The sequence below is a fragment of the Myxocyprinus asiaticus genome, chromosome 43 (assembly GCF_019703515.2).
Source record: "Myxocyprinus asiaticus isolate MX2 ecotype Aquarium Trade chromosome 43, UBuf_Myxa_2, whole genome shotgun sequence".
Lineage (NCBI taxonomy): Eukaryota > Metazoa > Chordata > Actinopteri > Cypriniformes > Catostomidae > Myxocyprinus > Myxocyprinus asiaticus.
The window spans coordinates 13,343,335-13,631,692 of NC_059386.1; the positions used below are offsets into that span (position 1 = coordinate 13,343,335).

The window sequence follows — 288,358 nt, forward strand, 5'->3', positions numbered from 1 at the left end:
AATTTGATGTAATTTTAGTCGACAAAATAACATTTTAGTTGATGATAATGTGCAAAATGACAAAAACATGTATCAAACCGTAACAAACCAAATATTCAAATATTTTGAAAAATGTATAAACTAAGTACAATTATTTAAACATGATGCACACATTAAAAATATTTCCAAAACAGCCTTTTACCACCTTAGAAATATTGCCTGATTTAGGCCCTTCCTCTCTCTGGCTGATGCAGAAATGTTTATCCATACCTTTATCACCTCTAGGCTGGATTACTGCAATGCCCTCTTTTCTGGCCTACCAGCAAAAACCTTAAATAGGCTTCAGTATATTCAGAACTCTGCTGCTCGTATTCTTACACACACCTCACCATGTCTACTCATTACCCCTGTGCTCTCGCAGTTGCACTGGCTTCCCATCCATGCTCGTATTGATTTTAAAACTCTCATTTTAACATATAAAGCAGTTCATGGTATTGCACCAGAGTATCTTTGCTGTCTTGTTGCTCCCTACACTCCCTTCTGTTCTCTTCATTCTGCCAATTAATTTGCACTTCAGCAGCCCTCCTGCAAACCTAAATCTATGGGGGGCTTTAAGCTACGGAATGCTCTTCCTTTTACAATTAGAAACGCCCCAACATTGGATTATTTTAAGAAGTTACTTAAGACTCATTTATTTAAGGTAGTCTTTTAATATTTATTAATATTAGTTTTATTGTGGTTGCTGCTGAATGTTAGTAATTTTGTGTTTAGTCTTTTTAAATTTGTTGGTATGGTGGTTGCTGTAGTATGTTATGTGTTTATTCAGTCTTGTAGCGCTTTGAGTGTAAGAAAAGTGCATTATAAATAAAAGATATTATTATTATTATTATTATTATTATTGTGTATCAGACATATTAAATATTAATATGTTTAATATGTAAGATTAAACAACATTATAAAACTGGCCAGACAACCTACTGTACGCAAACCCAGATTCTAGGGGGGATGTACTTGCTTCAAAACAAGCAAGTACAACCCCCCCCCACCCCAATTTATACCATGGTCAATGGAAACGTAAATGCTTCACACTTCAACCCCCCAATGTTCAAGCCAAATCTACGCCCTTGCACAAACTCCTGAAATAATAGCATATGATGCATATACTGAAGTACATGCTATTTTTTTTTTAGAAGTTACTCTGTTAAGAATTCCTTTTGTTTAGACAGTCTAGGAGCTTGGGCCCTATTTTAAAAGCACAAGCATTACGTGCAACGCAATGCCTTAAGTCATAAGCACAAAGTCAATGGGCATGACCATGAATTTTTGGTATTTTCGTGCAAGCATGTGCAATGTCTAGGCACAAGTGGGTTTGGCTAAATCACGTGTGCAACGCGCAAAAGGCTGGACCAAGTGCAATTTAATTCTGAGGTTCTTCTCCGGTTATTCCAGTGTCTGTGTCCTATTATATAGTCCATTCCCTCAAGCACCAATGATTTGAACATAGACAGCACATTCATAAGAAGTTGGTAGTGTAACTGGATTGTATGCAATGAATTAAAAAAATAGAATTATGGACTTTTGTGCATTAGCTGCATCCTTGATGAATGCCAGGCATATTTCTATGACAGTGACACACGCTCCTTTTATATGCATGGGAAATGCGATTCTCATCAGAATTTGGATGTATCTCCTTTAAATTATAGAGAATGTAAGTATTATTAACCATTTTCATCTACTGACACACAAATCATGGCTAGTATTAACAGTGATTGTATTGGAACGCACTTCACTTCTACCGGTCGATTTTGAAAAAAAAATTAATTCATTTATTGAAACACGAACAAATTAAACCAAATATTTTTCTAAATTCAAATTACACTTCAAACTAAACGGAAATATAATCAAAATAACGAACTGGTCAAAAAAATCATACAAAATCCAAATATTTTACTCTCTCCTACTCCAACTTCTTCATCTGGCCCCTTTTGCAGTGACTTAAAAATCACTCAAAAATAAATAAAATAGCAATATAAATTAGATCATTAATACAACTGTAAATATAAACATAATGATAAAAATGGAAAAGTAAGCCATGACTTTTAGATAGTTTAACACAGTTTCATAATTATTATATTTTCTCAAAACGGCTACGACAGTGATTGTCAGGGACTAAATTTAATGCTCCACTATATTTTAAGAGTTTGGACATGAACTTTATAACCACCTGCTGGTGAAATGTCCAAACTGCAAATGCAGGAACTGAATTTGGACTTAAGTTAAGACATGGTATTAAAATGTCTTAGCTCAATGACCAAATTCTTAGGAAAATGGCAAAATGTGCTTTGCTCCACTTCATTTACATACAATACACCCACAGTAGCGCAAACACTCCCACCCATGCCCATTTGCACTTTGCGCTGGCACGAAAATTGCACTTAGAATTAGCTCTCTCATGAAAATTGGATAAGACATTGCGCACGGTCGTAGCGCTGTGCTTTGCGCACTCACGAAAATAGAGCCCATTGTGTTACATGTAGCATGTTTTTAAGGAAATGCTGTATACACAACTCAAGTAAGACATTCTGACTAGTGCGTAACTAGTTCAAGTTCGCGTACCTGTTAAAGGGATAGTTGACCCAAAAATTTAAATTCTCTTATAATTTACTCACCCTCATGCCATCCCAGATGTGTGACTTTCTTCTGCTGAACACAAACAAATATTTTTAAAAGAATATTTCAGCTCTGTAGGTCCTGCAGGGGAATGGTGACTAGAACTTTGAATCTCCAAAAATCACATAAGTCAACATAAAAGTAATTCACACGACTCAAGTGGTTAAGTCCATATCTTCTGGAGTGATACAATAGGTGTGGGTGAGAAACAGATCAATAGTTTTTTTTTTTTTTACTATAATCTCCATTTTGACTTTTACATTCTCCTTTTTCTGTATTTTGGCAATTCACGTGCTTCGTGCATATCAAAGGTGGAGATTTTAAGAAAAAATTGACTTAAATATTGATCTGTTTCTCACCCTTTATCCCTTTAATTCGCTTCATTGTCTGCGCAGATGTAGGTTGTGATATTATGTTCAAGTTGTGGATATAGCTGATTAAGCTCATATATATATATATATATATATATATATATATATATATATATATATATATATATGATGTGTTTAAGGGAGATAATTAAACCTTTAGTAACGTTTAAACTGTAAAATGTATTCTACAGTTCAGCTCTTGCAGCTCAAGCGGGGTAATCTCCAACATACTATAACTGGATTTTTTAAAATAAATTCTTTCTAGATTTTTCTTTCTTTAAAAATACATAAATAGAAAAACAGTGTTCATGTATTGTTAACATCTTGCAGTATTATTTTTTCTCTTGTCATATTTTCATCAACAGAATGTTTTAATTAAAACTGTTTGATAATCGTGATGATGCTTATTTTTTGTCTCGTTTTTGTTATTGTTGACAAAATAAAAAAATAAAAAACATCATCAACGAACATTTTTGTCAATAATTTAGTTGACGAGATTAACACTCACCATGGATGAGATGGATAGTGTGTGATAAATTGTCACAGGCCCCAGTGCAGTCGCACTGCCCACACTGCCGGTAGTTACACCACTAGTATGATTCCTATCCCATCTCTCCTGTTGCCTTAATATGAGGCAGGTGGCTGGAGAAATAGCAACAGAAATCTACCCAACAGTGATTTTAAAGGGTTTTGCGGGAGGGGGTCACTGTCTCACTGTGTGTTTTCAGCAGTCTGACACATAAACCTCTCTCTTTCCTCGAAATAAATATCTAGACAGACAGCTGTGTCAGATCCTCTCTATAAAACACTATCACTCACTGGCACAGTCGTGTTTTCCACTCTGCTTTAGCCTTTTCATGCAGTGACCGCTCACATCTCTGGGTTTGTGGAAATCCTAAACATGCACCTGCAAAAGCAACAGCATGTTTGCTATTATGGTTGCTATGAAGTGCCTTGATTGCTGTGAAGTCACATTGTTTATTGCTTATATCCTTGTCTTTGTAGTGACAAGCATCCATCAATATGCAAATCTTTATTTCGCGAATAACTAAAAGGTATTTAGCATTAAAAGTATAGTTCACACAAACAAATATAGAATTATGTCATCATTTTCTCACCCTCATGTTGTTCCAAACCAAAATGAGATGTTATGCAAAATGTCCATTCACTTCCATTGTATGGGAAAAAAAATGCAATGAAAGTAAATGGTAGCATTTTGTTTTCCGTGGAAGAAAGAAAGTCATACGGGTTTGGAGTAACATGAGGGTGAGAAAATTATGACATAAATATAATTTTTTGGGTGAACTATCTGGTGTTTTAAGTGTTTTCGTTCCACAATGGCAATGACAGAGCCATTTTGTATTATAACCTTGTGCGACCCTGCATCCACATGTATGGACATGTAATTTGGCTTCGTCTCATGCAAAGCACAAATTAAATTATTTAAACCAACTGATCTCAGCTCAGAAGACTCTGGGCTGTAAGTAAAGGGTTAAACTTTCGACTGATGGAGTCATGTGACAAAACAATATGGCACCGATCACAGCGTAGTTTGTCTTTGGGAGAAACCAAAACTACATCTGGTAAGAAAAAGTATTATGTTTTTACATTGAAACCTGTTTGAGTCAAAAGATTAGAGTCTCTAGTTTCTTCGATATGCCGTATTTAAAATTTGAGTGATTTACACTAATGTATATTTTAGTGCATTTTTTTCCTTATAAATCCTTTATTTACTGTGCATTATCACATTGAGAGTCAATGGGTTCACCCAAAAGCTAAAAAATGTTTGCTTTCAGAGGTTTTATATGGAGTTAAGATGAAAATAAGGTGCATTTCAAACTGTTCTGAGACCAGTGCACACAGACAGCACACTGGAGGTTAAGTCATTCACTAAATAGGGAGCAAGGGAGCATCCTAGCTCTCTGTGCAGCAGCATGCTAAGTGCATTCACCCCTAAATCTGACCAAAAGTTCAGTTCCAGGCTGCAGATGATGTTTTAACATGTTTGGCAGACATGGGAAAATGGTAATCAGTACATAGATTCAGAATTTATAATGTAGAATTTTATTTTAACATGGTTGGCAGTGACTGGATGATGCTAGTCATTACTTTGAATCTGAATAAATTATGCTAATTTCTGATGTAATGTCTGTAACGTCTCAAAAACATGAATAACCAACACTCCTGGAATCATAATAAACAAATTGATAGAAAAATTATATGACTTTCTATAGTTTGGTATTATTTAAAATTTCACAACTTAGTCCTGCTATCCACATATGTGGACATTTATTTTTAGGAAAACTATTTGTTTTAGAATTTTGTTATTTAAATTATTATTATTATTATTATTATTTTATTTTTTTTATTTATTTTTTTTTATTTTTTTTTTTGCATGTTTATTAGGTGCTACTATTTACAAATCAAAAAGGGAAATGGAAAATGCACGCAGCAGTCACGCTCGAGTCTCAGGAAGATAAAAAACATAATGGCCCCTTTTAGCCTTCTTTGCTTTTTAGGGTATTTTTCTCTAAAGTTTCATCAAGGTATTTGGAGATTAAATTTACTTAGAAACTTGTGACAGAAGGGTAAAGGTCATTCCTAACGCATCTGCATATCAAATGTATGACCTTTGAGCAATTTTGTTTCAGCAAAGAGGATGTGAGAGATTTTTATTATTAGTATTATTTTCAGCTTCTTCTCCTTTCTAATCTCATGGAAATACAACATGGAAACGTGGCTATAGGAGTATAGAAATCTAGTGTAGGGTTTGTTTTTATAGCTTACAGTATGTAAAAAAAAAAAAAAAAAGCAAAGATAAAACAGGCCAAGGGCCCATTCACACAGGATAAGTACTTGTCTTTAGTTGGCACTGTTTATTAATTGTTGATCTATTAAATGCATCCAGAAATGGACCAAACAATGGACCAATCAGCTCCATTTGGGGTGGGATAAGCATCTCTGGTATGCTAAGTGAATACATTGGCAATGGTAAATGGGATATAATACACTTATAAAAGTGCTTCTCTAGCTGTTTTTTTTTTTGTTGTTGTTGTTGTTTTTTTTATGTTAGAATGAGTCCACTGTGAATGGCCTCTAAGTCCAACATTTTTTTTTTTTTTTTTAAATATGCAATGTACATCTTAGACAGAAAGACACAATGTATCAACAGGGTTGGGGAGTAACGGAAAACATGTAATGGGATTATGTATTTAAAATGCCACTATTCCACTACGGTTACAATTTAAATCATTGGTAATTAAAATACAGTTACATTCAAAAAGTATTTTGATTACTGAAGAGATTACTTTGCATTTTATTGTCATTTGTTTCATTTAATATTTAGTCCTTTCAGATGGAAAATCCACACGCACTATGTCTCCGCGATAACGCGCTCAACGAGCCACGTGATAAGATGCGTGGATTGATGGTCTCAGCCACCCGGATTGAGGCGAGTCACTATGCCACCACGAGGACTTGGAGCACAATGGGAATTGGGCATTCCAAATTGGGGAGAAAAAGGGGAGAAAATTAAATAATAATAATAATAAAAAAATTCTCGTTGGATCATAATTTATTTTTTTCTCCTAAGACCTTTGATATTAGGGCAAAAATATTATACTTTTTTATTTCTCCCCTTTTTCTCCCCAATTTGGAATGCCCAATTCCCAATGCACTCTAAGTCCTTGTGGTGGTGTAGTGGCTCACCTTAATCCGGTTGGTGGAGGATGAATCTCAGTTGCCTCCGCATCGGAGACCATCAATCCATGCATCTTATCACGTGGCTTGTTGAGTGTGTTACCGCAGAGACATAGTGCGTGTGGAGGCTTCATGTTATTCTCTGCGGCATCAGCGCACAACTCACCACATGCTCCACCAAGAGCAAACTACATTATAAAGACCACGAGGAAGTTACCCCATCTGACTCTACCCTCCCTAGCAACCAGGCCAATTTAATTGCTTAGGAGACCTGGCTGGAGTCACTCAGCACACCCTGGATTTGAACCTGTGACTCCAGGGGTGGTAGTCAGTGTCTTTACTCACTGAGCTACCCAGGCCCCCGAATTTTTTTATTCTTGATAATAATTTTTGTATTGTTTTCTTCTAAAAATATCTCAAAACCCTTAAAACAAGATCAATTTGAATCTACCAGTGCTGAAGAAGTAATCCAAAGTATTTAGAATACGTTACTGACCTTGAGTAATCTAATGGAATACGTTACAAATTACATTTTACAGCATGTATTCTGTAATCTGTAGTGGAATACATTTCAAAAGTAACCCTCCCAACTCTTTGTTTTATTTCTTTTGGTACAGTAAGGTACAGTAAAATAGCTTTATGAGTTATCAGTGTTGACGTATTTCCTATTAAAAAAGAAGTTTATTAAGGGCCCATCCCCCTTTTTAAATAGCCAATAGGCTTTAGTTTCATCACAGCCATAAACCTTGATTTGCGACTTGCTGGTTCATTGCAGTTGGAGGCCCTTCAGGAGATTCTCATGAGTCATTAATATTTTTTGGTCCAAATGTGTATATCTGCTAAGGGAATTTTGTCACCTTACAGTAGTACGCTTGTATACAGATGACCTCAAAGCAAACAGACATGGACTAAAACTACAAAACTCTGATTTTATTTTCATGGAGTCTCAAATATTCGATACCATCAATAAAACAAACATAAATGGCCATAGAAGTGAGACACTGCTGTTTAGTACTGATTTTAACCCCCCTGCAGAGAGGAGTTAAAGCAGTTAATGTAGTGATAGCTCTAGAAATGAGGAGTTAGGTCTATAAAATGAGTCATAAATAGTCAAAGAAAGCATCATGACCTTAGTTGTGAAATTTGCCAGAGTGAGCTTAAAGAGATAGTTCACCCAAAATGGAAATTCTCTCATAATTTACTCACCCTCATGGTATCCCAGATGTGTATGACTGTCTTTCTTCTTCTGAACAGAAACAAAGATTTTTAGAAGAATATTACAGCTATGTAGGTCCATACAATGCAAGTGAATGGGTACAAAATGTTAAAGCTAATCGACACCTACTGGGCAAGGAGGAAAATGTATAGTAATTAGTACAGTAATTACTTAAATATTGGTCTGTTTCTTACCTAGAATGATAAGTGCTATTGATATACTGTAGTACATGATACAATGTGAAATAGGGCTGCAAATAACGATTATTTTGATAATCGATTAATCTAACGATTATTAGAACAATTAATCAACTATTCTGTGATTATTGCAACGATTAATCATTAGCTCTTAACCGATTATTCAGCTTGTGCCCCGACTTAAAAGGTTGTATTAAACATGCTTACTAACAATAAAGAGGACAAAATCATCTTTTAAAAATACCTCTAAATGACATTCACTGAATTAAAGGGAAAAAATACTTTTTATTAAGTTTAATTCAGTAAAGAAATTCACTGCAAAAAACTTGTTATATTGTTATCAAGTGTTTTTGTCGTGTTTTCCATTAAAATTGTCTAAAAATCCTTAAAACAAGATACATTTACTTGAGAGCAACATATAAGATATTTAGACTTGCTTTAAGAGAATTTATCTTAAATATAAGTGTATTTTGTATATAAGTGTATTTTTCACTTGGTTATACTTCTGCGAGTGCAGTAAAGACAAAATATACTTATATTCAAGATCTATTCTCTAAAAGCAAGTCTAAATATCTTATATGCTGCTTCTCAGGTGAATGCATCATTTTTTTTTTTTTTAAGCATTTTTAGGTATTTTAAAATATTTGTATTTTTTTTTATATTATATTCAGCATTATCAGATAAAAAAATATATATATATATATTCTGCAATATAGCTGCTAAAGTAAATGTACACTGTTTTAAGGGAGTTTTAGATATTTATATTGGAAAACAAGCCAAAACAAAAACAAATCAGAAATGCATTTTGTTGTAGTGTATAATGGGGCAAAGACTACACTCTCTCACCTTTCTGTTCACTTCAATCCATCTTTAACTCACAAAAAAACAAACTCTCTCTTATTAATAAAGCTGCGTATTGCCAATTTTCTTCATGATAAGAAATGCACAGCGACAAATATATTATGATTCAATAAGTCACGAGCCATCACGTTATAATCTAGCTGCATTAAGGGATGAGCGTCCCCGCGACAGAGTGTGCATCAGCCGGGTGCAGTTTCAATCTCTCCCCCTTAGATTGGGACACTTTGCGCAACTCATAGAAGAGGCGCTGACTGCACAGAGAAATGCCAGTTTTGGAGTTTGTAGTTATTTACATGATCTGCTTCCATATTATCTGAACTTTATTAAAGCTATAAAGCATTAAATATAACTGCATTAAAGATGTAACATCGGGGTGTTTCCTTTAAAGAGCTCCGGCTCCACTTATTCCACAATGAGAGTGCTTCTGTGTTTACTTATTTTGTATTTTTGCATTATAATTTCCTCATACTTTGTGATCTACATCACCTGAAGCTGTTTGGAAAGTTTAGAGTGCATCTGGACTGTGAGCTGTGTAATTCTTCCTCTCCTCAGTCAGACGCGAACTGCAGTGCTGCTCTCGCGTGTCATCATTAGAGTTTCATATGATCTCATGTTACGCTAAATGAGATCAAAAGACTATTTGACAACGGACCTTTTTGTCGACATTTTTTTTATTGTCGACGTTGTCGATAACGTCGACTAATCATTTCAGCTCTAATGTGAAATATAAATTGTGCTGTCTGGTCCTCTGTTTTCTTATGAGATTCTCAGGGAGAAAAAGATTGGAATCTGGGATTCACACAATGCTCTCTGCTGTCACAGTGCTTTCACTTTAAAAGATACAACCAGCTTTGAAGTTAACAAGTTTACACTAAAAACAGTGTATTGTAGTTAAATTTCAGAGTTAACACAAAGAGGAATTTCACCTCTTTTATCTGGTATTGAAGTGATTCTGTATTTCTCGTTTTACTCTGGAAGAAGCATTCTTTATTAGCCATTTTGCTATATTTCTTTTACATACCAATGTCAAAGCTGGCACACGGATAGCATTGTATCAAAGGCACTTTTCCCCATTGTGATATTTCAAACTTGAAAAGTTGAACCTTAAAGGGATCACATTTATAAATGCAGCTGCAAATGTGAATTGGTTGATTGCTGGTAATAGCAGGATGTGTCAGATCAGAACAAGGTCTAACAATAACATTTTTGATGTGGGCATTTTCAAAGCAACATTAAGCAACTGTTTTGCAAAGGTCAAATTGTTGGTATAATAGCAGGACCATCGGACAAAAAATTCATCAAAGGACAGATGGTCACATCGATGTGCTAATTGGCTGTAAAACGTACAGCTTTGAAAAATTACTTCAGAATTGAGTCAGGACAATTATCTAATTTGGACAAAAACTATACATTTTAAGGTTTGCAAAGCAAACACTTGGGTCCAAGACCATCACACAAAATAAATAACCAGTTTTTTAAAGCAGAAAACCTGGACTTTAGAAAAAGTGTTGAGGTCAGAGGAGTAATGTTTCATTTACAATTATTCATTTGGCAAACACTTTTATACAAAGTGACTTACAATGCATTCAGGGTTTTTATATATATATATATATATATATATATATATATACACTGAAAAAAAATATTTTGTGGTGAAGTAATTATAGCAGAAAAGATTAAGTACTTTCTACACTGAATAAGTTAGTTTAAGCGTGAACTTGAAAATATTAAGTAAATACTACATTTGTTTTTAATTCAAACGTAAAATGTAAATATTAATGCTTTAGCTTATAAATAAATATTATTTAGGATTATTTGTTATTTTTACAAAGCATCATCATGTATCAATCCTAAAGTAGAAAACCTTCTCATATGTATTTGCTAATTTTAGTAAATTTCAATGGTAAATAAAATAAGTAAATTTTACCTCACTTTTGAAAGCTGGTGTTCCCGGCATGCACCTGGCTTAAATAATTCACGAGTTTGCATGGTTTCCATGTTTGCAAGTTTATTTAAACCATTTTTTGTTGATTTTGTTGTTATATTTAATATAACATCTTGTTTTGTGAAGCCTGAAGTTCATTTTCTACTTAAAATTACCCGTCCATGATAAAAAAAATAAAATAATTATCTGTTAGTTGTTGCCATCATCATGTTTTGTGCACCAGGTGTTGAGGTCTGTGTGTGCAGCTTCATATTATGATTCCATTGTTAGTAATGCAAGTGATGTTTTCTAATAGACTACATAGCATGTATGGAGCTTTCCTGTGGAAAGCTTCTATTTGTCATGTGGTACATGAAAGTTCAAAATGTTGAATGTTCTAGTAAAACATTCATTTAAATACCATGTACGTACATCCGGTTTGAAAGTAAAAGTTATTGAAATGTAACTAAATTTAAAAGTTACATTTACTCTTTCACTTCAATCAATATTATGCCATGGAATTAAATAGATTTTACTTTTTTTATTCCATTAAAATTTACTTCGAAAAACTACTTGCAAAATAAAACTAAAGTAAATCTACTTACTAAGTTACTAAGTGTACAGTGTATATATATATATATATATATATATATATATATATATATATATTAGTAGGGTTGTCAATTTAAATAATTAATTTAGTTAATAATGTAAAAAAAAAAAAAACATCTTAAAAATGTACATGAATGAATGTTACATTTATATAGCACTTTTCTGAAACTACACTCAAAGCGCTTTACACAGTGAACAGGGGACTCTCCTCAGCCACCACCAGTGTGCAGCATCCACCTGGAGGATGCAACAGCAGCCATAGTGCACCAGTACACTCACCACACACCAGCTATTGGTGGAGAAGAGAGTGATAGAGCCAATTAATGGATGGGGATTATTAGGAAGCCATGATTAATAAGGGCCAATGGGGGGAATTTGGCCAGGACACCAGGGTTACACCCCCACTTTTTTTGAGAAGTGCCCTGGGACTTTTAATGACTACAGAGAGTCAGAACCTTGGTTTAACATCTCATCCAAAGGACAGTGCTTTTTTATTTTTTACAGTATAGTGTCCCCATCACTAAACTGGGGCATTAGGACCTACACAGTCTGCGGGGTGAGCACCCCCTGCTGGACTCCCTAATACCTCTTCCAGCAGTGACCTTAGTTTTCCCAAGAGGTCTCCCATCCAGGTACTGACCAGGCTCAGCCCTGTTTAGCTTCAGTAGGCAACCAGTCTTGAGCTACAGGGTGATATGGCTGCTGGCATACAGTACAGTAAATACATTCAGTATTTAATCATGTACACTGACTCATATGTACAGTAATTCCATAATAAGGGATTTTCCTACAATTGGTGCAATTCAAGCTTGAAATATTGTCTTCACTAATATGCCTTACCAAAAGACACTTACCAAGATCCGGCAGCACAGAATACGAAAGGAGCCATTCACACAGGACACATTCTTGCTTTGAAAAAACTCTTTATCACAATGGAACAAAATGGCAAAATTTCGAGAACTGTTTTAAATTGGCACGCTGTCTGAAAAACGCAGTGCTCTCACAGCCTTTTTGCAAAGTATTACCGATACATAATGAATAAACAGCAATCATACATGCTTCCATTGTTAGACTACCTTAAAAGTAAATATAATGCACTTTCTCAACTACTCTTAAAATAAAATTTCTTCAATGAATAGTAAAAAGAAACTGCCCTCTTGTTCTCTTTCTCTGGCTCATGGTGTCTTCATTGGTGCTTGAAACCTCAGTGCAAAAAGGGCTCTGGTATTTGGTGTAAATATCACTCCACGTTGCTATAATTCACAGTCATTATGGGGCCTATTTGAACTTCATTTTCTCATGGATCAAACACAGTGCATTTGTGACTAAGGACGTTTTTTCTTACAACACTACAATCAGAATATTTAAAAGAGAAATATGAATTGATTAGATTTATTTCTTTATTATTTGTGATCATTTTATTTTTCTACTGAAAATTTTATACTGTAACACACCTCTGTATAACACACCTCTATTGTTGCTATTGCAAGTTTCATGCGTGTCTGATAATAATTTCAGCATACAGCTTGCTACATTTGGTTCAACAGCATTAAGTTAAAGAGGGTAAAATGTATCATTTAACTGAACTGTACATATGCATTTTAGACACATTATGTTCTGATTCTGTCCATGCACGGAATGAGCATTTCTTTATTTTTTTATGCACTTTTCTATCCTACCCCTCCCCCAACATCTACAGTATGACCAGTGGTGCTAGTGACCATAGCCTCCGTATGGCCGTCCACATGCTGCGTTGGTGATTATTTTGTTTTTCCATGAGTCATTAGACCCCCACCAGTGAAGTCCATGCCCTGCTGGGACCAATGTGTCTTGATAAATTTGCTCTATTATGCTGATAAATTAGTCCATCTCCAGTGCTTTTGGGGGCTCTCTGCTGCCAGTGACTGGGGGCTATGCTCCTGTCATTATACTCCTTTAAATGCCATCCCATTATCTTCTCAGAGCACAGACAAATGCAAGACAAGAGGCTAAAAAACTTGACCCTGTGGCTCAGATCAAATTAAGATAAGAGTATGAAAGTGGTTTAACTCATAATTGTGCTGTGTTCACATTGTCCACCCTTACAATCATGGATAGTGTAGTTCCTCATCAGGAATTCCCCTATTAAACACGTTTACATGCAGGCTGATGGCTTAAACAGAAGCAGATACCATTGATTAACAACCTCAGAGCTCACGATAGGTCTGTCTTTGAAGGTTTATACATAATCATTAATAATCTGTTCCCCTATTTAAATAGTAATAGAATTTTTACTTCCGAAACCAGACTGCTGAGCTCCGTTTCAGTTACATTAAACTATTATATTGATTCTTTGGAGCACCTAACCCATCCCCAACCCTGTACCTAACCACTTCTTAACAATATAAAACACCTAACAGGCAGATCAAATTATAGTTGCAATAACTGTTAAAAAAAAAATACAAAAAGAAAAGACAAAAAGCACAATAAAAGTATTCCAAACGACTCTGAATTCCAATTCTTAAATGCCAAAAGCAATGAGTCCACTTAAACGCTTTGGTATTTTGGCATAAATTCATAAATTGTTAACGGTTAATACTTCTAAAGTATTTGGCCCAGAGTTTATTTCGTGTGTTAGGCTGGTAAATAACACTTCTGTTGTTGATGCATTTTCCATATTGTCAATTTTCAAACTGGTCTCATAGAATCATATTACTATTTTTATGTGTCTATTTTTCCTGGTGAAATACACAATAGAGGCACAATAATGTCATGGTTACTTGTGTAACCTCCGTTCCCTGATGGAGGGAACGAGACGTTGTGTCGATGTAGTGACACAAGGGGTCACTCTTGGGAGCACGAGACACCTCTGGTCTTTGATAAAAGGCCAATAAATTGGTGAGTGGTATTTGCATGCCACTCCCCCGGACATAAGGGTATAAAAGGAGCTGGTATGCGACCACTCATTCAGGTTTTATGCTGAGGAGCCGATATAAGGTCCGGCCATTTCAGCAGGTAGTTCAGTGTTGTGGCAGGAGGGACACAACGTCTCGTTCCTGCCATCAGGGAACGGAGGTTGCACAAGTAAACATGACATTCCCTATCTGTCACTCACTCGACGTTGTGTCGATGTAGTGACACTAGGGGTCCCTATATGAAATGGCAAAATTGGCTGAACTGTGTTATGTGAACTGGCAGTGTGTGGTGGGCAGACTACTGTGTGCCTCATAGCCAGCACACCAGGTTGACACGTAACCTCCCCCAACATAGTTATGAGTGTCGAACGGCCCTTTTTGGGGAGAAGTCGACTACCCAAAAGATAGAGACAGGCTTAACCCAGTCGTGGCCTCTTTTTCCCTTCTCTTTTTTCCACTCCCTAAAAAAGAAGGGGGATTATCCGACTGGGGCGCCAGATCTAGTCGGGGGGTGTCCCTCCCAAGGGGAAGACACAGCGGAGACCACACCTTGCCCAAAGAGGGGGGGGGGGGGGGTATTTAAGTGGAAGGATACGTCACATGGTCTTTCCAACCATGTGGAGAGTCTTCAAGGTAGATCCTTCCCAATGAGGGAGGAGTTACTACAAACATGGAGACTGGGGCAGAGGGGCTCTGCCCACGGAAGATGCAGTTTGCCAACAGGGAAATGAATTAGCGGAAGATATATATCGCATGGGGTTAGCCTTACAGGGAACCGCCACATGCGGAGCACCTACCCCAGAACAAGACTCTTAGCACGTGTACTGGGCCGGCAGCGAATCTCTCCAAAAACTCGACTGCCACAGGGCTCGGAGGAAGTCAACCAGGGAACAAACTTGTGAACACTACTGGGAATTAATGGCGCACGTCTTCAGCTCAAAAGGAGGTGGAAGGCGCTATGTGCAAGCGATACACCCGGCCGGCTATCCCGGGCTTATCCGCTTGTATTGTGTGCCACTACCTGGGATGCAAAGGTATGCGGTGTTGCCCAGCCTGCTGCTCTGCAAATGTCTGTTAGAGAGGCACCCCTGGCCAGGGCCCAGGAAGCCGCTACACCCCTGGTAGAATGGGCTCGTAGCCCTACCAGGGGTGGCATGTCCTGGGCGACATATGCCATAGTTATGGTGTCAATGAGCCAGTGGGTGATCCTCTGCTTGGAGACAGCGCTTCCTTTCCGCTGTGCACCAAAGCAGACAAAGAGCTGCTCAGAGATTCTAAAGCTCTGCTTGCGATCCAAATAGATGTGTAAAGCACGCACCGAACACAGCGACGACAGGGCTGGGTCTGCCTCCTCCTGGGGCAATGCTTGCAGGTTCACCACCTGGTCCCTAAAAGGGGTGGTGGGAACCTTGGGCACATAGCCAGTTCGGGGTCTCGGGATCACGTGAGAGTAACCCAGACTGAACTCCAGGCACGTTTCGCTGACAGAGAATGCTTGCAGGTCACCTACCCTTTTGATGGAAGTGAACGCAGTCAGGAGGGCAGTTTTCAAGGAGAGTGCCTTAAGCTCGGCTGACTGCAAAGCTCAAAGGGGGCTCTCTGTAGACCCTGAAGAACTACAGAGAGGTCCCATGAGGGAACGAGGCGCGGCCTGGAGGGATTCAGCCTCCTGGCACCTCTTAGGAACCTGATGATCAGGTCGTGCTTCCCTAAGGACTTACTGTCGACTGCGTCGTGGTGTGCTGCTATTGCAGCAACATACACCTTCAATGTGGAAGGGGACAGCCTCCCTTCCAACCTCTCCTGCAGGAAGAAAAGCACTGATCCGACTGCTCATCTCTGGGGGTCTTTGCGTCGGGAAGAACACCAGTTAGCGAACAGATGCCACTTAAAGGCATACAGGCGCCTCGTAGAGGGGGCCTTGGCCTGAGTGATCGTGTCTACCTTCCGCGTCCTGTCCAGGGGCCAGACATGGAGATTCCAGAGGTCTGGGCGTGGGTGCCAGAGGGTGCCCCGTCCCTGAGAAAGAAGGTCCTTCCTCAGGGGAATTCGCCAGGGGGGAGCTGTTGCGTGGGGCGTGAGGTCCGAGAACCATGTTTGGGTGGGCCAGTAGGTTGCTACCAGGATGACCTGCTCCTCCCTGACCTTGCACAGGGTCTGTGTAAGCAGACTCACTGTGGGAAACGCATATTTGCGTAGGCCAGGGGGCCAGTTGTTTGCCAGTGCATCTATGCCGAGGGGAGCCTCGGTGAGGGCGTACCAGAGCGGGCAGTGGGAGGATTCTTGGGAGGCGAACAGGTCCACCTGTGCCTGTCCGAAATGACTCCAAATCAGCTGGACCACCTGAGGGTGGAGTCTCCACTCTCCCCTGAGGGTAACCTGCCGTGACAGCGCGTCCGCTGTAGTGTTGAGGTTGCCCGGGATGTGAGTGGCTCGCAGCAACTTGAAGTGCTGCTGACTCCAGAGGAGGAGACAGCGGGAGAGTTGTGACATACAACGAGAGTGCAGACTGCGTTGCCGGTTGACATATGCTACCATTGCCGTGTTGTCTGTCCAAACTAACACGTGCTTGCCCTGGATCAATGGCCGGAACCTCCACAGGGCGAGCAGAATTGTCAACAATTCGAGGCAGTTGATGTGCCAATGCAGTCGCGGACCTGTCCAGAGGCCGGCGGCTGTGTGCCCATTGCAAACAGAACCCCAGCCCGTTTTAGAGGCATCTTTCATGACCACGATGCGCCTGGAGACCAGTTCTAGAGGAACACCTGCCCGTAGAAATGAGAGGTCGGTCCAAGGGCTGACGGTGACAGACCTCCGTGATGGCCATGCGATGTGTCCCATCTCGGAACTTGAATCTGGAGCCAGTGCTGAAGCGGCCTCATATGCATCAACTCGAGCGGGGTGGCCACCGCCGAGGACGCCATATGCCCCAGGAGCCTCTGAAAAAGTTTCAGTGGAACCGCTGTTTTCTGTTTGAACGCCTTCAAACAGGCCAGCACCGAACCGAGAAAAGAGATGCTCTGAACCGGGAGGAGCTTGCTCTTTTTGAAACAGTTGTGAGACTGCTTCCTGTGGTGGGCTCCATGCCGGGGCCGGGCCGAAGGGGCGGGCTGCGGCGGAGCCGGTGCAATCACCGCAGGGGGACGCCCTTGGCGGCAAGCAGATGGGGTGCAGGATCTTGAGCCGCGCCGGGGCAGGATGTGCTGGGTTGCCTCCATCTGCTGCTTCTCCGCCGAGAACTGCTGGGCAAAGTCTTCGACGGTGTCACCGTCGAAATGGGGGCAGCAAGGAACCGTGTCTTGTTGGCCTCGCCCATCTCGACCAGGTTGAGCCAAAGGTGGCGCTCCTGGACCACTAGTGTGGCCATTGTCCACCCGAGAGACTGCGCCGTGACCTTCGTCACTCGGAGAGCGAGGTCGGTCGCCGAGCACAGTTCCTGCATAAAATCTGGGGTGGAACTAACCTCGTGCAGTTCTTTTAACGCCTTGGCTTGGTGGACCTGCAGGAGACCCATGGCGTGCAGGGCAGAGGCGGCTTGTCCAGCAGCGCTGTAGGCTTTAGCCGTCAGGGACGACGTGAGCCTACAGGGCTTGGACGGGAGCTTAGGGCATCCGCACCAGGTGGCGGCGCTCTGCGGGCATGGGTGCACTGCGAGCGCCTTATCCACCAGATGAATTGCTGTATAGCCCCTGGTCGTCCCGCCATCAAGGGTAGTGAGAGCGGGGGAACTGCGGACTCGGGGCCGGGCAGTAAAAGGTGCCTCCCATGACTTCTTCAGCTCCTCGTGCACTTCCGGGACGAATGGCACTGGAGCCCAGGTACCAATCATCAAGCCACGAGGGTTCAGGGAAGAGTGGAGGGTTCCACTCTAACCCGACGCTCGCGGCCACTCGGGAAAGCATGTCCGTTATTTCGGCATCGGCCTGTGACTGGGCAATTGTCCCCGAAGGGGGAAGCCCAGCTGAGGCTTCTGCATCTGACTGGACAAGCCCGCTCTCCGATGCTGCACTCGAGAGCTCATCATCTTTGTGGGCTCCGAACAAGAAGCCAGACTCGCCGTGAGATGAGCCAGCGAACTCATCCGGAAGCCCAACTGGGGCAGACGAGCGTGCTGGGGAATGGGAGGTCCGAGGGGGGATACCCAGTGGAGACGATCCCATCAGGGTCCCCAAATTGCCCCCAGTGCTAGCCGCGCTGGCCTCATACCCGTAGGTAGAAGGACTGAGGCGCGGAGCCGCTGGGGTGGCTTGCTTTCTTATGAAAGCAAGCCGCGACCGCAATGTTGCCATGGTCATGTTCATGAGTGAGAACATGAACCATCCACAAACGCTGCCTCCATGTGGGTCACGCTCAGACATTAAAGACAGCGATCATGACCGTCCGAAGTTGAGAGATAACGACCGCAACCAGGAATAGCACACAATCGGAAAGGCATCTTTAAAAAGACGCGTTTTTAAAAAGACGTTCCGTGTGTGCCACTCTTTTAGAGAAATATATACTCTTTTAGAGGAGGAAAAGCTCTTTCAGAAAATATACTCTCTTGTTTTTCTGTCGAAGCGCCCAGGGGCGTTCTCTGCAGTGCACCAGTGCAGAGGAGGGAGAAGCCGCTGAAATGCACCGTCAGATCCAGCAGAGGTGAATGAACAGTAGTATTCAGCTCAATGAGCATGACCGTTCGGCTCCGAAGAGAAAATCTGAATGAGTGGTTGCACACCAGCTCCTTTTATACCCGTATGTCCAGGGGAGTAGCATGCAAATACCACTCGCCAATTTTCATTGGCCTTTTATCAAAGACCAGAGGTGTCTCGGGCTCCCAAGAGTGACCCCTAGTGTCACTACATCGACACAATGTCGAGTGAGTGACAGATAGGGAACAGCAATTACTTTTTTCCCTTTCACAAAAATCAGAGTTAAATGGCAGATTATCATTTTGTACACTTACTTTTCACTCTGTTTCTCATACAGAGCTATTTTATGAGATCAAAACACTTTTACTATAATGCATAAATTATGATTATTATGTTTATTATATGAAAATAAAATGTTCAACATGTTAAAATTAGATATAATAAACAAACAAACACCTGTAAAAAAAATAAAATAAAAAAAAATATAGAATAAATGCAAATGAAAGTTATTAGTTATTGGATAATTTTTTTTCCAAATAATCATCATAAAAATAAATAAACAAAAATAAATAAATAGCCACAAATAGCCACAGGCTCCTGTTCCTGACTATTGATTATGAAATGTATATCAATGCACAGCTGAGCTTCATTACAAAGATTCTTAGCTTTCAAATGACACCAAGATCATGTTTGTTGTCCATTCAGAGGACGAGATATTCCACAAAACATGGGGGAAGGGTGGGGCTTCCCAAAAAAGACTGGATATAGGTGGAGTCACAAAACACGTTGGGGGTGCCCTCTGACTTTCAGATATGTATATTATGATTTTTTTATAGTGTTTGCTGCCATCTAGTGGAATTATCTAAGACTAAAAGAAGGGAGATAGAGCAAACAGAGCCTTTATTACAAGCTTTTGAAGCTGCGTCGGGGCGTCCCCTGCCTTTCAGATCTGTATATTGTGAAAGAAGTTGATAGAGAAAAACTCTTTTAGAGGAACAATTTAAGACCAAAAGTAGAGAGTTAGAGCGAACAGAGTCTTTATTACAAGCTTTTAAAATTTAAGGGGGAAAAGGGGGAAGGTTCAAATTAGGGACTTGATCAATAAGACCATCCAAGGGTTAAGGTTTTGGGTAGGGAGGAAGGTTTTGTTGATTTAAAACTCAATTGAGCATTAACCTTCAAAACCTAATTTGTTTGAGAGAATATTTAACTCAGTTTTAGCACAGCACAGTCGACATTTCACCTTGGAACTGCCACGAAATGTGTAATGTAATATGATTTAGCAAAAATGTCACCACAGTCACGTAATTTTCATGAGATAAGGCTGTCAATTTTCATATTCAGCTTTTGTTATATTAATAATTTTGCATTTTGTTGGCTATTTGCAGTGGTAATGTTAATAAATTTCATGTTTGATTTTTTAGGACATTTTTGTTACTTTTGTACAGGTCAGCACTTGATGTCCAATGTAAAATATGGCTTCTGGAACAAAAGAATCCGCTGTTCTACACAATACAGGAATCCAATAAAATCATGAAGTGCTTTTGACAAAACAGGTGTTTCAGGACGGTTTTACGCATAATTTATGCCAAATGCAGCTAGTTTAGATGTGGAGTGATGGTCTGCCTTTCCAGCTGGAAAAATAAGGTGATTAAGTGATATTCAGATGTCTTGTTTTGTGTATATCAAAAGTGTGAAGGTCTCCACCTGTGTTGTTATTGCATCTGCTTGAAATCATAATCCATTATGTAGAATGTTAAGAGCTCATGCAGTTAAGAATAAAGAAATCCTGCATTATTTACCACATTAAATTCTCCAGGGATACCACGAAAAGCTTGTTTACTTTGGGTAAACAATGTTGTCCATTGGAAAGACAGAAAAAGAGAATAAAATAACCCCTAACAATAAATAAATAAATAAATAAATAAAAAAATAAATAAAAAATAAAAAATCCTGAATGTTTTTGTGTGTGTTCCTACCTTTTCTCTAGTTCATGAAAAGGTCATGTTGGCTCTTCTGTTAGTGCTCCCAGCTCTTAAATGAAGCAACCAAGTAAGTATAACAACCATGTATGTTTCGAACAGAACATCGGTATTGGGGCATCAGAAAATGTTTAGGCTCTGTACACCTTCTTGACAGTGTCTGTCTTCGTGGTCATTTGCTGTCGGATAGCCTCTATTACACAAAGCCTTTAAAAGAACCAGGCAACTATGCAGCTGTAAAGGGCACCTGTGAAAACTCACCCAGAATAATTATGAAGCTGCTGTCCTCTTACTCACATGGCATACGCCACGGGGCAACATCTGCAGAGAACATGGAAGAATGAGTTTGGTATTACTGCAGTGATTCAGATATTGAATCTTACTACTTTACTTAACATGTACCTGATTGCAGGGCATTTTCAGTTTACTGATGTCTCTGTAAGAATTTGTCTGTAAATAAAATGCAAGATTTTAAGGCCCTGGTTCCACTTTTAAAAATTCAAATGGCAAAGTCTGAATACCAAAAAATACAGCAAACTATGCCCACACGAAAGGTTAAAGCTACTCTTTTACTCATAACACGTGCTGTTAAAAAAAATTAGTGATTTAATGGCAACCAGTGCTGGATAGTAACAGATTACATGTAATCTGGATGATGTAACTACATCACAAATATCAAGTACTTGTATTACAAAAAATATTTTAAGATTTATGCAATTTAACCTCATAAAAAATTCCATCAAATACAATGAGTAATCTTTAACAAAATAAAATAAAATAAAATAAATATTTTAAGTTTTATTAATTACATTTTGTTAAAAATTACACAATTCAGTTTGATGCATTTGAGCAGCTCCCTTCGTATTTTTACACCATGTAAATACATTTGTGATCCATGCTTCTGAATTTGTGGACAAAAGCAGCACTCAAACAATTAGACCTTGCTTTCTCATGACGAGTAATTATGCAAGTAACTAAATCATGCTGATTTATAACTGTGAAATACTATATCTAAATCAAATCAAGTAACCTTCACTAATGACTCATTTTTTAAGTCTGGAAAAAAGAAAGAAAGAAAGAAAGAAAGAAAGAAAGAAAGAAAGAAAAGAAACCTGGTAGACAATTAGTCAAAAAAATAAAAAAGAATTCTAAATAAAAATTATATTTTTCTGCCTTTGGAAAAAGTATATATATATCAGTAAAAATGATGTATTTGTGTTTCATGACCCTGTAATTGCTTTTTAATTTCACTCAATGACAGAGAAATAGTGAGTAAAAAACTCATCAATTGTCAATCAATAATATCAATTCTAATATTTTGATTCATTAAGTAAGTTTTCTTAAATATATTTAAGCAACATTGTCAAAATGGCATAGATTATCCTACTAAAAGGCATGTGACATCAAATCTAACAAACATGACATCAATCTAACAAACAGGTTAGGTCAGAGGTAATCCAGAAATAATCATATTAAATTGCCCCCAAAAAATAAACTAATCCAAGTTATTAAATTACTGATTGTAATTTTAGTAATGTAATTTGTAATCAGTACTGAATTACAATTTAGAAGTAATCAACCCAGTACTGATGGCAACATAGTAGTTTTGGAGAATAACTACAGTAATGAAAAGTAGCGACGTTACTATTTTTTTCTGGTAATTTGACAGTAGCTCAGCTGTGTGCAACAAAATGCTAAATCAAAGTTGTCACATTGTAGGCGAGACCGGGGCAAGTTGTCACACTGAGAAGTTGTCATAAAGGCTTTATTTCAGTAGCTGTAAGGTTTATATATATACTGTATATATATATATATATATATATATATATATATATATATATATATATATATATATATATATATATATATATATAAATCATCAACACAAATATTTCAAACAGCTAGTTCAAAACCCTCTTTAGAAAAACAATTTAATTCTATGCTCCAATATCATAATATATTTTGTAAAAGCTTTTGGGTAACAAGTAAACACAATAAAACAACACTGATGTACATTAAGGCATAGGACATCTATTAAATTAATGTAGACTGAAGTTGGGGAAAGTTGTCACATGTGCTGTATATGTTGCAATTTTATACAATTTATTAATTACAACTTTTGCAGGCCAAAACACATTTTTATTTATTAATTTATATATTTGCTGTTTTAAATTTTTTTAAGGCTCATATTTTTCTTTTTCTTTTTTTTTTTTTGCTGAAATGCCAATTAAACTGTAGGTTGTTAAAAGACAGCTTCCGCTGTGACAACTTACCCCATATAGTGTGGGGCATGTTCTCACAAAAAGTTAATTAACTTGCGGTCAGTGAAGTGTATCTGTTTGCCTGGGCAATAACAGTAAAAATGTTCAATAGCTTTTTCGCCCTTGTGACACTTTACATTAGTCTACCCTTTGTAAAGGGTTTATAAAGGGGTTCATTCATGATCAATAACTAATTTAAAATTCATTATAAATCACTGTAATGCAGTTATAACAACATGAATAAAAAGGGTTACTGTCATGCAATACTTGCCAAGTAGTGAGCCATTTTACCTCACATGTCATAAATGCTTAATAACACTTGATGAAAATATACCTTAATGTAAAGTGGACACTAATAGAGAATTTATTAAGAAGTTACCAATTGGTTTAATGCTCGTCAGGCTGTGAATGAGCATGAAGACATAAAAAAAAGTTTTTGCAAAGGACTTTAGGTAACTAGGACTAGGTTAGTTAGGACACCACTCAGAGTAGCACCATTCTTCTATGACAACACAAGTCAGTAAAAACAGTAATTTATACAAAGCGGACTGTAGTAAAATTACAAAATCCTTTCCTCTAAGCTCTATATTAGTGCATTTTATGTTTTTTTTTTTTTTTTTTTTTTTATGTAGTAAAATAAAGAATGAATTTGTGTATTTATTAAGCATTTATAACATGTGAGTTAAACTACTATTTGGCTATAAGCATTTTATAAAATTTGCTCTTTATATTCATGTTGTTATAACAGCATATCAATGATATATAATGCATTTATAAAGGAGTTATTAGTAAGTAATGAATCCCTTTATAAACCCTTAACAAAGGATACATTAATGTAGAGTGATACCTTTGTAGCCAAGACTCTAAGGTATGTGGCTATGCAGAAATTGACTTTCAAAAATAAATCCTGAAAAAATATTCACTGGAGTAAAAAGTGTCAAATAGCCCCAGTCTCCCCTATTTAAACAGATTTTGCTCCCATAGTTTTAATATACTCAGCTACTTTTTGGTGGTTTGTTGTGTAGCAAAATATTTGTAAAAGAGTAGCGGGTCTGTCGTTTAACCGCTTTGAAGTATGAGTAGTTTGTAGTTGAAGAAGTTACAGTTTAAAAGCTTCCCCAACAATGCAGCATACTGCAGGTCAGCTGTCTCATAGTGTCACATGAAATGATTATGGTGCCTGTCCTGCTTACCAAGCAAAAAAAGAGGAAATGCAGTAATGAATAAGCAGTTTAAAGATTCTCTCGGGCCCCGCTCATGTTTAAATGCCTTAGTGGGGTGCCTAACCTTTTGGCTGAAGAGATTCTCCAGAGCACTTTTGTTGCTCCGCAAGCTGGACTTCTCATGCCATTGCAGTGTGGGGCTGAAGAGGGCATATAGAATAACAGCTCTCTTCTTTGAAGGGGAAAGGAAATGAAGGAGAGATAGAGAGAACAGTGTGCTGACCTCTGATACTGTATCACTTTTGCACTGATAAAAAAAGAAAAAAACAAAAAACGATTGAATGAAACTGGGGTCACTACGTAAAATTAGGGGACATTCTGTGATGAATATTTGCCATTTGAGCAAGTGTAAGGACTAATACAAAAAGTTTTGGTGTAGTCCAAACGGATTAAGTACATTTCAATTTCAATAGGTTTCAAGGTTTATGCTTAAAATAAGAAAAAAATGCAAATGAAAGGGAAAATATACTTAATTCAAGATCTCTGAAAACAAGTCTAAATATCTTACACAGTATGATATTTGATGTGTCTTGTTTTAAGGATGCCTTAAAAAACTGTAAAACAAGACAATAATACTGATTAAGATTTATTTTCTGTTTTACCAGAAACATGGATTCCTATACAACCCAAATTCCAAAAAATTTGGGACAGTATGAAAAATGCTGATTTGAATGAATGATCTGATTTGAAATTACTGTCCAACAAAAACAATGAAATTCACAGGGTAAATCATAATGTAATGTTTAATTGTAGTGCTTTCAATATAACAAAAGGTGAAAATAATTTACAAATCACTCCTTTTTGTTTTTGTTAGCATATTTCACACTGTCCCAACTTTTTCGGAATTGGGGTTGTAGATGCTACTGTATTCTAAAGGCAAAAAAAAAACAAAAAAAAAAAAACAAGTAGACAGTCCTGTACATTAGATCTTTAAATTACTTTATTTCTGATCTCATCATCAAAAATTTTACAAAACTTTAGTTTTCTGACAATAATATACTCAAAGAAGAGCCACATTTTTGCATTTGGAGCAGGTCTTCACAAAACTGTTTTCAATCTGCATACAGACGAAAACAAAAGAAAACAACAGCAAACTAACAGAAGGATTTCAACAATGCATATTTACATCCCACAGAAAAACAATAACCCACAGCCTGAGACCAGGCAAAGCCAGAAAAACGTGATTTTCATGGAAGTTAATGGCCTACAGAGGATGAAATAGAAGGTAAGGACACAGGGGAAGAATACAAATGAGAGACGATATTGCTTTTCATTGTGTTTTTGCCCTATGTAATCCATTAATAGATTTAGCAGGGGGGGAAATGAATTAGAACAGAAAAGCTAAAATTTGCTTGAATCATTAGTTTGAGTTCTCCATAAATCATTGCGGCACAGATCATTGATATCCACACAATTCGCAGTGATGTCACGCCTCTTTCTATTGCTCTTGTCTATATCTGTATCTCACGTCAGTGGACAAAGTTTGAGGTCTTGGCTGACTACCGGTTATTTCCTACAAAGGGAAAAGCTCTTCTTCACAAATGGAACAAAACAGACTCAGAATTTTATCCTGAAGTGCCTTGAACATGCTGAATGGGTTTGCAAATAACAGCCAGCTAGCAGATGTAATTTTACAAAAGTTTACAGCTTGAAAACGTAGGAGCTACTGCGACATGTACAGTCAGGACAAAATACAAACCACAACGTACTGTAGGCCTATGCCTTAATCAGACCTTAACCTCTTGCCAACAAATAACACTCATGAATGCTAGACTTATAATTACATTTCATTATGGAGTGAATAATTCAATAAGCTTCACTCCGAGTAGATGCAATATTTAAATTGATGCATACGAAAATGAGGCTATATGGGATGGGATGTAAAGTCCTTTCAATATGTCATACTATTTTGAACCTGGGTATCAAATGTTCAATGCCAATCCTTTTCAATGTTGAAAATGTCTTTCTGCAAATTTTTCAATGAACAAAATGCTGCAGATAATTAGATTTGACCATGAACCAGTACTACAGTGAACGGATTGTTCACGTCCACTGAAATATGGCATTTACTCTGCCTAAAGTAATTAATTTCCTGGTCTTTGATTACATTACGTTCAGGTTTATATGAATTTTATCTCACAATATTGCCTTGTGACAAATTCTATTAGCAATTAAAGCCTTTTTTAAGTATTTCAGTGATAATACTGGCTCTGTTTCAAAACCCCGTGAACTGCTTACACATTTCAAGGCATCACAGGCATTCTCCAGACATGATTGCCGTTCCAATAAGTAGGATACCTAATAAGATAATTTTGGCCAAAATAAAAAAAATTAAAAAAAAAACAAGGAAATTTAAAATGCATTGTGAAATGCTAAGAGAAAAATAATTTCAAAATGATAGATGAAGCAAGGGAAATATTGATTGTAAATATACTTATAATTAATACAGAAAAGTTTTGATACAAATAGTTGAATGTAATTTTTAAATGTGCTTTTTGACATCTAAATGTTACCCAATATTTGTGTAACTGTGGTTACAGCCCTATATCGTGCTGTTAGCTTAGCAACATGCTAACACAGTCGAGTCTCCTGGATGTTTTGCATGAGGTGTGTTATTTGAATGATGTGTAGAGTTTCTGTCTATGTAGATCGTTCCCAATCAGTCACTTATGAAGTTTCCATGATTCGATTTCAGCTGCCTATGTAGCAGGGCAGCTCCCTAAGTTTTGGAACAGAGCCTTTGGCTCAATTTTTGACAGGCCATTTTGTCCAGCATTCAGCTACAACCAAACTACAACACTTCTTGTTTAGAGAGGTTGTGGGCTGAGTTTGGGTTGAATGTGGCAGATTTAGTAGACAGAGAATAAGTCTGGTGACGGGGCCAATTCCACAATAGCAGCAGATGTTAGCCTCATGGGCCGTCCCCCACACTGACAACACCACTACCTCTCAGCCATGTGCAAGCTTTGAGATAAGCAGTTTTTTTTCTCCTCTAATTTCTGCACAGATGAGCAGATGTGTGTTTGTGTGTGGTATATAGCTCCTTTCACAAGACTTTTGCCCCAATATCGTTTTGCTGCAGAAAAAAAAAAAAAAAAAGAAAATATGGCCAATGAACTTTCTGCAGGCTCTCTCTTTTCCACTTCCTGTCCTTCTGGATATTTGCATTAGACACTCATTTGAGAGTCAGCACAGAAGTGTAAAAGTCTTCACCATTCCTTTAAATCCTGCCCTTGAGGGAAAATGTGTTCCCAACAGACACTGGAGCCCAAAACACAAGAGGAAAGTAGAACAAAACCAAAACAAACAAAATGGAGTGGGAAATTCTGTGCAGTGTCGATGTTTGAACACGGCAGATATTCATTTAATTCACACAAAAGCTAAATTAGTGCTTCACTGCAAAAAATGATTGTCTTTATCAGTATTTTGTCTACTTTTTGGGGTAAAAATATCTAAACATCCTTAAAACAAGATAAATTGACTTGAGAAGCAAAACTGAATAAGACATTAAAACTGCTTTCTTACGTAAAAAGTTTTACTTCTAAAGAAATTAAAAGTAATTTTGTATAAAATCACTCACATAAGATGAAGACTCTAGTCATATCAGTAACCTTACACCAATCAGCCACAACATTAAAACTACCTGTCTAATATTGTGTAGGTCCCCCTTGTGCTGCCAAAACAGCACCAACCCGCAATCTCAGAATAGCATTCTGAGAAGATATTCTTCTCACCACAATTGTAAAGAGTGGTTATCTGAGTTACCGTAGACTTTCGAATCAGTCTGGCCATTCTCGGTTGACCTCTCTCATCAACAAGGCATTTCTGTCCACAGAACTGTTGCTCACTGGATTTTTTGTTTTTGGCACCATTCTGAGTAAATCCTAGAGACTGTTGTGTGTGAAAATCCCAGGAGGTCAGCAACAATCATTCATGTGATTATCTAATCAGCCAATCATGTGGCAGCAGTGCAGTGCATAAAATCACGCAGATATGTGTCAGGAGCTTCAGTTAATGTTCACATCAACCATCAGAATGGGGGAAAAAATTGATCTCAAATGATTGTTGGTGCCAGACGGGCTGCTTTGAGTATTTCTGTAACTGCTGATCTCCTGGGATTTTCATGCACAACAGTCTCTAGAATTTACTCAGAATGGTGCCAAAAAAAAAAAAAAAAAAAAAAACATTCAGTGAGGGGCAGTTCTGTGGATGGAAATGCCTTGATGATGAGAGAGGTCAACAGAGAATGACCAGACTGGTTCGAACTGACAAAGTCTGCGGTAACTCAGATAACCGCTCTGTACAATTGTGGTGAGAAGAATAGCATCTCAGAATGCTATTCTGAGATGCGGGTTGGCGCTGTTTTGGCAACACGAGGGGGACCTACACAATATTAGGCAGGTGGTTTTAATGTTGTGGCCAGATCCATCTCCATTCATGCTTGGTGTCGGACTCCACTGCTATGTGTCTCTGAGTGATAACGACTAAATGCAGGCGGTGCTATCCAGACATCACTTCAGTCTTTTACAATGGACTTCAGAGGATGAACTGATGCCAGCTCCAACTGTAAGACATCGGATACTTCATATGCCACTGCCTGGACCTTTGACTTAGGATGGACCCCACGAACATCACTGAAATGACCTGCCGGTTGAACTGCGATGCACCTCACTGATTTCTGCCTGCATCACCTTTGTCTATTGATGGACTACACTCTTGAAATGGAATACATAGACTATAATTTAACTGCCAACAAAAGCCTTCATCAGCCAACTAACAATGCTTCTATGTGAAATTTTGCAGGTAATGCAGGACTGACTTCAAAGACATTAGTCATTAATCTTACAGTTTTGTAATCTTTTTTTTTAAACACAACATCACTTGGACCCATCATTCAGGCACATGGATTCTCTTACCATTGCTACGCTGATGACACGCAACTCTACTTGTCTTTCAAGCCCAACGACACCACAGTGACTGCTCGAATCTCTGCCTGCCTGGCAGACATCTCGGCATGGATGTAGGAACACCACCTGCAACTTAACCCAGCCAAGACCGAACTGTCTTTCCAGCCAACCCTGCAGTTGAACACAACATCACCATGCAGCTGGGTGCAACTATAGTAATGCCTTCCAAAACGGTCAGAAATCTAAGGGTAACCATCGATAACAAACTACATTTCACAGACCACATCTCAAAGACCGCAAGATCATGTAGATTTACACTCTACAATATCAGGAATATAAGACCCTTCCTCTCTGAACATGCCACACAACTTCTTGTTCAGTCACTTGTCATAACTAGACTGGACTACTATAATGCTCTTATTGCAGGCCTCCCTGCAGTGCAATTAGACACCTGCAAATGATCCAGAATGCAGCAGCACATCTGGTCTTTTATCAGCCAAAGACAGTGCATGTTACACCACTCCTTGTCTCTCTTCACTGGCTGCCGATTGATGCACGTATTAAGTTCAAGGCTCTGATGCTGGCATACAAAACAGTCACTGGGTCTGCTCCAGCATACCTAAAATCATTTCTGCAGAGCTACGCGCCCACTAGAAGCCTGCGGTCGGCTAAGGAATGTCGCCTTGTTGTACTAACACAAAAAGGCACCAAAACACTTTACCGGACTTTCGGCTTCATCATACCACGCTGGTGGAATGACCTTCCCAACTCCATCCATGAAGCTGACTCACTTTCTGTCTTCAAAAAACGGCTAAAAATACATCTTTTCCACAAGCACTTAACCAGTCACTAAACAAATTTAAATAAAAAAAAAAAGAAAAAGAAATCCACCTTGTTGCACTTTAATCTGTTTTGAATGCTATTCTGATGCTAATGAAACTTTGTAATATGGCACTTTTCGTACCACTGTCTCCTTAAGATGATTCGCTTATGTTTTTCCTCCTTTGTAAGTCGCTTTGGATAAAAGTGTCTGCCAAATGAATAAATGTAAATGTAATGTAAATGTTAAACGCTGGACCTTAACACTTACTTAGTTTACTAATCTTAAACCATGACCTGCACTGCATATAAATAACTAATACTGACATTATATTCATGCTAGTTAGCCAGAGAGGAACTGGCCCCCACAGTGAGCCTGGTTTCTCCCAAGGTTATTTTTCTCCATTAACCAACATCTTATGGAGTTTTGTGTTCTTGCCGCAGTCACTTTCGGCTTGCTCACTGGGGTTCTATATATAATTATTATTTAATTATTTAATATTTATACACAGTTTACAATCATATTTAATCAAACTACACAATGATCACTCTAAGACTTTATAGATATTACAGTTTCATTTTTTTAATGCATGATTTTCTGTAAACTTGCTTTGAAACAATGTGTGTTGTGAAAAGCGCTATACAAATAAAAACGACTTCACTTGACTTGGCTGATTGGTGTATAAAAGCTGTTCTATTCTACATGGAAAGGGTCCCCTCATGGGGGCTGCCATGTTAGATCACATGACAAGCTAAATAGCCTACTACTCACTGAAACTCAGTAATCAGCCTCTTATTGGACACTTTCACTTGTGGACTTAACCCTGTGAGGGCCATGGTTGTAATATTACAACAATTATTTTGAGCTATCCTAAAAAAAAAAAAAACATCTTTAAGGTTTTTTTTTTTTTTTTTTTTTTTTTTTCAGACCACATTTAAATAATCAATGGGTCATGTTGGTCCGCCTCTAAATCCTATTGGCCATTAAAATGTATAAAGGTGCCGGACCATCTGACCCGAACCTCACTCAACCTGCAAACTTTCTCGAAGCAACATAACTGGTTTTTATTGGATTGAATAGCTCAAGATTCAAGTAAGTAAAATGCCTTAAATATATATATATATATATATATATATATATATATATATATATATATATATATATATATATATATATATATATATATTTGTGATTATTACAATGTGTACAACATGTAGATATTTAGCTACTGATTATTATTTAAGAAATATACAGTTATGGGGCTACATAAGCAATCAACTGTGCAAATGATCACTTAGTTGTTCTGTATATTTGTTCAGACAAAGCGAGTACAAATACAGGATTTCTGCTGCCCTCCCTGACCACTGTTGTAATACTACACGGTGTCATTAAAAAATGACTAAAAATGTAAAAAATCTGAAAGGTAAAAAAATGTTTTGCTTATTTATTTTAAAATTTGGCCTTCACAGGGTTAATTAATCATGGCTGACTGTGAATAGTGATTTTCTACAATTAAATAGATAACTAAAACTATTACTAAAAAAAAATATAATAAAATAATGCATAATACCCTTAGGTGTCAATTTAAATCCAACATGGCTGAACATGTTGACCAGCAGAACAAAAAAATAAATAAATAAATAAATACTGAGTGCATCTTTAAGACTGGTTTTCAGAGAGTATATATTTAATTAATCCTTACTCCATAAGCAAATTCTTTTTTTTTTCTTCATGTTTTATATTTAATTGTAACAAAATTGTGTGATGTTCATGCTTAAAAAAAATAAAAATAAAAAAAAATCCAATGAAGTAAGACAAGTAAACTTAATTCAAGATATATTTTCTCTGAAAACAGGTCTTATTTTTTAAGTAAATTTATCTTGTTTTAAGGATGTTTAGATATTTTTTACTGGAAAACATGAACAAAATACTGATTACCACAATTATTTATGTGCAGTGAATCCCTAGTTTAGCTTTTGTGTGAATGAAATGGATTAACCAATACATTGCCAGTAATGAACTCTCTGAATATTAGGTAATTACGCCCACCTCCTCTGTTTTTAGTGAACATCCTGTGGAGTGAACCATGGCAAAACAGGAGAAAAAAGCATTTATTTGGCTTGTTTGTTCTCTGCAGCACCTGCACATATATATCCAGAAAAACCTCTAGAAATGTATTTGCTTTGTAAACATTACAAACAAATCTCTGTACCCAAAACACAGAGCTTTAAATGCTCATGACGGAAATGACAAAATGTGAAAGACTGTAGAGTAGATGCACAGGTGTGATGGAAAACAAATTCCATGTGCTCAGCAATACACAATGACCATAGAGCGGCAAATTGTTAGTACATCAGTAAAATTACATCCTAAAGCACATATTCAGAATGGTTTATGGTTGCTTGGCTTAGTGATGATCTTGTTTTGTATCAACAGAATGGTGAGAGAAAAAGAAAAAGTAAAAGCTCATTATATGGGTATATTGAAGAATTAGGGGAATAGACAATTGCATAAGGCTTCATTATTTAACTGAGCAACGAATAGTTGTTTTTGTGGAGGATGTGAATCATTGCTTTTGAATGATGGTTTAGGAGCTTAGAGGATCTAGTCAAGGTGACTCACACAAACCAGGGCTTGCACAACTACTCATTTTTACTAGTCGACTAGTGGGCTTGTCATTGTTTACCTTACGTAAATGAATTACTAAATGTTGTGCAACATCAGCGGTCTTTGTTGTTCAATGCTGTTAACGGATAGTGTGTAAGTGGAGCGAATGTTCATGCAGCCGAGAAGATGTGTGTGAAAAAATGAAAGCTTGTATACTGTCATTGCCAGATTCATGCTGTCATAAACTGTGCATACTTTCGGTCAGACTTGTCGCCAAAGGTTTGCTGCAGGTTCACAAATACCGGTGAATAGCTGCAAACTTCTGGCAAACATCTGCGGTGAATCGTAAGCTCATTTGCATGTGAAAATAATAAGTGGGAAATTTGCGGATAGAGAATTGCACAAGTAACCTCTGAGAATTTTTAGTAATTGCATCCACATAAACGATAGTGAGTGCAATTTGGAGGTTGCATACTACACTGATGGTTAGGTTTAGGGTTGGGGGTGGAATTAGAAAATATGCATTCTTGTTTACTGTATTACATCATTAAAACTAAAAATACAACTCGCATTTGGCGCCACTCTGTGGACATTTCACCTGGAAACTGGAGCTCACATGTGTCCATGTGGTCAACAACACTTCCAGCTTTGGCCACTGGGGGGAGCAGTGATTCAAATTTCAATAAGCACAGACTGATTTCCGCTGCAAAACTTTCGACCTCCTGCAGCCGAATTCACAGTGTGATCAGTCTGCCCGACCAGTCTGACATAGCAACATTTGCTTGACCAATGGCGTGAGATTGAGTCGAGACTATCTGTTTGTACAACAGTGGAAGATGGTAAATATTTAGAATCTGTTTGAAAACAGTGATTATATTTGCAATTCCATTTAGTGATACTAGTGGCGGCACTGTTTGTTCATAACACGATTTGTGATTGCAAAGTGCTCCAGGTTCGCTTCGGTATTTTCACTTTCGCATACTTCCAATTATACAGTATATGTACACAAATACAGTATAAATGCATTTTGTGGACAGAGTATTTTTCCTCCCTTGTCACCATGTATAGTACAATGTCAACTGAGATCTATGATGTCGACTAGTTGCATGGCTAATCAACTAGGTGAGTAGTCGTGCAACCCCTAATCCAAACAGTTGATGTGATTGGGTACTATCATATGCATTTAGAAGGGGCAAAATTGTGTTTCTGAATAAATGCTATATGCAAAATATTTTAAACAAATCTCACCCAGAAAAGAATCCCAAAATGTGTCACCATTTATGTTGGGTTCAAGCTGTTTAAATATATACAGTATATAATCAGATATTAATATAATCATCATTTTATCTTATATGATTAATATATTCTTTAATTAGAATAATTTCCTAATCCTGTTTTCTTCTAAACAACAGCCTTTTCAAAATCAAGAACTGAAAGTATTTTCTGTCTTTCTGCAACACTGCCATGGAGCTAAGACCTTGCTGTAAGGGCCGTTTTATGAAGTTCTTGCGACTCATTCAGAATTGAAATGTGGTGGGCAGGTAACTCTATTAGCATTTACCTAACAACATCAAGCTTATACTCGATACATCATGCATGAAGCCTTGGAGCGAAGTACAAGCCACTCGCATTGAACAAGTTGCTATTATTTTAATTTGCCTGGGCTTCCTGAAAATACAAAACCATGGAGAAAGAGTGAGGGCTGGGTGGATCACAACAGTTAGGGCACATACCAAAATCAAAGTACGCACTGCAAAAATTAATTTGAAACCAGAATTTTTGTCTTGTTTTTCAAAAAAAACAAAAAAAAAAACATTCAAAATTGTGTTTATTTTTTCACCCCATCAGTCACCACGCACTTTCATTGCATCCTTTTTCCATACAATAAAAGTGAATGGTGACTGAAGCTAGCATCTCCTTTGGTGAAAGAAAGGCATTCGTGTTTGGAACAGCATGAGAGTAAATAATCACAGAATTTAAATTTTTGGGAGAAATATCCCTTTAATTCAACAAATGTTATCTGAAAAACAAGACATCTTTCAATTTTACTTCTCATGTAAATGTATCTTGTTTTAAGGATGGAAACAAAACAAAAACACTGATTGAGAAAATTATTTTTTGCAGTGCGACACAAGGGTTGACAAAGCATTGACATCTACCTTTCGATTTTCATCCCACAGACACGACAAACGTTGTTGGTAAAGTGATACACAGAATATGAAAATCTATGATGCTAATGAGATGAACTGAATGAAACAGCAGAAAAAATATCAATCTTCGAAATGAGGGGTCATATCGAATCTCTCTAAAACGTATTCTTTGATCAGGTGCACATTTAAACAGCTGAGGCTTCCTGTTCACAAATGTGTGTCAAAAGAAGCTAAACAATATGGTTCTTTATGCTCTCTATTTACAAGATAAACATATGAAGATAATCGGTGCCGGTGACTGGCAGAACACATTTCAAAATGTCTTGAGCATCTTGACAGTATCATTTCTCTTGACATGACAGTGTGAAATCCATTGCAAGCTCTCCACCAAATTTCCAGTGACATCTTGGTGGAGTTTTACGTTATATAGATCCAAGTCCATTACGAGTGAGGCCAAACATGCCAACCTAATGTTGAGTGTGCCCAAAAGGGTTAGCATGGCTCCTGAGAAGACAGGTGATGATGTTACCACCAGCCATTGTTCTGCAGGCTTTGAATAAATGTAACGATATCCATTGACCGTTGATGAGGTACCATGTCCACATTCATTGTGTAAAGCCCATACGCACAGGCACACAGGGTGAAAAAAATCTGTGTTTACAGGCAATTATTCCATATTCTCACATTATTCAAAAGTCCTTTGTCTGGGTTAAAAGAAAGAAATAAACATTGTGATCATAAGTTGTGCCACTTGGCATGGGGAAACTGAACTTCTACAAGACTGGACAATGGCTTGTAATGTCAAAGAGTTTGTTATTGAGTGAAGTTCTTTCATAAAGCTTCCATCGAATAACTGAACTACAATGAGTGAAATGGACTGAAACCACTCAAAGACCTGTAATGTGTCTAATGATATGAGTATGAGTCACCTAGTAGTCTATTTGAGGACATAATAGTACAATAGTTCAATGATCAGCATCTGCTCTGAATATCTCAACTCAAACTAAACCTGAAGTGGCCTTGGAAAGAGTAGGGGAGACTGGGGGCAACTGTAACACACTGAATTTCTTCAATCACAAGCAAGCTAAAGTGTTTGTGTCACACTTATTCAGCATATACTCAGTAAAGTTCTCAACCACAAAATGTATTAAAACTTAGCTAGGTTGTTTCTTAAAAGTTAACATAAGTGGCAGATGGTAACATTTTCACTGGTGGCTATTATACAATGTTATATCTTGGCTTTGAAGTCAGAAGCAGTAGTTATGAAATATGACTATAACTACTATGTAATATATGTAATATATAAAATAATTATAAATATAGTATAAAATAAATATTATAATTCAGATAAATCAAATACATTATATCATATACATATATTGTGGTAGCAGACAAGTTAAGCATTTCTACAATACAAAAAGTGCAGCTGGAGCTGACTGCCCCCTACTGCCATATCAAGGTGGTACATCATGTTTGATTTGCTCCGATGGTAGGAACATTCCTTATTGCGAAATTTACGTACTCATTGGGGGCATGATTAATGACACTAAATGAATGTATTAAATCAACAGCCTTGGTAATTATTATTTTTTTTTATATATATATATATATAATTGCCCCGAGTCTCATGCTGTTTCATCCAATTGTAGCAATTTCATTCATATAGCTTCTTTGTGGAGTCATAAAACTAAACAATAAATGACCTGAGGTGACTGGCCACATCTATTTGAATTTAGCTAAAGTAAACTAGCAAATTCTTATAGTTTATTCAGCTCTTCGATACAATTTTAGGTGGCCCCATTAGGCAAACTAGCCTTGGTAACGTTAGATTGTTTTCCTTAAATAATTGGAAAGCCGTTTGAAGATGGGTTGGGAAAAGTTTTTTGGCCTGAAACATACTCTACTGCAAGTACGCTTCTAGCTACGCAAGCTCAACATTATTCGGTGTTGCTTTCCGAAATGTTATGAGCTTTTTGGCCTGAAACATATTTTACTGCAAGTGCGCTTCCAGCTTAGCTTGCAATAGCATGTTGTTGCTTACTGAAATGTTATGTTGCATTCTCAGCGTTGCCACAAGTGGCGCTATTGCGGACATTAGTTTTCTTCTATGACCAGTTTTCTCTTTCAGGTCAACTACTGTCACGGCAGAGCAACAGTTTGAAGATAATTTTGCTGAGCAAGTTAACACTCCTCAACTGTTTGTAGCTAGCAACTTAAAAAATACCATCCTGTTTAATGGCACAGACATTTGAAGGTAACTATCACACCCTTGAGGCCAAGCGTTAGCATCTGCGCATTTGCGTAGAGTATGTTTCTCACCTTAGTGTATGGTGGCTCCAACATGCAAAAAGAGAGAGGGGATTTCATCCCCCTCTTGGCACTCATCTGTCTTCAATTTACTACAGCCTGTAGATTTACACACACAAAGAAACACACACACACATACACCATCTTGTAAAACAGGTAGCCTACAAACACAAAGCTTTCTCACATATCTCAACTGATATCTTAACAGTACTAACCACACTGAATTCTGCAGAAAAATCAGGAAAATCTGTTGTCAGTCATAAACGCCACTGGCCCAGTATGAGTTGGATACATACTGATTTAGTTGTTCGATTACATTATGAAAAGGAACACAAGCAATGTGTGCATATAAAGAAGCTGGATCTTTGGTACATGTGCACACTGAAAGACCTTGCCTTACGAAACTTCAATTAGATTTTAATGAATACTTTTTATAGTCAAGAGATCTTCCATGGGACATGCTCATGTCTGGACAGATCTATCTTTTTAATCAAATAATGACAGCATTTATGAGCGCTCCCTGGCAACTAAATGAAAATAACAGCGAGTGGCCTTTGAGCTCTGGTGAACATTAATTTGTTTCTTTTCACTCTCACACACTCTCTCTTCTCTCTCTCCTTCATCAAAAAAACCTTGTTTATTGCACATTCCTTTTCATTCTTCACTCAGCATGGGAGAATCATCATAATCTACTCCTCCGAGAAGGCGTCCTGTAGCGTCGGTACAGAGCAAGGACTGAATGAGACCAAAGCCACATTTAATGTCTCATGCATGTTGCATTGGGTTTCAATCTGCCATTGAGCAGGATGGGAAAACAAAAAGAGTGTATGGGCCTTTGATTCAAAACAAAGAAATGGAAAAAGACAAATGGAATCCCATTTTCCAGGACAGACTTCACTCCATATTTGAAGTGTGCCATATGCCAGATACTTTTAGTCTCCAGCAATGTTTGTGGGAATGTTTTTTCACTTCAAGCAGTTAGCGTAGAAGAAGCCACAGCAGTATGCGCAGTTTCAGATGCACTGCTGCGGAAATGGTGGTGCAACACCACCCAGGCACAGCCTCCTTTCAAAACTTACCATCATGCCTTTCTTTTCGGGGGGGGGGGGTGCATTAGCGTCGAAAAGTGAGAGTACTGGTGGATCGTTCTGTAGTTGGATAGCTAATGGAGCGTTCTGTTGTGGGGTAAGGGATGCTGGACCCCTCGACGGGTGCTCTCAGGCTGGGTGGGGAGCAGGGCCCCATGGGGCCCTTGTTGACGGTGGGCACGGCAGGAAGGGCTACGGTCTGGATTGTGCTCCTCTCGCAAGGGGGAAGCTCCTCCAAGCCCTCCAGACTTTGCGGGGGACCCTCGTAGTTCATGTTAAGCCGCAGGGGTTGATGTGCCTGACAGTAGTCCACTATGGGCTGCTCGTACCTGTAGAAGGTCAAAGTGCTCATCTGGTGAGGGACCTGTAGATTGGTAGATAGCAGCAGGGAACAGAGTAGAGGTGGGGGGTAAAAGAGAGAAAAGACAGAAAAAGAATTGAGCTTTAGATCATTAATTTAAGTAATTAAACCATCCCTGACCACAGCAGTCATTAAATAGTCATCCAAATCATCCAAAAGCTAGTGAGCTGACTATCTAAACAGCTTTTAAAGCCTTCACAGGCATGCTCCCAATGCAAAGTCTGTTCCAAAATGTAGGTAGCAAATTTTTGATGTCGTACACCTAGTTTTGGCTGCATTATACAGACTGTTTACACTGTAAATTCGGTGACAGTAAGTCAAAAATTCTGCTGCTGCAATCAGTTTGTGCTTAACACAATTTGAACCACTGCCCCCAGTGGCCAAAGCAGGTGTTGTTGAAGGTATGAGCATTTGTGAGCTCCATTTGGATGGTGAAATGTCCACAGAGTGGCATCAAAAGTAAGTTGTATATTTATTTGTAAATGAAACAGGAATGCATATTTTATTAACCCTACCCACTAACTCAAACCCCAACCATAAACCTAACTGTCAGTGGAGTAAAATTTTAACAAAAAAATGCAACTTGCTAATCATGCTCACCATTGTTTGTCAACACAAATTACTTGGCCAAAGATATGACCAGAACTTCTGTCTCTTAGGTTGCTCATGCAACATGTCCTATCAGATGAAAAAATATCTGATGGGGGATGGCACGTGTTCGGAATTTCTGCAGAATGGGGTCAATTTCAGGATTTACCTGAACATTCGAAAAACATGTTGATTTCCCGTGTGATCACGTTGCATAATGAGGTAGCATGACATGTTTACTTTTAGGCAAACCCATAGTAACAAGCTCTGTGAAAAAATCTATTCAAGATGGCAAAAAAACAAGATACATTTTGCTTATCAATGTTTAATTCAACACCAAAAACTATAAAAACCTAGTTCAGTTTCATTTAAAATGGATAACTTCACACTAAATTTGTGTGTGCTATGTAATTTGTTTATGCTTATGAGAGTATGGCATCATTAGCTTAGCAACATGCTTATGTCAAACTCTACTGAAATCAATTGTAAGTCGAGTCACAAGTGTGTCTCCCGTGAAGAGCACAAAGTGGCTGCCAACGTAGAGCATTCTATTCCAGTAAATTATGAGGTTCTGTCTCAGTTAGGATGTTCCTAAAAGAAGACTTCTAAAGCAGCATTAAGACATAAGACTTAATGTCTTATTAAGAAAATGATTTTTTTGCAGTGAAGGTTTTGGATCAGAGCAACTGAGACATGCACACAGATAGAGCAAGTTGATGAATCTGTTAATCATTCCAACATCCCTCATTCCCACATCCTCCTCAGCCCACGCTCGCTCTTCCTCCTCTAAGCTCTGCTTCCATCTGCATTTAGAAGCTGCCTCGTGGCGCCACATTTTCAAAGAGGCACCGCGCTGCTAAGGGTAATAGCTTTTTACACCGAGTGCAAAACCCAGCATCTGTCTTGCTTCCCAGTGTGTGTGCTGTGCTTGGTGGTGACTCACTCTTTGTATATACAGGAGGCAGGATACACATGCATGCACACACACACACACACACACATGAACACCCTGCAGACTGCCACAGCTATTCCCATGATAAGTGACACAAGCAAATTCGACTTTCCTTTTCATGCCATCACACTGGTGGAGTCGCTGTGAGGAAACATGTCGCATCTGTATGCCTCATGTTCTCTCTTCCTCATGCTGTCATACACTAGGAATCGCAGTCAATCAATCATTGATTAGCTCTGCCACTATCCAGTTGAAAACACCAGCAATGATGATCACCAGTTAATAAACCAGCATGTTGTGTTTTGAAAACAAGCTTTTTAACTAGCTTACCAACAAGAACTACTAGCTTCAACAGAAAGACCATGCTAGTTTACCAAATTTTTTTGCTTCTTAACTTGCTTAGAGCAACCAGCAAGAGTTTCTTTGTCAACCAGCCTCACAAGAAAGACGATGCTGGTTTACCAGCACTATTTCTTCTTAACTAGCTTTACCAGCAAGAGTTCCTTGGTCAACCAGCTTCACCAAAAAGACCATGGTAGTTTACCAGCCTTTTAGAATCTTAACTAAATTAACTAGCAAGTGTTCCTTGGTCAACCAGCCTCACAAGAAAGACCATGCTGGTTTACCAGCACATTCCCTTATTAACAAGCTTACCCAGAAGGAGCTCACTGGTCAACCAGCTTCATCAAAAAGACCATGCTGGTTGACCAGCACTTTTGCTTACTAACTTAACCATCAAGAGTTCCTTGGTCAACCAGTCCCACAAGAAGGACCATGCTGGTTTCCTGGCACTTTCCCTTATTAAAAAGCTTACCAAGGAGGAGCACATTAGTTCCTTGGTCAACCAGCTTACCAGTAAAAAGCATGCTGTTTTACCAACACCTTTCCTTATTAACTAGCTTAACCTGCAAGAGCTCTTTGGTCAACCAGGCTCACCAGAAAGATCATGCTGGTTTACCAGCATTTTACTTATTAACTAGCTTAAGCAGCAAGAGTATCTTTGTCAAAAGTAAATGCAAAAGGTTTAAAATGAGAAGTAAACTAAAAAAAGAAAAAAAAGAAGAAAAAAAAGAAAAAGCAGTTAAAATAATCAATGCATATTTTCCATAATGTCTTTCACTTATGAACATAAGAATGATAATTAGTCATTTTCACTTCATATTAAAACCAATTTAACATTTCAGAGTAATGAACATCATATGCATCTACTGTTACTACAATATTTTCATATATGAAAAAATGCAACTTTTTCATGAATATTTTTGAATGATGTTAAAAACAAATCAGAGTTTTGAATTGATTCACTGAACCAAACAGTTTGAACAGATGCACAGATATAAATCGAACTAACCAACTCTAATGCTGTTTTTGCTACTGAAGTTTAAATTAGAGACAGTATTAAAAGAAAGGATTACAAAAGTACTGTCTAATGACCCTGTCTCAAGGCAACCAAATGGTCAAATATAAAAAAGCAATACATTGTGATATACAAGATGTTGCCATTTTTTTTACTATACTTTACTAACACAATCATTGTGAATATACAGTGAATATTCAATATTGCAAGCCACATTAAGCACATGCAAACAACACAAAGACAAATAATGCAGAGACAGAGTCTGCATGTATTTTCCCAAAAATAGCAGAGTTAATTGGTTTTAAAGGAGTGAATTAGAGAACGCTAGAGAAAGTGAAGAGCATGATCACTGTCACAGAGCACTAAGTAAACATTAGTGCAAGAGAGCTCTGCCGGTATGACAGTCGAATATGTTTTACAAAGAGACTCCTGACAGGAAACAAAACAAATAAAACAACTTCAAATGCAGGGTCGAAGCTCGAGTCATAACGAGATGCAATTTGTCAGTGGCTTGGGTTTTAAGCTAGGGTTTTGTATGCCACAATTAATCCACTTCCCCTAAGCTTTTTTAGGATTGTTGCCTGATGTGATTATTGCCGACCTGTGGTAGACCAGTATAGTGGGCAGGCCAATTGGATCACCATATTTTGCATTTTTAGATTATTGCCAAAGGATTATCTAATATTTTAAAGAGTAAATTTTGTTCATTGGGTAAATGCAAAAAGGTTTCTGTGAAGGGTAGGTACAGGGGTTCAGTATAAAAACAATAGAAGTCATTGGAAGTCCCCACGAAGAGTGAAAAAAATAAAAATTCTCATTTGCTATCAGAATGTCTAGCCCCATAGACTTCCATTGTCACTTTCCCACAACACATGCAAGAATACCCAAAAGGGACATGATAGAACTGTTTACATGGAGCAAATTCCAACAAGTATTGCATCAGTAGTACATAACCACAAGTTCAAGAAAAGTAGCCCGACCTCTAAAATGACAATATGAGCATGTAACAAAACTATGAGCTACACATTAATGCTTTTAAACCATCCAAATGCCTTGACCTATGACGGCCAGACTGATCTTACTGTGAATTCGGTGACAGTAGGTCAAATGTTCTGCTGCTGAAAACAGTCTGTGCTTAACGAAACCCAAACCACTGCCCCCACTGGACGAAGCTGGAAGTATTGTTTACGTTTAGGCATGTGTGAGCTCCAGATTCTGGGTGAATGGTTGTTTTTATTTGTAAATGATGTAATATAGTCAACAGGAATATGACTGAATCGTCCAATCAGGTATCACTTTCCTCATGAATATAAATTGCTTTTCCCCTGCCATCCTTTGTTTCGGATATTCGCCTCGTGCAGTGTTTGACTTACAGGAGGCTTATTTGGGTGTGCGTGCTTATGTGCGAGTGCATCAAAATTCACTGGTATTGGTACCGACAACTAAAAGTTTGGTATTGTGAAAAACCCTGCCTACAATGTATATTTAAATTGTGTATGGTAGATCTTACTATAATAGCATTATGAAAAAGTAGATCTCATGCCATAGTAGTGTGAGCACCCCTGCCCTAACCCAAACCCCAACCTTAAACCTAACTGGAGTAAAAATTTAATACAAGACAAGAAATGCATCCTCTGAATAAAGCTCACCATTGTTTATGTGAACGGAATTACTTCCTTGTTCCCATTGGACCAGAACACGTGTCTCAGAGCCTGCTCGCACAACTTGGTATCAGTAGTGCTAGTGGGAAATATGTTAAGATTTGGATAGATGCAAAAACGTCTAAATGGGGATGGCACTTGTCATTACTATGGAAGAATGGGGTTGACTTCAGGTACAATCCATAGCAACCTGTTGATTTCTTTCTTTCTTTCTTTTTTTTTTTTTTGCAGTGTGGGCCTATTACTTTATATCATATAGTGCTATGTTATTGCCATTGACAACTCTGCACTCTAGCTATCAGCATTGGCCATTGAAAACCCCATATTGATTAACTACTAGTACTCTGTATGATCTAGTTATTTTTTACAAATCTTATGACGCTTTCAGTAAGACAGTCTTCTAAGTAGCTATGCAGTCTACTGGCATCCAGGCAAAAAATACTTTGCTCTGCTCACTCTGCACAGGTCGAGACTGTCAACTGAGCTAAACTATTGTGCAATGGCAGAAGATTTTATTGTTTCTAATGAGTCATTGGTGTGTTTGAGATGGTTTCACTCAAAGATGGCCCATGTGGTGGGAACCTTTTGGCTTAGAAGACCCAATAGACATCACAGGGTATCAAGGTAAAAAGAGAGGAATGCTTGCCAAAACCCAAAATATTGCACTAGGTCCCAGGCAAAAAGAGAACCTGGGGAAGGTAGATTGATGTTATTAAATGTCTGTGCTGACTAAATTATGCGCTCAAGTTAAAGGAATGGAACAACATGAGGGTGAGTGACAGAATTTTTGGGTGAACTATGCCTTTAAAAGATGGACCAGAGGTAAAAAGCAGTCAACTGAAAAGCCAAATGCTTTGTTCACCACAAGGATGAAGTGTATATACTATTGTGAATGCAGTTCACTATACAAATGAATAGACATATAAATGATGAACAAGGTAAACCCCTGTACAATAAGGCAGACGTGATGTTTGCGGTGAATCAAACCTCTCTAATGAGCACTCAATGAAACCTTAGCATTATCCATCCACTTTCTCCTGCGCAAATGGACTCAATTTAACACACCTCTCTCTCAAAGCTATTCCTTCTGCCACTCCCTTCAGATCTGCACTCAAGTTGCATTGATTAATTATAATATATTAACTCTTGTTAATAATATATTAGCTGTTTGAGCGAATTCTGGACAAAGTGCAGGGATATAAATCTAACTTTAATGTGTGTGTGTGTGTGTGTGTGTGTGCCTGAGTGAGCGGGAAAGTGTGTGACATGTCTCGGAGGAGGGGCTCCTGTCTTAACCACACCTTTCAGCAAAGCAAAGTGATAGCCGATCACCACCTCAGCGTTTCCTCTGTTGAATTGTCAGCAGTGGGTCTGCTTTAATGGAATTACGGGTAAATCACAGATTGATACAGTCAGATTAACAGATTTATATTGGATTACACAGTTCTTTTAATGTGCCTTTTATGGAGATAAGATGATTTATAGTGCACTTGTCAAAGTTTTTATTATAGTGCATAAGTGTATGACTTATGGCTGTCAGTTGATAAAAAAAAATAAAAAAAATCAAATTAATTAATACAGCGGTTAATTAGTTACTTAATTTAATTAGTAAATAATTTAAATAATTTGATAATTTACTAGAAAGTATCATTACCATTTTTTTTTTTTTTTACCCCAACACATTCTTGGAAGTAACTTTGAGTACCATGTAAATACCATTAGGTCTAGGTATTGATACAGATTTCCTGATTCTATGTGATTCCAATTCAACAGCTCTCGATTTGATTCCATATCGATTCATATGGGTACATTTCTGTTACAATGTCCATTTTTCTTACATATGAAAGAAATTCTCTCTCAGCTAATGCTCTTAAAGGGATAGTTCACCCAAAAATGAAAATTCTCTCATAATTTACTCATCCTCATGCCATTCCAGATATGTATTTCTTTTTTTTTCTTCAGCAGAACACAAATGAAGATTTCTAGAAAAATATCTCAGCTCTGTAGGTCCATACAATGCAAGTGAATGGGTGCCAACATTTTTAAGCTCAAAGATTAAAGTAATCCATAAGACTCCAGTGGTTAAATCCATATCTTCTGAAGCGACATGATAGGTGTGGGAGAGAAACAGATCAACATTTAAGTCCAGTTTTACCATAAATTCTCCTCCTTGCCCAGTAGGTGGCGATATGCATGAAGAATGTGAATCACCAAAAACAAAAGCAGAATGTAAAAGTGAAAGTGGACAGTGATGGTAAAAAAGGACTTAAATATTGAACTGTTTCTCACCCACACCTATCATATCGCTTCAGAAGATATGGATTTAACCACCGGAGTCACATGGATTACTTTTATGCTGTGTTTCTGTGCATTTTATTGCTTCAAAATGTTGGCACCCATTCACTTGCATTGTGAGGACCTACAGAGCTGAGATATTCTTTTGAAATCTTTGTTTGTGTTGAGCAGAAGAAAGAAAGTCATACACATCTGGGATGGCATGAGGGGGAGTAAATGATGAGAGAATTTTAATTTTGGGTGAACTAATCCTTTAATTATAAAGGAACCTTCTAGGCAACCCTTCAAGGTACAATTCGAAAATATTAATTTTACAAATTATATTTTATCATCAGTTTTTCATCAAATTGGTCACATTTTAGCTTTTGAAAATGTTCAAATTGAGTCTATTCCATCAACTAAAGCCTTGAAATTGCATATATTGTTGCATATATATTTTATGTTACATTTTTATTGTTTACTTGCATAATTTGTTCAATTTACAAGTATTTACATTGATATGTAGAACACGGGCTTAATCGGTACTGTCTCTTTATGACTAGCGGCATCAGCCAGTAAGCACATATAACAAGAGAAGAGCATAATTTCTTTAGTGCATCCATGTGTGATTAGAATTAAATGTTTATTTTTTGTTGTTTGTAATCAACAACTGACTGTAAAAAAAAACAGAAAGGGTATTAAAAGAGATATTATTCAATGACATGTGGATCCGTGGATCTCGTCTTTGGACACACAGAACGAGTTACACCAAACTTTTACTCTCAACATGAAGTGAAATGACCACTGTGCTAATAACTTCTCCACTATACTACTCAATCACGGGTGAGTGAAATCTGAACATTTACTAGTCAGTGGATAATAATAGACATTTTTAGTCGCATTGCATGTGATTTGGTTGAACATGAGAGTGATTTACTTGCATAATAGATGGTTGCCGCATAGAGTTAAAAATCGATCTTGAGATTTAAGAATCTACATCGAGATCATTCAAACGAAGATCACGATGCATTAGAAAATCAATATTTTTAACCATGCCCTAAATACCATGGTACATGAATTTCAGTGCCTGATACCATCACTGCACTATGCAGGGTTGGGAGGGATACTTTTGAAATGTATTCCACTGCAGATTACAGACTCATGCTGTAAAATGTAATTTGTAACATATTCCGTTAGATTACTCAAGGTCAGTAACATATTCTAAATACTTTGGATTACTTCTTCAGCACTGGTAGATTTTTTCACTTGTTTTGACTATAAAAACTCTTCCAGTACAGTAAGACAAAATACACATGTTAAAAATACATTCTCTGAAAAACCTAAATATCTTATGCAGTGTTGTTTCTAAAACAAGATAAATCAAACTGATCTTATTTTAAGGATTTTTAGATATTTTTACAGGAAAACAATACAAAAATTATTATCAAGAATATGATTTTTGCCCTAATATCAAAAGTCTTACTAGAAAAAAGAAATTATGATCCAACGTGAATTTTCTTGATAAAAAAATATGACCGTGCATGTAAAATGGCTAGAAATAGCATTTTAGCTTAGCATAAAGCTGACAATTTACACAAGGTTTATTTCTATTTCTTCTGATCCAAACTTACTTCAAACTTTCTTCTCTGTCTGCTCGTATGAATGTAACACATCATAAGAAAGTGTTTCACCGCTGTTCAAATGCACTTTGGATCGCATCATTTATATGTATAAATGTTTTCCATCTGAAAGGACTAAATATTAAATGAAACAAATGACAATAAAATGTAAAGTAATCTCTTCAGTAATCAAAATACTTTTTGAATGTAACTGTATTCTAATTACCAATGATTTAAATTATAACTGTAGTGGAATACAGTTACTTATATTTTGTATTTTAAATACGTAATCCCGTTACATGTATTCCATTACTCCCCAACCCTGGCACTATGCTACCCAAAGTACTTTTCTGCAAGGGATATACTAATATTTTTGACAAGGAAAGCCCTTAAATGAAGGCTTAATGTGGTAGGTGTGTCTATTCAAAGCTTTGCATTTCAAAAAGTGACTTTAGAAATGAATATATTGTTTGGTGTATTTTCAGCAAGAAATATCAGCAATCCATTTTCCAGTCATGTCAGTCAATCTGTCTGACAATGATTTAGGCCATGTCAACACTAATCCTCGGAGGAATTAAGTCATACAGTTTTTGAACAATATGAAGGTGAGTAAAAAATAACAGACTTTTCATTGTGTGAACTATACCTTTAAATTAACAGCCCTAAAAACCATTGTCAGTGTTAATCAGACAAGTGGTCAAGCTCAATTTTTACAGATAAGGTGTAAATACTTTCTATTCATCGTTTGTCACGTCTCTCATGTTTTGTCCCTTATCCCTGGTGCCTTCATTTCATGTGGTACATATTGTGATGTTTCTTAACTCACTGTCTGCTGCCCCATTACCCAGATGACAACACCGCGGCCAATTATAGTCAAATTGCTGTGCCGTTTGTCCATTGCAGGCGAATGTGAAAACAGGGACTTATCAGTATGTGAGCGATGTGATGTCTTTGCCATTCCTGGTTATTTAGAGCTTAACAGGAAATTTGTGTGCCCCGGCCACTAGCAATGCAAATAAGCATGCTTGTGTCGCATGTTAAAGCCATACAGTCAAGCTAACACTTTTATGTGTTGCATGTTGCTGGCCTTAGAAGCTTGCCAAATTAGCTGACAATGGCAGCTCATAGACTGCGTGCCAAGCACCGCAAAGTATCCATAGGATTCTTTTTTCTTTTTCTTTCAAATATTCAAGGCAAAACCTGGCCATTATAAGAAAAACATTATTGCAGTGCATCCATGAAAGAAAAAAAATGCAATGCAACAATGTATTTGCCATGTTTCAGAGGCTAAATAAAGAAAATGACGTTCAACATCTGTACACTTTTGTCATACTGCAGTAATGGTACATGCACAGTATGGAATCTGTGAGCTCTTAAGTTAATAGGATGACAAGAATGATAAACAATATTAAACCACTTGTGAGCGAGTGACTTCCATGCACAAACCAATTATTCGCATTTACAAGCACATCTGCATGTAATGGGAGAATGCATGACTAAATTCGAGAGAATGTTTCAGCACTAAACATGCACATTGTGCAGTTGTGACTTTGCTGCATTTGGTAAGAAGTTTATGTTTGTTTACCAAAGGAGGACAGAGGCACCAGTGCGGGAAGCGCAATTATGAATATTCTTCAGTGGTTTGGCAGATGTACCTTTGTCGTTGTCGAGAGAGTTTAAAGAGTCCCTGAAAAGGCTTAAAAGCCATTGCATGCATACTTGTGTGTGCGTTGTATCAGTATGTGTGAAACATTTATGTGGCTGTGGCATACAGAAGCAGATGACACAAATATTGCATGGGGAGCCAGTGTGACACTAAAGCCACCAGGCACACTTTCAATGAAGTAAAACACATGTCTGAGGACGAGTTTGCCTGAGCACCATGGAATTCAAACAAACAGGAGGGGAAGACGTGCTTAACAGAGAAAAGGGAATTTTGGGCTGCCACAACCTTGACAAGTGTTTACTTTCCATTTATATAACAGATGAACTCATACATTATCTATCAGAAAGCTGATAGGGTTGCCAGCATGTATCCAACAAATCTCTATGCATTGGTCTTTAAGAGTTGGAATAAAATGTTGGTGTAGTTTGTATTTTTATGCTTGTATGCTTAAAGGAGTAGTTCAACCAAAAATGAAAATTGTCAACATTTATGACAACCCATATACAAATCTTCCCAAGATTTGAGATCTCTGGCAGAGGGAAAGATTTTCAGCAATTAATGATTAAAATTTCAGTCTGTTCCTTACACAAAAGCTATCATATGGCTTTAGAAGACTTCACATGGAAGTCACATAGACTACTTTCATAGCACTTTTATAGTACTTTTTGGAGCTTGACATCCCCTGTTCTACTTTCTTTGTACAATCTAAAAAATTTAAGAAACCACAATCAAAAAGAGTTTAACTGCAGTTTTAAATCTTAAATGGTGCAAAAGTTACAGTCTGCAGTCATAAGTTCGATAAACAGTTCGTTGTCAACTACGGAGCCCCTTAGAGGACAGGGAGGGATTTTTTTTGCATTCCTTTGCAATACATTTGGTTTCCCTCAGAAATAATTAGCCATGTCTTTACTACAGTAACAATAGTTTAACTTTTATTTGTGGTAAAATCTTAGTAATAATAAGATTAACCATGGTTACTGCAGTCATGGTTACTACAATATTACTATAGTAAAACCATGGTTTCCGACTTCAAGCAGTGTTCCAGTTATTATTTTCAAGTCAGATGTGGGAAAATCCCAAGTCCTGAGTTATCTGGAACGCACCATTAGCCCAAAATATACTTCGATTTTGACGAGAACACTCAGCGTCTGCATAAAGTCGAACGGAACCTGTCAAAGTATACTTTGTATTACTGTGTGCGCATACACAGGTGGTTAATGCATGTGTGCTATAAGACACCGGAATATTTCTCCTCAGGATTTTAGAATCATAAAGATGTCTTTTATTATTTTCAAGTCAGTGGTGGGAAAATCGTCATGGTTACTGGTGTAACCTCCGTTCCCTGAAGGAGGGAACGAGACGTTGGTGTCGATGTAGTGACACTAGGGGTCACTCTTGGGAGCCCGAGACACCTCTGGTCTTTGATAAAAGGCCAATGAAAATTGGCGAGTAGTATTTGCATGCCACTCCCCCGAACATACGGGTATAAAAGGAGCTGGTATGCAACCACTCATTCAGGTTTTACGCTGAGGAGCCGATATAAGGTCCGGCCATTTCAGCGGGTAGTTCAGCGTTGTGGCAGGAGGGACCAACGTCTCGTTCTCTCCATCAGGGAACGGAGGTTACGCCAGTAACCATGACGTTCCCTATCTGTCACTCACTCGACGTTGGTGTCGATGTAGTGACACTAGGGGTCCCTATACAAAACGCCACAAGGCTGAACTGTGTTACATGAACTGGCGGTGTGTGGTGGGCAGACTTGCTGTGTGCCTCATAGCCAGCACACCAGGTCGACACGTAACCACCCCCAACACAGTTATGAGTGTCGAACGGCCCTTTTTGGGGACAAGTCGACTACCCAGAGATAGAGACAGGCTTAACCCAGTCGTGGCCTCTTTCCCCTTCTCTTTTTCCACTCCCTAAAAAAGAAGGGGGATTATCCGACTGGGCCGCCAGGTCTAGTCGGGGGTGTCCCTCCCAAGGGGAGGACACCGCGGAGACCACACCTCGCCCCAAGAGAGGGGGGGAAATTTAAGTGGAAGAATACATCACATGGTCTTTCCAACCATGTGGAGAGCCTTCAAGGTAGATCCTGCCCAATGGGGGAGGAGTTACTACAACATGGAGACTGGGGCAGAGGGGCTCTGCCCAAGGAAGACGCAGTTTGCCAGCAGGGAAATGAATTAGCGGAAGATATAGATCGCATGGGGTTAGCCTTACAGGGAACCGCCACATGCGGAGCACCTACCCCAGAACCAGGCTCTTAGTTAGCGCGTGTACTGGGCCGGCAGCAAGTCTCTCCGAAAACTCGACTGCCACAGGGCTCGGAGGAAGTCAACCAGGGAACAACTTTTGTGAACACTATTGGGAATTAACAGCGCACGTCTTCAGCTCAAAAGGAGGTGGAAGGCGCTATGTGCAAGCGATACACCCGGCCGGCTATCCCGGGCTTATCCGCTTGTGTTGCGTGCCACTACCTGGGACGAAACCGGTTCCACCTGGAGGTTGTAGAACCTTGCAAAGGTGTTGGGAGTTGCCCAGCCCACTGCTCTGCAAATGTCTGTTAGAGAGGCACCTCTGGCCAGGGCCCAAGAAGCCGCTACACCACGGGTAGAATGGGCTCGTAGCCCTACCGGGGGCGGCATGTTTTGGGTGAGGTATGCCATAGTTATAGTGTCAATGAGCCAGTGGGCGATCCTCTGCTTGGAGACAGCGCTTCCTTTCCGCTGTGCACCAAAGCAGACAAAGAGCTGCTCAGAGACTCTAAAGCTCTGTGTGCGATCCAAATAGATGCGTAAAGCACGCACCGGACACAGCAACGACAGGGCTGGGTCTGCCTCCTCCTGGGGCAGTGCTTGCAGGTTCACCACCTGGTCCCTAAAAGGAGTGGTGGGAACCTTGGGCACATAGCCCGGTCGGGGTCTCAGGATCACGTGAGAATAGCCCGGACCGAACTCCAGGCACGTTTCGCTGACAGAGAATACTTGCAGGTCACCTACCCTCTTGATGGAAGTGAGCGCAGTCAGGAGGGCAGTCTTCAAGGAGAGTGCCTTAAGCTCAGCTGACTGCAAAGCTCAAAGGGGGCTGTCTGTAGACCCTGAAAATCTACAGAGGTCCGATGAGGGAACGAGGCGTGGCCTGGAGGGATTCAGCCTCCTGGCGCCTCTTAGGAACCTGATGATCAGATCATGCTTCCCTAAGGACTTACCGTCGACTGCGTCGTGGTGTGCTGCTATGGCAGCAACGTACACCTTCAAGGTGGAAGGGGACAGCCTCCCTTCCAACCTCTCTTGCAGGAAGGAAAGCACTGATCTGACTGCGCATCTCTGGGGGTCTTCCCAACGGGAAGAACACCACTTAGCGAACAGACGCCACTTAAAGGCATACAGGCGCCTCGTAGAGGGAGCCCTAGCCTGAGTGATCGTGTCTACCATCACAGGTGGGAGACAGCTTAGGTCTTCCGCGTCCCGTCCAGGGGGCAGACATGGAGATTCCAGAGGTCTGGGCGCGGGTGCTGGATGGTGCCCCTTCGCTGAGAAAGAAGGTCCTTCCTCAGGGGAATTTGCCTGGGGGGAGCTGTCGCGAGGAGCGTGAGGTCCGAGCACCACGTCTGGGCGGGCCAGTAGGGTGCTTACCAGGACGGGGAAAATGCATATTTGCAAATGCCAGGGGACCAGTTGTGTGCCAGCGCATCTATGCCGAGGAAGGCCTTGGTCAGGGCGTACCAGAGCGGGCAGTGGGGAGGATTCTTGGGAGGCGAACAGGTGCACCTGTGCCTGTCGAATTGACTCCAAATCAGCTGGACCACCTGAAGGTGGAGTCTCCACTCTCCCTTGAGGGTAACCTGTTGTGACGGCGCGTCCGCTGAAGTGTTGAGGTTGCCCGGGATGTGAGTGGCTTGCAGCGACTTGAGGTGCTGCTGATTCCGTTGGAGGAGACGGCGGGCAAGTTGTGACATACAGCGGGAGCGCAGACCGCCTTGGCGGTTGACATATGCTACCGCTGCCGTGCTGTCTGTCCGAACTAGCACGTGATTGCCCTGGATCAACGGCCGGAACCTCCGCAGGGCGAGCAGAATTGCCAGTAACTCAAGGCAGTTGATGTGCCAACGCAGCCTCGGACCCGTCCAGAGGCCGGCGGCTGCATGCCCGTTGCCAACAGCGCCCCAGCCCGTTTTGGAGGCATCTGTCGTGACCACGACGCGCCTGGAGACCAGTTCTAGGGGAGCACCTGCTCGTAGAAACGAGAGGTCGGTCCAAGGGCTGAAAAGACGGTGACAGACCGACGTAATGGCCAGGCGGTTTGTCCCATGGCGCCATGCCCGTCTGGGGACTCGAATCTGGAGCCAGTGCTGAAGCGGCCTCATATGCATCAACCCGAGCAGGGTGGCCACCGCCGAGGATGCCATATGCCCCAGGAGCCTCTGAAAAAGTTTCAGTGAAACCGCTGTTTTCTGTTTGAACGCCTTCAAACAGCCCAGCACCGACTGGGCGCGCTTGTTCGTAAGGTGCGCCGTCAAGGAGACTGAGTCCAACTCCAAACCGAGAAAAGAGATGCTCTGAACCGGGAGGAGCTTGCTCTTTTCCCAGTTGACCCAAAGCCCTAGTCAGCTGAGGTGTGAGAGCCCCAGGTCCCTGTGTGCGCATAACACATCTCGAGAGTGAGCTAAGATTAGCCAGTCGTCGAGATAGTTGAGAATGCGAATGCCCACCTCCCTTAACGGGGCAAGGGCAGCCTCTGCGATCTTCATAAAGACACGAGGAGACAGGGACAGGCCGAAAGGGAGGACTTTGTACTGATACGCCTGACCCTTGAATGTGAACCGCAGGAAGGGTCTGTGTTGAGGAACGATCGAGAAGTGAAAGTACGCATCCTTCGGGTCTACCACCGCGAACCAATCTTGATGCCGGACACTCGCTAGAATGCGTCTTTGCGTCAGCATCTTGAATGGGAGTCTGTGTAAAGCCCAGTTCAGTACTCGCAGGTCCAAGATTGGCCGCAAACCACCGCCTTTTTTCGGTACAATGAAGTAGGGGCTGTAAAATACCTTCCTTCATCTCGGCTGGAGGGACAGGTTCTATCGCGTCCTTCCGTAGGAGGGTAGTGATCTCCAAGCAAGGTAGCAGCGTTTTTGTCTTTCACCAAGGTGAAGTGGACACCGCTGAACCTGGGCAGATGCCCGGCGAAGTGAATTGCGCAGCCGAGTCGGACGGTCCGGACCAGCCCTCGTGACGGACTGGAAGGCGCAAGCCATGCGTCCAAGTTCCACGCAAGGGGGACCAAAGGGACAACGTCATCGGATGTACCGGCAGGTGGGGCCTCGCGGCGGGGTGGAGCTCAAGGTGCCACACCACATTGTGGCCGTGCTGAGTCCGAGGACATGGCCTCAAACCCGTGGGTAAAAGGACCGAGGCGGGAGCCTCTGGGGTTGCTCGCTTTCTCACGAAGGCGAGCCGCGACCGCAACGTTGCCATGGACATATTCTCGCAATGAGAACATGACCATCCACGAACGCTGTCTCTGCGTGAGCAGTGCCCAGCCACGAAAGACAGTGATCGTGACCGTTAGAAGGCGAGAGATAATGAGCACAACCAGGAATAACACACAATCGGAAAAGCATCTTTAAAAAGACGTGTCTTTAAAAAGACGTTCCGTGTGTGCGCTCTTTTAATATCTACTCTTTAAGAGGGGAAAAATGCTCTTTCAGAAAATATACTCTCTAGATTTAATATATACTCTTTTAGAGGGGAAAAATGCTCTTTCAGAAAATATACTCTCTAGTTTTTCTGCCGAAGCTCCCAGGGGCATTCTCTGCAGTGCACCAGTGCAGAGGAGGGAGAAGCCGCTGAAATGCGCCATCAGATCCAGCAGAGGTGAATGAACAGTAGTATTCAGCTCAGTGAGTATGACCGTTCGGCTCCGAAGAGAAAATCTGAATGAGTGGTTGCATACCAGCTCCTTTTATACCCGTATGTTCGGGGGAGTGGCATGCAAATACCACTCGCCAATTTTCATTGGCCTTTTATCAAAGACCAGAGGTGTCTCGGGCTCCCGAGAGTGACCCCTAGTGTCACTACACCGACACCAACGTCGAGTGAGTGACAGATAGGGAACCCGAGTTCCGAGTTGTCTCAAATGCACCATTAGCCCAAAGTATACTTCGATTTTGACGAGAACGCCCAGCGTCTTCATAAAGTCAACATGAGCCTGTCAAAGTATACCCCATATTATTGTGAGCGCATACACAGACAGTTGATGCATGTGTGCTATGACTGCTATGAGACACTGAACTATTTCTCCTCAGGAGTTTAGACTCATGAAGATGTCTTTTATAGTGCTTCAGACTCGAGTTATACAAATGCAGTTATCTCCTGACTTCCTCACACATGCGCTCTTGACATGCACACCTTCATCTCCTGATGTTTACCGGCAATTACATATTCTTCTAGCATTCCTTTTTGACAGCAACTGCTCAAATGTGAGTGTTGCCACCTTGTGGACCCACTGATTAGTGCAAATAATCCCAGGCACATGCACGGTAAAAGACGCCTGGTTAGAAAAATCTAAGAGATCTGCATCACACGTCTTGTACGTGGACGCTCAGCATCTGACCGAAGTACACTTTGGGATTTTTTCTAACCGTGCATTGTTGAACGTGCAGAATGTGCATGTGCCTGGAATTATTTGCACTAATTAGTGGTCCACAAAGGTGTTGCTGTCACGAAGAAGGGCTAGAAGAAGACGTATTTGCAGGAAAACAATAGGAGACAAATGTGGAAACAACAACAGTGGATGTGCACGTCAAGAATGCATGTGTGAGGAAGTCAGGAGATACCTGCATTTGTATAAATCGAGTCTGACATTTTTATGTCTAAACTCCTGAGGATAAATAGTCCAGTAACTCATATCAGCCGTAGCACTCTTGGTCAAATTGAGTATACTTTGAAAGGCTTGCTTTCGACTGTACCCAGACGCTAAGCGTTTGTGTCAAAAACGAAGTATACTTTGGGCTTAAGGGGCTCTGTATTCAAACACTGAATTTAATTGCTAATGAAAAAACAAAAAAAAAACAAGTTGAAACTCTGAAAATTATTGTGACAAGTTAAATGGATGGAAATAAAGATGCTGTTATAATATAATGGTGGATTTTGTGTGTGTGTGTTTTACGGAAATTAGAAAATCAATGGCTTGGAATGAGGAGGGTGAGCAAATGATGACTAACTATTCCTAAGGATTACTGAAAGCCTAGTTAATTGGACAAAGTCCTAAAATTCTTAATTAAGTTTGTGTTTATGGCAACAGAGAAGATATGATCCAGCATGTAATTTATGAACAGCATCGTTACTCATCCACTACACATCACAATGTTTCTATGCTCCTTTTGAGACCATAATCTTTTGAAGAGGTAAGCTCCGTCTGCACGCCCAAAACTGCTGTGTCCATCCATCTGAATCTACTCTCATCTTCACTTTGTCTTGTTGATGAATATTTCCAAAAAAGGTAAAAAGGGTTTTTGGCTCTATAGCAGCCGCCCATCAACTTTTAATCAGGGATATTGAAAAGGAATGTGTGAACGGAGCTTTTTAAGCCTGGGCTAATCAGACATGCCTCACTGAATTGGACCCAAGCCAGGCCTGTGTGAAGACCCTTCTCTGTCTCTTTCTTTCTTTCTTTCTTTTTCTGTCTGTCTTTCTTTCTTTCTTTCTTTCTCTCTCTCTCTCATTTGATTTCATTTCAGAGAGGCAGATCACTTTAAATGAGCCATTCTATCTGGAAAAGCACACTCAGAATAAGCCCTGTCTGAAGATGCTTCTGTCTGAAAAGGATCGATGCAGATTGTCTCTACCACCTGTGAATTTAAGCAGAATCCTGGCTTTCTGCTTCAAGGTGCTGCTGAGAAAGAAGTACAAAAATGTGTTACTGTTCTTTGGTAAACAGATAAATCCCTAATTCTAATAAATGGAGCTGTACACAACAAGTTGTGCTCTGCAGGTTCAGTGTTCTTGGTAAATATATTTGTTTTATTTATTTATCTGTTAAGTAGGCTTCTCTCCACTTTTTCTATGACATTATTTTTGCCTCTTAAAGGTGAAGTGTGAAATTTCACAAAGGTCATGCATTTTTATAATTGTTCTGTCCTTCTTTCACTAGGTGTTTGAAAAATGTATAATTTTTATTTATTATTTTCCAGTGTGGTGCTGCTAGTAGTGTAGACATTTCATAATTCACATTTACCTATAAACAGATAGTTGACAAAAACCTGGACATTAACTATTTTTAACATAACTGATATGTTTTATTTTAGTTGCAGGTGACGGGCAACATTTCTGTGTTTTTTTATTTTATTTTTATATTTGACCAATTTTAACTTTTGCAGTTCACTTAAAGGAATACTTCACACAAATATGAAAATTCTGTCCTAATTTACTCACCCTTTTGTCATTCCAAACCAATATAACCTACTGCTTTCTTATGCAGGACACAAACAGATAATTTGTAATGAATGTCCCAATCCGTAATTTTAAGACAGTGAAATATGATAGAGCTTTAAAGCTTAAAATGAGATCCGAAAGTATCATAAAAGTTGTCAGTGTGGCTTGTGCATCATATTGGAAGTCTTCTGAAGGCAAACAATCAGTCCTGGTGAGAAACAACCTGAAATGAAAATCTTGATGTCTGTTGCGAAAGAAAGTCATACACGTTTGGAACGACATGAGGGTGAGTTAATTATGACAGAATTTTCATTTTAGGTTGAACAGTTTATTTAAATAGTCCTGCAGTTTGACATTATTAAAAGTACAAATATTCCAAGTGGACTTTAATTGAAAATGAACTCATAAAAAATACATTTATAATAATTATACAAGAAATAGGAAAAATTTATTTAATGGGGTAGTGTGTCATTTCTGTGGCAATTTCTGTGAGATGCACCACTTCTACACGTTTGTGGCTTTCCAAATAATAGGGTGGATTTTGATTCATTGTTCATTTTGATTTCATTCAGTGATTCGTCCAGTGACCATTTCAGGACATTGCATATTTACTCCAGTAGGTGGCGACAAAGTAATTCAGTCATTGACTCTACTGAACCAGAGTCATTCACCATATAAACAATGGAAGTGATCGTGATCGAGAATGATTGTTCACTTATGACAATATAAGAATCGTTAAAAAACACTGATTCATCACTAGTTCAAAGCAGTTTAGAAAGCTTGTTGTGCTTAATGCTTTGGCTTCTTTTGGAACTTTTTTCACTGGTGATGAAGAAATGCACAAGGTACATCCAACTAACTGGCCTATTAAAAACAATACTGACAAACATGCTGTTGTTCCGTACATCAGAACAACTGTTCCTCGTGCCTACAGCCAATAACAGTCATGCTGATATATGGAACAACAGCACTCTTGCATGTGTGATATTGCTTAATTATATTGTTCATACTGTACATTATATCAAGATTTAATTTGATAGATTTGATAATACTTTATTAATATCATGCACAAAGGTAATCATAATTTGCCTTCGAGTTATTTCATAACCTTCACATTAAAAAAATCCCACTGAGATAGGTGGGCTCAAGTTCAAAACCCAAATACCGTACAAACAACATAATTTGCAGCAAAAACACACACGCACGCACCTTCAATTTTCTAAATCAGCCCACTTTCATTTACAGATTACAACGCTGGGAGAGGGTAGAGGACGTGTAGAACTGATATGTAATTATATTCTGGTGTAATATCTCTCCCACTCTCCTTGCCTGGTGTGTGATTACATTAGCAAAGAGCTACAGCGCTTGCCTGATCTGCCTGCTGTGCATGGCGCTGGGTTTGTTAACTTCAACGTGTGTACGTGTGTTTGTGCACTCTTTCATGGGTTCTCTACTGCGAGGTCTGAGCCACTAATCTAAATTAAAATGATAACTACAACTTATTTGTCAGTGATTAAGATTGTACAGTATAATATTAATTAAGGGGCGTATGTTTTTATCTACAGAAATCATTAGCACAAGCCAGAAATGAGTGGGAAAAGTGCCTTGAAGGTGAGTGCTTAGGTGAGCATAAATGTCTTATCATTACAAAAAAATATTATGTCATGATATGGGTAATTTTATATTATGGCAATGTATACTGTATATCATGATATAAATGGTATAGAAAAATATCTGCAGTCACACGGTATATAGCCTGCCATCATACCGTCCAACCCGATACACATGCAAATCTTTCTAAAGGATGAAGCAAACGTATGCACACCAAACCTTGCAGAATGTTACATATGTATTATTCATTTTACCTCATAATGTTTCTTTGTTTTGCCTTTTTCAAATTCCTAAAGCTTTGTTTATTTTCAGGTTTAAATTAGATTTTGAATCCTAGATATGTTCAAACTTTTGAACCACACTGTACATACAGCCATATACAGAAGAGTAAACAAACCAAGCACTAGCATTTAGCAAGATTGTCTTTCCTTCAGATTCTGAACTTTGCTATCTGAAATTTGGGGTCATATTTGTGTGGATAAACCACATCACTGTTTATGGATTCAGATGTGAGCGGTACAGTTCATGGTGAATGTTTGGATCAATAGTGATAATACAGATATGCCAACCCATACTGCATCATATTTTTTTAATATTAGATTGTTTATTATGTTTCCAGGAGTGTTGGTTATTCATGATTTTGAGATGTTATAGACATTACATCAGAAATGAGCATAATTAATTCTGATACAAGTTATGGGCAGCATCATCCGAATCTATGTACGGATTACCATTGTCGCATGTCTGTCAAATATGTTGAGTGGTTCAAACATCATCTGTAGCCTGAAACTTAACTTTTGAGCAGATATTAGGAGTGAATGCACTTATTTGCATAGGAAAGCTATAGGATGATCCCTTATTCCCTACTTAGGGAATGACAACCTCCAGTGTGCTGTCTGTCTGCGCTGGTCTCCGAACAGTTTGAAATGCACCTTATTTTCATCCTAACTCCATATACAACCTCTGAATGCAACATTTTCCAGCTTTTGGATGCATCCTTTGGTTCTCAAAATGATAATGCACAGTGAATATAAGATATTTTAAGGAAAATGAGCCTATAGCCCACATACCATGGTTATTGTGTTTAACAGTGTGCCGTTTCGTGATAAATCGATGGAATTTTTAAAATGGTATATCAGATGAAACTAAAGACTCTTTTGACTCAAACAAGTTTTAATGTAAAAACTTAGTGAGATTTCTTACTAGATGTAGTTTTGTTGCCGTTTCTCCCAAAGGCAAACTCCGCTGAGATAGGCGCCATGTTGTCTTGTCACATGACTCGGTGCATCGAAAGTTTACCCTTTAATGACAGCCTAGAGTCTCCTAATCTGAGATCAGTCTATAGCGAAGCCAAAACTTAATGTTCACGCATGTGGACACAGGGTCTCAGGAGGTTAAAGCACAATAAATTAAAGGCAATACAACTAGTTCTAACATTATATTCAGATTTTACAACATACATATACAATGAGAAATTGATATGAATTATTTTTCCATTACAGTGATGAGAATGAGATTTTATTTCTCACATTGCAGTAATGAGAATTTAGAAGAAATGTGCTTAATTTTCATGAAAATTGTGTGACAAAAACAAATCTTAATGATCCATCATTGTCTTTAGGCAAAATATAATTTCTTATTTCTTTCAGACATGTTCTTGACAGGTTTTGTCAGATTCATACGAATAAAACCTCTGTTTATTTGCTGAGAGGTAAACTATAAAGTAAACTAAAATTTTGCTCGCTATCTTTTAATCTGCACTTTCTGATTCCTGGCTGAACACCTCTTAATACACTGCCAGTGATACTTTAAGCTGTTATGAGTCACCAAGAAAATGTCACATCAATTTTCACGAAATCAGGCAGAGGAAGTAGATTTTGAGTGGATTGCCTTCTCTAAACTCAGCTTGTCTTCCTTTTTTGTTTGGAACAGCTTCTTCTATTCTATCTGATAGGAGACACGACGTGCCAAAAAATTCAATGTAAGGCAGTGTTTTCAAACATACTGAATACACTTTGGATTAACATATGCTAAAATACACTTAAATGTGACATCATGTTGAGAACTGCACCATATATGATTTCATTATGATTTCAGATGTGCATTAGTATCATAAAACAGTACATTAAAGAAATAGTATTTACTTATGGATTACAGTCTTTCTAAGATAAATGGCTTTGGAAAGACACATTTAACTGCATAATTAAAGCTCCAGTGGAACAGAGACAAATCCAGAAAGATGCATTAAGAATGTATGTACAGCATCAAGTATGCAGAGGTGCATTAAGAATGTATTAAGTATGCATGTTTGTAAGTTCTAATATGTTTACATCCCCAATCAACAACAGCATCTGAAGGGGGAATTCACTGAGAATGAAATGTGCCGGCTGATAGCATCATTTAGTGGCACATGCTGTCTGCGTTGTTTTTTGCACTCAAATCAAATCAAATCAAATCAAATCACTTTATTGTCACACAGCCATATACACAAGTGCAATGGTGTGTGAAATTCTTGGGTGCAGTTCCGATCAACATAGCAGTCGTGACAGTGATGAGACATACGCCAATCTACAATAAACATCAAATTAACACAACGCAATTTAAACATCTGTTATACATAATTAAACTCGACTTAAAACATCAAATTAACACAACACAATTTAAACATCTGTTATACACAATTACACTCAACAATATACAATAATAACATACATTGCACAGTATACAATATGCTGTTTTTGTTTTTTTTTGTTTTTTTTTTTGTTTTTTACTATATAGATACTATATAGATACACATTATTCAATAAAAATTAAAATATATATGAAAAAAGTATATATATAGAATGTACAGTATTGTACTGTATTGACATTCAGGCTGTCGGTTGATAGTCAATTGTTAAGAGAGACATAATATAATGACAGTAATATAATTTATGACAGTCCGGTGTGCGATAAAAGAGTAATAAAGTGCAGGGCTGATGTATTTTGATCGTGGGAGATCAAGAGTTCAGAAGTCTGATTGCTTGGGGGAAGAAGCTGTCATGGAGTCGGCTGGTGCGGGTCCTGATGCTGCGATACCGCCTACCTGATGGTAGCAGTGAGAACAGCCCATGGCTCGGGTGGCTGGAGTCTCTGATGATCCTCCGAGCTTTTTTCACACACCGCCTTGTATATATTTCCTGGAGGGAGGGAAGCTCACCTCCGATGATGTGTTTGGCAGTTCGCACCACCCTTTGCAGTGCTTTGCGGTTGTGGGCAGTGCTATTGCCGTACCAGGCGGAGATACAGCCAGTCAGGATGCTCTCCACAGTGCAGGTGTAGAACCGTGTGAGGATGTGGCGGTTCATTCCAAACTTCCTCAGCCGTCTCAGGAAGAAGAGGCGCTGATGAGCCTTCTTCACAACGACTTCAGTGTGGACGGACCATGTGAGTTCCTCAGTGATGTGGACACCCAGGAACTTGAAGCTGCTGACTCTCTCCACTGGTGCTCCATTGATGGTGATTGGACTGTGTTCTCTGTCTTTTCTCCTGAAGTCCACCACAAGCTCCTTTGTCTTACTGACGTTGAGGGAGAGGTTGTGCTCCTGACACCAGTGTGTCAGAGTGTGCACCTCCTCTCTGTAGGCTGTTTCATCATTGTCAGTGATCAGACCTACCACCGTCGTGTCATCAGCAAACTTAATGATGGCATTGGAGTTATGTGTTGCCACACAGTCATGTGTGTACAGGGAATACAGTAGTGGGCTGAGAACACAGCCCTGCGGGGCTCCAGTGTTGAGGGTCAGTGATGAGGAGATGTTGCTGCCTATTCTAACCACCTGGCGTCTGCTTGACAGGAAGTCCAGGATCCAGCTGCACAGCGAGCTGTTTAAGCCCAGAGCCCGGAGTTTCTTATCTAGCTTGGAGGGCACTATGGTGTTGAATGCTGAGCTGTAGTCTACAAACAGCATTCTCACATAAGTGTTCTTTTTTTCCAGGTGGGAGAGAGCAGTGTGTATTGTAGATGCAATGGCATCATCAGTGGAGCGGTTGTTGCGGTAAGCAAACTGCAGCGGGTCAAGATTGAGTGGTAATACAGAGCAGATGTAATCTCTGATTAGTCTCTCAAAACATTTGCTGATGATGGGGGTCAGAGCAACAGGACGCCAGTCATTTAAACAAGTTATTTTCGATTGTTTTGGAACAGGCACAATGGTGGATGTTTTAAAGCATGTGGGGACTACAGACAAAGAGAGGGAAAGGTTGAAAATGTCCGTAAAAACACCAGCCAGCTGGTTCGCGCACGCTCTGATGACGCGGCCCGGAATGCCGTCTGGACCTGCGGCTTTGCGGATATTCACCCGTCGGAAGGTTCGGGTTACATCCGCTACAGAGACGGAGAGTGAACTAACCTCTGTAGCTTCGGCCGTGAGAGCTCTCTCCATGAGGGCGGTGTTATTTCCCTCGAAACGAGCATAAAAAGTATTTAGCTCATCCGGTAGAGAGGCAGCGGTGTTCATGGCGGAGTTTTTATTCCCTTTAAAGTCCGTGATGATGTTAATTCCCTGCCACATGCTTCTAGAGTTGGTGGTGTTAAACTGTCCTTCAGTCTTACTCCTGTACTGGCGTTTTGCTGTTTTGATAGTTTTTCGGAGGGCATAACTGGCTTGTTTATGCTCCTCCGCGTTCCCGGAATTAAAAGCGGAGGTCCGCACATTAAGTGCTGCGCGAACATCGCTGTTGATCCACGGCTTCTGATTCGGATAGATTCGCACAGTTCTGGTCGGAATCACTTCCTCTACACACGTTCTGATGAAGCACATTACGCTATCAGCGTAAAGCTCGATGTCGTCATCAGAGGCGGACCGGAACATCTCCCAGTCCGTGCGATCAAAACAGTCTTGTAGCGTAGAGTCTGATTGGTCCGACCAGCACTGGATCGTTCTGAGGGTGGGTGCTTCCTGTTTCAGTTTCTGCCTGTAAGCGGGCAGAAGCAGAATGGAAGAGTGGTCCGATTTGCCAAATGGTGGGCGGGGGAGGGATTTGTAGCCATCCCGGAACGGAGAGTAGCAATGGTCCAAAACCCGGTCCCCTCGTGTGTTGAAACTAATGTGCTGGTGATATTTTGGTGCGACTGATTTTTAAACTGGCTTTATTAAAGTCCCCGGTCACAATGAACGCGGCCTCAGGGTGCGCGGTTTCCTGCTCACTTATACTCCCATACAGTTCCTTGAGTGCCCGGTCTGTGTCGGCTTGTGGGGGGATGTACACAGCTGTGATGGACGTACAGCTGGATGTACAGGTAGCCAGAATGGTCGACACAGAAGCATAAGAAATTCCAGATCAGGAGAACAGAAAGACTTGATAGAATGTATGTTCCTCTGATCACACCAGGATTTGTTGATCATAAAACATACACCACCTCCTCTAGTTTTACCTGAGAGGTCTTTCGCTCTGTCCGCTCGGAGCATGGAGAACCCCGCGGGTTCAATGGCTGAGTCTGGAATCTCCGCAGACATCCAAGTTTCCGTAAGGCAGATAACGCAGCAGTCCCTCGTCTCTCGTTGGAAAGAGATCCGCGCTTTCAGCTCGCAGAGCTTGTTATCCAGAGACTGAACATTTGCCAGTAGAATAGTGGGTAGCGGGGGTCGATTTGCGCGGCGTCTTACTCTGATGAGAACGCCGGCTCTGTTTCCCCTTTTCCTCCTGCGTTTCCGCGGCCGTGCTGCCCAGACAAAGGGCTCCGCTTGCGTGTTTGTAAACAGCGGGTCGGCATTGAGGAATGTGAAGTCCGGTTTACGGTGTGAGATCGCTGAGCCAATGTCCAAAAGTGTTTGTCTGTCGTAGACAATAAGGCAGACAACATCCAAGACAAAAAACATAAGAATTGTAAACAAAACAAACAAACCATTGCTAAGTTGTGTCGGAGCTCGCAACGCAGCAGCCATACTCGGCGCCATCTTGAGTCCTCAATATACTAAAGGAATTATGCAAGTCAGGTAATGCCGCAAACACACCAAGAAATGTTGTGCTAAATGTATAATTTGCCTGGCATAATTCCCCATCTTGCAGGCCAATTCTGAGTGGATCCTGCAGACAACATCTATCTGGCATACTGGGATTGTTCAGGATAACTCTACCACCACTGCAATCCAGACACCCGAATCTGCTCTTTTAAAAATGCTGAAAGTGCACTCTACAACATCTGTCTGGATATATATATATATATATATATATATATATATATATATATATATATATATATATATAGCACTCTTCTCCATCATTTGATGAATTACTGTTGCAATAATCAATAGAAAATCTACAAAAACAAAATTTTGTTTACTGCCTGCTTAGCATGGGCAATAACACAATGTTAAATGCATCAGGCAAATTGCGCTGACTCATAATAAAGCACAATCTATAATAAGACAATGACAATGACTTAATTTGCCTACTGGAGAGAGCTTTACCAGTGCAGATAGTAGAGTTGGGGTACTCAAGCTCAGATTCTGACTCGAGTCCGGTCTCGAGTACAACTTTTTATGGGCTTGGTCTTGTCAAGCACTCGGATGAAATTTTACTCAGACTTGACTCGGACTCAAACACTTGGGACTCTGAAAATATTTCAGAAACCAGTCGAGTCCATGGCATGGGTGATACATAAAAAAATGCTAAAAGAGTTTATAAATGTAATATTTTAATACAAAAAATAAATGAACGACTCTACGTGCATGCAGATGTAGAACCTTCTGATGTCTGACCGCATACACCCACACACGAACGCACGCCCACACACAAACATGCACATGCCCAGTCAACCTTGCATGGCTAACGACGGGGAATAATGTCTGCCAAGTCAGCAATAATTCGCTTTGCGTATGTTAATCATACAGAATTCCTGTGCAAGACATCCAATAAAAAGAAGCACTCTGTGCAATGAAAATACTGCAAAATATAAATAACCGAGGTGGCTGGCACGACTTCCAGTTTCTACCGACATGTGAAAGAAAACATAAAGACAGGTATGTAGCCAACTTATTAATATGTTTGCAGTGGGCAATACAAATGTTATGCATGTATTATTTGTAGTCAAAATATTTTGTGACTTCTCAGAGAAAGTACTGATTACACGTATAATTGAATTGATTAAAGATAAGGATCATTTTAGATCACAATATGAAGTATGAATACAACATTGAAATGAAGTGACTTCACAGTCTTGTTTATGACGGTCACACTTTTCAGTCACATTATTTTCAGTCACTTTCTGGTCTTTCTGAAAATGCTTATTGATAACATAAAAATAAAGAGTACTTTCAAAGCATGAGATATGGCTTATTGAAAATATTTTAGTATTGATGCACACATCATGTGTGGTGGATGAACAACAAAATTCTCTCAAAAATTGTATTACAGCATGTTAAGTAAGTGGATCATTTAAAAGAGGGTTTGTTCCTTAACTAGATTTTTCCATGTGTATGGAATTGCTCCATTGGGTAACTAATGCAATGTCCTGGGAGGTTCAATAGGTTGATGTTGCCAGATAGCTGAAATATTAGTAGAGTTTAGATAGAACCCATTCTCTTCTGTTTTTTGTTTTGTTTGTTTTTTCAGGTTTATGGAGTACAAAACACAACAGCAAGTAGTAGATGCTAACCAACCAATCATTGCTGAATTTATGAAACCACCAGAATTGACAAAATCAGCAAAACTGTATGTTCTGAATTTTCCCAGACAACAAGAAATTCATGACTCCATCATTCAAGACCGAGTAATAGGCTGCACTCTTCCACTTTCAATTGATGACAATCAGCATTTCAGACATTTCTTGAAAATAATGGACAACAAATATACTCCCATTGGACAAAAGACAATAGCTCAGAAACACATTCCTTTGTTGGTTGAAGAGGTTAAGGACACAATCAAGATGAAGCTCCAGAACCAATCATCTATGTCCATAACAACTGACATTTGGTCTGACTGGATCATGAGGTCCTTTTTGGGTGTTACTGCCAATTGCTTCAACCAAACTGAAAATCAGCTGGAGTCCTTCCTGTTAGACTGTAGGTGATTTAGTGGGAGAAACAGTGCAGATAACATAGCCATGGCATTTGACGAAATCATTGACGAATATCATATTGCAAGCAAAGTCAACTACATTATCACTGATAATGCAGCTAATATGAAATGTGCTTTTAAAGTCAAGCTACCACAGGAGGAGCAGCATAGTGATGACAGTGAGGGTGAAGATGAAGATGGAAACCTGGATGATGAGAGTCTTTGGGAGGATATGTCTTGGGAAGATGACAGTGTCCTGGTGAGAGCACGACAAAGACTCTCATTTTTTGCTTATACTCTGCAATAAGTTTTATTTGATGGCATCAAAGAAGCTAAGGCCTTTTCTACAACAATTGCCAAAATGCCTAAATTCACTTCCTTGCTCCACACTAGCACTCAGTTTAAAGAGAGATTTGTGGCTGCATTTGGAACAGACAGATCTATTCCTGCAACAACATCTACACGCTGGAACAGCACATTTAAGCAGCTGCAGGCCCATTCAGCACTTAACCATAGGACCATCTCACAAATGTGCAGTTTGGACTTTCAGCATGTCTTTTTACAACTCTTGAATGGAATCAGTTGAAGGACTTGAGTGCTATGCTTTCTCCTTTTGCGGAGGCAACAGACCTTACAGAGGGGGAGAAATTGGTCACAATTAGTATGATGGTCCCCACAGTGCTGGATTTAAACACCCACCTGCTCCAGATAAAGGGGTCAAGAAGTCAGTGCCAGCCACAGATAATGCATTTTTATATTGTGGTCTAATAACCTGAAAGAAAATAATTTTGTTTGTAATTGTTAAAATTTATTTAATGTATTTAAATAACTTGAGGTCTTTTGGTCCTCAAATCTAGACAATACATACTGTTATAAATAAAGTGTGTTCTTTGTGTGTATTTTCTTATTTTTCAGACATGTTGACTGCAGAAGTTGAGGCCAGTGCAGATGTGAATATGCTGGATTCAGAAATTGGCAGTGTTTCAGACAAGGACTCCCCCCCTGGCAAATGCCCACGTCTTCTGGCCCGCTATCGAGCCCACAAGCACCAGAGCTACACAGCTAAGGATGCAAGCATTTCAGCTCAGATACAAAAATACCTCAATGCCATTCAAGACACTGAAACTAATTCTGCATTCCAGTTTTGGTCAACAAACAGGGACAGATACCCACAGCTTCACGCTCTGGCAGTAAAAGTGTTGTCTATCCCAGCATCCACTGCATGTCTAAGTCATAAAATACTTACAGCACTTGTGTTTCTAAAGAGCAATATGGCCATAGTTAGGTCCTTCAGAGAATCACAGTCATCAGCCACAGTACAGTAATGCTGCATATAGTACGTTGTATTTGTTCATTATAGCTGGACTTTTAAATTGGTTATAGCAAGATTTGTTCACAATGTAGTTTATTGTCATACATATACATTAATGATTCAGAAATAATCACAGTAATAAAAGAGGGAGAAACTTGTTTTAATTATTAATAACTATGTAGCTGTTTTCATTTCCATGTTTATACTTACCCTCGCTTTTGTCAATCTGAGTGTTTTCTAATTATTGAAATTGAACAGAATGCTGAAAGAAAAGTCTATTAAACTGGAGATATAATAAAGTATAACAACAAATAAATGAGTTCATTGTGTTTTTGAACTTTATACATTTACATATGCTTTCATTCTGAAACCAATTTTAAGTTTGTTCAGAAGATTACCAGTTATAAAAAAATAAAAATAAAAATGTCAAAATCCAATAGGGTATGCTTTTGTTATAATAATACAGACACAATGTTTTTCGTAGTTGTTAAGCTTTTTTGAGTTTACAGTTGCCATTTAAATTCAGATTCAAGGCCAGATTCCTTTTCTGGTCTTGGCCAGACTCTTCTTGGACTCAACTATTATGGATTTGGTCTTGAGTGCAACTTGCCGCTTTTTGGACTCAAATGGTTAAGGACTCGTACTTGACTCGGACTTGACTAAAGTGGACTCGAACACAACACTAATAGATAGTGTCTGGGTAAAACGGTTGGTGAATAAGATGTAAGTTTTTGTGATGAAATACTGAGCGCAAAAGTGGAGCAACTAGTAAATTTGCCACGTAATTTTACCAGCGCATCCACAAGAGGGTGTTTTTAGCTCTCTTCGTCCTCTACAGTTTAACAACACTCATCCCTCAATGCAAATGCAATATCAGTATCTATAGTGACTGTAGTTCTGCAGATATCTTGTGTCTTACTTCAAGGACCTCTCGGAATGTTTTTCTATAATATGACTGGTACTCTACATTCTGTTCGCATCATTAGAAATGAAATTCACCCTCTTTGGAAGATGTGCGAACTGGGTATCATCACGGAATTAAGTGATGAAAATAATTGCAGTAAAATCTATCTGAACTCAGCATGTCTTGGTAGAAAATTACTCTCTTCCAGCGGTTTCCGTGGCAGCTCTGTCGTCCCTTTATGGTTATCTGAAGAGTGACATGCAAGCACAGCAGGGTTCCAATTCCACTAGGAGATGAATGGAAGGTTGAGTAACCCCTAGAGCTGCAATTACCCTTAACACTAAGTGGTCCTTTTCCCTTTAACCCTCTGGTGACCCTTGGTAGAGAGCTTGAACAGGCATGTGAACGCCCATAACCCGAACATCAGCAGGCGCTAATCAAACTTTAATAAGCACCATTGATAATGGCTTGTTTGACTGTTCCAAAGATACCCAGCTGGGCTGACCTTTGGTGACTTTCTTCAAGCAAGCCCTCTTGCCCTCAAATCAGGCTTTATCCTGGTCTAAAGAAAGGATTTCCTCTCGAGAAACTTTTTGTTCCAAGTCAGCTCTTTTTCTGGTTTCAGAAATAGTTCTAAGGAATATAGTAGTTCACCCAAAATCAGAAATTCTGTCATCATTTACTCACTCTCATGTCACCAAACCAAACCTGTATGACTATATTTCTTCTGTAGAACACAACATTGATTAACAAAAAAAATATATATATATTCTGCCACCATTAAAGTGGCCCAAACAAGTCACATGCTATATACAAAGTCTTCTGAGGTTATACAATAGCTTTCGGTGAGGAACAGATCAAAATTAAAATAACATTATTCATTGTTATTCACTCAAATATATTAACCTCCAGTGAGCTATATAAACAATGCTGTGACTGTATCATTGAGTTAGTTGAGTTCAGGATCTCCACAACTCGAGAACCAGATCAGTCAGATTAACGAAGCATTGCGAACTGGAGAAGCTGATTAATTGAAAAAAATCTGAGTGTATCATTCATGAATCGGACATCTCTCAACAAGATTTCTAGTGAATGAAATTTCGGTCTGTCCTCGCACAAAGCTATCATATGGATTCAGAAGACTTGGAATGTAGTACATAAACCATAAGAACCACTTATGATGTTTTTTGGTGCTTTTTTGTAAATTTCATTGTGTGGAAAAGAATAGCCAGGATATTCTTTTTTTATTTATTTTTTTTTATTTTATTTTTTTTATCACCTTTTATGTTCCATGAAGAAAGAATTATGAGTAAATGATGACATAATTTTCATTTTTGTGAGTGGAATAACTTGACTCCTAGAGAATATGGTGCCAACTTTAAAGGTCTACTCAACAATTCCATCACAGAACATTGAACTATATACTCAGTGCTTCTTCTTCAGCCTCAGAGATGCTCTTTGGCCTTGTGTGTTGAAAGTGTGAGTCTCTACAAAAGTGTTCTCATTTCAGAGCAGCGTGCCCTGCCGGCCCCTCCTGTCACATCAAATCTCTCCCTGATCTTGGTAGTTGTGCTGGGAGAGGCATGAGTAAATATTGGGCTTAGGCTTGGATTAAGCTGCCCAGATATACCACCACATTGCAGATAGCAGGTTTAGGTTGTGGGATTTACCCAGAGCTCACTGTTGTTTCAACATCAGAATGTGTCACTGCTAATGGCACAGTTACAGTAGCGGGTGGAAAAGCTGATAGATGGTGATATTCAATGATACTGATTAACTCTGCACTGATACTTGAGACACAGGAAAAAATGGGCAAAGAACTGAAATAAATAAAATAATAAATAAATAAGAAATAAATCTGTTCAACTTGAGGTACTGATCACCATTTGGGTGCAACCTCCTGATTCTCCCATTTTCTCACACTCGGTGTGTGTATATCACTCAATATGCATCAGATAAAAGGGCCGCCCTTCAGTCAGACTCACGACGGGAGTTGGGCGGGAGAGCGAGAAGAGCTGCATAATTAATAAGCCTTGTTTTGTCAGCGGTGAATGAAGCACACCTGATGGGGATAATGCTTCATCACCACTGTCTTTAAAACGCAGTGCGCACCTCTTCTCTGGGAGCCGGCTTCAAATCTCCATGTGTGCACACCCTGGCATCCTCGCACGCCCAGGACCAGAGCTGAGAGGGATCAGACAAGTGAATGCGCCCGTTCTTCGGACACCCGGACGCCGTAATGAGTCGCCGGGGGTGAACTGCTCATGTTTCCGCCGACGGGCTAGATGCCGGGCCACCTTCCCCTCATGCTTGCCGGGGACCTGGGAAGACAGGCCGCCAGTGACGCTGCCGCCCCACGCGCCGTGGACCTTGGAGGGGAGCGTGAGCGGCCGACTGACCCAGCCCGTGCCTGGGCTATCCTATGAACACTACCCCGCCCTTTCACGGAGCCCCATTCACCGCGAGGATGCCAGATTCCCCCTTTTATTATGAACACTATTTCCCCTTGGACAATTTATTACCCCTTTTGGACATTTTACATTTATTATTGTTTCCAATAAATGCCTCTCCGAGGCTTGACGCCACACCAACTGTATCTGTCTCTTGCTCACCCTGCACAGTGGTGGAGAATGCGGGCACTTTTGTGGGCAAAGACGGCACAGTTGGGCACCAACAGTTACGTCACTCTTCCTCTCATTTGCCGGTTCGATGGAAAGCCTGGAGTGGGATGGAGAAAACATGAGGACGGCCTCCCAGCTGCAGCAAAGGGTAAGTGGCACTTAATAAGCATTTACCCTGTAGCTGGCTGAGGCTGTCATATTAATTCGTGTTTTTTCTCTGTTCAAACCTGGGTGTGAGTGAGAGGAGGAGTTGGCCCAGAGAGGTATCCCCCTTAAATACACTCTGACTGTAGGGCCTGGTTGAGGAAGTAGCATTCCCGTGTGGGCAGCTAAAGAGTGTGCACCTCCGGCTCTGGATTCCATCCGCCACTCTGGCTCGTCATCGTCGCCCCGCCTCTTAGGGCTGCCCTTCAGCCAGGCTCACAACGGGAGTTTGGCGGGAGTGCGAGAAGAGGTGCATAATTAATAAACCTCATTTGGTCAGTGGTGAATGAAGCACACCTGATGGGGATAATGCTTCATCACTGCTGTCTTTAAAACACAGTGCGCATATCTTCTCGGGGAGCTGGCTTAAAATCTCCATGTGTGCACACACTGGAATCCTCGCACGCCCAGGACCAGAGCTGGGAGGGAACGGACAAGTGGACGTGCAGCCGGACCCGTTCTTCGGACCTGTTCTTTGGACCCCCGGACTCCGTAATGAGTTGCTGGGGGTGAACTGCTCACGTTGCCACCGACGGGCTTGATGCCGGGCCGCCTTCCCCTCACGCTTGCCACGGACCTGGGAAGACAGGCCGCCAGTGATGCCGCCGCCCCACATGCCGTGGTCCTTGGAGGGGAGCGTGAGCGGCCGACTGACCCAGCCCATGCCTGGGCTATCTTATGAACACTACCCCGCCCTATCCTATGAACACTACCCTGCCCCGTTCACCGCGAGGATGCCAGATTCTCCCTTTTATTATGAACACTATTTCCCCTTGGACACTTTATTACCCCTTTTGGACATTTTATGTTTATTATTGTTTCCAATAAATGCCTCTCCGAGGCTTGAAGCCACACCCACTGTGTCTGTCTCTTGCTCACCCTGCCACAGTTACATATTTATTACAAATATTGACAAATCAAGCATGTACTTCAATGACTAAATTAATTAAGCTTGCAGGATGGTTTAAAACTGATTCTCTGTTAAATTGTCACCTCTGTTAGATTGAAAATTGCAACCTAGTCTCAAAGGGTGATTGTTACTATAACAACATTTTTGCAAAGTGAGTTATACATGCAGCTTTCCACAATTTGCTGCAGTTTCCTGGTGAAATGAACACTAGAGGTGCTGCAACAACTATGTGGTCTCTTCACTTTCACACCAATCATGGATACTATGGCTGTTTATGACAAACACAATTACTCACACACTGCTATGCTATTATATCAAAACACTTTTACTCTAATGCATCATTTGAAAAATTATACATTTTAACTCTTGAATTACAGACCCACCTAAACATATTCCAATGTAATTAACTTCCGCAGTAGGTCACCTAAAAGAGTGTTGGACTTTGGACTCAAGAGACCGAACATCGAGCCCAGCCAAGGATGCTCGAAAAACAAAAGTGAAAGTGAAGCGATAGTGCCACGGAATGATGTAGTTGCTTCAGTAAATAAGTGATTTTCATGTCGAATTTGCGTTTAAAACACTATCAGTTAGGTTTATACGTTGGTTTAGGGTAAGGATGTTTGTTTTGTTCACCTCTCATTTATCTTTTTGAACACTATTGGTTAGGTTAAGGCAGATTTTTAAAGGGAGGAACGTTTTACTCATTAAAACATCCATCTAATATTCACCTTAAAAACCTCGTCTGATTATGACATCTTTTCACTCACTTTCAATGACATTTCACTGGGAAACTGCAGCAAAGCGTGTAATGAAGCACATAATTTTGGTTTGCGAAAATGTTGAGAACAGGATGGAAAATTGACAGTGTTGACAGCTTACACTGTTGACAAAATAATTTATTTTGCATTTCACATATTTAAAATGCAATAAAATGCTTATTATACTAATATGACCGATTTAAAATGAGAGAAATAATTTAGAAATCTCTAACAATTAGGAGTGACTATTCCATCAGACAATGCTGTGACACAGAACATATAGGAACAATTAGCCACATACTGTATTCACCTTATGTGCCAGAGAAACATTTGTCTCGGAACTTCTGTTCTACTGGTTGCTATATAGATATCTATGGTGTTGATGTTAAACAAAGTGTAATTAGCTAGCGAATTGGATTTACAGGTTATAGAGTTGTCAAAAGCTATCATGAGTATTTTAAAGTGTTCAGGGGATGTCATAACAACTGGAAACAGAGCGGGGAGATTTTAAAACAAGAGTGCGTCATTCATAAATACACAAGATCCTACCTTTACGCTGTGGACGTACTGATATTCTTCTGTGCTCATGAAACTCCAAGAGAACAAAGTCAATCAAAATATCTTTGTAAGAAACCTCTAGCCATCTTTTTGTGTCATTTACCCATCATGTTATTGTTAAGGTGAGCAGATATATGAGTGTTAAACCGGGATGGGGGAAGTGTGCAACCACACACACACACACACATGTTGGTGCGGCTATCCTTATGAGGACTTTCCATAGACATAATGATTTTTATACTTTACGAACTATAGATTATATCCCCTAACCCTACCCCTAAACCTAACCCTCACAAAAAACTTTCTGCATTTTTACATTAAAAAAAAAAAAAAAAAAACTTAGTTTAGTATGTTTTTTAAGCGATTTGAAATATGGGGACACTAGAAATGTGCTCATAAACCACATTTATAGCATAATACCCTTGTAATTACCAGTTTGTCACCTAAAATAAAATTCCTCGTAAACCACCCAAACCCGCACACACATATACATGTGAAAGTGTATGTTTTATTTTATATTCTGTTTTCAACTATTTTAATCACACCTCTAAAACATGTAGGGTGACAAATACATTTTAAAAAGTACAATTGTACTTTTCTTTATGTTATGAACTTGCATGTGATATAATACAACCACCTGTCATTGATGAAAATTTCATGTCAACTACACATTTTAACAAATTATTAACTTGTCTCATGTCCCAAGAATAAGTGCTTACTTTATATACTGTACTGGAAACTGGGGCTAGTTGTCATATGGGGAAGTTGTCACAAGGGCTATATCTCATTAACTATAAGGTTTTGAGTCCAAAGTTCAGTTGCACATTTTTTTCTAGCAGTGGTATATATGTTATACCTAGTACAAATCTCCCTTAAATTAGAATATTTTTTTTGTGAATTTTATCCCCAAACTAAAATTTCATAATAATTTTAATATGATTAGACAGTATTTTTGTAATACCTCAACAATTGGACACAAAAACAATTGCATTCATTCAGGCAAGGGTCAAGGCAAAAGGTCAACTTATGATCGAGTTATCTTTTTTCCTTTCCTTTCCCTTTTTTTTTTTTTTTTTTTTTGTTTTAGTTTTTTGGAGCCAAAAAAATAGGTATAGGTATGTACCTATATAGAAATTGACTTTCAAAAATAAATCTATTCTGAAAAATATTCACCAGAGTAAAAATTGTGAAAACTAGCCCCTGTCTCCCCTAAATCTTTATTCTCCTTTTTTCCTGCATCCTTTTTTTATCATCTTTTTTTGGGGGATTTATTTCCATCTCTCCCCCTCCTTCCCCATTACGCCCACAAACAGTGTCTAAAAAGGTCTGGCACTCGCACAGAATCACAATGATCACCCTTCCTAAAAATGTCAATGGATGGAAATCAGGGGACGTCACCGGACTGAGGATTGAAACGTGGCATTATAGGCTACCGAAAAGCTCTAGCTATGTGCTGATAAAGGGGGGTGGACCCCTCGTCACTTATGCCCAGTCAGAGGTCTGGTGAAGGGTATAAATCAGCGGTTAAAAGCGAGGCGCCTCCGGCTGATTGGTGTATAATTGAGTGTCTTTTCCGGACATTTCTCAAGGCTCGGGCTCTAATCATTTTAATTTTGCAGTGTGACTCAGGGTTCTGGCCTAATCAGAAGAATCTGCACCCAGTGAGATTTACACACTAGAGTCAGGGTGGCTGAATGGTGTTTAATATAAGAGAGCTGCTTTTTATGTCAAAAAAGGAAATGGAATTATGCTGCAGAGTTTAAACTCCATATCTGGCACTCCTCTGCCAATATCCACACACAAGTTTAGGTTTTCATGAATGATTGGACTAGTTAAAGGTCTAAAACAAGTGTTTGATACAGTTTGTCAGTATTTTTTACTTTAGGTACAGTAATATTATAGCTTCGATTCTGATGTAAGACTATACATTTATTTGTAAAAAAAAAAAAAAAAAAAAAAATCCATTTGAATAAGCATAAACTGGGTGAATCTCAAAGAGCCTGTCAAGAAAATATCTCAATCGTATTTTGTCCCAATTATTTTTGCATAAACAAAATGAAGCCTATTTTTTAGGCCCCTTAAAATCACTTGCATTGTGACATTATTATATCAATAAAGCACATACGCGTTCTCATTACTGTAATGCGATCAGATGTTTTACTTTTAAGGAGGTTTGTTATTCTCCTTAGATCCCTGTTACTGTATTATGAGAGTCATCCTGTCCATTTAAATCAGCACAAATTAAAGGCAGTACAACAAATACTATCATGATACATAAATACTTTACTATAATGAAAAAAAAAATATGCTTATTATATTATATTATATTATATTATATTATATTATGTTATATTATATTATTTGAATTGTAAAGAGAACTGGGGGTGCTTGATTGGAAATAATAGAAATAATGTGAAAAATCTTAACAGGACAAAATAGGCCCCATTTTCCTAGTGTAAAATATGCCTTTTTTATTTTAGTTTTTATTAACTACAGTCTTGACAAACACAAAATAGGTATAGTTTTAAAGCTTAGATTAGTACTTTACATTGCATGTACGTATTATGACCAATACTGAACAGGTGCTTTGAAATCTGCAGACAAATCAGAGGTGTTTTGATAATTTTTAATAATTTTGCATTGTAAATATTATTGTCAGTAAAAACATACAACTCATTAAAAAGCCATGTGTCATATGTTGTTTGAAAGCTCTCAAAGAGTAAAATACAACCAACCTATTTGTTTTACTCACAGACAAAATGTAGCGAGTAATAGCTAAGTATCTGTCTTTGATATTTATGTTTCATGTGAACAGATGTTGCTCATATGCCGCATTTTCAGTTAAACGTAAAAAAAAAAACAGAATATAAAATATCACATAGCATTACTTAGAGGATGCGATTTTCTTTCAAATGAGCCCACACACAAGGGAATCGGATGCATGGATCATTAGATAATTGACACTAAATACATTGTGCACAGCGCACACAGCATCTGGCTATCTGGCTATCTGGCATCTTGCAATCTGGCTGAAAACACTTAAGCTTCCCCTGGATCAGATGACATCATTGGAAATGATGTAGCATCATGGAACACTAAACCAATTGGACTGGGTTCAGATTGGTGCAAAAAATCTTCCATATTTGGGCAGAGAGACATATGATTGGTGACTGTTACATGTGGCCACCAGAAAATGGTGCCAAGTAGTTGACAGACTCAATGATGACTTAAAATGCACAGAATGAAACTCATTCTGTGAAATCCCATTACTAAAATCATGTCTGCATGCTATACACAGCTTTAGTCATTGTTGTGTTTGCATGTGTAATTAGTTCTAATGTGCAATTATTATGTTTTGTTTGTTTGGAGAGGCTTTTGGACATTTGGAGACATTTTTGTACGCTAGGATAAATAAATTTTCAAACACTTGACCCTCCTTTTACATCCTTTAACACATCCTTTTACACCTTAAACACTGATTGACAGCAAAGTTATGGATCTGTCTCAGTAGACAGTGGAAAAACCAGAACAGGTTGTCATTTTCTTACATTTTCTTACTTTCTTGACAGCAACCACACTGCTAATGAATGACTAGGCCATCGCTGATGCCGCAGAAATATCTATTTGCATCTTTTGGTTCCTCCATCATGCCATTCATCATTTTCAGGTGCCACCTCCAATGCCCCTTTCCATCATCTCCATCGTTCCTCTTCTGTTTCCATAGTGATGTCTGCTTGTGCCCATAATGACTATGTATCTCTCAAAGTGGCAGCAGGGACTGGCAGCAGCCCTTCCAATTTCTCTCAGCCTTGTTCTTTTCTTTTTCTTTCTACCATTCTGCTTTCACGTTGATGCAAGCCCACCTTCGAAGAGAAGTCCGGAGAGAACATGACAATGTCGGAAAATGCAAAGTGGGAACCAGCATCTGTCAGAGTCTGCATAATGTCAGCATGTCCCTTGTGTAGGTTATTCGCATCAAAACAAAGAGAGTAAAAACGGACCTGTTTAAGTTACACCTCTTTCGTTTCCTCAATTTAAAAGAAAGATTTTTCAAACAGGCAGCAAAAATCACATTTTTAGTTTAGTTTGTTGTAGTCTGAACAGAACAAAACCATCAAAATCATCTACAAATCTGATATTTTGAATGTGTTTTGTCTGAAGTTTTTTTGTTTATCATTCGGTGCACTAAACATATGTAACCACGCAAAATGCGCAGTATTTCCTCATGCACCTTGTGAGTTTGGCAGAAATGCAAGATGTCATGATAGACACGAGGAAAGGTAAAAATGTCCTGTTTCCGTCCTCTCTCTCCAGACTGACAGCAACTCTCAGTTGTTTTATATAAAAATAATATTGGCATTGTGCTGACTCTTACATCAGTACTACAGCAACCTATGTAGATACACTTGATATTGACAACACTGTCTGTCTGATTTCGTCAATTGCAAAATGACAGTATGGACAAATCCTAAAGATTGTGCAGTGTGAACAAAACCACAGTGTTCCTGGAAGAAATCTGATTAAATGAGAGAGTAGGGATGGGCGGACCGATCTTTAGATTCTGATGTTGTATCGAGAACATTGATCCTCACATAAAAATATGAATCCTAAATGTTGTTATATACTAGTGATTTTATTATTTTAGCATGAAAACTAGATAGGTAAAGTTTGTCGAGACAAACTTTGATACTGGGTTGACAAAGACTTGTCTGAAAGTTTAAACTAGTCTTAAAAGTTTTGAAGTTCAGAAATTACAGTAAAACACAACAGTTAATGTCAGGATCCCGACTCTCTAGTTCAGGTTTTGTTGTGTGGGGATCCTGTCACCTGTCTTTCTGTGTTTGTGCCTGTCTTGTGCATCTAGTGTCGGGATCTGTTAAACCATATCTGTTGAATAACAGTTGCATTGTTGGCTTTCACAAGCCAGCATAATTAATGTTTATCATATGCTTGGAAGTGAAATAATAATAATAATAAAATAACTGTGTTATCAAATAGTTGCTTAAACTGATAAATTGTTGTTAAGGCATATTAAATGGTAAATTATCCATCTGTCAAGGCTACCACAAACTTTACACAACCAGGAGCGATGGGGGGGAGGGGGGGTAGCACAAGAGCATTGAGCCGTGGCCAGTGTAGCAGTGTGTAGACACTTGTTACTGATGTGGCAGAAAATATGTGGTGACAGGAAACGAGGATGCCAGCTGTCCCTCGATTATGACATTACCGCGCAAGAATGGGCGACAGCAGAGGCAAATATGACTCATAGACGATAAATAATGGAGACATGAACCATGACCTTCTTGCACTGTGTTAGGAGCTACATGCAAACTCCCAGCATCCTCCTACAAGGCCAAAATGTCATATAAACAATGACACTAAACCACTATGTGTGACCCGAGGGAATGTTCGGACACGCAATAATTAATAGCAATTAAAATGAGTGTGTGATAACATTATGTGCATGCAAAATGTGATTCCGACACATCTGAAACAGCTGAAAGCAATGCCTCTAGAAAAAAGGATGCTTTTCCTTGTCAGTAACAATGCAAACATCCAAACAACAGCAATAATGTGTGTGGGCTGCATTATTATGCAGACGTTCCATTAGTTTGTCTGAATAAGTGACCTTGCCTTTAAATTTTACAGGTGCTTTCAGAACTGTGCAGAAGTAAGAGAAGTTTAATGCTATGACACACTCATAAACAAGCACTGGACAAGTAATTCCACTTACTGTATATGAATACCACATTAACAGGTATTATGGCATGTGGATTTTGGTCATTTGACTACTCATGAATGAAACAGCAAAATCTAAGTTTTATGAAGTTTCCCCCCACCCACAACCCTTTGCACAGTCACCTTGGCTTGCGTACTGCGGCCATTAAAACATGATTTTCTGGTAAATCTTCACCTCTGCCGAAGCTGAAAATGGACTTCAAAAGTTAAATGGACTCCTTAAGGCCTAAACATACTCTACACAAGTATGTGAATGCAAGCGCTTCTACGCAAGATCTATTTTGTGCGTTGTTGCATTCCAAAATGTGTCAGACCACAATTCAGGACACAATGAATGTCAAAACACACTGCAAGTACGTGCTGCATATTCAATGTTGCTGCAAGAGGTGCTTTGGTGTGCACTGACCGCTTCTACGTTGAGTTTTCTCTTTAAAGCCAGTTCCTGTAGTGACTGAGCGACGCTTTGAAGAGAATCATGCTGAGAAAGAAAGTCAGTCACAGTCAATATATTTATAGCAACTTACCTGTATACAGGGGCGAAGATTCCGGGGGGATGGGGGGAGGTAACCCCCCAATAATCAAAACACAATAACACAAGAACGTACGTTAAGCATGTTCAACCGAAATGCACATTGACGTTGCATTTGTGAAGTGCTCACATTTGCGTATACATATTTTTCGGTTCTGATGGACTACAAAAATGGCACAACAACACCACTGACAGCAAACGCCATTGGTTCTCGTATGTTTCATTGTGACACTGCCACATTAGGGAAATACACTTACATACATACATATTTGTATTTGCCAAAAAAAGGGGCTAAATTGCTGTTGAGAATTATTGTATGATAGTTTAAAAGTTACTATTTAAGTCCTAATTTCTGTTCACTGGAAAATGTTTTATTGGTAAAAATGTTTTTAGTTGGAATTCGTTTAATATCTTCAGTACTCATGAGTAAATTTATTTGACTTTTATAAGAAAACTTTTCTGCTGAAGTTTATGGGGACTCTTATTTTGAAATGCATCCAATTGTCTTAAAAAAGATTATGGGGCAGCCATTAAAGGAAACTTGAGATTGGAGGCTTACCTGTTGTGGGGCCTACTGCCAGTCAAACAAACCTCTCTTTCTTGGATTTACATTAAATTCATTGGATTACTTCAATAACTATTCCCAAGAGAAGATGTTTATTTATTTATTTGTATTTTTTGTGGACCAGTGAGGATTATAGTTTTACCTTTTTTGGAATGGACTGAGAACTTTTTGTTGGACTATTCAATAGCGATTGGACTCATTAATCGAGTGGACTCATAAGTGGAAGGTTTTTGGCTTTAATATTTCTTTTTGATTATATATCTGTTTCTTTATCCTGGTTTCTGCCTCATGTATTAAATTTGAGCTTTAACATTTGAAATTGCTCTGTACCAGAATTACAGAATCCTTTCAATAACTGTTTTGTTTATTAGTAAGCATAAACCAAATTTGTTACATCGTGACCAAATGTCATTAACTTCAATGGCGCTATATTTGATTTGAGAGCTGTAGTGGATGGACAGGTTTTCATTGAATGACTCATTTAATTTCAGTCTTTCTCATACAAAGCTATTGTAGGGCTTCAGAAGACTTGGAAAGTAGTGCACAAGTTGTTTGGATTACTTGTATGATACTTTATTGATGCTTTTTTGTCATGTTGCAGCTTGACAGACCCAGTCCCCATTCACTTTCATTATATGGAAAAGAGCGACCAGGATATTTTTCAAAAATGTACCTTTTGTGTTCCACAGAGGTAAGTTATTTGGGTTTGGAATGACATGACATGAAGGTGAGTACTCAGATACTTGTGCACAACCTTTATGTATGCTTTATCAAATAACACCAGTCCCCTCCCTTAGAGGGGAGTACTAGAATGAGACATGGCACCCCACACTCTTCCAATTTGAAACCGCATCCCACTGTGAGAAGGAGATTATCATATGTGCATAGATATTCCACCATCTCCATAGGGGGATCAGCTCTTGTGTTTATACAAAGAGCTGTGGACTCTTCTTTTTATTTGTATGCATTGTAATCCTCTTACTGCCGCTGACACAGCTGCATTAATGTAGTTACAGATGGGAGTTGCCATTAGATATGAGAGAACAGAGTTGTGGCATCCCCTGCCCACCATTGTTCATTAACCCGAAGCAACCAATGGCAATTGCAGGGTAATTATAGTTTACATTTGTATTTTATTTTGCTTTTATTTCTATTTTGTTTTTAATTTGTTCTTTCAATTTAGTTCAATTCTTGCTAGTTGTAGTTTAGTTTTAGATTTCAGTAGTAGCCCATTTTAGGGCTGCCAAAGTTAATGTGTTAACTGATATAATTTAAATAAGTTTAATGTCATAATATGAACCGCTAAGGAGCATCTAGTGTTATTACTATCTATGAGCATTTTCATGTTCAATGAATGCTAACTGTCAAGAGGCGCTTTTCCACCATTGGGCAGAACAGTTACTTTTGTTGAATCATGCCATTTTATGTTGATTAGGCTTGTTGGCACGGTTGCAATTATGCCATTTTTATTTTATTTCAGTTAACGAAAATGTTACTTCTTTTTAACGATAATAGCACTGGGCAGTTGCAATGCTCGATTCAAAGTGTGGAGCAGTAAACACTAGGAACTGTGGCCCAGCAAGGGACTGCTTTGATGCAATCCGCGTGCCGGAATGTGTGGGCTGCAAGTTTGGTACCCCCGGGGACATAATCTCTAGAGAGAAATGTTCAGCATATGAGACAGGGAAGAGCCATCAAGACTTAGCCAAGCACCCCACGGCAATGAAGATCATGCATATTTCATGAAAATGGTGAAAACAGACACAGAAGACCGCTAGGTTTGTCTGGTTCTCTTGAATGACAGCAGTGTGCTGTAGGCCGTGGCTTGGTGGGTCATGTTTGGTAAGCAATATCTGAAAATAGCATGATAGACTTTTTTAGACAACTTTAGAGAGTAATTTGAATATCTAAATTCTTATGTGATTAAATATAGTCAAATGAAAAGCATTTCTGCCAATTCACGAGAACACAAAAAAATAAATAGCCTACAAAAACTGCATCCAGTGCTGTGTTAAATAAACAACTGTAAGGATCAATTTATGAGTCAGTCTCTCTCTCTTCCTCTCCCATTCACACACACGTCACATAATCAATAAATGCTAAATACTGGAGAGAGTCTGAATCCCTCTAAGATCCCCTCTTATGTTTTATCCATGCTGGAGTAATTGCCACAGCTAGATTCAACCATCATCTCCCATCTTTCTGAAGAGAGCTAATGACTTCGTATCACATAAGTGAAGTAAAACATTGATGGTCACACGTGTTCCGTTTACCTTATATCTTCATCCACTAAATTGCATGTGCGAGTACATGCCTATATCTTGGAGACGTGTCATGTGTTCATTTGACCTATTAGAAAACAGGTGTGCAGTATAGGACTAGGCCATATTCACAATGTATGTATATGTACATGATATAACATAATCATAAATTATATAATTACTGTGATATAACATGTGTAACGCAATGATTTTAATGTGCTTTTTATTTGGCCATGAGTAAAAAAAAAAAAAAAATACATGTGATTAGACAAGTTTCATTGTCTTGTGACTTGTGAGAATGAGGGTGCTATGACAGAGATATATAATAGCGTCTTTGATTTAAACTTCAAAACCAGTTTAATCTGGTAAATTCAGTTCATTTTTGTGAGTCAATTCAAATGGTCTGTTTCCACAAAATATTCTCAATGATTTTGTCTTTATATACAATTATGCACCATTGTAAATATAGCAGTGATTTTAATGAGCCTTTAAATGAGATTTTCCTTTTCTCTTGAGAGTATGAAAGCATTAAGATGTTTAAATAGCGTTTCTGAGTTAAACTTACTGCACCAATAAACATTGTTAAAGTTCAAATTCAAACTGTTCATTTCAAAGAATCGATCAAGCTTTGATTAAAAAATATACACTGGTAAATTTAGCTGTGTATTACTTTGCATTGTTATATTGGTACATATAAATGAAAATCATCTTCCTTGAGCGAAAAACATTGTGAAAAACGTATTGTCTTTAAAGGAATATTTCTGGTTCAAAACAAGTTAAGCTCAATTGACAGCAATTGTGGCATAATGTTGATTACCACAAACAATGATTTCAACTCGTCCCTTCTTGTCTTAAAAAAAAAAAAAAAAAAAGCAAAACTCGAGGTTACAGTGAGGCACTTAGAACGAAAGTGAATGGGGCCAATATTTAGAGGGTTTAAAGGCAGAAATTTTAAGCTTATGATTTTATAAATGCACATTACAGATATTACAGCATAATTGTTCTGTAAAGCTGCTTTAAATCAGTATGTATCGTGAAAAGTGCTATACAAATAAAAATGACTTGACTGGACTTGCATTAATTCTTCTGTTAAAACTCCTGTCTTATTTGAACTGTAAAGTTGTTTATATCTTAATTTTTAGAGTTGTTTTAGGGTTTTTGGTTTTACAGAATTACGTCATCATGGCAACAAAGTTGTAAAATTGGATGTAACTACACAGAAAAGGTAAGTGATTTCATCACACTAAAATCTTGTTAAAAGCATATTTTTCTATGTCTTGTGGCTATACTTTTTAAACAGTGAGCATTCACTTCCATTGTAAGTGCCTCACTGTAACCCAGATTTTTGCGTTTTTTATATATATATATATATATATATATATATATATATATATATATATATATATATATATATATAAGGAGGGACGTGTTGAAATACATTTTTGTGGTAATCAACATTATTCCACAAATGCTGTCTCCTAGTACTGTTACTGGAAGCTCCCCTTTATACAATAACCTATTTAGACAAACTTAGCTCTGCTATTTTGCCTGGCACTATAAAGCTGGATAGATTTATGTGGACTTAGGCATCAACCCACTTTTAAGATTTATGATTACACAAATCTGTGTACCCAAAAAGTGCTCCCTTTCAACAGTAAACAAAGTCTAAGTTGAGATGGAAATGCTCTGCAGTGTGTTTAAGGCCATCTGCTGAGAACTCTGCTTTTGCTGTGTGTTGGATTTAAAGCTCTTCAAATGGGCTCAGAGATGATACCACTGCGACGTTGGGTTTAATCTTAGCCATGGCACTGCCCTCTACCTTGTGTGCTTTGGAAGAGTCAGCCTCTCAGAACGTTAGTGTAGTGTAACAGATCCGCAAGTAAAGAAATGCTATTTATTTATTCTGGAGACTTCAAGATTTCTGAATACAGCTAATGGTAATACGGTCTTTCTGTATACAGTAGGTTAGGCCATAATCAGAACTAGACAGGTAACATTTGTCAAGACTTTTCAAGAACTTTGATGTTCGCTTGAAAAAAGATAAATGGATAGATGGATGGATAGATGGACGGAAAATTCAAATGTAAACAAACTTGTACTGACAGAATGTTGAAACGGGCCAATGGAATGCTCGTTAATTCAAACTTAAAATGTCAAATAATTCAAATGTAACAAATGCTTAGGTTTGTTTACATTACAATTTTTTGACAGTTTGAGTTTGAATTAATGAGCATTCTGTTGGCCCCTTTGAACATTCCATCAATACAAGTTTGTTTACATTTGAATTTTTAGACGGTTTTGAGTATGAGTTAACGGGCATTCCACTGGTGCTATTGAACATTCTGTCAATGTAAGAATAAGGGACTTTTTATGATTTTGGATCATCCGCTATAAAAAAAAACATTAATATGACCAGTTAGAACAGACAGAGAAACCTGAATCAGAAAGTCTGAAGGTCTGTGTCTAGTTTGTTGGATGTAGCTTGAAAGCTCTAAGATGAGTTACAGTCAGAAATTTCGGATAAAAAAAAAAAAGACTGTAGAATAACAGTATGTTGGCTTTGTTGAGCCAACATTAAGCGCAGATAACTATGGGGGAAAGAAATAAAAGAGATGCTGAAATTCACCTTGACATTTGAATAGACCGCAGTGTCATCTCAGAGGCTTAGAGCGCACACAAGCTGAAGAGCCAGTAAATAAAAAATATCATGTCAAGAAGCCAGTGAGGAGAAGATGCAGAGAGACAGAGTAAGATATATATATATATATATATATATATATATATATATATATATATATATATATATATATATATATATATATATATATATATAGAGAGAGAGAGAGAGAGAGAGAGAGAGAGAGAGAGAGAGAGAGAGAGGAAAATCACCACTAGACCCCAATGGTGATTTTCAATCCCCCCTTGTCATCGCGAATGGGTGTAAAGTTCAGCCCCTTTACAAATTGGACAGGGGAATTTGTTCTCCCCTGACAGTCTCTGTGGAGGTGTCACACAGAGGAACTGGCCGCACACTCTTTGGAGGGAGATGACAGGGGCACTGTCAGGCCAGGAAACACAGACCCCGCTCGTCCTGCGCTATCTGCTGTACATCACAAAATGGAAGCATACTTTAGAATGCCATAGCTGGCCTGAGAACAGCGGGTGAGAATAAATTGGCTCAGTCCTACACCAAGTATGTAAAATTTGTACTTGCCCTTAACAAATATGAAAAATAGCTATTTTTAGTACATATTTTTATGTGTGTGTGAACAGAGCGCAACTGTCTGGTTCCAGGACACTAGTTGCACATAAATTACAAAGCATAATAACATGTACAGTACATGATCATCAAAAGTTAGATGTAGTGACAATTCATATGACAGTTGCTTCAACTAGTCGAAGATTTCTCGCACTGGTGAAGGGCCCTATCCTTATTGTTGAGCCCTGAAGAGGTTATAGATCATGGCACATTTTCGAAAATAAGATGAATGCTTGTCTTAATTACCTCCTTGACATTGCACAGCTGTCCGTGATATTTGCAGATACCTGAAAATGGGAATGATAAATCCCTCTGAGGGTTTTGAAAGCTTGAAGACAGAGGAATCCTGTCTTGCCAATCTATTCATCAAACACATCATAATTTCTTGCACTCAGCTTGCGATGGTGGCCACATGGGAGCTGGTGGAAACCACCCATCCCACCCCATTCAACACAATTTCAGCTGCTTCACAAAATAAACTCTGCTGTCTGGGGAAATCAGCATAGACACCTTCCAAACTAACTGTGACAAAATGAGATTGGCACAATCCAATCCCCCCCCCACCCCCACCCCCCGGAATGTTTCCATCGTATCATTGGTCATTAGTAGATTTGCAAGTTAACTTAAATGTGCAGGCTTCTCCCAAAGGGACACATTGAGGTCTGATTTTTGCATATTCCATTCTAAAACCAACTGAAAATAAGTCAATTACTACAGTGCATGCTGCTGAAACCAAGGATGTCTATAATACTTGGAGAAGGCTATTCTTTAGCATTACAATTCATCTCAATTGCAGTTGCTTAGCTGGCGGAGGATCCCCTGAAAGTTTGCTTAGTATCTTTGCTCATGGGCAGTTAGTTTTGGGCACAGATGTTTTTAAGTCAATTACCTGAGCCATCAATGTCACGTGATTAATCACTCTAGAGCTGCAGGACAAAGACGTCATGACAATTCTGATGACACCACAATAACACACATAGTCCCAAGCCAGTCACCAGCAACTATCCTCAGATGTGACACGAAAGGCAACAGACAGGGGAAAATATAAATCCATTCGATGCTTTTAAGAGCCTTCCAAACCAACTGGGCAGTGATAACATTTACTACACTATAATGAAATATTAGAAATATATCTATTGAAGTAGAATGTCCACTGAGTGGCGCTAAATGAGGTTATATCACTAAAATTACATTTTCTCCCAAACAGATTTGGTTTTTAAGTTTAATGCTCTATTTAGTTTAAAATAAACAACCTATCTCCCAAACCTTAAACCTACACCTAAACAAAAGTGTCATTAAACGCAAATGTGAGATGGAAAAACGGGTCATGCTTGATGAAATCAACAACATCTGCCAGCCTACCCTAAATAAGCAAAAGTGACAAAAAACAAAACACAATTGCTGAAGAAACTATGTCATTTTGTGGTGCTCCTATGACACTTTTGACTCGCGTGTCACCTCGTGTGATCTTCAGAAGTCGTACCTCAGCCCTTTGCATCGCAATTTGGGCTACTGCTCAGTTTGATGGCACTTGAACATACTTATAAATGTAGTTGGCTATGTAATGCTAATGTTTAAATGTCATAAGCATTGTGTAAGGAACGAAAAATGTTTATGAACTGCCTTTCTTTGCCCTTCTACTCATGATTTGTGTTAAAAGGAAATAAAATTGATTGTTGTTGCAGCACATCTAGTGTTCATTTCACCAGGTAATTGCCACGATACATACAAGGAGCCACGTGAAAATTATTTTGCAAAAATGTATCTATAATAACGTCTTTCTATGAGAACAGTTAGGCTTGTGTGGCCCTGATGGTGTAATTACTACATCTACTAGCAGGGGCTAACTAGGCCCTGCTAACCAGCCAAACCCTGACCCCTTTGTTAGAATGGAGTAGAATGTAACTGTCCTTGGTCCTGAAAGAAATGCTGTCTGTTCCATAATTTTGTTGTACTGAACTGAGTGCCATGGGTAACTGTCCAGAGTCCTGAAAAGAAGAGTGGTACACATCTGTCCACCGTCCTGGCCAGCTGTCTAAAACTCTGATGACATAATACAGGACTTCCTATGAGAATCAGTGTCAGTATGTTGGCACAAAAGAAAACAAAGAGGACATGGGCGACAGAAGCACCACGTCGAGACATCATGCGACCAGATTATAGCAGTGTGACACTGCAGAGGGCCTAATCCTTATCTGGGAGATTAGGAAAACATGACACTGTGCTCATCAAATCCTTTTAATCATCCAAATGCTCCATCCGCCTCCAAATTCACAGAAATGTGCCCCAATGGAAGGAGAAATGAATCTGTCTGGAGGTCAATGTCCCATATTGGGGCATCGTCATGCTGGAACAGAAAAGGGCCCTCCCCAAACTTTTGCCACAAAGTTGGAAGCACACAATTCTCTATAATGTCATTAGAAGGGGTTGTTCACATACTTTTGGCCATGTAGTGTATATTTGAAGCCATTTGCATGCAACCTGCTTGATAGATTGTATCAAACAATATTAGCATCTAGCTCTGCCACCTGACAAAAGAAGTTAAGTCTTCATTGCCTTCCTCGGGCACCAAAGCAGTACAAATAAGAAAGAACTTAGTATGCACTTCCTGAGGGGTTTTTAGAGAAGGTTTTGGGTAACGTCTTAATGGACCAATACTAGAGGAAGTCATGTAAAATTAAGTCACGACATCTGACAAAAGAAGAGTCATCCTGACCTCTTACCCCAAAGCTCTGACTTATATTCCTGTTTTCATGGACTCATTGTCTAATCTTTCTCTGGATGGTTGTAAAAGATGGCTGTGAAAGACACTCTGTTATCTCTTGTTATGTTTCAAGCACTTAGAAACAAGTATTCTAGATATTCACAAGTAGAACTGTATATCCCGCTTTATTGCACAGTTCTCTGGTATACTTGATTCTGATTGGTCAATGGCACCATATAGCAGTCTGATATTACTGAGTAACAACCGCACATCCACGAATCAGACCACTCATCCGGGTATTTGCAAGCCATCTTTCCTACTTCTTTGATCACTGTGCGATCTCTACAAGTAAGCTAATAAAATAATTCCAACTCAAATCAGTGTTTCATATCCATTTATTTATTTATTTGGCAAGTAGTCTTGCCAAATAAAGGTGGATTTCAGCTGTTCAGCGATTTATTTCTTCTCACATTTATTTATTTGGTTATTAGCCATGTAATGAGCAGTATAATGAACAGTCAGCCGGTTGTTATCGCAAAATAAACCCCTTCAGGCTGATAAAAGACCCCTCTGCTTCACGTCAGGGTCCTGATCACCCTGTCCGAGTTTATTTTGCGATAACAGCCGGCTGACTGTACATTATCCCTTAAATATTTTCTAAGTTATATCTGTGAAATCATCTGTACTTATTACTTACGAAAAAAGACATACATTCTGATTACAAAATCTGCACATATTTTAGCTAATTTGTTTGGTGTTTTCAATAAAGCTACCCATGGACTAACACTGCTGTGCAGCTATTTGTTAATTAATTTTCCACATTGATATCAACTATTTTAGATCAAACTGACTGGCATGTAAAAAACAACAAAAAAAAGTTATTTACATGTTGGTCAAACAATCTCTTCCTGTTTAAGGGGCCATTCACACAGAACATGTTCTTGTGTTAAAAAAAAGCTAAGTGCAGTGCAAAGAATGGAACAGAACAAGGTGTCTAGAGACAACTTTTTATAGGTGGAAGTTCTTTTAACACGACATGTCTTCTTAAAAACACTGCGGTCATGTGTGAGAGGCTGAAAAAAGTTAGACACAGTGGAGCAACACTCAAACACATCTGTCTAGTGCATGTTTACATAGAAAAAAAAAAAAAAACTATTAAAACCAGCTTAGACAAATACAAAAATGTGTTCTGTGCCAAAAAGTTGCCGCAGAGTGAACCAGACTTTATGCCAGTGGTCAAGAGTTTGACTACATGAGATCTAGAGCAAATGTACCAAGTATGAAAATTATTTAAAACGCCATTGTTGATGATTGGCCATGGAGCAATAGCCGCAACATCATATCCTGCTTATTGAAAAAAAGCATAGGAATTGATTAAGGCCTTTATCTCAGCAGGAATGTTTGAGTGTGTGTGTGTATATATTTCTTGCAGTCCCTTAAGGCAGAAGATGCACCTTGCCGTGCTGTCATCTCTGGAATTGTGGGACTCAAATTAAGTCAATACTACAGGCGTACTTTCTTCTCCCTGATGTGATGTATAGCAACCACTGAGAATTTCGATCTCAACCTATTCAACACATATAGGCACATTCTCACACAAACATTAATGTGCACACTCCAGTGTCGTCATGGGATTTTCCCAGAACCTTAAAACTCTAGGGGGAATTCACTAAGAATGAATTGTGGCAGCTAATAGCATGGTTTGTTTGCAAGTGCTGTCTGTGTTGTTTTAGCTCTGCATTCACAGTGAATTCTGCATACAAATCAGGTATGTATGCAAAAACACCCAAACAATTTTGTTCTAAATGCAATTTACACAGCCCAAAGAGGCAGACATCATTTGTTGATTATGAATATAATTCATTCAATACTAAAACCACTTAAGGGATAATTATCACAAAATAAATGTATGACAGTGTGGTCAGGACCTGGGTCTTGTATCACCCTAAAGGTTAAAGATTATCCTGTTTGTTACATCGCTACTTGCTAATAAATTAAAGAGACTGCAGAGTCTCTAGAAGCAGCTCAATTCAACCTCTGGTTAAAACATTACCATCTGATGGCTCACTACCCCAATTAATACAAGACTACTTGTTAAATAAATAAATAAATTGACATCAATTTGAATTGAATTTGCTTACTTGAAGAGACTGCAGAAAGATACGAGAAGTAGCTAGATGACATTACCTTAGCAACATGCTAACATCAAACTTAACAGGAACCAACTGTCAGTTGCCTCCCATTTGGAGCACTATTTGTGGATATGTAAAGCCTTCCAAATGGGTCACTTATGTGGTTCTATTTCTGTTACATGGCTGCCTTATAATGCAGCTGCCTATGTAGGAAGTAGGCAGTGAGTTGTGGTGGTGATTTTAATTCATCTTAGTGACTCGAGTCTTTTGAATCCATTCACCAAAAAGATTTGTTCAGATTCGTTTACTGATTCGTTCATTGACCATTTCTGCAAATTACACCTTTATGCCAGTAGATTGCACCTATTGACCGTCTTTTATGTTTTGAATGAGTAAATTGCATTAAATCAAAAGCACAGTCATTCACCATAGGAACAAATCTAATTATCCTGTTAAAATTGGTATGCCAACAATTCTACTAAGAAAGTGTTTTCTTAAGTGTTTAAGCATCATAAGCGTTTCCCCACAAATGACGACAAAGTATATCTATCACAATGTAAACTGCTGAGCAAAAATCTTTATGAAGTTATACAAAAAAAAAAAAAAAAAAAAAAAATATACAAAAATACAACTTTTGTATTTTTTAGTCTGAATGAGAAGAAACGTCTCGTTCGTTAATGAACTGAATGTACTGGTACACTTGTTAGCGAAGGAAATGAATGAACGAGGATCTGCTGACAAACTGAACGAATGACTAGCCTCCTCCTCTCGTTCAGTCAGTTAGCAGATCCTCGTTCATTCATTTCCTTCGCTAACAAGTGTACCAGTACATTCAGTTCATTAACAAACGAGACGTTTCCTCTCATTCAGACTCAAACGACTGACACGACTGGTTCAGTTAAGGGTGTATTCGTTCAGTGGGTGAAACCAATGATATGCTCCTTCACAGCCCGCACTCGAATGCTATTGGCTCATGCTATAGTCAGTCTTTATTGGCATTAAAAGCCACCAAAGTAGTCTCATGCTTCAAACTAGGGCTCATTGTCTTTGAAAGGGAGAGATGTCAGTTAATGAGAAGTATAAGTCAGGGTATGAAGGTGAACGCGAACGATTTGTTCACTAAAAAGATTTGTTCAAAAAGACCGATTCGTTCCTGAAGAAAACATCATTAGCAGTGAGGCCGCTCACCAGGATTTGAAACAGACCCACTGAAAATCACTGAAACTCATCCAAAAAGTTCTATATAAACACATTTACCATTTCTGTAGTCATCATCTTGGCAAAATTCCCTCCGACTCAAACTCTCTCACGCATAAACAAAGAATAATAGAGTTCCGCTAACTTTTTCACCATGAAAACACATTCTCATGAGAGAGCTTTTTTCCCAGATTTGTTCAGAAACTCTGGAATATGCCCATACACACTTCCAGTGTGATAAAGTGGCCACTTTCACTCTCGCAATGGCAGCAAGAGAAAGCAATGCTTCCAGCGTGTTGTAATTGTGATTCCTGTTTCAAAGTGTGATCCTTTAGGCCGCTCTTTATGCCGCTTCTCTCTCTCTCTCTCTGTTTGCCAGTCATGGCACAGGAAGCGACCCGATGAGGAAAGCAAGGGATTATGTGCTGTGGTTAAGCAGATACCGGGCAGGGCATTAGAATGTGAGCACAGTTGCACTGCTGGCTTTATACAGTGCTGTTGGAGAGAGGGGACAAGGTCACCACAGGTAACCATGCACAGGGATGGAAACCACCCCAGCCAAGGAGCCATTAATAGTTTCACAGAATCCAGGTGCGAATGAGGGGAACAGGTCAAAAGAGGACACGGTGAGTATAAACTGTGAAAAAGTCTATATAGAGTGGACAAACTGTAAAAACAGAGAATTAAAACATGCGCTGGAGTTGTATCTGCTAGATGAGGGTGTTAAACTAATTTAAGGTTGTGGGTCAGGTTAGACAAAAAGTCACCTTATGTGGCCCATTTTTTTAAATTATTTTTTTCATTTGTTAAAGGAAAAGTTCACTCAAAAATGAAAAGTCTGTCAGAAAATTCCACCAAAGAAAGAAAGTCATACATGTTTGGAAGAACATGAGGGTGGGTAAATGATGACATAATTTTCATTTTTGGGTAAATTATTCCTTTAAACCTCTGTGGACTCATGGGGAGCACATGCACAATACATGCTCTTCTGCAGCTCATAAAGTCCTGAATCTACTTTGTGCCACTTTAATAACCAATGATGGGGTAAAATAAAAGTGAACACACTGAATTTAATAATTTCGTTCACCAGAGCCTTTACACTGCATATACATACAAAATTGGTAATTATGGAATATTTATCAAGCAACATTAATGACAAGCAAAAGTGAAAACCACTCGCTGCTCTTGGATGGATAACTTCAGCTTTAATAAGCTATCTAAAATTAACACAAAGCTGAGCCTTAAAAAATATATATATGGCTAATTTTAATTACAGGCTGGCTTCTCATTCAAACTCTGACAGCATCAAATTAGTATTAATGTGTCATATCTAATAATCAGTGTAGACTTTTGAGAGTAAACTGAAAAATTAACTTATCTCTAATGTTATTCATTGTACCTGTCCATGTAGTCAATATTATACTAGGCAATATAACTAGGTAATTTGCAGATATTCACAAGTGCTGAATGTTGTACCCAGCATGTGTAATTAAAAGAAAGTTAGGCTATAACATGCAATACAACAACTGTAGCTAAAAACGGAATATTATGAATATATCATACCAGTACAATAAATTAACATACATGTTTTGTAGCATCATTTAAATGTTTTTTTTTTTTGCTAGACTGGCCTGCATAGTTTGATCTTATGAATATGGAAATTATCTGCATGAATGTGTCGATTAAAGTAAAAAAGTAAAAAAAAAAGTAAAAAAAAAAAAAAAGTCTTTTAACTAGTGCTGTCAGTGATTAATCGCATATTTTTTGTAGTTAATAGTGATTAATCGCAGATTTTGAAAGTGCTGAAATTTGACACTATATATACTTATTTTCCTGTACAAATGCATTTATTTCCATATTAGGAAAGAAAACAAAACAATATGTAACAAAATAATGCTTTATTAACATTTTCCAAATAAAGCCTTCCACAGTATAAAGACAGAAATGCACTAAAATAGCACCAGTTCAAGTCAAATTTAACATTTCCCAAAGTCTAACTGGGAGTTTGACTAATTGAAAGAACTAATCCCCACATAGGTTGCATATTCATTGCAATGGGTATTAAATCTCTTAAACTCTCATCCTCCACAATATTAATCAGCTGGCAGACTGTGGCTATCCTCTTTGTTACAGCAATTGTGAAGTGCCTCTTTGAACTCCACACGAAAAGTGCTTGCAGACAAAAACGTCTCATTCTGTGTTTTGGTGATAGTTAAGATTTGCCATGCTTCTGTGGTAATTAAAATGCACCTTACATACGCTGAACAATACTTGTTTTTATCACAAGTCCCATCTGTGCTGGTTTTATGCAACAAATAGCGCTAAGAGGTGCTTTATCCATCATATCATCACTGATATGGAAGCGCTGTTGTGTGTGTGTTGTGAAGTGTGCATCAATGTAATCACTCTGGGCGTTAACGTAGCAAAGGTTCCACCCTCCAAAAAGTGTTAATGCTGGTATATGCTGTATTAACAGTAAATGCGTTAATCGCCATTAAGAAAAATGAAAGCATTAAACGTTTTCAATAAATCGCATGTGTTAACACGTTAACACACCACAGCTCTACTTTTAACAGATTCTTTACACTTTTCTTTTTAATCTGTGCTGGCTAATTATGTATTTTGTGATTGCAGTGAATAAGGTGACTGCTAACCACCACCAGAACTGCATATTGATCAGGCTAATCTGATTAGGATGACCTGAGGGCAAATCAAATTCAGATACTGTTTGCATTCACTCTCACTCTACAGTAGCCTAATAATCATGAAGCAATTAAGCTGTCAGTTACCAGTAAAATACTTATCTACCCAAGGATGTATTTATCTGTATGTAACCAGGAAATGTTGTCCCAGATCCCTGAAACGAGGGGAGCCCATTAAGGTCCTGCTCTTGGCCCTAGGGAGGTGGGGGCCCATCCATTAAAAAAATCATCCCGGGCCCTGTGAATTTTAGTGACAGCCCTGTTTGTATGAAATATTTAATGGATCGGTAAACAAATTTCCTTTCCCTGGAATGCCATACAGATGGATAAAGAATGACTTACATTAACTACCATTTCAAAGCAAGCAAGCAGTCAAATCAAAGACAAACTCAGTTGCAACGAAACCTAAATTTGCAGCACTTTGATGAGGGTGTCACGCCACATAGTTTCCTTGCGGCTTGTGAGTGAGTTCCACTAAGACTTGGAGATGAATGCCTCTCTAGTTTGCACTCACTTCCCTCTTTACCTAGCATACATGTTCAACCTATGATTTTTTTTTTTTTTCAAAGACACTGTCAACACGATATGACAGGGATCAAATATGCATTAAATCTCACGACTAGCAATATAGAGTGCTTTATAACATTTGTCGTAGCATGCTATATTGGATGAGTCATGTATGGTGGTTTGTTGTCGTTATGAGATGGGGGGAGGTCTCCAAGGTGTACATTTGCACAAGGGATCAATCGAACCCAATCCTAAAATTTAACAATTTAACTCAAGGTATTTTTCTGAACATAAAATTTTTCCTCTCTTTTCCATTAAAGACCTCATGGAATCAAAATTGATGTTCTGTGACATTTAGTCAATTTCTATATATTTTAAAGCAATCTTTAAGCTAGTGTACTCCTAAATTGGACAAAATTCACTTTTAGCAGTTTTAAAAATTACAGATTTTTGTCCAATCAAATCTCTAGAATGAGAATGTCCCTCCCCCTAAAACAATGCAATCTACTAGCAAGTAGCAAATCATGGCCTATGTACTAGCTTACTACTTACTGAATACTGCACATTACATACTGCTTCTACTTTTTTTAACAAAAATGTGAAACAGAGCACATTATGCAGTGTTTCAGAATGGTACTATGTTGCAATGATATCTAGTGGCGTATACACACCATCATGCAAAAACAGTTCTCAGTTACCGACTTCATTGTAAAAATGTGCTATTCGCAGTCAGTCTTGATTAATTTATTTTGTGAGTAAATAAAAAAGCGAGTAATTTTCGGCTGGTCATGTGATCAAAACATGGCAGCACTAAATTTGCACCCAGCACCTGTAGAATGAACCAGCTTTTTCTCTAAGACTGATATGACTAGAGTCTTCATCTCATGTGAGAGTACATAGTTTTGATATCTTTTTTTTTTTATTTTTATTTTTTTATGTTATTCTACTATTACTATTTCTTTCTGTTTAAAAGTTAGCACCTTTAAAACCTAGCTAAACCTGTAAATGAGATTCATTAACCTGTGCCTAATTAGTTAATGATAAGGAGAGCAGGAGCCGAAGTGCGATTTAGTCTGCAGGGATTTAGCTTTGATCTTCCCTTAACCCTGAGCACAGCCCATGGGTCTGTATTTAGCCCACCACTGTGGCCGTCCGGGGGTATGAATTGGACTCGCAGCAGAAAGGGTCATAAGTCAGCAGGGCTGTGGTTAAGGATGCAAACCAGGATTGGGATTTCAAAGATGAAAAGACGGACTTTGCTACAAGGAAAGGTAAATCTATTTACAGCAACACCATCTGGGGAGGAAGAGAGAAATAAGGGAGAGAAAAAAAGAGCTTAGGAAAACATTTCCCCTGATTGAGGAAAAAACGAGGTGAAGAAAACAAATCTAGTATATGAAATGCAGTGAGGAAGCTTCAAAGCATGAAGGTTAATTTGCCAAATTACCTTCATAAGCATATAGTTGAGTAAAGTATGCGGATTTAAAACACAAAAGCTTCTTGTCTATAAACAAGACAGGATTATGCTCAAAAAAGTCATTTTATGTGACAGTGATACTGCTAAGTAACCCCAGAAATATAATTTTCATTAAACTAAAAACTGCCTCTTCATGTATTCCTTAGAATGTAGCATCTGCCGAGCTATTAATGGGATAGCTCACCCTTATATATATATATATATATAAATCTGTCATCATATACTCACACTCATGTAGTCCCAAACCATGTTGGAACACAAAAGCAGATGATAGGCAGAATATTAGCCTCAGTCACCATTCACTTTCATTGCATCTTTTTTTTTTTTTTTTTTTTTCATACGATGCAAGTGAATGGTGCTTGAATTGAATTGGCTAGCATTTTCCTAACTTTTGTTTTTTACGGAAAAAAGAAAGAAATGTGTTTGGAACAAGATGAGGATGAGTAAATGAAAACAGGATTGCATTTTTTGGGGGTGAACTATCCCTTTGACGTTTCTTATCTGAGAGTGTGGAAACACACAGGCTGTCTCTAATGGTTTCAAAACTTATGCTAAAATCTGAGGTGCTTAGTCAAGTCACTGAGGCTTGAAGAGTGGAGGGCTAAATTATTTACACTCAAATTAAGGCAACGATGTTGTGCACATTCTTAACAAAAGAGCCGCGAAGTACAGTGTAGTTATTTACATGGGCAAACATTGAGCCAGTTAAAAAAGTCCACTTGAAGGACAAGCTTAAGTAACAGCTAGCAACAATAACAACAAAAATAAGTTCTTAATAAGGCCCAGTAATGCTTTGGTGTTACTGAAGCTAAGGTCAAGCCATAGTGTCTCTTATGAAAATTTATTAAGATGGTACTGTAATAACAAGGCAGAAAGTTGTCAATTCATACAAAAAAATCTAAAGTGTTATTATTTTATTGACTATGGCAGTTTTAACTACTGTATAGGCTCTGTTGAAAACCTAGTTAGCTGTATTATTTTAAGGGCCATTGCAAAGGCTGTTAAAAAATATTAATTAGTGCTGTCAGTCGATTAATGTTTTTTTTTTTTTTATCATGATTAATCGCATAATTTGTCATAGTTAATCGTGATTAATCGCAGATTTTGAAAGTGCTGAAATTTTACTCTATATAGTATACCTCTTTCCCTGTCAAAATACTCCTATTTCCTTCTTAGTAAAGAAAACAAAATAATATGTAACTTTATTAACATTTTCCAAACAAAGCTTTCCACAGTATAAATATAGAAATACACTAAAATCGCACCAATTCAAGTAACATTAAACGTTTCATAAAGTCTAAGTGGGAGGCTGACTAATTGAAAGATCTCGCCTCTCCATAGGTTGAGTATTCATTGCAATGCACATTTAATTTCTTAAACTTTCATCCTCCTCAGACTGTGGCTATCCGCTTTGCTACAGCGTCAGGGTGTCAATGCCGCTTTGACCTCCACATGAAAAGTGCTTTCAAAAAAATTCTCATTCTGCATTTTCGTAAAAGTTCAGACTTATCGTGCTTCTGTAGTAATTAAATTGCAAAGTACTCTATTTCTGTCACAAGTCCCATCTGGGCTTGTTTTGTACAACAAATAGCATTAAGAGGTCCTTTCCCCATTAAATGATCACTGACACAGCTGTTGTGTTTGTGGTGTGTGCCTGAATGTAATGACTCCAGGTGGTCACATTGCAAAGGTTCCTTCTTGCTCCAACCAGTGTGTATGTTGGTTTATGCTTTATTAACGGTAAATGCGTTAATCGTGAATAAGAAAAATTAATGCGTTAAACTTTTTTAATTAATCGCATGCATTAACACTTTAACTTGGACAGCTCTAATATCAATATAATACAAAACAGCCTAAATATTGCAGCCTTCAAGTAGAGTTGAAAATATAATTACTGTACAAGTTCCAAGCACATGAATAACCAAAGTCGTATTTACCAGTGATAAACATGGAATTCTAGATGATACCTGAGTTGTGACTTTGGAAGTGTCTTGTCGACATTAAAGATAATGGAAAGCAATGATTTTGTAAAATTATTTACATTTCAGTGCTTTAAATAATATTAATTTTTCATACTGTATATGACAGATCTTATAGTCAACTAATATAAAGCTAATGACTCCCCTTTCACAGTTTGTTTTATGCAACTTAATTCATATTATGCTAGATACCATGCATTAATAAATCATACAGGTGTAGGTTGTGTAAAGTGTACTCAGCGGTACAACAGAAAAAAGAGCTTTTGTCATTGTGTACTGTGTATTTGCTTTAGGTTGGCTTCTTCTGCTTTTGTTTTCGACTTGAATGCGTGACATGTCTTGTCACTGTAATCATGAATGCCCAACTCAGAAGTTGGAGCTTCCTAGGTGCATCTGAAGGCAGCATATGACAGCACAATTCTGCTGCCTTCTAAAAATGATTTATTTTGGCAAAACATTCTTTTGCATCCTTCGCAAAGAAGGCAATCCCATACTGTATTCATTGAGATCACTGAAAAATCATCCATCCAAGAAGTGACAAAGGGAGAAAATTGGTGATAATACATATTCAACATTTAACAATATTAAACAAAAAGTATTGATGAAAATAGTTAAATAAAAATAATTTCAATTAAAATGGACTGTTCTACCCAAAGTCTGTTTGCTCTGCCTAATGTTTTGTGTTATAAATCATTGCTAAATGGCTTCTTTAAATATTATGAACTCTTGGCATTTGATGCAGCAGGCTATATTTGACAGCTGCATGTTCTGATTCCAAAGTCTCTTTTCCCTGAGCTTTCTGAAAGAGATGTTACTCCCCACGCTCAGTGGGTGAACGATTTTATTTGGCAGCAGACAAAGTATTATCCAAATGCACCTATCTTCATCAGATAACCCAGCAGCTTCAGTCTCTCTCTGGATTTTTCCAGTTCAATTTTCATGCAGGAAGTCCTCAGAGAGGGGAAATTATAGAGTCCATAGCAACGCAGGTGCAAGCTGCCTGATACACTGAACAGAGCAGCGAGGCCTCCCAGAATCATCTCAGGTGAGGGAGGGGGGCTGGTGTGGGAGCAGATAAAATGAAAAGCCAGACATTTATCTGTGGATAAAAAGATTAGATGCAATGTAACTATGTTTATGAGACATATGACTACATAGTGTATAGTAGCATGATAAAATGGACATTTGGAATGAGTAAATTATGATACAATTGTTATTTTTTGGGTGAAGTATTTCTTCAAGCAACATTGTGATTATAGTGATGATTTTAAAGCTTGTTTCTTTTTATTTAGCCATTACATCTCCTAAAGTCTGTACTATTAGATCCTTTCTTGTCTCAAGAGTATGAGAGTTTTAAGACAGATGCTCAAAAATCTTCACAGAAGTCTCACTGTGGCATTTTTCATATATTAAAATGTTTTAGTAATAATATATACAGTATTTATTTAATGAAACACATTGATTATTGCAAAGTAAAAAGCCTTGATTATTTGTAAATAAACTTACCATATTTTAGTTTACATTAACCTCATGCGACCCCACGTCCACGCGTGGATGTTGTATTTTGGCTTCACTATACGTAAAGCATAATTAAATTTCATATTAACCGACTGATCTCAGTTCAGGACACTCTGGGTTGTCAGTGAAGAGATAAACTTTCGACACATGGAGTCATGTGACAAAACAACATGGCGCCGATCACAGCGGAGTTTGCCTTAGGGAGAAACGTCAACAAAACTACATCTGGTAAGAACCAGATTTTTTTTTTTTTTTTTGAGTCAAAAGAGTAGGGTTTCTAGTTTCATCCGATATGCACTTTTTTCAGTTTGAGTAATATATCACGAAACACCATGCTTCTAAACACAAAGTACACTATAGTGTACAATAGCACTAGGTTTTCATTAGAAATCCTATATTTACTGTGCATTTTCACATTGAGAAAAAATAAAATAAATAGCTTTCAGAGGCTTTATATGGAGTCAGGATAAAAATAAGGTGCATTTCGAATAGTTCTGAGTCCAATGCAGACAGACAGCACACTGGAGGTTAAGTCATTCAATAAATAGGGAGCAAGGGAGCATCCTATAACTTTCCTATGAAGCCAAGTGCATTCAATCCAAACTTCCTATCAAAAGTTCAGTTTCAGGCTGCAGGTGATGTTTGTACATATGTGGACATCAATTTTTAGGAAAAGTTTACTCTAGAATTTGTTTTTATTATTTATTTATTTATTTTTTATGTATATTAGGTGCTACTAGTTACAAATAAAAATAAAAAAATAAATGGAAAATGCATACAGCAGTCACGCTCTGGTCTCAGGAGGTTAAATTTTTAGCAGCAATGGCTATTTGGTTGACTTGAGGGTTCTGATTGAAGTAAAAATAGCAATTTAAGCCATTTCAGAGCAAATACATAAATTTTGAGATATTTACAGAATATTGTAAAAAGTGTCAAGATCACTCTCCACGTGATCGGAGAAAAATGAGGGTAGGACTCAAAAGCAGGGTGCAATGGGTATTTATTAAACAAAGGAAAGTACAACAGAAAAGCAAACAGAAAACAAAACCTCCACAAGGGGAGAACACAGTCCAATGCGACTAACTCCTATACGGGCTGGGCTGGAGCAAAACCGGATCCAACTGGAGACACTACTGACAGGACAGAAAGGACGAGGAAACAAGACAAACTGGCACAGTACAGCGCACACGAGGAGACTAAAATAGGGAGAGAAATCAACAGGTTAACAAGCACGGCAGGTGAAACAAATGAAGTGATAATGGGCAGACAAGGAGGCGGTGTATGACGCAAGACTGAGAGACGTGGCAAAACAGAAACAAAACAAAGCCACATGCTCTCACAAAGCACAAACACACGAATGACATGAGCATATCGCCAGAAACTACAAGGCAACATGCACTCATGCCAAACAACAGATGAGACAAGAGAATGCACGGCAACTCCAACAATGCGATGCCATGCACTCTCACACTAGACAAAGCCTGAGTGTACACTGCGAAGCAAAGCCACACGATGCACACAACAGGCAATATAACGAGACGAGACACTTGTGCAAGAGTTCAGCCACAAATAAACAGGCAACTCAGACTGAAGTGGCCGAACCCCAGCACAAAATGAAGACGGATCGCGACCAGGAGGTGCAGCACAAAGCGAGTGCAGCGTGAAGTGCGCCCAATGTCATGAGAGACAGACACAAACAATTTACATGAGTGCATGTCGCCAAGATGACATAAGAGCAATGCACTCATGCCAATAAACGACAAGACATGAGAATGCATGACAATGCCAAAGGCAAGCCATGCATTCTCACACAAGACACAGACTAGACAAGACACAAAACATGAGTGTCAGAGTTCAGCCACAAAGACAATACAAACACAACCAACAGAAGTGGCTGAACCCTGACAAAAAAGGCAGAATAAAATAAAGATATATAATATTCAGTAGGTCTTGACTATTATCAGTGTTTTTTTTTTTTTTTTTTCACAACTGAAAGTAATAATAGAGACAGGTGCACATATACAAGGTCACAAACATAGACAAACTAGCAAAAATTTGAAAAAGGGTTGGAAAAATCACTCTAGACCCCATTCACCCAGCACACTTCCTCTTTGAACTGTTGCCCTCTGGCTAGCGCTACAGAGCACTGAGCACCAGAACAGCCAGGCACAAGAACAGTTTTTTCCCTTAGGCCATCCAACTACTGAACAATTAAAACTGCCCATCAAATACTTTCCTTTGGTCAGTACAACCATGTGCAATATTCAATCCATCCATTCCTACTTATATCCATATTTAATTTATATTCTTTAACAGATCCTACCACTTCTTCAATACATTACATCACCTGCACATAACTGTAAATCTGTATATAAAATATTCAAACAACATTATTGCTCTATTGTATATTTCTCTTTTGTTATCTGTTATATCTTATTTTTTTTATTTTTATGTCACTATAAGTATATATTTAAATGTATATGTTTGTATGTATTTGTATATGGTTGCATTCTCTTTGCACTGGAAGCTTCTGTCACCATTACAAATTCCTTGTGTGTGTAAGCATACTTGACAGTAAAGTTCATTCTGATTCTGATTCTGATAATCAAAGGCTCAAAGCAACTTGTGACTGAAGCAGATTGCATTTCGGATCGCTCCATCAAAACATCATAACCTTGAAGTCTGCAGCTCAATAGTTCCTGCCTGAGCGTCACACCATTTACTGCACCGTCTCGTTGTCGCTGTGAATAAACAGGTGAATGATTGGTATGTAGAGTAAAAATAATAGTGTGGGAGACTTGGGGAAAACAAGCAAAGAAAATTCAGGATAAGAGAATTGCCAAAGGAGACTTGACAGAACTGACAGGTAGATGTGACGAGAGACAGAAGATCAATGGATTTCTGACAAGACTCCACTGACTAGACAGCTGTGTTAATAATGTTAATATGGTAATGATTCTGACTGCATTATGATTAGGGATGGAACGATACAATTTTTTTCTCTTCCGATCCGATTCTGATACCTGAACTATCAGTATCGGCTGATACTGATCCGATACCAGTGTTGTTTTTTTTCTTAATGAGTTTAGATAATTTATAATTCACTATGTGGAGCTGATTGGGAGAACTCTTTGTGTAAAGAAACAAAAACCTCCAACAACACATTATTTCATTATAAAATAGGTAAACAACAAAAAAAAAAAAAAAAACATTACATAAGAGCATGTGCAAAACTTTATTGTTAACTAGTCTGCAGGATGCAGCAGTGAATTGACAGTAATTCCAGTTACTTCCAATGCTTGTCCAGTGCCGTTCTCGATGCATGTTATAGGCGGACCGATAAATATTGATCATCTACATCTGAGATGGAGTCTGTGTGGAGCGACCACATGTTATGCTGAGCAGCACATCATGAGCCTCTGCACGTGTTTATGTGTGCGTGTCGGCAGAGCAGTGCTCGTTCAGTAAAGTGTGGTGTCAGAAACTACTTAGCTGTTCATGCTGACTGTATATTTATTATTAAACACAGCCTTTTGCAATTCACAAAGCTTTTGGATGACTGTAAGAGCCTGAATAAAATGCATAAGTTATATGGACTACTTTAATGGTGATTTGAAGGTTATTTATGTAGTTATTTGAGGTTGACATTAACTTCAATGACCAACATGCGGTATCAGATTTGGATCGGGCTCATCGGACCGATACCCTATCTGGGTAAATACGTCAGTATCGGATCGGTGTCATCCCTAGGTCTGTGGGCAGAAAAGCAGAATTGAAAAATGTGAATTTAGCAAAAACACAAACCTGTACTGTTTTGGCCACTGTGGTACAGTTAAAGTTGAAGTGTACTATCTTTATACTATCTCATACTACCACAGCCCTATCTTAAATGAACATTTAACCCAAAAATGTATCAAAAAAGTTGTTCCAAACCTATATGACTTTCTTATACATACAGTTGTGCTCAAAAGTTTACATACCCTTGGAGAATTGGTAATATATGTACCATTTTTAAAGAAAACATGAGTGAGCAGGCAAAACACATTTCTTTTATTTCTTATGGGATTCATATTCAACTGTAGGTTATAACAGAATGGCACAATCATAAAACAAAACATGGCAACAATGAAAAAAATGAAATGACCCCTGTTCAAAAGTCTGCATACTCTTAGTTCTTAATACTGTGTATTGCCCCCTTTAGCATCAATGACAGCATGCAATCTTTTTTAATAGTTGTCTATGAGGCCCCAAATTCTTGCAGGTGGTATAGCTGCACATTCGTCTTGCCTCCAGGTCATGCAAAGTTTTTGGTCGTCTTGCATGAACCACACGTTTGAGATCTACCCAGAGTGGCTCGATGATATTAAGGTCAGGAGACTGTGATGGCCACTCCAGAACCTTCACCTTTTTCTGCTGTAACCACTGGAGGGTCAACTTGGCCTTGTGCTTAGGGTCATTGTCATGCTGGAAAGTCCAAGAGTGTCCCATGCGCAGCTTTCGTGCAGAAGAATGCAAATTGTCTGCCAGTATTTTCTGATAACATGCTGCATTCATCTTGCCATCAATTTTCACAAGATTCCCCGTGCCTTTAGAGCTCACACACCCCCAAAACATCAGTGAGCCACCACCATGCTTCACAGTGGGGATGGTATTCTTTTCACTATAGGCCTTGTTGACCCCTCTCCAAACATAGCGCTTATGGTTGTAACCATAAAGCTCTATTTTGGTCTCATCACTCCAAATTACAGTGTGCCAGAAGCTGTGAGGCGTGTCAAGGTGTTGTCGGGCATATTGTAACCGGGCTTTTTTGTGGCATTGGCGAAGTAAAGGCTTCTTTCTGGCAACTCGACCATGCAGCTCATTTTTGTTCAAGTATCGTTGTATTGTGCTCCTTGAAACAACTACACCGTCATTTTACAGAGCAGCCTGTATTTCTCCTGAGGTTACCTGTGGGTTTTTCTTTGTATCCCGAACAATTCTTCTGGCAGTTGTGGCTGAAATCTTTCTTGGTCTACCTGACCTTGGCTTGGTATCAAGAGATCCCCGAATTTTCCACTTCTTAATAAGTGATTGAACAGTACTGACTGGCATTTTCAAGGCTTTGGATATCTTTTTATATCCTTTTCCATCTTTATAAAGTTCCATTACCTTGTTACGCAGGTCTTTTGACAGTTCTTTTCTGCTCCCCATGGCTCAGTATCTAGCCTGCTCAGTGCATCCACGTGAGAGCTAACAAACACATTGACTATTTATACACAGACACTAATTGCAATTTATGTGTGGGAAATTAACCTTTAATTGCAATTTAAACCTGTGTGTGTCACCTTGTGTGTCTGTAACAAGGCCAAACATTCAAGGGTATGTAAACTTTTGATCAGGGCCATTTGGGTGATTTCTGTTATCATTATGATTTAAAAAGGAGCCAAACAACTATGTGATGATAAATGGATTCATATGATCACTATCTTTAAATAAAAGACAGTTCATAATCGGTCATATTTTCAAAATCAATGCCAAAATTTCACAATTTCTGACAGGGTATGCAAACTTTTGAGCACAACTGTAACACAAAAGGAGATGTTTTAATGAATATCACAATCCATCTTCAATACAGTGGCAATGGCTAGTATCTCACTTTACTGTGGAAAAAAGCACCCCAAAGTACCATAAAGTAGTCCATGAGACTCGTACATCATATTCCAAGTTTTCTGAAGACATACGATAGACTTATGAAGTGTAAGTAATTTATTAGTTAAAATCTTGACGTCCATCGCACGTTCATTAGTGCTATGAGAGAAGCTCATTCACAGCGTCTTGCGCGTTCACGCAAGAACTTTCCGTTTTTTTTTTTGTTGTTTTTTTTTGTTTTTTTCACTGTAGATTTCGTGACTGGTGAGACCGTTCAATGCCACTCAATGGATGATTTTTGTATTTTCTGTTTATTTATTTATATTGTATTCTCAGTAAACTGTAGGGTCTGTTGTGCTTAAATCCCAGGAGATCAGCAGTTTCTGAGATACACAAACCACCTCGTCTGACACCAACAATAATTCCACGGTCAAAGTGGTCTTCAATCATGTTTATTCCTTATTCTGATGTTTAGCTTAAAGAATAACTTGAACCTCTTGACTGTATGGTGTGACCAAAACATTGCAGCTTTCTTGCTGCCCTGTTTGTCCATGACTTTACAGACAGTGTTTAAAAAAATATATATATTTTTATGATGGTACCTCCTCAGCAAAGTGGTTTTAGATAACATCATGTCTAATGATCTAAAACAAATTCAAACGAGCTTTAGAGATAACCAAGCAAATATTTAGGAACCACAATGCTTATGTCTTAGTAGAAATTGAGTTTTTTTTCCTTCAAAAACTGACCAGATGAAGACAGTCAGCAGCAAATATTGGCCGTGCCTTGAGGCCTTCCTACCTCCATATACAGCTTGTGAAGGCAGCATTTTTTTAGTTTTCAGACGCAGCTTAAATGTATAAGACACATTAGGAATCACTGGATGAGACTGTAATGAGAACATTCTTACCGAGACACAAACACAGGAATATAGCAAGTGCGGCCAGTATCCACTGTACTTCTCTCAGCTATTACAGCCATTTGAGGCTTTTAAGAGACAACCCTTTAACTATTGCAGAGCTGTGGATTAAAAGATTTTAACAGATTTAACATTTACTTAGTTTAGAAATGATATTTCCAGTGATGCATTAGATACAAGGTAGTCCAGTTTATTCAAGACTATGGGTGCCATCAAATAATATATGCATATCAATTCCATTCACCTTTATTAATGTATGACAGATACCTGAAGAGGATTGTCTCAAGTAAAATTTGCAGGTTTTCAGAAAGGTTATAAAGGGTTAGTTAACCCAAAACTTTTTCTTTTGCAGAACACAAAGATTTTTAGAAGAATATTTCAGCTCTGTAGGTCCATACAATGTAAGTGAATGGTGGCCAGAACTTTGAAGCTCCAAAAATCACATAAAGGCAGCATAAAAATAATCCATAATACTTCAGTGGTTTAATCCAAACCTTCAGAAGCGATATGATAGGTGTGGGTTTTATTTCATTTACTTTTATTTCATTTAAATGTAGGAATTTGGCAGACACTTTTATCCAAAGTGACTTACAATGCATTCAAAATATTCTGTACATTTTGCCAGTGATTATGTTCCTTGGGAATTGAACCCGTGACCCTGGCATTGCTAGCACTGTACTCTACCAGTTCTGCTACGGAAACTCAGTGATATCATCTTTAAAATACTTAATCTTACTAGAAAATGAGTGTAGATGAGATGTGACAGTTGCATCCATTACAGAAATGATAATTGGTGAAATTTTTGGAGTAAATGTTCTAAGTATGATTTCCTGACGTAAACATTGTGGCAGCAAAACTGTCAGTAGTCTAAAAAAGAATGTTTCTTCAGTCGTAGTACTTTGTTATGCAGCCTGAAAGCCAGAGTTGCTATTTTGACTAAGATGCACCCCAGGTGTAAGCAAAAGTACATACTTCTCTCCCATGTTTTAAAACACAGTTTCAGATAAAAGGACATATGTAAAATCCTTGAACGATAGATTGGAAGGTAAATTGTTCCGCATCTGACGGAGACTAGATTGTCTCCACGTTTTGGGACTTTGCGAGTCTAGCAAACAAAATTCTAATAGCGTATCTGAAATAAAGAGCGTATTTATCTTTAGATCACACCTACTGCTTTCCGCAGGTTTCTGTTTCATTCAAAGGGCAAAGATAAAAAAAATAAAAACTTTCCTTTGTCATTTTCAGTTTCAGTTAACTTAATCGTTAGCGGGGGGGCCACTGAATCAAAGTTAGCGCTGCATACTAGCTGTGGGTAACCCCTGCAGTGCTTAAATGTATCTTCTGACTGTCTGCCAGAGCTTTAGAGGAAGAAAAGGCCATCAGAGGGATTTTTTCCTCAGGTCAGTCGTCTGAAATTTTGGGGTTGTGGGATCGACTCGGACAGCCTCAGAAGTATGGCTGCAACTAACGATAATTTTGATAATCGATTAATCTAACGATTATTAGAACGATTATTAGAATGATTATTCGACGATTATTGCAACGATTAATCATTAGCTCTTAACTGATTATTCAGCTTGTGCCTGACTTAAAAGGTTGTATTAAACCTGCTTACTAACAATATAGAGGACAAAATCATCTCTTAAAATACCTCTAAATTACATTCATTGAATTATAAAAAAATTACTTTTTATTAAGTTTAATTCAGTAAAGAAATTTGCTGCAATAATTCCTTAAAACAAGATACATTTACTTAAGAAGCAACATATAAGATATTTAGACTTGCTTTAAGAGAATGTATCTTAAATATAAGTGTATTTTGTATGTAAGTGTATTTTTTCACTTGGTTATACTTCTGCGAGTGCAATAAAGACAAAATATACTTATATTCAAGATCTATTCTCTAAAAGCAAGTCTAAATATCTTATATGCTGCTTCTCAGGTGAATGCATATTTTTTTATAGGTTTTTAGATATTTTAAAATATTTGTATTTTTAATATTTTATTCAACATTCTCAAATAACATTCTTTTCTTCTGCAGTATAGCTGCTAAAGTAAATTTATGTTGTTTTAAAGGAGTTTTATATATTTATATTGGAAAACAAGCCAAAACAAAAACAAATCAAAAATGTATTTTGTTAAAATGTATAATGGCGCGAAGACTACCCTCTCTCACCTTTCTGTTCACTTCAATCCATCTTTAACTCACAAAAAAACAAACTCTCGTATTAATAACTTAAATGGATTGAAGTGAACAGAAAGGTGAGAAGGGCAGTGGTGGCTCAGCGGTTAAGGCTCTGGGTTACTGATCAGAAGATTGGGGGTTCAAGCTTCAGCACTGCTGAGATGCCACTGTTGGGACCTTGAGGAAGGCCCTTGACCCTATCTGCTCCAGGGGTGCTGTATCATGGCTGACCCTGCACTCTGACCCTAGCTTATCTGGGATATGTGAAAAAAGAATTTCACTGTATATGTGCAAGATGTATAATGTGTGATAATTAAAATTAAAGCTGCATATTGTCAATCTTCCTCATGATAAGAAATGCACAGTGATATATATACTGTATTATAATTCAATAAATCGTGAGCCATCACATGATAATCTAGCTGCATTAAGCGCACGCACTCGAGGGATGAGTGTCCCCGCGACAGAGTGTGCCTCAGCTGGATGCAGTTTCAATCTCTCCCCCTTAGATCGGGACATTTGCACAACTTATAAAAGAGGCGCTGACTGCACAGAGAAATGCCAGTTTTGGAGTTTGTAGTTATTTACATGATCTGCTTCCATATTATTTGAACTTTAATAAAGCTATAACGCATTAAATATAACTGCATTAAAGATGTAACATCAGGGTGTTTCCTTTAAAAGCTCCAGCTTCGCTTATTCCACAACGAGAGTGCTTCTGTATTTACTTATTTTGTATTTTTGTACAATTCCATCATACTTTGAGGTCTACATCACCTGAAGCTGTTTGGAAAGTTTAGAGTGCATCTGGACTGTGTGCTGTGTAAATCTTCCTCTCCTCAGTCAGGCGTGAGCTGCATTGCTGCTCTCACGCGCCATCATTACAGTTTAATGTGATCTCATGTTACGTTAATTGAGATCAAACCACTATTCAACAACGACAATTTTTGTAGAAAAATTTTTATTGTCAACATTTCGATAACATCGACTAATCATTTTAGCCCTACTCAGAAGTGAGTAGAAGTCCTGGTGAGGGAGCTCCTTAGGGAGTGTGAGAAATGTAGCCAGAGCCGGAGTCAATCTACTGTCAGTCTGCCAACACAGGACAACGAGACAGACAGGAGAAAGGAGACATTACAGCTCCTCAGGGAGACTTTTCAGAAGCTTGGCGGGTGCAGGTGGATGTGGCAGAACAAATGGCAAAGGTTGCGTTTTGAATGGTAAGTCACAAAAGAGAGTTCTGTTGCTGTGAAGGACAAGGCCAAGCTTTGACTGGCTCCTTTCCAAATATCTGTCTGCATGCTTCTATGCAGTGTGGGTGATTTCTTTTGGACAATGTCCCTGAAGCTACAACAGTCAAATTCATTTTTTTTTCTCTGAACGCTTTCTATGATGCACTGTCAAGTAAACCAGCGCTGTCAGTTTTTGAAGTCCTCATCAGATTTGTGCTCGTGCTTGAATGATTGGAACCTGCAAGAACTACTGATTCCTTGCTTGGGGTTATGTTGATTTAAAAAGCGGTTCCATTTTAATCACCATGACAGCCTGCATCTGCTTTTTCTTAAAGGAATAGTGTTTAATTTTTGCACCACTAGTGGTACCAATCAGAATTGCAAAAAAATATGATATACCCATGTCTTCCTTTGGTTGCCAGAACAGATATTCCCTCCCCCAAACTCACAGCAATGGTTGAGCCAATGTCACAATGTCTGGTTGGTTATGAAATCCAAACAAAAAAGCAATGTTTTGATAGCACCACAGAGCAGCACTACTGTGCAAAGGCAAAATGCAGTAACTACGTATTTGGTCAAAACTGATATATGACTGAAATTGAGTCTGTTAAACTACAATCTGTCCTGTGCTGGATGGGTTTGGTTCAACTATGATTAAATTCAGATCAAATGTAGTGTGAAAATTGCAGATACTGCAAAATTGACACTAAAACCAAGTAAAATTAAAGGCATTTTTCTCAGTTTCAGTGTCGGCATAGTAACTGTGTCACACCTTTTGAAGGACAGCAGTGTTTACACTTTTCTGGGGAATCAACCTACAAATTGCTTACATATACTAGTTTAAAGTAAACTGGAATAGGTTAAAGCATTTTAACATTGACAAAATTACACACACCACTAGCGTTGGATAAAAATAGTGATTTTCCAATGCATCGTCATCTTCATTTGAACTCGATATCGATTCTTAAATCCTAAGATTGATCTTTTAATCTATGTGCAATCCTCTACAATGAGAGGAAACCACTTGCATTAGCAGTGTTACAATTTTATAACAATTTCAAATAGTGTTTACAATTCACTCACCAGTGATTGTGTAGAATATTGGTGTATTCAGGAGCAAGATCATTTGACTGTGTGTTGAGAGTAATAGTTGTTCCATGTAATGTGTTTCCAAAGACGAGATCCACGCAAAGCATTTGTCATTGAATAATGTCTCTTTTAAACCCCTTTCTGTTCTTTACAGTCAGTTGTTGATCAAAAACAACAACAAAGAAAAATGTAATTCTAATCATGCATAGCACCGATGATTATAAAGCCATTTGAGTCTCTCTCGTTAACATGCTCATTTACGGGGGCCTGGGTAGCTCAGCAAGTAAAGATGCTGACTACCTCCCCTGGAGTCGTGAGTTCAAATCCAGGGTGTGCTGAGTGACTCCAGGCAGGTCTCCTAAGCAACCAAATTGGTCGGTGGGTAGAGTCATGTTGGGTTAACCTCTGCGTGGTCGCTATAATGTGGTTCTTGCTGTTGGTGGGGCACATGGTGAGTTGTGCGTGGATGCCGCGGAGAATAGCGTGAAGCCTCCACACGCGCTATGTCTATGCGGTAACGTGCTCAATAAGCCACGTGATAAGATGCGTGGCTAGACTGTCTCAGATGCAGAGGCAACTGAGATTTGTCCTCTGCCACCCAGATTGAGGCGAGTCACTACGCCACCACAAGGACTTAGAGCACATTGGGAATTGGGCATTCCAAATTGGGGAGAAAAAACACTTTTTACAGAAGTACCAGTTTTCTTAAAGAGACAGTACCGGTTTTAGCATGTGTTCAACAAAACAATGTAAATACCTTTAAATAGTACAAATTACACAATTAAACAATAAACATGTAACAAAATATAATATATGCAATATAATATCATATTTATTGATTGAATACCTGGATTTGTTTTTAAAACAAAATGTGAATATTTTCATAATGTACCTAGTTAGAAGGTCCCCTGTATAATTAATAGCCTTAGCTGGGAGAGAATTTCTTTCATATGTAAGCAAAAGGAAAATTATGACTGAAATATACCCATATGAATCGAATTGAAACCTTGTGAATTGGAATCGGGAAATCTGTATCACTACCCAGCTCCACACACCACCAACCTAAAACATTTTTTAAGGAACAAGCACAGAAGTAAGGTCATCAGTGATAAGCCAGTCAATACAGTATCAACACAGTGTATTTCCTGCCAGCAGTCTTTGAGGTGAATGTATCTTGAAGGAGTTCCACACAGTACCTTACAAAATGTTCCACTTAAAGGTGAGTCCAATATTTACTCTTGGTCATTTTGCCCTACTTAGAGCCTGTGTTAACGTTCTTCATAACGCAAACCGAATGCCTTTGTAACACTTTTTACCACCACGCTAAATTCACCTCCCTCTTGAGGCTTGATGTCTTTCCTCTTTTTCCTCACTTTAAAAGAAATTATTTCCATTTGTCTCTTACTATGTCTATCTGTTTCCCCTGTATGTAAATGACCATCCTAGATAAAAGTGGTGCATTCATGGGGATTATACATCTAGTCTCAACACATCATCCTATATTTTCCGTGGTATGGACATAGCTGTGGCAACCCACAAAGTGAGAGCATGTAGAAAAGAACTATACCTCTGTAAGAGTCCTCAAAAGAAATGGGCTCTGGAGAGTTTGTGGGGGTGTTAATTATTGATAAGTGAACATCCCTAGGTTATGCTGTGAAATGCGTAATGTACAGTGGTCCCAAAAAAGTGTTTAGACTACTAAGTCACACATAAAAATGTATGAATTAATATGATATTAATATGATTTATATCTTATTTCTTTGACTAGCAATACACTGTATAAGATAATAAAATCACTCTTTTTTTTTTTCAGCTAGTTAAAAGTCATTGCAAAAATGGCTTAGTTCTGAGAAAAAGTCTAGCATATTTTTTTTTTTTTTTTTTAATACAATGATATTCATACATTTTAAGTATTTTTCCAAAAGTTTCCAAATATTTTGCTCTTATTAAAACTGATAACACTACACAGGACATTGTAAGACCTGTGTCACATACACTCGGGGTCTTCTGAAATCATTCTTTAATTTCTAGAGCAAGGGTTATGCTGGTGTGCTCTATCTTTTACTAATCTCATTATCTTTAATCAAAGCACAAGTTTAACCAGGAAAAGGGCTTAGGTTTCTTTTTCTTTTATGAAAACTGAGGATATGCTATGCTGTTTTAACCCCCTTACAGGCTATTACCCACAGCGCTGAAACCTGTTTGCTAGCTTGACTCCAGCGTACAAACTTTACACAGACTTGCTGGACCTGTTACAAACTGGTCAAGAAGGTTAACAGCAATCATGTCAAAGTTCAGGAGAGTCCCGTGCTTTCAGTCCTTGAAGAATTAGCTTTAGCTATGTTTAAAATGAAACACTAGCTTGATACTTAACTGAATATGGCACAGTATACACTGTTCTCTATATGGCCTACCATTTAAAGGAATATTCTGGGTTCAAAAAAAGTTAAGCTCAATCGACAGCATTTGTGGCATAATGTTGATTACAACAAAAATTAATTTTGACTTGTCTCTCTTTTTCTTAAAAAAAAAAAAAAAAAAAAAAAGCACAATCTGGGTTACAGTGATGCATTTACAATAGGAGTGAATGGAGCCAATCCGTAAACTTTTAAATACTCACTGTTTCAAAATATAGCCACAAGACGTAAACAATGCATGTTAACATGATTTTAGTGTGATAAAATTGCTTACTAACCTTTTCTGTGTAAAGTTATAGCCAATTTTACAACTTACAACTGTAAAAAAAAAAAAAAAAAATATATATATATATATATATATATATATATATATATATATATATATATATATATATATATATATATATAATTGTATAACTTTGCACAGTATACATACTATATACTGCAGCAATGATATGTATACCAGAGTATGGTAGTATGCTATTCCGAACATATGGTGCTTTTATATAATGTTGGAATTGTTGTAATTAAAAAATTTGAAACTCAGATTTTCATTTGAATATCTTCAGAATCTTATGAAAGCTCAAACTTGACCATCCTGACATCATGTAAAAAGAACTAAAATGACAGCAACCTCAAACGTAGGTACCTCTATGCATATTCTTTGTTTGATATGCCATTTTATTGTAGCAGTGTTGCTGGGTGAATTAATTAATTAATGTAGTGATTTAATATGTTGCTGCCATCAAAAACAAAGCTTCACATGGATCCATTTTGCTCTCATATTATGAACACTGCCATAGAAACAAATAATTTCTGAGGCCAAGGGCATGAACCACTCTGAACAGTCTCCGAGTTGCCATGTAATTAGTTCCAACACAGCGTAAACAGCAATAGCCATTGTTACCATTTTATGCTGTTATTGCTTTAGCGCTAACATTCTCTACACATCTGCTCTATAGTAGTCAGCAGCATTTACAGCAATTGACCAGGCCGCACCGTTTGATCAGCACAGTTAATGACACTGAGTTTAAACGCTTCAAGACAACCCAGTGCTGTTAAGAGCAGAACAGATGTTTTGCCAAAGCGATGGTTACTAAGTTGATACTAAGTGCATTAGCGATGAGAAACGTCACAGCGTGAGATATGGCTGCCGCGCTGCACGTGCTAACTCTAATAGGGACTCTTGAGGATGTGGAGTGGAAGGTGTGGCGATAGGGGAAGATAATCAGTGAGTCTTTTTAACAGCTGAATGGAAGATGTTGTCATTGAGAAGAATTCGTCAGTCTGCGCTTTGCTGTGGGCTACTTAATGGAATAGTAAATGGGTTTGAAACAACATGAGGGTGAGTAAATGATGACAGAAATGTCATTTTTGGGTGACATAATCTTTTAAGGGGGTGTTTATGGCTCTTAACATCTGGAGTTTAGGCAGATGTGTCTGACAAACTGGAGGACGACTTAATAGGTCTCTCTAGGTTAAAGTTATTACTGCCCATTACACAGTCAAATGAGAATGATATCCACAGTGTTCTGATGTGCTTAAGAACTTAATTCAATGCTTTGATTGATAATACAAGCATATATTGTCATCAAGCTGTGATTATAAGAGTGGAATGTAAGATAAGTAATTCCCCTCCTCCCCCACCAAAAGCAATTATTCCAAACCATTCATTAACGCTTGGTGCGTTATGCATAAGTTATAACACAAGGATTAGTGTTTGAAATTGTTGTACACTTGAAGTCTTTCAATGTCACAAGGAAAACGTTTACACAGCCAAGTGAAAACCACTTTGCACAGCCAAACAAAGCCCAGCACTGCACCATATTTCAAGATGCGTTTCAAACTACAAGGTTGTGTGCCATTCAGAATCAAATTGAGAATGCCTTTGAATTCTAATTAAATTGAATTTCAGTTGAGAGAGCATACAGGATGCAGACGTGTATTTGAACTTAAAAGAATATTCCATGTTTAACACAAGCTAAGATCAGTCGACAGCATTTGTGGCATAATGTTGATTAACACCTTACTTTTTCGTCCTTTTCTTTAAAAAAAAAAGAAAAAAAAAGAAAAAAATTGAGGTAACATTGAGACGCTTGCAATAGAAGTGAATAAGGCCAATTTTTGGAGGGTTTAAAGGCAGAAATGTGAAGCTTATAATTTTACTTTTACAGTCGTTTTAGGGTTTGTTGACATCATGGCAACGAAGTTGTAAAATTGGCTAGAACTTTACAGAGAAAAGATTATTAAGTGATTTTATCACACTTAAATCATTTTAACACACGTATTGATTATGCCTTGTTGCTATACTTTTGAAATAGTGAGTATTTTAACATTTACGGATTGGCCCCATTCACTTCTGTTGTAAGCTTTACAGTTTTGAGCTTAGTTTAAAGAAATTGTCTAATCACTTAAGAACTGTATACTTAATATCAGGGGGAAATGGTCTAATTATGCATATTTTGTTGCTAAACTTGTTTAACTTTCTCTGTTGCATTTCCTCCTGTCATTCCAATTCCAATTCCAATTCAACATCCAGTGTGGTGTGAACAATTTATTTTAAATTTCAATTCCAAATAGAAAGCAAACCAATTCTTAAAGGGATAGTTCACCTAAAAATGTAAACCCAGTCATTCACTCACCCTCATGTTGTCCAAAACTGATATGACTTTTTTCTACCATGGAAAACAAAAGGAAATGTTAAGCAGAATGTTAGTGTCCCCAGTCCTACTCTACCCACCCCCAGCGGGGTTCAAACCAGCGATCCCCGGTATGGGAGTCGGACACGCTAGCAAGGAGGCTATAAAAACTATGGCCTCTAGCCTCAGTCTCTAGTGCGTCTCTTAAAGCCAGGAGAGTGAGGTTTATACACTGCACAGCTATTACATACCAGCTGGCTACCGTTACACTAACCCCCCAATACCTCACTCCCATCCAGGTCATGGCACCAGAGTCACCGGTCCTACTCGATCCGCCCCGAGTGGGATTCGAACCGGCGATCCCCGGCATGGGAGTCAGACACACTAGCAAGGAGGCTATAAAAACCATGGCTTCTTGCCTCAGTCGCTAGTGCGTCTCTTAAGGCCAGGGGAGTGAAGTTTACACACTGCACAGCTATCATGTACCAGCTGGCTACTGTTACATTAGTCTCAGTCACCATTCATTCATCATCTCCCTTTGTTTTCCACTGTAGAAAGAAAGTCATATGGGCTTAGAACAACATGAGGGTGAGTTAAATCTTCATTTTAAGGTGAACTGTTCCTTTAAATTCTGAATTTTGCCCAATCCTGTCTCACAAAGCTCACTCTCACATAAGTCAACAAGATTATCTTTTATCTACCAGTACTAGCTTAGCCACCTGGCCTCCACCAGCTTCAAAAGTACCTCATCAGGCTTGCTGCATCCCCAGCTGAGGCAGCATTTAACCTTAAAGAAACTCCTTGTATCTGTTCCCCTAGTGCCACCCCTCTTCTCTTACACCTTGACCCACCTGCTTCAGCTATCCGAAATGTCAGGTCATGGGCCGATGGCTGTCTGCTAGCTCCCTGGTCTCTAATGACACTCACACTGCCCCTTTCAGACTCCTACACTCAGACGCCCAATGGTCCAATGACTGTATCGGTGGTGAAAATGAACTTTCACTGTTGGCCTGAGACCATTTTTGCCATTTCTTTAAAGCAGGGTTTCCCAATTCTAGAGTATCCACAAATATGCCTCACATTTTGGGTGTTTCCCTTATTTGTCACATGCAAATCAGGTGAGCTTCTAATGACGACCTGATTAGTTGAATCAGGTGTTTGATCCAAAATGTGGACGAGAAATGTGAAGATTTGACAATTTAAAATTTACGATTTTATTATCGTTTACTAACCAAATGCATTTCGAAACCTGTATGACTTTCTTTCTACCTATTTACAGCAGAATGGCCAAGCTGCTCTTTTCCATATGTTGGTGACCAAGATTTTCAGTGAATAATGACAATTAAATTTTAGTCTATTCCTTACACAAAGCTGTCATCAGGCCTCATAAGACTTGTTGTTTGTCCTTTTGGAGCTTAACAGCCTCTCGTCTCCATTCACTTTCAAGAGCCACTTGAACAATCTGCTAAATGTCTTCTTTTGTGTTCCACAAAAAGAAAGTAAGTCATACTGGTCTGTAAAAACATAAGGATGAGTAAATTATTTTTGTTTTAGATAAACTATGGTGTAAGATTTTCAGAGACGCTCTGGGATGTTTTATTGGTACATGTGGGCAACTTTCACCACAACCTGCCATAGTGGCTTGTTTCCATGTTTCAACTGCCCTAAGGCTGGTGGAGACTGTTTCATCTGCCCTAAGGCTGGTGGTGACTATGGCTGATGTATAGGGCTACATTCTATTAAATGACACCAGAAATGAATTTCCAGTTAGGGGTTATTGTTGCATGTAACAGGCCCCAAGCTGCCGGGATTTAAAGGCGTTTAACAAGGTTTTAACGTGTCTCTGTGTTGACGAAAGGAAGTAGCACATCCGAAAAGTATTAAAGATGATACGTCAGACTCTTCATATGGCCATAAACCCCACACAAGATTCAGTGGCAATAAAAATGGACATAAAACAGGGCCAGAGCCCATAATCTTGCTCTTCTTGCAGAATGGAGCATCAAATCTCACAAACATGTGACCATATATTCCACACTCGCAAACAGATAATGATTTCTATTAAAACTGTACATTTCCTGCATATAAAAAAAAAAAAAAAAAAAAAAAGAAAAGTCACATGAGAATGAATGGTGCAGTTAAAAGTTAACAAAGAAGCAAAGAAATGAAATTCAGAGTGTTAATTGCCCGAGGGGTCCAGCAGATGCCTGCTGGGAGTGAAAGTGGGAGTTTAGGATTTTGAAAAATAGATGCAAGATTTAAAAAACACATATTTACATTCAAAAACCTTAAACATCGATGCAAATAGTCAAGACACTTAAAAAATAGGCAGAAAGAAAGAGCTGTTCTCTTGAAAAGGCCTTAAAGGGTGAATCTCACAAAAGCTGTCAAGAACATGTGGGGTAAAAGAATGATTGAACCTTGAAATAGTTTGTTATTGTAAACAGAAAATGTATTAGGTATCATGAACTAACAATGAACAATGACTTTTTTAAAGAATTTATTCATCTTCATTTTAGGACATTTATGTGTGTTAGGAATTAAATTAAACTGTCTGCATGTCTACGCCATTAAATGTAGGGAAAGTTGGTAGTATAAATGTACACGGTATGGATTAAAGTGCCTGCATACCTTCACCAATAATATGTAAGGGAATTTAAAATGGAATTAGCTGCATTCGACCACCATTATAAGAAGGATAAAGGACAAATAATCAGATTAGAAATCTGAATAAAGATTCTTCACAATTTAAAATGTAATACAACAGGCTCATTGTATCCACTCACAATTTATATGTAAGGAAATTAGCTTTAATAAGGGAATTATGATTAATTCATTAATTACGGAATTACGGTATACGTCTAATCACTCGGCCACACTGAGTTGACATGACACAGCTGTGAACTCTTTCGAATAGTACTATTCTCATGGCTATTGAAAATAATATCACAAATATGTTTAGATATGGTTTGAGCTTCGGAGCGCAGATCTTTAAAAAAATCAAGTGATGAGATTATTTATCAAAATATACCACAGTAAAATTAACTTTGAATACAATGAAGCCTTGCTAATCTAAACACAAAGACAAACATGACAAACAGAGTGAATTGTAAAAGAAGGTGAATTAAATGATCTGTACAGAGAAACTGAACTTTAGTTCTATAGACAATGCCTTGAGAACCATTCGATACTTCTTTGAGTCTAACTCGATTTGTATTCAGATTCCTCAAATTATATTAAAGAGACACAAGCACTTTCAGCAAAAGTCTGGAGATGTACTTGCATGTCGTTGCATTTCCTTGCGTTGCTTTGGTTCTTTGGCTGTGTCAGTAGAAAGTTCTGGTTGTTCTTTAGATGTTTTGGACCTCTGTTAAGATTGTGGATAGTTTGATGATGAGGTGGGGCTTTGAGGCGTGGGAGACTCACGACTCCCCATCACGTGTGTGAGTCGTAGAGCAGAGAGGGAACTATTTTCTAAACTTTGCGTTCCGAGCTTCCTGAACTCTACATTGTGCGTAGACAGAGGGGCACAGGAATGAGGGCTAAGAGCCACGATGGCAAGAGCGCAGAGGATGAAGATAGCTGAAGATGAAGAGAGGAGGAGTAAGATAGATTTCTTCCTTGGTGGGGAGGCTTTATAATATTGTGGTTGGCCGCACCCTAAAGGTGTCTTGAGCCAATCAGAAATGTCTTCTGCGGGGTCACATGGTCATTTCTGTCCCTCCTTCTGATGAGCCATTGTCTGTGAAGACTCACGTTTCCCGCTCAAAAAGTACGTTTTAATCATACATTTTATATATCTCGGATACAACTGAATATATCAAAATCAATTAACATAAACATTCCTGAAATGCAGAAAGAATCTCAACGATAGTAAACATGATGTGCATTATCATGAATGGTTACCATTCTAGTAATATGACATGAATAAGACAAGATTAAAGATTATAATCATCAGTTCGTCAATTATCAAAGTGATTACAGGTCATTACAACATCATTTTCAGAATTATCTAGCAAGTCTAATTATTGTGTACATTTTGGTACAAAAAGGTACATTATGTGCATTTTAGAGGGTTAAGTCAGCAAAGTGCTGTGAATGTGTGAACTGTTCATAGATTTAAGATGAGATGTCTTAGTATTAGAATTGTGTTGTCCATTGCAAACATGAGGGTCTCATAAGGGAATCTGCTTTAGCTCTGTGTCTTGGTAATGAGTTTTTAGCATGTGACACAGAAAATGTTTCATTTTAAAGTGTTCGTTTGTTACTACATGAATGAAACAAAGGGACTTCTTTTAGATTTCTGGCATGGGGGTTTCTTCAGAAGGGTAGTCTTTAAGTCATGTGATGACCATTAATGTTTAAGGCATTCCTGATTTAAAACCTGGACGAGGAGGAATTTTGGTGCATCCACAGAACTCGTCTTTGTTCTCAAGATGGTCAACATTAGCCAGATGCCGGTTTTAGCTAGACTCCTTGAAGCCAGTAGAGCAGAGTCTTCAAATTATGACGCTGAGGAATTTTAGTGTGACTACTGGCCTCTGAGCATGGAAATTAACAATTCTTCTGCCCATAAGATCCTACATCATTAATGTTAATTTATCAAAATACTGTACTGTTAATTTTTAGTTCATGTTAGTTCATAATGTTTTAACTAATATACAAATTTTTATGTTAAAAATGTATTAGTGTATATAGAAATTAAAATTAATCAGGTTAATAACTGGTCAAATAAATGCTGTAAAAGGACCTTTCATTGTTAGTCAGTGTTAATTACTGCATTAACTAATGTTAACAAATACAACCTTATTGTAAAGTGTTACCGACATAACATTTTGCTTAAAGGAATTGAAGCCTATTTTAGGACCATTAAGATTATCTGCATAGTAACATAATTCATGAAATTAAAGGGATAGTTCACCCAAAAAGAAAAATTCTCTCATCATTTACTCACCCACATGCCATCCCAGATGTGTATGAATTTCGTTCTTCAGCAAAACACAAACACATATTTCAAACAAAAATTTTAAATAGAATACCTCAGCTCTGTTGGTCTCCAATCTCCACTTTCAATTTCAGATGTTAAAGTAAAACTACACAGGTGCCACATGACTTTCAGATGTGTCAGTGAAAGTGGAGATTAATAGTAAAAAAAAGGACATAAATATTGATCTGTTTCTTACACTACGGTAATGAGAATTTGGCAAGAAAATGTGCTTAAATGTCATGAAAATAATATCAATGTCACACAAAAATCTTAATGGTCCTTAAATAGATAAAATATAATTTCTTAAAACAGTGTTAACTACTTTTGATTCTGGGGCTGAAAAATGACCCAGGCATGTATCCATGAGATTCACTCCAAATAATTTTGAGTTGCCCCATAGTAGTGCAGATTTACATCGTAGCCCGTGATTAGCCAATATCCTTTCATGTTTGTGTCTACAACCATATTGGCAAATAATTCATTATAATAGCATCTGTGCACATGATTACAGTAGCACTGTATTATTCAGCTAATAGAGCGATTTGTGAGGCAGAACCTTGAGCAAATCATCCAGGGTTGTAGTTTAGATTGAGCCACTGAAGCCTAGTTCTGCATTTCCATAATGGCTCTTGTGGGTTGTATGTGAGGTGGCAGATTAAAGGCAAAGAGAGTCAGGGGTATAATATCGGGTAAAAGCAAGGCAGCCGAGTGTATTTTTGATGCGGAGCCCATTGTGGCAAGTTCTATTGTGTGAGTCCATGAATATGTATGTGTGTGTGCTGTAGATGCAGACCGTGTGGGCGTTAGGTTGTGTGTTTGATTTGAAAGTAAAGAGCCTGATAGTGTTTTCTCTTTTTCTCATGTCCCCAAGGAAGTGACAGACCTGCATTGTAATTCCTCTCTCATTTTCAGCACCATGGCGACCGCAACTCTGTCACTCAGGAGCATTAAAGAATGGCTCTGTCAATCAATCAAGCCCCCATTACGCAGTACCTGCTTTAAAAACGTGCGCTTTTCTCCTGTGCCACTTTAGCATAACTAAATTTGAGTGCTTTGTCATTGGCGACCATGGATCGTGATTGGTGTGGTAAGTGGAAAGAGTGAGATATTGAGGGGGAAAGGCATGCAGTAAGGGAATTAGGGATGTCACGATACCACAATTGACAATTTCAATAGTTGATACCAATACCAGTGACATTACGATACCATAAAAAAAAAAAAATAATAATAATATGATATTAAACACTTCATTATTAAGTTAGATTAGAAGTGTTATCACCATTCATGGATTTTTGTGGCAAGTGGACTATGAATGCAACTTCCCCCCAAAAAAAATTACACAATTATTGTTGATAAAAAGTGTTTGTCCTAAACACATGGAAGAAATCACCCATTTTCATGATTACATTTGATTAGTCCAAATGAGTGACACTTTCCACTTTCCGATTAAACTGAGAAAACCAACCCTCGTGTTCTTCTAATGCATTGCATACAGTCTATTTACACTACCAAATTCTTATAAATAGGTTGTCTTCATTTATATCAACATAAACGCAGACAGTGCAATAACCGGAGAAGAACCTCAGAATTAAATTGCACTTGAACCAGCCCATTATCGCTTTGTGCACGCAATTTCGCAAAACCACTTGCGTCTAGACTTAACGCATGCTTGCATGAAAATATCAAAACTTCATGGCAGTGCCCACTGTCTGTGTGTGACATATCGCATGGCACTTCGCTTAAGACATAGCGCTCTTAAAATAGGGCCCAGTGACAGGTCAGTTAGGCCAAATTTATACTGCAAGGCCTAATAAACAGTTAAATGTTTTCTCATGCCTTTTTATTTAAGACATAACCGACTGTTTTTACATTAATACCGTACTTTGCCAAAACAGGCATTTTGATAAAAATGTGCATTTGACAGTTCACACACGTAGACGAATTATCGTGAAGCCACACACAAAAACACATGGAAGCATTTAAATGCAGCAGCCTTCAGTCAAACAGCACTCAGATATCGAACTGTCGAGTCTGTACTTAGTACTACAGTTACTGTAGGAAGACTGGTAAATTTACTTTATTTATAATTTTGGTATCGACTTGGTATCGAAGTTCCAGTACTTTTGACATCCCTAGAGGGAATATGGAAAATCATTAACCTGTATTAACTTTACACCAATCCGAATGAGAGAAGGTTTAGGCAGAGATTGAGATTGTTAAAAAAAAAAAAAAAGTATTTATGTCTCATCTAAAAAATAATATTTCGAGGTGGTGACAGGACATTTTGGTATGAAAGTGTCTGCCAGGGAAATAAATGTAAACGAAAATGTGACAGCCCTCTAAATTGAGCTTCCCTGTCTCTTCAGTCACACAAACCTGACACATATGCACAACTTTCTCTCTATAATTGGTAACTTGCAGCTCACCTTCCTTCAAGAAGAGTGAGAGAAACGAGAGCACTGAGTGTTCCAGAAAGAAATAGATGGGGAAATGACACTAAAAGGGGTAAATGCAAGAGAAAGATGAAACAGTGATGCAAAAAAGAATCAATGACAGTGGGGTTAAGCAGTCAAGAGCAGTTGTGTGTGGCTTTTAAACAGAGCGGAACATAAAATTTTTTTTCTTGTACGTTACCAACAAAGACAAAGTACATTACAACATTCACAGCCACATGTTGAGTGAGAAGGATGGTGAAGCGATGGAAATTAATAGCAATAGTCTACCTTGAAAATGTCAGCTGGTCTAATTTTGCACGGAGCACAGTGAAAAAGACTACTGCATTACATAAAATGACTTCCGTGACACTTTTAGACAACCAAAATTGTTCCAAGCTGTGACTTTATAACACACCCACTGTTGTCTTGAAGTTTAAATATCCTCCTTAACCCCCAGTGTTTAACATAGTAATAACATTGCCAGTGTTCTGGTGGGCTGAAAGGCAATGTTTTGACTTTGAAACCACTTTCTGACTATACTTTCTCCACTCTTTCTATCACTTGGCATAACAAAACAGTTTCATAGTAATACCATGTTTTTTTGGACATGTACAATGGCAATGCTATTTTTTTTTTTTTACATTGTGATTATTTTCTAAATATATTTACATTGTATTCACGCATTATTATGCCTTCAATCTCCTAATTTTACAACTTTATTCTTGTAACAATACGACTTTAATCTCAGAATGCTATGATTTTATTCTCATAAAATTACCACTTTATTCTTAAAACATTAATACTTCAATCTTAAAATGCTGCAATTTCATAATGCTACTACTTAAATCTCGTAACATTACTACTTTATTCTCAAAAATATTACTACTTTATTCTCAAAAATATTACTACTTTAATCTCAAAACATTACTACTTTAATCTCATAATGCTATGACTTCATTCTTATAATATTACATATGTAATCTCGTAATACTATGACTTTTTTTGGGGGGGGGGGGGGGGGGGGGTTTCCTCTTTTTCTTCAAATTTTTTGGAATGCCCAATTCCCTATGTGCTTTTAAGTCCTCGTGGTCGGGTAGTGATTCGCCTCAGTCCGGGTGGCAGAGGACGAATCCCAGTTGCCTCCGCATCTGAAATCGTCAACCCGCGCATCTTATCACATGGCTTGTTGAGCACGTTGCCTACTGTAGCACAAATTGCTGAAAAACTCAATGCTGGCCATGATAGAAAGGTGTCAGAACACACAGTGCATCGCAGCTTGCTGCATATGGGGCTGCGTAGCCGCAGACTGGTCAGAGTGCCCATGTTGAACCCTGCCCGAAAGCGCCTACAATGGGCATGTGAGCATCAGAACTGGATCATGGAGCAATGGAAGAAGGTGGCCTGGTCTGATGAATCATGCTTTCTTTTAGATCATGTGGATGGCTGGGTGCATGTGCGTCGTTTACCTGGGAAAGAGATGGCAGCAGGATGCACCTTGGGAAGAAGGCAGGCGAGTGGAGGCAGTGTGATGCTCTGGGCAATGTTCTGCTGGGAAACCTTGGGTCCTGGCATTCATGTGGATGTTACTTTGACATGTACCACCTACCTAAAGATTGCTGCAAACCACGTACACCCCTTCATGGCAACGGTATTTCCTGATGGCAGTGGCCTCTTTCAGCAGGATAATGCGCCCTGCCACACTGCAAAAATTGTTCAGGAATGGTTTGAGGAACATGACAAAGAGTTCAAGATGTTGACTTGGCTTCCAAATTCTCCAGATCTCAATCTGATTGAGCATCTATGGGATGTGCTGGACCAACAAGTCCAATCCATGGAGGCCCCATCTCACAACTTACAGGACTTAAAGGATCTGCTGCTAACGTCTTGGTGCCAGATACCACAGGACATCTTCAGAGGTCTTGTGGAGTCCATGCTTTGACGGGTCAGAGCTGTTTTGGTAGCACGAGGGGGACCTACATGATATAAGCAGGTGGTTTTAATGTTGTGGCTGATTAGTGTATATAGGACTGCATTAACTATTGCTAATTAATAGAATAGTATTGCACAGAGATAACAAAATAAAATATAACAAAAAGTATATTGAAATGAAGCAAAATGACCCACAGATGTTTTAGAGTTGAATTTTATTCAAAATAACAGTAAAATAAATGTTTTTTCTACTTATAAGGAAATGCGGTATGAGTTTCCACATATGTGGATATATGTTTATCAGGGCAATGACGTGCGAAAAATGAACTGATTTTTTAATGCAGCATATCAAACAAAATTAGAGACACTCCTCTTTACAACCAAACAAGTTTCAATGAAAAAACTTAGAGATTTCTTACCAGAGGTACTTTTGTTGGCGCTGCTTCTATAGGAGCGCTTCAAGGAAATCGACATTATACTGTTGTGTCACGTGACTAGTGCGGCAGAAGTTAACCCTTTAAATGACAGTCTAGAGTCTTGTGAACAGTATTCAGTTGGTTTTTATTAAGTTAAATTATGCATTGCATATAGCAAAGTCAAAAAACAATGTCCACATGTGGACGTGGGGTCGCACGAGGTTAAGAATTTATGAAATCATATTTTTATTTTTATTTTAACGTGGTACTAAATCGTGGTTGTAATACACAGTATATGAGAATGGCATTATATATTTTATTTTATTATACTGTTTATTTTATCATTATATTTTTTGAGAGATTATATTGGTCATTTGTATATTTTTTGTCTCAAACCGAAAAACACAAATACACAAAACGCACACAGAAAGGCTATAAATGGACCTAGTAGTTGTCACAAAGAGTAAATTAGGTTTTTATGTCATTCTTCAGTTTTCAGGGCATTTCCAAAGACACATATCTTAGAAAAAAACATCAAATGTAATGAATGTCCTTTAAAAAAGTTAATGATATTCCTCTATCCCGCACTAAGTAGGCTTTGGGCTAGTCATACAAACCTACGGATGACATTTGCAGAGGTAGGAAATATATGCTAATATAATGTCACCCCTCTCTGACAGTGTTTTAAGTAGTTCCTGCATACATTTCAATGCCCCTGTAAGGTCTGCACTGCAGTGTTGACTTATATCAAGGTTTGATCATCTTTCCAAAGCAGTGGGTCATTCAGGCTACTTTCACAATAGATGCAGTGCAATTTTAGCATTTAGTTATTCACAGTGTGAATGTTTGTTCTTTTGTAAAGTGGCTATACTGGGGTCAGGGATCATAACAGGGAGGTGAACATGCTGTAACTACCCAGGATCAACTCTAAGGTTAAATACCTTGCACAAGGGCAGAAGACCAATGGACAGAGAACGGACATTCGAACTTGCAACCTTCAGAGAGAGTTAACATCCCTGACCATTGGTTGTTGATGTAGACTCCCTTAAATTAATGTGCTTAATATCTCTCTATAAAATGCTGATAAACTATGCTAGTCTATGCTGATGAAATGTTCATAGAAGGACACATTTTAAAGTACAGTATCATACAATCTTAGATATATGTTTTTCCTGTTGTCAACCTCCACCGGTGGAGACCTTCATTAATAAAAAATGATTGGCCTCTTAAAAACACTTTGTGCCTACTCCTCCCTGCAGAGCACTACATCCAAACCTACCTCTCTTTCAGTTGCTCTCCTTCTCTCTGTGCCAGAATGAAACTGCTAGCACTAAACCCACACAGGTCCATAAGGGACAAGCAATCGATCGCTCTGAGTCAGCTCTGTCCACTTTAATTCATTAAATTCGTCAATGCCCTTTGAGTAATTTCAGTAATGTGAAAGAACGTGAGGGTGCCTGTGCATGTACACATACAGGCTTTACATATCTTACTTTATACAGCCTCAGAAGAGGAAGAAGAACTTATATGACCATAAAACAATAGATTAGGGTTTAAATTAATCGACAGCATTTGTGACATAATGTTGATAACCACAAAAAATTATTTCCACTCGTCCTTCCTTTTCTCTATAAAAAAGCAAAAATCGAGGTTACAGTGAGGCACTTACAATGGAAGTGAATGGGGGCCAATTTTTAAAAGGTTTAAAGGCAGAAATGTGAAGCTTATAATTTTATAAAAGCACTTACATTAATTATTCTGTTAAAACTCATGTATTATTTGAGCTGTTAAGTCCTTTGAATCGTAGTTTTTGCGGCGGGCTACTAAATTTCCGAGATTAGAGAGTTTACGGTGTTACGTCATTATTGCAACAAAGTTGTATAACTGGATATAACTTTACTTAGAAAAAGCTTATTAGAATTTAATCACACTAAAATCATGTTAACACACATTTTGTTTACGTCTAGTGTCTATACTTTTAAAACAGTTTTTTAATGTTTACGGATTGGCCCCATTCACTTCCATTGTAAGTGTTCGCTTTGATTAAAATGCATAAGCTATTAAGAGGCCAAGTTTAGATTGTGCTTTATCATATCAGAAACCAATTGTAGATAGAAGGTGAACAAGGAATGTGTTGCCAGCAAAAAAAAAAAAAAATCAAAATGGCCACAGCAATCTGTCATTCACTTCCCATAATGCAGTCTTTATCAGATATTGAGTGATTTTAGTTACCCAAGGAGAAGAGGCATCACAACACAGTGAGGCATGAGCCCCAGTCTCGTGCTATTATGAGCCTCAGTTTAAAAAGCAGAGGACAGAGAAATCTGGTGACAAAAAAATCACTTGCGATACGCATTCCACACTTGTCAACTTAAAAGGTCATTGTATTAATGTGGGCCCTGCTTCCATGCTGGTGGCTCATTTCAAATCCACTGTTTGTTCTGTGCCACTTGATGGGGGGGAAGTGGCATGGAACGTAATTGGATGTGTATTTTGATGAATTGAAAGTCGAAAAATAATCTACATCTTTAGCTTGATATTAAAAGCTGCTGTTTCACACAACTGCTGGAGTGGAACCAAGTCTGAATTGAGAAATACATAAGAGTAAGAGTTGCGTAATCTGACAAGGCAGAGAATCGCCCACTTAGTCAAGCGCTTTAGCATAAATCTTAAATTTACGGCACTTATTATTGGTGGAAATGTACCAACATGATAACACGCGAAGCCTCCATGTTGCTTCCAAATGTTCCAGTACCCTGACACCAGCCCATTATTATGCCAAGTTACTGACAAGCGCTATCTCCCATCAGACATTGTTGCATTGGTTCAGATGTGTTTGCCTTCTCCTGTGGTGTGACTGGAAGCTCATTTTAGACCTGAGTTTTTCGTCCAGCGCTGAATCCAGGAAGTTATCACGTTCGTTGAATCAGTAACGAGTACAATACAGAATATGCATTCTTCACTGTACTACATTCTTTACATCTAAAAACAACTCACTTTACAACTCTCTTTTGGCACCCCTCTGTGGGCATTTCAGCTGAAACTGGAGTTTTCATTAGCCTATGAACACTTCCCGTTTTGGCCACTGGGGGCAGTAATTCGAATTTCAGTAAGCACAGATTGAGTTAAGCTCTAGTCAACCGACTGTTTCCAAATTCACTGCAAGATCAGTCTGAATGTCCATATGTTTAAAGTCTGCTAGCCTTTAAGTTATGATAGGTCCCGACAATTCTTTTACCATATACCCTGTATGATGGGACCATATATGATGGGATCTGACAAACAGTTTTTTTGACAAAATGGGTTTTGAATTATGGGAATGCTCCACATGTGGATATTATGTAAGATGTGGCATGTAAAGAGTAATAACCTGATCCCCACTGAGTCATGTACAGCCCCTGCAATCACAACATTCCGACCACCCACACCTCAAAAATCACGAACAGGGAAGGTTTCCAACAGGGAAGAGTGACACATTTGAAAGATTGGAGGCTTCATCCCCATCTTTTCTGCTCTTTATTGGACAAAAAATGGCATTAGGGTTCTGGCGAGCAGTTCTTCCTTGTAGCAGCCTTTGCCAGCCACTTAATTTGTCGTTTATTGTTTCACCATGGCAGTAATTTAATCTGTAGCCCGCAGAATATTTCTGCCAACGCTGATGCATGTCTGGCGAAGTGAAAGGATGTGATGCTCAGATCCTTGAGAGATGTTGAAGGATTTGTTTATGTAAAGGGGGTCTATATGGACATAAACCTAAAAGGTTGATGAACACGTGTTTATTTCATATGCATTAATATTGCTGTGGGACAAATATTAACTCTGTTGCAAAACCTAGTGAGCTGCCTCGCTGTCAATATAGGCAGCTGCCTACTAAGGAAGCATGCTAACTGTAATGGAGCCACTTAAGTGACCAGCAACTCACACACTACACAAATAGTTAGAGATCCAACTCACAATGGATTTGAATTGAGTTTGACGTTAGCATGATGGTAGGCTAATAGCGCAGTACTCCAATAAGCATAAAAATACATACAAAGACACACACATTTTGTGTAAAATAGATGATTTTGAATTACACAGGTGTTTTTTTATTGATACTATTCAGAATTGAATGCATTTTTAAACATATATAATCAACAGTTCTCTCACCTTGTCCACCATCTTGGATTTAGCAAGTGAGCAATTGTGAAAGAGCAATTGTGTGTGTGAGAATGTGTCTTTTCCAAAGTGTGTTTGTGAATGTTACACCAGTTACCCTCCTGGGATGAAGCAGTGGTATTCAGATCCTCTTATTTAGATGCAAGTCCTAGCGTGGTTGAACAGTGCTGGGTGATGGAGAGAGGTGGAAGGGAGGGAATGAGCGGTTAGCTGTTCTTGTCTCTAGTCTCCTGCACATCCTACCTATCGAAATCGCTCTAAAGGCATAAACAATGACAATACCCCCCCCCCCCAGCAGTATCACTGAGTAATCACAACTAAACTGTTTTTCAAATAATAATTTTTCAAACTAAACTTAGAAACTGGGCTTGAAATGGCATTGGCCTGTAAATTGTATGAATCACAGCCATGGCATGAAAAATTACTTCATCAACATATATTGAGTTGCCTAGAAAGCATAGCACAAGCTTTATCTTCACAAATATTCCCAATGACCTTCTACTGTGTGTTATTCTTTCCCAAGAAATCATTATTCACTCATAGGTCAACAAGAGTCCATTACGGACCGTAGACATCATACTTACATGCTCATTTATATTAATAGGACATGTTGCTATGGCATATCTTAAATTATGTTTTAATGATTATGGTGATAATTACCTTTGCTTATTCTGGTGAGACAAAGAATGTAAAATTAAAGTGAAGGACAAATGATTGAATTGATAATAATGCTAGTGGTTCCTGATCTATAATCAGTATTGCTTTTGTTATTTTTTAATCCAAAAGTAATCAGATTAGTTTACAACAATTTAAAATGTCATTTTACTTTGGTAATTTGTCATTAGTACCAGATTACATTCAGCAGTAATCTACCCAACACTGTACAAAGAGAAAACGCAATGACTTAAAATACGATTAAGCTACAGAGTCGGGCGAGGAAGTGCAGATCCTTACATTTTGGGGTTACAGCTATATGGGCCATTAGATATGCCATCTTAGGCATTTAAAAATATATATTTACTGAACGATCCTTTGGGGTTGTGCCACAATTGTTTCAATGAAGCCTGTTAGATCAAAGAGCATCATTTTCCCACTTACAAATCCTATGTGCCGTGAGGCTCACCACTGCTATTGCCTGTTTTCAGTGGCCTCTTCAATTGTTTACAGTCTCACTAACCTCCTCCCCTCAGTGCTGGCAAATGTCTGGATTTAAAAAAAAAAAAAAAAATTACAGCCTTGAAGATGTTCACTCTGCCTCCTGCCTCAACCACAGTAACGCTGCAGACAAAGGCCCTTGAAATTCAACCCATCTAAACAGATAACAGACGAAAATGTTTGCTGCCAGAAAGCAACATTAAAACAATATATCACAGTGTTTTCTACAGAATGCTGTTTTTGCACCAACCAAACAGTTCAAAACCTCCATAACTGGTTCTTAATTCATGTATATAAAAGAATAATGCTAATTTGGTATTATTGTAGTGTTTTACACACTGATATGTATAAGTTCAAAAGATTGCATACCCTGGCAGAAATTGTGAAATTTTGGCATTGATTTTGAAAATATGACTGATCATGCAAAAAAACTGTCTTTTATTTAAAGATAGTGATCATATGAAGCCATTTATTATCACATAGTTGTTTGGCTCCTTTTTAAATCATAATGGTAACAGAAATCACCCAAATGGCCCTGATCAAAAGTTTACATACCCTTGAATGTTTGGCCTTGTTACAGACACACAAGGTGACACACACAGGTTTAAATGGTAATTAAAGGTTAATTTCCCACACCTGTGGCTTTTTAAATTGCAATTAGTGTCTGTGTATAAATAGTCAATGAGTTTGTTAGCTCTCACGTGGATGCACTGAGCAGGCTAAATACTGAGCCATGGGGAGCAGAAAAGAACTGTCAAAATACCTGCGTAACAAGGTAATGTAACTTTATAAAGATGGAAAAGGATATAAAAAGATATCCAAAGCCTTGAAAATGCCAGTCAGTACTGTTCAATCACTTATTAAGAAGTGGATAATTCGAGGATCTCTTGATTCCAAGCCAAGGTCAGGTAGACCAAGAAAGATTTCAGCCACAACTGCCAGAAGAATTGTTCAGGATACAAAGAAAAACCCACAGGTAACCTCAGTAGAAATACAGGCTGCTCTGGAAAAAGATGGTGTGGTTGTTTCAAGGAGCACAATACGACGATACTTGAACAAAAATGAGCTGCATGGTCGAGTTGCCAGAAAGAAGCCATTGCCACAAAAAAGACCGGTTACAACATGCCCGACAACACCTTAACACGCCTCATAGCTTCTGGCACACTTTAATTTGGAGTGACGAGACCAAAATAGAGCTTTATGGTCATAACCATAAGCGCTATGTTTGGAGAGGGGTCAACAAGTATTGTGCTCCTTGAAACAACCACACCGTCTTTTCCTGCAATGCCATATTGCTATGCCCAAACTTTCCAATGTCCCTATTGACTTAATAGGAAATCATCTCATTTTAGCAAGTAAACATTAGTCATTCAATCACCGATTTTATATCTGAAATCTGCATGTACATCCCTACAACGTAAACGTCCTACACATGTAATTATTTATTTATTTAAAGTCAGGAATTTTTTGTGTTTCTTGAAAGCCAGAGCGAGTTATGTATATCTGTATCTAACAGTATCCACCACTAACAAACTTCATCGGTGAACAGATCAGCTGAATGTAAACAAGTTCACTGAAACTGAGGTAAGATACAAACAGACATTTTCAGAACATCGAACATCGAAGTGTTTGTTCAGAGTTACTTGTTTTATGTTTTCATCAAAAAGTGCCTTGTTCTCGCGGCCACTTGAGTATGAGCACGCACTCTCACTCCCTCTATCACACATGCAGTGGGTGCTGAGATTGAGGGAGACACGCAAAGCAAAGCTGGTTAAAATTAAACTGATATGGGTTTGACTGGAGGACAATAAATTAAACTGACTACAGAGAGCACTTCAATGTAAAAACAAGCAAATCCCAGGCATTTAAGGAGATTTAGAAATCCCAATCGGACTTTTTTAAAGTCCCTTTCGGGGATAAGGACGTATTGTCACCCTAAACAAGCAGATATTACAGCTTTTCCTACGTACATTGCAACTTGTGGACAGTTTTCCCGGTTCCTTTGGCGATTGTTGTGCTGCACTGAAAGACTGAACACCGGGGCAAGTGAATGCTCCGACATCGTGATTGGCATATATCTTCTCCCTCATCACAAATATTATCCATAACAATCAAATCAAACATTAAACATGATTGTCAGGTCGGAGACGGTGAAACGGGGGTGTTCCCTGTCTGTCACTCACTCGATGTTGTCGATGTAGTGACACTAGAGGTTTGATCTTGAGAGCCCCAATCACCTTTGCTTAAAATAGAAAAGGCCAATGAAAACTGGCGAGTGGAAATTGCATGCCACTCTCCGAACCAAAATACGGTATAAAAGGAGATGGCGTGCATCACTCATTCAGATTTTTTCTTCGGAGCCGAATGCTTGTGTGTTTGTCTTCTCACCCTTTGCTACGCTGCTGGATTCTTATGGTGCATATCAGCGGTCACCCTCACATGGTTGAGTGCTGTGTTTCCCCTGGGCGCTTCAGCAGCCTGAGCCTGCAGGTGCTAAAAGAGTATATTAGAAAGAGTATATTTCCTTCTAAAAGAGCCTGCGCAAACGCTTGGCATCTTTTTAAAGATGTCCTTCCGCATTTGCGCTACTGGATGTGGCCATTATCTCTCCCTTCTGGATACCCATGGAATCTGCTTCGAGTGTCTGGGGCGCCAGCACGCCGAGGCGGCTTTCATGGAAGGGTTATGTTCTCATTGCGAGAACATGCCCATGAGAATTTTGCGGTCGCAGCTCACTTCCTTCTTCATTAAGCAAGAAGCCACCACGGCTGCTCCCCATCCTGGTCCTTCCTGGGTTGATGCTCAGCCGGCCGGGTCGGCAAGCACCGCGGGCGATCTGGATGTGGACATAGGAGCATTTCTGCCGGCTCAGCCCCCGCGGACCTCCCATCCCCCAGCACGCTCGTCCTATCTGGACGAGCTGTCGAGGGATTCAGATGGACTGCCTCAGGGCGGGTTTAATGTGTCGTTCACGGCTTGCGATGAGGATGAGCTTTCGGTTGCGGCATCGGAGGGTAGGCCTCTGATATCGAAAGTGGATGAATCTTCTGAGCTCCCGCCCACGGGTGGTAGAGCATAGGATAAGGAGGATGCTGAGATGGCAGCCGTTCTTGCACGGGCGGCTGTGAACATCGGGCTGAAGTGGAACCCTCCACACTGCCCTGAGCATTTGCAGCTGGATGATTGGTTTCTGGGCTCGGAGTGCGACTCACGACCGCGCCCCGCCCCGGTGCCTTTCTTCCCGGAAGTGCATGAGGAGCTAACGAATTCATGGAAGGCACCTTTTACTGCCCGTACACGCTTCGTGGGCTCATCCACTCTGACTACCCTCGACGGCGGAGCGGCTAAGGGATATGTCGAGCTTCCCCAGGTAGAGCGTGCCGTAGCGGTGCATTTATGCCCGCAGGGCTCAGCCACCTGGCATGACCGACCAAGGCTCCCTTCCAAGGACTGTAAGTTCTCTTCCTCTTTAATGATGAAGGCTTACAAGGCCGCTTCCGACCTGTACGCCATGGCCATCCTGCAGCTCCACCAGGCCAAGGTGCTAAAAGACCTGCACGAGGGTAAGACCGACCCAGGGCTGATGCATGAATTGTGCACTGCGACCGACCTCGCCTTACGTGCGACGAAGGTCACGGCGCGTGCCCTGGGGCGGACGATGTCCACGCTTGTGGTCCAAGAGTGGCATCTATGGCTCAAACTTGCAGAGATGCGTGACGCCGAGAAAGTCCGCTTTCTTGATGTGCCCATCTCCCAAGGGGGGCTTTTTGGCGACACCATCGAAGATTTCACCCATCAGTTCTGACGGTGAGAAAGCAGACCGAGGCAATTAAACACATCCTTCCTTTGTGCGACCCAGCCGCCTTCAGGCCACTGAGGTCCTGCACCCCATCTGCTTCTTGCCAGAGCCGTTCCCCTGTGGTGCCGGCCCCGGCTCCTGTACCATCGGAGCCCTCACGCCGGCCTCAGAGAAAAAGATCCTCCCGCAGGAAGTCAGCTCCACCTGCCCGTCAGCCGACCCCCAGGAACCCCAGACGGGCTTCGAGGCGGTCCTAACATAGCCCGTCCAGGGATGAGGTGACTATTCCTGACCGGTCTGGCCCAGGACATCTGTCCAGCCCCACCATCGCCCCTGGGCCAGCGTGTGGTAAGTATGACATCACCGAGTGCCCTCTGGGCCTCGGCACCCACATGGTCAATAAAAGAGCAGTTTCCTCATTCCCTGGGCCAGCGCACTCGCAACGGCCAGGCGCTGGAAGTCTTTCTGGTCAATCAGGCGAACACGAGAACTTCCGTTCCCTCGTTCTCCATTGAAAGACAGCTGGCGAACAGGTAAGTGTGCTGGTCTCTGGGGCCGCTCGACCACCCCAGTCACCGGCCACCGTTGCGGGCTTGCAGAGCAGCACGTCCACCCTGGGCTGTCTTCCAGGTGGGGCTCGCCTTGCCACAAACCACCCTGCCTGGGCACGGTAAGTCCAATCGTCCCCCTGGTGCCACTGTCACGGAGGCTGGAGGCCTGGTTAGAGCTCTCCAGCCTCTCACAGTGACTCATCAGGACGATTTGCCTCGGCTACGTGATCCAGTTCACTAGACGCCTGCCCAGTTCAGTGGCGTCCTCTCCACTACGGTGCAGGGTGAGGGTGCCTCTGTCCTTTGGGCGGAAGTTGCCACCCTTCTGGCGAAGGGAGCAATAGAGCCCGTCCCCGTAGCCGAGTTGCGCAAGTTGCCTTATTTTATCGTGCCCAAGAGAGGGGGAGGGTCGCGCCCAATCTTGGACCTGCGTACCCTGAACAAGGCCTTACACAGGCTTCTGTTCAGGATGTTAACGCAGAAGCGCATCCTGGCATCAGTACGACATCAGGATTGGTTTGCGGCCATTGACCTGAAGGACGTGTACTTTCACGTATCGATCCTTCCTCAACACAGACACTTCAGGCAGAAGGTAGCAGTGCCAGTGAAACAATTTCAGAGGCTCCTGAGGCATATGGCATCCTCGGCGGCGGTTCTCCCCCTCGGGTTGATACATATATGTGAATCCGCTTCAGCACTGGCTACAGACTTGAGTCCCGAGGTGGGCATGGCGCCACGGTGTGACCATCATGCCACAGTGCCGTCAGACTTTCAGTCCTTGGTCGGACCTGCCATTTCTACGGGCAGGTGTTCCCCTAGAGCAGGTCTCAAGGTGCGTCGTGGTCATGACGGATGCCTCGAACTCTGGCTGGGGCGCCGTGTGCAATGGGCAGGCAGTCCAGGGCCCCGACTCCAATGGCACATCAACTGCTTAGAGTTGCTGGCAGTATCGCTGGCCCTGAGGAGGCTCCGGCCGTTGATTCAGGGCAAGCATGTGTTGGTCTGAACCGACAACACAGTGGCCTTTTCTATTTTAGGCAAAATAGACACCCCTAGTGTCACTACATTGACATAACATCTCGTTCCCTCCATCAGGGAACAGATGTTACATCAGTAACCAAGACGTTTTCTTCTGTCAGTCATTGACGCTCTATGAGAGATTGGGCATACTAAAATGGCCGCTCAAACACTTCCGGTGGCTTCACCTCCTGCTGGCAGTTTAATGTTGCGTCAGCGATCCAGTTCTATATATATATATATATCAGTTGTTTTACATTGTAATCTTTTCCAATTAAAATGAAGGCTTGGCTAGACTGAATAAAACTGATAAGTTGTGGGTTTGTGAATCTTTTTTGTGCAATTCATCAAAAGAATGTTAATAAGAGTAATTTGTTCATTAATCACATTATACTAGTCACGCCATATGAAAAAGGCAAGCAACAGAAAAAGAACGAGCTGTCTTGGTATTATTTTGCTTTTATCGTGTTCCATTCAATTCAAGGCTTGTGAACAAGATTATTCACCCTGTTTGTTGCGTATAAGATTCGTAACGTTCATTGTAAACAATATATTGAATAGAAAAAAATGTATTCCTATGGAGCTATTTAGACCGGGCACAAACATTCATCCACCGACCTACATTTTTTTTTTTTTTTTTTACATAGAACAGTTTTATTATTTATTTATTTGCCTTACAAAGAAACCTGACAGACCAATCAGATGAGAGTAAAAATGTATATATATTTTTTGTAATGCCACTTAAAAGTACTGCAGGAAACACTGAGCCATCATTTACGTTGATGCCGTGCACAAATATGTACACAAAATGTATTCTTTTTTTTTAAAAACACGAAAATGTCGCACATTAATGCGACCTCTCAGTCAGCACAAAATAGCTGCATTTCAAGAGCTTCGTGACAAATTTACAAGTCAGCTGGCTTAAGCCTGAAAGCCCAAAGATCTCTGACAGATCTAAGACTACATCTGAATAAGTGATTTAGGCATTACTCTCGCGCTTTCAGGTCCTTTGTCAGTGCGCCGTGAGATCAGAGCCTCACTGTCTCCCCTCATCTCATCCGCTGACTTCAACTGAAGCCGCCACTCGAAGAAAGCGGGCCTGAACTTCACATTCTAATGAACATGTCAGAATTCAATGAATTCTAATTTGCCTGTACTTTCGAAAGAACTCGGGGAAAATAAAGGGAGGAAATGTATTAGTGTGAAAATTGAAAAGGGGGCCCCACTCTTACTGCTTGCTTTCCTGAATACGTTCCAAGAGGGGCTGAGAAGCAATTAGCTCTCCAGCTATGATAGTAAATGAGAGGTATGTCCAGGATGGATGGCTTTCCAGGAATGGAAATTCAGCAGTGGGAAGGATTATGTTAAACAGCGTTTCAAGGGTAAAAACAACAAAAATGAAGGTACCACGGGACATGAATGAATGCTCTGTTAGATATAATCCTCCCTAGAGCCCAATTTTCCTGCCATGTATATTGACTATTTGAAAAGGATAAAAGGAAACAAGATTTACAAAGAGCATGCTTTATAGATAAATTCATCAGTAGTTAGTAACCCATTGAACTCCAACTATAGCTGAAAAAGAAATCCCTTCAAAATCGCTGCAAGTGTAGGTGATAAATGAAGGGGTGTTCAAAATCACAACCTTTGGAAACCAATTTGTTTTGGCAGTCTTTAGTGGAGTAGCTAAATTATACTGCTCTGTCTGCTTTGCACTGTTGTACTGGAAGGCAGGCATGCATAAAGACGCTCTTTAAAAACTTAATTAGCAGCCAGACTGCCACGCTGCCCTGAGTCTGTCCAGCCTCTGGCTCTTCTCTGCCAATCAAAAGGAAATGGACTTCACCTAGATGTCAATCTCTTGGAAAATCTCTGTGCTTGCCTGCCATGAAAAATTCAGTGTGCGATGTGTCATGTTCACTGTTTTTAAAGATGGTGAAATACATAACCACAGCTCAGTTATAAACTACATATTGTAGTTACATAATGGGGTCCAAAAGTCTGAAACAGAAATTTTCCATTGGGAAAATTGGGGAAAACAAAAGATATGACGTAAAATCTTTGAATGTCAAAATGTTGAATTAAAAATTTTAAGATTTTTATTTTTTATTTTTTATTTTTGGCTTTAGTTGAAACACACAAGATGCTCTTAGGAACATTTCTAAACTCATGCTAGGATAGCATGGATCATCGGGTTTTGCACAAACTCAAATAAGTCCTTGCCAGGTCGAGTGCATGCTGTCATACCAAATATCACGAAATTTTGTTGATTTGCTGAAATGTTGATTTTATCATTTCAAATTTTCATTGTTATGCTGATAATATTTCTTATAATGCTAAATATTATATAATTAGAAAAATGATAAATAGAAGCATTTTTCCTAAGCATTTTTCCTAGTGGGCTCGTGGACTTTGTACCCCACAAGCGTTTTTTATAAAATAATCCTACTGAATCATAGAGATAGCTCAACAACAAGCATCATTAACTCTTAATTAAGCTTGTAATACCTTGTGTACTTCATGAATAATAATTTAAAAAAAATTAAAAAAAACACAAAAATAAAAAAAAAATAAAACAAAGTGTACCTGTTAAGCCCACAAAATCTGTTTCCAGACATTTTTGGTTTATATTCCCTTAGTTTACACGGAAAAACATGGATACAATTAATAGTTAATCTCTCATTTGACGTTTTATATGCCATTTCCAACTATTTCTAAAATATTAAATACAAATATTTCATGAAATATGTGAAAAGTCTGGAATGGGATTAAATAGTACATGATGTACATGGTTAATTGAAAAATATAAATATTTTATTGTTTACAATTGGTGACCAGCATGACTGGTAAACAATTTAACATTTTCAGCAACACAAGAATTAATTCTACATTATGTAAAATACATCAGTAGATAAACAGTAAATGTATTTAGTGAACAGACTAAATACTTTCATCACAGTTTAAATATTTAAAAGATGCATTAAAAACATTTAATGTTTTTATAAAATATTTAAGTTTAAATGATTTTTTAAGTGGTATTAAAGGGATAGTTCACCCAAAAAACAAAACAAAACAAAAACAAAAAAAATCTCATAATTTGCTCACCCTCATACCATCCCAGATGTGTATGACTTACTTTCTTATTTAGAACACAAACAAAGATTTTTAGAAGAATATTTCAGCTCTGTAGGTTGGCCAGAACTTTCAAGCTCCATGAAGGCAGCATCCATACGACTCCAGTGGTTAAATCCATTTCTTCAGAAGCGATATGATAGGTGTGGATGAGAAACAGATCAATATATAAGTCCTTTTTTTACTATAAATCTCCACTTTTACTTTTACATTGTGAAAATGAAAGTGAAAGTGGAGATTTATTGTAAAAAATAATGTAAATATTGATCTATTTCTCACCCAAAGTTATTACATCGCTTTAGAAGACACTGATTTAACCACTGGAGTCATATGGATTACTTTTATACTGCCTTTATGTGCTTTTTGGACCTTCAAAATTTTGGCACCCTTTCACTTGCATTGTATGGACCTACAGAGCTAAGATATTCTTCTAAAAATCTTTGTTTGTGATCAGCAGAAGAAAGAAAGTCATACACATCTGGGATGGCATGAACCTGAGTCAATGTTGAGAGAATTTTCCTTTTTAAGTGAATTATCCTTTTAAAAATTCTCAATGAACAGTGGACATCTAATGAAAAAGGGACGTCTAAAAAAAGCAATAAGCCACAAGAGGCTGTGTGTTGCAGTTATGTTTTTCCAAGGGTAAGTGGCGTTCTTAAGCCCTGCTCCAAACTGCACACTTGATGTAGACTTGTGGTATTAATGGACTTGTGGACAACAAGGGCTAAGGGTTCCATCTGGGACAGGGCCATTGGCATAATGTTAAGCGGAGTAGTTTTGCCTGCAGTAAAATCACTGTGACACACACACTCAAGTGGTTTGTTGCTTTTATAAAATGGCCGCAAAGCAGTGATGAAAGACCGAATTCAGCTCATCCATTTAGAATTCAGGGTTGGAATTATCCATTTAATAATAAACATTAAAGCATATTGAATTGACCTCAGTCTAACAGCAGACTAGAGATAAAGAATACAGAATGCAAAGGAAAAATATTGATGAAATAGCTAATGGCAAAAGTACAGTGAAAAGTCATTCAAATTGAAAAGCAAGAACTGCCCCATTGGAAATAAAAAAGAATGATGATGTGGGCTTAAAGGAGCATAGTGGGCTTAAATGGTACAGCAGTGATTTATGGAGATACTTTTACTTACTACATGCAAAACAGTTAGAAAAACATATCTAAAGGTAAAATACAGTATATTCACAGAACATCATTAAAATGAAACATCACGCAAAAAAACAACTGCTCATGTATAAAAATAATTAGCTATTCACATTCAAACTCCTCAAGCTTGGTTTTTGTGTTACTATACAATTTAAGCCCACCTGAAAGAAATGCTAATTTACACACACACACATACACACACACACACACCAAAAAAAAAAATAAAAAAAAAAAAAATATATTATGAAAAACATGTTTTGGTTTATTTATTTAGTTATATGTAATGAAAGTCAACAAAAAAATGTCCGGAGAGCATGTGTCTTTTTATTTTATTTCACTTTCAAATTTGAAAGTGGGCTTACTGGATGCACTTATCATAAAGTATATAAAACGTCATGGTTACTTTCATAACCTCCGTTCCCTGATGGAGGGAACGAGACGTTGTGTCGATGTAGTGAGACTAGGAGTCACTCTTGGGAGCCCCAAACACCTCTGATCTTTTTTTTAAAAAAAGGCCAATGAGAATTGGCGAGTGGAATTTGCATGCCACTCCCCTGGACATACGGGTATAAAAGGAGCTGGTATGCAACCACTCATTCAGGTTTTGTGCTGAGGAGCCGAGATAAGGTCTTGGCCATTTCAACAGGTAGTTCAGCGTTTTGGCAAGAGGGACACAACGTCTCATTCCCTCCATCAGGGAACAGAGGTTACGAAAGTAACCATGACATTCCCTATCTGTCACTCACTCGATGTTGTGTCGATGTAGTGACACTAGGGGTCCGTGTACAAAACAGCACAACTAATTGAACGGTGTTACGTGAAGTGGCGGTGTGTGACGGGCAGACTGCTGTGTGCCTCATTGCCAGCACACCAGGCTGTCACGTAACCTCCCCCAACGCTCTTTATGAGCATCGAACACTTCAGGAACAAGTGGACTGCCCAACGAATAGGTGGACAGGCTAGCCCAGCCGAGGCCTCCTTTTCTTCTCTTTTCTCCCCAAAAAGAGTGGAATTTGTTAACTGACTGGGAGCCCTAACTGTCTACTTCAGGGGGGTGTCACTCCCAAGGGGAAGACACCGCAGAGACCACACCCTGCCCCCCCAAAAAGGGGGGGGGGGTATTTTGAGTGGAAATATGTCACATGGTCTTTACCGAGCCTTGTCGGAAGTATGTCATGTGGGGAGGTCCCATGGTAGGTCCTACCCAAAGGGGGAGGAGTTTCTACAAAGCATGTTGACCGGGGACGGAGGGGCCTCTGCCCAAGGAAGACGCAGTTTACCGACAGGGAAACGATTTTGCGGAAAATATCACATGGGGTTGCCTTCGGGGAACCATCGCATGCGGACCACCTACCTCAGTATAGGGCCTCATTAGCGCACTTACTGAGCCAGCAGCGAGTTTTTCTGCAAACTCGTCTGCCACAGGGCTAAGGAGGAAGGTCATCCAGGGATCACAGTCTGTGAACACTACTGGGATTCAAGAGCACACGTCTTCCCCTCAAGGGAGGGGAAAAGCGCTATGAGCAAGTGGTACACCCGGCCAGTTGTCCCGGAACTTACCTGCTCGTGCCTGCCACTACACGGGACGAGGCGGGCTCAACCCGGAGATTGTAGAACCTCCCAAAGGTGTTGGGTGCTGCACAGCCCGCTGCTCTGCAGATGTCTGCCAAAGAGGCGCCACTGGCCAGGGCCCAGGAGGCCACCATACTCCTGGTAGAGTGGGCTCATAACCCCGCAGGGGTGGCACGTCCTGAGCCTGATATGTCATCGTGATGGCGTCAATGACCCAGTGGGCGATCCTCTGTTTGGAGACAGTGCTTCCTTTCCGCTGTCCACCAAAGCAGACAAAGAGCTGCTCGGAGCTTCTAAAGCTCTGCGTGCGATCCAAATAGATGTGTAAAGCTCGCACCGGACACAGCAACGCCAAGTCTGGATCTGCCTCCTCCTGGGGCAGCGTTTGCAGGTTCACCACCTGATCCCTAAAAGGGGTCATGGGAACCTTGGGCACATAGCCCGGTAGGGGTCTCAGGATCACGTGACAGTAACCTGGAACGAACTCCAGGCATGATTCGCTGACAGAGAACGCTTGCAGGTCCCCTACCCTCTTGATGGAAGTGAGCGCAGTCAGGAGGGCAGTCTTCAAAGAGAGTGCCTTAATCTCAGCTGACTCCAAGGGCTCAAAGGGAGCTCGCTGTAGACCCTGAAGGTCGCGAGGAGCGTGAGATCTGAGAACCATGTCTGGGTGGGCCAGTAGGGTGCTACTAGGATGACTTTCTCCCCGTCATCCCTGACCTTGCACAGGGTCTGTGCAAGTAGGCTCACTGGGGGAAATGCATACTTGCGTAGTCCAGGTGGCCAGCTGTGTACCAACACGTCTATACCGAGAGGTGCCTCGGTCCGGGCGTACCAAAACGGGCAGTGGGAGGATTCCTGGGAAGCAAACAGGTCTACCTGTGCTCGACTGTATCGACTCCAAATAAGCTGGACCACCTGAGGGTGAAGTCTGCACTCTCCCCTGAGGGTAACCTGACGTGACAGCGCGTCCGCTTCGGTGTTGAGGTCGCCCGGGATGTGAGTGGCTCGTAGCGACTTGAGGCACTGCTGACTCCAGAGGAGGAGACGGTGGGTGAGTTGTGACATGCAATGGGAGCGTAGACTGCCTTGGCGGTTGATGTATGCTACTGTTGCCGTGTTGTCTGTCCGAACTAACACGTGCTTGCCCTGGATCAACGGCCAGAACCTCCGCAGGGCAAGCAGAATTGCCAACAACTCGAGACAGTTGATGTGGCAATGAAGTCGCGGACCCGTCCAGAGGCTGCATGCCCATTGCAAACAGTGCCCCAGCCCGTTTTGGAGGCGTCTGTCCACGACGCACCTGGAGACCATTTCTAGAGGAACACTTGCCCATAGAAATGATAGGTCGGTCCAAGGGCTGAAAAGATGGTGACAGACCGGCGTGATGGCCACGCGATGTGTCCCGTGGCACCATGCCCATCTCGGGACTCGAGTCTGGAGCCAGTGCTGAAGCAGCCTCATATGCATCAACCCGAGCGGGGTGGCCACCGCCGAGGATGCCATATGCCCCAGGAGCCTCTGAAAAAGTTTCAGTGGAACCGCTGTTTTCTGTTTGAACGCCTTCAAACAGGCCAGCACCGACTGGGCTCACTCTTTCGTAAGGCGCGCCGTCAAGGAGACTGAGTCCAACTCCAAACTGAGAAAAGAGATGCTCTGAACTGGGAGGAGCTTGCTCTTTTCCCAGTTGACCCGAAGCCCTAGTCGGCTGAGGTGTGAGAGCACCAGGTCCCTGTGTGCCCACAGCATGTCTCAAGAGTGAGCCAGTATTAGCCAGTCATCGAGATAGTTGAGAATGCGAATGCCCACCTCCCTTAACGGGGCAAGGGTAGCCTCTGCGACCTTCATAAAGAAACAGGCCGAAAGGGAGTACTTTGTACTGATACGCCTGACCCTCGAATGCAAACCGCAGGAAGGGTATGTGTCGAGGAAGGATCGAGACGTGGAAGTATGCATCCTTCAGGTCTACCGCCGCGAACCAATCTTGATGCCGGACGCTCGCCAGAATGCGTTTTTGCGTCAGCATCTTGAACGGGAGTCCGTGTAAAGCCCGGTTCAGTACTCGCAGGTCCAAAATTGGCCGCAACCCACCGCCTTTTTTCGGCACGATGAAGTATGGGCTGGCTGCTTAGAGCGCCGCAAGCCCAGGAACCAATCATCAACCCGCAAGGGTTCAGGGGAGAGCCGAGGGTTCCACTCTAACCCGACCCTCGCGGCCACCCGGGAAAGCATGTCCGTCATTTCGGCATCGGCCTGTGACTGGGCAATTGTCCCCGAAGGGGGAAGCCCAGCAGAGGCTTCTGCGTCCGACTGGACAAGCCCATTCTCCGATGCTGCGTTCGAAAGCTCATCATCTTCACGGGCTCCGAACAAGAAGCCAGACTCACCATGAGACGAGCCGGCGAACTCATCCGGAAGCCCGATTGGGGCAGACGAGCGTGCTGGGGAATGGGAGGTCCGCGGGGGGATATCCGGCAGAGACGATGCCATTGGGGTCCCCAAATCGCCCCCAGTGCTAGCCGCGCTGGCCTCATACCCGTAGGTAGAAGGACCAAGGCGGGGAGCCGCAACGTTGCCATGGTCATGTTCTCGCAGTGAGAACATGAACCATCCACAAACACTGCCTCCATGTGGGTCATGCCCAGACACGAAAGACAGCGATCATGACCATCCGAAGTTGAGAGATAACGGCCGCAACCAGGAATAACACACAATCGGAAAGGCATCTTTAAAAAGACGCGTCTTTAAAAAGACGTTCCGTGTGTGCCGCTCTTTTAGAGAAATATATACTCTTTTAGAGGAGGAAAAGCTCTTTCAGAAAATATACTCTCTTGTTTTTCTGCCGAAGCACCCAGGGGCGTTCTCTGCAGTGCACCAGTGCAGAGGAGGGAGAAGCCGCTGAAATGCGCCATCAGATCCAGCAGAGGTGAATGAACAGTAGTATTCAGCTCAATAAGCATGACCGTTTGGCTCCGTAGAGAAAATCTGAATGAGTGGTTGCATACCAGCTCCTTTTATACCCGTATGTCCAGGGGAGTGGCATGCAAATACCACTCGCCAATTTTCATTGGCCTTTTATCAAAGACCAGAGGTGTTTCGGGCTCCCAAGAGTGACCCCTAGTGTCACTACATCGACACAACATCGAGTGAGTGACAGATAGGGAACTAGGGTTTACACATGCTTCTATGTAATTCAAAGAACGCACATCAAAGACACAGAATGCAAACCAATCAAAAATATAAAGAAAAACTCTGACATTTTTAACTATTTAGGTTTTCACAACTAACTTTTTGTGTGGATTTCCAGTCCTTATTATAAAATAAGTTTATCATGATCTTATAATGAAGTATGATACTGACCTTAATAAGATTCTCTGATGTTTTAAAGTGCTTTTTTCATAGCAGATGAATGTAAACCATAATATATGCCCCATTAAAACTGTACAAAAACAAATCCCATGTATAATTAGTGGTACTCTAAGATCATATATTTCCCTGCAGCTTTAAAGAGACTATCAGATGATTTTTTATTTTTTTAAATGAATTACTACCAGGCAATTCTACATTATTTATGAGTACTCTATTGCATATGCAAATAAGCTATACTCTCCAAAGCTTATGTAATGCCCTTGTCACCATGCCATATGAACATGTATACCTGCACACACACATACTTGCTGCTCTACCTAACCCTTTTCCCTCCAGTGATTTATAACACTTCGGAGGTGACAAGATTACACTGAACTCTGCCATCATATATCACCCCATCATTCATGTTGGTCACATGAGAAGCCCAGTGCAGATGCTCCTGTCATAACCTGCAGCCACACGCCTCACCAACTGACATCTTCTCAATAATACTTCAAGGAGAAACACAGAAGGGGGATTCCACCAAGAATTAATTGTCTTGCCTGTTGATAGTGTTGTTTATTTGCACACGCTGTCTAAGGGGCCGTTTACACGACAATGTTTTCAACTAAAAACGGGAAACTTTTTATGCGTTTTGGCTGTTCGTTTACACGACAATGCCGTTTTGGGGCCTGAAAACACAAACTTTTGAAAACGGGTTTCAAAGTGCAAGTTTTTGAAAACTATGTTATTATCATCTCTGTGTAAACATACAAAAATGCGAATTTGTGAAAACGATGATGTCATGTGCACGCGTATTACGTGTTATATAAATAATGATGGATTGATAGGCATCAATTTGTGATGTAAATTATCAATATGAATTCTTGTGTCAGTGCAAATAACAATAATCAACAATTTATTCATTTGGAGTGTTTTGTATGTAGTGTGAACATTCTACAGTAGGCAGAACCTGCAATTTGAAAATCTTGAAATTAATGTATGGATTCAGATGGGAAAACATTTATTTGTATTTTTAATGTTATTTATTTATTTACTTAATTTTATTTGATGTACTTTTACCCTGCAATTCATTCACCCACTGCTTATGTATATAGCCTATAGACAGAGATGTGATGCCATGTACAGTATTCAATGATATGCTTAGAATATGAAAACATGAGGCAGTGAAAATGCATGTTAGATCCAGTGTACACAAGACCTCTCTCTCCGTCAGAAGATATCCATATATCAGAGTTCTGTCTGATATCCAAAACTAGTCAACATCAACAGCTTATGCTAACTTACTCTCCTACCAGCCCAAGAGTCAGCAGGGGGAATACAGAATAGTAAAAATGAGCAGAGTTTATTGAATAATCTTGAGAGTTCAATCTATAGGCATGCACGCGAGTACTTCAAAACAACGCGCGAATCATTCAAAACTACAGTGGCGGACTACAGGACTGTACAGTTTATTGCCACTTCTCCGGCAAAGTAATTGTAGTAATAAAGCAACCTCATCGTCCGTCCAGACAAAATTGCTCGATGCTTTCGCCATCTTTGTTGTTAGTATTCACCGCTCTGTGGAAGAATGCTTATGTGCGCAGGCGCGTAGTGTTTCTTTACAAAGTGACATCGCCAACTACTGGCCTGGCATGCATAATACAGCGTTTTTATTCATTTTCGTGGATCCGTGTGAACGGGGATCATTTTGACAACGTTGTCGTCTGTACGCGAAACTTTTCAAAAACGCAAAGGAGAAACGTTTCCGTTTTTAGTACATCATTGTCGTGTAAACGTACCCTAAGTTGCTTTAACACCTGATTCACTAAAGGAATTATGCAAATCAGGTATCAATGCAAACATGCAAAAAATTTCAAAAAATTGCAATTTGCAAGGCACAATAACCCCAACTTGTAGGCCGGTTTTGAGTGCTAAGTTGAGGAGGATGCAAAAGACTACTGCAATCTCCCTAACATGGCAATCAACACCCCTGAATTGGCTCTTTAAAATCCTAAAACTGCAGTCAACTAGACCAGGTGTCTGGATATATGGCCAGTTATATCGCCCCATCATTTGATGAATTATTGCTATAAAAATTTATTTAATTGATAAAATCTACAAAAACATCTCTTTTAAACAAAATTACATTCGCTGCCTTCTTTGCGTGGCCAAAAATAACAAAACATTAATTGCATAAGGCAAATAGCGCTGACTTTTATAAATAAGACGTAAATCTATAATAAGCCTAATTTACATTAAAAGAAGGCATGTTTTCTCTTAAAATACTGAAAATGACTTTATTTAAATATGCATGGTGTCGCGCTATACCAGCGCACCCGGTTCTATTGGATAATGGGTGATTAGTAAATGAGATGCCCATTTTCTTGTCTTAGCTGTTTTCTCAGCCTGGTCAGTATGGCTTAGTACGTTTCCAGAACCAGTTCCATTTCAAAACAATACCGGAACCATATGATTTTCATGACTTTCAGTTCCTTTAACGCTTCCTGTATGTGCAATTATCCGAAGCTGACCGAACACTGTATTAAAATACTCTGAAAGTGTTTCCTGCAGCGCAATTCTGCGGCAGAGCTGCCCTCTATTGAATCTACAGCATGAAACACATAGTGCTATGATAATATTTTGGTTCCTGAACTATTTCATCTCTTATTTCCAAATAATTCTTCCTCAAAAGTACTAAAAGAATAGTTACTGTAATCGTTACTGGAACCATTAAGGAACCCGAATATTTAAGAGGAATTAGAATTGGAACCGAAATTGTTAAATTCCTTACGATTCCCATCTATACAGGCAGGGCCACATTAAGGTTGTCCTGGGCCCCGGGCCTTATCGTTTCGCTGGGCCCCTGTCATTCATCAGAGTGGGGGGGGTGGGGTGTTGGTGGTGGTGCAGCTGTTTAGTGATTTCGTCCCAGAGCATCACACTACCAATTTTCAAATTTGAAGGAGAGAAAGAGAGAGAGTGCACAAAAGGGGGAAACAATGGAGGGAGCTATTTGCTTTTGCTGTTGCCTGGTGACTAACTCCATCCAGCTCTCATGGCTCATTGGCCATGTACAAGTATGGCAAAATTTCTCTGCAAAGAGTAAGAGGTTCTAGTCATTCTATTTGCATGAAGAGTGCTGCAGAACAGTTCTTTCCCGCTCTCTGTTGTTCCCCCACATCCCCGCCCACCTCCTTTTGAAGACTGTGTTTATCTTAAGCTCATTTCTGAAGCATTGACAACATTGAGGTTATTTGTATTCTCGCAGTTGTGGCGGTTTAAATGTAAACTCCATTAACTCAGCTTAAAGATCATTCAGTCAAGCTCACATATACAGAAGGGACTTTCATGCAAACTCGGTGTGGTAAATTAACGCAACACACACAGATGTTTGCGGTTGGCATTATATTTAGAGGTAACACTCAATGTCTCAGTCTTATTACAATTCCCCATGCGATTGGAAAAGAGGCTCCACTACAAAACAGCAAGCTCAATAATGAACTAGAAATGGAATGAGTTTATGGGAGGTAAGAAAACATTACGGCTAAACAGATTAACTTAACTCTCCCAAGCAAACAAATAAACAGATGACCCCCCCTCAATGATGGTTTATTTAAGCAGAAGTGTATGAAACATTGGCCGTATGGCTCCAATTCGTGTGCAAGTGCATTTGTAGATTTCTTTATTTTTAAAAGGGGGAAATTAAATGATTAAAAACAAAGGTAATGAAGGCTTTTGTGGCTTCAGCGTGAGCTAAACGGGTGGTTAAACTCTACAGATAAATTATATTTTTGTAAGAGAGCTTAATATTCTCTCTCTCTCTCTCTCTCTCTCTGTGGAGAGGTTGCTTAATACTGGCCTGAGCCCTGGAGTCAAAGCCATTTATTTCCCTCGATGTTCAACAAATCACCACTTTAAATCTCAACTGTCATAATGCCATTTACTCAAAATGGGACCGCAACAACACGTAATTCAATCTGACCCCTATGTTAATTCAATCAAGAGCAAGAGTTCAGATGCGTAGCTGTTCTTTACAGTTACTGTGGGGAACCATGGTCAGGACAGGCAGTTTGGATAGGGTGGATTGGGGGTGTTAGACAAAAATACCAAGTACAATTTTTTTGTGCAGTGCAGTGCAGTGCATAGGAAAAATATCATCATTTTGGATTTTTTTAGAAGTTGCATTTAAAATCTCATGTCAAAAATCTGGGGGGGGGGGGTGTCACGTACCCTTTGGTTTGAAGGGGATTGACACTTCTGGTGCCTTGGGGTGTAGTGTGGATGCCTAGGCCTGTCACAATGATCCAAAGGGCATGCACCAAGAGAGGGCAAAAGTGTACAGTGACAAAGGACTAGTAAGGAAAAAGAGACTAGATGGATGGAGCACTGCAGTAATGGGGGGCTACAGGGGCTGGCAGAAAAAGGTAGAAGAGACAAAAATTAAATGAGAAGGAGCGACAGGTGTAGGGAGGAGGATGGAGCCGTAGGAGGATTAATGGATGGCAAGCACAAGAGAATGAATAGACGACAGGCCGGGGAAAACAAATGGCTGGGGAAATGCTTACAGGTGAATTTAAAGAGGGATGAGTTGGTGTGGACATGGAAACAACGAAGGCTTCGATCTAGCTTGAAGAAATGGGGAATGAGGTAGGGTGAAAGGCAGAGAGACATGTCCTAACTCTGTCGGGATCTCTTGGGGAAGGTCTTAAATTACACTCCGATGTGGACAGCTTGTCAGTTGTGAGGCAAGTGCCCTGGCTCCAGAGAAATACTGCACACCCTTCATTAGGTCGCAATATCAGTGGCTGTCTCTAAATCTCAAAACCTTTTATTTATTTATATATGCACTTATTTATATATTGACCTTTTCCGTCTTTCTCTTATTTCTCAATTTGGGCTGGATCTTTCCAGGCCTTTTCTTGAATAAGAGATAGCAACAAACCTTGTGCTTTACCAAGCAGGGAGGTGTAATAGAATTTTAGACTGAATGTCCATGCTGGTCCAGGCTGGTTCTCACTGGTTTTGTGCTGGTTTTACTGGTCAAGCTGTTTGACCAAGGAAGTGTTGCTGATTAAGTTAACTAAGACGTCTGGTGGGGACACCAGCAAACTAGCATCCCATGCTGTGGACCAGCAGCCAAAACACAACATATGCTGGTGACCAGCAGTCCTGGTCTGTTCAACAGGGTTACATAACACTTGAATGTTCATGTGTGCCAACAGCTTAGTGCTTTTTAAAAGAAGAAAAATTCAAAACAGTCTCTTTAAAACTAGGCCTATTAATGGTCAAACTATCAAATAATGGAAACGTTCTCATGAGAACTCCACTATGCTACTAGTAAAATCACATTTTTGGTTGTTTTTCCTTGCCATTTTTGTGAGAGATGATTTTTGATAAATTTTCACAAAAAGAATCTATTTGTGAAAGGCTCGAAACATGCTGATTAATAAAGCTAATTTTAGATGGAAACATTTTATAATTCAGAGGCGCTCTGGAAGCACATTGTCCTGTCACAGACCTGGTTTAGCTGAACGGTCGGATTAATTTCAGACACATGAAGCTGAATGCACTTCCCTTCATTCTCGTTTTCTGCAGTGTGTTTTCTGAAAGATGCCAGTATCCATCTATATTGCTGCTCACTGTATTTCTCTGCTGTGGTCTACTGTCCTTAAAATAACCGCATCTGCAACTCTTCGCAGAGTGTGTGAAAGGGTATAAATGAAGCATGTTCTGTAAACGAGAAAAGTATTCGAGGATACAGCACTGAAAGGTCAGCGCTATCTGTGCCCGAGCGCTTGCACTAGGGTTGCTCCGATACCAAAATTTTGGCTTCGGTACGATACCAGCCCTGGTACCTCGGTATTAATACTAAATTGATACAATAATCAACAAATAAAAAGCTTCAGATTTTTTTTATGAAATTACACAGAAAATGACTTGATTAAAAGAACTGCATAAAGTCTTACAGATTCAAATTATGCATTTTCCATTGTAATTTTTCTGGATTCCATGTTAAATGTTTTAATTATATGTTATGATCAAATGGTGTTTCATCAAATTGATACATACTGTTTTAATCAAATGAAAATATCATAATTATTATTATTATTATTTTATTTTTTTACAAAAATTGCAATTTTAGCTTTGGTAAAATAAAATGCTACACAACAGAGCTTCATAGTATTAATGAAAACATTAATGAAAAAAAATCTGATTACCTGTGGCACAAGGCTGCTTGCGTTTGTGATATTGCTTACAGATAATAATAATAATAATAATAATAATAATAATAGAACCATTTAATATTACATAATTGTTATTATGAGTATTATTGCTACTTTTTGATTATTAAATTTTATACAGTAGTTATATTTTCTGTCTTCAATTTCATGCATCCATTTGAATAGTGCTTTCAAGTTAGCTGGACATTTATTTTGACAGATCTTTGAGTTCTTCCTGTTTTTCAGGTTAGTTATATCAAGCTTCCCATTAATGCTGGGATACTCCCGTCGCGACTCTCGAGCTGAAATCTCCGAGCTGCACCAGAGGAGTTCAAGTGTTAACAGCTGTTTATACTCTAAACACACTGCATGAAAATTAAGCACCAGCAGTGTGCGTTGCGTTTGTGTGAGTGTGTGCGCATGCGTGCGCCCTGTGTTTGTGTGTGGTAATCATATGACAAAGCAGAGCAGCACCTCTTGTTCATTCTGTAGCATGCAGTGCATGTGACTCTATATTATTTGATTAAATTACATCCTTCTACTGTTTAAAGATCACATTTGGCCATATCCAGACGTTTTTTTATTTTATTTTAAAATTGTCATTGATTTAATCTCAAAACTGTCACATCTCAAATAATTTTGCTAATGACAGCATACTGTAATATGGTATCGAAATTAGCAACAAGATGATATCGTACCGTTTTAATTTCTTGGTATCGCAGTACTTCGTTAGTACCGGTAAACCGTGCAACCCTAGCTTGCGCTGTACACAGCTCCATTGTTTTGTTGCGCTGATCACTTAAAGTACAGAAATGGTGAGATGGGGCAGCAAATGTCAAGATGTCTCACGGTCCAGATTGAACCAAGCCGACGTCCGGACCTAAACCGCGGTCCGCAATTTGGTGACCGCTGCCCTATACTATGTAAAGCACTATATAAATGTAAGGAATTATTTTTATTTATTTTTAATGCACTACTCTAATAAGCATAAATAAATTGCACAGACAAATATTGTTTTTCTGCATATAATGCTTTATAAGTATAGCCTATTTATAATCAACATTTTTCTTGTTTCGTCCACAATTTTGGATGGATTTTTTGCTATTCTATTTGCAATGCATTATCTGAATCAGAATTAGAATGAAATTATTACCAAATATGCTTACACATGCAAGGAAATTGTCTTGGTGACAGAAGCTTCCAGTGCACAGACAATATGACAACAAGACAGAGAATAAAAAAAATTGAATAAAAATAAATAGCGAATAGAAAATATAAGTACAATATATACACGTTTATATATATATATATATATATATGTGTGTGTGTGTGTGTGTGTGTGTGTGTGTGTGTGTGTGTGTGTGTGTACAAATACAAATCTGTTATATACAGATAGTGCAAGGGAATGTAATGGCAGATGAGGTAGGATATGTTGGATAAATATCAATAGACTGAGCTCTGTATTGCACAAAATTATTGCTCAGTTGGGCAGTTTTAACTGTTCATGAGATGGATAGCCTGACGGTTCTGGTGCTCAGTGCTCTGTAACACCGGCCAGAAAGTAATAGTTCCAAAAGGTAGTGGGCTGTGTGAGTGGAGTCCAGAGTGATTTCTCCAGCCCTTTTCCTCAGTCTGGAAGTGTACAGTTCTTGAAGGGTGGGCAGGGGGCAACCAATAATCCGCTCAGCAGTCCGAACTGTCCTTTGTAGTCTTCTGATGTCCAATTTCATAGCTGAACCTTAATTTAGTCTGGAGAATAGCTGGGATGATGGTGTTGAAAGCTAAACTGAAGTCCACAAAAAGGATCCATGCATATGTCCCTTGTCTGTCCAGATGTGATGCAATCCCATATTGACTGCATCATCCAAAGACCTGTTTGCTCGATAAGCAAATTGAAGGGGATCCAGAAAGTCTCCATTGTTTCCTTCAGGTGGGCCAACACCAGTCTCTCAAGTGATTCCATGACCACAGATGTCAGAGCGACGGATCTGTAGTCATTAAGTCCTGTGATTTTGGGTTTCATTGGGACAGGGATGATGGTGGAGTGTTTGAAGCAGTAGGGAACTTCACACTGCTCCAGTGATCTTTTGAAGTTCTGTGTGAAGATGGGGGCCAGCTAGTCAGCACAGGATTTTAGACAAGTGGGTGAAACACCATCTGGGCCCTGTGCTTTTCTTGTCTTTTGTTTCTGGAAGACCCACCACACATCCTCTTCACAGATCTTAGGTGCAGTTGAGTAGCAGGAGGGGGGAGGAGAGTGGTTGCAGGAGGTGTTGATGTTTGTGTGAAGGTCACAGTGGGTGTGGGTGTGAGACAGGGCTTTTCAAATCTATAGTAAAACACATTCAGGTCGTCAGCCAGTTGTAAATTCCCTACAGTGTTGGGGGATGGTGTCTTGTAGTGATTAATGTCTTTCAGGCCCCTCTACACTGAAGCAGGGTCGTTAGCTGAAAACTTGTTTTTCAGCTTCTCAGAGTAGCTTCTTTTTAGCCACTCTAATCTCTTTTGTCAGTGTGTTTCTGGCCTGATTGTACAAGATTGTATCCCCACTTCTGTTAGCATCCTCTTTGGCCTGACAAAGCTGCCTGAGTTTTGCTGTAAACCATGGTATGTCATTGTTGAACGTTAAATAAGTCCTAGTAGGAATGCACATATCCTCACAGAAACTGATATATGATGTCACAGTATCTGTGAGCTCATCCTGAATGGTGTCTGCAGCTTCAAAAACACTCCAATCAGTGCAGTCAAAGCAGGTTTGTAGTTCCAGCTCTGCTTCATTGGCCCATCTTTTTACAGTCTTTACAACAGGTTTAGCTGATTTAAGTTTCTGCTTGTAGGTCGGAAGAAGATGAACCAGACAGTGATCAGAGAGTCCCAAAGCTGCCCTAGGCACAGAGCGATATGCATCCTTTAATGTTGTGTAGCAGTATTCCAGTATATTTCTGTCTCTGGTGGGGCATGTAATGTGCTGTCTGTATTTTGGCAGTTCATGGGTGAGGTTGGCTCTGTTAAAATCGCCGAGAATAATAATAAGTGAGTCCGGGTATTGTTGTTCCGTGTCTGTGATCTGATCAGCCAGCTGTTGCAGTGCTGCGCTCACACACGCTTGTGGAGGAAAATAAACATTCACCAGAATAAACAAGGAAAACTCCCGTGGCGAGTAGAAAGGCTTACAGTTGATAAAGAGCGCTTCCAAATTAGAAAAGCACATCCACTCTGAACAGCTGAAAGCCTGGAAGATGTAACACGCTGTCCAGAATGGCTTCACCTAGCCAGGTTTCTGTGAAGTACAAAGCAGCAGTGTTTGAAAAGTCCTTGGTTGTATGGGTGAGGAGATGTGGTTTGTCCGTTTTGTGAGGAAGAGAGCAGAGATTCACTAGACGAATAATCGGCAGCGCTGTTCAAAAGCCATGCTGTCGAAGCTTGACCAGCACGCCGGCACACTTTCCTCACTTGTGTCTCATAGTGCACTTGAACAACTCAGCTGCGTCTCCGACTAAAATGTGCAGCAAAACGTCCTAATAGTCAAATAGCAGGTAAAAATTGTCCCGTATGTGCTGCTGAATGTTCAGCAGCTTGTCCCTGGTAAAACTGATTGGAAAAAAATTACTAAACACAGGACAAACAAACAAAAACAACAAAAGAATTGGAGAGCTCCACACGGTGGCTGCCACCCACAGCGCCATATTGAAAACAAGTCAAGATGGCTTGTACTGGGATTATGGGATTTCCTTTTCCACATACATGCAATGCTGCCTTAGAATTGTCATAAATACAAGTTCCCTACGCAGACATTGCACACAACAACCCCCTCAAGTTGTAATTAAGACTGGGAAACTCTGAGATAATTTTGATACCCAAGTTTTTGAATTGGGAGGAGCCATTAACTTTCAACATGGCGGAGGAGAGTTTCTTTGTTTTCTATTTTTTATTTTATTTTGTATATCATGTTTCCGCATGCTGTTTCAGTGAAATACACACTAACACACACACACACACACACACATATATATATATATATATATATATATATATACATACACACAGTTGTGCTCAAAAGTTTGCATACCCACTCCAGAACCTTCACCTTTTTCTGCTGTAACCACTGGAGGGTCAACTTGGCCTTGTGCTTAGGGTCACTGTGGTGCTGGAAAGTCCAAGAGCGTCCCATGTGCAGCTTTCGTGCAGAAGAATGCAAATTGTCTGCCAGTATTTTCTGATAACATGCTGCATTCATCTTGCCATCAATTTTCACAAGATTCCCTGTGCCTTTAGAGCTCACACACCCCCAAAACATCAGTGAGCCACCACCATGCTTCACAGTGGGGATGGTATTCTTTTCACTATAGGCCTTGTTGACCACTCTCCAAACATAGCGCTTATGGTTGTGACCATAAAGCTCTATTTTGGTCTCGAAACTCCAAATTACAGTGTGCCAGAAGCTGTGAGGTGTGTCAAGGTGTTGTCGGGCATATTGTAACCAGGCTTTTTTGTGGCATTGGCGCAGTAAAGGCTTCTTTCTGGCAACTCGACCATGCAGCTCATTTTTGTTCAAGTATTGTCGTATTGTGCTCCTTGAAACAACCACACTGTCTTTTTCCAAAGCAGCCTGTATTTCTACTGAGGTTTCCCATGGGTTTTTCTTTTTATCCCGAACATTTCTTCTGGCAGTTGTGGCTGAAATCTTTCTTGGTCTACCTGACTGTGGCTTGGTATCAAGAGATCGCCAAATTTTCCACTTCTTAATAAGTGATTGAACAGTACTGACTGGTATTTTCAAGGCTTTTGATATCTTTTTATATCCTTTTTCATCTTTATAAAGTTCCATTACCTTGTTACGCAGGTCTTTTGACAGTTCTTTTCTGCTCCCCATGTCTCAGTATCTAGCCTGCTCATTGCATCCACGTGAAACAAACTCATTGACTATTTATACACAGACACAAATTGCAATTTTAAAAGCCACAGGTGTGGGAAATTAAACTTGAATTGCCATTTAAACCTGTATGTGTCACCTTGTGTGTCTGTAACAAGGCCAAACATTCAAGGGTATGTAAACTTTTGATCAGGGCCATTTGGATGATTTCCGTTATCATTATGATTTAAAAAGGAGCCAAACAATTATGTGATAATAAATGGCTTTATATGATCACTATCCTTAAATAAAAGACAGTTTTTTTGCATGATCAGTCATATTTTCAAAATCAATGCCAAAATTTCACAATTTCTGCCAGGGTATGCAAACTTTTGAGCACAACTGTATACAGTATATCAGTAACCATTTAATTTGTATTGTACATTTTTATTGAGAGAAAATAGCATGTATTTATCCAAAATGCTATTATTGTCAGCAAGCTGACTAACATGTATTACAGTGTCAAAATAAGAGTACTCCAAGAAATGTGCAAGGGTAAACCTGGAATCCTCCATGTTTCCAATTCTCTTAAGCAACAAAGCACTTCATCGTGATGGTCTCATAAATACGACTCCAAAAGTGGGAACTAGGATGATTCTGACAGCACATGAAGGCAACACTAGACCAAAAAAAGGTATCTTAGATGGCAGCATAATTACCTTCACTTCACGAGTGCACTTATAATGCTTTAAAATGCTGGTGACATGGAACAGAGCTTATATATAATATTTCTAAATTGTCTTGCCTATATTGAAAGCTTGATTGTGGTATTCTAGTGTTGATGTTTGTGTAAAAAGTGTATACATACACGGGGGGATGAGTGTATATACTTCCTCTGTTGCTTTGTTTTTCTGCTTAAATCCCATTTTAAAGTTTTTAATATAACTAACGCAGATTAAAAAGGAGCAAAGTCTCAGACGGTTCAAATTCTTTACACAGGTCTTTTGACAAGTCTTTCTGTCATGATTCCACCCTCTTCGAAGGCAGTGTAAGATCCATTATTGACAAACTATTTCTTTGATTCAAACTCTAAAATAAGAAACCCATTTCAATGGGGCAGCAAAAAGAAAGACATTATTTACTGTGTTGCTAGTTTTTCAGCCACTCATCAAAGAGACCACTCAAAGCAGCAGTCTCCCCGCAGATATACATCTCTATTTGTTCAATAATTTTGCCTTAAAAAAAATTTCTTATTTAACAGACCACTGTAGCTTTGCCCATTTTGAAAGCTAGAGTTTATGAAGGCAAACAAAAGTCTTGGAAGCCCAGGGATATGATGCAGTCATATATCCACACATTAGCGGCAGTGACAACCTAGAAAAAAAGCATAAACTGCTTATCCATGAGTGTTTGAGAAGAAATAACCCTCTGGGATGTAAATTTGAGGGCATGGAGACATTCCTTCATGATCTTGGCCCTAACAGCAAAAATTGTCATTTACATTTGATTTCACAGCTCTGCTCCTAACCTCGGGCTAGTCTCTGCATTCAATGATTTATCAGAAGACAGTTAATTAGCCTCCTGCGCTTAGATATCTGCAGGCGCTGTCAAGGGGCTGCCCATCACATCCATCACTACTGATGCCTGTCAGTCACAGAGTTGGCAGCTGAGCCCCCAAAGCCAGTAAAGCCCCTGCTAGCCTCAAGCCAGCATGGCCAGTTTAGAATGAGAGGGAAAGCTGCATGAGGCTGGACTTAGCTGTTCCGCAGTTCTGTGATATGAAATAATAAAATAAGTCAGAGTCACACCTGGTTCTCTATCGTTTTATCCATTTTCTGGTTCCTGCCTGACTGTACCGAATGTCCATCTCCCACTGAGTTGAGTTATGTGAGACTCCCTGCTTGCATGAGTCAAGCCACCCCATTACGCACTCTATACACAGTAAAGGACACTAAAAGCCCATTCCCATGTAACAAATTGAGAATTAAGAAGTTTATGCACTGGATGCCTAAACAAGTTCTTTTGAATGGGGTTAAATTTTGAAAGGGCCTTAATTTCTTAAGAAAAGTTCATTCATATGTCCTTATTTATTCACTCTTCTGGTATTCCAAACCTGAAAAAACAGCGAGCCCCAGCGCAACAGTCAAAGACAGTCTAGTCCATCTAGTGCATGTTTAGTAGGCTTGGGATCGATGCCTTTTTCATGCATCGATAGTCTGAAGATTTTCCAGATGATTATCGATATATATCTGGATTTTTATTTTTATTATTTTTTTTTTTATATATAAATTGGGCTGCTCGTTGCGCAATAGTCTTTTTAAACATTTTCACACAGTATTTCTCACCACAACTTTGGTAAAGTGTGAGCAGCAGGGTTAATTAAAGGGGGTTGTGCACCGGACGCATCTGGTGGATGACAAGATGTGTTCTAAAATTCTAAACAATTATTTTCTACAAAGATACACACACTGGCAATGTTCAGTGTCAAAATTCGGCAGTGCCACGGTGTGCAACACATAGTTCTCCAATCAATTCAACCCAAATCATTATCAAAGGACAAAGAATATTTACTTTAGCCATCGCCGTATGATATATTGTGTATACACTCACTAGCCACTTTATTAGGTACACCTGTACATCTACTTATTCATGTGATTATCTAATCTATAAAATCATGCCGATATGGGTCAGGAGCTTCAGGTATTGTTCACATCAACCATCATAATTATAACAGTGCTCTGCAGAAAAGCATTTCTGAATACACAACACATCCAACATTGAGGCGGATGGGCTACAGCAGCAGAGGACCCTTCCAGGTACCAATACTGTCAGCTTAGAACAGGAAACTGAGGCTGCAGTAGGCACAGGCTCACCAAAACTGGACAGTAGACGATTGGAAAAACATCACCTGGTCTGACAAATCTGGATTTCTGCTGAGGTACACAAATGGTAGGCCCACTGCAGATTCAGTTTCCTGTTCTTGGCTGACAGAAGTGAAACCCAACGTGGTCTTCTGCTATTGTAGCCCAGCCGCCTCAAGGTTTGACGTGTTTTGCATTCTGAGATGCTATTCTGCTCACTACAATTGTACAGAGGGGTTATCTGAGTTACCGTAGCCTTTCTGTCAGCTCGAACCAGTCTGGCCATTCTCTGTTGACCTCTCTCATCAACAAGGCGCTTTCGTCCATAGAGCTGCCGCTCACTGGTTGTTTTTTTGTTTTTTGCACCACTCTCTATACACTCTAGAGACTGTTGCATGTAAAAATCCCAGGAGATCAGCAGTTATAGAAATACTCAAACCAGTCCGTCTGGCACCAACAAACATGCCACAGTCTAAATCACTGAGATCAAATTTTTTCCCCATTCTGATGGATGATGTGAACATTAACTGAATCTCCTGACCGACATATGCATGGTTTTATACATTACACTGCTGCCACACGATTGACTGATTAGATAATCGCATGAATTAGTATATGTTCAGGTGTACTTAAAGGAATAGTTCACACAAAAATGAAAATTTGCTGATAATTTACTCACCCTCAGGCCATCCAAGATGTATCTGTTTCTTTCTTCATCAAAACAGAATTTAAGATTTTTAGGATTTCATTTCAGGCCTCCTCCTCTAAACAATGCAAGTGAATGTACTCCATTTTATGACAGTCCAAAATGCATATTTAGGGTGCATCAAAATAATCCACACAACTCCAGTCGACAAATAAAATTGTTCTGAACCCAAACGATTGATTATTTTGAGAAACAAAACAATACTTATATACTTTTTAACTACAAATGTTCACTTCCGTACATCTCTGTGATGTGCGCTCATGAGAGGGATGACGTAAGCTCGTTGGTAAGGTCACGTGTCACGTGGAGGAGTCAAGAAGCATGTCATTGTTTACAAGAGAAACTTGTGCTGTTCACAAATCAAAACAGTCCAAAACAATTTAAAAACAATATAAAATAAAATAATTAATCATTTCCAAATAATATTTTTTGACTTAAGTCAAAGGTTTTTTTTTTTTTTTTTTTACAAGTAATTAAGCAAGTAGACAGTAAGTAATGAAAAAAAGAACCAAAGTGCCAACACTTTTGACAACCCAAGTCTAAGCACCCACAAAGCCCTTTAAGTGAGCAACTGAAAAAGGATTATTCTCGCCAAATAAAGCATTATTGACTATTTTTCCAAATGGATTTACACATCCACCCTATTATTCAAAAGTATCCATTTACAAATAAAAATAAGACACGCTCTCCTGAACCAAATTGTCTATGGGACAATTTTCAGGAAAATAACAGGGATTTGTACAAGCTTAGCTGAAGAGTGATGTGGTGTGAATCTAAACAAGCTTAGTGCAAGGAGAGTGAGTTGAACAGCTGAAAGGTAAGGCACCAGTAGTGCCAATACCCCAAGCCTCATATCTGTTCTCCATACTCCTGAGCACCCTTCCTCAACAAGAAAGGCTTTGAGCCATCTCCCCTCCAGTCAAAGCGAATGAGATGAGGAATAATCGCTCATTTTGAGTGGGGGAGATGGGGAGTTTGGGCTAACTCCTTCAAGCTCAGCAGCAGGTGATGGGATGAAGAACGGAGGAGGGGAAATGGAATTACTTTGCAAGGAAAACAAATAGTGAAAAAGAACAAGAAAGGAATTTTAGGAGTAGGTTGAGGAAAATCAATGATGAAATGTAAAATGTCTTTGGTAATGTGATGCAAGCGCATTTTTGGTGAGGTGGGCTATACATTAGAGGTGGAGGAGCAAATCAATATTTCAAAGTTTTGTGATATTTTACCTTACAATACAGTATCATAATAAAGGTTTGCGTGAACTATTTCTTTAATATTTTTAAGTGTCTATACTTTACATTACTTCCGGTTCTACGATTAATTAAAGCAGGAGGTTTAGCACTTGTTTTTCAAAGCACTGAAGTCCATTAAATATGAATGAGAAAAAATTTAGTAAAAGATCATATCACGCCCCAGACATCAATATTATATCAACCAGTCCCTGCTGATTTGCACTCCCACTAGTTGATTCTCATGAAACCTGTCAAGAAAATGTCCTGGTTCTCCTGGTACTCCAAAATCAAAGAAACAAGTACAAAATTATATTTTGCATACAAAAAAATCTAAGCCTATTTTAGGGCCATTGGGATATTTTGGCATTGTGATGTTATTTTCATGACAGTTATGCACATTTTACCCCCCAATACTCATTACCACAATGCAAAAAAATAAAATAAATAAAATAAAAGATGGTCATTATGATATTCTCATTACCACAATCTTAAGAAAGTCAATATTATTTAAATTATAAAGTATAAATATGTCATTGTAGTTCTCCCCTGGTACATTCTTTCAAAAAAATTATTTTTAGACTCGTCTCAACTTACATAAATTCCTTAGGTAAAGACTGCCACATGTCATCTGAGTCATTTGAACTTTGATGCATTCCTTAGGTAAAACTGCCAAGTGAAATTACAGAGATAGGCCCATCAGTGATGCAATTTCCATTGTGATTTGGTGCTCCACAGTGCCTTTGTTGGAGACTGCTTTATTTTGACAAGGACGATTTTTTTTGCAGCAGGAATTTATTTATAACCCGGAAAAGGCGTGGGGATGAAGAGCGGGAGGGATATAGCAGAAGAGATTTATCGAGAGGCTCATTAGACAAGCATCAGGTTTCAGCCTGTCAAATGTGGGTATAGTACACCTCCACATATCTTGGTGCCCCGGGCCTTCAAATTTCCGTCACATCTTGGCAATGGGAGTCAGCGGTCATTATGTCTGCTCAATGAGTCAGTCCACTAAATTTTTTTGTTGTTGTTTTTAATGTTGTTAAATGGATAGTTCACCCAAAAATTTAAATGTTGAAAATGAAAATGTATCATACTTGCGGTTTTCCATAGTCGTAACATAAGTATGGGTGATTAACCTTGCTGAAATGTCCAACTTGGACCACCATGATTCCCTTACGACACTTGACATTGTGTGCTAATGCATATGGGGTGTTGTCCTTCTACACAACCTAGCTGAAACCTCTCTACAATAACGCCAAAATTCTAATATTGGCTATGGTGTTTGAGGCCCGCCCTTTTAGGCGCGAAGCTGTCCGCTATAAAAGCAGGTGCACAAACACCATTCTTCAGAATTTTCAGAAGACGAAGAATCAGCTTTATTGCCAAGTATGCTTACACATACAAGGAATTTGTCTTGGTGACAGGAGCTTCTAGTGTACAACAATACAAAAGCAATACAAAAACAGCAGCAAGATATCGATAATAATAAAAAATACAAAATAATTATACACATACGTACATACACACACAGACACACACATACATATATACATACATACATACACACATACACATACATAGTGCAAATCTAATACAAATCTGTTATCTGTTATGTACAGTGCAAAATACAAATCTGTTATGTACAGTGCAAATGTTTGTTTGTTTTTTCTTCAGAGGAATGAAATGGTAAAAGAGGTTGGATGTGTTGTATAAATATAAAAAAAGACTAAACTGTGTATTGCACATAGTTATTGCTCAATGGGGAAATTTAACTGTTCATGAGGTGGATAGCCTGAGGGAAAAAAACTGTTCCTGTGCCTGACGGTTCTGGTGCTCAGAGCTCTGAAGCGTTGGCCAGAAGGCAACAGTTCAAAAAGGTAATAGGCAGGGTGAGTGGGGTCCAGAGTGATTTTTCCAGCCTTTTTCCTCACTCTGTAAGTGTATAGTTCTTGAAAGGGGGGCAGGGGGTAACCAATAATCCTCTCAGCAGTCCGAACTGTCCTTTGTAGTCTTCTGATGTCTGATTTCGTAGCTTTACCAAACCAGACAGTTGTTGAAGTGCAGAGGACCGACTCAATGACTGCTGAGTAGAACTGTATCAGCAGCGCTTGAGGCAGGTTGAACTTCCTCAGCTGGCAAAGGAAGTACAACCTCTGCTGGGCCTTTTTCACAATGGAGTCAATGTGTGTCTCCCACTTCAGGTCCTGTGAGATGGTAGTGCCCTGGAACCTGAATGACTCCACTGCTGCCACAGTGCTATTTAGAATGGTGAGGGGGGTCAGTGTTGGGGTGTTCCACAATCATCTCCACCGTTTTGAGCATGTTCAGCTCAAGGTTGTTTTGACTGCACAAGACAGCCAGCTGTTCAACCTCCCTTCTGTATGCAGACTCATCGTCATCTCGGATGAGGCCGATGACAGTGGTGTCATCTCAAACTTCAGGAGCTTGACAGAGGGGTGCTTGGAGATGCAGTTATTGGTGTAGAGGGAGAAGAGTAGTGGGGAGAGCACACATCCCTGGGGGGCACCAGTGCTGATTGTACAGGTGCTGGAAGTGAGTTTCCTCTGTCTCACAAGCTGCTGCCTGTCCGTCAGAAAGCTGGTAATCCACTGACAGATAGACATGGGAACAGAGAGTTGGTGTAATTTATTCTGGAGTATAGCTGGGATGATGGTGTTGAAAGCTGAACTGAAGTCCACAAAAATGATCCTTGTATATGTCCCTGGTCTGTTCAGATGTTGCAGGATATGATGCAATCCCATATTGACAGCATTATTCACAGACCTGTTTGCTCGATAAGCAAATTGAAGGGGATCAAGAAAGGGTCCAGTGATGTTCTTCAGGTGGGTCAACACCAGTCTCTAAAATGATTTCATGACCACAGATGTCAGGGCGACAGGTCTGTAGTCATTAAGTCCTTTGGGACAGGAATAATGATTGAGCATTTGAAGCAGCATGGGAATTCACACTGTTCCAGTGATCTATTGAAGATCGGTGTGAAGATGGGGGCCACCTGGTTAGCACAGGATCGAAGACACGCTGGTGAGACGCCATCTGGTCCTGAAGCTTTCCTCGTCTTTTGTTTCTGAAAGACCTGGCTCACATCATCTTCACAGCTCTTAAGTGCAGGTTGAGTAGCAGGAGGGGGGAGGAGGGGGGTTGCAGGAGGTGTTGGTGTTTGTGTGAAATGAAGGTCAGAGTGGGTGTGGGGTGTGAGATTGTGCCTTTCAAATCTGCAGTAGAACACATTCAGGTCATCAGCCAGTTGTTGGTCCACCACAGGGTTGGAGGTAGGAGTCCTGTAATTTGTGAGTTGTTTCATGCCACTCCACATTGATGCAGGGTCGTTAGCTGAGAACTTGTTTTTCAGCTTCTCAGAGTATCTTCTTTTAGCCACTCTGATTTCCGTGTTCAGTGTGATCTTGGCCTGATTGTACAAGACTTTATCCCCACCCCTGTAAGCATCCTCTTTGGCCTGACGAAGCTGCCTGTGCTCTGCTGTAAACCACGGTTTGTCATTGTTGAAATTTAAATAAGTCCAAGTAGGAATGCACATATCCTCACAGAAACTGATATATGATGTAACAGTATCTGAGAGCTTGTCCAGGTCTGTGACTGCAGCCTCAAAAACACTCCAATCCGTTCAATCGAAGCAGGCTTGTAGTTCTCGCTCTGCTTCATTGGTCCATCTCTTTACAGTCCTTACTACTGGCTTGGTTGATTTAAATTTCTGCCTGTAGGTTTTAAGAAGATGAACCAGACAGTGATCAGAGATTCCCAAAGATGCTCTAGGGACAGACCGATACGCATCCTTTATTGTTGTGTAACAATGATCCAGTATGTTCCTGTCTCTGGTGGGGCATGTAATGTGTCGTTTGTATTTGAGCAGTTCACGTGTGAGGTTTGCTTTGTTAAAATCCCCAAGAATAATAATGACTGAGTCCAGGTATTGTTGTTCTGTGTCTGTGATTTGATCAGTCAGCTTTTGCAGCGCTGTGTTCACACACGCGTTTGGTGCGATATACACACTCACCAGAATAAACGAGTAAAACTCACGCGGCGAGTAGAAAGGTTTACAGTTAATAAAGAGCACTTCCAAATTAGGACAGCACATCCTCTTTAGCGTTGTTACATCTGTACACCAACTTTCACTGGTGTAAAAGCATGTTCCACCGTCTCTCGTTTTCCCCATTAACTCCATGATGCGATCCGCTCTGAACAGCTGAAAGCCTGGCAGATGTAACACATTGTCCGGAATAGCTTCACTCAGCCAGGTTTCTGTGAAGCACAAGGCAGCAAAACGTCCAAATATTCAAAAACCGGGAAAAGGTTGTCTGGTGTATGCTGCCGAATTTTCAGCAGTTCGTCCCTGGTAAAACTGACTGAAAATATTATTCAGTACAGGACAAACAAACAAAACCAATAAAATAACTGAAGAGCTACACACCAAGGCAGCCATCCGCGGCGCCATCTTGATGTATATTTCTTCCTTCAAGACAGCAACGTCGCATGTCGCAACTCGCCCACCGCCTCCTCCTTTGAGACAGCAGACGTTGAAGTCTCTTCGTGCCACTCACCTTCCAGGCGTCCTCAACCGTGCAGCGGACACACTCTCACGGTAGGTAACGCTCCGCGGGGAGTGGAGACTCCACCCCCATGTAGTCCAGCTGATTCGGGAGAGATTCGGGGAGGCGCAGGTAGACCTGTTCGCCTCCCGAGAGTCCTCTCAATGCCCCCTTTCGGTACTCCCTGTTTGAGGCTTCCCTCGGCATGGATGCCTTTGCGCACAGCTGGCCTCAGGGGCTACGCAAGTATGCGTTTCCTCTATTGAGACTCATTCCACAGAGGATAAGCAGCAAGTCCTGTTCCTTGCGCCGTACTGGTCCAACCGGACTTAGCTCTCAGATCTAATGTTCCTGGCAGTAGCCCCTCCCTGGTGCATTCCCCTGAGGCAGGACCTTCTCTCTCAGGACCTGGCAGATCTTCCGCCAGTGGTGGGAAATACAATCACTCAGGCCACAGCCCCTCCATGAGGAGGCTGTATGCCTTGAAGTGGCGTCTCTTTGTGAACTGGTGTTCTCCCCGTGGGGAAGACACACAGAGGTGTGCAGTCGGGTTTGTGCTGTCTTTCCTACAGGAAGGGCTGGAGAGACAGCTGTCTCCCCCTACCCTGAAGGTGTATGTGGCTGCTATGGCAGCGTATCATGATACACTGTATGGTAGACCCTCACGACAGCATGACCTGGTCACCAAGTTCCTCGTAAGTGTGAGGAGGTTGAATCCTCCTAGACCGCACCTGATTCCCTCTTGGTATCTCTCTGTGGTCCTACCTGCCCTACAGAGAGGTCCTTTGAGCCCCTGGAGCAGGCCAAGCTCAGCACTTTGTCACTGAAGACGGCCCTCCTGGTGGCGCTCACTTCCATCAGGGGGGGACCTACAGGTGCTCTCTGTCATCAGCGAATGCCTGGAGTTTGGGCCCAAAGTTCCCACCACTCCCTTCCGGGATCAGGTGGTGAACCTGCAAGTGCTCTCTTCAGAGGAGGAAGACCCGGCCTTGTCGTTGCTATGTCCAGTTTATGCTCTGCGCATTTATCTGGTACTCGGGCTCAGTGCTCCATATGTGGTGATTCCCCCTCGGTAATCCCGTGTGACGCATTCCACTGTTCAGTTTCCCATCAGGTGAACCCTGTTTTTCCCCACAGCAGAGCTTTGCTCTGCTTCGGCCACTGTTGTTGGGTACCCTCTCCGTAGATAGGGTCCTCCCGGTGGTATCATTCTATATGTGTACTTCCCCGCTGGTAATTCCATGTGAGGTATTCTCCACATGTTAACCCAAAATTTGCATAATTTTTCAGTGAAAATGTTGATGTCCATTTGTAGAACTAAACAACTCATTAAAGATGCAAGCTAGGGGTGGACCGGAACTTCAAATGACATTTTATTTTTACATTTTCAGCCAAAAACCGAAAATAGCATTAGAAAAAAATAACAAGGGAAAAAAAAGCAAAAAATCTGAACAAAAACGTCATGGTTACTTGTGTAACCTCCATTCCCTGATGGAGGGAACGAGACGTTGTGTCTATATAGTGACACTAGGGGTCACTCTTGGGAGCCCGAGACACCTCTGGTCTTTGATAAAAGGCCAATGAAAATTGGCGAGTGGTATTTGCATGCCACTCCACTGGACATACGGGTATAAAAAGGAGCTGGAATGCTGGTATTGGTTACCCCCTCTGGTACACTCATTCAGGTTTTATGCTGAGGAGCCGATATAAGGTCCGGCCATTTCAGCAGGTAGTTCAGCGTTGTGGCAGGAGGGACACAACATCTTGTTCCCTCCATCAGGGAACGGAGGTTACACAAGTAACCATGACATTCCCTATCTGTCACTCACTCGACTTTGTGTCGATGTAGTGACACTAGGGTTCCCTATACGAAAAGCCACAATTGGCTGAACTGTGTTACGTGAACTGGCGGTGTGTGGTGGGCAGACTACTGTGTGCCTCATAGTCAGCACAACAGGTCGACACGTAACCTCCCCCAACATAGTTATGAGTGTCGAACGGCCCTTTTTGGGGACAAGTCGACTACCCAAGAGATAGAGACAGGCTTAACCCAGTCGTGGCCTCTTTTCCCCTTCCTCTTTTTTCCACTCCCTAAAAAAGAAGGGGGATTATCCGACTGGGCCGCCAGGTCTAGTCAGGGGGTGTCCCTCCCAAGGGGAAGACACCATGGAGACCACACCTCGCCCAAAGAGAGGGGGGATATTTAAGTGGAAGAATACGTCACATGGTCTTTCCAACCATGTGGAGAGTCTTCAAGGTAGATCCTACCCAATGGGGGAGGAGTTACTACAAACATGGAGACTGGGGCAGAGGGGTTCTGCCTAAGGAAGATGCAGTTTGCCAACGGGGAAACGAATTATTGGAAGATATTCATAGCATGGGGTTAGCCTTACAGGGAACCGCCACATGCGGAGCACCTACCACAGAAGAGGACTCTTAGTCAGCATGTGTACTGGGCCGGCAGCGAGTCTCTCCGAAAACTCGACTGCAACAGGGCTCGGAGGAAGTCAACCAGGGAACATAGTTTGTGAACACTACTGGGAATTAATGGCACACGTCTTCAGCTCAAAAGGAGGTGGAAGGCGCTATGTGCAAGCGATACACCCGGCCGGCTATCCCGGCTTATCCGCTTGTATTGCGTGCCACTACCTGGGACGAAACCGGTTCCACCTGGAGGTTGTAGAACCTTGCAAAGGTGTTGCCCAGCCTGCTGCTCTGCAAATGTCTGTTAGAGAGGCACCCCTGGCCAGGGCCCAGGAAGCCACTATACCCCTGGTAGAATGGGCTCGTAGCCCTACCGGGGGCGGCATGTTCTGGGCATGATATGCCATAGTTATGGCGTCAGTGAGCCAGTGGATGATCCTCTGCTTGGAGACACCGCTTCCTTTCCGCTGTACACCAAAGCAGACAAAGAGCTGCTCAGAGATTTTAAAGCTCTGCGTGCGATCCAAATAGATGCGTAAAGCACGCACCGGACACAGGGGCACATAGCCCAGTCGGGGTCTCAGGATCACATGAGAGTAACCCGGACCGAACTCCAGGCATGTTTCGCTGACAGAGAACGCTTGCAGGTCACCTAACCTCTTGATGGAAGTGAGCGAAGTCAGGAGGGCAGTCTTCAAGGAGAGTGCCTTAAGCTCGGCTGACTGCAAAAGCTCAAAGGGGGCTCTCTGGAGACCCTGAAGAATTACAGAGAGGTCACATGAGGGAACGAGGCGCGGTCTGGAGGGATTCAGCCTCCTGGCACCTCTTAGGAACCTGATGACCAGGTTGTGCTTCGCTAAGGACTTATCGTCAACTGCGTCATGGTGTGCTGCTATGGCGGCAACATACACCTTCAAGGTGGAAGGGGACAGCCTCCCTTCCAACCTCTCCTGCAGGAAGGAAAGCACTTATCCGACTGCGCATCTCTGGGGGTCTTCCCATTGGGAAGAACACCACTTAGCTAACAGACGCCACTTAAAGGCATACAGGCGCCTCGTAGAGGGGGCCCTAGCCTGAGTGATCGTGTCTACCACCGCAGGTCCCATCCAGGGGCCAGACATGGAGATTCCAGAGGTCTGGTCGCAGGTGCCAGAGGGCTCCCCGTCCCTGAGAAAGAAGCTCCTTCCTCAGGGGAATTCGCCGGGGGGGGGGGCTGTCGCGAGGAGCGTGAGATCTGAGAACCACATCTGGGTGGGCCAGTAGGGTGCTACCAGGATGACCTGCTCCTCGTCCTCCCTGACCTTGCACAGGGTCTGTGCAAGTAGGCTCACTGGTGGAAACGCATATTTGCGTAGGCCAGGGGGCTAGCTGTGTGCCAGCGCGTCTATGCCAAGGGGAGCCTCGGTGAGGGCGTACCAGAGTGGGCAGTGGGAGGACTCTTGGGAGGTGAACAGGTCTACCTGTGCCTGTCCGAATCGACTCCAAATCAGCTGGACCACCTGAGGGTGGAGTCTCCACTCTCCCCTGAGGGTAACCTGCCGTGACAGCGCATCTGCTGTAGTGTTGAGGTTGCCTGGGATATGAGTGGCTCGCAGCGACTTGAAGTGCTGCTAACTCCAGAGGAGGAGACGGCGGGCTAGTTGTGACATACAACGAGAGCACAGACTGCCTTGGCGGTTGACATATGCTACCGTTGCCATGTTGTCTGTCCGAACTAAGACGTGCTTGCCCTGGATCAACGGCCGAAACCTCCGCAGGGCGAGCAGAATTGCAAACAACTCGAGGCAGTTGATGTGCCAATGCAGTCGCGGGCCTGTCCACAGGCCGGCGGCTGCATGCCCGTTGTAAACAGTGCCCCAGCCCATTTTGGAGGCATCTGTCGTGACCATGACGCGCCTAGAGACCAGTTCTAGAAGAACACCTGCCCGTAAAAACGAGAGGTCGGTCCAAGGACTGAAAAGATGGTGACAGACCGGCGTGATGACCACGCGGTGTGTCCCGTGGCACCATGCCCATCTCGGGACTCGTGTCTGGAGCCAGTGCTGAAGCGGTCTCATATGCATCAACCCGAGCGGGGTGGCTACCGCCGAGGATGCCATATGCCCCAGGAGCCTCTGAAAAAGTTTCAGTGGAACCGCTGTTTTCTGTTTGAATGCCCTCAGACAGGCCAGCACCGACTGGGCGCGCTCGTTCGTGAGGCGCGCTGTCAAGAGATGCTCTGAACCGGGAGGAGCTTGCTCTTTTCCCAGTTGACCCGGAGCCCTAGTCGGCTGAGGTGTGAGAGCACTAAGTCCCTGTGTGCGCACAACATGTCTTGAGAGTGAGCTAGTATTAGCCAGTCATCGAGATAGTTGAGAATGTGAATGCCAACCTCCCTTAACGGGGCAAGGGCAGCCTCTGCGACCTTCGTGAAGATGCGAGGAGACAGGGAAAGGCCGAAAGGGAGGACTTTGTACTGATACGCCTGACCCTCAAATGCAAACCGCAGGAAGGGTCTGTGTTGAGGAAGGATCGAGACGTGGAAGTACGCGTCCTTCAGGTCTACCGCCGCGAACCAATCTTGATGCCGGATGCTCGCCAGAATGCTGAGTCTGTGTAAGGCCCGGTTCAGTACTCGCAGGTCCAAGATTGGCCACAACCCACCACCTTTCTTCGGTATGATGAAGTAGGGGATGTAAAACCCATTCTTCATCTTGGCTGGAGGGACAGGTTCTATCGAGCTCTTCCGTAGGAGGGTAGCGATCTCTGCGCGCAAGGTAGCAGCGTTTTTGTTCTTGACCAAGGTGAAGTGAATACTGCTGAATCTGGGCAGGCGCCTGGCGAACTTAATTGCGTAGCCGAGTCAGACGTTCCGGGTCAGCCATCGCGACGGATTGGAAAGCGCAAGCCACACGTCCAAGTTCCGCACAAGGGGGACCAAGGGGACAATGTTGTCGGACATACCGGCAGGTGGGGTCTTGCGGCGGGGCGGAGCTAGAGGTGCCATACCACATCGTGGCCGTGCTGAGTCTAGGGACATCTAAGCACTTACCTGGCTCCTTGTGACCATCCCCGGAACAGCCTGGGATGGGGGAGGAAGAGGCCTGTCCTCGTAACCCGTGGAGACTGCCACATCGGGGGCGGCTGTGTGCCACAGCTGGGCACTCGGGGGTGGAAAGACCACCGTTGGAGCGCCAATCCTGAAAGAAAAAACCCATGGACGGTCATCGTGATGACGACCGTGAACACCGGGTATGTGACCCAGGGAGGAAGGAAACCGCTCTTTTGCTGAACTGTTGGGAACCGCAGTCACTTGGGCAAGTGGCGGAATCAAACAAAAAGGCAACAAAAGATTTTCCACCTGGCCCTCCACCAGGGGATGGAGTGGTCTTCTTACCAGCTCCAGATGAGTGGGTTCCTTCGTCCCTGGGTCGCCCGTCTCAGGGGCGTTTTGATGACCTCCGTGGGTTTTTAGGCATGACTGTGAGACGGGTGGCGTCTGCTTTCTGCGGTGGGCTCCACGCCGGGGCTGGGCCGAAGGGGCGGGCTGCGGCAGAGCCGGTGCAGTCACCGCAGGGGGATGCCCTTGGCGACGAGCAGATGGGGTGCGGGATCTTGAGCCGCGCCGGGGCAGGATGTGCCGGATCGCCTCCATCTGCTGCTTCACCGCCGAGAACTGCTGGGCAAAGTCCTCGACGGTGTCGCCGAATAGGCCAGCCTCGGAAATGGGGGCAGCAAGAAACCGTGTCTTGTCGGCCTCACCCATCTCGACCAGGTTGAGCCAAAGGTGGCGCTCCTGGACCACTAGTCTGGCCATCGTCCGCCCGAGAGACCGCGCCGTGACCTTTGTTGCTCGGAGAGCGCAGTTCCTGCATCAAATCTGGGGCGGAACTACCCTCGTGCAGTTCTTTCAATGCCTTGGCTTAGTGGACCTGCAGGAGAGCCATGGCATGGGGCTTCTGCGTCCGAGAGGAATACCCCACTTAAACGGCTGTTTTACCACTGAAAAAGCTGATCTTCAGATAGCTGACAGCATCTCTGCTTGGGTGTGGCAACACACGCTCTCTCTCTCTCTCTCTCTCTCTCTCTCTCTCTCACACACACACACACACACACACACACACACACATCCATCCTTGTTTATCCAATAACTTGTTAGAGACAGCATACAGGTGCATCTCAATAAATTAGAATGTCGTGGAAAAGTTCATTTATTTCAGTAATTCAACTCAAATTGTGAAACTTGTGTATTAAATAAATTCAGTGCACACAGACTGAAGTAGTTTAAGTCTTTGGTTCTTTTAATTGTGATGATTTTGGCTCACATTTAACAAAAACCCACCAATTCACTATCTCAAAAAATTAGAATACATCATAAGACCAATAAAAAAAACATTTTTAGTGAATTGTTGGCCTTCTGGAAAGTATGTTCATTTACTGTATATGTACTCAATACTTGGTAGGGGCTCCTTTTGCTTTAATTACTGCCTCAATTCGGCGTGGCATGGAGGTGATCAGTTTGTGGCACTGCTGAGGTGGTATGGAATCCCAGGTTTCTTTGACAGTGGCCTTCAGCTCATCTGCATTTTTTTGGTCTCTTGTTTCTCATTTTCCTCTTGACAATACCCCATAGATTCTCTATGGGGTTCAGGTCTGGTGAGTTTGCTGGCCAGTCAAGCACACCAACACCATGGTCATTTAAACAACTTTTGGTGCTTTTGGCAGTGTGGGCAGGTGCCAAATCCTGCTGGAAAATGAAATCAGCATCTTTAAAAAGCTGGTCAGCAGAAGGAAGCCTGAAGTGCTCCAAAATTTCTTGGTAAACGGGTGCAGTGACTTTGGTTTTCAAAAAACACAATGGACCAACACCAGCAGATGACATTGCACCCCAAATCATCACAGACTGTGGAAACTTAACACTGGACTTCAAGCAACTTGGGCTATGAGCTTCTCCACCCTTCCTCCAGACTCTAGGACCTTGGTTTCCAAATGAAATACAAAACTTGCTCTCATCTGAAAAGAGGACTTTGGACCACTGGGCAACAGTCCAGTTCTTCTTCTCCTTAGCCCAGGTAAGACGCCTCTGACGTTGTCTGTGGTTCAGGAGTGGCTTAACAAGAGGAATACGACAACTGTAGCCAAATTCCTTGACATGTCTGTGTGTGGTGGCTCTTGATGCCTTGACCCCAGCCTCAGTCCATTCCTTGTGAAGTTCACCCAAATTCTTGAATCGATTTTGCTTGACAATCATAAGGCTGCGGTTTTCTCGGTTGGTTGTGCATCTTTTTCTTCCACACTTTTCCCTTCCACTCAACTTTCTGTTAACATGCTTGGATACAGCACTCTGTGAACAGCCAGCTTCTTTGGCAATGAATGTTTGTGGCTTACCCTCCTTGTGAAGGGTGTCAATGATTGTCTTCTGGACAACTGTCAGATCAGCAGTCTTCCCCATGATTGTGTAGCCTAGTGAACCAAACTGAGAGACCATTTTGAAGGCTCAGGAAACCTTTGCAGGTGTTTTGAGTTGATTAGCTGATTGGCATGTCACCATATTCTAATTTTATGAGATAGTGAATTGGTGGGTTTTTGTTAAATGTGATCCAAAATCATCACAATTAAAAGAACCAAAGACTTAAACTACTTCAGTCTGTGTGCATTGAATTTATTTAATACACGAGTTTCACAATTTGAGTTGAATTACTGAAATAAATGAACTTTTCCACGACATTCTAATTTATTGAGATGCACCTGTAAGCCCTGATACTATTTCTGAAGTGACATTTTTGAATTACTATCGAAGGCTTGGACGCATCATTTGGTTTGAACCAGCAACGGCAGATTCTGATCTGCCGTGTAAGAAAGTAGTTCCATGCACAAATTTGTTTTTATGACCGTACTCAGTTTTTCCAAATTTTTTAAAAATGTACTTGTTAATTGAACTGTTGTATATAAGCAATATCACACTCGCAATCGTGCTATATGGCCCTAAATCAGCACTGCTGTGATTCGGCCGCAGGCCGAGTGCCACAGGTAATCACAGCAGCGCTGATGTAGGGCCATATCGCACTCCTGCTCGTGTGATGTTGCTTAATTATATACTGAATATAAAGCATTTTTAGTTTTCGGTTTTGGCCAAAAATTTTCATTTCGGTGCATCACTAAAGCAGGTCACTGTAAACAAGCTTCTCTTATAGCCCTGAACTCTCATGAATGCGAAGCAGATAGATGTTTCACACCAAAACCTATTTTTTGCCTATCAAATACATTGAATATGACACATGAGTTGGATGGACTACTTTTATGATACTTTATGGTACTTTTTGAAGCTTGAAATTGAGGCACTATCAACTGCCATTGTACTGAAAAATGGAAGGCACTATTCACTAATGACTTTTTTTTATTATTTTAATATTTTCTTTTAAGTTCACTGATAATATTAGTAAAGATTTTTGCACACAAAAGAGTCATTTATTTGTAAAACATGATCCTTTTCCACCATCATTCTAACCCTCTGTCAGAAATGCTCAGTTTTGGTGCTGCTTCTCCTTTAAGACTTGACAGTAAATGCCCACTGTTATGATTGGCTCTTTGTGCTTGACTGACCTGCTCTCTCTACTTGCCATCTCACTGCTCATCACTACTGGGTGGGCTATGGAAATGATAAGGTAAAGTAGGCATTGATGTGTTGTTGTGGAGGCGGTCAGATGAAAATGTCTACACAGTGTGACATCACAATGTGAAGGAAATAAAGAACGAATCGTTTTGACAGCTTGGTTTCAACAAATGATCTGTTTGAAGTGAGGAGGAAGTTTTGAGTTCTAAAACTTACAGTATGTTTTTATAGTTCAATTACCTCTTTTATGTCAAAAATCAAGGAAAATTTGATTCTTCATGTCATGACACCTTTAAAACATATATTGTTGTGTTCCACATATGAAAGAAAGACCTACAGGTTTGGAACGACACGAGGGTGAGTAAATTATGACAGTATTTTAATTTTTGGGTACACTGTACCTTTATTGCTGGTTTGGTTCTGGTCTAGCTGGTGAACCAGCATAGAAATGTTGTTCACCAGCATGGTCTTTCTAATGATGCTTGATGACCAAAGAAGGTTTTGCTCATTAAGCTAGTTAAAATCCTGGTGGGGACACCAGCATCCCCTACTGAGAACCAGCATCCAAAACACAACATTTGCATGTGATGGGCAATGCTGGTCTTTTTTAACACTCAAAGAAAGTAGTGTACTGAGTTTGTGTTTGCACAGAGGGGTAAATCTACAAAGTGCAATCGTCCAGTGTCGCCAATTTCACTGCTTTCCCACTGCCTAGTAATTACCATTATGACTAAGCCAGACTTCGGAATACAAATGCACAGCCTTGCAAATACAGTTAAACAGGGCCACAAAGTCAACATCATCCTCTGCTCTACACTTGTTGTGCCAGTCATAAGTGTCTCTTTGTCCGCTTGAGGGAAAAGCATAAGCTTTGTCAAAACATCCGCTCATCAGTGAAATCAAAGTCTTGGACAATTCAAAAGCCGAACAATGCTACAGAGCCTCACCTAAATCAGCATTGTAAAGATGGAGAAAGATAAACAGTCAGAAGTGGAAGCTGGAGCAATCATCGCCTCTCTAACGGCCCATATGTCCTGCCTGCTGGAGATGCCAAGCCCTCATGGGACTCAGCAGCTAGAACAATTTCCTACTCAGATTTCGGCCGCAACTTATCCGGAACCATTCACCTCCAGGGCAATGAGAAATAGCAAGGTTTTGGAGTGGGCTGTTTGTGATTCATGGACCAAAGACTGAGCTGTATATCAATTGTCTCAGCAGCTGTCTTATGTTTCCACTGACAAACTCTTCTATTAATAGAGAAAACTCACAAATGAAATCTCTTATATCCCAATCGTTTCTCCTAGATGCTAATGAAATTAAATCAAGAGCTAATGGAGACTTTTGCGGTAGGCTCCTGCTTCTCAGATTTTTCAACCAGAGAAAAATCTTACATGTAATCTTACATGTCTCCTCTAGAGTTTCACCAAAATGTGCAATCAAAAGTCAGATTTTCAATATGAACAATACTCATCAAAAATCCTTCAAAGACCAAATTAGCCAAGCTATGCCATCCACATAGCTCAATATTCTTACGGTCTCATTTGTGTCTATTTTTATTTTAGATAATTATTTTAGGATTTTAGGAGAAACATCTAAGACAAAGCTGAAACTTTAAAGAAATATAACTGAAGACCCCATTTAGTATTTTGAGTTATGAAAGAGCAATATCTGAGCAATAAAATCTTCCACTATGTCCATCTGTGATGCAGAGTGTTTGGACTAGGGCTGCAACTAACGATTATTTTGATAATTGATTAATCTTTGATCATTTTTTTCTATTAATTGATTAATCAGATACATTTTTTTTTAATTTCCTTTATTTTAGAAAAATGTGAATTAAAATATAATATATATATATATATATATATATATATATATATATATATATATATATATATATATATATATATATATATTAAATTATAAATAATATTTTGTTCGATTTACGGTACTGAATTCTACTAAACGATTTTATACTCTCACAAAATTTGAACAAAGCCCGAATCATGAAAAGTTACGTTTGAATGTATTATTATTCATATTATTATTACTTTCAGGACATATGTAAAACAGTTAATTTCCTTTACTTGTAAAGCTTAACAAAAAGTACTATTCATTAAAGAGTAAAATGATCCATCAGGGATGGAGTGGGACAAAAAAAAATCAGTCCAGCAGATGGCAAAATGACACCAGAATAAAACTATTAATAATTCTTCCCAGCTGAAAAATACATCATTATGTTACTGATTACATGAATTTAAGTATTTAAAATTCATATTGTAAGTTTGAAAAAGTATAGTCACTCATTACATGTTTCTAAACTATTCTTTTTGAAAAAACACTTTTAATGGTAGTGCATGCTTATCCAGTAAAATAATGTTTGCCATAGAATAACTTTACAGGTGAAATCAGACATTACATTTGGCATTATCAGGATTATCAAATATCAGGACCCTTAGCATTTTTATACATTATATTCAGCATACAGTTTATATAGTACAATCATCAGATTCACTCTCGCGCTGAACAGTCTCATCCTAGACTTTTTGTCTAGACATCCTAAGTTCATTGTATTACATGCGCTTACATGATGAGAAGAAACCATCTAAAATGCTTTAAAAGCTGGCACACTTGGACCTCAGAGACATTGTGACATCCATGAAAGCTGCATAATTGATTACATTGAGACTAAAATCACAGTATGATGTTGTACAGTTTAATCAAAATGATTGCGCTCCCTTTCTCCATTGCAATTGGTTTGATTGACGTGGATGCGGGCGCTTGCGGGCTCGGCAAAGTTTAACGGAGATTCGCTTGTGGTAAAGACAAACAGTTTTGCAAAATGGAAATACGTGCCTGATTTTGAATTCATAACATTTATACATTATAAAACATAGAAAATAGCAGTAAAATTTAAGTTATGCGCTGGAGAGAAACAAGTCTTAAGCGCATGAAACAGCACAAGCCCTCTTTCAATGCACCTGATGCAGCAACCGCTCCACATTAAACTGTATGCTTATTATGATCTTCTCTGAAGTTTTTATAAAGTGCCCTCATGTGATGGGCATCTTGTGTCATGTTTTTTTTTTTTCTGCTTCAACTTGTCTCTGTCGTTTTTCAAACGAGTTTCATCATGCAACACATTTTTCACTGGGCTGTAAAGTGATCTTCTCTGTGCTCGCCACAAATATCCAACTAATCAATAATGAAATTCGTTGTCTATGATTTTCGCTATCGATAATTATCGATTTTATCGATTAGTTGTTGCAGCCCTAGTTTGGACATACCACTAACACCTGCTTATTTGTTCTAAAGCAACAGGGCTCCAAACACAGAGCTGTTCTTTCTGTCGCTCTTGCTCAGTGGAGAAAGCCATTGATGGGCACGTGGGCAGATGGGGATTGACAGAGCTCCTAGGCAGAGAGTTAATTGAAGAAGACTGGGGAGGACTTTGATGGCACTCAAATGCCCGCAATGATGGGAAAATCAATGCAGTGCTTCCAATGTACTACCTTCAACGCAGTTCAAGGAAGTCGACGCTAATTCCCACATCAGTGCTAATGATTTCGCTTTTCTTAGGGTGCCAAAATTAAACCTAATCCAGAATTCCTCTCTGACATTTTACAAATTGTAAAATGAGGAGCGAATAAAAAAAAAAAAAACATCAGTCAGGTGGCTCTTTTCAAGTGTAAGTGTTATACTATATATACTGTACCAAGAAAGTTGTTCATTATTGTTAAATTGTACATTATTAATGGGCGAGAAGCAAGTTCTTTATCAAATTCAGTACATACTCTGCAAGTATGCGAAATTTGGATGCAGTGTATGCATTAAAGTATTCTGTTTTCACTTTGCTTCAGCTCCACTCTGGGTTTTACATTTCACACTCCTCTTTTGCTCCCTGCTCACTTGTGCGAGAAAACCCGCTATGAGTTTGCTCTGTAGCAAAGTTTGCACCTAGATGTCATTCCACTGTAAAAAATAAAATAAAGAATTAATCACAAATGTTGGGACACAATATGTATTAAAGGAGTATTCCAGGTTCAAAGCAAGTTTAGCCCAATGGACAGTATTTGTGGCATAATGTTAATTAAAGACTATCCCCCAAAAAAATCATTTCGACTCATTCCTCCCTTTTCTTTAAGAAAATCGATGTTACAATAAGGCACTGACAATGGGAGTAAATGGGGCCAATATTTGGAGGGTTTAAATGCAGAATTCTGAAGCTTATAATTTTATAAAAAAACTTACATTTATTCTTCTGTTTAACCTTTATTAAATTATTTTTTTATTTATTTTATTTTTTTGGAGCTGTTAAGGTAAATCATCAACTTTAATGGTTGTTTCAGGGTTTACGCTGTTATGTCATCATGGCAACAAAGTTGTATAATTGTATATAACTTTACACACTAAAATCATGTAAACACACATATTGTTTATGCTTTGTGGATATACTTTTAAAACAGTGAGTATTTTAAAGTTTATGGATTGGCCCCATTTATTTCCATTGGAAATGCCTCAACCCAGATGTTTATTTTATTTTTATTTTTTTCAACTCAATACAAAAATAAAACTAGGGCTGGGTATCACCATACCATATGAATCATGATATATGTTAATTTTTAACTTAATTACTCCTGAGCATTATTTAGTTGTTTATAGTATACTATATATGGCAAAACCTTTTAATTTGCACCATTCAAAACACAATAAGATCCATAAAGATAAGCAAAGCAAAATAAATAATTGTTACCAAAAAGCAATTTTTTTTGGCCTCTTTCTTCTTTCTGATTTTAAAAAGTGTATTGTGCAACTCTTACTGTAGTTTAAAATATTCTGGCTCAAATGCAGACCTTATTTTTAAAGCGTTCATAAGGTATGTCAAAGCCTCTATGATTAAACATCTTAAGTCTTAACACAAGTCAAACACAAATCATTTCTACACACTGTTCTTGTATTCAAAAAAAGAATTGTATAATTATCATAATCATAAAATGAAACTAATTAGTAAATTTAATAGGAGTTAAATAGCCCATAATTTACCCAACATTCATAAATACAAATTCAAATATTCTGTGCTAAGATCAAGTAAAATACATATTAGCCTGTTATTGTGTTTTTTATATAGTTCACATGTGATATCCACATTGCCTTCACTGCAGATCTTTGGCATTTTCCACACCTCAGTTGAGAGCAGGGTACAAAATTATGTTTTTTGGCTCAATTTTTACAACAACCTTTATCCAATGCATATATACACACGATATATAAGTATACTGTATAAGCTATTCACAATCCATGTACAGTAAAATGCAAACTGCTGGATTTAAAGTGATTTTAACTCAGAGCACCTCCTGAGATGGTCTGATATCACTTGTAGTGCTCATATAAAGAACAAAACTGTTTGCAGGTCACTGAGACAGAGAAGAAAGAAAACTCTTTATATGCGTATTCTGTTAAAAGCACTCACTCTGCGCTTATGAGCAACAGAGCACCATAGAACATCTCAACAAACAGCGAATCAGACACGCACAACAGCTGCTTTTCTTTCGTCTGTTCTTTAAAATATAATCAAATGTATTCCTTCAAGCACACAGCTTTGTGTCTAAGTAACGATATCTCTTTTCCAATGTCACTCTTGCCCTGTTCAGACATGGTATTAACATCCATCTCGGGAGATTCTTCACAAGTGGACAGTGCTAAATGCATGTGCGAGTGGGTCCGAAACGTACAGGTTGGCGGGAAGATGGGCTTGAATATCTGCCACTGTTCAAAAAGTACCCGCCTTTTGGTTAATTTCATACCCTGGTTGAGTGTACAAGAAGCGGATATCGCAGGCTTTATCTTGACATATGTACTTGGAGATGGAGGTTCATCAGTCATGTTACGCAGTACTTCAGTTTTGCAGTATTTGGATATCGTCATGTCTGACTTCCAACTAGGGCTGGGCGATATATCTTAAAAAATTGTATCTTAATATTTTTCAACCTATTGAAGATATTCAGTATATATATCTCAAAAATTATGTATTTGCTCTAAAATGGCTCAAAAGTGTGTTTTTTTTTTTTTCATTTCATTTCATCCAAACATCCATTGTAGCCAAGTAGATTAAATATTTTAAAGACATTAACTAAAAATCTAATAATAAGTTTTTCATTAAATAAACACAAGGGAGAATGAAATTCAATCATTTTCATTGATATGCACTTTGTATTTATATTCCATACACAATGATACATAGTAGCTTAATAAAAAGCATTATTTACCTTCAAATGTTTTTATTGTGCAAAGCTACTTCGCTGATTTATTTTTGAAACCCCAGTTGTACATTGCATAATACTGAATTATTACTGTGGGGCACGTCAGGTTGATTATTATAATATAATGCTGAATTATCATTATTATTCTGATTAATAAATTTGTGTTATACAAAAGTAATATGTTTCTGTCCTGTTTACATCATCATTACTTGGGGGCTTTTATTTTGACACCAAAAGTGCTGTCGTATTTACTTCAACTTCACAAGGAGATTTTATTTAACCACAGAAAAGGCAATGTGTATTTGACAGTTTACAATGTTCTGCTTTTCCTGAAATGCTGTAATCTCCTCCTTTTCTATTATTCTGTGCCACGTTTGTAGATTTGTATAATAACTTATAGTAACTGTTACTAATGTTTGGAATTGCGCGAATGCTTGAACCTACATTACTTTGATTTCACAATGCACATGAACTGATCCCAACTACAGAGTTAAGGCAAAAAGACAAAATGCACATATATTTTATATTTGCCAGCCTTAGTAAGAGTCTCATCCAATTTAAAAGTGGTCGTCATCATATCGTTATTTTGAACACAGCCCTAAAATAAACTTTTTGATTTAGCAGAACTGCAGATACTTTGGATGAGCAAGTGAGGCAGTATCATTTTGACCTTGATCCACAACATTTTTAACCTATAAATAATCACAGATATCAGTTGATCATTCATTTGTCATGTGTAAGTGAGTCACTCTCAATTGGAGTTATAGGCCAAACAAGCAGCCCATCTCAGGGAATTGATGTGTTGTGTGAGTCACTAGCATAGCCAGTCTGGGTTTCATTTCGCAGATGGCGACAGACAGACGACAAAGTGGAGCACCTTCAGAACTAAAGTGGGAGAGGATGGTGCAGGATGGAATGGCCAGCAAACAGATTGGCTGCCTTAGGTTTGCAGTCAAGCGAGAGGGGCCAGAAAGCTCTAGCCATGATTTATATTTCCTTCTGCCACAGACAGGTACTGCATACTCGGTCAGTGCACTCGACAGCAAAATTGGATGAGGAGTGAAAATCTATCTGGGATACTCAATGTATTATAAAAGGTTTAGTAAAGCAACTCTGCCTTTCACTAAAACTACATTGTACATTTATTTTTGTCATATAACCTAAAAAAAATGGGCTTAATATGGTCTAAAGTGGTTTTGTTCAAGTCAAAATAATATTGAATATGCATCACTGTTGAGGAAGCTACTTTAAAACTGTAGCTTACCAAGCAACTGTTTAAATACATAACTGTCAGTTCTGATTACAGAATTAATCTTTTAAACAGTTATATAGTTTAGTCCATATATGAACTACACACATATATTTATAAAATCATCTTAAATATAGTTATATATTTAAAAAGATCTTTGATGCTTATGTGCCACAAAAATACTGCTCTAATCTATTCTGACAACATTAAATTCTTTATCTAAAATGTATACTAACACATAGTGTTAAACAGCAGTTAACTATATTATCAAAAAGAGTGACTTCTGTGCAGGGGCACAAGTGAATCTGGGAATCATTTAGTTGAATCATCCAAATGAACCAATCAATAAAATGAATTGGACTTCCCAAAGCTACATTAAGTAAATTAGTGAATTGTTTATTGTAACTAGTTCACTTATATGAACTGTCCGAACGAACCGATTCCCTAAAATTAATTGGAAATCCTAATGCTTCATATCAGTGAATCGGTGAATTGTTTATTTTAACCAGTTAATTTATATGAACTGTCCGAACAAACCAATTCCCTAAAATGAATTGGACTTCCTAATGCTTCATAAAAGTGAAACGGTGAATTGTTTATTTTAACCAGTTCATTTACATGAACTGTCCGAACGAACCGATGCACTAAAATGAATTGGACTTCCTAATGCTTCATATAAGTGAATTGTTTATTTTCACAACAAAACAACTCCCTAAAATGAATTGGACTTCCTAATGCTTCATATAAGTGAATCTGTGAATTGTTTATTTTAACCAGTTCATTAACATGAACTGTCAGAATGAAACTATTCACTCAGATTAATTGGACTTCCTAATGTTTCATATAAGTGAATCTGTGAATGATTTATTTTGACCATATAATTTACAGTACATGAACCGTCCGAACGAACCGATTCCCTAACATGAATTGGACTACCTAATGCTTCATATAAGTGAATCTGTGAAATGTTTATTTTAACCAGTTAATTTACATGAACTGTCAGAATGAAATGATTAATTAAAATTAACTGGACTTCCTAATGCTTCATATAAGTAAATATATGAATTGTTTATTTTTACCATATAATTTACATGAACTGTCCGAACAAACCGATTCCCTAAAATGAATTGGACTTCTTATGCTTCATTTAAGTGAATCAGTGAATTGTTTATTTTAACCAGTTCATTTACATGAACTGTCAGAACGAATTGATTCACTAAAATTAATTGGACTTCCTAATGCTTCATATAAGTGAATCTGTGAATTGTTTATTTTTACCAGTTCGTTTACATGAACTGTCTGAACGCACCGATTCACTAAAATTAATTGGACTTCCTAACACCGCAGTATATACTGTATAAGGAAGCTTTGCAAAGTCCAATTTTCAATATTCTCCAATCATGAAAATTTGGTTACATCCTTGAGTTACACCAGCAAGTTATTTTAAGGGGTCACCTGAGGTAGAAATACCTTATTAAGGTGGCATATGCACAAACTTTACGTTTAACAGTGTATATTAGGCAATCTCTGTGCATGGCCAAATACTCAAACACTGTATTTTATATATTCTATGTCAAATATACCATCCTAACCAAGGATTGCACAAAAAAGGTCATTATTAATTTAGAGGAAAATTCATAATTTTTTAAAAACAAGCTGTGACGAGGAGGAGGGTGTGGCCGGGACGTGATGACGCATGACCAGCGAGCGAGTTGTTCTCCCTCTCTCCTCTCTCTCATTTCTCTCTCACTCTCTCTCTCTGTCTCTTCCCCTCGCACTTTCCCTCTCCCCTCTCCCTTCCCTCGTGTCTCCCAGGGCTCCAGAGAGGCGGGGAAGACCTACCGGCAGAAGGACGGCTGGAAGGGCAACACCTCCCCTCCAGGAAGGGAGAGGAGGGAGGTACGTCATGCCGGAGGTCTCCCCAGCCTCAATCAGGTGACAGAGGAGTGTAACGAGGAGGAGAGCAAGGCCGACGCACGCCCGGCGCTGAATTGTCGTAATCAGCTGGGAGGGGGATAAAGACGAGCCGGGAGCACCAGTTTGAGAGAGAGAGAGACACACGGCCGCTGTGTGCGTATGCATCTATGTGTTTTATGTTTTTTTAAGTTGATTTATGTCATTAAAGTTACATTCACTGTTCTGCCGGTTCCTGCCTCCTCCTTGCCCATCCTGAACCCTATAGACTGATGCCGAAACACGGTATGGAGAAGGGATGTGTTGTTGCGGAGTCCTCAGCGCTGCCATCCGTCGGGAAGTGGAGGAGTCGCGGCTGTCCGCCAGCGAACGGAGTTGTCGCTGCTGGCCGCCGGGAGTCGGAGGAACCGCTACCATCCACCAGGAAGGGGAGGAGCCGTTCCGTCTGCCAGGGGTCGGAGGACTCACTGCCGTCCACCAGGGGAGGAGTGGCTGTTGTCCACCAGAGGGCGATGGAGTGGCTGAGAACCAGGCGACGCAGTGTCCAGGGACCGCCGAGCGAGTTGTTCTCTCTCCTCTCTCTCTCTCTCTCTGTCGCTCCACCTCTCTCTTTTCCTCTCCCCTTTCCCTCCCCTCGTCTCTCCTAGGGCTCCAGAGAGGCGGGAAAGATCTGCCGGCAGAAGGATGGCCAGAAGGGCAACACCTCCCACACGAAAAGGAGGGTGTATGTTTCAGTTATTTTATGTCATTAAAGTTATGTTGACTGCTCTGCCGGTTCCTGCCGCCTCCTTGCCTATCCTGAACCCGTTACACAAGCCTAAGGCATATTTCAGCCAGTTACTCAGGAGAATGCATTGAGCAATGAGTTTTATTTTAAAAAGTTATAAACCAATTAAACTCTCTTGTTTTGTTTCTTTTTGCATGTGGGAGGTTTGAAATGGAAAGTGCATGGGAAGTCAGCAGCCAGGCTGTTGAGGAACAAATGCAACATTCATGGGGAGGCGCAGTGCAGATTATGACGTGATTCTCCCCAAGGCTTTCTGATGTCAGATAAATTGCTAAGCCATCAAGTGCTGGCAGTCTGATTTCAGGCAGATAAAATGGATTTTGAAAATTTAAAGAGTAAATTTAATGAGGGATAAATAACCATGACAAACAAGAGCAGCACAGGAGGCTACGCAAATCCAATAAGAATATACCAGCAGAAAGGAAGATAGCCACCTAGCCAGACAAAATTTTGGCTGTGGTTATGTGTTTGTGTTGCCATGACTAGAACCCACACAACTGTGTCAAGAATACTCTACCTACATACTTATGTTTTTAGGGTTCTCATGTATTTAAATTGCTCTATTTAATCTCTGTTATTTTTAGTACAATTTGATAACAACAATACAACAAAAGAGTTGCAGCTAATCTTACACAATATTCACCTTTTTATTTTACCTAATTTAAGAGTTTTACGGACATATTTTTAAATATTATTTTAATATTTTTTCACACAGGCTGGTGGGTTGCCTGAACGACTAGGTGACTAATAGGTCTTTAGCATTACCCTAATTGGTTGCTTTTCTCAGGAGGCGTTTTTATAAAACATGTTCTTGCACTCAAAAACAACTAGAAGGAGCACAACAGAATGGAAGAGACCGCATGCATCCTGAGACACATTTTTAAAATAATATTTAAAGTGTTAAAAATGCTGTGCTCCTGGTGGGATGCTCGAAAAACAGTGCAAAATGCAACACAACTGCTAAAGACATCTATGCATGTGTATCCCTGTGGTGCAGCTACTTTAAAGAGAATGAAAACAAACATTTCTGGCCATCGATGTGGCACATCTATCTTGATGTGACCTTGTTTCAAATGCACTGACATGCAAATAGCGATTGTACTGTATGCAAGACATAAAAAAAGATCAACTCACTTAGTGAGTGAGGAAAAGTGGTGGGTGGTTTTGGTAGCATCTGACTTATCTGACTGAGGCAGAGTTAACCCGCAGGCTTCTATGCTAAAGAGGCACATCCAAAAATTGGAGCTCAAATCGAGCTAAGCGGTATAAAGAACAAGGTGAGAGAATCCTCGATTCAACCTATAACAAAGCTTAGGTAGCATACACAGGTAACTCTGTGATAGAGCAGGGGTGCGTTTGAATTACAGGGCTCACGAGGACGCGGGGGGCACAGGCGAAGTAAACCATAAGTGGATCATTTCATTTGGGATGGCCGCTGGCGTCAGTGTTGAAAGGAGTGTTTACCAATTTGCAGCCCCTTGATGGAGGTATTAAGATGCCCCACTTTAAAAAATAGGCCATCTGTGTAGCTGCAACCACCATGCTAGAAAAAGAGTCAGTGCATGATCTAAAAAATTCTCATCTGAATTTCTCCACTTTTCAGAGATACAGCAAAAATAATTACCTAGCACATCCTACATAAAAATCCTAAAGGGGGTTCCAGAGAGGTTCAATGGTAAGTTCTTTGTTCCTCGGACAATGACCGCTGTTGTGCCCTTGACTGATTGTCCAGCCAAATGTGGATTATAAAATAGTCTCACTCCGTTTTCTCTGAATCAGAGCATAGTTGAGCCAAACCCTTTTGTCACAGGACAGATCATAATAGGGCTGCACAATTAATCGTATTTTAATCGCAATCACGATTTCTGCCTCTCACGGAAAATTAAGCATAATCGTCTGCGATATTAGTGAGCTAGCAAACAGAAGGTGTCAGCCAGGTAAATTTGCAAATTGTTGTTTATTTTCAGTATAGGCTGTGTCTATGGATGATAGACCAAATCACAAGCTCCTCCTAGTCTATTTTCACCTCACCTGACCAATCATGCTCTCTTCAGAAGTTCATTACTGACCAATCACTGTTTCTCTTTCGAGCACACACTGAAATACAGAACCACACCGCAGGTGTTTACGAGTCTCATATGTGCGGCACACAAGGATAATGATACGTCATTCTGTGCTCGATGCACATAAAATTAATTCCATCTCGTGCTTTGATAATGTATGTTTTATACAGAACAGATGTGCTTTGAGCTCGGTTCGTGCATGTCGCTAACGTGCGCTGACCGGGATATTTTAAAGTGCTATGCATTTACCTCAGTTGCATATTTGCCTAATTCCAAATATATTTGGCCATAACAAGTGTGTAAACAAAATCTAAAGTAACCCCATGGCACCGGGGTTGTGTGGAGTGAGGACGAGACAAGAGCATTTCACCATGGAAGGAGCACAAAACGCCACTGTCACCTCTGCTGGTAACACACAGAAACAACACTGTCTTCATTCAAAATAAAAGGCTTGATAAAATAATTAGACTTCCTTCAAAATAGACGCTTGAGACTGTATAGCAATTCTGCATGCTCAGTTATTACAGAAATATATTACTATTAGTCTATATATTACTGTAGGGTATGGGGATATCATAATAATGTTAATAATAATAATTTCAAGAATGGATCTTAAAAGAGGATGCAAGTATAAACACCTGAGTAACTGTTTCTATTAGCACTAAAGAATGGGCAAACATGCATTAATTTTGGTCAAAAGGAATCATTTACTTGTTTGTAGTTCTAACAACTTGTTTAAAATGAGAGCTACTGTTTAATGTAATTTAGTTTTTTGTTCTTTTAGAATCAAGATCTAAGCAGTGGCAACAGTATTTATTTATTTATTTATTTGTTCAAATTATGCAGCTCTGTAATTAAGAAAAAGTTTCCAAATAACAGAATAATCGTGATTAATAATCGTGATTACAATTTTGAGCAAAATAATCGTGATTATCATTTTCACCATTATCGTGCAGCCCTGATTTCGGTCATAACTCGATTTTCACCTAATTTGTAGTTACTATTTTTTGGCTTTGCAGGACAGCATGGATTAATTTATGCTTTGATGCATTGTCTGTTTGAGTACAAGAAAATTTACGACATAAAAAAAGATTTTTGCATGATGTTTTGCACAAACTCCACAAAAAAATATATAATAAAACCTTTATTTACTTCATGGTATTCTACTGTCTTTAAAGCTTAAGTTTGTAATTTCTGTGCCACTAGCTTTACCAAATAGAATTGCAAAACTAAGGGCTGCAAAAAGGTTTCCCGAACACTCCCCCACCTGCCATTGGTCGGACAAAAACAGATAGTCACGCCCAAACTCACACCATTGGTTAAGCCAATGTTGTTATGTCTGGCTAGTCAGGATGCTTAACCTCTTCAACGCTGGGGCATTTTTGGCCTGCCGCCTGCAATTTTTCACACTCAAATTTAAAAGCCCACCATTTACACATATCCAAATATTAATAGATAATATTGTATATGTTTTCAATTTTATGATGAATAGTTTTTTTTTAATCTTTTTTTTTTATCTTTAATTTTAATTTTAATTTTTTTTATAATTTTGTAAGCATGTAATTCTGGTTCTGTTCACTCCATCTCCCTCCAAAAAGCCTTATTTTATTCCACTAGATGGCAGAAAATACTAGAAAAAATATTTTTTTCCCTGTCACCTTCCCTCACAAAATGCAGATCTAAAATGTAGGTGGTGCTCTAACACATTTTAGCCCTCACAGATGGGCTTGTATACTGATAATTCAGTCTAATTTTCAGTTGAGGCACCACCCCCATTGTTTCATCGAATGTCTCGGCCTCTGAGTGGACTAGAAAGTCTAGGTGTCTAGCTCAATCTAGGTGTCATTAGAAAGCTGAGATTCTCCCCTTTGCAATGATGTATAACATTTTATCATCAATGGTCGATAACATATATTTCCGATGATTTGTTAAGCATGCTTTTCCTGCTGGACAGCATGTTTTTTTTTGTTTTGTTTTTTGGACATCTGGGATATAACATCTGATTATTCACACAAGCAAGATCACAGACAAGTAAAAAAATAAAAGCAAATATAATTTGTTTTAGCTATTTGGGGCTTACAGCAGCAGTGATCAGCGCATAAAGAGACGTTTGTATTTGATATCTTACAGAAATCATGTTTCACTTGTGATAAGTGTCACGAGTTAACTCACCTGTCCCTGTGACAGCACTAGACACTAAATAATTTAGCATATTCTCATAGTATTGTAGTTGCAGCGAATTATTGAGGCTTACTGCCATTTTTAAACCATGTTGTTCATAATATTTGTGAGGTGAGGGCACTATTTTGCTGCTGTTGTTTTAAACAACCGTTTCTGCTCGTGTTGGTCTCAATAAAGCTAATTTGTTATCTTTGGAGTGCAGGGTTTTGGAAAGAAGGGGCTAATTCTATGGCTCAGTCTAATGGAAGTAGAATGGCTAAAATCGCTTACAGCACCTTTAATTTCTATTTAAAACATTTTTATATTCATATTAATATTTCTACCACATGAACTCTAGGTGGCACTGATTTACGACACAAATGGTTTTAGGCCTTATTTTGTTATTTTATGTAACATAAATGCAGAAGTGATGTTTATCTATGAAAAGATCAGATTCTAAGCTTTCAAACGATACCATATATCGTTAACACATATGCCTGACTTACGTATTCGGAGACTTGAACATGTTAAGTATAAACTTTTTTTGTGACATAGTGCCCCCTTTTGGACCCACGTGGCTGGTCCATTAAACAACCAGATAAATATTTTAACAGCACCACAGAGTCACATTGGGAACATGTTTCAGGGGAATTAAATCTACAGTACATATGGCATACTTACAGATGTCTCAGCATATTAAGCTGGGACAGTCGAATGTATTTAACAAGCAATTCTTTGTTCAAGTATTTGCACACAAAATTACACACATCACCTTTAACTTTCCGTTAAATTAACCTTATTTAGTTTGAAAATAAAATAATTGTATCTCACCATTTGAAGACATTCAATCAATCATCCCAGATACTGTATAACGAAGGTGTTAACAGTAGGTTTCACCTGCTGAAGATAATAATAGAGAACTGCAGCTAATTAAAATAAAATGTAAAGTTGTTTCTAGGGCCGAAGAATTGCAGGTGCCACCAAAATTGCACATCAGCTTGACACTATACTTCGAATAGTCCACAATGAGACCCGGGAGACCTTCGAGACACTGAGCCAGAGTCACAGGGTATAGTCATTATCTGCAAAACCACACTCGGTTATCTCACCATTCTAACAAGAGGCAGGCTGTACTCCAAGGGCTCAGTTAAGTGCACGCTCCCAACAGGCCTTGGCGGCAGACAAGACACCGCGGACATTGAAATGATGCATGAAGGATTATATGACAACACTTCCAGTGATGGGTAATACATGTCATCCTCCCACTCTGTCCAGGGACAATGTTTTTCAACCTCATTGCCATTGTGATTGCTCTCTGAGCACTTATCCTGACATGAAGCCACCCTAGATTAGATGAGAATAAGGCTTTCTTATAATTTAGCACTCTTGTGAGTATTGTTTCCAAGACAAATAGAGTGTACAAGATGCATCCTTAATGCCAATTATAATTGTGTTCTGTGAAAAGTGCAGGGTTGTCAGCTTTTTCCAACCATGGGTCCCCTTAACAGATGAGGGAGGGAAAAATCAATGTTTTAAAGTATTGTGATAATTTTCCTCACGACAGGGTATCAATACACAGGAAATAGACATGTTGCTTCCGAAAGTTCATGTACCCTGAAATCAACCCCCATTTTGCTGAATTACTGACAAGCTCCATCCCCCATCAGCATGGGTATAATTGGGGCAGAATGGACAGGAACATTGTTCCGGCACCTCCAATTAAAAAAAGAAAAAATAATTACTGGCAGTTTTTTCATCACTTCATTCTATTTCCTGCAGGTGGGCTCCAGTTCAGTTTTAGTGAGTTAGGGTTAGGGTTCCCCCTCCTCAAAAATCCCAATTTAACCCTTACCCATCAGACTTTCTTTGCATTAATTCAACTGTGATCACATTTCCCTCTAGTGCAGATAGCGCAATGTGCAAGCAACCTCCGAGACACGGGTTCTGGTCCCACAGAAATCGCAAAGTAATCATGTTCACATAAACAATGGTGAGCGTGGTTCAGAAGTTGCATTCTTCCTCTAAAATTACATTTTGACTCAACTGACGGTTAGGTTTAGGGTTGGAGTTTGGATTACGAAGTACTCACTCTGTGGACATTTCACCAGAAAACTGGAGCTCACACGTACCCATATGTTCAACAACATGAATTTTGTGAACACAGACTGATTTCTGCTGCAAAACTTTCAACCTACTGATGTTGACTTCATAGTGCGATCAGTCTGATCAATATTCTAGAATATATAAATGGCTAGAATTGATATTATTAGATACTGTACATATTCGATAAATTTTTTCACGTTTTATACTACAGCATTACGTCAAAAAATGCTCATTTATTTCTATTTGACCAAAAAGAGCTAAGAATGTAAGTCAACTTAATTTACAGTAAAAGGGTGTCAATACAGATCCTCCATACAACTAAACTTATGGCTCAACAATGAAGTTCAGCACTTGATGTGCAAAGCATCAAAGCATCATTGCAATTCTTTGTGGCTATTGTGGTTCTACAGAATTGCAATGTTATCGTATTGTGACCTAGATATCGATATAACTGTATTGGCAACATAACTGATGATTCCAACCGCTACACCTTAATATAAAAATGCTAGATTTTCTCAGTAACACTGTATAATATTTACATTAATAACATTAACAAACATTATTATGATAGACTAGTGCTGACTTAGTTTCTCAAATAACACATTTGCCAATCCTGGATGCATGAGACCACCGTATTTTCTGACAGAGACTAATTTACATTTGCTTAATGTGGATTCAAGCACATTAGAATTAACCAAAGATGATCTACAGTAAGATACTTATTCTTTTGACCATAAAGTAAAAAAAAACAAAAAAAACTATAGAACATTTCAAACACATTTAGAAACATAGAATGTTTAGAACATTCAGAAACACAGACTTTTTTTCTGTCCACTGACCACATGCAGTACATTCGTGGACACCAGGTTGAAAACCCTTGTCATAGCGTATGGTAAAAGTTGTCTGGTTAGAGTGCTGGTAACTAAACCCACATGACAAGCTGTCCGTCACAAATGTTTCTAACCATTGGGGTATGAATTCATGAGACAGAGCTTGAAAGGTCATTCCCCCCGTCACCTCTCCTCCCACAATGAAGGCTCTACCATTCTCAGCCCTTTTTCCATTTCCTCAACCTTCCTGAATCTGCCTCCACCACAGATAAAAAAGAATGTATGACAATAAAAGAGAGGAAAGGAGAGATTTGTCAAATGCCCTGGTCGTAAGGGAGGTGAGATGACCATGATATGCAAATAGACCTTCTTAAAAAGGGGGGAGGAAAAAAGGAAAACTCCAAAGATATTTATCATGCAGCAAGCCATTGGCAAGGAAGTAGATGGGTTTTGCTTCATTTAATTATCATCATCTATAAGAAATATTTTTTTTACATTATTTACCACATTCAGTAGACTAGAGGTTTAAAAAAGGGTTCACCTGTGAGTGCAAGATGAGTCACTGATATTTTAGTCCATTTGTTCTGAGTAAAACAACTGTATATTTTAAATGCGTAAATATGTAATCTGCTAAAAGTTAATTTTGTCATCTTTTAAGAGTAGACTAGCATATAATAGATTGCTTCAAAGCTAAAAGATCAAGGATGTTTAAAACATCAGGTGAAAGCTATCCAATAGCATCAATTGCAGTTGCAAATTAAAATCTCTCATCTTTGCTCATGGGCATTCTGTCCTGCATTCAGATTTTTTTGAGCCAGTCACCTGAGCCATAAATGCCAAATCCATTTTATGCCTTTTAGAGCCCTCCCAAAAAAATAATAATAAATAAATAAATAAAAATAAAAACTGGCAAAACATCTATAATGAAAAAAATAAAATAAAAATAAATATAATTAAATAATATGATTTAAAGTATATGTTGCTTTAAAAAAAAAAGTATTTATATATATATATATATATATATATATATATATATATATTCTTTTTTTCTGCAAGCAACAAATAAATCAATTCTAAATCAATAATATATATAAATCGAATCAATTTCTATAATAGCTTTTTTGCTATTGGATATATATATATATATATATATATATATATATATATATATATATATATATATATATATATATATATTAGGAATAACATAAAATATTGATATATTGATTATTGATCAGTACGTTATTTTATCAATATATTTTTTAGGCATCGATATATTAAAATTAGCCGACATTTAAATTAGAAGCCTAATTTGCGTGCTTTCCAATTCACTCAATTGGCCTCTGTTTAACAGTCTGGTGTAATAGCGGTGGGAGATCACAAGAAGGTGATATAACATCTACTGAAGCCGGTTGTGGTAAGGAAAGGCACAGGTATAAGACACACACACAGCTGATGCGGAGCAGCAGATGGTAGTCCAAAGTTAGGAAGGTTTTTGTACTTCAAGAATGAACAAAGTGGCATTGATGAATTTGCAGGTTATTGTATGAAACTGGTGCAACTGCGCAAACTGAACAATTAGAAATGGCAACGTTTATTACGAGTAGCCCTATTTATATCTGAAAAACATCTTGATATATATCGATAACACTGTAACAAATGTTTTGTTTGTTTTTTGTTCCTGGGTATTAAGTGTTATTTCCTAATTGCTTATGCCTCAAAAGTATAGAAAATGGCTATTATTCCCTACAAACTTTGCTTTTGTGACCAGGACAGTGATATTTTGAAATGTACCTAATTTCCAATAAGAAAACAGGCAAATTTGTGTCTTTTCGTTCACATAAAGTCAGAAAAAAACAACATGAATCCAAATTAACATGCATTTATACTAAAGTAATACAAAAATGACTACAAAAGATTTAGAAGTGAGTAGTTTTTTTAGATTTACGATTATACTGTAAATCACTTTCACGAATCAGCCCCCAAATGTAGTCTCCCATCATGTTCTCGTTATACTGTCCTTGGTAGTGCCATTCAAAGTCCAGTATATCCTGATGGAAGCGCTCGCCTTGCTCCTCCAAGTATGCTCCCATGTTCTCCTTGAATTTATCAAGATGATGGTATGGACTTTATCCATTAGTTTTTATTTAGTTTATCACACTAAGCAATTAGGAAATAACACTTACTACTCAGGAACAAAAATTGTGTAACATAGTGTAATCACTGGTAAAATCTTCAGATTATCAGTGCGTGGGAAAGTCTTCAATCCCATGCCTAATATATATATATATATATATATATATATATATATATATATATATATATATATATATATATATATATATATATATCGATGCCATACCCATGCATGACAACTGAATAAACAGCTGTATATATTGAAAAGACCCATTTTTTAACATTCTTGTTTACTGTGTAGAGCCTTGACATTTAAAGTTCTGCTAATTCTAGCTATGCGTTACAGCACTATCATAATCTGCTGTTATTCTTCTAACCAGAGCTATGCCTCTGAATGAGAAACATGCTCCAGCCCACCATGTGCCATGTACTCAAGAGGTGAGAGCCCCATGAGTGCACACTGGGCCAAATGCCTGCTCAAGACATGACATGATACTAATCGACATGAGCACAAGGGAGGGCTCCGGCCCAGGGCCATGAGCCAGACCCAGAGCAAAATGACCAGCTCTCCTATTCCACCGTCTCCAAGCACCTTACGAACAATAGCCGTTCAGAAAAAAACAAGTGCTTAATATCAGTCCACATCTGTGCTTTTTGTCTCCCATCAGAGACATACCACGCAGGCTTAGACGCCTACACTGTCGCCTTACTGCCCTCTGCGACGGAGAGAGCTTGTTTATCACACCAAAGCATATTGCCGATGTCCTCGCTAGGCGAGGGGATGAAGCGGGAGGGAGAGAGACAGGAAGATAGAAAGGAAAAGTGAAACAGAACAAATAGAGGCTGAGAAAAAGATGAATAGAGAAAGGAAGACGAATAATTCGACGGAGAAAGGACATAGTGAAAACAGAGTAATAGAGGGAGTGAGAAACACATTGGAAAGCACATAATGGAGGGGACAGAGGCTAATTAAGGGAGGCCGGATTAATTAGGCTTTCAGTCTGCCCGCCTAGCGTTCTCCCACTGCTTTCCCTGCCAGCACCACCCTCCATCCCATCATAAAACACACTGCAATGTTGTTGGACAGATTTTCCATCTCTAGTATTTGGAATGACTGTGTGATTCACTGTCCCAGTGGAAAATGTAGCTTGGGCAACTTTGCAGGTAAATTAAAGGTAACTGGGTAACACAATAACAAAACCATTACAACAGTTTTTATGAACATAATTTGCATTAGCGCTTTAGTTTGCTGGGGCAATTTAAGAGCACTGGTTGCCACACTTTTCAGGCCACATAGCATCTTTGTTTAAATCAGAACATCCAAGTACTATACAGTGTTCCCTCAAATCTTTTCATTGAGCAAATTATTATCTCTTGAGCGTAAGTTTAAGGACCGTCTGTGAGCAGCATATTTTGATTAATATCAGTATTCCTGTAGTTAAGATACACTATATTGTAAGTACTGTAAGACCCTGACCAGTCCCTTGACTGATCCTTTTGCAGATCTGTGGAAAGACCCTACCAGAATGACATCTAAAAAACACACAGATATATGTTTTGGAATTTGATCTTACAACATTTCCCATCTGTCTAGAAGTGCTAGGAACTCTTCTGTCAGACTGATTACATGTCAATGTCAATACCATGCTAAAAAATGAGAGCTGATAAATACAATTCAAATCTAGTGTGTCTGATTCAAAAGCAGGCCACATGAAATTGAGCATCTAGATGCATGCTATAAGGGTAAACAGAAAAAAAAAACATCCCTTTTTCGACCACCTCACTTTTTACTGCTCTCTTTGTAGCATACAAAATAAAATTATTGTGCAAAGAACCTGAAAGCACACAGCTTAAGAACATTAAACACCACTTATTCGCCTGCTCCATTGAAGAAATACACCGATCAGCCACAACATTAAAACCACCTCACTAATATTGTCTAGGTCCCCCTAGTGCCACCAAATCAGCACCAACCCACATCTCAGAATAGCATTCTGAGATGATATTCTTCTCACCATAATTGTACAGAGTGGTTATCTGAGTTACTGTAGACTTTGTCAGTTCAAACCAGTCTAGCCATTCTCTGCTGACCTTTCTCATCAACAAGGCATTTCCGTCCACAGAACTGCTGCTTACTGGATTTTTTTGTTTTTGGCACCATTCAGAGTAAATTCTAGAGACTGTTGTGTGTGAAAATCCCAGGAGATCAGCAGTTACAGAAATACTCAAACCAGCCCATCTGGCACCAACAATCATCCATGCGATTATCTAATCAGCCAATCATGTGGCAGCAGTGCAGTGCATAAAAATCATTCAGATATGGTTCAGGAGCTTCTGTTAATGTTCACATCAACCATCAGAATGGGTAACAAAATGTGATCACAGTGATTTGGACCGTGGCATGATTGTTGGTGCCACACGGGCTGGTTTGAGGTTTCTCTCATCATTTACTCACCCTCATGCCATCCCAGATGTGTATGATATTCTTTCTTCTGCTGAACACAAACAAAGATTTTAAGAAGAATATCTCAGCTCTGTAGGTACATACAATATAAGTGAATGGTGGCCAGAACTTTGAAAGTCCAAAAAGCACATAAAGGCAGCTATAAATAAATGAATAAATAAATACATTTTAAAAAATTCATACAACTCCAGTGGTTAAATCCATGTCTTCAGAAGCAATATGATAGGTGTGGGTGAGAAAAAGATCAATATTTAAGTCCCGTTTCTACTATAAATCTCCACTTTCACTTTCCTTTACACATTCTTTTTCTTTTGTTTTTGGTGATTCACATTCTTTGTGCATACTGCCACCTAGTGGGAAGGGAGGAGAATTTATAGTAAAAAATATGGATCTGTTTCTCAATCCCATCTATCATATCACTTCTGACGATATGGATTTAACTACTGGAATCATATGGATTACCTTTACGCTGCATTAATGTGCTTTTTGGACCTTCAAAGTTCTGCCCACCATTCGCTTGCATTGCATGGTCCTACAGAGCTGAGATATTCTTCTAAAAATCTTTGTTTGTGTTCAGCAGAGAATTAACATTTTGGGGTGAACTATCCCTTTAAAGGAAGGGGTTTAAGAAGAAGAAACTGGTGTGTGAGAAAAAAAGCAAATTTTGCACTGGAAATGGTCTGATTCGTTTATATTATTTTATTTAGGAAATTGACTACTTTTAGCTAATTATATTTAGTTCTTATCATGAATTTCACAGCTCATGGTGGCCTAGTTTCTTTTTGTTGTTGATGAAGAATAAAAGTAATAACCAGTAACTTAATTTATTTTATTATTTTTTTTTGTACATCAGGGCCATTACAATATTATAAAATGTCTATATTTTTAGTATTGTATGTTTCCAGAGAAATGTTCCTTACCATCTGAGGGCACACTGCTTACCACTCGCAGAGAACCACTGCTTTAGAATGAGCTGATGACATTGTTAATAAACAATCAGTGGAATATATGATGCATGCTTATGTCAAAAGTCTAGTGCTTCCTCAAAGAATGCTACAGGAATATGAGAGTTAAAAGGTCAGACATGAATAAGCCATTGAATTACCACCATTCCTAGCTTTCTTTTCAGCCAAGGACACTTGTACTTCTCTGTTTAGAATGTCATTTGTGGAAGCCTCTCAATCAAAAATATCTCTGTTTTATAAACTCACAACTTGGACCAAACCCCTGTACAATCCAATTTAAGCATCAAATCACTCCAGCTCTGTTTTTCATAACACTGAGATACAAGAGGCCATCTGGGACAGAAAACAACCCTCTCTTGCAATCCCCAATATCCCCCACTCTTCCTCCTCAATGGACCTGGTTTTCATGAGCAGACATGAGAGGCCACTTTTGTAGCAAGAGCCCTTGTTGGTTGTGTACCTCCTCCCTGCTTATCTGTGCAAATGGTAAGGACACTTCAGCATCGTTCACTATCCTTGGCCAAAAATGACAGGCACTGATGGGCATAAATATTTATCAGGTGCCAAAGCTTTGCCAACCTGAATATAGGGGGACAAAAACAAAGTGGTGCAGAAAAGTGTGGTTATGCATTTTGTGGTGACTGATGCCAAGGCTTGCTGTCAGAAATTCATTTTGAGGGGGTAGGCAGGCATGCCCTTGTGCCAGGATGCAGGCCAATGTTTATGATAATCCCAATAAATTATAATGTACCCTGCAGACATTAAAAAGCATGATTGGTGCTAAATTAAATGGGCTGTGACTTTCAGGTCAGAGTGAGATGGATCTGTTCAGCTATGTAGCTTATTCCTCACACTATCTTCACTTGACTTTTTCTGTAGGAAAAGATTATTGTATTTTTCTTCTAGAATCATTCAGTATTATTCATTTGCGGTATGCTAGTATCAGGAGCATGGACTGATATTTTTAGGGTATTGCAATTTATTTCAAACAGCATTTTTAAAGCTGAAACTTAATGAAAATGACATTTTCCTCACTTCAAACAATAATTTTCTTAATCTGTGTTCATGTATTTTTTCTAGTAAATCTATCTTAACATCCTCAAAACAAGATACATTTACTTGAGAAGCACAGTTGCATACTATATTAATATTTCAGAGAATATATCTTGAATTCAGTCTATTTTTCTCATCCTTTTAGCAAATTGTCTTTTTTTTCTTGTTTTAAACATAAATCTAACAAAACTTTGCAAGGTTTATGCTTGCAAATAATAATAATAATAATAATAATAATAAAACAACAATTTGACAGTGTGGTATAAGTCATCAACTTAATTTAAGATATACTCTCTAAAAAAACAAACAAACAAAAAAAACCTTATAATTGTACAGGGAATGTATCTTGTTTAAGGATTAGATATTTTTACTGGAAAACAAGACAAACAATTTTAAGAAATTGATTTTTTCGGTGTTATTTGTTCTCTGGTTTGAAACAGTTTCCCGTCTTTTTATATACAGTATACTGTATATGCATATACTTTACCTTTCCATCCCTAGTTTAGTCTAGTTCTCTAGTTTTTAATTCATGGACTCATTCTGAACCGCTAACCAGATTTTGCAGAAACATTAATCTCTAACAGGCACTCTTGTCTGCTGGAAGGATTAGCCCATTTTCATTATTTAGAGGGGTCAAAGGTACTGCTCAACACCAATTTGTTAACTAAAATTTGTTGAGTCTAATGATGATTAATTCCTTTGTTGTAGGCCTTCCACTGTTATACTGAAGCAAAGTTCTTTTTTATTTTATTTTTTTTTAAAAGCAATTAGAGCTATTTTAAATCCACGAAACACATCACGGGCTGACAGGTTAATCTTTTAATGCAAATGTGACAACATAATGTACAATACGCCAAAATGTGATGGTACTGGCCTAATTGCTCACAACTAAAGAGAATTAATATTGAATGAGGTGCTTTCACAAACACGTTTGATGATTTCAGCATCTCCATGCCTTACACATATGCACACGATAGCCCCAATGGGTGAGACTGAGTGATGCCCCTTCCCTTATATGAGTATTTTATTTTTTATGAGATCATGTATAGAGGTAAAAGCGACAATGTAAAAATTAATGAAGGGTTTGGTAATATGGCTCTTCAACTGCAATAATGAATTTAAAAGGAACTGGAAGCATATGTCACCTATTATAAATATTAAGCATCTGTTCTTCTCTGAACATTATAATCTAGTGTCGTGTATAGTATAGCACAATGCAGAAGCCAACGCACCTCTAAGAACTCAATGAGATCTGCTATACCGTGAAGCTATCATCTAAATAACTGGATTCAAGAGGCCCTTCATCCTCAGTCGAGCCTTATTTAGTTCTGTCGATAAAGACCCTTTGCTGCTCCAAATCGATTGAAGAAGACATTAGATCTTGGCATTATATTTTATGATGAAAGATGGCCAAATTGTACGTCAGTTTAACGGAGAACCTCCCTCAAGGTGAGGTCAGAGGACAGTCTCTCTTAAGAGTCTCTTCCACACCTTTACGCTACTTGTGATTCGCAACAGAGGCGATGTAAGGCATCAGTAGAACACTAGTTTTCAAGACAGGAGCAATCTGAACTGTGTGTTTGAATCTAGTCTGTTGGCTTGATGTGAAAAGCCTGTAAATCAGGTGTGCACACGGAATACCAAATCGCTGGAGAGAGAATAGAACTCATCAATCATGGGTGACGTGTGCTTTGCTGCACGGGAGGGAAGCCAAACCACATTAGCGTTGATGCAGCAATGCCGTCGTATGGAGGACAGTAGGGGGAAAAGGAGGCAAACAATTCAAAATTATAGACTACTAACCCTTGTGCTGTGTTGATATATTTTACCTAATTTGGTGTTCCCAGTCAAAAATGACCGGCCTATTAAATATTGCTTATAAATCTCTCGTTATGCTATATTATCACCAAATATTGTATTAGATCTTTTTGTCAACTTGTTTTCTTTCAATTAGCACAGGTTTTGTATTTCTTTTTGGAGCTTATTGATCATAGGCCTCATTGGCCTGAGATTATGCACCTCTGTTTTTGAGTGAAAAAAGCATTATTTGTGGATAATTTTGGCAATATTAAATAAAATATGAAAACATTCTGTACTATTTATCACACTAGTGTGCTTTAATGTTTAACCAGGAAGTTTGTTTTGAAATGCTTTTATTTTGTACAAAATGGCACAAAGTCACACTTGTGTTCCTGGTCAAAAATGACCGGCCATTGAAAATGAATGGGGGACATCAAAAATAAGAGAAAAATTTAGTGTTCAGGAGCATGTTCATCATGTTCACATGTGCATGTGTGCATGCAAACATAAAGGCCTTGGACCTGTGCACGCACACATACACACACACACACACACACACACACACACACATGCACACTACACGCACAAACTCTTTTGAGTATTACACGCATTCTTTTTCACAGAGATGAACTTTATCCTACCCTAAACTGCATCCAACATCCATTCATCCATCCAACATTACCACACACACACACAAGTTTTTGACCAGTAACACCAAAAATGTAACAAGGTGAAGGTGTGATACTCTGTGTGAGCAAAGTCAGTTTTAGTCCAATAGGATAACATTAACTAGCATTTTCAGGCAAAAGAAAATCCTCTTCGGGTCAAAATGACCAGAACAAAACATAAGGGTTAATGGAAAACATGAAATAGGTCAAGTAAGTACACACTGCATGAGACAGTTTGATGATTATGTACTTGATTGAATAGACTTGTTTGAAGCTTTAGGCAATCCCTGCTGGACAATCCAGTTACGCTGGTAGCTGTGTTTTGGAACATGGTAGCTGGTCTAAGATGGTCATTAGCTGGTTCATGCTGATAGACTCTCTTGGACCAGCAACAAACCAGCTACCAGTCAGTCAAACCAGCTTCAGGTGGCCAAGCTGGTTTTTGAAACAAGGTGGATGGTCAACCTGCTTGGACGAGTTAAAGACCAGCTAGGATCAGCGAATGACCAGTTTAGACCAGCATAGACCTGCAAGAAACCAGCTCCCAGCTGTTCAGACCAGCTGCAGGTAGTCAAGCTGTTTTTTGTAAAAAGGTGGATGGTCAAACAGCTAATGACCATCTTGGACCAGCTAATGACCAGGTTAGACCTGCAAAAAAATAGCTACCATGTTCCAAAACACAGCTACCATCCTAAGCCAATTTTCCATTATGCATGCCTAAAAAAGGACTAAGTGGATACAATGTGACACAATGTTTTGTAAAAAAAATTCTTCTTCTTCTGTTGCCAAGACCTTTCATCACATAATGGCACAAAGTGGATGCACGCTGTGTATGAGACAAAAGCGATTTACACATTAAAAAGAAAAAAAGTCTTTTGACTTCAGGAAGTCACAAAGGAAAACATGTCAATCTGCTGGACTCTGAAGTGCACCTCTGATCTCTCAAAAAATGATTTGAGTCGGAAGATCAGAGAATGGACAGGGGCCCATGTGGAGAGGTCAGCATCACTGTCAGAATGTTACGCTGTTTGCCTTTGTGCTCTCACCCGCCTTTAAAGTCCTCTCCTCCTGCGACTTGCCTGTTTACCTGTCTAGCATCATGCCAATCAGTCTGCTAGCCTGTCTACCTAACTTTCTTGTTTCACTCAGGCCTGTCTTGCTTGCTACCAGCACATACGCCCCTATCATGGCTCTGCCAGAGGCACTGTCTGCATCTAATGACACCTTCTTGCACTACTGACAGGCAGCCCTAGGGACTAATGGTAGCAGCTTCCCCTTGGGAAAGGCATGAACACATGTAAGTATAGCAAAGCACACAAACTACAGACCAAACCAGCTGCTTAAAGAGCATCAATTGACCCCAGCTGTTAACACAAACACACACACACACACACTCACATCAGTATGACAGACTGACACACTGTGAAAATTAGTATTTTGTAAATCGGTACTGCAGATTCTGTTGTAGAACAATAGGGAGAATCTAAAAATGAGGGAAAGATGGTTCAAGAGGAGAGGATGAGTCTAAAGCAACAATAAGAGGATAAAAAATTGGTATAAAGTGAAACATGGAGAAGACGTTTAAAAAAGAGCTCTTGGAAGACAAAGTGGGGTGTCATTAAAGACATTTTGTAGGCTCTTGAAGAAGATCATGAGAAGCAGAAAACAGGAAATAGAGTAGAGAACCATCTTTGCTCCCTTTCACTCTAACTGAACATGGATCAAACAGTGCTTAAAGAACAGATTAATCAAAAAGAGTCTGGATTAGAAGGATGGTTAGGCTTTTTTCACTAACAGGATGTGTTCGAAGTTTCCCAAAGACTGAACCATTCCATTTTGGTCTTTGGAGTAGTTGGGCATACATATTATTTTACAGGTGATAACAAAATAATTGTGACACAGATGTCTGGTTAAAAAAGAGAACAAGCAAGAACCTGCCTGATAGATCATACATAAAACCATCCTATCCACTTCAAGTAAATGCCTCACAGGAAGAACAAGGCATTGCAGGTAGACCTTACACTGTAGTCTAGATATACTGTACATAATGCCATATCATAGCCCAAAATACAATTGTCCATAATATTGTCTGTACTCATGTTACCAGAACTACTATCAGAAAATGGCTATAATACAACAAACACAAAAAAACTAAATGAACAGGATTCATAAATACCCAATATACGATTTTAAATTAGCATCTCGTCAAAGGCTAAACAAACACAAATTGTGCCAAACACATACAGTATCAAAACATATCTACTAAAAGATATCCCTGCTAAATACATCTCCCACCCATGCATGCACTTTAATCTGACAGATAAAATGCTCTAAAAATGGCACCAATCAGCATTTGTGCAATGATTTAAAGACAAGAAGTTGAAGAATTTACCTCTATTGCCCATCAAACCAAATAGATTTGTAATTTAAGAAGCAGGGGTTTTGTGTCATACCTCACATTCTCTGGAGCCTGAGATGGTGTATGTGCATGGTCCAGTACCATTGACCAGCACATCGGTGGCCTCCGAGTTATTAGGCTTGTAGTCCACATAGTACTCCTGCAATGGTGTGCTGAGTGTGCGCTCAGTCTCCCGTGACTTTTTTCGGCGTTTGTGAGCAGCAGCTGAGTTCTCCTGGAGCTGCTTAACACTGCTTGGGTAGCGCTTCCATGAGACATAAATCACTAGGAGGATCATGGCAACAGACAAGAAGAGTGCAACACTTCCTGCCACTATCTTGTGGAAGGATACCGGCTCAAAGTCTTGCTCAGGTGGTGGAACAGCAGGCTGAGAAGGTGCTAAAGAGGTTGTTCCTTCCAAAGATGAACCCTTGCCCCTTCTGCTGTCTCCAGGTTTGATAGTTGGGATGTAAGAGCTAGCAGGGGTTTGGGCAAAGACAACGAATGGGGTAGAGGAAGCAATTCCTCTTGATGGTGTAACAGGGGCAATCCTGCAAACTCCATTGGCGTCAACAGCATCCATAACCTTCTCACCTTGAACTTCTTTAGGCAATGCACAAATCATATTAATCTCCTTGTTGCCACGGAAGTTTCTCAGCCAGGCTACTAGGGGACACACAACTAGTCCACAGTCCCACATGTTTCCTGCCAGACTAATTGTGGTCAGAGAGGCCCAGGCGTCTACAGCCTCCTGAGACACATTGACAAGCTTGTTTGAATCCAGGTTAAGCATCTGCAGGTTGGGCATGGCCCGGTACACCTCTGCATCTATCTCCTGCAGGTCATTTCCTGAAAGGTCAAGCTTCTGCAAAGATGACCAGGTCCAAGTAAGGCCTTCACTCATGGTCCGAATGCGGTTCCACTGTAGGTAAAGAGACCGTAAATTGTAGAAGCGTGGAAAGTTGAAGAAGTTGATTTTGGAGAACTGGTTATGTTCGATATGCAGCTCAGTTAGCTTCAAGAGGCCAGACATGGAATTACGGGTGATGCTGCGCAGACGATTGTAGCCAAGGTCAAGAAACTCAAGATTACGGCAGTCCTGAAAAAGGCGTGAGGGAAGGTTTTTCAGGGAGTTAGAGCGCATGTGCAAGCTGAGTAGCTTACGCAGTCCCTGGAACTGGCCTGGCTGAAGAGCCTGTAACTTGTTATAAGAGAGGTCCAGGTTCCTCAAGTTTGGTACCAGGTGAAATGTGGTGTTATGGAGCAGCGTGATCTTGTTGGAGCTCAATATCAGCTCTTTGAGCCTCCGTATCCCTTGAAAGGCGCGAGCATCCACATTGGCAATGTAGTTGTGGTCCAGGTACAGCCAAATGAGCTGGTTGAGGCCAACAAATTGGCCTGCTTTTAGGCTTGCCAAGCTGTTATATCGTAGAGACAGACCCTGACAGCCACCAGAGAGGTTCTTGGGAACATCACGGAATGCGCTAGACTCACAGTATACGATCTTGCCATCACATCGGCAGCTCCGAGGGCAAGGACGATCACCAAAGCAAGGGGTGGCGGAGAACCATGCCTGCATTAGCAGTGGCACCATGAACCAGTGGTGCCTCATTGCAAAGCCTGAAATTGACAAAAAAAGAAAAATTAAGTAACTGCTTACTGTGATAACCAAATCAAGCTATTTAAAGGGATAGTTCACCTGCATATAAAAAGTCTGTCATCATGTACTTATCCTCATGTCTTTTGAACTCCTTGTATAAACTTTCTTTCTTCCATGTATCACAAAAGGAGTTTTTATAGCTACTGTACAACTTGAGAAGTCTTGAGAAGTTTAATGTATACTGTACTGCTAGTACAATCATATCTGTTATTTTGCAGTTCCAAAGCAAAGATTAACAAGACTAATTAGAAAAGAAAAGTTGTAATTGTGTGCTGTGATTATACACCCTTGAAGTATTACATTTATACAGCAATAATATACCACGTGGGACCCAATTAACAGTGGTGATTGTTTAAATCAATCCAGTCATGGCATGTTGTTTAATTCTCCTCTCTGGCAATGTTAAACATGCTATCAGTGCAAGCCAGTGCTGCAACAAGCTTGGACATGAGCCCACTACAGCATGAAAGGATATGTCCTGAGAGATATGCCTCAGCCATCCTATTAGTCCCTAATTATAATCTAAATGATTGTTAGTCAACCAAATCGGTTATATTTTCCTGGCTGTTCAGTGACTGTGCTGCCAGCCTTTGTCCATCTCACCTTAATGTGCAGAGGAAAACCAAGGTGATGTTCTTGTCAAAATAAAAGAGGTGGGAGGGATGAAGTGAGGCTTTGTATCAGCAGTGAATCCACAACTAAACATTCGCTCTTGAGGTCAGAGGTCTGGTTAAATACACTCGTTCTTCGTGCGAAGGTCTCTGCCTAAGCCTAGATTTATTTTTCCATAATGGGATTTTTTTTCTTTTGTGCTTGATCTTTCTGACAGTCATAGCCAAACTCTGTTGCTGAAAAAGGGTTTTAAATGCCATGCCTGATGTAAAAACTTACCAAACAATTTCACAAAGCTGGCTAGGAATAACAGTCTGAATTGAATATCATAAGGCATTATCAGTCTGTATCAGCTGAAGAAGGAAGTGGGCATGGGATATTAATATCTTCATAACAGGAATTCATACAGGTGGTTATGAAATATAACAACAACCAAAATGCCACAATTCAAACATGTAATGCTTTGGCTGAATTTACAGTACTATGTTAAAGAAAATCATAAATACAAAGCAAAAAGATGCTCACATCCATGAGCATACACTTACCAACAACTGATATGATCAGGCTGCAGTCACAATAAAGCAATTACGTCACTGCCTTCAATTCATATCAGAAATACAATTAGACTGTATCAGTTTAATGACATTTACTAATGAAATGATGCTGATAAAGTTAATGATCCGAGTTAAGTCAAATTAAAATTTATTTGATACAAACTTACACTGCCACTTTTCTTATTTTAGAATACAATTTTGGTAAAAATTCATATTGCCTCTATAGACCTACATATACCCCTTGCAGTGATGCTCCAAAATTTTGCAAGGTTGATTATTTTATGTTTGCTGTCAAGATCTCCCACTACAGTGGCTCAAAGCGGTGAGCATAGCTCATCATTTTACGAGCTGTGGAAGGCCATCTCGCCGCGCGGTGCTAACGAATAACAATCAGAGCAGGTCGCATATATGTCAAATAGCCCTTGTAAAATGATTGAAGGCACATTTATAATCAAGCACTCTAACGCGGCCATGAAAAGGTCTGCAGTTTACAGTTAACCTCAGTACATTGTTAAAATAATGGTCCAAGAAAGCGCGAAAGAAGACTATAAGAAACGCATATAATTCTGGCAAAATATTAATCAATTTTAAAGCTGTGCAATAGGCATATGCGTCTGTTAATAAATGCAAAATGAACCGATTAGAACCCATATCTAAGCAGGTTTATCGTAGGATATAGCCGCAAATATCAATTTTCTATCTCCAAACTATCAATAATGCACAAGCACGCGCTGAAAAGTTGCCTCGCCTCCAAAAACAAGGTCCGATTTACATTCCAGTGTCAATCAATGATCTGGCGTCGGTCTGCTCTTTAAAGCAGTGAGGGATGGAGAAGCCCATCGAATAAACGAATGGACGGATGCACTTGACTGTATAGCTCACCAGAATCATCCATAGTAAATTGCAGAATGCAAGGTCAGATTTGAGCTAGAAATATGCACGTTAATCAAATGCAAACAAACAAACAAACATGCAAATTGTCCTAAAATATCATACGCATTGACATGCATGCAATATGCAAATCATGAGAACATTTTATGCATATCTCTCCGTAGTTTCAATGCACGGACATAATTTGGATGACAACTGTACAATTAAAAGAAAAGCTTTAACTGCAGGGAATGTGTCTTTCTTTAATTTGTCCTTATTAACTGATGATCTATAAATACCCGCTGTGGTTTCCATGTCTGCAAAAAAAAAAAAAAAAAATCTTTAGTTTCGCAGTTCACTCGGGTCCGAGTGATCTTCCGTAAACTTACCCATCACCGCGTCTCAGTCAACTCCTGGCCACAGGTTTTACAGCTTTCTATCGCGCGACACCCGAAGCGGCATGGCACGCGCTCTCTTCAGATGCTTAGGTTCTTACAAAAGGCGCACGTTCCCGCCTGCAGTCCGCAGAGCAGGCGCGGGAAACCTTCCTCGTATCCGTTGATGCCAGTCTCTCGCGACTGACCACTGACCATGTCTTTCAATTCCCCTCCAAAGCAAATTTAGATACGTCGGGTGTTCAGAATAAACATCCACTCGAATAGATCAAATAAGCTGAAATCCTAAAATTATATAAAAACAGAGCAAGAAACGCGCGATTCCAAATCCAAGTTATCTACCACAAGTCAAACTTGTGGAAATCCCAGCAATTCCTCTCCGCTTCATTATATTCCATCGTTGCGTACTGCGCAAATACTGTCTTTACCAAATGATGGAGCTGAAGTGTAAATAAATCCTTAATATATATATATATATATATATATATATATTTTTTTGTCTCTCAAAGTCAGTGTTATGGTGTCGAGGAGATTTCAACGTGCACCTAAAATAATACCGTCAGTAAATACAGTTTGAAATTGTTCTAAGTGTATTCCACTCCATCGGGAATGTTTCTCCTCTTCTGTACATTTCCCGACAGTAGAGAGATGCAGCAGTGTTGTGAGTGGTTAACCACGATTGCCTTTCGCACCATAACTTTGTCAGGCAGAATCCGAATGCCCTCTTCTGGCGAGTTGACATCTCCAACAACAACATCTTCTCCTCTCATACTCTCAGGCGATATTTCCGAAAGAGAACGAGTGTGTGACATAAAAAACACAACAAGTCTGTTAGATAGACTGACATAAATAAAAACAAACAAACGCAACACCTAAACAGAGGTATTCCTAACAAACATAGAACGTTCCTCTAACGTATGCTTATGATTCTCATTTGTTTTTGTTTAGTTTAGTTTACGTTGCTCCTAACGTTTTAGGAAAGTTCTTTTCAGGTTTTAGTTTTTAATAACCATAAACTAAACTTCCCAGAGCATTACAGGGATGTTTTTGTGACAACCTATTAAGATCTTGTGAACGTAATCTAATTAATATGTTTAGGTTTTATTTAGCAAAATCATACTTTTGATTATATTATTATCTTTTTTCATCATTTCATTATTTTTATGGTCATACATTCTACTAAGTTTATGAAAAATAATGAGAGTTGTTTTTGGGGGAACTCCTAACGTTCCAGGAATGTTCTTTTCAAGTTTTGTTTTTTAATAACCATAAACTAAACTTCCCAGAATGTTGCAGGGATGTTTTTGTGTGACAACCTTTTAGGAACTTACGAATGTTGTCTAATTGTTATGTTTAGGTTTTATTTTGCAAAATCATATTTTTGATTATATTATTATCATTTTTCAACATTTTATTATTCTTATGGTCATACTTTCATAATTTTTCATAAACTTTGCAGAGAGGTGTTTTTTATGGAACCAGCTCCTTACGTTCTAGGAACGTTCTTTTCAGGTTTTTATTTTTGTTAACCATAAACTAACTTTCCCAGCACGTTGCAGGAACGTTGAACAAGCTCCTAACTTAGGAATTTTATTTTCAGGCTGTGTTTTTTAATAACCATAAATTATTTTTCATAAACTTTGCAGAGAGGTGTATTTTGATTCTGGGAAATGTACCCTAATGTTTTTATTTTTTTTATTTCTTTATTTTTTATTTTTTATTTACCATACAGGGCTGTATGCTTCTTGCAGGTTACATGTTTGATTGACATTTGTCTTGAGAATTCCACAATGCCAATCTAACTGATTATTATGGGGTCTCACTGCTATTTCCTGCATCATCATTAGCGCCACCCCATAATTTCTGTCCATCAAGTGTCCTCTTCAAACTAACAAGGCTGTTAACAAAAGTATTTAACCTCCTGAGGCTAATTGAACTGACTGGGCAAAGCGATACTCAAAAAAGATGCGTTTGAGTCCATCTTTTATCATGTAATATGCGGTTGCCTAAATTAGATACATTTAGTTGGCAAGAAGAAAAGAGGCTTGTGTTTCAAACATTTCTTCCCCTTCTTTAAAAGAGAACAGCTTTCCCCTGTTATGTCAGTGCACAAAAAACAGTGCTGTTTTGAAAAGGCAATTGTACAAATGTTTGGAAATGTGCAGTCTTTACCAACAGTTTACAAAGAGGTCATGGCTAATGAAAGTGTGGGCTCCAGAATACTTAGGTTTATCCACCTCAGCACCAGAAATATATTTCATCAGTTTTGACTGATGTTCTTACACATGTACCATACAGTGCAAGATGAGTTATGCCTTGAAGTTCAATACTTGGGGTTAGGGGTTTATTAAAATCATATCCCTTATCGTAAGTGTGAGCAATAGTTGGCCTAACAGCCTTAGCATGCACCACTAATGAAATATTCTTTAAATATTGACTAATTTGCATTATTTTTATTGAGAAAAAAATTCCAAAAACGTACTCTGATCAATTGTTGACTTTGCAGTCTGGTATAATTGGCAGATCCACATTTTGAGTCGCCACTGTGAATATGAGGCTACTAGTGGTAGAGAGTTCTACCTGGCCTCAGCACATTTTCCAGAATTGAGGCTGACACCTCGCTCTGATATGCACAGACATCATTCCCTGGAACTTTTACTTACATACCAACTGGACTCCAATTTGGCTGATGGGCTGCTCCTTGGCCAGGGTTTAACGAGCAGAGACAATCCTGCTGACAGCGGTGAACAATTAATGCCCTGTGAAGTTATGATGCTGGCAGCTGCCCTTGTCCCATGTAGTGCTATCCTTCTTTTTGTTGCTTCACATTGTGGCGTTATTAGCAGCCATTGAAACCGACTGTGTTTTTGCATTAAAAAAGCTAGATGCATTGCAATGAATTTAACAGAATGCAGGTGTCTCGAGACCTGTTTTTAAAAGTTGAAGTTCTTTTAACTTTGGGGGCCATTCACACCGAATGCGCCCTTGTGCTAAAATAAACTAGATGCAGTGCCATGATTCCACTGGGCGTAGCCTTGATGATTCTGATTGAACTGGACTGTTTTCGGTTTCCAGTCTCCATGGAGATGGAGAACAACTGCCATTTTCAGTAATAGTTGAAGTGAAAAGGAATTCTGGCTTAACTTGTTCAGTTGTCGGAAGAACTAACTCAAAGTATTTAATAAAATCAACGTAACTAACCTCCGGCCATCACATTGTTATCTACCCACTCGGGCAAGGCACTGTCAAAAGACTTCCTAATAAAGTGCCCAATGTGGTCTTCTGCTGTTGTAGCCCATACGCCTCAAGGTTCAACGAGTTGTGCATTCTGAGATGCTATTCTGCTCACTACAATATAACAGAGTGGTTACCTGAGTTACCGTAGCCTTTATATCAGCTTGAACTAGTCTGGCCATTCTCAGTTGACCTCTCTCATCAACAAGGTGTTTCTGTCTGCAGAACTGCCGCTCATTGGATGTTTTTTTGTTTTTGCCACAATTCTGAGTAAACTCTAGAGACTGTTGTGTTTGAAATTCTCAATGGTGGAAAGAGTACTGATTTTTTTTACTTAAGTAAGAGTACTGCTACTGAAGAAATAATTCACTTGAGTACAAGTAGAAGTACTAAGAAATATTATGACTCAAGTAAGAGTAAATAAGTAGTTTGTCGAAAAACTACTCAAGTAATTATGTACTTTGTTACTTTATGAAAATTATATTATATATAGTATATACGCTTCCATTTTTAGAACACAAAAACATTTTTGTTCTTGAAAGAAACTTATGCTTCCTTTCACCAAGGATGCATTAAATTGATCAAAAATACTGTCAAAAGAATTTATTGCCAATATTATTACGGTTTGAAATAATTGTTTTAAGTTATATTTATTCAATTTATTTCCGCGCTACCATGCGTAAATCATAATACAGTGGGTTTTTTTCCCCATTTGCTGAGGTATTCAGTTCTTACAAGTTGCTTTACACTTGCAATGCCAAAGACCTTCATTGCTGCATGGGGATTCTTGGACAAGCAGAACATTTTAAGAATACATCATTTATTTAAATAGAAATAGCCATTTGTAATATTCAAAATGTCTTTAAATCATCTCTAAACTACATAATGTGCATTGTGACAAACACATTCCTATTTCAGGTTTATTCTCATTCATGTACACCACTGGTCAAAAGTTTTGAAATACTTGACTGAAATGTTTCTCATGATCTTAAAAATCTTTTGATCTGATGGCGTATGCTTAAATGTTTGAAATTAGTTTTGTAGACAAAAATATAATTGTGCCACCATATTAATTTATTTCATTATAAAACTAAAATTGAATAAAAAATATATATATATATATATTTTTTTTTTTTTTTTTTTTTTTTTTAAATTGATGACTAAGAAAAAGCAGCCAATAAGTCCCCAACATAGATGGGAACTCCTTCAATACTGTTTAAAAAGCATCCCAGGGTGATACCTCAAGAAGTTGGTTGAGAAAATGTCAAGAGTACATGTCTGCAAATTCTAGGCAAAAGGTGACTACTTTGAAGATGCTAAAATATAACATAGTTTTGATTTATTTTGGATTTTTAGTCACAACATAATTCCCATTGTTCCATTTATGTTATTCCATAGTTTTGATGACATTACTATTATTCTAAAATGTGAAAAAAAAATTTGATAAAGAATGAGTAAGTGTTTCAAAACTTTTGACCAGTAGTGTATATCCAAGTATTTTGGTTAAGTGAACATACTGTACAAAACTAATATAATGCAATATCATAGAGGAGGGAATTTATCCATTGCAGCAATTATCCAGATATGGAATGAGATTATTAAGAAAACTGTTATCAACTCCAGCATGCCAGCTGAATAAAATAAGGCAAAAATATACATTTCACACAGTGTTTTGTGAGAGATATGATTGATTCAAACACTAAAAGTGGTTATTCTTTATATGTATTGTATTACAGTTGTAATAATAAAGTCTTAATTAACATTATGGCTATTTAACATTGAGAAATTGTCACGTATTATGGTGTAGTGATGATAATGAAGAGGCGTGAGGCGATGGATCAATTTGCAGGCTTTAATGAAGAAGATGATGATGATGAAGAAGAGGATATCAAACAACATGGAGAACAAATGAACTAAATAAACTTCACACAAACACACCAGTGGTACACAGACGAGAACTGACAAAGGAATTAACAAAACTGGAGGGTATTTATACACAGGAGGAACTAATGAGGGAATGGAAGACAGGTGAGGATGAGGAGGAACAGATGGAAGTGATGAGGGCAGTGCAATATGGGAGATGTAGTCCAAGGGAATACTTCAAAATAAGAGTCTTAGGGAAACATGAGGGAGACAGACTGTGACAGATATTATTAGTAAGTAAATTGTATTATTTGGTTATATTATGTTTCGTGATTTCTCATACCTTCTTTATATAACATCCATCCCTTGTGCACTTTTGGCCTCTAGAGGGTGAGGGTTTTCAGACAGATAAACAGCAGAACAGGGCAGAGAAGTACAGTACAGCACCGTGAGTGAGAGTGTTACCCGCTAGGACAGTTTATTTTGAACAAGAGGGGCGAACGGTTACGGAATTTAACGTGGGAGTACAATACCAAACTGGTGTGGATTGGTAGAAGCGGAGAGCGATGGTGCGAGGAACCAGGCCACGGGAAAAAAAAAATAATGTTCAGTGAATTTTTATTATTTTAATTTTAATTTGGCAATTTAATATGCTGAAGATCACATTATATGCTAAAACCATATGGCGATGCCACTGAAAACACTTGAGATCGCAAAAGCGATTGAAAAACTTAAATTTATTTAAGTATAAACGGCCCCTAGTGGCGTTATGACTATTGCTCATACTTCAGGTTAGGGATTTGAACAAACCCCTTTAAGTGTTTAAAGTTTATTTTCAAAGAGGTTAGACTTCCCAAACAATCCCATAAACGTAAATTTAAGGAGGGACCCAAGCCATATCATAGAGACTTGGCAGTGGACTGCAGGGGACAGTATGCAAACTCTTAGTAACCACTCAGAGCACTCTTGCAACCACATAGCAACATGTTAAAAACCAATCAGATCACCTTAGTAACCTCCTAGCAATGCCCTGACACCACTCTCAACACCCTAACATCAAGATGGTGAGTTTTGCATTGGCAAGCACCACTCACATTTTCTTTATAAAATGTAAAAAGTGAAGTATCCTATACAGCTGTCTGGGTTTACATCAAACATTTAACATAAAAGTGGAAACATTAAAATAATACAGGGCTTTTGTGATAATCAAATCCCACTATACCCTTTCAAAGTATTGACTTAGTGTCCAAGAAAGCCAATATACTCTAGAATAACAAGCACTACTGTGCAATGGTGTTCTGCAGGGTTTTTTTTTTTTTTTTTTTTTTTACATGAAACATACTGACATCTCAATACAAAATAATACTATAATCAGCACAGCTTGGAAAGAATATAATATGCTTCTAGTCAAATTATAACACTCTTTAAAAGACTACCTGTATATTATACTATACATGTGGAATGGATGTCACTTGTGGCAGGGGGAGTATAACATATACATACACAATAAGCTTAATGTATATTTTATGTGGCCATATAGGTTTGCAATAAAGATTTATTCAACCTATAGGCAGTTACAGATCTAATAATTAGAGGAGATAGAATCCGGAACTCTTTGTTCCAACTAGTCTTTTTCCATTAAAGCCCAAGTCAAGGAGAGATAGAGTTGGACACACAGAGTTAAGAGTCTCAACCAGGTCTTGGAGTTTGAGTAAGTGGGTCTGACAGGGTCCACACCATTAGACTGTTTCTACTATATCAACCATACCAGCAACAGTTCCTCACAGGGTCAAAATTAACGTTAAGCTGCATATGGCAATAGCAAGTGAATTCAGGTTGTTTACCAGGAGTAAATATTCCTTACCAGCCATAAAACTGTTTTTTCTTTTTTTTTTTTTTTGTTGCCTTATATAAATACTGTATATATATATATATATATATATATATATATATATATATATATATATATATATATAGTTGTCTTTATATACTGTATATATATATATATATATATATATATATAGTTGTCACTATAGTTGTTTTTTCCTTCCATATTTGAGACAAACAGCAAATGTTATTGATTCACTCAGTATCATATAAGATGAGCTGTGGCCTTGTGTATAAAACTCGCTGTAAATTTTATCCTTCAAGTGTGCACAAAAGTCAGATTTCATGTACACACAAAAGTTTTCAGATTTATAAAACCTTATTAACGCCAGAACCTACGCAATGTTCGGAAGATTACATTTTTGCTTTTAATCAACATTATGCCATTAACATTATTAACATTATGTCCCTCCTTTTCTTTAAACGTTTTTTTTTTAATTTTTGTATTTTTTTTTTATTTATTATGGTTACCGTGAGGCACTTACAATGAAAGTGAATGGGGCCAATTTTTGGACGGGTTAAATGCAGAAATGTGAAGCTTATTATTTAATAAAATCACTTGCATTAAATCTTCTGTTTAAACTCATGTATTATTTTAGCTGTAAAGTTGTTTTAATCATAATTTTTGAAGTTGTATTAGGGTTTTAAGGTTTATGGCATTAGGTCGTCATAGCAACGGAGTTGTAAGATTGGATATAACTTTACACAGAAAAGGTTAGTGTGTGATTTTATCACACTGAAATCATATTAACACGTATATTGTTTACATCTTGTGGCTATACTTTTGAAACAGTGAGTATTTTAATGTTTACGGATTGACCCTGTGAAGTGTTCACTGTAACCCAGATTTCTGCTTTTTTTTTTTTAAAAGAAAAGGAAGGACAAATCGAAATAATTTTTTGTGTTAATCAACATTATGCCACAAATGCTGTCGATAAAGCTTAACTTGTATTGAACCCAGAATATTCCTTTAAGGAGTCTTATCTCTACAACATTGGGGAATTAACTTAACTTAATTTTGTTTCTCCGATAATTTTTAAAAATCGTTTTAAGATGTTTTTATAGATCCTTAAAATTTGGTTTTAATTTCTGGTAGAAAAATAAAAAGATGGTGATTAAGAAAAATATTTTTACAGTGTAAAACACTGTCTGACACCATCGGATCACAGCTTTTTTTAACTAAATAAAACATGCAACTTGTAAGCTTATTTTTTTGTTTTAATTTTGACTTATACCAAAACACTGCTGAACAACAATGGTATTTTTCATAATGTGTTTTCATTATCACAAATCTGTGTACGAATATCCATTATGTTTCGCGTCGGGATTACCAGTGTCATGCTAATTTTTGACTCCCTAGTATGGGGAGGGGTAGGTGTAGTTTTGGTCTTTAGGGATATGGACCAATTACTCCCTACTATGGTAAGGGGTGGGTGTAGGGGTGGGCTTTAGGGATAGGGACCACTCAGGCAGCGGGGAGTAAGAAAGGGCGGGGAGTCAGATTCCAGCACAACACCAGTAAATGGGAGAGGCAGTACATTTTTTGCACATGTTGTTCAATACCTCACCTGTGTGCGGTTGTACAGCACCTTGTTTCTAATAAGATCTATCCAGGCAGTCAAAAAACAAAGTCTGTACAATGGTCTGTTCAACTTCAATTATACTGTGTGTTTTATCAGGCCATTCCACATCTGTCATAGTCAAGTGCCCATCACAGATCATCTTTATTTGAATGTTGTCTTTTACCTCAGAATGTGATTACTGTAACAGAACATAATTCCAATCCCACAGCCTTTTGGGAATCCAGAATATCATGAGCCAAGAAATCCTTGCTGTCATTAAAATTCCTTTCCCTCCATACGATGCCACAGACAAGTCTTCCAAAAGCAGGACATCCATTACCAATATTTTTCTTTTACAGCTTTTTTTTTACAGCCTTTTCAGATAGTAATGTAAAAATAATAGAACAAATTAATAGAGCTAGATAAGGATTTGTGTGCATTTTCTTCTAAATGTGTTAGAAATTGTTCTGGGACATGAAATAGAAACTGAGCCAAAAGTTGCTGGGGGGGGGGGGTGCTGCCCACTTGAGCCTGTCAGCAGGGGATTATGCTGTAGTGTGCACTCTTAAAGGCACCTCTGCTTAAATCTCCCCTCGACCAAAGGGCACCTTTAGATTTGTGAACGAAAGGGGCAGGGGCTTGTGCCCCTGTAGCCTCCATTCTGTGCACGTCAGTGCTATAGATGTCCACAGAAAAAAAGGTCATACAGTTTTGGAACAACAAGAGCATGAGTAAATGATGACTAAATTATTTAAATTTTTAGGTGAACTATACCATTAACACCTTATAGTAACATGTACAATGTGCATGTGTTGATCTTGAGTGGGCAGGTTAATTCATAGCCCCTCAGAACCTTACAGTATCTGAAACCATGGCGATGTATGACCTGTGTTTCTGCTGATACAGTCCTGCCTGTCAAAAGCATCAGTGTCCGAACAAACGACCCACATCGTAATGCCCAGGTATGCACACCAAACAGTCAGAGGAGATGGAGGGAGAGAGGAGGGGCCAGAGAAGATCAGGAACGTCAGAGCAGATTCAGCTTCTTCTGTACTTGCAGGCAAGCGACAGCAAGAAGAGAGACCTTAAAATCAATTACCCCTGTACCATCTGTGTCATAGCACTTATGAAAGGGCATTAAATGATATTGTTTCATATTGCACTCTAATCAAACATTAATTAACTCTCATTGCGCATGGCTCAGAATTCAAGCAAGGCCCAGCATTATCTATGCAATGTGAATTATTTGTCATAACTCTCACAATTGTCACTTCTCATTGTGTGCCATGGGGTCGTAAACAATGATTTGGAGCTGAGGAGTCATTTAATTCTGGTCTTTTAGATACCTATGAATAGTTACTGGATAAGGGATTTTTTTATTTATTTTTTTAAGCGCCAGACAAACACTTTTAACTGTTGCTTTATGCTTAGTATCTTCTCATCACTTTCTGGCTCTGTTCCAAAATCTACATTGGCAGCATTTTAAGGCATGATAATAGTCATTCCACGAAAGAGTTCCATTTGCATGTTGCTATTTTGACATTTTATATATTAAGAAAAAATACCTGAAATAAATATGTCAGAGTTTAGAATACACATTAGCTATTTTCATTTCTAGATATCATTAGTCATACTTTTTATATGTGATTGGGAGAAACATTTAAAAACAAAATGACTGCTGCCCTCCCTGTTATCAAGGTTATGGCCTACTAGCATTAGCATTCAAGAGTTAAACAATAGGTGTGTCCCAAACCACATTGTCTTCAGCCATCAAAACGAAGTGTGGAATGTTGCCATACCAGTATTATTATAGTTAACGAAAATTCAAATGAACTAAAATCATATTCGTTAACTAAAAAGAAATTATTGGAAAAAAACTGAAACTAAACTAAAATACTTTTTCATAACTCCAAAACTAACTAAACTAAAATAAAAATGATCTTGAATTCATCTTAGTTTTAGTTTTTAACATAATATGGTGAATATAGGCAAAGTGACACAATTTTGGAACTTTTTCTTTTCTTGACACTTTGAATTATGATCCAAACGACACATAACCTAATTATACCTTTGGAGAAAGCTTAGGATGTCTTCTGCCTTAGTCAAAAGCAAAAATTAAGAAATATTCAATACTGGGAAATAGAACCTTTGAAGACCCTCTTTTGACCAAATGTCTGATGTGTTTAAGCAGCAGGGCCTACTGGTAAAGTGGGACAGAGGAAAAATTTTTCTCTAGAAATATATATATATATATATATATATATATATATATATATATATATATATATATATATATATATATATATATATTTGAAATTAATTTTTATATTTTCTTCTACACTTTCACATCATAGCATTAAGTTAACTTTTACTTGTTTATAGGCTTACCTAGATTTACCTCAAATTTCTGTCATTTTCTTGACAATTGCTTTTCCCACGAGTGGTCACGAAATAAGCTCTACCACACATCCCAAAGTAAAATCATACATTTTAAATCTAAAAAATATAAAGGGATAGTTGACCCAAAAATGTAAACTCGTTATCATTTACTCACCCTCATGCCATTCAGAATCAGCTTTATTGCCAAGTATGCTTACACATACAAGGAATTTGTCTTGGTGACAGGAGCTTCCAGTGTACAACAATACAAAAACAATACAAAAACAGCGGCAAGACATAGATAATAATAAAAAATAAAAAATAATTATACACATACATACATACACACACACACAGACACACACATACATACACACATACACATACGTTTTGCAAATCTAATACAAATCTGTTATCTGTTATGAACAGTGCAAACACAAATCTGTTATGTACAACGCAAAAAAAAAAAAAAAACTTTTTTTTCAGAGGGATGAAATGGCAGAAGAGGTTGGATGTGTTGGATAAATATAAAAAAAACTAAACTGTGTATTGCACATAGTTATTGCTCAATGGGGCAATTTAACTGTTCATGAGATGGTTGTTCCTGTGCCTGACAGTTCTGGTGGACCAGTAATCCTCTCAGCAGTCCGAACTGTCCTTTGTAGTCTTCTGATGTCTGATTTTGTAGCTGAACCAAACCAGACAGTTGTTGAAGTGCAGATGACAGACTCAATGACTGCTGAGTAGAACTGTATCAGCAGCACCTGTGGCAGGGTGAACTTCCTCAGCTGATGAAGGAAGTACAACCTCTGCTGGCCTTTTTTCACAATGGAGTCAATGTGTGTCTCCCACTTCAGGTCCTGTGAGATGGTAGTGCCCAGGAACCTGAATGACTCCACTGCTGCCACAGTGCTGTTTAGAATGGTGAGGGGGGTCAGTGTTGGGGTGTTCCTCCTAAAGTCCACAATCATCTCCACCGTTTTGAGCATGTTCAGCTCAAGGTTGTTTTGATTGCACCAGACAGCCAGCTGTTCAACCTCCCTTCTGTATGCAGACTCATTGTCATCTCGGATGAGGCCAATGACAGTGGTGTCGTCTGCAAACTTCAGGAGCTTGACAGAGGGGTTCTTGGCGATGCAGTCATTGGTGTAGAGGGAGAAGAGTAGTGGGGAGAGCACACATCCCTGGGGGGCACCAGTGCTGATTTTTCAGGTGCTGGAAATGAGTTTCCCCTGTCTCACAAGCTGCTGCCTGTCCGTCAGAATGATGGTAATTCACTGACAGATAGACATGGGAACAGAGAGTTGGTGTAATTTATTCTGGAGTATAGCTGGGATGATGGTGTTGAAAGCCGAACTGAAGTCCACAAAAAGGATCCTTGCATATGTCTCTGGTCTGTCCAGATGTTGCAGGATATGATGCAATCCCATGTTGACAGCATCATCCACAGACCTGTTTGCTCAATAAGCAAACAGAAGGGGATCTAGAAAGGGTCCAGTGATGTTCTTCAGGTGGGCCAACACCAGTCTCTCAAATGATTCCATGACCACAGACGTCAGGGTGACAGGTCTGTAGTCATTAAGTCCTGTGATTTTTGGTTTCTTTGGGACAGGAATAATGATTGATTGTTTGAAGCAGCATGGGACTTCACACTGCTCCAGTGATCTATTTAAGATCTGTGTGAAGATGTGGGCCAGCTGGTTAGCACAGGATCGAAGACACGCTGGTGAGACGCTATCTTGACCTGAAGCTTCCCTCGTCTTTTGTTTCCGAAAGCTCCGGCTCACATCATCTTCACAGATCTTAAGTGCAGGTTGAGTAGCAGGAGAGGGGAGGAGGGGGGTTGCAGTAGGTGTTGGTGTTTGTGAGAAGGTCAGAGTGGGTGTGGGGTGTGAGGTTGGGCCTTTCATATCTGCAGTAGAACACATTCAGGTCGTCAGCCAGTTGTTGGTCCATCACAGGGTTGGGGGTAGGAGTCCTGTAATTTGTGAGTTGTTTCATGCCACTCCACACTGATGCAGGGTCATTAACTGAAAACTTGTTTTTCAGCTTCTCAGAGTATCTCCTTTTAGCCACTCTGATTTCCTTGTTCAGTGTGTTCCTGGCCTGATTGTACAAGACTTTATCCCCACCCCTGTAAGCATCCTCTTTGGCCTGACGAAGCTGCCTGAGCTCTGCTGTAAACCAAGGTTTGTCGTTGTTGAACTTTAAATAAGTCCAAGTAGGAATGCATATATCCTCACAGAAACTGATATATGATGTAACAGTGTCTGTGAGCTGGTCCAGGTCTGTGGCTGCAGCCTCAAAAACACTCCAATCCGTGCAATCGAAGCAGGCTTGTAGTTCCAGCTCTGCTTCATTGGTCCATCTCTTTACAGTCCTTACTACTGGCTTGGTTGATTTTAATTTCTGCCTGTAGGTTGGAAGAAGATGAACCAAACAGTGATCAGAGAGTCCCAAAGCTGCTCTAGGGACAGAGCAATATGCATCCTTTATTGTTGTGTAACAATGATCCAGTATGTTCTTGTCTCCAGATGCATTTGACTTTCTTTCTTCAGCTTCACAAACGAAGATTTCTAGAAGAATATTTCAGCTCTGTAGGTCCATACAATGCAAGTGAATGAGGTCTAAAATGTTGAAGCTCCAAAAAGCAAATAAAGGCAGCATAAAAGTATCCATAAATAAACCAGTGGTTTAATCCATGTCTTCTGAAGTGATCTAATCTATTTTTGGTGAGGACAAACCAAAATGTAACTCCTTTTTCACTGTACATCTTGTACAATTGCACTCTACAGGAACGATCATGATTTCAAGCTTGATTACACTTATTAGTAGAGTTCACAGAGCGCTAGATGGCGCTGGGAAATATAATCAAGCTTGAAATCATAATTGCCAAGGAGACTACTGATGTCAAGATTTACAGTAAAAAGGGACTTCAATATTAATATGTTTCTCACCCACACCTCTCATATCGCTTCTGAAGACATGGATTTAACCACTGGAGTCATATACATAACTTTTATGCTGCCTTTATGTGTTTTTTGGAGCTTAAAAGTTTTGGTCACCATTCACTTGCATTGTGAGGACCTACAGAGCTATTCTTCTAAAAATCTTCATTTGTGATCAGCAGAAGAAAGTAAGTCATATACATTTGGGATGGCATGAGGTTGAGTAAATAATTAGAGAACTTTAAATATTTGGGTGAACTATCCCTTTAATTGTATACTCCCCATAGATTAGTTTAGTAATGATTTATAATAATTTTATGAAACACATATTGATACAATGTTGATCAAGCTTTAATGTCTTTTGTCACTTTGCCCATATTCGCCCTATATTATAAACTATGCGACATTTACAATCCACATTAAACATGAAAATACCACTAGATAGACATAACACAAGACTGCCCAGAGAAATTTAATGATGTTAGACTTTTTAAACTGCATCAGTAAACGCTCAGCTTTGGCAGACATAAAAAATACTAAAACTAAAATAAAAACTAACTAAACTGAAACAAAAAAACACAGAGAAAATGAAAACTAAACTAAAACTAACAGGCAAATTGTGAAAACTAATGAAAACTAAACTAAATTGTAATGACAAATTAAAAATAAAATAGAAATAAAAACTCAATTCAAAATTCAAAACTATAATAGCACTGACGTACATAGCGGAAAGGGCAGAGTTACATGGCTGTGTTGATGGTCTGACAAAACAGTTGTAAAAAAAGGAGAATGTAGCAACTAGCGAAACATCAATGAAGACAGAACCTTACAAATGTGAGTGGAATGCTTTACCATCAACCCACTCTGTGTGAATGTACATTATTTTAGATATAAGTGCTGAACTGAGTGGCAACATATCACATGCTTTTGATAAGTAACTTCCATCAGCTGTTAAACGACGAATGCTTCTGTGTAGTCAAAACACTTTAAGTGTTCCATTTGGGATGATACTAAACTTTGAAATTTCATACACTGCATGGCTGTGTACATATTGTATTGTAAGGGCATAGTGTATAGTGTGTCATTTGGGACACAGCTGTAATGACTTTTCAAAGCATGAAAATATATTTTAAATTGATAGTTCACTATTATGTTTAGGTAAAAAAGTGGTGTAAAAAGGAGACATCAAAACTGACAGAGACAGGTAAATTACCGTTGCTTTAATTACAATTATATATATATATATATATATATATATATATATATATATATATATATATATATATATATATATATACACACACACACACACACACACACACACAGTATAATGTGATTGATCTAGTATGAATTGGAAAACTGTTACAAATTTTATCACTGCAAAATAGACCTTAGTCAATATAGATGCCATATAAAATTTTTCATAGCTGAAAACAAGGATTTTTAGGGACACACCTACAGTCTGTACAATGGCATGCACTGTATAAAGGTCCTAGATCACATACAGTTTTCTAGAGCTTTTTGTCAACTGATTTTTAAATTTTTTATTTATTTTTTTGTTTTAAAGATGTTTTTCTCAATGTTTAATCAGCTGAACAATCACCAATTTAAGGGACAATACAACCCACTGAACAGACTGTACTTCTATCCCTCACAGCCTTGTTTGTTTTCCTGTTAAAAATTAACATGGTGCTACTAAAACTGAATATATATATATACTTTTAATATAATGTTATTTTGTAATATAACATATTATATTATTATTACAACATACAAATGGAGGCTAAAGAATAGACAAGCACAGAAGTGGTAGAAGTTTAGGGCAGTGGTAGCTCAGCGGTTAAGGCTCTGGGTTACTGATCAGAAGGTCGGGGGTTCAAGCCCCAGCACCGCCAAGATGCCACTGTTGGGCCCTTGAGCAAGGCCCTTAACCCTATCTGCTCCAGGGGTGCCGTATCATGGCTGACCCTGCACTCTGACCCCAGCCTAGCTGGGATATGTGAAAAAAGAAGAATTTCACCGTATATGTGCAAAATGTATAATGTGTGATAAATAAAGAAAATTATAAGTGAAACTTCTTGTTCAATCACAATGTTTGAGTCTATAATGAATTATGATGACACATGTCAATTAACCTAATGTCATTGCATGCCATTTGCAATGTATGGTAACATACTGTATACAGCCACAAATATTTGGAATCAAGCAATGTCAAAATAAATTGAACCTGAGTTGCGTTCACAACGTATGCAAACTGCTCCGTGGAAATAAAGCGAACTAAACTCAGAGCACCACCTGAGATGGTCTGAGATCATTTGCAGCATTCTCACAGATGACACTATTCTTGCAAATTGTTTTTAGATGACTAAAACAGAGAAGAAAGAGTGTGAACTTTATGATGCGCGTGTTCCATGAGAAGCCCCAGTGCTGTGCTCAAGGGGGGCAGATTGCCACCGAACGCCTGAACACACAGTGAATCAGACACGAGGATCAATGGCTTTTCTTTTGTCTGTTAATCAAATTAAAATAAAATGTTTTTCTTCAAATGCGTGTCTTTTTGTCTAACGGCATGTCTTGTCATATGTCACTCCGAGATGTCTTATAGGTCGCCTGCTACAGTGGCGGGTACCCTTACAAAAATTGAGAGTTCATGGCAAATTTGCTGAATTTGTGGCAAGCTTGCAGCTAGTTTTACCAGAACACTAGATTTTTGTAATGTTAGATAAGCAATATGACCCCCCACTACGCATAAAACCCACCCATATTTGATGGGTTAGTGTGTGTTAATTTCAAACCCTGGTTGTTTCAAAAAGGTACAAGTTCATTTCAGTAGAGTTTGGAATTAGCATGTACAGTTGCTAAGCTGACAACGCAATACTCTAAAAAGTATAAAAATAGATAGCAAACACAAAGATTGGGTCCTGCAGTATAGCTTCTTTTAAGGACACAATATGAACAGTATATACAGGATTGGATGCTGGTGTCTCTATTGTAGTTTATAATGAAAATTTGGGAGAGGGGGAGGAGCAGTTTTCCTTCCTGTGATGATGTTTTTTTTCTATTGAAACAGGAAGTTTGGGTGTGACATTTTCAGTTGCAGGTGGTATTACTGGGAGGGATATTCTCATTCTAGAGAGCATTGGATTATATACAAATTTGAGTAGTGCAAGATAATTTTTAAATATTTTAGTTTTCCTGGAAGAGAAAGACTAAAATGTTTAAATCTGTAAGGTGTACCTATATATTAAAGTTTATTTTGTTTAATTTTAGGAGTAGCAAATATAGTTGGCTTCAAAGTTAATAGAAATGGATCAAACACCACAGAACTCTAATCTTAACAGGATTACCCTATAAGAATTCCTTAGCATTGTCAGAAAGACAGTGAGCATGTTTACATGCACGTTATTACACAGATTATGCTTTATAAGCCGACAATGTGTGTGGTTCTTCACGGATTGACGTCAAACACAGAGAATAACTTGATTACTTTAAATCTCATGTAAATCTCAAGTTTTCTTGCTTTGTTGGATTTTTTTAAAATATGCTGATTTTTGAGAGTTATCAGTGTATTGCTGTGCTTACAAATGGGTTCAATGTGTTGGTCGAACATCTTCACCAGCTAAATTTTGCTGGTGAACAACTTAGCATTCCTGGTCCTCCAGCTAGACCAGTATTAATCAGCCTGGACCCGTGTGGAAATTTATACAGGTCTAAGCATGAAGTTTAAGCACGGATAATTACAGGGGTGAGGCTTTCAAATTCATTAAAGACTGTATACAATTGTAGGGGATGTCAAGGTGTCACCCTTAGTCTTGACTTTCAAATATTAATGGAAAAACCACTGCTGCCATTAGCCAAGATCACTGTAGTGTGACATTGTTTAGAGGAAATGCTGCATGATAGCATTGTTTTGCTTGTACCTGAGGCCTGGGGAAAAGGAGGTATATGGAAGGTCACTCCTGCAGTGTGTAATTAGACAGCAAACTGCCTCACTAAACATGGCAGCTGCCCTGCAGAGCAAACCCCCACACTAATACATATAAACACGCACACACAAAACACAAAATAACCAAGTTAAACACCAGCTGGACAAACAACCAAGAAACTATCTTTCTTCCCTCAATAATTATTCTGTCAGATTTGGATTTCTGTCAGAATAGGTCAAATAGGCAGAGTATTATGCATTGGCAGGGTAGTTCTCAACTGGTTTTGCTTCAGGATTCTGATTTTACATTGGACATCAACTGGCAACACCACACAGAACCAAAAATACAAACTTGGAAATGTATTATTACCAAGAACTGCATAGGTCAAACAATACAGAAAAGGTATTAACTAGACATAGGCTAATTTGGAAAGGTCTCTTAAATGTCTCTTGAATTCCAATGGTTTCATGCTCTCTGCATCCATAATGTAAAATACTTTGCGGTCGTCACAAACCATGTTTATCCTTGCTGCAAGTGAACCTGTATTTAATGATTACAGAGTCGTATTTTCTATTACCTTGTGTGGATTTATCTATGTTGGCATCTGCCTAATTTGGCTAGCTTCTACCAAGCGACAGATGAATTTGCGCCCAACTACCATAAAGTTAAAATGGATGGACGGCCATTAACGTCAACAACAAAAGATATGGGAAGTGTTTTCTCCTCCCATTATAAAGTTGATAAGCACATTTACTTTGCTATCCAAACTATACAACATTATATGGTTTAGTTTCACTTTATTATTTACATTTCTCAGTGTTTTTTCCCCCTGCTGTCCACGACCTTATATCATTATTGGGTTGCGACCCACCATTTGAAAACCATTGCTTAGACACGTACCACATGTAGTGTACATAAAACTGTAAAATTTTCATATTCTAATTTTTATTGTAATTAAGTAAAAACTATATAGGGTTTGATATGGGCAAATGTAATGTTTAATATTTACAGTAAATTAAATGGGGAATACACATTGATCACACAAAGTTTTCCACCCAGAATGCTAATGCTGCATAGTCTTAAATTTTGTTGAATTATAAAACTATCTCTGTGTTTAGTCTATAACACATTATCAAAAACTAAATAAGGCTGATTGTTTACTTCAGCCTATCATACAAAAAATCCTACCGCTTTATGTATAAACACAAGTGTCCAAAATATAACCTGCGGTTTTTATTTATGTCGAACACATTTCCATAATACTCAACATAATGCGCCATTGGCAATTTGGCCTCGAACACGCAACTCTTCGGGGGCGTTTACTTTCTCATTCCTAATTCATTTTGCAGAGTGCAAAAAGAGCTTTGCTGGGATTTTCATGTCAAAATATTGAATGCGAGTCCATGTGTGAAGATTTACTGCTTCAGGTAGACTGTGGGCTCCTCTGGCCCAGTAGCCATACATAATTAAAGTCATTTAGCAAGTCATGGGGTTTGTTTGCATCCATAAAGTGTTTGTTAACCTTTGAAGCCCTGCCAAGAACTGTAATCCACAAAAGATAGGTGCACCACTGCCCCGAAGAACTGATGCCCAAACATTTATTGTGAAATCTGAGCTAGTGTGCACTGTTTGACTTGACCCTTTTTGATGGCATTAGGGTTGTGAGTGTTTTTGGTATTGATGTTTAGCTTCGTTTAACCATAGTCACCCCTCTAAAAAAGGCCCCAGATTGTCTCGATTTATGATTCGCTTGCAGCCTCCAGCAAGCCCAGCTAAATAATTTACATTGTGCTGAGGCCTGCGTGCCTGGAATGGCTGATAGCATTGTTGCATGTGTGTGTCTATGAGCAATGCTGGGCAGAGACGATTAAGGACAAGCAATAGACAATAGAAAGAGGTTGAAAGTTAAAAAACCTGCAAAGGCAGTTCGGTGACTTGCATAAGTAGGAGATCCCAGCAATGCTAATTTTCATCCCTTATAGCAGTTGTCTTAATAATCTTCATAGCATTTAAAGGAACAATTCACCTGAAAATGAAAAAGAATTTTGAGGAATCTTTATGAGAAACAGATCAAAATTTAAGTCAGTTATGTTCAGATTAAAAAAAGGGCACCTTGACATGTCACCAGGTTTGATGTTATTGATGCCAAAACGGCACTGGTTCTCATGTTGTCATAAGTGAGCATAACAGACCCTTTCCAATATGCAGGAAATGAGAACATTTGATTTTATGTTAATAACAGCATAATAAATGTTGGTCTATTTCCCACCAAAAGCTAACATTCAGCTTCAGAAGACTCAAAATAAAGCACATGAGCCATATGGACAACTTTTATGGTTCTTTGGTCCATTTTGGTCCATTTTAGAGCTTGACAACCATGGCTATTGTAAATTGTCTTTGTAAGGAAAAGAGTTTGCATGAATAATCTTTAGGGAAAAAATGACAGACTCAGGTATGAAACAAGAAAATAAGTAAAATAAGGACAGAATTTTCATTTTTGGGTGAACTATTCCTTAAAGAACTCTAATTTACCTGTACTTGGAATTCTAAGCATATTTGTAGTTTTACTCTCCCAGTTATTGAACTGTTACATAATAACATAATTTTTTTTAAAAAATATAATGTATTTCCCATTAAGCAGTCTTAGTGCTAGACATTGGGTATATAGCCAACAAATCTGTATAATAGGCTTCTGTATAATACACTACATGGCCAAATGTCCCTATCTAGAGAATTGTGTACTTCCAACTTTTTAGCAACAGATTGGGGAGGGCCCTTTTCTGTTCCAGCATGAAAATGCCCCTGTGACCCTGAGATCCAAGAAATGGTTTACTGAGTCTAGTGTGGAAGAACTGGACTGGCCTACACAAAGCACACAGCTGAATCCTGTTGAACACCTTTGGGATGAACTTGAATGTCAACTGCAAGCCAGACCTCATCACCCAACATCAGTGAGCAACACCCTGCAACAATGATCCAACATCTACTAATGGAAAGTCTTCCCAGAAGAGTGGAAACTGTTATGACAGAAAAGGAAGGACAAACTCCCCATTAAGGCCAATGGTCTTGAACTTCGATGTTCAACAAGCACATACAGGGTGATTTTGAGGAGTCTACATACTTTGGCAATGGGGTATGTCTTGTGTCCAGGGTTTCTTGGTAGGTAAAGTCGCCCACTGTTTATCCTTCCACCAATTAGATTGCCACCTCACCCTCCTTTCAACTCTGACTCACTTATCATTATACTTCTGGAGGTGGTACAGACTCAGAAAAGATGCATTGGAGACTTTGATCCCTTTTCCATCAGAATATACTTTTGCGCTTCCTCTAACTTGTGTTGCCCTCACTGTTGCTCTTAGAAGACCTACAACCCTATCATTTCCAGAGCTTGAGAGCAGGTCCTGAGAGGCTTATTAGAAGTCTCTCCCTATTTAAACCCTGGCTTCTTGCCATGATCTCCTTGATGTTCTTTTTTGTGGAGATCATCATCAGTCATGCCTAAGCCCTCCCAGCTCAGTGTCTTTCAATCATGAGTTCTGTAGAACATCTTGTGGTCATGCTTTTGCCCTATCATATGCCTCAAGCATGTCGATGGCCAGTCTTGAGAGGCTGCTTGCCTGGGCTTCCAAGAAGTCGTTTGTGCAAAATTAATTTTAAAAGGGATTAAAATTAATAATTAAAAGGGATGAGTTAGACTTGCAGGGAAGTGCTCTCATTTAGTCTGTGCATTCAGTTAAATGTAATCTGATCTAAATTGTGTATACTTTTACTGGAATTCAGGACAAAAATACTCGATTCTTTGCAGTGTTGAGAGTTAGATAGCATAGCCTGACAAAGCAACATTGCCTCTACCAATGTTGAGAGTGGGACTATGTTTTTGTCTGACCAATATAGGTGTTCAGGAAACTTGTTTGAAAACAGTTACTATTTTTCCAGTTCTGATTAGTGACTCTAGTAGTGCTGAAATTACACATTTTACCTTCAAATACATGTTTTCTCAACCTTGTGTCACCCACAACACAGCATGGAGCTCAATATCAAACCATCTCGCACTGTGTCAGTTCATTTTTATTTGCTTAGGGCTTTTCACAATACACAGCGTTTCAAAGCAGCTTTACAGAAAATTATGCTGTGATGTCTGTAATGTCTTAAAACTGTGTACAACTGTGTGCAACTTCCTAGTACAAATCAAAAATGAAATTGGTAGTGAATATCCAGTACTTGGAGTTCTTATTTGTCTCACAGGCAAGACAATGTGCTTTAAATAATAATTCTGAGAGACTATGTCCTAACACCTCTCTCCTTTCCATATTTCTCCATCAGGGTAAATATGTGAATACTTAGTGTTTCGCAAGCTGGGGAAATCTCATTATGTTTTATAAGATCGAATGCAGTGAGCCGTGGGGTAACCTAAATATTAAAACCTACTGGACTCATCCATTTATGGAGAGCTACTAAAAGGGATTTGAGCAGGAGTTCAGCTCCAGGGATGGGTCATTAATTCAATTGGGATGCCACATTTTGAGCTCAGGTTATCCTTGCAGAAATCTTGAAGCTTTTAACACAGATCATTTGTTTCATGATATTACTATTGTTTGTAATAAAGCAGACTCCCTGTTCTTAAGCGTATCCCCACAGCAAGAAACCCACATCTGTTCAGTTCCACTTTTTTATTTGCGTTTTTGTGTTGTGAACAATGCTGATCTCTTAGAGTGTATTGTCGAGTGCTAGATTACAGACAGACAGATGATGCCTAGGATTAAAAAAAGGCCTTTTTGAACCAAATGTTCAGAAATTAAGGGACAAAACATGAGATTACATGATAAAAGTGGGTTGGAGTATGAGTGAGTGCAGTGTAATAAAAAAATTATGCTCTTATATTATAAGAGAGACTTTTTTCTTTGTTGCGGCTGATGGCGCATGCGTTTCATGCATTTACATCAGTGAATGTAATTTCATTATTCATGGGGAATTAGGCAAAATATCTTGTATCTGTGTAAAATGTGTCCCCAGTTATGCAAATAAACAAAAGCTGAGTCATCACTTGTGTGCACACACACACACACACACACACACACACACACACACACTCACAGAATGGCTGTTTTTTTTTTATTCTCAGCAGGAGCTCACTTCTCCAGCATAGCGCTAATAAAATATGGGGCTGCTCTATACAGAATTTATGAGCTCAATCAATTTCCTTCAGCCTGATCTTCATCTTGTCCCGAGGTTTCTTTCTCAAGAGTCTTATCAATTATATGTAGCCAAGGGAGGCTGTATCACTTGTGTAGGTGTAGTCAGTCTTGTTAAGGAGCTTGGATTTAATGGATCCACACCCTTTGCAACTTGGTGCTGTAGGTGTATGAGACCTATTTTAGATGATTATTTTAGATTTTATCCTCAACCTTGCAAAAAATTTTTTTTACATCTTCTGAAGGAAATGTGAATGGTGTTTGTTCATGCAAAACTTGCTATAATGATGCTACGGTGATCTGGGTGGTTGCCAGGGTGTTGCTGTGTGGTTGCTGAGGTGTTCTGCAGTTGCTATTGTGTTGCTATGGGGGTATACTAGTCCCTAGTTATGGTTATTAGTTACAAACATATGCATGACCAAATGTGATTTCTGTTACAAGAAATAGAAACCTGGAACAAACATTTCCATTCAAGTTGGTATCACACCCGATAGCCTAACTTGATGTACAGAGTTTGCTCATTCATTGAAAGTAATCAGTCTGGATACATTCTAATAAATACAGCTGTGGCCAAGACATTGAGGTACCCAAAAGTTATTACTCATGTTAAATGCTTTGCATGCTTAAAACATGCGGACAGCATTAATAAACATTTCTTGATGCCTGCTGAGGCAGTAGATGTGAATATTGTGATTTCCCAAAGGTGTAAACAGATGGTGAATACTCTAAGCAATGTTTTTCTGAAACTAACAATACGCAGTTCTAAGAATGGCTGGAGGGTCTGATTTGTCGGAAATCTATGGAAATGTTATGTTTTTGGCAAATTGTGAAACAAATTATATGTGGTCTTGATAAACAATGCTAGCATGCCTTGGCAGCTGGAACGGTTTAAAAAGTTGAAAAAGTTTATTACTTCTGCCTGGCTTCATATTCCAAGCATTTCTCCCTGGTTTGCCATAGAAATAGTTTAGAATGAGACAAATTGGAATTGAAGTGTGGTCCCTGGCTCTGAGCCAAATCTGTGCCCACTGTCTGCATCAGAGATGACAGGAGGACATGAGGCTTTCGTCATGTTAGCCTGTCGCTAATGCATAAGGGCATGAGTAGTTGTGGTTCATACCGTCTTATGACAGCGTGAGAGGCAAACTGAGGTAGCTGCTTGTTCATGATAAGGCATTTGTCGATGTTAAATTCACTTTGGTTCTTATGTTGGAACCATAGTTTCCACCTAAAATATCACAGTACTGCAGTTATCGATATTGCAGTAACACCTTAATTAGTCTCCACTTCAGACATCACACCCATTTACTGCCCACAGTCTGTCTGATGCATATTGCACACAAACATGTCAAAAGCTGGCTGAAATGGGCAGTTACAAATGGAATGGCTGGCGCCAGGCAAGATCAGGGCTGTTGGCGTGCTAACAAGTTAGTGCAGGGTTGCCAACTGTTCCCATATTTTGGCTTAAATGTCCCGGATTTAAGTGGGGTACCCCTACAGCCAAGACTGGGCAGACTGCGAAACGCTCAAGGGGGACAGCACCCCAGCCCGAAACATCGAAGCTGAAATGTCCCATCTTGAAGTGCTCAAAATGATCAAGCCACCCATATTCACATGACAAAAAGATGGCAAACCTTGTACAATAAGTGTTTTTGAGGAACAACTGACCACAGGTTTTGCCAAAGTTTGCGAGGTTAGTGTCATAAAATGTTTGAAAGATATTCAGAGTTTTGTTAGAGGAGGAAAGTACCAAGTGAACTAGATATTCATGAGTAGAATTGTGCATTACACTTTCTTTTTGAGTAATTAATGTGAAATAAGCTGTACTTATTACTATTCAACAAGATCTTACAGAAAGTCGACATGTTACTAATAGGTATTCCAGTACCCTGACACTGACCCCATTCGGCCAAGTCACTGAGAAGCGGCATCTCCCATCAGACCTTTCAGCATCAGTTCAAATGTTTTTACCTTCTTCTGTGACGTGATAAATGGTGTGTTGCATCAGTAGCATAAGAGAGCTGAGTTCTCGTCCTGCGTTGAAACAAGGAAGTAATTGCGTTTGTATAATCAGTGAAGAGTGCGAATCGAAGGCTCCATTTTCTCTCTAAGATTACATTTTACTCCACTTATAGTTAGGTTTATGTTTGGGGGTTGGGAAAAGGGTTAATAAAACATGCATTCCTCTTCACTGTATTAGAAAATTTACAACTAAAAGCAACTCACTTTACTACTCTTTTTTGCCACCCTTTGGGGACATTTCACCCGGAAATGCGCACACGTGCCCATACGTTCAAAAACACTTCCCGCTTCAGCCACTGGGGGCAGTTTTTCAAATTTCGGTAAGCACAGGCCGAGATTTGTCGACCTATTGCCCTCGAATTCACAGTGAGAATAATTTGTACTATTGGATGGAGAAAAATTATAATTATATAATTTCTTATGTGTTTTTTTATACAGCCAGTTGCGACCCAACACTTTGTGCTGTACCATTTTTTTTTTTCAAACCAGTATATTATTGTGATATATGCTATTTCTGACAAACCCAGCCTTAAACAGCACGTAAAAACAAACTAACTGTGATTAGTCGCTTTACAAGTTGGTCAGACGGTCTCTTCCTGTCTTAGTGTGCGGTTCTTGACTAAAATAGGTCGCAAAATGGACCAAACTTTACGCCAATTTTCAAAAGTCTGTCTACACATGACATCCCTTTAGACCATGCCCCAAATGGCACAATCAAACTCCAAGTCTTCAGCCCTCCAAGTGTACACTTTGCAACATGGACTATTGGAATATAATATGCTGTTGTGACCGCTCCAGTGCACATCGAGGGTGTATACCAATCGCAAAAGGGGTGCTTATGAGCACCTCTTGTATCATAAAATGACAAAGGGGACACCCTATGGATCCATGAATGGATGGCTATGACATTGCAAGTACATATCAAGTGTGCCATTTTCAGGGCCTTAGAAGTTTTGGTTAGCTAGCTTATATAGCAGGATTCAAATAATGCAAATACTCATGCAAGAATTAGAATGGCCAGACCAACAGCCCTGACTGTCCCTAACACAGTCCTGAAAACTGGAATGACAAATACAATATGAATTATAGAAATGCAAATCCGATGGCCCCACATGGAGGGTGTGACGCTGAGCGCGGCACTGACTCAGCTAAACCCTCTGAGAACAGATGAGCAGCAGCAGCAGAGACTGGCGTTAGCATCCATATCTGCCTGAGGAGAGAAGACTTACTGTGCTCAGGGGGCCTCCCGCATGGTTGGGAAATGACTTGTCTGCACCGAGCTGACACTCGTTCTATCTTCAAGTCCAACACAGGCTCCTTTTCACAACAATGCACTTTCAGAATTGAGCACTTGCAGTCCAAATAAAATAATTGTACTTATCAGAACAAGGGAGATACATTGTTTACCATGTGACTTTCTAAAGTGCTGTGTGTTTGAGTGAACATGAGGTCTGATTCTGTTCCTGATTAATGGGATTCTGGAGTTGACCAGCATTTTATGGCTTCAAATCAAACCAAATCAAATCCCTTTATTGTCACTCAACCATATACACAAGTGCAACAGTGGGTGAAAGTCTTGGGTGCAGTTCACAAACAACATAGCAGTATGACAATTACAATAAACATCTGATTTACACATAATGCAGTTTACACATCTTGATACACAACACAATATACAATATACACCTAATAATATACAATATACAGTATACACAAAATAAGAAGACTGTATACAATAAAAATAATATACAATATACATTATACACAAAATAAGAAGAATGTATACAATAAAAATACACTGTTCCTGTTTCAGTTTCTGCCTGTAAGCGGGCAGAAGGAGAATGGAAGAGAGGCCCGATTTGCCAGATGGTGGGCGGGGGAGGGATTTGTAGCCATCCTGGAAGGGAAAGTAGCAATGGTCCAAAACCCGGTCCCTCGTGTGTTGCAACTTGTGTGTTGGAAGTATTTCGGTATGATTAACTTGAAGTTTTCTTTGTTAAAGTCCCTGGTCACAATGAATGCGGCCTCAAGGTGCGTGGTTTCCTGCTTACTTATACTCTCATACAGTTCCTTGAGTGCCCGGTCTGTATCAGCTTGTGGGGGGATGTACACAGGTGTGATAATGACCGCTGTGAATTCCCTCAGTAGCCAGAATGGTTGACACAGAAGCATGACAAATTCCAGATCAGGAGAGCAGAAAAACTTGATAGAATATACATTCCTCTGATCACACCAGGATTTGTTGATCATAAAACATACACCACCTCCTCTGCTTTTACCTGAGAGGTCTTTCACTCTGTCCGCTTGGTGCACTGAGAACCCCATGGGTTCGATGGCTGAGTCTGGAATCTCCGCAGACATCCAAGTATCTGTAAGGCAGATAATGCAGCAGTCTCTCGTCTCTCGTTGGAAAGAGATCTGCACTCTCAGCTCGCAGAGCTTGTTGTCCAGAGACTGAACATTTGTCAGTAGAATGCTGGGTAGCGGGGGTTGATTTGCACAACGTCTTAGTCTGACGAGAACGCCAGCTCTCCTTCCCCTTTTCCGGCTACGTTTCCACGGCCGGGCAGCCCAGACATAGGGCTCTGCTGTCATGTTTGAAAACAGTGGGTCTGCATTTAGGAATTTAAAGTCTGGTTTTCGGTGTGCTATAGAAGAACCAATGTCCAAAAGTGTTTGTCTATTGTAGACAATAAGGCAGACGACATCCAATATGAAAAACACAAGAATTGTAGACAAAATAAACAAAAAACTGCAATATTGTGTCGGAGCTCACAGCGCAGCAGCCATACTCTGCGCCATCTTGAAGCACGTCTGGTCCAGTTTTCAGCTTTTTCTGGTCAAGAAACACCAACATAGACAGGAAGAGACCACCTGACCAAGATGTAATGGAACCTATCAGGGTTGGTGTTTTTTTTTTTTTTTTTGTGTGTGTGTGCTTCCTAACAAAATATTAAAATCCAAAATCGAGTAGAATGTGAGTCAACATTTTAGTGGGGGCCTTATCAACACATACAGTATCAAGACAATTAACATTTCTTCAGACTTTAAAAAAATATTCAAACCTTTCCTGACAAGTATTTTGAGAAAGCAACTTTCTGTTTGTTGCTTGTTGAAGCATGGTTGTGCCATGGTTGGACACTGGGAAATAGTTTTTCTGCACTCATGTTTTCACCCAGTATAAGGTTTTTCAGGAACAGGTGTTGTTTTATTTATCACAATGTGGAGGCAGGGGCATGGCCGAGGTCCATCTTGTGGAGAGTGAGGCCGGGGAAGGTGAGTGGTGAATGATTTCCACCTGTGCATAACACTTGTTTTGTGTTCCAGTGAGGAGTGCCAGGGCTTATAAGGAGAGGAGACAGCGGCAGAGGGGGAGAGAGCCCACTAGCAAGCTGTTTGTGTGCTGTTTGTGTGTTGGCCGTTGCCGTTACACTGAGCCTGATTTTGTTTCCTCTTTTTGGTTCAGTGATATCCTTATTGGTTTCCTTTATTGCTGTTTAGCGGATGTTTTGTTTTGCCAAAACCAGGGATTGAGGGGAGATGCACCGTCATGGAGTCCTCGTCGTTGGCTGGCATCCACCAAACTCAACACCAGGCCCTCCTGGAGCTTCGTTCTGAACAGGAGCAATGTTTTGAGGCACCTCTGCAAGCCAAGGCGGAGGACTGGCAGGTGTTCCAGAGCTTAATGCCATGTGGGGGTACTCCAGTAGTGACACCAGCCATGGGACCCCCACCTCAGATGGGCCAAGATGGGCCCCCAGGACGTTCCCAAAGTGTTCATTGAGTTGACTGAACGGGCCGCTGCGGGGTCGGGCTGGTCCCAGACGCAGTGGGTGGTCCGCCTGCTGCCACTCATGTCGGGGGTGGTCCAGCTCGTGGCCCAACAACTGCCTGTGGCTAACCTGCTGGAGTACCCGCACCTGAAGCGAGCCATCCTACAGCGGGTCGGCCGGAACCCAGAGCAACATCGTCAGTGCTTCCGGGTGCTGACCTACGGGGAATTCGGCCACCCATTTGCCTTCACCCAGCAGCTCCAGGATGCCTGCCAGAGGTGGTTGCTAGCAGAGGACCGTGATGCCGGGGGGATTGTCAATTTGGTGGTGCTGGAACAGTTCATCGACCGACTGCCCAAAAGAACCACAGAATGGGTCCAGTCCCACCACCCGATGTCGCTGGAGGATGCAGTTCGGCTGGCTGAGGACCATTTGACAGCGTATCTAGGAGGCTTTCTCTCTCTCTCTCACTCTCTATCTCTCTCCCACTGTCTCTTCCCCCCTCTACCTCATCCTATTCCTGTTCCTTCTCCCCGGAGATGGGGGTTTATTCCCCTGAAACCCTCTGTGTTCCCCTGAAACCCTCTGTGTCTCCCCTTTCCCACCAGGTTGGAGAATCTGTGGTTGCAGGTGTGGGGGAAAAGTCTGGGCTGGTGTGCTAGTGCTGCGAGGAGCCGGGCCACTTCCAGGACCAATGTCTGATGATGGATGTGGGGATATTGGTCCAGATCCCCGAGGTGTCGCATACCACCCCTGACTTGGCAGGGACGTACCAGATACCTGTGAGTATTCAAGGGGGAACATACCAAGCCTTTGCGGATTCGGGTTGTAATCAGACCTCGATTCACCAATGCTTGGTTCAAGGTGAGGTTTTGGGTACAGCACATAGGGTGAAGGTGAGGTGTGTGCATGGGGATGTTCACAAATTTCCTTTAGTGCCCATTACTATTCAATTTCAGGGGCAAAAACATAGAATTGAGGTGGTGGTTAGTCCTCACCTCACCCATCTGCTGATTTTGGGTACGAATTGGCATTTCAGTCGTTATTGGGGGGAATATGTGCAGATGTGTCCTGTAACAAAGTGTCTCAGTGTGTGGTTTGCGATTCACTGGCTGGAGAGGTGGAGCCGGGGTCTTCTACATCAGCTCCGTGTCAGGATGACGTAAGGGAGGGGGATGTTTCAACTTCCCCAGCCCTTAGAGGATTCCCGGGAGGGGATTTCCATCTGGAGCAGATGTGAGACGAGACTCTTAGGCATGCATTTCATCGAGTGAAAGTGATTGATGGTCAACGTCTCCGGCCAGACATTGCACTCACATATCCATATTTTAAAATGATCAAGAATCGGTTGTATTGAGTGACACAGGATGCTCAGACAAAGCCAGGCATTCACGGGGATGTTTGCAGGTGGTGTGTGGCATGCCGTGAATGTCAGCTGGTGAATCTGCTGGCCACCACAAGTGTGCCATTGCACCCACTTCCATTGATCGAGGGCCCCTACGAAAGAATTGCCATGGACCTTGTCAGGCCATTAGAGTGGACAGCATGCAGGCATCGCTTTGTGTTGGTTCTGGTGGACTACACAATGCGATATCTGGAAGCAGTGCCTCTGCGCAACATTTCAGCACGTAGTGTTGCGGAAGCACTCTTCAGAATAATCTCCTGAGTGGGGATTCTGAAAGAAATCCTCAATGATCAGGGCACGACGTTTATGTCACGTACACTACGTGAACTGTACGAATTATTGGGGATTCAATCAATTCGGACCAGTGTTACCACCCCCAAACGGGCAGCTTTTTTAGACACTAAAGAATATGATTCATAAGTTCATGCACGAAGACGCTCGAAATTGACAGGTGGCTCTAGCCCGTTATTTGCAGCATGAGAGGTCCCGCAAGCCACCACGGGGTTCTCCCCATTCAAATTATTGTACGGGCGTCGACCGTGTGTCGTGCTCGACATCCTATGGGAAAATTGGGAGGAGGGACCTTCAGACAGCAAAAATGAAATTCAATATGTTCTTGACCTGAGAGCAAAACTCCACACACTGGGGCAATTAACACAGCAGAATTTGCTCCAGGCTCAAGAATGTCAAAGCCTTCTGTATAATAGAGGTACTTGGCTATAGGAATTTGCACAGGGAGATACATTTCTTGTATTACTCCCCACATCAAGCTCTAAATTACTCAGCAAGTGGCAAGGGCCCTTTGAGGTCACACGGCGAGTTGGGGAAATCGATTATGAGGTTAAATGAACAGATAAAGGCAAAGCACGTCAGATTTACCACCTCAATCTCCTAAAACTGTGGAGAGAGGCGGTTCCCGTGACTTTGACGACAGTGGTTTCAGAGAGGGTGGAGCTCAGACCGGAGGTGAACTTAAAAGCCACCGATCGAGTCACCCCGGTCACTTGCGGAGACCACCTCTCACTGTCACAAGTCAAGGAGGTTGCCAGGTTGCGAGGAAAATTCTCCAATGTGTTTTCGTCTCTTCCCGGCTAGATGAATCTTATCGAGCACCATATCGAAACTGTCCCAGGGTGTCTAAATTTGATGCATACCCAATGCCTCACATTGACAAACTGCTCGATCGATTGGGTGTGGCTCACTTTTATTCTACACTGGATTTAACAAAGTGATATTGGCAGATTCCCTTGACTCCCATGTCCCGAGAAAAAACAGCTTTTTCCACTCGTTTGGTTTACATCAATTTGTTACCCTTAAATTCGGTTTGTTTGGGGCCCCTGTGATGTTTCAGCGACTCATGGACAAAGTCCTCTGCCCTCACGCTGAGTATGCTGTTACCTATCTGGATGATATCATCATCTATAGCAATGATTGGCAGTGGCACATCCAGCATCTAAGGGCTGTCCTGAGGTCGCTGAGGTTTGCGGGACTCATGGCAAATCCGAGGAAGTGTGCAACTGGGCTTTCACTTGGGTAACAGACAAGTGCATCCACAAATTGATAAGACAGCAGCCATTGCGGCTTATCTGAGGCCCAAGACCGAAAAGGGGGTGAGACAGTTCCTGGGGTTGGCTGGCTATTATTGTAGGTTTGTACCTAAGTTTTTGGACATCACTAGCTGATCTCACTAAAAAGGGAGCGCCAGAGCTGTGCCAACAGGCTTTTCGCAAGTAAAGGCTTCACTCTGTGGCGGACCACTTTTGCATTCCCTTGACTTCTCTCTCCCTTTTGTATTACAGATGGACACCTCGGATGGGGGGTTGGGGGCTGTGTTGTCCCAGGTGGTGGGGGGAGGAATGGCCCATGCTGTACATTAGCCAAAAGCTCTCGGTAAGAGAGACTAGGTACAGCACAATAGAAAAGGAGTGTCTTGCCATTAAGTGAGTGGTCTTCATCCTCCGATACTACCTGCTTGGGAGGGCTTTCACCCTCTGTTCGGACCATGACCCCCAGCCTGAGTCGGCAGTGGGGGTATGTGGAGGTGGGGGCATGGCCGAGTGCCATCCTGTGGAGAGTGAGGCCGGGGAGATGAGTGGTGAATGAATTACATCTGTGCGTAACACCTGTTTTGTGTTCCAGTGAGAAGTGATGGGGCTTATAAGGAGAGGAGACAGTGGCAGAGGAGGAGAGAGCCCACTAGCAAGCTGTTTGTTTGCTGTTCGTGTGTTGGCCGTTGCTGTTAAACTTAAACTGCCCTGATTTTGTTTCCTCTTTTTGGTTCAGTGATATCCTTATTGGTTTCCTTTATCGCTGTTAAGTGGACATTTTGTTTAAATAAACAATCTACCCTGTGTTGGAAACGCCGTCTCCCGCTTCCTCATTCCCTCAATCAAAGATCTTGTTACACACACCAACAAAAATAACCTTTATATTTGGGTTGTTTACGTCTGTTGGGTGGGGGGAGTTATTAAAATCTAAAGAACCAGTAAAGAAAAATTCCTCATCTGTTTGTAAACTCTAAAATTGTTATACGTCTCCTTTGCAGATGTCCCTTCAATTCAATCAGATTTGCTACAGTTTGCATGGTAGTCACACAAAACGATTCTCTCTTTCAAAGTTCACCTTTGAACAGTATGCAGACAAGCTAATTATGGAGGCGAGTCAAAAAAAGATGAGCGAAGAAAACAGCGGTCTGGCACTTCAGTTGCTGCCCCCATTGTGAAAGGGACGGCAGTGTAGGGCTGTTGGGTTTGCTGGTGATTAATGGACTGTGTTGTTACACTGAGAGAGTGAGATAATGAAGGAAGCAATGCCCTTTGTGTTGTAGTCTGTGTTGCAGACTTTATCTCCCTTAGATTTAATGTCACCAGGCTTTCGAATAGATGCGGTTAAACACAATCAGTGCAGACTTGATTTGCCTCGTTTCCTCCACTTCCTACTTGTTAACCACAAAGATATGTCCATTTGGCATGCAAAAAAACAATCGATCAAGGTGTCAGCCTAGACACCTATTTTATCTCACTTTGATAAATGTTGTGCATTCTAAAGTAGCAGACAAATGAGAAAATTTTTAATTACATATACACAAATAAGAGTTTGATTGTAGGGGAACCAGGGCTAAGTATCACATGGGGAAGTTGTCACAATTACAAAACAAAGTGTGTTTTCTCTGGTAGTGGTTTTGTATATTGATTTCAGACACCTTCTTCAAAGCCCACTTACGTTCACACTGAAAACGTTTTGGGTCTATCCATGCTGTTTCAATTGTTTATCTTTGTAAACATGCGTAAGATAGACATCTTAACCGTTGCTCCACGTCTCGCAGTTTTTTTTTTTTCATCTGTGTTCTTTAGATGCTGTGTCAAGTTAAAATACTCTTCAACATGTCTTGAGACACCTGCATTCTGCTATATAAGTACTTTTTGGTGTGAATGGCCCATTAAATTAGAATAGTTTTTGTGAATTCTGTGCTCAAAACTTAAATTCCGGTATCATCAGTTTTTTGCAATAGCTGTAGGCAAAGAACAACTGTATACTGAAGGTAGATTTTAAATAAAGGTTGAGCCATGTTCTCAGGACAAAGGTATTTTTCCATAAATGTCAGGTCAAGGCAAGTCTCACATTCATATTTTTATTGGGGAAAGTTGTCATATATGTTTTAAATGTTAGAAAGTTATAACATTTATTAATTATAATTTTTATTGGCTAAAACAATGGCTAAAACATTTAAAAACATTTCTATATTTTTTTCTGTTTAAATTTGGGCTGTTTAACAGGCAGGTTCCAACGTGACAACTTGCCCCATATAGTGTGACAACATGAACTGTAGCTTTTTTCCTGGGCAATAATGGTGAAAATGCCCATATATGTTTTATAGCCAAGACTTTGGTAAGTGTATATACAGGAATAGACTTTCAAAAATAAACCTCCCCTGAGAAATATTCACTGGAGTAAAAAGTGACAAATACGGTCTCCCATATATATATCCCATTTTAAGGATGCAGTCTTGGAAACCAGGAAATCTTGCAAGTACAATGAGAAATATTCCTAGCACCTCTTGTTCAGGTGCCCTATTTCCCAGGTAGCAGCTCTCAGAGGTAAAGCACCAGGAACGCATGCAAAATAGAGTCCCATGAGCTCCTGTTGGATCTGAAAGCAGCTTAGCCTACACACAAAATTCAGGCAAATCTAACATGTGTTCAGCAAGCTTTCACTCACTGCTCCTACAAGACTTTTCAGTTCTGTAAAACTCAGCAGGGCCTCTCTGTATCATTGTGTCCACTCACATGTTGTCTGTATAGACAGGCACAACAATGGTTGCCAGCGGGAGCGAACATTTGTGCATTTTTCCACCTTTTCTGTTTGCCAGTAGTAATTTTCAAGTTCTGCAGTTCCCATTTGCAAAATTTGTATTTATTCACAACGCTATAAAATGGTACATACTGCAGCCAGACCTTTTCATTATCCAAGTGTTGTAAAAGCCAGCGGCTTTACAACAGTCTTGTTAAGAAAACCTACATCATTAAAATCCATGCAACCAGAAAAAGGAACAAAGCACAAGAGGAAATAACTTCAAATTGTGTCATTCAAACAGCAAAATTACATTAATGATCTCAGTTTGCCTTCTTTGAAAGATTGTCTCTGAAAAAGAGAGTGTGTATCTAAACAGATAGACTAGCATTTTCACTTATTGTTGGCCACATAGTTATTAACCAATTATTTCATGAACTTTGAATGGCTCTATTGGTCTTGGAGGTGTTATACAGTGTCAAATATCTGTTACATTAGTTGCACATTTGGATGGATAAATCTGTAAAACTCCTTCAGGCAAAGAAGTGAAAGGAGACAACGGTCTGAAATAGCTCACTTGTTCTGTTGCACAGAAGCTCAATATTGTTATTTGCACATTTGGAGCAGTGAAAGCCATTTCAAAAAGCAATTTTAAGATGCTGTTGCTCTAATGTGGGACCTGCATAATTTGTCTCCATTATATGTTGTGTTTTGAATGCCTGTCCCCAGCATGGATTGCAGTGTGCTGGTTTTCCATTGAGTTTCTTAATAAGCTAATCCACCAGCTTCATCAGAAAGGCCATGCTGGTAGACTGGCCTCACCAACTACATTTTACTGGCAAACAGTAGGGCCATACTGGTATAACAGCAAGCCCAGCACCACACCAGCACTAAACAGCAGGGAGACTATTGATTTCACATTATCTACTGTGGGATCCACTCCACACAACCATGGAAATGTTTTTGTACTATGACATTATTTTGAGAATTAGGAAACCAACCAAAACACACTACCAATGCCTATCAAGCCAGAACATCTTAGGCCACATCCACACTAATATCTTTTCGTTTAAAAAATCATCTTTTTCTGTACGTTTTGGCCTTCTGTCCACGTGAGACAACGTTTTTTTGACAGCGAAAACGAAGCTTTTTGAGAACTCTCTCCAAAGTCGATAAATTTGAAAATGCTGTCTTTGCGTTGTATTGTAGACAGGGAAAACAGAGATATCTGAAAACGATGACATATTTGTTGCCATGTGACACAGTCATGTGATCCAATGTTGTAGTGGCATTGTTGTGCCTGCTATTCACTTTGATAGAGTTGTTAAAGATAAATCTTCCTTTCTACAACATTCACATTGCATTCCTCCGAAGGCAACGTGAAGTTTACTGTGTGGTGATGGAACAAGGACAATTGCATTTCAGACTATACATGGAACAGTGTTTTTTTGCATGCGCAGTAAGGGGATTTAAGAGTTATCATACGTTTCAGTTTGGACGAGAAACTTTTGTAAAACATTTGAAAACAGCAGTGTGGACAGAGAGCGTTTCAAAAATGAAAACACCGTTTTCAAATGTATCCAGTTTAATATAGACATAGTTTGCTTGTATGAGTTTCTGTCTGTCTATCTGACTTTTTTCAGACTTCAAATAACTTTTAAAACTATTTATAACTTTCAGACAAGTCTTTGTCAAGCCAACATCAAAATATGTGGTGAAAAACTTTACCCATCTTCTATCTACAATTCTATCAATGCTTTGGACACTCGCCATTCAACATCAAATTTGATCTGCCAAAAATACAATCAATTGTTATTTCAAGTGACTTTGGCAATTAGGCAACAAATTGCTGTTCCCGTGCAGCTAAAAAGTGGATATACCTGGTACATTAGTGTGGATTTTCTAGGAAATGCAGTCATAAAAGTGGGTATCTGTGCTTGACTGCACCCTATTCATCTGCATTACCTTGAGGGTCTCGGAGGCTTGGGCAACCTCACTCACTAGTGCTTTGTAATGAGGGACTTTAATTATTGTTCACTCTGTGTGAAGACTCAACAGCACTCGTAGGACCCTCACCTTCTGTCCCCTCCACACATTTTGATCTAAAAACAAGCCTAGCATCCCCATGGCAACCGCCCTTGATGTGCTCTGATTTAAATGCTGGCATTGTGTTATTTGACTGGTTGTTTTTTCAAAAAGCTTGAAGTAAAAATTAAAGTGAAGTTTGGCTTTGAGATCTAGTTTGTTTGATGTTTCAAAAGTGGATGTTGATTTGTCAACAGATAAGATCCAAAATATGTCTTGCTTGATTTTATAGACTGGCATAAAGAAAAGAAGACCCAGTAGAACATTTTATTGGCCAGATTTTGCTCTTTCATAGCATAATGGAGTTTTAACTTGCATTTCACATAGGTATCACTCAGATGATTCTCCTCGAAATGGGAACGAGACGTTGTGTCGATGTAGTGACACTAGGGGTCACTCTTGGGAGCCCAAGACACCTCTGGTCTTTGATAAAAGGCCAATGAAAATTAGCGAGTGGTATTTGCATGCCACTCCCCCGAACATACGGGTATAAAAGGAGCTGGTATGCAACTACTCATTCAGGTTTTATGCTGAGGAGCCGATATAAGGTCCGGCCATTTCAGCGGGTAGTTCAGCGTTGTGGCAGGAGGGACACAATGTCTCGTTCCCTCCATCAGGGAATGGAGGTTACACCAGTAACCATGATGTTCCCTATCTGTCACTCACTCGACGTTGTGTCAATGTAGTGACACTAGGGGTCCCTATACGAAACGCCACAACTGGCTGAACTGTGTTACGTGAACTGGCGGTGTGTGGTGAGCAGACTGCTGTGTGCCCACCACACTTTTTCCACTCCCTAAAAAAGAAGGGGGATTATCCGACTGGGCCGCCAGGTCTAGTCGGGGGGTGTCCCTCCCAAGGGGAAGACACCACGGAGACCACAACTCACCCAAAGAGAGGAGGGGATATTTAAGTGGAAGAATATGTCACATGGTCTTTCCAACCATGTGGAAAGCCTTCAAAGTAGATCCTGCCCAATGGGGGAGGAGTTACTACAAACATGGAGACTGGGGCAGAGGGGCTCTGCCCAAGGAAGATGCAGTTTGCCAGCAGGGAAACGAACTAGCGTAAGATATATATCGCATGGGGTTAACCTTACAGGGAACCGCCACATGCGGAGCACCTACCCCAGAACAGGGCTCTTAGTTAGCGCGTGTACTGGGCTGGCAGCAAGTCTCTCTGAAAACTCGACTGTCACAGGGCTCGGAGGAAGTCAACCAGGGAACAAAGTTTGTGAACACTACTGGGAATTAAAGGCGCACGTCTTCAGCTCCAAGGGAGGTGGAAGGTGCTATGTTCAAGCGATACACCCGGCCGGCTATCCTGGGCTTATCCGCTTGTGTTGCATGCCACTACCTGGGACGATACGGGTTCCACCCGGAGGTTGTAGAACCTTGCAAAGGTGTTGGATGTTTCCCAGCACGCTGCTCTGCAAATGTCTGTTAGAGAGGCACCTCTGGCCAGGGCCCAGGAAGCCGCTACACCTCGGGTAGAATGGGCTCATAGCCCTACCGGGGACAGCATGTTCTGGGTGAGATATGCCATAGTTATGGCTTCAACGAGCCAGTGGGCGATCCTCTGCTTGGAGACAGCGCTTCCTTTCCGCTGTGCACCAAAGCAGACAAAGAGCTGCTCAGAGATTCTAAAGCTCTGTGTGCGATCCAAATACATGTGTAAAGCGCGCACCGGACACAGCAACGACAGGGCTGGGTCTGCCTCCTCCTGGGGCAGCACTTGCAGGTTCACCACCTGGTCCCTAAAAGGGGTGGTGGGAACCTTGGGCACATAGCCCGGTCGGGGTCTCAGGATCACGTGAGAGTAACCCAGACCGAACTCCAGGCAAGTTTCCTGACAGAGAACGCTTGCAGGTCACCTACCCTCTTGATGGAAGTGAGCGCAGTCAGGAGGGCAGTCTTCAAGGAGAGTGCCTTAAGCTCGGCTGACTGCAAAGGCTCAAAGGGGGCTCTCTGTAGACCCTGAAGAACTACAGAGAGATCCCATGAGGGAACGAGGCGCGGTCTGGAGGGATTCAGCCTCCTGGCGCCTCTTAGGAACCTGATGATCAGGTCGTGCTTCCCTAAGGACTTACCGTCGACTGCGTCATTGTGTGCTGCTATGGTGGCAACGTACACCTTCAAGGTGGAAGGGGACAGCCTCCCTTCCAACCTCTCCTGCAGGAAGGAAAGCACTGATCCGACTGCGCATCTCTGGGGGTCTTCGTGTTGGAAAGCGCGAGCCATGCATCCAAATTCCGCGTGAGGGGGACCAAGGGGACAACGTCGTCGGACGTACCGGCAGGTGGGGCCTCGCGGTGGGACAGAGCACGAGGTGCCACAGCACATTGTAGCCGTGCTGAGTTTAGGGACATCGAAGCACTTATCTGGCTCCTTGTGACCACCCCCAGAACAGCCTGGGACAGGGGAAGAAGAGGCCTGTCCTTGTAACCCGTGGAGGCTGCCACATCGGGGGCAGCTGTGTGCCACAGCTGGGCACTCAGGGGCTGAAAGGGCACCGCTGGAGACGATCCCATTGGGGTCCCCAAATCGCCCCCAGTGCTAGCCGCGCTGGGCTCATACCCATAGGTAGAAGGACCGAGTTGGGGAGCCACTGGGGTGGCTTGCTTTCTTACGAAAGCAAGCCGCGACCGCAACGTTGCCATGGTCACGTTCTCGCAGTGAGAACATGAACCATTCATAAACGCTGCTTCCGTGTGGGTCGCGCCCAGACACGAAAGACAGCGATCATGACCATCCAAAGTTGAGAGATAACAACCGCAACCAGGAATAACACACAATCGGAAAGGCATCTTTGAAAAGACACGTCTTTAAAAAGACGTTCCGTGTGTGCGCTCTTTTAGAGAAATATATACTCTTTTAGAGGGGAAAAATGCTCTTTCAGAAAATATACTCTCTAGTTTTTCTGCCGAAGCTCCCAGGGGCGTTCTCTGCAGTGCACCAGTGCAGAGGAGGGAGAAGCCGCTGAAATGCGCCGTCAGATCCAGCAGAGGTGAATGAACAGTGATATTCAGCTCAATGAGCATGACCGTTCAGCTCCGAAACCTGAATGAGTGGTTGCATACCAGCTCCTTTTATACCCGTATGTCCGGGGGAGTGGCATGCAAATACCACTCGCCAATTTTCATTTGCCTTTTATCAAAGAACAGAGGTGTCTCAGGCTCCCAAGAGTGACCCCTAGTGTCACTACATCGACACAACGTCGAGTGAGTGACAGATAGGGAACAACTAATTGTAGGACATGGCTCAGGAAGGCACTAAGACACCTAAAAAAACTTTTTTCACTTTGGTGTTCAAGGCTTCTGTAGGATAGCATAGATAATTTGATTTTGGAAGAATTTCATGAGAAATGTTTGAGTTCAAAATGAAATGACTTTTGTATCTAGATGTTGGTATCTTGGCAAATCTGAGCACATTTTTTAACATTGTTGAGATCTTTGCTGAAACTCCAGAGGAGACACATATGAGATTACTAGGCTCTTTTTCTCATGAAATACAACTGAGAAGCATAATATAAGCATTAGGAAGCAAAAGTCTCCATTTGTGTTACATTTAATCTCGAATCCCACCCCCTGAACACAATATAGAACTGTCTCACCCTCCATTTTTCACTGTTTGACCATTTGTTAGTTGAAAGTTAAGTGATGAAGCTGTCTTTGCTTCTGTTTGGACACAGCAGGTCAGCCACTTTAGGAAGCAAAGATTTTTTTTAGGAAATGTCGGCCGTTACAGATGGCCCAGGCACACCTGCCGGTTTCAGATATGGTGGGGAAATGTTACTATTCACCTGGCATTTGTTCTTGCTATGCTCTGACCCCATGCTGGCAATAAGCCATGCATAGCTCACCTATTGGTTATCTCTGATGCAGCAAAGTGACTTTGCAAAGTCAATGCAGTATTTAATCAAGTCAAGTAATTTTTATTTGAATAGCGCTTTTCACAATACACATCGTTTCAAATCAGCTTTACAGAAAATTATGCTGTGATGCTTGAATTAGTCTTATAGGTTAGGTGTAATCATAAAAATAAAAAAAAAACTGATGATGCACAACAAACCTCAGTGCTTAATTCAGTCTGAGAGCATTAATTAGGTAATTTAGAGCAGACAAACTCTCTCAATATGGACTAGATTAATACATTTTCTGCAGAATATGTGAGTGGGGCTTGCCAGTGCAAAACTCATTGCCACAATGTAAGGGTATTGTGGATGGTTTACAGGGTGTTGCTATACCTTTGCTAAGCTATTGTGGGTTGTTGCTAAGGCATTTCTAGGTGGTTGCTAGGGGGCTCTGGGTGGTTACTAGTTGGTTCAAAGTTACTGGCCCATGTGAAAAGAGTCAACCTCCAAGTCTCTGTGATTTTTTCATCATATATATAATCAGTACTGTTGTCTTGTTTTTCAATTAAAATTTCAAAATATACTTAATACATGATACATTTACTTAAAGGTGCACTCAGTAACTTGTCTTTGTGTCATCTTGGACTTACAGTGACTCCTAGCGGCTTGGATGCAGCATAATTTAAAATCAATAGTTTTCAGTTTCAGATGCCATTGTAGACATTTAGTATTCAGTCAGCCATGATTACTTTAATCAATGAGTGAAAGTGTCAAATAACAGGATGGTTACTGAGATTATGTGAGTAGTATTCGGCTGGTCATGTGATTCTAACATGGCAGCCCCCATGTGCGGACCCTCTCCATGCAGAAAAAACAGCTTTTATAAGGTTACTGATGTGACTGGAGTCTTCATTAATGTGAGTAGTCTTTAGGCGTTAAACTTTATTAATGAGGAAAAAATTACTGAGTACACTTTTATGAAGCAAAATTGTGTGATTGATGATAAAAGTTGTTTTTCCAATTCTTACCCAGTTTTGTCAGATTTATTAACAAATGATGCAGGAATAAAAACCTGCCAAAGTTTGGATAGTGTTTGCCTTACCAAACACCACTAATAATTCAGCGTACAAGATGCCATTTTAGTTCAAATACTCTTAACAATACAGACATCACAGAATGCAAGGATCCCTGGATGGAGGAGTCGCTGTCGGCCGCCTGGACGAGGAGGAACAGCAGCCATCCATGATGGGAGGAGGGGCTCACTGCTGGCCACCTGGAGTGGTGGAGCCACTGCCAGGGGCGGAGGGGCTCTCCACACTCCTTTGCCTCAGGCCGAGGGAGGAGTGTGACGAGGAAGAGGGCGATCAGCCAAGGAGAGGGATAAGGGCAGCGGGATGCGGCAGTTCGAGAGAGAGAGAGCCACACACATCTGCCATGTGTGTGTTTGTGTTGTGTGTCTTTTTATTTCATTAAATATTATTTGTTCCCACCTCCTCCTTTCCCATTTTTAACCTTGTTACACTCCCATAATTAGATTTGCTTATATCACCTTCCAATGGCATGCAGTGTTTCATTACCCCACACGTCTTCTTCCACATTTTCTCATTTACGATTTTACGATGGGATTGAGAACAACTTGGATGATATCTGATAACTTGTAGCAAATTTTAGACATGGTGAAAATTAGATGCTACTTGGCTGAGGGGCTGAAAAGGAGCAGCTGTCCTGGGAGGAGGTGCAAAGCAACATTTTAATGATCAAGAACACCAAATGAGCATGCTTGTAATACTTTCACTGAATGGATTTAATCCACCTGGAGGTTTGGCATAATTAAAACCACTAATGAATGAGCCATCAGAATGGTAGACCAGGCTGTACAGTTCCTATATATAATATAATATAATATAATATAATATTCATGGAAGAAAAATATTTTTATTAGAGAAAACATTTTCGAATAACTTTACATGCTCTCCAACACAGGATAAAGCATATATCTTCCATATATTCATAGCTTTTCATCTATATTTTATTAGAGATGAAAATTAAACCATAGGCCTATTTACTTTTATTTTATAAAACAAAAGAATTAATGGATCAATGGGAGTAGGATATTTACTCCATTTTGGCCTATATTGTTTTAAATGTACAAAACAATTACGGATTTTGTTAAATATGCAATTTTAACGAATAAGTAATTTTCTACATTACAAAAATATCTTGCATTATTATTAATACATTCTTTCATAGTAGGTATTTCAGGTTGTAACCCCCCTTCCCCCCCAATAACACTGGGGTGTTCATGTGGGATTTCCACGTATTATTAAAATACTCGAGCAGCATTATCACAACATCCCTTCTCGTATGCATTTTAATAGCAAGGTTATTCCTTTTATAGTGATGTACCACTTCTGAATATTGAATATATGTTGAGATTAATTTTAAGTGCTCTTTATGTTGATGCATGTAGCCTATTAGTGCAGGTATTAAGTTCAAATGTTGATTTAGTAATTCGAGAATTTTTCTTTTCTTTTTAGTTAAGGACACTGACAAAAATTAATAATGGTTTTACTGTAGTAATATTGTAGTATCCATGACTGCTGTCACCATGGTTTTCTGAACAGAAATCATGGTTTTGATACAATTAACCATGGTTTTATAACAGTAATACTGTAGTTTCTATATAGTAACCATGATTTTACTATATATTGTAACCATGACAGTAACCATGTTGATTTTGTGGTTACTATGATTTTACTACAGATGCCATGGTTAAACTATGGTTACTGTTGTACAAAAACGATTGTTATTTAAGGGCAAGCCTGTTGAAGTGTTTACCAAATAGATTATTTTTTGGATTTGACAGTAATATTTTTTTTTCTGAACAAAGAAAATACAGAACCGTACCAAAACCGTGACCCTAAAACTGTGATACAAACCGTACTGTGAGAAATTCAAACTGTTACACACCTTGTTTGTTTAGAACATTCAACACACTTCTCTACCTTCCCCCTCCACCACCTGACACATCACTGACAGCAGATGTCTTCGCCACATTTTTTACTAATAAGGTTACAACCATCAACAATACATTCTCAGCACCACACCCTGTCAAACACCTGTCTCCTGTATGCAACTCTTCTGTCTCTATGTTCTCTCCTCTGACTGACACTAAGGTCTCTAAACTCCTCCTCTCCAACCACCCCACCACCTGTTCCCTTGACCCGATTCCTTCTCACCTTCTCTAGGCCATTTCTCCATCCATCCTACCTGCACTCACACACATAATTAACACATCTCTGCTTACAGGCACTTTTCCCTCTACATATAAGCAGGTTCGAGTAACCCTGCTGCTGAAGAAACCCGCACTTAACCCCACACAAATAGAACACTACAGACCAGTCTCTCTCATCCCATTCATGGCAAAAACACTTGAAAGGAAAGTTTTCAATCAAATCTCTGCCTTTCTCTCACAGAACAAGCTGATGGATGAAAATCAGTCAGGCTTCAAAAGTGGACACTCCACCGAGACTGCCCTGCTGTCTGTCACTGGGTCTCTGAGACAGGTGAAAGCTGAATCCAGATCATCTGTCCTGATTCTGCTGGACCTTTCTGCAGCCTTTGACACAGTCAACCATCAGATCTTAGTCTCTACCCTCTCCTTGCTGGGCATCACAGGAACTGTGCTTGACTGGTTTAACTCCTATCTCTCAGGTAGGTCCTTCAAGGTAGCCTGGAGAGGTGAGGTATCCAAGCCACATCAGCTACTTCCTGGGGTACCTCAGGGATCAGTGTTTGGGTCACTTATCTTCTCTATATACACAACATCACTGGGACCATCATTCAGGCACATGGTTTCTCTTACCACTGCTACGCTGATGACATGCAACTCTACTTGTCTTTCCAGCCCAACGACACCACAGTGACTGCTCAAATTTCTTACATCTCAAATCAAATCAAAATCAAATCAAATCACTTTCATTGTCACACAACCATATACACAAATGCAATAGTGTGTGAAATTCTTGGGTGCAGTTCTGAGCAACATAGCAGTCATGACAGTGATGAGACATATACCAATCTACAATAAACATCAAATTTACACAACACAATTTAAAATCTAATATTCACATAATTATACGCAACACAATATACAAATAATAACATACAATGTACATTATACAATACACACAATATAGAATACACATTATACAATAAAAAAAATAGTATATATAGTATATATAAAATGTACAGTAGGTTGTATTGTACTGTATTGACATTCAGGCTGTCGGTTGATAGTCAGTTGCCAGTGTATTGTTAAGAGATAATATAATTTATGACAGTCCAGTGTGAGATAATAAGATTAATAAAGTGCAGTGCTGATGTATATTGATCGTGAGAGATCAAGAGTTCAAAAGTCTGATTGCTTTGTGGGAAGACGCTGTCATGAAGTCGGCTGGTGCGGGTCCTGATTCTGCAATACCGCCTGCCTGATGGTAGCAGTGAGAGCAGCCCATGGCTCAGGTGGCTGGAGTCTCTGATGACCTCTGAGCTTTTTTCACACACCGCCTGGTATATATGTCCTGGAGGGAGGGAAGCTCACCTCCGATGATGTGTCTGGCAGTTCGCACCACCCTTTGCAGTGCTTTGCAGTTGTGGGTGGTGCTATTGCCGTACCAGGCGGAGATGCAACCAGTCAGGATGCTCTCTACAGTGCTGGTGTAGAACTGTGTGAGGATGTGGCAGTTCATTCCAAACTTCCTCAGCCGTCTCAGGAAGAAGAGGCGCTGATGAGCCTTCTTCACAACAGCCACAGTGTGGACAGACCATGTGAGTTCCACAGTGATGTGGACACCCAGGAACTTGAAGCTGCTGACTCTCTCCACTGGTGCTCCATTGATGGTGATGGGGCTGTGTTCTCTTTCTCTTCTCCTGAAGTCCACCACAAGCTCCTTTGTCTTACTGACGTTTAGGGAGAGGTTGTGCTCCTGACACCAGCGTGTCAGAGTGTGCACCTCCTCTTTGTAGGCTATTTCATCATTGTCAGTGATCAGACCTACCACCGTCGTATCATCAGCAAACTTAATGATGGCATTGGAGCTATGTGTTGCCACACAGTCATGTGTGTACAGGGAATACAGGAGTGGGCTAAGAGCACAGCCCTGTGGGGCTCCAGTGTTGAGGGTCAGTGATGAGGAGATGTTACTGCCCATTCTAACCACCTGGCATCTGCTTGACAGGAAGTCAAGGATCCAGCTGCACAGCGAGCTGTTTAAGCCCAGAGCCCAGAGTTTCTCATCAAGCTTGGAGGGCACTATGGTGTTGAATGCTGAGCTGTAGTCTACAAACAGCATTCTCACATAAGTGTTCCTTTTTTCCAGGTGGGAGAGAGAAGTGTGTATTGTAGATGCAATGGCATCATCAGTGGAGCGGTTGTTGCGGTAAGCAAACTGCAATGGGTCCAGTGATGGAGGCAGCACAGAGCAGGTGAAATCTCTGATTAGTCTCTCAAAGCATTTGCTGATGATGGGGGTCAGAGCAACAGGACGTCAGTCATTTAAGCAAGTGATTTTGGATTGCTTTGATACAGGCACAATGGTGGACGTTTTAAAGCATGTGGGGACTACAGACAAGGAGAGGGAAAGGTTGAAAATATCTGTAAAAACACCAGCCAGTTGGTTCGCGCATGCTCTGATGACGCAGCCCGGAATTCCATCTGGACCCATGGCTTTACGGATATTATATATAGATCCGTATTGTTTTGGATGGAACAACATCCTCTACGCACTTTCTGATGAAACACATTACGCTATCAGCGTAAACCTCGATGTCGTCATCAAAGGCGGACCGGAAACATCTCCCAGTCCGCATGATCAAAACAGTCTTGTAGCATAGAATCTGACTGGTCTGACCAACACTGAATCGTTCTGAGGGTGGGTGCTTCCTGTTTCAGTTTCTGCCTGTAAGCGGGCAGAAGCAGAATGGAAGAGTGATCCGATTTGCCAAATGGTGGGTGGGGAGGGATTTGTAGCCATCCCGGAAGGGAGAGTAGCAGTGGTCCAAAACCCGGTCCCCTCCTGTGTTAAAACTGATGTGTTGGTGGTATTTTGGTGCGACTGATTTGAAATTGGCTTTGTTAAAGTCCCCGGTCACAATGAATGTGGCCTCAGGGTGCGCAGTTTCCTGCTTGCTTATAATCCCATACAGTTCCTTGAGTGCCCAGTCTGTGTCGGCTTGTGGCGGGATGTGATAATGACCGCTGTGAATTCCCTCGGTAGCCAGAATGGTCAACACAGAAGCATGAGAATTTCCAGATCAGGAGAACAGAAAGACTTGATAGAATGTACGTTCCTCTGATCACACTAGGATTTTTTGATCATAAAATGACCTGGTTACTTGCGTAACCTCCGTTCCCTGATGGAGGGAATGAGACATTGTGTCGATGTAGTGACACTAGGGGTCACTCTTGGGAGCCTGAAACACCTCTGGTCTTTGATAAAAGGCCAATGAAAATTGCCAAGTGGTATTTGCATGCCACTCCCCTGGACATACGGGTATAAAAGGAGCTGGTATGCAAGCACTCATTCAGGTTTTATGTTGAGGAGCCACGAGTCCAGGATTCAATCATTGAGCCGCGAGGGTTCAGGGGAGAGCAGAGGGTTCCACTCTAGCCTGACGCTCGTGGCCGCCCGGGAAATGTCCATCATCTCTGCATCAGCCTGGAAACAGATCCGCGCTCTCAGCTCACAGAGCTTGTTGTCCAGAGACTGAACATTTACCAGTAGAATACTGGGTAGCGGGGGTCGATTTGCACGACGTCTTACTCTGATGAGAACGCCGGCTCTGTTTCCCCTTTTCCTTCTGCGTTTCCACGGCCGGGCAGCCCAGACAAAGAGCTCCGTTGGTGTGTTTGTAAACAGCGGGTCGGCATTGAGGAATTTGAAGTCTGGTTTACGGTGTGTAATTGCAGAACCAATGACCAAAAGTGTTTGTCTGTCGTAGACAATAAGGCAGACCACATCCAAGACAGAAAACATAAGAATTGTAAACAAAACAAACAAAAAACTACAATTATAAATAACTACTCTAATTTCTGCCTGCCTGGCAGACATCTCAGCCTGGATGAAGGAACATCACCTGCAACTCAACCCAGCCAAGAGTGATCTCCATGTTTTTCCAGCCAACCCTGCTGTTGAACACAATATCACAGTGCAGCTGGGTGCAACTGCAGTAACGCCTTCCAAATCAGTCAAAAATCTAGGGGTAACCATTGACAACAGACTAAATTTCACAGACCACATCTCAAAGACCACAAGATCATGTAGATTTACACTCTTCAATATCAGGAAGATAAGACCCTTCCTCTCTGAATATGACACACAACTGCTTGTCCAGTCACTTGTCATAACTAGACTGGACTACTGTAATGCTCTAATTGCAGGCCTCCCTGCATGTGCAATTAGACCCCTACAAATGATCCAGAATTCAGCAGCACGTCTGGTCTTTAATGAACCAAAGAGAACACATGTTACACCACTCCTTGTCTCTCTCCACTGGCTGCCGGTTGATGCACATATCAAATTCAAGGCTCTCATGCTGGCATACAGAACAGCGCTGGATCTGCTCCAGCATACCTAAAATAATTTATGCAGAGCTACGCGAATCTCGGCCTGTTTGGCAGATATCTCGGCCTGGATGGCGGAACACCACCTGGAACTTAACCCAGCGAAGACCAGCTAAGGAATGTCGCCTTGTTGTACCAACACAAAGAGGCACCAAAACACTTTCCCGGACTTTCAGCTTCATCATACCACGTTGGTGGAATGACCTTCCCAACTCCATCCGTGAAGCTGACTCACTCTCTGTCTTCAAAAAATGACTAAAAACACATCTTTTCCATGAGCACTTAACCAGTCATTAAAATGTTTTTTTATTCCTGTTGCACTTTATTCTGTTTTGAATACTATTCTGATGCTAGTGAAACTTTGTAATACGGCACTTTTCATACCACTGTCTCCTTAAGATGATTCGCTTGTATTTTCCTCTTTTGTAAGTCACTTTGGATAAAAGCGTCCGCCAAATGAATAAATGTAAATGTAAATGTAGTAAACAATGACTGAATTTTCATTTTTGAGTGAACTAATCCTTTAAGAAAAAGTTGCTAAGTTTGACATACTTGAAAACATCATGGTTACTTGTGTAACCTCCATTCCCTGATGGAGGGAACGAGACGTTGTGTCGATGTAGTGACACTAGGGGTAAGACACCTCTGGTCTTTGATAAAAGGCCAATGAAAATTGGCGAGTGGTATTTGCATGCCACTCCCCCGGACATACGGGTATAAAAAGAGCTGATATGCAACCACTCATTCAGGTTTTATGCTGAGGAGCAGACATAAGGTCCGGCCATTTCAGCGGGTAGTTCAGCGTTGTGGCAGGAGGGACACAACGTCTCATTCCCTTCATCAGGGAACGGAGGTTACACAAGTAACCATGACATTCCCTATCTGTCACTCACTCGACATTGTGTCGATGTAGTGACACTAGGGGTCCCTATACGAAAAACCACAATTGGCTGAACTGTGTTGTGAACTGGCAGTGTGTGGTGGGCAGACTACTGTGTGCCTCATAGCCAGCACACCAGGTCGACACGTAACCTCCCCAACATAGTCATGAGTGTCGAACGGCCCTTTAGGGACAAGCCGACTACCCAAAAGATAGAGACAGGCTTAACCCAGTCGTGGCCTCTTTTCCCCTTCTCTTTTTCCACTCCCTAAAAAAGAAGGGGGATTATCCGACTGGGCCTGCCAGGTCTAGTCGGGGGGTGTCCCTCCCAAGGGGAAGATACCGCAGAGACCACACCTTGCCCAAAGAGAGGGGGAGATATTTAAGTGGAAGAATATGTCACATGGTCTTTCCAACCATGTGGAGAGTCTTCAAGGTAGATCCTGCCCAATGGGGGAGGAGTTACTACAAGCATGGAGACTGGGGCAGAGGGGCTCTGCCCAAGGAAGACGCAGTTTGCCAACAGGGAAACGAATTAGCGGAAGATATATATCGCATGGGGTTAACCTTACAGGAAACCGCCACATGCGGAGCACCTACCCCAGAACAGGGCTCTTAGTTAGCACGTGTACTGGGCCAGCAGCGAATCTCTCCGAAAACTCGACTGCCACAGGGCTCGGAGGAAGTCAACCAGGGAACAAAATTTGTGAACACTACTGGGAATTAATGGCGCACATCTTCAGCTCCAAGGGAGGTGGAAAGCGCTATGTTTAAGTGATACAAACGGCCAGCTATCCCAGGCTTATCCGCTTGTGTTGCGTGCCACTACCTGGGACAAAACGGGTTCCACCCGGAGGTTGAAGAACCTTGCACAGGTGTTGGGTGTTGCCCAGCCCGCTGCTCTGCAAATGTCTGTTAGAGAGGCACCCCTGGCCAGGGCCCAGGGAGCCGTTACACCCCTGGTAGAATGGGCTTGTAGCCCTACCGGGGGAGGCATGTCCTGGGCGACATATGCCATAGTTATGGCATCAATGAGCCAGTGGGCGATCCTCTGCTTGGAGACATCGCTTCCTTTCCGCTGTGCACCAAAGCAGACAAAGAGCTGCTCAGAGATTATAAAGCTCTGCGTGCAATCCAAATAGATGCGTAAAGCACGCACTGGACACAGCGACGACAGGGCTGGGTCTACCTCCTCCTGGGGCAGTGCTTGCAGGTTCACCACCTGGTCCCTAAAGGGGTGGTGGGAACCTTGGGCACATAGCCTGGTCAGGGTCTCATGATCATGTGAGAGTAACCCGGACCGAACTCCAGGCACGTTTTGCTGACAGAGAACGCTTGCAGGTCACCTACTCTCTTGATGGAAGTGAGCGCAGTCAGGAGGGCAGTCTTCAAGAAGAGTGCCTTTAGCTCGGCTGACTGCAAAGGCTCAAAGGGGGCTCTCTGTAGACCCTGAAGAACTACAGAGAGGTCCGATGAGGGAACGAGGCACGGTCTGGAGGGATTCAGCCTCCTGGCGCCTCTTAGGAACCTGATGATCAGGTCGTGCTTCCCCAAGGACTTACCGTCGACTGCGTCGTGGTGTGCTGCTATGGCGGCAATGTACACCTTCAAGGTAGAAGGGGACAGCCTCCCTTCCAGCCTCTCCTGCAGGAAGGAAAGCACTGATCCGACTGTGCATCTCTGGGGGTCTTCCCAATGAGAAGAACACCACTTAGCGAACAGACGCCACTTAAAGGCATACAGGCGCCTCATAGAGGGGGCCCTAGCCTGAGTGATTGTGTCTACCACCGCAGGGGCCAGACATGGAGATTCCAGAGGTCTGGTCGTGGGTGCCAGATGGTGCCCCATCCCTGAGAAAGAAGATCCTTCCTCAGGGGAATTCACCGGGGGGGCTGTCGTGAGGAACGTGAGGTCTGAGAACCACGCCTGGGCGGGCCAGTAGGGTGCTACCAGGATGAACTGCTCCTCGTCCTCCCTGACCTTGCACAGGGTCTGTGCAAGTAGGCTCAATGGGTGAAAATGCATATTTGCGCATGCCAGGGGGCCATCTGTGTGCCAGGGTGTTTATGCCTAGGGGGTCTCGGTCAGGGCATACCAGAGCGGGCAGTGGGGAGGATTCTTGAGAGGAGAACAGGTGCACCTGTGCCTGTCGAATCGAGTCTAAGTCAGCTGGACCACCTGAGGGTGGAGTCTCCACTCTCCCCTGAGGGTAACCTGTAGTGACAGCGCATCCACTGTATTGTTGAGGTTGCCTGGGATGTGAGTGGCTTGCAGTGACTTAAAGTGCTGCTGACTCCAGAGGAGGAGACGGCGGGTGAGTTGTGACATACAACAAGAGGTCGAACTCGCCGTGAGACAAGCCGGCGGACTCATCCGGAAGCCCGATCGGGGCAGACGAGCGTGCTGGGGAATGGGAGGTCCACGGGGGGATACCCATCCCATTGGGGTCCCCAAATCGCCCACGCACTGGCCTCATATCCGTGGGTAAAAGGACCGAGGCGGGGAGCCTCTGGGGTGGCTTGCTTTCTTATGAAGGCGTGCCGTGACCACAACGTTGCCATGAACATGTCCTCGCAATGAGAATATGACCATCCACAAACGCTGTCTCCGCGTGAGCAGTGCCCAGACACGAAAGACAGTGATCGTGACCATCAGAAGGCGAGAGATAACGAGCGCAACCAGGAATAACACACAATTGAAAAAGCATCTTTATAAAGACGCGTCTTTAAAAAGACGTTCCGTGTGTGCCGCTCTTTTAGAGAAATATACACTTTTAGAGAAATATACTCTTTTATTTCTGCCGAAGCGCCCAGGGGCATTCTCTGCAGTGCACCAGTGCAGAGGGGGGAGAAGCCACTGAAATGTGCCGTCAGATCCAGCAGAGGTGAATGAACAGTCGTGGGAATTCAGCTCAGAGAGCATGACCGTTCGGCTCCGAAGAGAAAATCTGAATGAGTGGTTGCATACCAGCTCCTTTTATACCCGTATGTCCGGGAGAGTGGCATGCAAATACCACTCGCCAATTTTCATTGGCCTTTTATCAAAGACCAGAGGTGTCTCGGGTTCCCAAGAGTGACCCCTAGTGTCACTACATCGACACAACTTCGAGTGAGTGACAGATAGGGAACTGTCACTAATTCTCCTTATTTAAACATAAAATTGAGGCAGTGTTATTATCATTAACAAAATAATTAAACTAAACTAATGCATTTTAGCTGAATATGTAAAACAAATCAAAGCTATAATATGGTTGTTACATTTACATATATTCATTTGGCAGACGCTTTTATCCAAAGCGACTTACAAAAGAGGAATAATACATAATAAGCAATTCATCTTAAGGAGACAGTGGTATGAAAAAGTGCTGGATTACAAAGTTTCATTAGCATCAGAATAGTAGTATCCAAGACAGATTAGAGTGCAACAGTAATTTGTGGTTTGGTGCCTCTTTGTGTTGGTACAACAAGGCAGCACTCATTTGCCGACCGCAGACTTCTGGTGAGAACGTAGCTCTGCAGAATTTTTTTTAGGTATGCTGGAGCTGACCCAGTGACTGTTCTGTATGCCAGCATCAGAGTCTTGAATTTGATACGTGCATCAACCAGCAGCCAGTGAAGAGAGACAAGGAGCGGTGTAACATGCGCTTTCTTTGGTTTATTAAAGACTAGACATGCTGCTGCATTCTGGATCATTTGCAGGGGCCTAATTGCTCATGCAGGGAGGCCTGCAATTAGAGCATTACAGTAGTTCATCTAGTTATGCTAAGTGACTGAACAAGAAGTTGTGTGGCATGTTCATAGAGGAAGGGTCTTATTTTCCTGATATTGTAATGTAAATCTATATGATCGTGCTGTCTTTGAGATGTAGTCTGTGAAACTGAGTTATAATTGGTTACCCCTAGATTTCTGACCATTTTGGAAGGCGTTATTGTAATTGAACCCAACTGAACGGTGGGTTAACCCAGTCTTCACTGGGTTAAGTTCCAGGTGGTGTTCCGCCATCCAGGCCGAGATATCTGCCAAACAGGCCGAGATTCGATCAGTCGTCGTGGTGTCGTTGAGCTGGAAAGACAAGTAGAGCTGTGTGTCATCGGTGTAGCAGTGGTAAGAGAACCCATGTGCTTTAATGATGGGTCCCAGTGATGTTGTGTATATAGAGAAGAGAAGTGGCCCAAGCACTGAGCCCTGAGGTACCACAGTAAGTAGCTGATGTGACTTGGACACCTCACCTCTCCAGGCTACCTTGAAGGACCTACCTGAGAGATAGGACTTAAATCACTCAAGCACAGTTCCTGTGATGCCCAGAGTAAAGAGGGTTGACAGTAGGATCTTATGGTTTACTGTGTCAAAGGCTGCTGAAAGGTCCAGTAGAATCAGGACGGATGATCTGGATCCAGCTTTTGCCCATCTCAGCGACTCTGCACGGAATGTCCACTTTTGAAGCCTGACTGATTGTCATCCAGCAGCTTGTTCTGTGAGAGATATGCTGAGATTTGATTGAAAACTGCCCTTTCAAGTGTTTTTGCCATGAATGGGATGAGAGAGACTGGTCTGTAGTGTTCTACTTGTGTTGGGTTAAGAGCAGGTTTTTTAAGCTGTGGGGTTACTTGAGCCTGCTTAAATGTAGTGGGGAAAATTCCTGTAAGTAGAGATCTGTTAATTATATGTATGAGTGCAGTTAGGATGGACAGAGAGATGGCTTGGAGAAGGTGGGAAGTAATAGGGTCAAGCGGAAAGGTGGTGGGGTGGTTGGAGAGGAAGAGTTTGAGACCTCAGTGTCAGTCAGAGGAGAGAACATAGAGATAGAAGAGCTGTATACGGGAGGCAGGTGTTTGAGAGGGTGTGGTTCTGAGAATGTATTGCTGATGGCTGTAACATTATTAGTAAAAAATATAGAGTAGGTGTCAGGTGGTAGAGGACAGAGGAGTGTGTTGAATGTCCTAAATAAGCTGTGAGTGTCTGTGGTGCTGTTGATCTTGTCCTGGTAAAAGGATGTTTTTGCAGATTTAACATTAACTGAAAAATGCAGAGACTGATACTTACTCTGATCTTTAGATTTCCGCCATCTCCTCTCAACCGCCCTGAGGTCAGTCAGAAATTCACAAAGAACTTCAGAGAGCCAGAGGCTGGGCAGTGTCATACATGCTGGTCTAGAGGAGAGAGGACAGATGCTGTCTGGACAGGCTGTTAAAGTATAGCCTAGTGTGTCTGTGGCAGTGTTTACATCCAGGGTGGAAAATAAGTTTTGTGAGGGAAGAGAGGTAGAGACAGCAGTGGAAAGGCATGTGGGTGAAAGAGAATGGAGGTTACAGCGAAAGGAAACCAAAGGTGGAGTCTGTTTTAATATAGATGGGATAGTCATGTTGAATTGAATAAATTAGTGATCAAAGACATGTAAAGAAGTAACAAGAATATTCGTGTTACGCGTAAAAATGAGGTCCAGCTGGTTGCCCAATCTGTGAGTTGCTGTAGTGCTTAGTCTTTCCAAGTCAAACGAGGTCATTAGAGCATAAAGTTCAGTGGCCTGTCGCTTGTCTTGGTGTATGTGGAAATCTCCAAGAACTACAAGTGGCATGCCATCTTCAGGGAAGGACGACAGAAGGACATCCAGCTCCTCAAGAAAGTTATCCAGCTGACCTAGAGGGCGATAGATGACAACAACATGTTTTTTTGTGGGTTGCATTGTAGTAACAGCATGAAATTCAAAATAATGATTGTTACATAGTGAGGAGTGTTGTGAAAATGTCCAGTTTTTTGGAATGAGCTAACCTGTTCCCCCACCCCTAACGTATATCGAGGGGTGTGAGAGGAGAAGTTGTTGGAGAGAGCAGAGGGTGTTGCTGTGTCCTCTGGACGTATCCATGTTTCTGTCAGTGCAATGATGCTGAGGGTGGACTGAGTGGTGAAGGCTGGAATGAAGTCAGCTTTGTTCACAGCTGACTGGCAGTTTCAGAATCCAACCGAAAAAGAGAGCGGAGCAGGTGTTGATGTGCAAAGTGGCTTTATGTTGTGTGGGCTGTGTTGTGTCCTGCGTCAATATTGTGTAAACAGGGATGAGCTTGAGGGCACATGTTATGCGTGGGGTAGACATAAGGCAGTGGTTCCCAAACCTGTTCCTGTAGGTCCCCCAACACTGCACATTTTGTATATTTCCCTTTTCTGACAAACCTAATTTGGGTCTTGGAGTCTCTACTTATGAGCTAATGATGATTGATTAGGGAGATATCCAAAATGGGGGGGCTCCAGGAACAGGGTTGGGAACCACTGACGGAATGTATAATAAAAAATAAAAAAACAAGAAATATATATATATATATATATATATATATATATAATACATACATAAGTGCTATGGTGAGTAGCGCCTTGTCAGTGTCCTTGCTCAGTCGACTCGCAAAGGTAGACTTGCTTGTCTTTACACAAGTAGGTTTCACACAAGGAAGGCTTCACACAAGGGCTACCAAATCCGCTGCCGCTTCCGCGTCAGCATTCATATCAAATATATACACGCTGCTATCGCGTTAAGTGAAAAAAGATAGACACGCCTTAATGCTGCTTAGCACAATAAAGCTAGTCTCGTGGGAAACCGAAACTAAGGGTCGCGCGTGATGACAAACAAAGGAACAAACATGACTTCATTACACTGTAAACTAGGGGTGAGCAGCGAAGCCATTATCAGTATTTGTATCTGTATCCATTTTTATGACAAAATGATCTGTATCTCTGTATTCGGATAGAACCGGGAGTTGACAGGGCTTAAACTGGAAGTGCGTCAAAACTAAATTAAATGCCCATTTTTAAATGTTACTCTTATATTTATAGTTTCTATTAATAAAATATGCCTTGTATATGCCTTTTCATAATAATAGCCTAATAATAATAACAATAATAGTAATTATTATTATTATTATTATTATTATTATTATTATGCAACAATTATTTAAAATATATATTATTGTATTATAATTTTTTTTCTTACCAGATGAAGCTGAATTTGTAGGCTACATTAACTGTGGAATGTGTTGTTAACTGTTGTGTCTACTGGTATTTCTGATATTAATATCTGCATGAATTTTCATTTGTCTGTGCATGTACAACAACATTATTCTGAAGGCAGGAGGTGTCAAGCAAAATATAAAATGTCAAGCACATATTTTGCAGTGAATAATATATACAAACTGAAACACTAAAAGAAATGAAAATACAATCAATATAGCCTATAAACAGGTGAAAGTCCCATAAATCTATCAGGAATTAAATGATTTCAGCAAAATTTGCTCTGTATTCAACTGTTCTTTACCCTTTTAATGATCTTCCAGGTTTATATTATACATTTATGCTTATAGAATATCTAAATGTCAAAAGAACCTCTATGAGCAACAGAACACACTGCTTTAACAGAGGTCTTATACTCAAGCTGAGGAATATAATGATTTGGTTAGGATATCTCCATTCGGCCACAATGCTGTACAGCTTAAATGACTTAAGGCCTCTGCATACTTCCTACGAAATTGAAGAATGAACAGGTATGAAGTATAATTTAGAACAAAATTTTGCCAAAAAGAGGAAAACTTCGTACCGGCTGCTAAACACATTCTTACTGCCACTGGTCCACATCATCAGCAGGCGTGACCTACAGCTTCACCTTCTTTTAGGCCGACAGCTAATTCCTGTTCAGTCAGTTAAGATCAGTCAACAAGAATAATTGCGTGCAGAGTTATTAGCGATCTGGTGCAAACAAACCTACATCTCTACGATTGTTCACCTAGAGACATTTTCCAAGTCTTTTAATTGGTCTAAAAAGGAATCAAATCAACTCAAAGTCCCCATTCACTCATGTGCCATCTGCAGCTGAAAGCCATTCACACATTATAATTCTCTATTCTACCCATTAACAGTCATTTATACACCAATCTTTGCAGTAGTATTAGTGTCATCATAAATTACATTAACAGAGTGTAATCGGTGCATATCATTGCCATGTAAAGTGTGTTAGTGCATTAGCATATCATGAATTCAGAATGTAAACAAGACAAATTACTCGATATCTACTGCATATATATTACTTTAAATCATCATCGATTAGTTAATATAGCTTCTTTTACTGATCTAGCGTGAATTCTACTCATTGAATGAGGCATAAAGTCATTGATAACACATTTCAATGTCACATTAGTTGATGTTTTACATGTAATCTTGAGGGTCTTCATATTTAAATGTACCTCTAAACTCCTCCCCAAGCAGCGTGGCTGGTGTCTGTATGTTTGTTTAAAGTATTTTGATGCTCAGCTGTTTCGAACTTCTTTTTACCTCTGAATGAAGAACAAAGAAGAACTTCTCAAGTGTGCTAGGGCCTTTAAGCTAAAGGTCCATTTCACAGATTTAAATCAGCTTTTGAGGTGTGATTGGAGATAAACTAGAGAACACAGTTGCTATGACAGTCATCAGTGGCCACTGATGTTGGGAAATCTACTGCACTTTGAAGCTACAGCTTTCCAAGTTACTGATCATTTCACTAAACTACAGTCAAGCTGCCTATTAAAAAGTAGTTAGCTACACTACAAGCTACTTACAAAACTTAGCTAACTATATTGAAGATATTTTAAAGTAATACATCTTTAAATATTTCAGTTAATTACTTTAGAATATTTAGGTCATTTATTTGTACAATCACTATTTATCTGGCACAAAAACAACAATAAATTAGGGTGACAACATTCAAATTATTCAAAAGATAAATTTAAACTTAGTACAACTAATAAAACTAAAAAAAAACTAATTTATATACCAGAGTCAAAGCATAGTAAGTACATAAGTATTAACAAAATATTTAGTAAAAACAAAATATTTCATTTAGAATTAAAAGATGTCATATGTTGCACAGGGACTCAATAAATCTGTGAATCATTTAAACGATTCACTAAAATGAATTAGAAAACACATATGGGACAGAGGGCATTTTAGGTTAGCATGTTTGACTATTTCCTTGGTTTGCTCGGCTGCAAAGCTGTGCGTGTAAAATATATGGGACAAAAACAGTGTTTTGCTATTTTGTCATGGGGGAAAAGTAGCTTATAACTGGAAAAGCAGAGCTAATGCCACACTACAGAAAAATGTTAAGCCCCAACACTGCACATACTTGTTAGCTATGGAATAACATGCTTTTTATATAGAAGAACATTCCTATGAAATCAGACATTGTTTTTAGAACTTACTGTGTATATGTCTTGATTAGGTAGACAAGAAATCAGGAACAAATGAATATGCAACAAATCAAAGGTGCTGACAGCAGCGCAGGTGGAAGGTAAATTGCATTGTTAATATTTTATAGTGATACGCATGAAAACTTTTGTATTGTGATTTTGAGTGTTGCAGAGAAAAGCAAGATGAAAAGGGAAAACACAGTTTTTTTCTTTTGTATTTCAATAAGGTTCAAAATGTGTGCAAATATGTCAGGGCCATGGCCTAGAGCAGTGGTCCCAACCCTGTTCCTGGAGGCCCCCCAACACTACACATTTTGGATATTTCCCTAATCAAACACACCTGATTCAACTCATCAGCTCTTAGTAGAGACTCCAAGACCTGAATTGGATGTGTCAGAAAAGGGAGATGTACAAAATGTGCTGTGTTGGGGGGCCTCCAGGAACAGGGTTGGGAACCACTGGCCTAGAGGTTAGCACATGTGACACAGGTTCAAATATGGCTTGCAATATTTCCTGTTCCCACGGAATGAGTTTCAGAGTGGGGGTAATTTAGAGAAGACTGAGCTCATAAATATGAATCAGCTTGTGCTGGCATTGCTAGGTAATCATCCTACACTGTCTAGTTAGGTTACCTTATTAATATTCAAGAGCCTTAGAAGTTCCATGCTGTCTTAACAATGAGATACAATATCAAGCCAGTTTCATGTTAAGTCTGTAGTAGAGTTCATCTAAAAAATATCAAAAATTAAATGTCAACAATTTAACATCAAGGTATGATTAGCAATAACATTTATAATGTAAACAATTCAAACAATTCAATTCAATTCAGTGAATTGATTGTCTATTTCTCTAGATATATCCTGCAATGTGATTTGTGTGGCATGCATTCTTTTTTTTCTCAATTCATGAGCACAAATTAACATATTGACATAATTTTAAACTGGTCTCATTGAATCACAATATAGTTATATGTTAACATTACATAACCAACTACATTTACAAGCTGGTTTGTGAGCATTGGACTTGCAATGCAAGAGAGATGGTAATAGTCCTGAAGAGCATGTGAGTCGACATGTGATCTGAAAGTGTCATAAAAGCATCAAAAATATGACGTTATTTCTTCTGCAATTGCAACTGTCATCTTACACTTGCTTTTTATGACACTATCGGTTAGGTTTAGGTAGAAGGTTTAGGGTAGGGAGATATATTTTGTTGATTTAAAACTCTATATCGAGTATTATCCTTAAAATCTGTTTAGGAGAATATTTAACTCACTTTTAGTCCTACACAGTGGATATTTCACCTAAGAACCACATGATATCATTGTTGTAAAAATATGCAAACTGAAACGTAAAGTTTGCACTGTTAGGTAGATTCGTAGAGATTCAGGACCAGACAAATGAATTCGGAAAGATTTCCCTCCCTACTGTCAAAGTTCCTCTCTGGACAAATGTGTTCTGAGTTTCTGGCAGTTAGATGTGCCGCTCCGGGAATTTAATAGGTTGTGGATAAATGCTTTGATCAGACATCTGCCATTTTTCTAAGTTTGGGAGCACAAAGGCATCTTTATCTGTTTAAAATAATTGTAGCCAGTATCAGAAATGTGCTTTTAATACAAGCCAACAGAGTTCTGCCACCCCGTCTATACTGTTTTATAAGATAAAAGGGCCCAAAATAAAAAAGTGTGACAAAAAAAAACAAACAAAAAAAAAACACCCATAATGCATATTACAATGCATGAAACACTGCGTTAACCCATTGCCCATTGACGTCTCCCAGGACTCTATCTTAGTTCAACCCAATAGATAATAATTTCCCTGCAGTATGGCATTACGTGGCCACCACAAATAGATCTAAATGGATTAATGCAGTAAAGAACACTGAGGTTTGTTGCAGCACTTGATTTGTCATGGCAGATCAAAGGTGAGTCTAGGTTGGGTCTGCATCATCGCGTACTGCACTTTCATCTGCTCCATAAGGCCTGGAAGAGGCTTCTCTTCTGCAGGAGCAATCTCGTAATTTTCTACAGCAATCATACTCAAGGTTGAAGTCAGGTTTTTTATTGATCTGGGCCGAGTGTGATGAGTTTCATTTGGGAGGGCTTGGTGTATCAAAGGCAGAGAGAAATGCACACCTGCATGCTGGCACAATGTGTGGAGAGTAAAAACATACACTATACTTCCTTATATCATTTATTTTGTAACCTTTTATACTTCTGTTACACAATATACCAAAATGATGTCCCAAATACATTTTATTGAAAGGAGTAATTCACCCAAAAATGACGATTCTGACATTATTTCCTCACCCTCATCATGTAATTCCAAACCCGTATGTTGTTATTTTTTTGTGGAACATAAAAGGAAACTTTTGAAAAATCGTTCAGAGTGACCAGGAGCTGTCATGCTCCAAAAAAAAACATAATCAAAGTGGTCCATATGACTTGTGTGCTATAGTTCAATCTTTTGGAGACATATGAGAAACTTAAGTTGTCATAGTTGTCATCAGTCTGGTTCCGTGAGTAAAAATCCCATTAATTTGTTTCATAAAGGAATTGATTATTAATGATTAGGCTACTTATAAACCTTTACAGACAGACTTACCTTGAGCTCTGAGGTTGTTAATCGATGGTATGCTTCTGATGAAGCCATCAGTCCACGTAATTTCAACTTGATATTTTTAAAAATGTGTTTAATAGCAGAACTCCTGGTTAAGAACTACACTACCCATGATACTGCAGAGAAAAATCCACCAGAGAATTGTTGCAAAGAAAGCACACCAAAAGAGCTCTTCAGCAACTGCTAACTTCCATGACGAACTGTGAAATTATGCAATCGAGTTGGTCTCCCTACACTCCTCAACTACTTATACATTTGTAAATATCTGAACATTTTGCAATATAATTTGATATATTGATTCTACACTTATATTCAACAACTGAATTAATATTATAATATTTTCTCATTGTTTTTAATTGGATTACATCATTCATAATGTTTCATGGGATTGTAGTTTATTCTCTTATGAAAGATGTTAAGTACACAGTCTTGTAGCTTTGTCTTTTTGTCTGAATGTCAAATACTTTTTTGTTTCAAATCAAAGTGCGTAATGTTGTGATTCAACTCGGAGCTGGCAGGTTTAGTTCACAGCTTTGAAATCTTTTATGAAGGATTTTACGAAATCCCCATGAGAAGAATACTTCTGAGACCAAGACGGCTGAAAAGTGGGTGGGCACTGTTGCGTGATAATCTTGATCTCTGTCAAAGCTCGCATCTAGCAATTTTGAATTCTGTAGGTCGTGTTTCTCAATACTTTCTTGGAGTACCACTAATGCTGCATTCCATTCAACTCAGAAAGTCAGCTTTTCCAACTTCCTACTAGGAAAAGTGCAATGGAATGCCACTTAAAGCCTGAACTACAACTTAGAAACTTGTGTGGAAATTTTCAACTCCGATTTCGCGGAGATGCAGGTGCGTGACGTCAATGTTCCTATATCACATGATTTTAAGCTTGTTTAACATACGTTTGCAGAGACTGGTGTTCAAAGCATGGTAAATTATACCTGTAGCACAAAAGTGCTGCAGTTTTGTTTATCAGCTGTGTTGCCAGGAGACATCTCTAGTGACAATCGAACCCCTGCTAAACTAATGGGAGCATTACAGTTTTGTTTCCTTACACGACATCTTCCAAGCATCTGGCAATGGAATGCTTTTATGGTTGAAAATTGGAGATATCAAGTTGGAATATCCCAAATCCGACTTGAACACAGCATAACAATACACATTTTGGATGTCTCTTTTATCCAACACACCTGATTCTACCGATTAGCTCATTAGTAGAATGCTCCTTGATCAGACTTGAGTTTGTCAAATAAAGGAGGCATCCAAAATGTGTAGTGTTAGTGGTACTCCAGGATAGGATTGGGAAACACTGCTATAGGTGAACATGGGCTAGACATGAGCTTTGGGGAGGGCAAGATTATCAGTGAATAGTGATTTATATTTCACTATATTCCTCACACAGTGCAACTGTATTGCTTCAGAAGACACAGAATATTGCACCCTACTTTTACAAGGCTTTATGGTGCTTTTGTAGTCCTTTTTGGAGTTTGACATCAGTGGTCTTTTTGAACTCTCTTTGTAAAGCAAGAGTGACATGAAGGTGCTTTTTCTTTATTGATTAGCACAGAATAGAAAGGCCATAGAGTGGAGGAAGAGAGAATGAAAGGAATCGGGACATGCCACAGGCCAAATTCAAGCCTGCTGTCCCACGGATCCAATTAGTCCCAAACAATATTTTTTTTGCATTTTCTTAAAAAATAAATAAATAAATAAATAAAAACAGCTGCTTGCCCATGTAAAATCTGCAACCACGATGCTGCAGAGTTGTATGTGGTTTCCAGCCTGTTACTATGTGATTGTTAAGGAGTTTTGAGAGTTTTTAGTGTGTTGCTACACACTTGCTGGTTGGTTGTTTGTTGTCCCAAGTGAAAAGAGCTCACTCCCAGTTCTCCATGATATTCTGGTCACTCTTTCTATGCAATTCTAAAAAATGTGAGTCTTGCCCACCCAATCAAATGTTTGGCAAACACAGAATTAAATAAAATATTAGATTTTGTTATGATTTGTGCATTGGTTAAAAGCAATTTGGGGGTGGGCTATGTGTTGCAAACATTGAGGGTGGTCTGTACCGCCCCAATTAATCACAAAATAACACCAAAAGTTTGTAGTATTTTTCCAATTTTGTCATTGGCTGAAAGCAACAACTCACTCAAGAAGTGGCTGCTGCAAACCAGACAGTCAGAGACAACACGTGAGCAAGAATGGTAATGCGAGATATTTTTGTGCAATGCATAGGTTTTTAGTGCACGTAAAGAAGCCTGGTAGTGTCTCTAACAGTGACTATGTAACAGTGGCTTCTGTTAATGTACCACCCTGCACCCTCTTCCCACTCATCAAATATCTCCCTCAACCTAAGCTCCCCAAAATCATGCTGCAGGTGTTCGTGAAATACTGGACCTGACTTTGTAAAGCACCATACCTGTCAATAATAGTTGATGGTACTGTTCGCGGCACTGGCTGGACACAGTGTTTTGCAGGACGCGTGCTTCTGTTTCGCCTGTTGTATGTTCGGTGTTGCTGAGAGATGCTGACTTCACCTCACGTCTTATATCTCTTTTATTTACATCTTTTTACAATGCTGTGATAGTTTGTTGTTTTTTAAGCTACTCTGTTTTTGCCATGAAAATAACCTTTGGTGCTGACATGGCAATACTTTCCATTTATCCATCCATTCATCAAATTATTTTGATGTGTTTTTTTATTTTTTATTATTATTATTATTTCCTGCATTTTCACATCGTTTTCTCTGAATTTTAGCATATGAGCCAAACTCGTCTGTCACAGGACAGATTACAGTCTAAAAGACCTGATTTCAGTCATAACTCAATTTTGCATTTTGCCTTTGAAGGGCAGTATAATTGCTAATTACATTTCTATTTAGACAATTAATCAGAAAAGTCAAAGAGAAATAATCATCATTTATTATCTAATTACTTCTTTAAGCAGTTCCCATCTTTGTTCAAATTTTAGGTTCTTAATCTTATGTTATTGATCTCCCCATCTATTATATTTCCTTCCACTCCATTCTCGTATTCTTATTTGATATTATTTCTCTCCACTCCATCCTTGCATTTGTGTGTACTCTGATTTGTACCCCCCCTACTGTAATTTGGAATAGCACAGTGGATACTATAGTTGGTGATTAAAAAAACTCTGCAACCTAAATACAGTATAGACAACTTTTATTTTCAGGCTTGCTTACCCTTGGTCTGAGTCAACATTCACTGAGCAATTAATCCTTGTTCAAAGCTTCATGCTTTTTCAGGTTGATTCCTTGTTGCAATAAATCAGGCTCACACAGTCTCTAATGAGGGTCCCTGACATCAAAGTTACCCTCTCAACCTCATTAACCTGTCTGGGGAAGAAGGACACTGATAACGGTGGTCCCTTAATCTCTTTCTCTCGCCCTCTCTCCCTTTCTCCTCCCGGCATTGGTGTATTAACAGTAGAATAGCAGACACGCTTTGATATTCTCTATGACATACTTTTTTGTCCATATTGCTGAACAGCTCTAGGATGACATAGTCGTAATTTACTCACCCTCATGAAGTGAATGACTCTTCCATGGACAGGGGCACAGTGAGTTTTTTATTTTATTTTGTTAAGCATCACTAGAATTGAAAAATTGAAATGCGCAAACCTTAAAAATATACTTCAATTACTATTATTATTATTATTATTATTATTATTTGTGAAATCAGTGGTTCAAAATGTATTCAGACATGTTCCAAAAAATGCAAACCTCAAATAAAATGAATGTGAAATAAACAGCTCAGCAGACTGATGAATTTTGTGAAGGTTAAGCACCTCCTTCCACTGATACTTTGTTGAAAAATTAAAAAATAAATGTTTCAACCCCTCTTTTATTCATGGAAATTGTCTTAAACTGAGCAATGTTTTAAAAGTGCCATACAGGCACAGTCTTTTCCCTCTCCAAGTCAACCTGGTTTACTTAAAGTTGTCTATGCACATTAAACTGGGATAGGAGAAAATATTTTAATATAAAAAAATAAATACATTTTATTTACACTTTACCTTTCAAGCTTAAAGTGTTAGATATAAGTAATATACTACACACAGATGCTCACACACACTTACACTCACACAAATAGGCAAAGACGTCTTGTGAGGAAAGCAGTTCAACTGGCTTTTTTTGGTGGGGGTATAAAATGCGATTAGCCTTATCTAATTCATGCCAAACTTGTATCCTGAGACTGTCAGTGATAAAGATTTGATTTAAAAATGTTCTCATATGTCACATGGCATCTGTGCGGCACAGAGTTATCTAACCGCACATTTGGACAGTCGGGTGCTTTCATATTAATCACATGTATCTCATCACATACTGAAGACATGCTCCTGTCAGCTGATAGCAAATAGAGACAACCTATGATAGGAACATCTATTATCATATCTGTTCATGCAGAATGTTATTTACGACTTGTGCATGTTGTCCTGTCTTAGAAGAGCTTGTTCTTTTGCAATTGTTAAACTTTTACGGTTGTTGAAAAAGTGACTAAATTATTCACCAGTTACAAAAGTCTCCTAAGTTTGAGTTGTCTACTACAAGAATGTGAAGGGCCTTTTAAAGGAATAGTTAAAAATATTCTGTCACCATTTACTCACTGCAATGTTATTTCAAACCCAAATGCTGCTAGTATTTCTGTCGAATGCAAAAGCAAAATCTTTACGGTCCTCTTTTCCATACTACAACAGGTAAGATTCTTTCGAAGCTATATGATAGTTTCGTGAGAGAAACGGACCATAATTTAGGTCTTTACTGATTAAAAATCTTCCCCTCTCATGGTTCCAGACTGCGACTAAAATGGTCGCAAATGCGATCAAAAATAAACGATTGCGACAATAATTTAAAATCTAGTCACCACTGGCGACAGTCAGGTTGTGTGCGTTCATATGCTGTTTCGTCAGATATCTTGTGAGTTACTGAATATATTTTTAGAGCGTGCACCAGTGTGTCTCATGCCGCTTTTCACCCGTTCTGTTTCTGACGAGCTCGCTGCACCGTACACAACAACAAACCCAGCGTGAGAGAGTCGTGAACAAATGACTCTTTTGAACCGGGTCTTATTCATCAATCACCCGAAAAGAACTGAGGGTTTGAACTCAGGAGCTCAGGTTAGCAGTTTGAATCAGATTCACTTTCTCAGCTAATCAGCCATCAGGGAGCTCACAACTGGGAGTGCAGACATTTCAAAATAAGAGTCCCATGTGTATTTTGAGTTTCTTTATAATTAAAAGTCCCGTATTGTGTGCCACTGTTTTTCCTTCTGGTAATGATTGATTGGGATTGGAGTAGCACAATAAACTGCATCTGGGATTTCATTCAATTTGCACTCTTGTTGTCTCTGTGTCTGGGCCATCCGGTAAAAGTAAAGAAAGACTAAGGCAATATTTTAAAATGTATATACACTGCCGTTCAAAAGTTTGGGGTCACTTGACTGAAGTGTTTCTCATGATCTTAAAAACCTTTTGATTTGATTTGGTTTTTGGAAAATGTCCACTTCTGATTTTTTGTTAAATTTATGTTTTTAAATATTAATTAATATTTAATGGGTGATTACTTTTTCAGAGTAAGAAAATAGCCTTTTAGTCCATCTTTATGAATATAGTATTGTAGGAGCATTGTATTGTCTTTTGTTTTGTATTTTTTTGTCACTTCCGGGTTGTTGGCATGTCATGTGGGCATATGTTGGCATTTATATGGTTCTGTTTTCTGTTTGTAGCAAGTGGATAGGGGGTGAGTAGTTAAGATGCTCACCTTCTGTTAACCTTATCTGATTGTTTTTGAATGTCTCTTATAATGCAAGTTACTTAACTTATGGTTGTTATTTTCTTCACTAGCATTGGAATACTATTCATCACTTTCAGTGTTTTGATAAATTACTCAAAATAAGTAATCCACTAAAAATTTAAATGTAATCAGATTACTTTACTCATTACTTCATCTAAAAGTAGTCATACTACTAATTATTTTACATTTATGTTATTTTCTAAATTACTTTTCCTATTACTTATTCTAAATGTCTGTATTTCATTTATTGTTGTACACCCTTCAGCTGTCACAGAAATGCTATAATACATACTATGTATTCATATCTTAAATGTATTATACATATTACTTTAGTGCAAGTAATGTACTTAAAAGTAATTACTTTCATTAAAAGTCAGTAAGTAACTGCAATCTGATTACAATAATTAAATTTTTAATGCGTTACATTACTTTTTGACTAAAAAGTAATTTGATTACAGTAACATACTTTGTAAACACAGATCACTTTCCTATCAATAAACCACCATGATTTCAACTGCATCAGAATGTGTCACAGATTTTTTCCCACTACTTAGCCTCTCAGCAGCTACTGGCTGCCGCTAAAAGTATTCCAAGGCATTGAGACCAAAAGTGTTCCAATTTACCTGAATTCACCCCACTCCTATTTCTGTGTCTTTGACTGAACTGGGGTGCGTTTTCCATACAACTACGTAACTCACTGCGTAACCACCATAGTACGATGCATCGTTGGAGAAATTAACTAGCTAGTAATGTCTGTTTCTCGAAACCGTAGTAACTATGTTGCACACCCATTGTTCAAACCACGTTGGTTGAGCTGTCGTTAATGATGTTACTCAGTGGGTGGAGTAATAACTCCCTCAAATATTAAGTAACAATACTCATTTACACTTACACCAGAAAGCCGTTTAATACGAGAAAGCTGCTGAAGACACGAAAGCGGCATGCACTTTGTAATGTGACAGATGCATTGCACTGCAATAGTAGGGTTTCCCTTTACATCAGTCTTTAGTGTTCCCCTGATGCACTTGAACATGCACACTCTTCAAAAACATATTAACAACACTTATGCGTTAACATAAACACATATATGCTGTTTTCTGACAGAAACCGTGTGTGATAAAGCACTTTCTCTGGCCAGCCTTTAATCCCTTAAACGGCTGCACTCGTGTTTATGTGACATTTCAGAAAGGGTGCTTTCCGTAAGACCACAGAATAAAGCGTTGTAATGAGGTTCAAGGAATGAGAAAGCAGGAGATGGCGATTCCAACTCAGAAATGTCACTTTTTATTAACAAAACAAACACGTTTGCTTAAAAGCGCAACAGTGAAGCTTCAGGTCAATAACTCAAAAGTTGAAACAAGGCAGCGGCCAACACACAAGCAGCTTCTCAGCTGGGCTCTCTCTCTCGACTGCCACTGTCTCCTCTCCTTAAAAGCCCCAATCACTCCTCACTGAAACACAATATAGGTGTTAAGCACAGGTGAAAATCATTCACCACTCATCTTCCCTGCTTCACTCTCTACTGCACGGCGCTCGGACACGCCTTCTCCTCCACATACCCCCACCCCCCGACTCAGGCCAGGGAACCATCCGGCCTGCCACAGCCTGCCTGTTGGCATGGCTCCGTCCACTGGACTGGGTCTGGCACTCTCTTTTTTGTGAGATCAGTCAGTGGGCTGGTGATGTCCGAATAATTAGGCTGAAACCTTCGATAATAGCCAGCCAATCCCAGGAACTGTCTCACCCCCTTTTTAGACTTGGGCCTCAGACAATCCGCAATGGCTGCTGTCTTGTTAATTTGGGGACGTACTTGTCAGTGACCCAAGTGGAAGCCCAGATATCGTACTTCCACCCACCCAAAAAAAGGCTGTTTTTTTTTCTCGGGGCATGGGAGTCAAGGCAATCTGCCAATATCTCTTTGTTAAATCCAGTGTCGAATAGAAACGAGCTGCACCCAACCGATCGAGCAGTATGTCAATGCCGTCCAATTCGTACACAAAATCAGTGGTAGGGTGAGACAAGGACTAATCACCGCATCTATATTTTTGCCCTTGAAATTGAGTAGCCACGGGCACTAAGGGATATTCGTGAACATCCCCATGCACACACCTCACCCTACGTGCTGTACCTAAAGCCTCCCATTGAACCAAGCATTGGTGAATCGAGGTCTGATTACAACCTGAATCCACCAAGGCTCGGTATGTACCACCTTTAATACTCACAGGTACCTGGTACATCCCTGCTTGGTCGGGGGCGGTATGAGGCACGTTGGGGACCCGGACTGACACCCCCACATCCATCACCGTACATTGGTCCTGGACTTGGCCTGGCTCCCCCCCCCCCACCCACCCCTGAGGCCACAGATTCTCCAACCTGGCAGGAAAGGGAAGGAGACACAGAAGGTGGGGTAGAGGTGCCCGGAACCCCCCGGGCCTGAGGAGCGGGGTTTGGGGAAATAAACCCCCATCTCCAGGGAGCAGGGACGGGAACAGGGTGAGGCAGGGGAGGGGAAGAGACAGCAGGACAGGAGAGAAAACTTGGCCATCTCCCGGATACACTGTCAAGTGGTCCCCTGCCTGGGCTTGCAGGAGCACCTCGAAACGTTGCTCCTGTTCCGCTCGAAGCTCCAGGAGGGCCTGGTGTTGAGTCGGGTGGATGCCAACGAGGGTTTTGATGATGTCTGCCAACTGCGAGGACTCGTATCTCCCTCAATCCTGGGTTTTGGCACCAGTGTAATGAGGTTCAAAGAATGAGGAAGCGGGAGACGGCAGTTCCAACTCAGGAATGTCACTTTTTATTAACTAAACAAATACGTTCACTTAAAAGCACAGTGGTGAAGCTTCAGGTCAATAACTCAAAAGTTGAAACACACAAGCAGCTTCTCTGCTGGGCTCTCTCTCTCTTGACTGCCACTGTTTCCTCTCCTTAAATGCCCCAGTCACTCACTGAAACACAAGACAGGTGTTAAGGCCCAGGTGGAAATCATTCACCACTTATCTCCCCTGCTTCACTCTCCACCGCACGGCACTCAGCCACGCCTCCTCCTCCACAATCGTTTTCTTAAATGCATGTAAACGTGTTCAAAGTTTGAAAGATATATATGGAATAAAAGACATAGAAGACTCAGTGATGTGAAATGATGTCCACACAGTAAACTAACAAGAAACTATGCTTCTAACCACAGGGAAAGAACTGTAGTTCCAACCACACAACTTTGCTGTTTGCGAATGTTCGTTGGAACTACAGTTTCAGGAAACACCAAATCTTTGAACTATGTTGGTAACAATGGAACTTGCGACTATAGTTGGCTAACGATGCTTTTGGGAAATGCAACCCCGGAACGGGTACATTCTAAGTGTGATAGAAAAAGCAAAAGGATTTCATGCTAAAGTAACCAGTTGGTCTTGATTGCCTCATGGCCATCCACTGGAGGAATACTCCATGTAATATTTGCAATTTTTAGCTTCTAAATAAATAAAAAATGTCTTAAAGTAGCTCCTTATCCACAGCTTCACTTGGAAGGTGAATTGCAGAAAGATTGTGAGTATTGTAGATGGGTAGCAGTGAGATATGTGTTAGCTAGACGCAGATATTGACTGCAGACAGCAAAAAGAGACCTTGGTTACTGTGGTTGAGGATTAAGAGAGGGAACTGAAAAGGAAAATAAATCTGAGGTCACCAGAGCAGTTGGACTCATGCCATTTCTACTGCAGGCTATTCAGTTTTCCTTCATAATTCTGTTGCTTTGAAAAGAGTCAGGCAGCATGTAAAAACAAGCTGATATAAAGAAGACCAGGATCATTTCTGTTATGCTATACATTTTCATGTCCCCATAATTTAAGACTTAATATGTTGGATAAAATATTAAGCTGACAAAGTTTAAAGATGGGGATCATATTAGTTTGTTTTCTTTTCTTACAATATCACAATCAACCAAACATATGGGTGAATTTGAAATAATTGTACTACTTTGATTTGAGCGGATGTTGACATTTTTGCAGCGCTGCTAATGTGAAAAACTGGTAATTAAGCAATATTCCAGATGTTTCAAACAAAACATGTTTCTTTGGGAATATTAGCTTAATTGAAAACTTTACACCTTTTTCCGTATATAGCATCTTCAATTTGTGTCCTCAATTTCACTCTATTAGTCTATTGTAATAGCAATTTTAACTAGCAAAAGTCAGTTTCTTCATCATGACATCATCTTCTAGGAAGTGACATTTTATATATAAAAAAATATCCATTACATTTTCATTCTGTCTAAAGTACTTACATTCTGTTTGGTTCCATCCTGTTAATTATTTTTGCCATGTTGTAAATAATCTAGATACAATTAATAAAGTTTAAGTGCCTTGAACAGAGCATATTTCTAAAAGTCTGGTAAATTTTCATATAGAAATACTTCCTTAAATTAAAATAAACATATTTGTATTATTTCTTTTAAGTTACAGAGCTCAGAAGGTACTGCATAATAGGAATGACATGCACAAAAAAATTAAAATAAATGCAGCAAGTTAAAGGAATTCAGAAAAGGGCTCACCATCTCACAAAGCATCAACAAATAAATCAGATTATGCATGAGAAAATCAATAAAAGCATGTAAAAATGGGGCAGGGGGAGAGAGACATCTAATATACAGAAAGTTTTTGGATGAGACAAAAAGAGAGAGCACAGGTATTTCTGTTTTCTTTTCCGCTAGCCTGAAATTTGCAGAGACACCAGTTTTGGGATTCTTTTACACAATTGTTGCAGCATGTGAGACAAGCATTAAATGACTCATGAAAAGCACTTCAGTCACTTTTCCCATTGTTAAAGTAGTCAGCCTGTCGATTAACACAGAGTTTTTGCCTGTCAACTTTGAGTAACGGAGGCACTAAAATAATACTATGCCATTTTTGGCCATGCCAGATTCCACTTTATCACCTGGGACATAACCCAAATGGGAACCACCTGGTGTATTCTGATCAATGGTACATTCTGTATATGTTATAAATGGAACTTTAGAAACCTGCAATTTATTACATCAAGATATTTGTTCCAAAAGGGGAACACAGCAGTTTTTTTTTTTATTTATTTTTTTCACTGGGCATCAGTGATCAGTGATGTTAAAAAGACTATTGTGGGGTTGATGGCAATCTCAGTCTCAGATGGCATGCCCGTGGATCACCCACAGTCTTTTCACAGGCTGTCTGATGCATATTGAACACAAAAATGGCAAGCACTTACATAAATCACAAGGTTCTATCTTATTGACTTCCTTTAGGCAACTTCAGGAGTCAGGGTGCACAGGTTTTACCAGTCTGCAAGGTCTGCAAAGTTGTGTTTACAAGGTATCGGACTGCTACAATGAGCACTTTTTGAACTATTCACTGGATTTACCAAAGTTTGTAAGGTTCAAAAGATACTCGGAGCACAAAACTGTACATTCCACTTTCTTTTCCGGAAACCGAAGACAATTTCTGAAAACATGTTTGATGGAAAAATGCAGTATGTTGAAAACAATTCAGACTATATCGTAAACAGTGGTGTTTTTGTACATCTCGACAACTGTTTTCGACATTGCGGCATTGTTTTCGTCATAGTCGGAAACTGAAAACGCGTTTGACAGAAAACAGTGCCGCTGTCGAAAACAATGTTGACTATTTCACAGATATAATCAGAAAACATAGCACCATAGACAGAAAACAATGATCGAAAACACATTTGACCGAAACAATGCTGCTATGTCGAAAACTGTGTCGCCACGTTTTCCAACTATGTGTGCCTTGACAACTGTTTACAATATCGTGGCACTGTTTTTGACATAGACGGAAACCGAAAACATTGACCGAAAATATGCTCAATCAAAAACAATGTTGAGTACAATTTCGACTATGGCAAACACTGTAACATTTTGTTTTCAGTCCATGTTGCCATGTTTTCCAACTATATGTGTCTAAATCTTTTGACATTGCGGCATTGTTTTCAACATAGTTGGAAATCTAAAACTATGACCGAAAACACATTCGATCGAAAACAATGCAGAATGTCAAAAACTATTAGAACTATGCCGAAAACTATGCCATTTTGTTTTTCAGCCATGTCACTATATTTTCTGACTGTGTGGGTCTCGACAACTGTCTGCCACATTGATCGAAAATAATTCCGACTTTGTCAAACTATACCGTTTTGTTTTCATCCATATCGCTATGTTTTCTGACTATATGTGTTTTTGCAACAGTTTTCAGCAGTGCACATTGTTTTCGGCATAGTCTGAGCTGTTTTCAATATAACGGCATAACTGTGTAGGTCTCAACAACTGTTTGTTGCATTGGTCGAAATCATATTCAGAATATGAAAACTATACCACTTTGTTTTCTGACTATGCTGCTATTTTTTGTGATCATGTCAGTTAAATAATTACTTGTGAATTAATTAATAATAATACTTATTACTTTTGGACGGACAAAAATTCTGATCATTAAATCTACACACATTTCTGCCAATTTCGGTACGTTATGTTTAGTATTTGCAATGTCACACCTTACTGAAGTCACACAAAATTAATTCCAAAACAAAATATGCCAAAAAAAATTTTTTTTTAATCAGTGTCTTCTTAAAAACACTTTTAAGGAGGAAGAACAAAATACTTGGGTTTTTGAGGGTTAGTGAGCCGCAGAGCAGGATCATTAACATTATCTTTAACACTATCTTTATACCTCTTTCTTATCATATTTTATTTAATTCTAATTATTTTTGCCAATATTTTGACTTGCTTCTTGCTTGCTTACATGAATATTAACCATGAAGTCTGACTGTAAAACTGTGAATTATGTATGCTACCATACTGGCTTTTTTGATCAATGACCCTGCATGCCGTAGTGCCATTTCAGACAAGCTTGTCTCTGGACACCCTGCTAGCACCTTTCTGGCAGGTCCAGATAGGTGAACTAATTATTTCTCTGGACAAGGAAACGCACAGTGACGTCATGGGGTCATGCTGTTTCATTCTTTTCCGCATGTTCAAGAACAGAATAAGCAAACAAATAACACCTTGAAGACATGGGCTCTGCAACCCACAGGTGTACCGCAATTCACCGATATAATTAAGAACAAAAAGGACAGCTCACAAAGCATCATATCTCTGTTTGGTGGACCAGCTTGTTATCTAAGAAACTAATAATACGGCTTAATGCAACACCTCATGTTGTGATGACAGGCTGATGGGATAGAGACTTGAAGAATGTCTATCTGATCTGGGATATCTGTTATTAGCCTCCCTGCGCTTTCAGTATTGCAGCTTTATCAACTCATGCTGTGCACCACTGGAGACCCAACAACAAAGACATTCAGCACCACTTCTTAATTACAAGGCAGATGTTAATGATACAATTAATTTGTTTCTGCTTTAGTAACTGAGTTATAAAAGAGCTGGGGTTTCTCTACTGAGATTATGGTCATTTTTTATTAAGGGCATAAAATTAGTGACTGAAGCGCACTGCTTTCGAGGAGTGTTGACAATAAGTTGAGAAATATGAAAAGTCACCTAATGGTAAATTGCTGCTCCTTTTGTGCAGGATTTCTTTCTTATTTTAAGGAACAATAATTGTGCATCTCCCTTTTTTATTTTCTTAAAGGTCAATAGTTCATTCTAAAATGAAAATGTCATCATTTACCCACCCTCATATTGTTTAAAAGCACTACTGTCTGAAAGCTCCTGTTCGATTCAGTGTAATTGATAAAAAATTAAATATATTATTCAGCTAACAAACAAACCAGAAAAAGATGCATCTGAAAACAGACAAAGCTCTTGGATGTGATTGAGCCAACAATAAAATCTAACTGCACACTGGGTCATTAAACTGAATGCAAAAAAAGAAAAAAGAAAAGAAAATTCCTCTTGTAAAGTATCTATGGCACCAACATTAATTTGACCCTTTTTTATTAAAATGATCAATTCTTCTGACAGCTACACTGAACAATAGAACAATGGGGAATTTTAATAGTGGAGTCATTTCAAGTGAGGTACTGTATGACAACTGAAATAATTGTATCACCGTTTTCTTAGCAGTAAAATAATGATATTTTTATTCCAGCTCATATGTCACATATTCTGCTCTATCATATAACTTTTATTCTTATAGCAAATTTCCTTTGACAATGACATATGTTTCTCACTAGAGCCTCTGAGAGTTTGTCTTCAGGTCTAACCAAGAAATTCCAGAATGAGGCAGTTAAAAAAATTGCCATTATTCCTTGTTGGAAATATTTACTTGATTGAGTAGTATTTTGTGCCCTTTGCAATGATTTATATTCATAAACACTTATTATCATTGTTACAGAGACCGGAGCTAGTTGTCACACAGGGAAGCTGTCACAAGGGTTATTTATCAGTAACTATAAGGTTTTGAGATTATGGACTATTTCTTTAATCAAAATCCTAAATTGTGTTCTGAGGACAAGGGTGTATTTTTCATAAATGTCAGACTGGGGCAGGTTGTCACACTGATATCTCATACACACTCACTTGTGTCATGTCATTGTCATCTTCAACAATATAAAAAAAGATGTGTTCTATTAGTAGGAGTACTCTATAATGTTCTAGGAAAAGCCTTGGCTTCATTGGGCTTGTGTGGCTTTACATTTGGTGTGTCTGAGAGCAAGTCCATGCTGTCATGCTCTCTATTTTCATTAGAATGCTTTGGCTGTGGAGTGAGCTGTTGTCTCTGACTCAGATTTGTTTTCAAGTATATCATGTCACCCTTGACATCTCATCTCAGGCCTGGAATTACTCAGCAGCCCTTGCTTCTGAGTTCCCCAGCAGCTGCAAGAAGCATTAACCTCTACTTCAGTTATTCACTCTTCAATCCCTGTCTGCCTCTTGCCTTTCTGTGGACCCTATACAAGATCACAACATCATCCTGCAATGCAGGTAATGTTCAGGTCAGGACTCACTCTATATTGAAGATAATAAAACAGTGCTTAACCTGTCTTTGAGCAAGCCAAGTGAACAAGCCAAATTTTAAAAACATTCCACAGCAGTGGTATTATAATTGGCCTGATCTCTTGAAAAAAAAAAAAAAATGTGACTGTGGAGACATTTTTGCAAAGTTATAGCCTATTATGTGGAGATTCTTTAAAAATTTTTTTTTAAATATATATATATATATATATATATATATATATATATATAGATAGATAGATAGATAGATAGATAGATAGATATAGATATATCACGGCAGTTCTGAGGTGAAAAAGTCTTATTTTATTCCACTAGATGGCAGCAAGTATTTTGAAAAAAATTTGTGACTTCTGTCACAAAATGCCGATCTGAAATGTAGTTGGCGCTCTAACACATTTTAGCCCTCACAGATGTGCTCTATAGACATTCAGTCTAATTTTCAGAACATGCACCACCCCCATTGTTTCATGGAATATCTCAGTCTCTGAGTGGACTAGAAACACATGGTGTTATTAGAAAGCTGGATCCTCCCCTTTGCGATACTGTATAACATTTTATCATCAATAGTCGATAACATATATTAGCGATGATTTGTTTACCATGCTTTTCCTGCTGGACCACAAATTTTGTTCTGGACATCTAAGATAAAACATTCAATTATTCACACAAGCAAGCTCACAGACAAGTAAAAAAGTTGCAAATGTTTTAGAAAATTAGGTAAAAGCAGATATAAAGTTTTTAGCTATTTGGGGCTTACAGCAGCAGTGATTGGCAAATAAAGAGACATTTGTATTTAATGTCTTACAAATATCATATTTCACTTTGATTATTTTGAAAATCTTTCAAACTTTGGTATTAGGGGCAACAAAATAATTTGTACAGTTGCATTCTTGAGAATGAGAGCTTTCATTTGTTATATTATTTATATATTTAAATGCTATTTTATTCTACCACATGGCCTCTAGGTGGCGCTGGTTTATGATGCAAATTTTTTCAGGCCTTATTTTATGTAATGTAAATGCAGACGTGATGGTTATCTATGAAAGGTTCAGATTCTAAGCTTTCAAACGATACCCCATATGCTTGACTTACTGTATGTATTCAGAGACATTAAACAGCGTAAATATTTTTTTGCGACATAGTGCCCACTTCTGGACCTGCCGTTGGTCCGCAGAGTTGAACAGGTTTTAAACCTAAACCTAACTGGTAGTATCATAAAAAGCAAATGTGTGATAATAAAGCATTAACCTTAAAAATACAAATGGGGATTTTTTCTAAAGAGATTTAAGCAAAATTCTTTTTATTCTCATTGCTGTTTAAGAGAAATTATATATATATATATATATATATATATATATATATATATATATTAAATAAATTAAGATATCAAAGAAATGTTTTTTTTTTTTTCTTATGTCATTTTGCCTTTGTTCCACATTACCTTGAACAAGCTAAACTTTCCTTCCCGGTTGAAGAAATTATGCCTGTCAATCAATCTAAATGGACAATTATTTATCGGCTCTGATTTGTGAGAGAAGAATGTGGAAGCCTTTACAAAGGAACCAGCAGGAATTCAGATTATGAATGCGGCTTCATTTAAATTTTGTGAAGTAGGAATCAAGATTGCAGTCAAGCATTTGAAGATTAGCGGTAATCAATTTTTTTTTAATCAAAATCATTCAAAAGACTTATAAAGGGCTTCCTGTGTACTTATTGTTGTACAATTTCTGCAAAACTCAACAATGTTTCTAGGATGAACACCTCCAGAGTTCTCAAATTCCAGACTACTGGAAAGTACAGCCTGCATGCTGAGAGCGGCCCTTGGGTTATTTTTAAGAGTCTAGTACGGCATAGAAGAAGCCCATGATCCAGAGCCACCCGCTGATATAGGAGGTCATCTTCTATGCAGTCCAAAGCCTAATGAATACACAATGGGACACGGTTGCCTGCAGGACAGGAGACTACACGGCTCGTTCCATGTTGAGTTCTTATGGTACAGATTGTGCAGTGCTTGAGCTGTACACATCAGAAATAACCAAAAGAAGAAGAAATGAAAAAGTGCAGTGTGACAAACCTCTTTATGATTTCTCCCAAATTCAAAAACAAGGACATCGCCTAAAGGTCAACATAACTGCTTAGAAACATGAAAATGCCAAGCAGTTGCTATAACTTCTGCAGCAGCTTGAAAGGGATAATTGGCCTGCACTCATAGAGCTGTGTGTGGTTGCACTCTGAAATGTGTCTGACTGGTTCAGTTGTACTGAAACAATGGTATTGTTTAACAGTATGATATGATGATATTTACATGAGCTCCCTGTACAGACATACTGCATTATGATTAAAGGGATCATCATATCATATATTTTTATCATTTTATTTTTTTCACCTAGGTCCACTTTTAATGTTTGCCAAGGAATTTAGTTTTACATTTTCCATTCTCTCTGGCCCTTACAGTAAACAGACTATTTTTCAACTGCACCTAATGTGCTGTTAGACTTATGTATATAACGCCATCTGATAAGATTGGCTACCCTCTTTGCATTTGAAATGAGTAACTTACGGGTTGTGGTTTGCTGTTAGGTCCAATATAATTAGTGCTGCACCATCCTTCAGTAAAAGGCTGTTTGCAATGCCTGAATTATATTGTGATGGATTTACAAAATATTCAGTGTTGAGATGTACTGCTCAAACTGTGAAGGTTGGACTGAAATGATCAGGTACCTTGTTAAAAATAAACTTCAGCCATTTTATTTATTTTTTATTTTAATTTTTTATAATGTTGGAATACTTTGGGGGACATAAAGAGCTGCAGGAGGTTTGGTGGACTTTGCCCACATCCCAGCCTAACTCACACTGTTAGTTATTATAACTGTAAAAATTGTATTCTCTTCTTCTGTTGTTTAGAAATAATAGTATCTATCCAACTTCCTCCATATAACCTCACCGAATGGGCAGGCCAAGTTGCTGAATACTGAAGAGGTGTTAATGTGTAAATATGAGCACTTATTTGTCAATGTGACAGCTGTTTTTGCATCTTAGTTTTCAGTTCTGAAAGTTACAGCACTGTATGTTTACACTATATATCAGACTGTTCTATTTGATAGAATCAAGGAAAATTAAAGCAAAATCTTGATGAATTTTTTTTAAAACTGACTTAAATTTCAGTCTGTTTCTCAAACAAACTACCATATTGTTTTGGAAGGATGTATGATAGGAAGGTAGAAATGAAGTTTGATAGTAGGGAAGTTTGATAGGAAGGAAGAAAGTTTGATTGGAAGGAAGTTTGGAAGGAAGGAAGGAAGTTTGATAGATAGGTAGGAAGTAAGGAAGTTTGATAGGAAGGAAGTTTTATATATAGATAGGTAGGAAGAAAGGATGTTTGACAGGATGGAAGGAAGTTTGATAGGTAGGAAGGAATCAAGTTTGATAGATAGATTGGTAGGTAGGAAGGAAGGAAGTTAGGAAGCTAGCTAGCTAGCTAGCTAGCTAGCTAGATAGATAGTTTAATCGATCAGATGGATGGATGAGGGGTTAAACTGGGATTTTTGAGGGGTGGGGGGGGGGGGGGGGAATCCAAAAGAATTAGGTGCAAAACGGTTACATTTCTTTAATTATTATAACTTGTGAAATCAATGTAAACATGCAACCAGTTACAGAATCAATCATATGAAGTTTCTATTCTCCAAATACTGATAGGACAATGAATAATTAACACCAAACGGAATTTGAAACATAATTATAACCCCAATTACAGATACAAGACAAATATTAACATTCCAAGAGTCCCAAACGTTGCCCAAACCAATTAATTAATTATTCAGATGCAACAGCCAATAGCTAGTCCCCTAAAGCATAATCATCAACAGCAGGCATTACAGTATGTTCAACAATGTA

At 39.7% G+C, this 288,358-nt stretch overlaps 1 protein-coding gene across 1 annotated transcript; it reads right to left on the reverse strand.

Moving 5' to 3' along the window:
- Positions 1 to 38,421: 38,421 nt before the first annotated feature.
- LOC127434011 (leucine-rich repeat transmembrane neuronal protein 4) lies at positions 38,422 to 209,056 on the reverse strand. Its single transcript, XM_051686430.1, has 3 exons — positions 208,958 to 209,056; positions 204,928 to 206,492; positions 38,422 to 38,760 (listed from the first exon to the last, which is right to left on the reverse strand). The coding sequence occupies exons 1-3, from the start codon at positions 208,959 to 208,961 to the stop codon at positions 38,422 to 38,424; spliced, it is 1,908 nt and encodes a 635-aa protein (XP_051542390.1). The 5' UTR covers positions 208,962 to 209,056.
- Between the last annotated feature and the right edge of the window lie 79,302 nt (positions 209,057 to 288,358).

What these genes read in the sequence shown, in the direction of transcription:
- LOC127434011 (XM_051686430.1), bottom strand. An exon ending in CAGGCTCCAGAGAATGTGAG is followed by an intron (nt 38,761 to 204,927) that starts GTATGACACAAA and finishes ACCAATCTACAG; the next exon opens with GTCCCTCACCAGATGAGCAC.